The sequence below is a fragment of the Salvelinus namaycush genome, chromosome 9 (assembly GCF_016432855.1).
Source record: "Salvelinus namaycush isolate Seneca chromosome 9, SaNama_1.0, whole genome shotgun sequence".
In the NCBI taxonomy this organism is placed as follows: domain Eukaryota; kingdom Metazoa; phylum Chordata; class Actinopteri; order Salmoniformes; family Salmonidae; genus Salvelinus; species Salvelinus namaycush.
Window position 1 is genome coordinate 44330214 of NC_052315.1, and position 288358 is coordinate 44618571.

At 43.1% G+C, this 288358-nt stretch overlaps 8 protein-coding genes, 1 non-coding gene and 1 pseudogene across 26 annotated transcripts; 5 read left to right on the forward strand and 5 right to left on the reverse strand.

Moving 5' to 3' along the window:
- The first annotated feature begins 19742 nt into the window (after positions 1-19742).
- cnot1 (CCR4-NOT transcription complex, subunit 1) lies at positions 19743-37804 on the forward strand. Of its 16 annotated transcripts, none has more exons than XM_039001499.1 (48): positions 19743-19868; positions 21601-21890; positions 22175-22282; positions 22568-22660; positions 22845-22913; positions 23014-23068; positions 23218-23421; positions 23542-23710; positions 23846-23972; positions 24080-24190; positions 24279-24449; positions 24567-24694; positions 24811-25171; positions 25279-25401; positions 25511-25662; positions 25868-26039; positions 26155-26362; positions 26455-26583; positions 27035-27159; positions 27269-27555; positions 27683-27761; positions 27914-28153; positions 28628-28768; positions 28910-29089; positions 29192-29308; positions 29463-29573; positions 30206-30283; positions 30377-30590; positions 30863-31014; positions 31104-31400; positions 31501-31641; positions 31758-31862; positions 32016-32135; positions 32273-32467; positions 32572-32714; positions 32829-32937; positions 33109-33278; positions 33532-33763; positions 34098-34346; positions 34569-34732; positions 34953-35070; positions 35173-35274; positions 35367-35540; positions 35638-35850; positions 36062-36242; positions 36321-36453; positions 36575-36709; positions 36919-37804. In XM_039001499.1, the coding sequence occupies exons 2-48, from the start codon at positions 21789-21791 to the stop codon at positions 36995-36997; spliced, it is 7266 nt and encodes a 2421-aa protein (XP_038857427.1). In that variant the 5' UTR covers positions 19743-19868; positions 21601-21788; the 3' UTR covers positions 36998-37804. The 16 variants fall into 16 exon arrangements, with proteins under 16 accessions (XP_038857427.1, XP_038857436.1, XP_038857432.1 ...); XM_039001508.1 differs by having other exon boundaries at positions 35638-35787; XM_039001504.1 differs by having other exon boundaries at positions 30884-31014.
- A 15500-nt stretch (positions 37805-53304) lies between these two features.
- LOC120053286 lies at positions 53305-58709 on the reverse strand (annotated as a pseudogene).
- An 11181-nt stretch (positions 58710-69890) lies between these two features.
- Positions 69891-77792, reverse strand: LOC120054113 (cytochrome P450 2F2-like). Its single transcript, XM_039001516.1, has 9 exons — positions 77579-77792; positions 76264-76426; positions 75452-75604; positions 75146-75306; positions 72382-72555; positions 72104-72242; positions 71746-71933; positions 71482-71623; positions 69891-71394 (listed from the first exon to the last, which is right to left on the reverse strand). The coding sequence occupies exons 1-9, from the start codon at positions 77738-77740 to the stop codon at positions 71210-71212; spliced, it is 1467 nt and encodes a 488-aa protein (XP_038857444.1). The 5' UTR covers positions 77741-77792; the 3' UTR covers positions 69891-71209.
- Positions 77793-78843: 1051 nt separating this feature from the next.
- Positions 78844-106402, forward strand: e2f4 (E2F transcription factor 4). Its single transcript, XM_039001517.1, has 10 exons — positions 78844-79255; positions 81307-81416; positions 81633-81794; positions 90696-90739; positions 90851-90915; positions 104236-104524; positions 104634-104804; positions 104999-105046; positions 105221-105265; positions 105388-106402. Exons 1-10 carry the CDS (start codon positions 79100-79102, stop codon positions 105501-105503), a joined length of 1206 nt encoding a protein of 401 aa, XP_038857445.1. The 5' UTR covers positions 78844-79099; the 3' UTR covers positions 105504-106402.
- A 2041-nt stretch (positions 106403-108443) lies between these two features.
- Positions 108444-139991, forward strand: LOC120054116 (engulfment and cell motility protein 3-like). The gene is made up of 21 exons (XM_039001519.1): positions 108444-108656; positions 111295-111406; positions 120116-120156; positions 120276-120348; positions 122151-122201; positions 122363-122532; positions 123464-123563; positions 124048-124199; positions 124418-124496; positions 124843-124893; positions 125077-125199; positions 125469-125591; positions 125920-126024; positions 126174-126282; positions 130349-130485; positions 136288-136451; positions 136959-137071; positions 137278-137382; positions 137573-137652; positions 137791-137871; positions 138129-139991. Exons 2-21 carry the CDS (start codon positions 111329-111331, stop codon positions 138339-138341), a joined length of 2148 nt encoding a protein of 715 aa, XP_038857447.1. The 5' UTR covers positions 108444-108656; positions 111295-111328; the 3' UTR covers positions 138342-139991.
- Positions 139992-140602: 611 nt separating this feature from the next.
- lrrc29 (leucine rich repeat containing 29) lies at positions 140603-145181 on the reverse strand. 3 transcript variants are annotated; one of them, XM_039001522.1, is made up of 9 exons: positions 145049-145181; positions 144755-144809; positions 144381-144482; positions 143976-144290; positions 143176-143847; positions 142809-143027; positions 142437-142649; positions 141771-141988; positions 140603-141674 (listed from the first exon to the last, which is right to left on the reverse strand). In XM_039001522.1, exons 2-9 carry the CDS (start codon positions 144779-144781, stop codon positions 141506-141508), a joined length of 1935 nt encoding a protein of 644 aa, XP_038857450.1. In that variant the 5' UTR covers positions 144782-144809; positions 145049-145181; the 3' UTR covers positions 140603-141505. The 3 variants fall into 3 exon arrangements, with proteins under 3 accessions (XP_038857450.1, XP_038857449.1, XP_038857451.1); XM_039001521.1 differs by having other exon boundaries at positions 144755-145181; XM_039001523.1 differs by having other exon boundaries at positions 144381-144526; positions 144755-145181.
- A 3318-nt stretch (positions 145182-148499) lies between these two features.
- LOC120053287 (cyclic nucleotide-gated cation channel beta-1-like) lies at positions 148500-173806 on the reverse strand. Its single transcript, XM_039000423.1, has 32 exons — positions 173714-173806; positions 172754-172785; positions 172486-172591; positions 170409-170433; positions 170194-170278; positions 169884-169990; positions 169109-169163; positions 168893-168981; positions 166703-167045; positions 166303-166455; positions 166002-166061; positions 164421-164712; positions 164255-164291; positions 161120-161336; positions 160607-160848; positions 159924-160080; positions 158042-158143; positions 157537-157691; positions 156329-156520; positions 154178-154386; positions 153945-153995; positions 153722-153808; positions 153551-153615; positions 153216-153338; positions 152988-153129; positions 152591-152750; positions 152413-152510; positions 152226-152309; positions 151937-152055; positions 151672-151818; positions 148852-149038; positions 148500-148724 (listed from the first exon to the last, which is right to left on the reverse strand). The coding sequence occupies exons 1-32, from the start codon at positions 173804-173806 to the stop codon at positions 148500-148502; spliced, it is 4239 nt and encodes a 1412-aa protein (XP_038856351.1).
- A 4164-nt stretch (positions 173807-177970) lies between these two features.
- On the reverse strand, positions 177971-189199 carry LOC120054117 (matrix metalloproteinase-15-like). Its single transcript, XM_039001520.1, has 10 exons — positions 188303-189199; positions 184899-185047; positions 184505-184627; positions 182812-183119; positions 182454-182615; positions 181277-181659; positions 181023-181161; positions 179950-180100; positions 179594-179709; positions 177971-179014 (listed from the first exon to the last, which is right to left on the reverse strand). The coding sequence occupies exons 1-10, from the start codon at positions 188420-188422 to the stop codon at positions 178542-178544; spliced, it is 2124 nt and encodes a 707-aa protein (XP_038857448.1). The 5' UTR covers positions 188423-189199; the 3' UTR covers positions 177971-178541.
- Positions 189200-215894: 26695 nt separating this feature from the next.
- LOC120054115 (protein VAC14 homolog) lies at positions 215895-245007 on the forward strand. Its single transcript, XM_039001518.1, has 19 exons — positions 215895-216284; positions 217037-217187; positions 217411-217578; positions 217650-217712; positions 217930-218037; positions 218317-218426; positions 218531-218652; positions 220707-220844; positions 221080-221223; positions 224863-224926; positions 241276-241420; positions 241522-241587; positions 241902-242049; positions 242158-242278; positions 242489-242663; positions 242902-243020; positions 243137-243216; positions 243611-243761; positions 243920-245007. Exons 1-19 carry the CDS (start codon positions 216181-216183, stop codon positions 244092-244094), a joined length of 2352 nt encoding a protein of 783 aa, XP_038857446.1. The 5' UTR covers positions 215895-216180; the 3' UTR covers positions 244095-245007.
- On the forward strand, positions 224472-224542 carry trnag-gcc. Its single transcript has one exon. It is a non-coding gene; the product is annotated as a tRNA-Gly (tRNA).
- Positions 245008-288358: the final 43351 nt, after the last annotated feature.

The following is a 288358-nucleotide window of genomic DNA, read 5'->3' on the forward strand; positions in this document are numbered from 1 at the left end:
CAGTCAAGTTCTTCCACACCGATCTCAACAAACCATTTCTGTATGGACCTCGCTTTGTGCACAGGAGCATTGTCATGCTGAAACAGGAAAGGGCCTTCCCCAAATTGTTGCCACAAAGTTGGAAGCGCAGAATCGTCTAGAATGTTATTGTATGTTGTAGTGTTAAGATTTCCCTTCACTGGAACGAAGGAGACTGGACCATGGAAAAACAACACCAGACCATTCCTCCTGCATCAAACTGTACACTTGGCACTATGCATTGGGGCAGGTAGCGTTCTCCTGGCATCCGCCAAACCCAGATTTGTCCGTTAGACTGCCAGATGAAGTGCGATTCATCACTCCAGAGGACGCGTTTCCACTGCGCCAGAGTCCAACGGTGGTGAGCTTTACACCACTCCAGCCGATGCGTGGCATTGTGCACATTGATCTTAGGCTTGTGTGCAACTGCTCGGCCATGGAAACCCATTTCATGAAGCACCCAACAAACAATTCTTGTACTGATGTTACTTCCAGAGGCAGTTTGGAACTCGACAATGAGTGTTGCAAACATAGACAGATGATTTTTACGCGCTTCAGCACTCACCGGTTCCAATCTGTGAGCTTATGTAGACTACCACTTCTCGGCTGAGCCGTTGTTGCTCCTAGCCATTTCCACTTCACAATAATAGCACTTCCAGTTGACCGGGGCAGCTCTAGCAGGGCAAAAAGTTGACGAACTGACTTGTTGGAAATGTGGCATTCTATGACGGTGCCATGTTGAAAGTCCGTGAGCTCTTCAGTAAGGCCATTCAACTGCCAATGTTTGTCTATGGAGATTGCATGGCTCTGTGCTCGATTTTATACACCTGTCTGTAATGGGTGTGTCTGATATAGCCGAATCCACTAATTTGAAGGGGTGTCCGCATACTTTTGTGTATGTATAGCGTACTGTAACTCAAACTAAGAATTTCCATTGTACATCCTATGTATTTGTTTCCATCTACAATGTGCATGCTTGGGGATCTAAAAGTGTGAGATAAAGCATGGCAGTATGCAACAAACGTAACATGTGCCTTGTGTTCGTCTGCATAGAGATCCATATTTCAGCAGTAGGGGGACACATTCAGACACTTTATTTGTATTTATTTTACTTTTTTTTTAACAGGCAGGTCAATTAAGAATACATTCTTATTAACAAATGCCTGGCAAGAGGCATAAAGTCTCCTGTGGGGCAGGAGGGCAGTGATTAAAAATCACTGTACAGTAAAGTACACAGTATACTGCTAGTACTACTAGTAATACTACTGTATTACCAGGTGATTTGTTGCCACCATGCCCTGCTCTCTATCTCTTCAGTGCTCACTGATCTGGAAGGACTGGAGTCTGGACAGCCTGTAAGCCAGTCCATGACCGGTGTAAGCAATATGCCTATCAGTTCTTTCAGAATCACCTTTATTTGCCAAATACATTTGCATGTATAGGAATTTGACTCTGTGAAATGCTGCCACAATAAACAGAATATACAGACAATAAACAAACATGCAGACGCAATCTTTGAGAGTACAGTTAGAAATGTACTGCTGGACCAACGTGTCATAAAATAAATGCACCCCCCCACAGTCGATGCCACGCAGGGCTACGGGCCATAAAGGTTGAGGGTTTGCCAACCAACTCTCCCTGCATGTTTCATTAGGCCTACACTATGATCAGAGCCAGCTGCAGACAATGTTCAGCTGGAGGGAAATCCGATTTTCCACATTTTGATGCCATATTCATAATCATATAAAATATACAGTATGTGACGAATTTTCCACCATCAGGTTTCTGTTGGTGGAAAACACCTACAGTCGAAAATATATTTTGGATATTAGATCGGCAGTCTCTCACCAGCATTTTGACAAGAAATTAGACTTTCCTGAATTGGATCCTTTGTTCGTACTCACCGAGGCATTTCCACTCATCCCAGGGGCTGCTCCAAGACGCCGCCAATGAAGAAGAGGAATACGGAGTGTGCTTTTAGTCCGACTAAGGAGGCGTGCAAACCATCCACCCTTTCCAAGTATATTACTCGCTAATGTTCAGAGACTGTAACATACTCTGTTTCACGAAATCATGGCTCTCTCCGGATATACTATCCCCGTCCATACAGCCAGCAGGGTTCTCCATACACCGCACAGACATGAAGAAAGAGCTCTCTGGGAAAAAGAAAGTCAGAGGTGTATGTTTCATGGTTAACTACTCATGGTGTGATTGTGGTAACAATCTGGAATACTTCACTATTCTCTTTGGTCATCGTCATGGCCGTGTATATTCCTCAAGCCGACACCTCAACGGTTCTCATGGAACTACACTGGATTTGTGCAAACTGGAAACCGCATATCCTGAGGCTGAATTTATTGTAGCTGGAGACTTGAGGAATCTGAGGAAAATGCTACATAAGTTTTATCAACACACCACCTGCGCGACCTGCTCATCAAGTATTCTTGAACATTGCTGCTCCCCAGGACAGCTACAAGGCCCTTCCCTGCCCTCCCTTCAGCAAATCAGATCACGCCTCCATTCTGCTCTTCCCTTCCTATAGGCAGAAACTTAAACAGGAAGTACCCGTGGTAAGGACTGTTCAACGTTGGTTTGACCAGTCGGAATCTATGCTTAAGGATTGTTTTGATCACGCAGACTGGGATATGTTTGGACCACCACCCAGGACAATGGATATAATCCCAGAAGCCCGACCCAAAACAACGGCGCTGCAGAAGGGACAGACGGCGAAGCCTCCTGGTCAGGCTCCGTAGACGGGAGCGGTGTGCGATGTGCACGAGTATACTACTCGCCAATGTCAAGTCTCTTGACAACAAGGTAGACGAAATTTGAGCAAGGGTTGCCTTCCAGAGAGACATCAGAGATTGTAACATTCTCTGTTTCGCGGAAACATGGCTGTCTCGGGATATGATGTCGGAATCTGTTCAGCCACCAGGCTTCTCCATGCATCGCGCCGACAGAGATAAACACCTCTCTGGGAAGAGGAAGGGCAGGGGTGTATGCTTCATGATTAACGATCGTGGTGTAATCATAACATACAGGAACTCAAGTCCTTCTGCTTACCTGACCTAGAATTCTTTACAATCAAATGCCGGCCATATTACCTCCCGAGAATTCTCGTCAGTTATCGTCACAGCTGTGTACATTCCCCCTCAAGCAGACACCAAGACGGCTCTCAAGGAACTTCACTGGACTCTATGTAAACTGGAAACCATATATCCTGAGGCTGTATTTATTGTACTGGGGATTTTAACAAAGCATATTTGAGAACAAGGCTAACTAAATTCTATCAGCATATTGATTGTAATACACTCGACCACTGCTACTCTAACTTCTGCGATGCATACGAAGCCCTCCCCCGCCCTCCCTTCGGCAAATCCGACCACGACCATCATGCTCTTACCGTCTTACAGGCAGAAACTCAAACAGGATGTACCAGTGACTAGAACCATTCAACGCTGGTCTGACCAATCGGAAGATTGTTTTGATCACGCGGACTGGGATATGTTCCGGTCAGCCTCAGAGAACAACATTGATCTATACGCTGATTCGGTGAGTTTATAAAGAAGTGGATTGGAGATGTTGTACCCACTGTGACTATAAAAACCTACCCTAACCAGAAACAGTGGATGGATGGTGGCATTCGTGCAAAACTGAAAGCGCGAACCACCGCATTTAACCATGGAAAGAGTTCTGGGAATATGGCTGAATATAAACAGCATAGTTATTCCCTCCGAAAGGCAATCAATCAAACGAAATGCCGGTACAGGGACAAAGTGGAGTCGCTATTCAACAGGCTCAGACACGAGACGTATGTGGCATGGTCTACAGGAAATCACGGACTACAAAAAGAAAACCAGCTACGTCACTGACACCGACGTCACGCTTCCAGACAAACTACACACCTTCTTTGCCCGCTTTGAGGATAATACAATGCCACCGTCGCGGCTCGCTAACAAGGACTGCGCCCCTCTCCTTCTCTGTGATCGACTTGAGTAAAACGTTTAAATGTGTAAACCTCCGCAAGGCTGCTGGCCCAGACGGCATCCCTAGCCGCGTCCTCAGAGCATACACAGACCAGCTGACTGGTGTGTTTATGGACATATTCAATCGCTCCCTATCCCAGTCTGCTGTCCCCACATACTTCAAGATGGCCACCATTGTTCCTGTACCCAAGAAGGCAAAGAACTGAACTAAATGACTACCACCCCGTAGCACTCACTTCTGTCATCATGAAGTGCTTTGAGAGACTAGCCAAGGATCATATCACCTCCACCTTACTGGCCACCCTAGACCCACTTCAGTTTGAATACTGCCCCAACAGGTCCACAGACGATGCAATCGCCATCACACTGCACACTGCCCTATCCCATCTGGACAAGGGAAATACCTATGTAAGAATGCTGTTCATTGACTACAGCTCAGTATTCAACTCCATAGTACCCTCCAAGCTCATCATCAAGCTGGAGGCCCTGGGTCTCAACCCTGCCCTGTAAAATTAGGTCCTGGACTTTCTGACGGGCCGCCCCCAGATGGTGAAGGTAGGAAACAACATCTCCTCTTCGCTGACCCTCAACACTGGGGCCCCACAAGTGTGCGTGCTCAGCCCCCTCCTGTACTCCCTGTTCACCCACGACTGTGTGGCCATGCACCCCTACAACTCAATCATCAAGTTTGCAGACGACACAACAGTAGTGGGCTTGATTACCAATAAACGACGAGACAGCCTACAGGGAGGTGAGCGCACTCGGAGTGTCAGGAAAATAACCTCTCACTCAACGTCAACAAAACAAAGGAGATGATTGTGGACTTCAGGAAACAGCAGAGGGAGCACCCCTATCCATATCGAAGGGACAGCAGTGGAGAAGGTGGAACGTTTTAAGTTCCTCGGTGTACACATCACAGACAGTGTGGTGAAGAAGGCGCAACAGCGCATCTTCAACCTCGGGAGGCTGAAGAAATTTGGCTTGTCACCCAAAACTCTGACCAACGTTTACAGATGCACAATCAAGAGCATCCTGTTGGGCAGTATCACAGCCTGGTATGGCAACTTCACTGCCCTCAACCGCAAGGCTCTCCAGAGGGTGGTCTGCACAATGCATCACCGGGGGCAAACTACCTGCCCTCCATGACACCTACAGCACCCGATGTCACAGGAAGACCAAAAAGATCATCAAGGACAACAACCACCCGAGCCACTGCCTGTTCACACCACTACCATCCAGAAGGTGAGGTCAGTACAGATGCATCGAAGCTGGGACCGAGAGACTGAAAAACAGATTCTATCTCAAGGCCATCAGACTGCTAAACAGCAATCACTAACTCAGAGAGGCTGCTGCCTACATTAAGACCCAATCATTGGCCACTTTAATAAATGGATCACTAGTCACTCTAAACAATGCCACTTTAATAATGTTTACATATTATTGTGGCCCTGGTGGCACAAAATCAAAAGTCTGACTGCATGGAGATGCTTGGGAGTATGGTCAATACAGGGGACCGTGTTGTGGGTGTTTCAGGGGAAAGAGGTACATCTGACCTCCATCATCTAGGATGTGACAATGGTTAATAAAATCTCCCCATTTCTGTCTCCCCATTTTTTTGCACAGTTTTGCAGGCCTTCTCATACAGCTGCAACTGTATACGCATTCGTAAATCAAGACCTTTCTTGTGTTGGGCTCTGGGATGGTGCAACTGTTGAGAATGTGAGCCTATGGTTGTGTGGGGAAAAGGGTTTGAGTGTGTATGAGTGTGTGGGTGTATGTGTGTATCCCACAACTGTTGCGAGGGAGTAAAAGATGTTACGGACAATATAGGAGGATTTACAACAATTGTTTGCTAATATAATAATTGCTTGCAATAATGTAATTTTGGTAATGGCGAGACTGGTGAGGTAAAAACATTTGCATAAATTGCATACATTACTACAAATATGAATAGCTAATTATGGAAAATAAAACACAGGATTTAAAAAATATATATTTTTGATGGCTATATATAATACAAATCGAGGTGAGGATCGATGGAAATGCATTTGGCGGTTGATCGACTTCTGTTCTGTGAGTGGCACTGTGTGCTCTTTTCGAAGGATGGATCCCAGTCTTTTCAGGGCTATGGGATCTGGGGGGTCGGGGGTGGTCTGCCGGGCATTGGGATGACAACCCAACTCGGGATGAGGAAGGCTTTTAGCGGGTGGAATAGTGGGGACCAATTGGAGGTTTACTTAGTAGCAATGCAAATATCATGGTACAGCTACAGTTGAAGTGAGAAGTTTACATACACCATAGCCAAATATGTTTAAACTCAGTTTTTCACAATTACTGAAATTTAATCCTAGTAAAAATGTCCGGTCTTAGGTCAGTTAGGATCACATCAGTGGTAGACCTGATTACCAACAACAACGAGACAGCCTACAGGGAGGTGGTGAGGGCCCTGGCGGAGTGGTGCCAGGAAAATAACCTCCCTCAATGTCAACAAAATGATGGAGCTGATCATGGACTTCAGGAGACAGCAAAGGGAGCATGCTCGCATCGACAGGGCCGCAGCGTAGAGGTTGAAAAGCTTCAAGTTCCTCGGCGTGCCACTGACAGTGTGGTGAAGAAGGCACAACAGTGCCTCTTTATTCTCAGGAGGCTGAAGAAATTCTGCTTGGCCACTAAGGCCCTCACAACTTCTACAGATGCACCATTGCAAGCATCTTGTCGGGCTGTATCATTGCATGGTATGGCAACTGCACTGTCTGCAACCGCAGGGCTCTCCAGAGGGTGGTATCACTGGGGGCACACTGCCTGCCCTCCAGGACGTTTTAATGTTTTTATTTAACTAGGCAAGTCAGTTAAGAACACATTTTCATTTACAATGACGGCCTACCCCGGCCAAACTCCCCTAACCCGGACGACGCTGGGCCAATTGTGCGCCGCCCTATTTCACACCCGCGATAACATCTGCAAAATATGTGTAAGCAACCAATCACATTTTATTTGATTGTTGTGCCAATGCACCAAACAAAGCACACTTACTTCGGGCACTTCAATATCATGGTTTGCGTTTTCAACACCACAATAAATAGACTATGTCAATCTCGACAGACAGAAAATACATCTCTCCCTACCTTGTAGGCCTACCCAGTATTTAAGGTTTGGTTTGACAATCTCCGAATGTCATTAAACTTTATGGCGTTCTGTAAAAGCTCAAACACTCAGCCTTGTTAAAATGTACTCCAAAAAAAATAGCTTTGTTTGACAATGCATAGGCTTGTGGCCTAGATTCGAAGCTATCTGTGTAAATGTTGCTATTTTGAAGATACTTCTTGATACTAGCCAGATGGCCACAGCTAACGTTAGATAACTACCTAGCAAGATGATGAAGAAACATTTAATTCACTCTTCATAATCTCAACTCGGCAGCTAACACAGAAAGCAATTTCATGGAAACTACCTAATCCATTTTGATGTAATTCTAATATCAATACTAGTTACCGTAGTTAGTTAGCTTGGAGGAAGTATTTGGTGTTGTGTGCATTGTCTCTGTGCTCTTAGCTTGCTGCCATCCCATAGCACATTACATATGACGTGTGACTAGCTCAAAGACAGTATAGTATGAATATAGACAGAAACTGCTCCTCCATTAGAAATACCCGATCACGGATGTATGCGATGTCATGGCGACCTTGGCTAGCTAAACTCGGAGAAACACCCCATTGGGTCTAACGGTCGTCTCGCACCAAACTACGCATGTGCAAGCCGTCAAATTAAAGGCACTCCTTCGATATGGTTGTTTTTCACGAAAATGAAAACGTGTCAGTTTGTCACTATCACGAGGTTGGAATAATAACATGTTCAAATACGTAAGACATTGTCTCGAATCTAGGTTGTGCCTTTCGATTTCGAGAAAATTACCAGCTAAGGAATAATTTCACTCCTCTCATTGATTTCCCAAACACCAAACATCGGCTTGGTCTGTTTGGCAAGCGTTCCCAAAAGTCTCGCAATGTTACGTCTCTGGGTTTAGAAACTCTGTGACTGACTGATCCGTAGATATATGGAGAAAATACCATATTTTTTCTTTTTTTTGTTGGCTCACCCACGTGGTGATTTGTGCTCTCTGATTTGCTCAAAGTCAAGTTGTTGGCCAATGATGAGCATTGCCATTCCACAAGTAGAATCCGTAGGTTCGTCGCAACCGGTCGGCTGTAAAGATGTATATAATTTTTTATTTAACCTTTATTTAACTAGGCAAGTCAGTTAAGAACAAATTCTGCCTTGTTCAGTGGCAGAACAACATATTTTTACCTTGTCAGCTCAGGGATTTGATCCAGCAACCTTTCAGTTACTGGCCCAACACTCTAACCACTAGACTACCTGCCGAGAAACTTTGAGCCACCAACTGGCCATATTGGCACTCCTTTGTAGGAGCAGTCCTACATAAGAATGAATACAGAATTTTAATTAAATATTTTTTAGGACAGAGAAGGAGTGCCAAGATGGTTGTGGGTTGGCTTCAATAGGACGCCCCTGTTAATCATCCAGGGTTAATACACATCACTGGTCAGCACGCAGCATGTACAGCTTTTGTTCTATACAGCAAGAGAAGAAACAAACTCCCACTGTGATAAGTACCTATCAGCAGTTTATTGGCAGTGAGATTATCTTTGTGTTTCACAGGGGCAACCTGTCATTCAGGGCACCTTTTAGCATTAATACGAGTCACATATCAGTTTGCAAACAATGTAAAAAAATATATATATTTAAGTTAACAAAGCTGCATACGAACACAGTCTCTTTTTTGCTTTCTTGAATAAGGCAGCTCCAAAATGCAGGTGTTTCTACATAGCTCTGTGCCTTCTGTGGTGGTGGGGCAGTCAGCGGGAAATATGGAGCGCAGGGGTTGGTAATGTTCTCTAGTTGCGCCATGATTGGCTCAGTGTTCTGTCACTCATGGGGACACGACGTCATCGCAAAATATACGGGGAGAGCTCGCAAATTCAAGCCCCTCCAAGAAGGCTCAAGGTCATTGGCCACAGATAAAATTATGTCACATCACATTATATCTACCGTAGCTTTAATTGGAGTGATCATGTCAACATCATACTTTCAAAATCTTAGTTGGCAAGCTAGACAAGCAGTAATCATCATGAATCAAGTCAACAATCTACTGGCAAATCCTTTTCAATCCTTGTCATATGAAGAGAAATTATAGATAAAATCGGTATCTGTGCTCATCGGCCATTGGACATAAACATTACACAACAAGTTGTAAATCGCATATTCAACAATGAGTGGTTTGGAAGGAATCAGTGGCTAACTGCAAGCCTACTATTCAGTGGATTGGGTGTGTGGTCCAAGTCTGGATTTAAGGGGCTATTTTCCAAGCTTAAAAGGATAAACATTCATATGCAACACCATGGGCCAGAAAAATTTGCATGACCTATGCCATGACCTATGTTCAAAACAACTGGAAACTCGGAACTGGAAAAACTCAGATTCTAGAGAGTTCTAGACAACTGGGAACCCTGAAAAAAACAAGGTCCGACCTGCAAAAATACGATTTGAACAGTCATCCAACTCGGAATTCCAAGTCTGGAACTCGGGCCTCTTTATATAAGATCACTGACGTCATGATTGGGCCTTGTTTTTTTTCCAGAGTTCCCAGTTTTTTTGAAAGCACCATAAATCCAGAGAATGCCTGACTTCGATGACAAAGTTTGATGACAAAATTTGTCCACGAGAAGGACAGCCGCGCCACCTTCCAGTTCAAGTGAGTACAGCACAACAAGGTGAGTCCAAAAATGTCTTATATGCTGCTGCATAAATTATGTAATATGCCAGGGAGATATGTATATTGTAGCTAAGAAAGTAATACTAAGTGTATGTTGTGTAGTAAGCTGTTAATAGCCCATGTGCCTCACCATAATAATTTGGTCACTTTCTCCCTCATAACTAAGCCTACTGTTCTGACTTGATGGTGCACATGTAACCTATAGCCTGTTTAAGAGAAATGTAATCATTGAATATTGTAAGAGCTTTCATTGTCTGCTTATATGTCCCCTTTATTTATCCTACGGTTCTGGTGTACAGGGAGAATACTGTAAGAATGGCCCATGTTCTGAATTTTGTTGCTGTACATTTCAAAAGTGCTGAACAAGTAGTTATATTGACTACGTCCGTCCTAGTTCGCTCATTGGTCCTGAATTCACTCCATGGTGCTGAAAATAAAGTTCTGCTGTTGGGACAGCTTTATGTAGGTCCTAACAGTATGTGGGCAAAGTTTGTCACCGTTGTAGTGCAATGAATGTATTGTTTAGTGTTGTGTTGTGTCATGTAGTGGCTTTGCTGCCATGCATCAAAAACATGCCCCACCAAGATTTACATGCTAAAATCAGCACTGGTCGAGAGTAGACCCACAACTGATCCAAATCGAATTAAACATTCCAATCACAAGACTTTTGCACCGTTATTTAAATTACATGTTCACTGTAGCTGAGAATGTTCCCTTATTGCAGTTTTGAAACTGCAGTAAAAGTTCAGTAACTGTAGTCGACTGGTATTTTGGACGCAGTAATTTCAGAATAACTGCGGTGTATACTACAAAATACAACAAAACAACTACAGAAAAAAAACTGTTATTTTGGATGCAGTATTTGCAGGATTGTCACGTGCGCTCCCTCTCCGGCGTCAAGGTCACCAGGCTGCTCGTGATGACACCTGTCACCATCGTTACGCGTACCTGTGCGTCATCACTCACCTGGACTCCACCAGTTCCCTGATTACCTTCCCTATATATGTCACTCCCTTTGGTTCCTTCCCCAGGCGTTATTGTTTCTGTGTCATGTCTGTGCATTGTCCATGTTTCTTATTTTGTATTATGTTGTGTTAAAACACTCACTCCCTGAACTTGCTTCCCGACATTCAGTGCACATCGTTACAAGGATACTGTAGTTATACTGCACTCTAACTGCAGTTATACTGCAGTTGTACTGCCCTCTGACTGAAATCTTTTTTTCGTAAGGGTTGTACTCACTTGAACACAATAAAGCAATTATTCATTGCATTGTGGTGTTGTAGGCTCATTTAGGTAGGGTAATTGTATTGTCCCTTAACAAGATCAATAAGGGAGATTTTTGTGTGTCTCGTGTCTTCACTGTTCCTTCATGTGCAATGATGCACCTGGCCTCTCTGCTGCCTTTCAGCTATTCCTATTTGTTCTTGTCGGTTCATATAAAAAATGCATGTAGCTTTGAATGTCTTTGTGTGGTATGATCACTAAACTCAGCAAAAAAAGAAAACTGTCAACTGCGTTTTTTTCCAGCAAACTTAACATGTGTAAATATTTGTATTAACATAAGATTCAACAACTGAGACATAAACTGAACATGTTCCACACACATGTGACTAATAGAAATTGAATAATGTATCCCTGAACAAAGGGGGGGGGGGTCAAAATCAAAAGTAACAGTCAATATCTGGTGTGGCCACCAGCTGCGCTAAGTACTGCAGTGCATCTCCTCCTCGTGGACTGCACCAGATTTGCCAGTTCTTGCTGTGAGATGTTACCCCACTTCCACCAAGGCAACTGCAAGTTCCCTGACATTTCTGGGGGGAATGGCCCTAGCCCTCACCCTCCGATCCAACAGGTCCCAGACGTGCTCAATGGGATTGAGATCCGGGCCCTTCGCTGGCCATGGCAGAACACTGACATTCCTGTCTTGCAGGAAATCATGCACAGAACGAGCAGTATGGCTGGTGGCCTTGTCATGCTGGAGGGTTATGTCAGGATGAGCCTGCAGGAAGGGTACCACATGAGGGAGGAGGATGTCTTCCCTGTAACGCACAGCGTTGAGATTGCCTGCAATGACAACGAGCTCAGTCCGATGATGCTGTGACACACCGCCCCAGACCATGACGGACCCTCCACCTCGATCCCGCTCCAGAGTACAGGCATCGGTGTAACGCTCATTCCTTCTACGATGAACGCGAATCCGACCATCACCCCTGGTGAGACAAAACCGCGACTCGTCAGTGAAGAGCACTTTTTGCCAGTCCTGTCTGGTCCAGCGACGGTGGGTTGGTGCCCATAGATGACGTTGTTGCCGGTGATGTCTGGTGAAGACCTGCCTTACAATAGGCCTACAAGCCCTCAGTCCAGCCTCTCTCAGCCTATTGCGGACAGTCTGAGCACTGATGGAGGGATTGTGCGTTCCTGGTGTAACTCAGGCAGTTGTTGTTGCCATCTTGTACCTGTCCCTCAGGTGTGATGTTCGGATGTACCTATCCTGTGCAGGTGTTGTTACACGTGGTCTGCCACTGCGAGAACGATCAGCTGTCCGTCCTGTCTCCCTGTAGCTCTGTCTTAGGCGTCTCACAGTACGGACATTGCAATTTATTGCCCTGGCCACATCTGCAGTCCTCATGCCTCCTTGCAGCATGCCTAAGGCACGTTCACGCAGATGAGCAGGGACCCTGGGCATCTTTCTTTTGGTGTTTTTCAGAGTCAGTAGAAAGGCCTCTTTAGTGTCCTAAGTTTTCATAACTGTGACCTTAATTGCCTACCGTCTGTAAGCTGTTAGTGTCTTAACGACCGTTCCACAGGTGCATGTTCATTAATTGTTTATGGTTCATTGAACAAGCATGGGAAACAGTGTTTAAACCCTTTACGATGAAGATCTGTGAAGTAATATAGATTTTTACGAAGACAGGGTCCTGAAAAAGGGACGTTTCTTTTTTTGCTGAGTTTAGTTAGCCTATTGCAGATCTGGACAAACAATCCACCGACCGCTATTGTCACCATGAATGGTGGATAGGGGGCAGGATAGACCACTAGTCTGGTAGACTATAGTGAAAGTTAGAACACGGAAAATCATAGTGCATAAAGGAAGAACCAAAACACCTTGATATAGGGGAGGCCCAGCAAGTATTGGCCCAGCATCGTCCGGGTTTGGCCGGAGTAGGCCATCATTGTAAATAAGAATTTGTTCTTAACTGACTTGCCTAGTTAAATAAAGGTTAAATTAAATAAATAAAACTACATGAGGAAATTTGGCTATGATGGAAGAAAAACCTGCATGTCATGGAGCGCATGTCTGTGACTTATAGACAATGACACTGACACAAATGATTGCTTTGAAAAATACCCTTTATTGTACCTCTTCAAGGTGTAGCCAAGAACCCTGAAACAACCAACAGGATAAAAAAATATACATGTAAAATTATTCATCGAAAACTTCAACAAGCATTTCTCAATGGCTGGCCATGCCTTCCTCCTGGCTACTCCAACCTTGGCCAACAGCTCCGCCCCCCCCCCCCCCCCCGCAGCTACTCGCCCAAGCGTCCCCAGCTTCTCCTTTACCCAAATCCAGATAGCAGATGTTCTGAAAGAGCTGCAAAACCTGGACCCATACAAATCAGCTGGGCTTGACAATCTGGACCCTCTATTTCTGAAACTATCCGCCGCCATTGTCGCAACCCCTATTACCAGCCTGTTCAACCTCTCTTTCATATCGTCTGAGATCCCCAAGGATTGGAAAGCTGCCGCGGTCATCCCCCTCTTCAAAGGGGGAGACACCCTGGACCCAAACTGTTACAGATCTATATCCATCCTGCCCTGCCTATCTAAGGTATTCGAAAGCCAAGTTAATAAACAGATCACTGACCATCTCGAATCCCACCGTACCTTCTCCGCTGTGCAATCCGGTTTCCGAGCCGGTCACGGGTGCACCTCAGCCACGCTCATGGTACTAAACAATATCATAACCGCCATCGATAAAAGACAGTACTGTGCAGCCGTCTTCATCGACCTGGCCAAGGCTTTCGACTCTGTCAATCACCATATTCTTATCGGCAGACTCAGTAGCCTCGGTTTTTCTGATGACTGCCTTGCCTGGTTCACCAACTACTTTGCAGACAGAGTTCAGTGTGTGAAATCGGAGGGCATGTTGTCTGGTCCTCTGGCAGTCTCTATGGGGGTACCACAGGGTTCAATTCTCGGGCCGACTCTTTTCTCTGTATATATCAATGATGTTGCTCTTGCTGCGGGCGATTCCCTGATCCACCTCTACGCAGACGACACCATTCTGTATACTTCTGGCCCTTCCTTGGACACTGTGCTATCTAACCTCCAAACGAGCTTCAATGCCATACAACACTCCTTCCGTGGCCTCCAACTGCTCTTAAACACTAGAAAAACCAAATGCATGCTTTTCAACCGTTCGCTGCCTGCACCCGCCCGCCCGACTAGCATCACCACCTTGGACGGTTCCGACCTAGAATATGTGGACATCTATAAATACCTAGGTGTCTGGCTAGACTGTAAACTCTCCTTCCAGACTCATATTAAACATCTCCAATCCAAAATCAAATCTAGAATCGGCTTTCTATTTCGCAACAAAGCCTCCTTCACTCACGCCGCCAAACTTACCCTAGTAAAACTGACTATCCTACCGATCCTCGACTTTGGCGATGTCATCTACAAAATAGCTTCCAATACTCTACTCAGCAAACTAGATGCAGTTTATCATAGTGCCATCCGTTTTGTTACTAAAACACCTTATACCACCCACCACTGTGACCTGTATGCTCTAGTCGGCTGGCCCTCGCTACATATTCGTCGCCAGACACACTGGCTCCAGGTCATCTATAAGTCCATGCTAGGTAAAGCTCCGCCTTATCTCAGTTCACTGGTCACGATAACAACACCCATCCGTAGCACGCGCTCCAGCAGGTATATCTCACTGATCATCCCCAAAGCCAACACCTCATTTGGTCACCTTTCCTTACAGTTCTCTGCTGCCTGTGACTGGAACGAATTGCAAAAATCGCTGAAGTTGGAGACTTTTATTTCCCTCACCAACTTTAAACATCTGCTTTCTGAGCAGCTAACCGATCACTGCAGCCCACCCAATTTACCTACCTCATCCCCATACTGTTTTTATTTATTTACTTTTCTGCTCTTTTGCACACCAGTATCTCTACTTGCACATGATCATCTGATGATTTATCACTCCAGTGTTAATCTGCTAAATTGTAATTATTCGCTCCTATGGCCTATTTATTGCCTACCTCCTCATGCCTTTTGCACACAATGTATATAGACTCTTTTTTTTCCTACTGTGTTATTGACTTGTTTATTGTTTACTCCATGTGTAACTCTGTGTTGTTGTCTGTTCACACTGCTATGCTTTATCTTGGCCAGATCGCAGTTGTAAATGAGAACTTGTTCTCAACTAGCCTACCTGGTTAAATAAAGGTGAAATAAAAAAATAAAAAAATAAAATGTCTCCCCCACTTTTAAAACCAAAGTTGCACCCCAGACTTAACCTACCTGATGTGTTTGTTTGAAACTCCGTAGTCTGCCAGTCATCCAGGAACATTTATTGGTTGATGGGAATTACCAAAGTGATTAATTATCCCGGGGGTGAATTACTTCATGAATGTGTATTATGTGACTTAACAAAGTTATTGAAGTGTTGGTTTATGTAAAACTGTTGTTTATGATGTTATACAGTGCATTCGCAAGTATTCAGACCCCTTGACTTTTTCCACATTTTGTTTCCAGGTGACTACCTCACAAAGCTGGTTGAGAGAATGCCAAGAGTGTGCAAAGCTGTCATCAAGGCAAAGGCTGGCTACTTTGAAGAATCTCAAATATAAAATATGTTTTGATATGTTTAACACTTTTTTGATTACTACATGATTCCATATGTGTAATTTCATAGTGTTGATGTCTTCACTTTTATTCTACAATGTAGAAAATAGCAAAAAATTAAGAAAAACCTTGGAATGAGTAGATGTTTCCAAACTTTTGACTGGTACTGTAGTTGTGCCAAGCTTGTTGCATCATACCCAAGAAGAGTCGAGGCTGTAATTGCTGCAAAAGGTGTTTCAACAAAGTACTGAGTAAAGGGTCTGAATACTTATGTAAATGTAATATTTATTTTTTTATTTATGATTTGTCATTATGGGCTATTGTGTGTAGATTGATGAGGGGAAAGAAATTATGCATTTATGGTAGAAATGTATATTGGGGCAATCATTTCTAGTGTAAGGAAGTTCATGGAAAGAGTACTTAGGTGCTCAGTTGGCCTTTGCCTGGGAAAAGAGCAGGCTGGGCAGGTAACAGGTTTGCTAGAGTAGAGCCACACCTGCATTTTGTTACAGGCAAAGAGTTGTTGCTGGAATAGTTTACACTGAGAATATCTTTGATTTGTTCATATCTTTGTCAAAGTCCAGTTTTTTTTTTCTGTACAAAGTTTATTGTCCAATTCGTCCTGCACCTGTCAACATTGTAAATAAAAGCCTATAAGAGCAGTGAGCACCTGAACATCCTGGAACACCCTGTCACTGTTTCTCCTGCTCACCAAGCGAGGAGTTTTGATTGGAGGTCAATGAGTGTCGAATTTGGTTAACAAAAAATGGAATGGCTTATTTGCTACTTGTGCCGTCATTGATGCAATATAAATTTCTTAATGCTTAGGTTGTTATGAGTGTACTGATATAAGTAGGACACGTGACATCCCGGCAATTTTGAGAAAAAACACTTTATATCGGAGTTGTGCAAAATAGGGGGGAGGGTTGTCAAACTCGTTTTTTTTGCTTTGGGTAAGGTTGTGTGGTTTTTTATTGCGCACATGGGAGGCTAGTGCGTTTTTCCCCTGGTTTAAATTCACTATTTGCAGTGTGAAGCCAAAGCCACAGATCGGAAAGTGAAACTGCCACCTGCTGAAGAAAACAGATTTTGGGTCCAGTTATCCGTCTCGTTTCGCCTCTTCTCTGGTGCCAAAGATTATGGACATACTGACAAGATACGTGCCGCTCTCCCTAACAATGGGAGTAGTCGTTGTCCCGCCTATCCTTTATTTGGATTGGTGGATACATCTCGTTGTTGTAATATTTTGTTGAATATTCGATGAGGGTTGTTGACGTCAACCGCCTGTAGTCAATGTAGAGAGACGCTATGCTAATAGCCTCATGTCATGAATATGCATAGCTATCTCGAGACAACCCCAATATAAAGTTGCCATTGTGTCACGTGTCCTACTTATATCAGTACACTCTTAACAATTTAAGCATTAAGAAACTTATATTCGATCAATGAAGCCACACAGCAAATAAGCCATTACACTCATTGACCTCCATAAAAAATTCCTCGCTTGGTGAGCGGGAAAAAACGCCACTTGCTGGAGGGAGACAGATTTTCCACCCAGTTGGGCATCTTTCTTCCTCTTCCTCTCTGCTGGTGCTCATGTGGAAGAATGCCATGCACATCTATGATGGGATGGCTTGAGTTTGAAGTGGAAGGAGTACAGGGCTTAGCATGTCTCACGAGGAGGCTAAAAAGGGTTTTAGGGAGTTTTTCCTAGCCACCGTGCTTCTACACCAGCATTGCTTGCTGTTTGGGGTTTTAGGCTGGGTTTCTGTACAGCACTTTGAGATATCAGCTGATGTAAGAAGGGCTTTATAAATACATTTGATTTGATTTAAAAATATTTAAATATTTTTAAAAGGAATCTGGTAATTGGTTAAGGGAGGAGGATTGGAGGGAAAGAAAGAGAAGGTTGAAAAGACTGAGGGAGGCAGAGGATAGGTTTGAATCTGTTGAAGGTAGCAGTAACAAGGGAGAGGGTATGTTGAGGAAGATTGGTGTTGGATCCTGAGCCTTGCATTGATGGACATGGTTATGATAAAGATATGTTTGACCCAGTGGGAGTGAGATTTTTGAAGAGGGTGGAACCAGACCTTTTGTCTGATCCATGGGTGGTTTCAGGTTAGGTGGAAAAGATGGTGGGTGCTGTTGAGTCGGCGAAGGTAACCCAAAGTGGACTTGTGATGTTTGTTTGTGTTTCTTCAGATCAGAGGGAGCAGGCACACCGTGCGACACAACTTGGAGAAAGTATCTTACTTTGCGCTTAGGTACAGGGCACCATTGAAAGAAGTGATTACTGGGGTGGCGTTAAGTGTGGAGGTGGAGCAATTTAAGTTGCAGATTCCTGGTGTTTGTGACGCCCACCGTTTGGTGCGACGCAGGTCCAGTTGGGAGCGTGGTGAAACAGATGGGAGTCTGTTCTTTGAGCTTGATTCAGAGGATTTACCTGATAAAGTAATGTTAGGATATATGAGTTATGCTGTTAGAGCGTTTGTGCTGAATCCACTGCAGTGGATTACAGGTGTCATGTTTATGGGCATGTCACAGCAGTATGTGGGAGGGAGAATCCAAGATTTGGGAAGTGTGCAGGAGGACATGGGACAGAATAATGTTAAGTTTCGTTAGGAAAAGTTGTGTGTGTCTACTGAGAGAGAGGCAGGTTGAGGTGGCCAGGGTCAGAGAGGCAGGTTGAGGTGGCCAGGGTCAGAGAGGCAGCTTGAGGTGGCCAGGGTCAGAGAGGCAGGTTGAGGTGGCCAGGGTCAGAGAGGCAGCTTGAGGTGGCCAGGGTCAGAGAGGCAGGTTGAGGTGGCCAGGGTCAGAGAGGCAGGTTGAGGTGGCCAGGGTCAGAGAGGCAGCTTGAGGTGGCCAGGGTCAGAGAGGCAGCTTGAGGTGGCCAGGGTCAGTGAGGCAGGTTGAGGTGGCCAGGGTCAGAGAGGCAGGTTGAGGTGGCCAGGGTCAGAGAGGCAGGTTGAGGTGGCCAGGGTCAGTGAGGCAGGTTGAGGTGGCCAGGGTCAGAGAGGCAGGTTGAGGTGGCCAGGGTCAGAGAGGCAGGTTGAGGTGGCCAGGGTCAGAGAGGCAGGTTGAGGTGGCCAGGGTCAGAGAGGCAGCTTGAGGTGGCCAGGGTCAGAGAGGCAGGTTGAGGTGGCCAGGGTCAGAGAGGCAGCTTGAGGTGGCCAGGGTCAGTGAGGCAGCTTGAGGTGGCCAGGGTCAGAGAGGCAGGTTGAGGTGGCCAGGGTCAGAGAGGCAGGTTGAGGTGGCCAGGGTCAGTGAGGCAGGTTGAGGTGGCCAGGGTCAGAGAGGCAGGTTGAGGTGGCCAGGGTCAGAGAGGCAGGTTGAGGTGGCCAGGGTCAGAGAGGCAGGTTGAGGTGGCCAGGGTCAGAGTAGTGCAGAAGATGCCGCATGCTGAGGCAGTGAAGAAAGTTGAGGCAGGATCAAGGGTGAGGGATTCTGAGAGGAACCCTGTGAATATTAGGTCTGTGCTAGAACAGAGGGATAGGCCAATGAGTGATATGTTTCAGTAAGGTTAGCTTCTTAGCGTTCATAGAAATGGTTACCAACTGTGCCGCAGAGATGGATGTAACGGCTTGATCACACTGATCACGTTGTACAAAATGGTACGCAGCATCATCTTTGTGTGCAACAAAAGTTCAACATTTACCTTCTGCTACCATTTCTGTCAAGCTGTCTACGCATACAGTTTGATGCATACGTTCGATAAATACAAGGTATGCACCACACAAGGCAAACGCAGCGTTCCATTGGAAATGAATGTACTTCTGGTGTACCAAAACACAATAACGCTGTTGGTGTGATCGAGGCCTAAGTCACAGAAAATAGATTTTGTGGTGGCAGCTGCGGAGAAGTACCTGGGGGTACAAGATTTTACTTCAGAAGAGTTATTTCCCCTTTTTCCATTTTGTATGACAAAGTGTAATGGGTTTTACTATAGTTCAGTTGGGGGCGGTAATGCAACATATTGGATGTCAACCGCTGTTAAACTCCACCGAAGAAGAAGAAGAACAACTACAATGGCGTCGCGAGCCCGGGCTCGAGCACTAAAGTGCAGACTGCACTGTGTGCGCGCGGAGATGACAGTCGCCATTTTATTTTGAAAAATTTAACCGAACTGGAAGGAGAGCAACCCTTTTAATAAATCAAGTTTGGGAGCAGAAACCAAAAGGAATGAACATCACAAATATATTTTAGGAACCATGGTAAGTTGAATCTTTTTTTCTTTTTTTTTTACAATCTGGGATATTTATTCAAATTTAGACATTAGTAAGATAGCAATTGTGCAACTAGCCGTTAGGCGTCATAGCTGACTACTGTAACGTTCGCTAAGAAAATAAAAACTGGCTAGCGTTGGCTGAAGTTGTCTTTGCAGCTAACGTTAGCTATGTTTGATGGTCCCATGTCAAAAAGCAGAGTTGGTTTACTAGTAAAAATGTCCAGTCATATTTAAGTTAACAAACGTTAACGGTAATTATTTCTATCCCGTGGATGGTGCACATCGACAACATGTTCACGCCAACGTCTGATCTAGCTAACTACTAGTAACGTTAGAGTATCTTTGCTAGTACTATAGCTAGTTAACGTTAGCGCTACCTGGCCATACATGGCTAGGTCATCTAGCTAGCCAGTTAGCTAACGATAGCTACATTTAGCTAATTAGCTAGCTAGGCATTGAGTTAACGCAACTAACTACTCAGTAATACTAGTAACTTAGTACTGTAACTAGATATTTTATTGACTATTTCCATTGACAATAGCATAATCGCTCGCTACTAAATTTCAGTTAACTTTTACTGTGTAGAATTGTTGGATTTGCAACGGTACCAGATATTAACCAGCCAGCTACAGAAAACAGCCTAACATTACGGCCTTCTGAGAGTTAACGTTACTCTCTGTAGCCTGGCTGACGTTGGTCACATCTAGCTAAGTTAGCTGCAAAATATGCTTAGCTGCCGTTAGTTGGCTAGCTCTTTGTCTCAATGGGTAAGTTAGCTTGTTACTGTCAGATGGTTAACAAATGATACTTGCTAGTGTGTGGTCAGGTCAATTCTGCAGTTAGCAATCATGGCTAACGTGACCGTTGGTATTATTAGTTAACGTGAGCCAAGTTATGTTGCCCAAGATAGCTAGCGGTAACGTTAGTTATCTGTTAACTGGCAAAAATAAGGTTAGCTAACGTTAACCCTTAAGTTGGCTACGTGGACGGTTACGGAAAACATGTTTTTAGATGACACACACATAACTACTGTTAACTTAGCTAGCTAGTTGCCGTTAGTATTGTCTCGCTAAGCTATAGTAGCTGACTATTTGCATTATTGCTAGGACACTGAAAACATATCTAACGTTTGTAATTACTATAACTAGCATTAACTAGCCAAATAACGTAAACAAATTCGCAACGACTTCAGCTTGTTTATTCATTGATTAACCATGCGTTGCCAGTGTAGAACATAAAGATAGTTAATCATCCGCATAAATATCAGCTCACACGATGCTGATTGAACTGGGAGTAGTGGGTGTGCAGAAGTCAAGGCCCGACTCTCGTGACACTAATACTAGAGCGACGTTGGGAAAGAGTTTTGGCAAACATTTATCATTTGTTTGTGCAAACATTTATCATTTGTTTGTGCAAACTGTCATGGTGACTTTCTTACCTGTCAGTTTAAAGGTAGCTAGCTGTGTTTCTGTTTTGTTTAGTGTTGCGCAGGCGTATGAATCAGGATTACTCCAGGTGAGTAGTAGGCCCAATGGGGTTTATTACCCATGGCAGTTGTACGTCGTTATTCGCTTTTGGTATTTACAAACCCAGTTGATCATTTAAGTGTGTAGTATTTGCTCCATTATTTTTGGAATACTTTACCACACTTTCTATATGTAGAACTGTATTGCAGATTGCAGCTGTATTAACTACTTTTCCCTCTTGGCTATTTTCAGATGCTGAACTTGATTTTGCACTGAGGGACTTTACCTTGTATCAAGATCCATTGACAGAAGAAGCTTGTTTTAAAACTGACATTTTTCACACCTGGGGGGGGCAGAAGTATCTTATCACTGAAGTGACTAAAGGGGAATAATGGTGATTTTGCGCCGGGCACGGCCGCCTGCTTCCGCCCCAACCAGCAATGAATCTTGACTCGCTCTCGCTGGCTTTGTCTCAAATCAGCTACCTGGTGGACAATTTAACAAAGAAAAACTACAGAGCCAGCCAGCAGGAAATACAGCATGTGAGTAGCATGTAGTATTATGCTCACAAATTGTCATTTTCTATTGTTGTCCAGTTTTACAGTACACATTTTTCACAAATTTAGAGCTTTGCAGGGCTATAGCTAAGTAGATTTTATGTTGTAGATAGACACATTTTTATTAGATATCACATTTCAGAAATTATTGTAAAACAAATATGATTCTGTGGTTCAGAATTTCTTTAGGTCTGAGTTATCTTGTCAATAATATTTTGGCTGTGCCGGCCAACCTGTTCTTTTGGTGAATGTGTTTTCTGTCCCAACAGATTGTGAATCGTCACGGCCCTGAGGCGGACAGGCATTTATTACGCTGTCTCTTCTCCCATGTGGATTTCAGTGGTGATGGTAAAAGCAGTGGCAAAGATTTTCATCAGGTAATTTTTGATTACCGGTAGTAATAATTTTACACCAGTGGCTAGACTTCAACTGATTTAGCTCTGAGGATTAATGGTCTCTTATGAACGGGAACATGCTTAGATATCACAGCGCTAGGAATATGTGAACTCTGAACGCACCACTGTGTAGGTTTCCTAATCGTCATTGATATTGTCAGTTTGTCTTTCCTTATTGTTTTAGAAAGTGACTTTGCGTTCCTATTTTGTCCTTAACCTAATTTATGTTCCCTCTCACCTTTGTTTGTCCACTTGCCCATGATACAGTTTCTGATCCAGGAGTGTGTTTCACTGATTTCAAAGCCTAATTTTATTTCAACACTTTGCTACGCCATCGACAATCCTTTGCACTACCAGAAGGTAGGAGGCATATGTGCTTATTTTCTCACTCACCTTTGTAAAAGATTTCTGCAAATCAGAAAGACAATGTGTACATTTTCTGCAGTGATGGAGTGGGTCCAAGTTATGCCTGGCTTCATGTCCCAAAATTACTGTCTGCGTCAGAATTACTGTTGAATGTTTTCTCAACCTTTATCATTTTCAGAGTTTGAAGCCGTCGGCCCACTTGTTTACTCAGTTGAGTAAAGTTCTCAAGCTAAGCAAGGTTCAAGAAGTAAGTATTTATTTTTTTGAGAATTAAGTCTGTATGGAAATGTATGTTATCAGATTCATTTTTTTATTGCAGTAAAAAAAATCTTGCCTTTTTCCCCAAGGTGATATTTGGCCTTGCTTTGCTCAATTCGTGCAACGCAGACCTTCGTGGTTTTGGTAAATTTTTGTTTAATCTTTTGACTATACCAGCTGACTTAAACGTGTAGTGTTTTATCTGTGTGTTGGGGGGGGGGGGGCTCAAGTTATTCTGTAATTACGGTATCTAAGCAAGTATTTCTTTTAAATATTTCCCCATCTGTTTTTAGCCGCGCAGTTCGTCAAACAAAAGCTCCCTGATCTCCTCCGCTCGTACGTGGACGCGGACCTTGGCGTTAACCAGGAAGGTGGCTTCCAAGATATTGCCATAGAGGTCCTGCACCTGCTCCTCTCCCATCTTCTGTTTGGCCAGAAGGGAGCCAGTGGCGTCGGACAAGAGCAGATTGACGCTTTCCTCAAGACACTGTGCAGAGGTGAGGGGCATAGACTTGCTACTTGACGGAAAATGTTAATTATTTCCAGAGGTAAAATACTCTTCCTTCATTCACAACATTGTTGCCTCATCAGTTAAACGTTGTCTGTGTGTGTTTCAGATTTCCCGCAGGCGCGCTGCCCTGTGGTGCTTGCACCGCTGCTGTACCCTGAAAAACGGGACATTCTGATGGACAGGATTCTGCCAGACTCGGGAGAGTTAGCCAAGACCATGATGGAGAGTTCTCTTGCAGAGTTCATGCAGGAAGTTGGCTATGGCTTTTGTGCAAGGTGATTATTTAGTAACTGAAATGCCCATTACAAATTAAATTTATTGAGTCCTTTTTGGTGTCATACATGACCATCACAACAGAAGGAATTGAATGACCGTTACCCCTATTAATGTACTGTTTTACTCTTTCTCAGTCTTGATGAATGCCGCAACATAATTCTGCAGTATGGGGTGCGAGAGGTTACTGCCAGCCAGGTGGCCAGGGTCCTGGGGATGATGGCTCGTACCCACTCTGGCTTGTCTGATGGAATCCCCCTACAGGTGAGGGTTGACCTGATAGTAACTTAATAAACCTTCTCAAAGCTCTGTAAAATAAATCATGAAACTGCTTTCTTTATATACTAATGCATTCTTTACATCTTCCTCAGTCCATCTCTGCTCCGGGCAGTGGCATTTGGAGTGATGGAAAGGACAAAAGTGATGGTTCTCAGGCCCACACTTGGAATGTAGAAGTTCTGATTGACGTGGTCAAAGAAGTTGTAAGTTATAGTGGAATTACTTGATATTCCCCTTCAGTTGGCCATTCGTCTTGTACTTTGTACATAACATTTCCTTTTTATATTTAAGAACCCCAATCTGAACTTCAAAGAGGTGACCTACGAGCTCGATCACCCTGGCTTTATGATCCGGGACAGTAAGGGACTTCAGATGGTGGTGTATGGGATCCAGAGGGGCCTGGGCATGGAGGTGTTCCCTGTCGACCTCATCTACCGGCCCTGGAAGCATGCTGAGGGACAGGTAAGGAAGAGGGGATCATTGTTGTGTAAAAATGACCACACACTTAACGCTTTGGGCTATTGTCCTACCGCTGGACTTCCTCCTCAGACCTCCTGACCTTTCTCACTCCCCTTCCAGCTGTCATTCATTCAGCACTCCCTCATGAGCCCAGATGTGTTCTGCTTCGCTGACTACCCCTGCCACACCGTAGCCATCGACATACTGAAGGCGCCACCCGAGGACGATAACAGGGAGATAGCCACCTGGTGCGTGAAACAGCCCTCCTGACCTCCACAGTTCCAGATACTCCTTTACATTAATTATTAGTCAAATGTCATGCCATTTCTGATGGTCTTTGTTTGTGTGATTTTTCGCCACACAGGAAGAGCCTGGACCTGGTGGAGAGCCTCCTGCGCCTCTCTGAGGTGGGCCAGTACGAGCAGGTGAAGCAGCTCTTCAGTTTCCCCATCAAGCACTGTCCTGACATGCTGGTGCTGGCGCTGCTGCAGATCAGCACCTCCTGGCACACCCTGCGCCACGAGCTCATCTCCACCCTCATGCCCATCTTCCTGGGCAACCATCCCAACTCTGCCATCATCTTGCACTACGCGTGGCACGGACAGGGACAGTCCCCCTCTATCCGTCAGCTGATCATGCACTCGATGGCAGAGTGGTACATGAGAGGAGAGCAGTACGACCAGGCCAAGCTGTCCCGCATCCTGGATGTGGCCCAGGACTTGAAGGTAGAGATGCTCTTAAGGAAATATAATCTACTTTGATATAGTTTTATACAAGGCCACTTTGCAAACTTTTTTGTTGCAATATCCAAACTGTTCCTCTTGTTTTTCAGTCTCTTTCAATGCTGCTAAATGGTACTCCATTTGCCTTTGTTATTGACCTTGCTGCACTTGCCTCTCGCCGTGAATACCTCAAACTTGACAAATGGCTGACTGACAAAATCCGAGAGCACGGGGTGGGTGGCGTGAGTTGAGCCTTTAATTTACAACAATTATACATGCACATTGCTACAAACGTTACTTGGATATAGTGTATGACAATTATTTACCTGTTTGCCGTTCTAGGAGCCCTTCATCCAGGCATGTGTAACGTTCCTGAAGAGACGCTGTCCCTCTATTATGGGTGGTCTGGCCCCAGAGAAGGACCAGCCCAAAAGCGCCCAGCTCCCCCCGGAAACGATGGCTACCATGCTGGGCTGTCTGCAGTCCTGTGCAGGGTGAGTTTACCGTGTTTCCATCAGAGGTTGAATCATTAGACCTGTGATCACATTTGTGACCGGTATGCTCCCTTTCATTACTTCAATCATATTATATGGTTGTGCCAAAAGGTCTAGTTTCCATAATACAACATGAACTTGAAATGTATTATCTTTCTAAATATGAAACAAGGTCATATAGTTAAATAATTGATATATTTTTCAGGAGTGTGTCTCAAGAGCTCTCTGAGACTATCTTGACCATGGTTGCCAACTGTAGCAACGTCATGAACAAAGCCCGCCAGCCACCACCGGGGGTCATGCCAAAGGGACGTGCTCCCAGCACCAGCAGCCTAGACGCCATTTCCCCTGTGCAGGTATCGGTGTCTCCTCTCCAGGTGAAGGGCATTGCATCTATGTTCTCTAACACTGTTATTGGGTAATGTGTATTGGCTAGAAACATTGTACTTTCATCGTCCCCTGAATTTACATTTGTTCCATTCTGTGTTCTAGATGGATCCCCTGACAGCCATGGGTTCGCTGAACCTGAGCAGCTCTGCCACCTCTCACACACAGAGCATGCAGGGCTTCCCTACCCCGCTGGGCTCTGCCTTCAGCAACCCCCAGTCCCCAGCTAAGGCCTTCCCTCCACTGTCCAACCCCAACCCCAGCACACCATTTGGGGGGATTGGAAGCCTCTCTTCACAGCTAGGTAACACAGGTATGAGTAGAGAACCTGCCGTAGAGATAATTTCATAGTGTTTTGATTACAATATAATGGAGGACTAAACTTGAGTTTTTCTTTTTGTCTAGGTCCGCTGGGATCAGGCATTGGTTCTGGTCTTGGAATGCCAGCGGTGAGCAGCGATCCGTTTGGGACGAGGAAGATGAGCACACCGGGCCTGAATCCGACCACCTTTCAGCAGAGTAAGATGAAGGCCTGTAAGTGGTGGTGGTGTGACTGAGTGTGCTAGGCGCCTCAACTGTATTTCCTCAAACGTTCTCTTAATATCTCCTAATGGGCTCTTGAAGTAATGTGGTTTTACTGGAGTCAATTACAAATGCTTTAACATTTCGCATCTAAAAACATTTGAGTACAATCTGGGAAGAAAAACAGTGTCTTTCACACATTGAATCAGAGGAAATACAGGTCAGTCTTCCATTAAACACTAATTGGCAAATTCTTATGCTCATAATTGATTGGATTTTTGGTACAATCCTTGTACATATGTTTTTTTGTGTGTGGTGTTTATTGGTTTGATAGTGAAAACGTTCTAAGCTTGTTTTGAATTACTTGGTAAATGTTTTATTTGCTGCCATCGATCACTATTGAAATAGTTCCAAAGGGTTTTCTATGGCAGTATTGTTTGATTTAGTCTGACCTTTTTCCCAGCTGACCTATCTCAGGTGTGGCCCGAGGCTAACCAGCACTTTAGTAAGGAGATTGACGATGAGGCTAACAGTTACTTCCAGCGCATCTACAATCACCCCCCACACCCCACCATGTCTGTGGATGAGGTGAGTCCCTGAGTAAAATAGTCTGCAGATTGTTTCAGGCACTGACTCAGTGATGGTGTTTATCCTCAAGCTGACAGCTGTTTAAGCCATGGCGCCCCTCTCTTTGCAGGTGCTGGAGATGTTGCAGAGGTTCAAGGACTCCACCATCAAGCGAGAGCGGGAGGTCTTTAACTGTATGCTGAGGAACTTGTTTGAGGAGTACCGCTTCTTCCCCCAGTACCCTGACAAGGAGCTGCACATCACCGCCTGCCTGTTCGGGGGGATCATCGAGAAGGGTCTTGTCACCTACATGGCCCTTGGGCTGGCCCTCAGATATGTCCTTGAAGCCTTAAGGAAGCCATTTGGATCCAAAATGTATTACTTTGGAATCGCTGCTCTAGATAGATTCAAAAATAGGTATGGACTTATCTATCTTCAGATGTTTGATGGAATTCCACACTGAATATGTGCATGTTGCTATAGAATGTATGACTCAAATGATCTGTGACCTGCTGTAGGGCTAATTTGATCTTTCCCTCTCTAGGCTGAAGGACTATCCCCAATATTGTCAGCATTTGGCCTCGATCGGCCACTTTCTGCAATTCCCCCTTACTTTACAAGAGGTAATTGGATTTCCTGTGTTTGTGACAATTTGTCATTCTTCATCTGTACATGTACATTGTCTTTATACTGATCTCTGCACCACCTTAGCCAGAGGTGCGTATCCTACTTCATGATAAATAAGTCTCTCGCTCTGGCACTTTCGAATATCCTGTGTGTGCAGTATATCGAGTATGGCCAACAGTCACGGGATCCTCCAGTGAAGATGCAAGGATCCATCACCACCCCTGGGAGCCTGGCGTTGGCTCAAGCTCAGGCCCAGTCTCAGCCTCCCAAAGCCCCCCAGTCTGGACAGCCCAGCACCCTGGTCACCACAGCTACTGCCACCACCACTGTCGCCAAAACCACTACCATCACACGACCTACCCCTGGCAGCTTCAAGAAGGATGTGCCGGTGAGTACAGTACCTATGAGACGATTGCACCATATATATATATATATATATATATATGCCTGTTTTTAGCTGGCCATGTGAAATGACGCCAGCGACCCAGTGCTTCAGTGTTTGTTTACTGCGTTGCTATAGTTTCATTGTCAATGGCAACACTAAACAGTTCCGTGAGGAGGGTTCCCTAATTTGTACAACGATATGCTGCAAATTTGTGTGTACACGCACGCTCGCGCACACACAAGGGGCGCAAAAACCAGGAAATAATTATTATTTTTTAAGCAAATGGGACAGGCCTAAGAATGAGAATTTGTTTCTAATGCGGTCATTGAAGAAATAATTACTGTGATTGTTTGGCAAGGATGCACTAAGTAATTTTATGGGAATTTGAGGTAGTGTAAAATTATGATTTCCAAAGTGGAGGTTAGAATATTGTAAAATATTTTGTTCTGAGTGTATATTCTAATCTATTCATTTCAGCCCTCCATCAACACCACAAACATTGACACTCTGCTAGTAGCAACAGACCAAACCGAGAGGATTGTGGAACCCCCAGAAAATGTTCAAGAGAAAATTGCTTTCATCTTCAATAACCTGTCACAATCCAACATGACACAGAAGGTGGGTCATAGAGATATATTTTTGTTTGCTTACTACTTGGTGATATTTTGCCACTGCTATATTAAACATCTTGGTTTTGGTCAATTTATATACATTTCTGTAATTTTACAAATGCTTGTGTATTTTCATCCAACTCCCAAGGTTGAGGAGTTAAAGGAAACTGTGAAAGAGGAGTTTATGCCCTGGGTCTCCCAGTATCTTGTCATGAAGAGGGTCAGCATCGAGCCCAACTTCCACAGCCTATACTCCAACTTTCTAGACACTCTGAAGAACCCTGAGTTTGTCAAAATGGTCCTGAATGAAACTTACAGAAACATCAAGGTGTGATTATTCACTTAAACAACATTTATGGAAAATTTGTAAACTCATATCACATTTAAGAGAGCTACTTAAACACTAGCCTTTTCTCTCTCCATGTGTCAGGTTCTCCTTACCTCTGATAAGGCAGCTGCAAACTTCTCTGATCGATCCCTACTGAAGAATTTGGGCCACTGGCTTGGCATGATCACTCTGGCAAAAAACAAGCCCATCCTGTACACGGTGAGTACATTTCCTAACTTTTAAATGTTGGCCTGTATAGAACTTGCCATTTGTTTTCCTCCCAACAAATAACCAAACGCTTGTAACTGTGCCCCTAGATGGTCTTTTGTTGTTTAACCTGCCTTTTTTGTAAAACCTTTTTTTTTTTTTTTAGGATTTGGAGGTAAAATCCCTCTTGTTGGAAGCCTATGTCAAGGGGCAGCAGGAGCTACTGTATGTGGTCCCGTTTGTGGCCAAAGTCCTGGAATCCAGTTTGCGTAGCGTGGTAAGACCACATCTCACAAGCATTTTCAAATGTATCAATAGGTATCTGAATTCACATTTGAATTTCTAGGGAACAACTTTAGCATTGTTAGCAAAGTGACAAAGTGAGCTTAGGCCCAGCACAGGCAGAGCCAGCCCCGGCAGGCAGGACCTGCAGGAATAGCGAGACAGCCAATCCAACAGATAATATGGTTGGGTCTGGAGTTTTTCCTGGTCATGTCCCATGGTCAAGAGAAACTATGGGCCCTAAGACTGACTCAGTCCCATCAGGCAGAGTACCTACCGGAGCTGACAGGGAGCCAGTCCTTCCAGGCAGAATACCTACAGCAGCTGACAGGGAGCCAGTCCTTCCAGGCAGAATACCTACAGCAGCAGACAGGGAGCCAGCCAGAACTAGATGATGTAGACCATTATAGGCAGTATTATAGCCCATCTCCAGAAGAAGCAAAGAGGCGCAAAGTATGTGTGCACTAATTTTGCTCCTAAAAGTACTATTTGGTTAAAAAACATTGTTTAGGACCAAATGGCTCTCTGGGTAAATTATTTGTGCCCACTGGCGTAATGTATTTGCACAATTTTCTCGCTGTTATGCCTTATTTCATTGTTTTAAGAGCAGGTTAAATGTTTTCTCAGATCTTCCGACCTCAGAATCCCTGGACCATGGCCATCATGAATGTTCTGGCAGAGTTGCATACGGAACATGATCTGAAGGTCCGGGAACCCTTTCTCTTTTATACACCAGTATCGACATGTTTTTTGACTTTTCACATACTGATTGTCATTGTGCTTCTTTCCCCACTACAGCTGAACTTAAAGTTTGAGATTGAGGTGCTGTGTAAGAACTTATCACTGGACATCAATGACCTGAAGCCTGGCACCCTGCTGAAAGACAAAGACAAGTTGAAGAGTCTGGAGGAGCAGCTCTCTGCACCAAAGAAAGAGGCCAAGCCCCCTGAAGAAATGATTCCTATTGTTAGCACAGGTATCCAGCACTTTCAAACTGGGATGCCCCTTGTCGGTGTGTGGATATCTTTCTATCAATTTATTTCAAATGTTTGTTTAATCTGAATGTCCTCATGTATATTGAAATGTTAATATTTAATCACAATTGTTGAATAAGATTTTAGCCTAAGTTCCATCATTTGAATGTAGAATGACAACCTGGATTTGTAGTGTTTGGCCAAGAACATTTAACCCGTTTCTTTTTTTGCTTTGTTTTGTTCATCGAGCTGCTGTGCTTGAGCTCCTTTTTCCTGTATTTTAATCACAAAAGTGTCTTGTAACCAACAGGAGACTTTCTTCCATTTGCAGCTGCACCATCCACTCCCGCCCCAACCACCACTTGCTCAGCTACTGGGCCCCCTACCCCGCAGTTTAGCTATCATGACATCAATGTGTACGCCCTTGCAGGGCTAGCCCCTCACATCAATATCAACATCAACGTAAGTAGCACCTTCACTCAAAACACCTTGTGACGAACATGGTAAGTCTTTTGAGTTGTGGCGGTACTAACACTCTTCACTCCCTGCAGATCCCCTTGCTTCAAGCCCACCCTCAGCTCAAGCAGTGTGTGAGACAGTCCATTGAGCGGGCCGTGCAAGAGCTCGTCCACCCCGTAGTGGACCGCTCCATCAAGATCGCCATGACAACTTGCGAGCAGATCGTCAGGAAGGACTTTGCTCTGGACTCGGAGGAGTCGCGCATGCGTGTGGCAGCTCATCATATGATGCGCAACCTGACTGCCGGCATGGCCATGATCACCTGCCGGGAGCCCCTGCTCATGAGCATCGCCACCAACCTGAAGAACAGCTTTGCCGCTGCCCTCAGGGTAGTCATCTTCATTCTCTCCCATTTCACATCCACGAAGAGCTATATAAAATATTATTAGTGGTGTTCTTGCTTATAACTGTGCTCCTGTCCCCCTTCAGGCCCCCACCCCCCAGCAGAGAGAGATGATGGAGGAGGCTGCTGCCAGGGTCGCCCAGGACAACTGTGAGCTGGCCTGCTGCTTCATCCAGAAGACTGCAGTGGAGAAGGCTGGCCCAGAGATGGACAAGAGGCTGGCGACGGTGAGTTTAGTTATAGGCACGTTCGTGTTCTCACTGGGATGCTGCTCTTGTCTGTATACTGTCCAGTACTTTATCTAATGGCTGACTGTTGTACCTGTACCCTTCCTCTCCTGTAGGAGTTTGAGCTGAGGAAGCATGCCCGTCAGGAGGGCCGTCGCTACTGTGACCCCGTTGTGCTGACCTACCAGGCCGAGCGCATGCCAGAGCAGATCAGACTCAAGGTGAGCACACCTGGTCTATAGCACTCCATTGGTTTCTTTCCTAGTAGTGGTATAGTCAGAGACATTAATTTAAAAATATATTTATTTCATGTATGTGATATCAAACATCGCTTTTGCATCTGGTCTATTTACTGAGTGATATTTCTGCCACAGGTTGGAGGCGTAGACCCCAAACAGCTGGCAGTGTATGAGGAGTTTGCCCGGAACGTTCCAGGCTTCCTACCCAGCAACGACCTGTCTCAGCCCACAGGATTCCTTGCCCAACCCATGAAGGTAAGGCTCTTCGGCCCTGGAAGAGAACTCACCAATATTGCATTTGCTGCTATCTTGACATAACCCAACCTGATTTTAAGGTTGAGGACGTTACTCAAGTACCATATGAATGTGTCTCTGTCCTGTGTTTATTACAGCAACAGGCATGGGCCACGGATGACGTGGCTCAGATCTATGACAAGTGCATGGCAGACCTGGAGCAGCACCTCCACGCCATCCCTCCCGCGCTGGCCATGAACCCTCAGACCCAGGCTTTGCGCAGCCTGCTGGAGGCCGTGGCCCTAGCCAGGAACTCCCGGGACGGCATCGCCGCTCTGGGCCTGCTGCAGAAGGTCAGGGACTAGTCCTCACACAGTCACATTGGAAATGCATGCATGCATAGACAAGTAGCTTAGGTCTCAGTAGAAAAGCTTTCTTCCTAACTGTCTCACTCCAGGCTGTGGAGGGTCTGCTGGATGCTACCAGTGGTGCCGATGCTGACTTGCTTCTGCGGTATAGAGAGTGCCACCTGCTGGTGCTCAAAGCCCTCCAGGACGGCCGGGCATACGGGCCACTGTGGTGCAACAAGCAGATTACCAGGTTGGTATCCCCCTTAAAACCAACTCATGGGAATCTTTTTGGCTTTAATGGGGAAGGGAAACTAAATCGACTGATCAATTTTTGTTCACGTTTGGTATGTTTGATCTGTTCCAGGTGCCTGATTGAGTGCCGTGATGAGTACAAGTACAACGTGGAGGCTGTGGAGCTGCTGATCAGAAACCACCTGGTCAACATGCAGCAGTATGACCTGCACCTGGCACAGGTAAACACCACTACACACACCTTTATTAAGTGTTGAGATGTTTATTTTCGGGTGCACAACTCAATCTGTGAATAGTCCGTCTCAATTCTATAAAACTGGGTAATGGGCTTAGTGTGTTTCGTCCCTGTGTCAGTGTCTTACAACCATGTGTGTCTGTATGTTTCTGTCTAGTCTATGGAGAATGGGCTGCACTACATGGCGGTGGCGTTTGCCATGCAGCTGGTGAAGCTGCTGTTGGTGGATGAGCGCAGTGTGAGCCACATTACCGAGGCAGACTTGTTCCACACTATCGAGACTCTGATGCGAACCAGCGCCCACTCCAGGGCCAACGCACCTGAGGGGTAAGTCCTTTTCTGTCCTATGAATATTTTTTTTGTTTGGGTCGTATTCTTTTAGTGCACATTCTAGCAAAACCTTTTGAAACGGAAAACTATAACGGGCATTTCTTAATAGACTAGTTCAGTTAGTCCCTTACTGTTTCAGTCAGTTTTCTTCCATTTTGTGCGTCGTGAATACGACCCTGGAGATGTGTGGTTGGTGTACATACGTTTGTAGTTCTTTCTAACTGATGTATATCTGTCCTTTAACCTCCAGGCTTCCTCAGCTGATGGACGTGGTCCGTTCCAACTACGAGGCCATGATTGACCGGGCCCACGGAGGACCCAACTTTATGATGCACTCTGGCATCTCCCAGGCATCCGAGTACGACGATCCGCCGGGCCTGAGGGAGAAGGCTGAGTACCTGCTGAGGGAATGGGTCAACCTGTACCATTCTGCAGCCGCCGGCCGGGACAGCACCAAGGCCTTCTCTGCCTTTGTGGGACAGGTACAGGACAGCACACACTTGTTTATTTTAGTTTCACATTCTTTGCCTTATGATGACCGCCTGTCTCCTCCAAGCCAGTCAGAGCGCTGTTTGCCTTCATAACACGAGCACAGCTCCAGTTGCGTCCTTGACACAGTGGGGCCTTAGTGCTAGAGCAGTGCACATAGCAGCAACTCCATTTTCTTCCAAACCACTGCACCCAGCAGCAGTGTTATGAGACTGGACATCAATATTTATACTAAGAAAATCTTAGTAAAATATACACAATTTTAACTGTTATGAATGACTAGATGTGAATGGCCATTCTCACTACTGTACTTACTGTCCTCCCCAGATGCACCAGCAGGGCATTCTGAAGACCGATGACCTGATCACTCGTTTCTTCCGGCTGTGCACGGAGATGTGTGTGGAGATCAGCTACCGTGCGCAGGCCGAGCAGCAGCACAACCCCGCGGCCAGCGCCGCCATCATCAGGGCCAAGTGTTACCACAACCTGGACGCCTTTGTGCGCCTCATTGCCCTGCTGGTCAAGCACTCCGGAGAGGCCACCAACACTGTCACCAAGATCAACCTGCTCAACAAGGTTAATATCAGGAGGATCCTCACCATGGAGTCTGTAGAATCAGCTCTGCTTTGTAAAGATATCTCGTAAAGACAACCATACATTTGAAATCAGCAAACTGACAACGCAATTCATAGTTCTGAGTCGTTTTGTGTTTTAAAACCTGTCACAGATTTCTGATAAGAAAGGCTCTTGGGTAATTACATTACTGGGGTCATCAATGTGTCCCTTGACTGTTCTCAGGTTCTAGGTATTGTGGTTGGAGTGTTGATCCAGGACCATGATGTGAGACAGACTGAGTTCCAGCAGTTGCCTTACCACCGCATCTTCATCATGCTGTTGCTCGAGCTCAATGCCCCCGAGCACGTGCTCGAGACCATCAACTTCCAGACCCTCACCGCCTTCTGGTAAATGCTGCCGTCACGCCTGTTAGAAAAGCCATAGGAGATCCAACGTTTCTTAGTGGAATACAGCATAGAATTCTATGATTGGTTTTCACTGGGGGTATTTATCACTGATTGTCAGGATGTCTTAAAGCTCACTTTCCTTAACTGTAAATGTGTGGTGCTCATCTATACTGAGTTGTCTACCTTCTCCATGTTTCTATTTTGTTATTTTTGTCCACAGCAACACTTTCCACATCCTGAGGCCTACCAAAGCCCCTGGCTTTGTTTACGCTTGGCTGGAGTTGATCTCTCACCGTATCTTCATCGCCAGGATGCTGGCGCACACCCCACAGCAGAAGGCAAGGAGAAGTCACTGATGTGTGACAAGACAGTGCCATGTTTGGGTGGATGTTTTTGGAACTGAATAGCAACCATTGATAACCTGTTTTCTCTTCTCTTAGGGTTGGCCCATGTATGCGCAACTTCTCATTGATCTGTTCAAGTACCTGGCGCCCTTCCTGAGGAATGTTGAGCTTAACAAACCTATGCAAATCCTCTACAAGGTTTGGAAACGGCTCATGTTTCTTTCCCTTGAAACCATTAGTAACCTGACTACGACTTGGATTTGACTGAAATGTTTCTCCTCTGACCTCAGGGTACCCTGCGCGTCCTTCTGGTCCTACTGCATGACTTCCCAGAGTTCCTGTGCGACTACCACTACGGCTTCTGCGACGTCATCCCGCCCAACTGCATCCAGCTCCGCAACCTGATTCTGAGTGCCTTCCCACGCAACATGAGGCTTCCAGACCCCTTCACTCCCAATCTGAAGGTACAGCCGAATGACAGACCCTAAATGCATTACACTGCAATTTTTTGTGTGGTTTTCTGTGAATGTTTATTACTATTTTTCACTTTTTGTCTACTAGGTTGACATGCTCAGCGAGATCAACATCGCTCCGCGCATCCTCACAAACTTCACCGGAGTGATGCCCTCTCAGTTCAAGAAGGATCTGGACTCGTACCTGAAGACACGCTCCCCCGTCACCTTCCTCTCTGAGCTCCGCAGCAATCTGCAGGTAGGGGGCGCCACTCTGGGTCCCTGGAAGTATTTGCAGCACAACGACACATCTTTAGAACAGGTTAAGTTTTGAGTCTTTGCGCAAATGTTCAAATGTCGATTTGTCTTGCGTTGTATCAGAAGTGTCATTGTACTTGGGTGTTTTCAGTGCGTCTGTCTGTAGATTTAGTTCCAGGCAACTCGATCTGGAAATAAAACGAGTGTCTCCTTCAATTGCAAGTGTTGGTGGTTTTACATTTTGTTCTCCTTTTTACCCTCCAAACCTATTCTAGGTGTCAAATGAGCCAGGCAACCGTTACAACATCCAGCTGATCAACGCTCTGGTGCTGTATGTGGGAACCCAGGCCATTGCACACATCCACAACAAGGGCAGCACCCCCTCCATGAGCACCATCACTCACTCAGCCCACATGGACATCTTCCAGAACCTGGCTGTGGACCTGGACACTGAGGGTAAGATGCACGCACACACATGCATACAGTTTTCTCTTTTTGTTGTTGTGTGGTGTTCTCATCATTCTCTGCTCCCAGGGCGTTATCTCTTCCTGAATGCCATTGCCAATCAGCTGCGCTACCCAAACAGCCACACCCATTACTTCAGCTGCACCATGCTGTACCTGTTTGCTGAGGCCAACACTGAGGCAATCCAGGAGCAGATTACCAGGTAAATCTTGTTCTCTACAAAGAACAATTGCATTTGAAGACATTGTGGAACTACCTACATTTTTATGGATCAGTTTCCTGTCCAAGTGTCTTTGTTAACAGGATTTTGCGCCTCTTTGCAGGGTTCTTCTGGAGAGGCTGATTGTGAACAGGCCTCATCCCTGGGGACTGCTCATCACCTTCATCGAGCTCATCAAGAATCCCGCCTTCAAGTTCTGGAGCCACGACTTTGTACACTGTGCCCCGGAGATCGAGAAGTATGTGCTCATTTACTCTCTACCAGAGTTGGCTTTTCACTCAGCTGAGATTACTTCACCTGCAGAGTAGTAGCTGGAGGATAACCAGTTAGCAGCACGTTGTGTGTTCATGCTCTGCTTTAATAAAATAAAAATATCATACACGTTCTAAAATATTTTACTGCAATGGAAGGACTTGGATTAAACACCCTCCGCTGTCTCTCTCTCAGGTTGTTCCAGTCAGTGGCTCAGTGCTGCATGGGGCAAAAGCAGGCTCAGCAGGTGATGGAGGGCACTGGTGCCAGTTAGTCAGCCAGCCTGCAGGAGAGATAATAGGGCCAAACCCTCCATCCCTGGACCCACCCCCACAGATGCCCCCCTACATTACTGTTAGCACTGGATGAACTGGCAATGCTGATTTTGAAGTTTGACTGCTGCTCATGGATCTAAGAGTTTGTTTTGGCCTGGCTATGGAGAAGTTATTTGGACATGCTGTTTAATATTTTTATGCTTCGATGTAAATATTAAAAGGGAGATGGAGAGCTTGATAGTACGAGCAGATATGTGAATGTAGTGTCCAACAAATGATCTAACATGTAAAGACGACGTGTACACACACATTCAGTCACAACCAAAGGTCCCTGGCTGTCTCCCTCCTACAGATTTAATTTTTGCATATTTGATGATTGATTTATTTGCATTCAGAGGCTTAAAAGGTAGTGGATAAAGAGGGCAGGTTTTTTTATTTTTTATTTGTTGAGTGGGAAAAGAAAGGCAGTGCACTAGATTCTCTCATGGGTTCACTCCTTTGATCTACTTGGCGTGTGGTGGGGGCAATGGTCTTTCCATTTTAAATAGTGGGTTAGAGGTTCTCCCCGACACTTGTAAAATTGTGGAAAATTTAAGATGGCGAATTAAATCTTAAAATTTGTACAAAGATCCAAATTGCAGAACAACGAAAGGACCAATACAGCCCATTTTGTAAGGATTTTGAATGTTTTGTAAATGTATTGGTCCGTGTGTATTTTGTAGTCCTTTATAGTTGCCTTTAGTTCTTGCTACTTATTTCCTGTATGTATGCATACTGTAGTTAACGCATTAAACAATTGAACTGCATTTTTGTTTTTGTCTTCATGCTGATGACATTACTTTAGACTGTTTGTTCATTTTATTATGTAAAACATAGTAAATTAGTAATTACAATACGTAATTAGAGGAGTATCTAGAAAAAGCAGCGGAGATGCGCATTATGTTTCTAAGAGGCTATTCGCCACAATGTGTGGATGAAGCTCATAATTTGGCATTGGAAAAAACACGAGGTGAACTGCTACAAAAAAGACCCGCTAAAGAACACTCCGTAATGTTCACAACTACATATACTTTGAATTCGCGAAAAGTGGGAGGTGTGGTCAAGAAACACTGGCATATTTTATCATCGGACCCAGCTTTGCCGGCTGAATTGAAATATCCACCACGTATTGTGTATAGGAGAGGTCGCAATTTACGCGATAAATTGGTTCATGCCAACTGCCAGCCACAAAAGAAAATTAGCCAAGCTCTTTTACGCCCTCTACCAAATGGTAGCTATAAATGCAGAGGATGCGCACAGTGCAACAATATGAAGTGTGAATAATTCTGCCACCCACACACAGGAAAACGGTTCCAAATAAATGACATTATTACGTGTTCCACCACCCATGTTATTTACATTATTAAATGTCCATGTGGGCTCTTATGTCTGTAAAACCACCCGGTCTCTCAAACAGAATTAGTGAACATAAAAGTTCAATCAGGAGAAACGACAGGGATTATCCAGTCGCTGTACATTTCAATGACCTGAAGCATGACATTTCCACCTTTAGATTTTGTGGCATAGAGAAAGTTAAGATAGACAGGGGAGGAGATATTAATAATACTCTGAGTAAAAGAGAATGTTTTTGGATTTTCACCCTCCAGACATTTCCTAAAGGACTTAATGATGAAATGCCTATGTATGTTGTGAATTTGAACATGAAATATTGTCTATTGTAGATTATTCTGACGTTTTTCGTACGATGTACCCGATGACTAATAAACTTGCTGTCCTCATTGAGATTTTACAGACGTTCAATACGCCTTATTTATACACTTTTGTAATATTTATGAAATGCATATTGTTATATTTGGTAGCACTTATTTGTTTTTTCCTTTGCCTCCAACCCCCTTCGATGTGTAGAACTGATGTGGGTGGGGCCAGGTCTACATAAGGGTGCAAATTTTTTTTTAAATCACAAAAGTTCTGACGAAGGCCGTGTGGCCGATACGTAAGCTTATTAAATATCGGTGATACTATCAAGATCAGTGTGCGGTTTCCTTTATCCTTCATCTTGTTCAATTGTTGCCATGCACCTGCAAATAAGATCGCTCAGATGTGCGAGTGCCTTTTGAATTTTGTAATTACAATACGTAAAAGGATAAGCAATTCACTCCACAGCTGCAGCCGCATCACACTTCAGCTCCCGGACACGTGTGGCGGTGCTGTTTTTATCAGTGTTGCGTTGTCAATATGAAGTTCTACCTACTCCACAGCATGTTGTTTTGAGAGCGGAGAGGAGCTTGGAAGTCTTTGACCAAGTTCGTGTTTTTTTATTGGGGGGGGAATACAAATGAATATACAGTACCAGTCAAAAGTTTGGAGACACCTACTCATTCAAGGGTTTTTATTTTTACTATTTTCTACATTGTAGAATAATAGTGATGAGACAAACTATGAAATAACGTAGTAACCTGAAGTGTTAAACAAATCAAAATATATTTTAGATTCTTCAAAGTAGCCACCTTTTGCCTTGACAGCTTGGCACACACTGCATTCTCTCAACCAGCTTCATTTACATTTACATTTAAGTTCATGAGGTAGTCACCTGGAATGTGTTTCAATTAACAGGTGTGCTTTGGTAATTTGTGGAATTTCTTTCCTTAATGCCTTTGTGCTAATCGGTTGTGTTGTGATAAGGTAGGGGGGTATACAGAAGATAGCACTATTTATTAAAAGACCAAGTCCATATTATGGCAAGAACGGCTCAAATAAGCAAAGAGAAATGACAGTCCATCATTACTTTAAGACTTGAAGGTAAGTCAATACGGAAAATGTCAAATGTTCAAGTGCAGTTGCAAAAACCAAGAGCTATGATTGAACTGGCTCTCATGATGCCAATAGAAAGGAAGCCCCAGAGTTACCTCTGCTTTAGAGGATAAGTTCATTAGAGTTACCAGCCTCAGAAATCGGCAATTGCCACTCATATTGCAGCCCCAAAAAATGTTTCAGAGTTCAAGTAACAGACACATCTCAACATAAACTTTTCAGAGGAAACTGTGAATCTGGCCTTCATGGTTGAATTCCTGCAAAGAAACCACCACCACTGGGTGTGCTTTGCTGGTGACACTGATTTATTAAGAATTCAAGACACACTTAACCAACATGGCTACCACAGCATTCTACAGCGATACGCCATCCCATCTGGTTTGTGCTTAGGGGACTATCATTTGTTTGTCAACAGGACATTAACCAAAAACACCTCCAGGCTGTGTAAGGACTATTTTACCAAGAAATAGAGTGATGGAGTGCTGCATCAGATGACCTCCACAATCACCTGACCTCAAACCAATTGAGATGGTTTGGGATGAGTTAGACTGCAGAGTGAAGGAAAAGCAGCCAACAAGTGCTCAGCATATGTGGGAACTCCTTCAAGACTGTTGGAAAAGCATTCCAGGTGAAGCTGGTTGAGAGAATGGCAAGAGTCTGGGTCTTCCTTTTCTGTGGCGATCCTCATGAGAGCCAGTTTTGTGACTGCACTTTCAAAATTCCTGAAAATTTCCGGACTGACTGACCTTCATGTCTAAAAGTAATGATGGACCTTAATTTTTCATAACTTGGACTTGGTCTTTTACCAATTAGGGCTATATCTAATGTATACCACCCCTACCTTGTCACAACGCAACTGATTGGCTCAAATGCATTAACAAGGAAATAAATTCCACAAATTAACTTTGAACAAGGCACACCTGTTAATTGAAATGCATTCCAGGTGACTACCTCATGAAGCTGGTTGAGAGAATGCCAAGAGTGTGCAAAGCTGTCAAGGTGGCAACTTTGAAGAATCTAAAATATATACTTTTTTGGTTACTTCGTGATTTCATATGTGTTAATTGATAGTTTTGTCTTCACTATTATTCTACAATGTAGAAAATAGTAAAAAAATAATGAAAATCCCTGGAATGAGTAGGTGTGTCCAAACTTTTGACTGGAACTGTATATCCACTGGCGAATTGGGAGAGTGACGTAATTGCCATTAACAGCCAACGCGTTTGTTTACGGCAGTGCTACCTGCCAGCAGCAATTCTCTCTTAATTGAGAGATTCGAGGAGTTAGCATCGTACAATCATGTACTTAGAAATACATTTTGTAACTTTGTACATTTTTCCGGGATCGATTACCTTGCCATATACATTTTCAAACCACACTGGATTTTATCCCAATAGCCTGAAGGGGTAGACATGGTAAGCATTGAACTACAGAACTTCAGCCCTGGCAAAATATTAATTTAGCCAGTTAAAGGAACTGGGATGTTAGTCCATCTGAGGTCAGATTGAATTGATTAGAGCTTTCTGTCAACGTTTCTGATTTTATATAAACAAGGAAATATATATACTCCCAAATATTTACAATGGGAAACAATTGGGATTCTATAGTAAGAGATGGAGTCCTTCATCAGCGGTCTTCAGAGGCAGATTAATTTAATAATATGAGATTAAGATGAATGTATCTATGATCTTCAATGCATTTGGGAGCGATTGAGATACATTGCCTCGATATAGTAAAATGATCAGTAGATTTTATGGACATTTGTGTTATTTCCTTCGATTAACCAATTGCCTGGGCCAGGGGTTCCATGGATGATAAAAATAGCAAAGGAGAAATCAAATCAAACTTTACCCAATCAAACCTTACCGTGAAATGGTTACTAACAAACCCTTAACCAAGAATGCAGTTCAAGAAAGAGTTAAGAAAATATTTACCAAATAAACTAAAGTAAAAAACAATTAAAAGTAACACAATAAAATAACAATACCGATACCGAGTCAATGTGCGGGGGTACAGGTTAGTAGAGGTAATTTGTACATATAGATAGGGGTAAAGTGACTATGCATAGATGAAACAGATTCCAACAGAGAAGACAACAATGACATACACCGTAAGTATGTACTTGCAATTATTCTCGAATGAGCGGCCGTTCATGTGCGAAGGATTAGCATTTCAATGTATATACAGTTGAAGTCGGAAGTTTACATACACCTTAGTCAAATACATTTAAACTCAGTTTTTCACAATTCCTGACATTTAATCCAAGTAAAAATTCCCTGTTTTAGGTCAGTTAGGCTCACCACTTTATTTTAAGAATGTGAAATGTCAGAATAATATCACAGAGAATGATTTATTTCAGCTTTGATTTCTTTCATCACATTCCCAGTGGGTCAGAAGTTTACATACACTCAATTAGTATTTGGTAGCATTGCCTTAAATTGTTTAACTTGGGTCAAACGTTTCTGGAAGCCTTCCACAAGCTTCCCACAATACATTGGGTGAATTTTGGCCCATTCCTCCTGACAGAAGCTGGTGTAACGGAGTCAGGGTTGTAGGTCTCCTTGCTTGCACACGCTTTTTCAGTTCTGCCCACAAATGTTCTATAGGATTGAGGTCAGGGCTTTGTGATGGCCACTCCAATACCTTGACTTTGTTGTCCTTAAGCCATTATGCCACAACTTTGGAAGTATGCTTAGGGTCATTGTCCATTTGGAAGACCCATTTGCGACCAAGCTTTAACTTCCTGACTGATGTCTTGAGATGTTGCTTCAATATATCCACATAATGTTAATTCCTCAAGGAAGCCATCTATTTGGTGAAGTGCACAACATGATGCTGCCACCCCCGTGCTTCACGGTTGGGAGGGTGTTCTTCGGCTTGCAAACCTCCCCTTTTTTCCTCCAAACATAACGATGGTCATTATGGCCAAACAGTTCTATTTTTGTTTCATCAGACCAGAGGACATTTCTCCAAAAAGTACGATATTTGTCCCCATGTGCAGTTGCAAACCGTAGTCTGGCTTTTTTATGGTGGTTTTGAAGCAGTGGCTTCTTCCTTGCGGAGCGGCTTCTCAGGTTATGTCAATATAGAACTCGTTTTACTATGGATATAGATAATTTTGTAACTGTTTCCTCCAGCATCTTCACAAGGTCCTTTGCTGTTGTTCTGGGATTGATTTGCACTTTTCACACCAAAGTACATTCATCTCTAGGAGACAGAACCCGTCTCCTTCCTGAGCGGTATGATGGCTGCGTGGTCCCATGGCGTTTATACTTGCGTACTATTGTTTGTACAGATGAACGTGGTACCTTCAGGCGTTTGGAAATTGCTCCCAAGGATGAACCAGACTTGTGGTCTACAAATTTTTTGATGTCTTGGCTGATTTCCTTTGATTTTCCCATGATGTCAAGCAAAGAGGCACTGAGTTTGAAGGTAGGTCTTGAAATACATCCACAGGTACACCTCCAATTGACTCAAATGATGTCAATTAGCCTATCAGAAGCTTATAAAGCCATGACATAATTTTCTGGAATTTTCCAAGCTGTTTAAAAGGCACAGTCAACTTAATGTATGTTAACTTCTGACCCACTGGAATTGTGATACGGTGAATTATAAGTGAAATAATCTGTCTGTAAACAATTGTTGGAAAAATTACTTGTCATGCACAAAGTAGATGTCCTAACCGACTTGCCAAATCTATAGTTTGTTAACAAGAAATTTGTGGAGTGGTTGAAAACGAGTTTTAATGACTCCAACCTAAGTGAACTTCCGACTTCAACTGTATATATAAGAATTTGTTCTTAATTGACTTGCCTAGTTAAATAATGGTTGAATAAAAATTGTTTAACTAGGCAAGTCAAACCTCTTAGCGCTAGGGGCCAGATTTTTTTTTATTTTTAAATAACGTACCCAACGTAAACTGACATTTTCTCTGGCCCAGATCGTAGAATATGCATATAATTTACAGATTAGGATAGAAAACACTCCAAAGTTTCCAAAACTGTCAAAATATTGTCTGTGAGAAAAAGAATACTAATTCTGCAAGCGAAATCCTGAGAAAAAGTAACCCGGAAGTGATATTTAAAAAACAAAAAACAAAATCTGTTTCCTGGCCTGTCTAACCTCCATTTAAAGGGGTATCAACCAGATTATTTTTCCAATGGCTTCCTCAGGCTGTGACCAGGCTTTAGACATAGTTTCAGGCTTTTATTTTGAAAAATGAGCGAGATGTTTCAAAAGAGGTCAGGTGTCCTCTGAATATTTCCTGCGCGCACGGGAGGAGCTCACCATTTTCCTTTTCTCTCTTAATGAATAGGTTATGCTCCGGTTGAAATATTATCGATTATGTTTGTTAAAGACAACCTGAGGTTTGATTATAAAAAACATTTTAAATGTTTCTACGACCATTTCGGATACTTTTTGGGATTTGTCGAACGGAACACGGCTTTAGTTTTCTCAGCATAACGCGCAACCCAAATGGCGTTTTTTTGTGATAAAAGTAATGTTTATCGAACAAAAATAACATTTGTTGTGTAACTGGGAGTCTCGTGAGTGGAAACACCCGAAGATTATCAAAGGTAAGCGATTAATTTGATTGCTTTTCTTACTTTTGTGATCAAGCTAACCAAGCTAATATAAGGCTAAGCTGTTATAGCATTGAAAGCTACACTCACAAAAGCTTGTATTTCTTTCGCTGTAAAATATATATTTTCAAAATCTGACGCCATAGGTGGATTAACAACAAGCTAAGCTGTGTTTTTGTATATTTCACTTGTGATTGCATGATTATAAATATTTTTAGGAATATTTTTGAATTTTGCGCCCTGCAATTCAGCGGTTGTTTAGGAAAGTGAACCCGTATTCGGTATCCGTAGATCAGAGAAGTTACGAACAAAATCTTATTTACAATGATGACTTAACACCACTGCAAGTTGCTTTTGTTCACATTGTGAACATAGTCAATGCAATGTAGCTAACTAGTTTCTGCTAGCTAGTTTGTTCTTGACTTCAAAATCGTAATACAATAACCAGGCCATATGCAACCAAAATCAACTTTATTTGTAATTATTTCAATTCACAAGATAGAATGAACGCACGAGTCAGCCATCGAATTTGAGACTTGGCAGTTCTTGAGCTTGGACGCTGCCATTGGACGTGACGTAACAAAAGCAGAATAGCAGCTTTCATTGATTTCAGAGGATGGGTGATGGCAAGACCGGACACCCGATGGCTATAGCACAAATAGAACCATGAGACAGATATTTCACCAGATGTATAAATGTGAAGCATCTAGTTGGCGTTTCCACTAACTAATAAATATGGTGGTGACAGGAAGCCCAGTGGCTGGCAGTAGGAGAATTTAAAAATATATATATATTTTTAAATTTGACCTTTATTTAACCAGGTAGGCCAGTTGAGAACAAGTTCTCATTTACAACTGCAACATGGCCAAGATAAAGCAAAGCAGTGCGACAAAAACAACAACAGAGTTACACATGGGATTAACAAACGTACAGTCAGTAACACAATACAAAAATCTGTATACAGTGTGTGCAAATGAAGTAAGGAGGTAAGGCAATAAATAGACCAATAGTGTCGAAGTAATTACAATTTAGCAATTTACACTGGAGTGATATATGTGCAGATGAGGATGTGCAAGTAGAAATACTGGTGTGCAAAAGAGCAGAAAAACAAAAACAAATATGGGATGAGGTAGGTAGTTGATTGGATGGGCTATTTACAGATGGGCTGTGTACAGCTGCAGCGATCGGTAAGCTGCTCTGACAGCTAACGCTTAATGTTAGTGAGGGAGATATGTCTCCAACTTCAGTGATTTTTGCAATTCGTTCCAGTCATTGGCAGCAGAGAACTGGAAGGAAAGGCGGCCAAATTAGGTGTTGACTTTGGGGATGACCAGTGAAATATACCTGCAGGAGAGCGTGCTACGGGTGGGTGCTGCTATGGTGACCAGTGAGCTGAGACAAGGCGGAGCTATACCTAGCAAAGACTTATCGATGACCAGTAGGTTTGGCGACAAATATGCAGCGAGGTCCAGCCAACGAGAGCATACAGGTCGCAGTGGTGGGTAGTATATTTTAGATTTGTTTATTTCGCCTTTATTTAATCAGGTAGGCTAGTTGAGAACAAGTTCTCATTTACAGCTGCGACCTGGCCAAGAATAAAGCAAAGCAGTTTGACACATACAACAGAGTTACACATGGAATAAACAAACATACAGTCAATAATACAGTAGAACAAGTCTATATACAGTGTGTGCAAATGATGTAAGATAAGGGAGGTAAGGCAATAAATAGGCCATGGTGGCGAAGTAATTACAATACACCAATTAAACACTGGAGTGATTGATGTGCAGAAGATGAATGTGCAAGTAGAGATACTGGGGTGCAAAGGAGCAAGAAATAAATAAATACAGTATGGGGATGGGGTAGTTGGATGGGCTATTTACAGATGGGCTATGTACAGGTGCAGTGATCTGTGAGCTGCTCTGACAGCTGGTGCTTAAAGCTAGTGAGGGAGATGAGTCTCCAGCTTCAGTGATTTTTACAGTTCGTTCCAGTCTTGGCAGCAGAGAACTGGAAGGAAAGGCGGCCAATGGAGGAATTGGCTTTGGGGGTGACTAGTGAGATATACCTGCTGGAACGTGTGCTACGGGTGGGTGCTGCTATGGTGACCAGTGAGCTGAGATAAGGCGGGGCTTTACCTAGCAGAGACTTGTAGATGACCTGGAGCCAGTGGGTTTGGCGACGAGTATGAAGCGAGGGCCAGCCAACGAGAGCGTACAGGTCGCAATGGTGGGTGGTATATGGGGCTTTGGTGACAAAACGGATGGCACTGTGGTAGACTGCATCCAATTTGTTGAGTAGAATGTTGTAGGCTATTTGGTAAATGACATCTCCGAAGTGCGTAGATCGGTAGGATGGTCAGTTTTACGAGGGTATGTTTTGCAGCATGAGTGAAGGATGCTTTGTTGCGAAATAGGAAGCCGATTCTAGATTAATTTTGTATTGGAGATGTTTGATGTGAGTCTGGAAGGAGAGTTTACAGTCTAACCAGACACCTAGGTATTTGTAGTTGTCCACATATTCTAAGTCAGAACCGTCCAGAGATGCTGGATGTGCGGGCAGGTGCGGGCAGCGATCGGTTGAAGAGCATGCATTTAGTTTTACTTGCATTTAAGAGCAGTTTGAGGCAACGGAAGGAGAGTTGTATGGCATTGAAGCTCGTCTGGAGGTTTGTTAACACAGTGTCCAAAGAAGGGACAGAAGTATACAGAATGGTGTCGTCTGCGTGGAGGTGGATCAGAGAATCACCAGCAGCAAAAGCGACATCATTGATGTATACAGAGAAGAATGCTTATTGAAATTCTCAATTATAGTGGATTTATCGGTGGTGACAGTGTTTCCTAGCCTCAGTGCAGTGGGCAGCTGGGAGGAGGTGCTCTTATTCTCCTTGGCATTTACAGTGTCCCAGAACTTTTTTGAGTTGGTGCTACAGGATGCAAATTTCTGTTTGAAAAGCTAGCCTTAGCTTTCCTAACTGCCTGTGTGTATTGGTTCCTAACTTCCCTGAAAAGTTGAATATCACGATGGAAATTCGATGCTAATGCAGTACACCACAGGATGTTTTTGTGCTGGTCAAAGGCAGTCAAGTCTTGAGTGTTTCTGGAAAGGTGGATTTTTAAAAGTAGAAGCTCGAATTGTTTGGGTACAGACCTGGATAGTAAGATATAACTCTGCAGGCTATCTCTGCAGTAGATTGCAACTTTGCCCCCTTTGGCAGTTCTATCTTGGCGGAAAATGTTATAGTTAGGAATGGAAATTTCAAGGTTTTTGTCACGAATCCCTCTTCCTGAGTCTGTTTTTGCCTGTGTTCTGTCCTGGAGTGTTTTTCCGGTGTTCTGGAACGCACCCTGTCTGGTTGCCGGGCGACGTAGCTAGTTGGGAGATCTCTGATTACCCGCACCTGTATCCCATCAGCTATCTGCACACCTGGTCCTGATCATCACCCCTCCACTTCATAAGCTCTGACCTGACATCCATTCCCTGCCGGATCGTTAGCCATGAACAGTATGTTGTGCCAGCGTATCAGCCTCCAGTTTGATAGAGTTTGTTTTGTTGTTTTGTACGTCTTGCTTGCCTTGAACTTACCTCCGTTTGTTCTGTCTACAGTCATTCACCCGGAACACTCACCCCATTCCTGCCTGGTCGTCGGTGGCTTCTGTTACTCCCTTGGATCTGCCTATTCACTCCCATCAACTCACCTCCGCTGCCCGCTCCGCCACCTGGATCTTTCTACCTCTACGTTTAAACTTATAAATAAATACTCACCTTCGTCCTACTCTCCTTGTCCTGGTCTGCTTCTGGGTTCTACTTTAGAAAACCGTGATAGTTTTTGGTGGTCTTCCTAAGCCAGGATTCAGACACGGCTAAGACATCCGGGTGCTAAAGCAGTGAATAAAACAAACTTAGGGAGGAGGCTTCTAATGTTAACATGCATGAAACCAAGGCTTTTACGGTTACAGAAGTCAACAAATGAGAGCAACTGGGGAATAGGAGTGGAGCTAGGCACTGCAGGTCATGGATTAACCTCTACATCACCAGAGGAACAGAGGCGGAGTAGGATAAGGGTACGGCTAAAGGCTATAAGAACTGGCCATCTAGTACGTTCGGAACAGAGAGTAAAAGGAGCAGGTGTCTGGGTGCGATAGAATAGATTCAAGGCATAATGTACAGATAAAGGTATGGTAGGATGTGAGTACATTGGAGGTAAACCTAGGCATTGAGTGAGGATGACAGAGATAGTCTCTAGAAACATTTAAACCAGGTGATGTCATCGCATATGTGGGGGTGGAACTAAATGGTTGGTTAAGGCATAATGAGCAGGGCTAGAGGCTCTACAGTGAAATAAAACAATAATCACTAACCAGAACAAGGCATATTGACACTAGGGAGAGGCATGCATAGCAGAGTGATCATAAGGGTCCAGTGAATGGTTGGGCTGGCTGGAGACAAGGCGATTCAGACAGCTAGCAGGCCGGGACTAGCCTTAGAGGGACGTCGTGACAGAGGAAAGTCTGTTTTAGCCTCCTCGTGCGGTTCCGTCGGTAGTCCAGTCATGATGGATAAGCAGGGCTTCGTGTGGTAAAAGGGGCAAAGGGCGATTGGCAAAATAGGAATAGTGGCACGAGAAATTGGTCGATGGACCTATTCGCTAACAGTCCGATATGCTCTAGACAGCTAGTGGGCCGCGGCTAGCAGGCTAGCAGATGGGCATTCAGGGGACGTCGCAACGTAGGAGCCAGTTGAGTAACCCCCTCAAGGTTACTGGAGGCTTTGGTGGGGCTTTGGTGACAAAACGGATGGCACTGTGATAGACTGAATCTAGTTTGCTGAGTAGAGTGTTGGAGGCTATTTTGTAAATTACATCGCCGAAGTCAAGGATCGGTAGGATAGTCAGTTTTACGAGGGTATGTTTGGCAGCATGAGTGAAGGAGGCTTTGTTGTGAAATAGGAAGCCGATTCTAGATTTAATTTTGGATTGGAGATGCTTAATGTGAGTCTGGAAGGAGAGTTTACAGTAACCAGACACCTAGATATTTGTAGTTGTCCACATATTCTAGGTCAAAACTGTCCAGAGTAGTGATGCTAGTCGGGCGGGTGCGGGTAGCGATCGGTTGAAGAGCATGCATTTCGTTTTACTAGCATTTAACAGCAGTTGGAGGCCACGGAAGGAGTGTTGTATGGCGTTGAAGCTCATTTGGAGGTTTGTTAGCACACTGTCCAAAGAAGGGCGAGATGTATACAGAATGGCGTCGTCTGCATAGAGGTGGATCAAAGAATCACCCACAGCAAGAGCGACATCATTGACATATACAGAGAAAAGAGTCAGCCCAAGAATTGAACCCTGTGGCACCCCCATAGAGACTGCCAGAGGTCCGGACAACAGGCCCTCCGATTTGACACACTGAACTCTGAGAAGTAGTTAGTGAACCATGCGAGGCAGTCATTAGAGAAACCAAGGCTGTTTAGTCTGCCTATAAGAATGCGGTGATTGACAGAGTCGAAAGACTTGGCTAGGTCGATGAAGACGGCTGCACAGTACTGTCTTTTATCGATGGCGGTTATGATATCGTTTAGGACCTTGAGCGTGGCTGAGGTGCACCCGTGACCAGCTCGGAAATCAGATTGCATAGCGGAGAAGGTACGGTGGGATTCGAAATGGTCGGTGATCTGTTTGTTCACTTGGCTTTTGAAGACTTTAGAAAGGCAGCGCAGGATGGATATAGGTCTGTAACAGTTTGGGTCTAGAGTGTCTCCCCCTTTGAAGAGGGGGATGACCGCAGCTGCGTTCCAATCTTTAGGAATCTCAGACGATACGAAAGAGAGGTTGAACAGACTAGTAATAGGGGTTGCAACAATGGCGGTGGATAATTTTAGGAAGAGAGGGTCCAGATTGTCTATCCCAGCTGATTTGTAGGGATCCAGATTTTGTAGCTCTTTCAGAACATCATCTAGTCTAGCAACAATGGCCAGTTGCTGCGGGGGGTGCAGAGCTGTTGGCCGGGGTTGAGGTAGCCAGGTGGAAAGCATGGCCAGCCGTAGAGAAATGCTTATTGAAATTCTCGATTATCGTGGATTATCAGTGGTGACAGTGTATCCTAGTCTCAGTGCAGTGGGCAGCTGGGAGGAGGTACTCTTATTCTCCATGGACTTTACAGTGTCCCAAAACCTTTTGGAATTAGTGCTGCAGGATACAAATTTCTGTTTGAAAAAGCTAGCCTTTGCTTTCCTAACTGACTGTGTGTATTGGTTCCTGACTTCCCTGAAAAGTTGCATATCGCGGGGACTATTCGAAGCTAGTGCAGTACGCCACAGGGTGTTTTTGTGCTGGTCAAAGGCAGTCAAGTCTTGAGTGAACCAAGGGCTATATCTGTTCTTAGTTCTACATTTTTGAAAGGGGCATGCTTATTTAACATGGTGAGGAAAGCACTTCAATATCTTTCCAGGATACCCGGGCCAGGTCGATTAGAAAGGCCTGCTTGCAGAAGTGTTTTAGGGAGCATTTGACAGTGATTAGGGGTGGTCGTTTGACCGCAGGCCCATTACGGATGCAGGCAATGAGGCAGTGATCGCTGAGATCTTGGTTGAAAACAGCAGAGGTGTATTTGGAGGGCAGGTTGGTTAGGATGATTTTTATGAGGGTTCCCGTGTTTACGGATTTGGGGTTGTACCTGGTAGGTTCATTGATAATTTGTGTGAGATTGAGGGCATCAAGCTTAGATTGTAGGATGGCCGGGGTGTTAAGCATGTCCCAGTTTAGGTCACCTAGCAGCACGAGCTCTGAAGATAGATGGGGGGGCAATCAATTCACATATGGTGTCCAGGGCACAGCTGGGAGCTGAGGGGGGTCTATAGCAAGCGGCAACAGTGAGGGACTTATTTCTGGAGAGATGGATCTTTAAAAGTATAAACTCAAACTGTTTGGGCATAGACCTGGATAGTATGACAGACCTCTGCAGGCTATTTCTACAGTAGATTGCAATTCCGCCCTCTTTAGCAGTTCTGTCTTGACGGAAAATGTAATTGGGGATGGAAATTTCAGAATTTTAGGTGGCCTCAGGATTCAGAAACGGCTAGGACATCAGAGTTGACGGAGTGTGCTAAAGTAGTGAATAAAAAAAACTTAGGGAGGAGGCTGCGGATGTTAACATGCATGAACCCAAGGCTTTTACGATTGCAGAAGTCAGAAAATGAGAGGGCCTGGGTTAACCTCTACATCGCCAGAGGAACAGAGGAGGAGTAGGATGAGGGTACGGCTAAAGGCTATAAGAACTGGTCGTCTAGTGCTTTGGGAACAGAGAATAAAAGGAGCAGATTTCTGGGCGCGGTAGGATAGATTCAGGGCATAGTGTTCAGACAAGGGTATGGTAGGGTGCGAGTACAGTGGAGGTAAACCTAGGCATCGAGTGACGCTGAGAGGTTGCATCTCTGGAGGCGCCAGTTAAGCTAGGTGCGGTCTCCGCATGTGTGGGGGTGAGACAAGGGGGCTCTCTGAGGCATGTTGAGCAGGACTAGGGGCTCCGCAGTAAAATAAAACAATGAGAGCTTCCCTAAACAACAGTATACAAGGCATATTGACATTAGAGAAAGGCATAAAGCAATCACAGGTGTTGATTGGGAGAGTTAAGAGAACAACGGGTGAACAGCTAGGACAACGGGTATATGGTGATGAATGGGCATAGAGTCAGTTAGCTACACACAGGGCCTGAGTTCGAGGCTGGGGCCGACAGATAAACAAAATGAAGTACTGTGTTAATGAACAGTCCAGCAGGCATCAGCTGTGTAGCCGAGTGATCATAGGGTCCAATGAGCAGCAATAGATGAAACAGGGAGCCGTTCGGTAGTCGATTGCTACGCTAGGCGAACAGGAGACACGGCGTTCAGGAAGCTAGCGGGCCGGGGATAGCAGATGGATCATCACCAACATCCACAACGCAGAGGCCGGTTGAGAGCGCATCAGTCAAATTACGTCAGCAGACCAGTCGTGATGGATCGGCGGGGCTCCATGTCGGCAAAGGGTCCAGGCCAATTGGCAAGAGAGTTATTGTAGTTTGTGTACTTCGTTTGCTAGCCGGGAGATGGGCCTAGCTCAAGGCTAACTGGTGCATGCTTCTGTACAAGGGCGTTAGCCACAATAGCTACTCGGTAGCAACTAGGTAGCTGTGAAGATCCGGTGTAATGGTCCAGAGCTTGCGGCAGGAATCCGGTGATGTAGTGGGGAAAAAAGCAGTCTGATATGCTCACGGCTGATATCGCACTGTGCAGACTGGCAGGATTTATCCGAGCTAAAGCGCCTGGAGTCCGAGCTAAAGGTAAAGACCACTAAACAGTGGCTAACAATGACTAAATAGCTAGTAGCTAATTAGCTGGCTAGCGGCTGATGGAGGTTCCAGTTATAAGGTCTAAAAAACAGCAGATCCGTACCACATTGGGTGAGGCGGGTTGCAGGAAGGTATATTTAATTTGAAAATGGAAAAAAGAGATTGAAATATAATGAAATGTATACAAAAAAACAGAAAAGACTGGATATTTACATGGGACGAAAACACGTCTTACTGCTGCGCCATTTTGGAAGAAGAGGAGCGAGATGGATTTTGGCCGACATTCTCCAATTTTGTCATCGATGAGACATTTGATCTCAATACAGTTTGAGACAGTTAAAGCCCACGTCGTTGCTTGTTCTGCCCACTATGATTAATTTGCTCCTATTGGAAACGACAGGCTGTGGTCTATCTTGGGTTAGTTATAAAGAATATTTGGCTATAGTGTAGCAGGGCTGTAAGAAGGTCCATTGCAGGTTTGGGTAACTTAATGACCCATGAAGGACATGGAGCAATACTTACCCAACTGTCTATAGGGGGCTCTTAAAGAAGCCAATGCTCATCAGTCTCATACAAATTCACAAGGATACAGTATACAGTAAAATCACTCTTTTCCAAATATGTTCAGTTAAAATAGAGTCACTGGCCAGCTTTATTCAAATAGTCTTATTAATTCCTTCAGGCTTGTTTTGAGTAGATGTCTCTACAAATCAGTGAGTGCTTTGGGATGGATTGAGTGGTAATTCAGGGTTTGGTGAGCTCCAGAAGCTGATGCAGGATAGTTTTTTGGCCGTAGCGGACTTGCAGTGCCCTCCTCTCCCGGCTACTCAGTTAAGGATGGCCATCTTTATCCTTCAGCAGTACCTTGTCCTTCTGCATGTCCTCCCCATATGGGTCCAGTGTTAAAGGGACTGAAGCGTGCACTAGACGCCTCCACAGATGGTCCAGACTTGGTAGGCCCTCGTTGGACAGTGCCTGCAACATTTTCTCCTCATCGTCATCTTCTGCCTCCTCCCAGCCTTCGTTCTCACTAAAGTCCTCAAACTCCTCCACTGACCTGCACAGGATCTAGGGAGAGAGACAAACACCAATGCAAACTGGATAGTCTTAAATATACGACTGCCTGCACTCTAGTGAGTTACTATGGTTATGTTTTGGTCATGGTTACCTTGAGTGTTGTTTAGGTGAGGGACCCTGACTTTCCAAAGATGAAGACTCCCTTGTCTCCCACAATTTCCATCTCAAGCAAAAACTCCACTTCTCCACCAAGAGGTGCTGTTTAGCTTCAGACTCAGTCGCTGGGATGGGGAAGCACAAGATAGGACAGACTGATTTAAAGGTGTCAATGGAAAACCATAAGGAGATGTGAAGAACTCAGGATAATTTAGAAATGTGGTCTCTTATTTGTGTTGATTCAGTGTGGAGATATTTATGTGTAGTGTATTAAGAATTTTTTTTGTCAGTTGTCTCTATCCACCCCTACTCATCTGTCTGTGTGTTCAGTCTGTTACAGTCACCTTGCACATCTGCTTTGTATATGTTGGACAAGGGTATGTCTGCAGTGTCATTGCTGTTGCTTTGATCTTGAGCTGCCAGTTGGCCATCTGACCATACGTGTTGAAGACTTCCTCTCCTTTTCGGGTACTTTAAATGGACACAATCTTCAATTACTCCTGTAGATGCAGAGAGAAAGGGACATATCATCACAGCATAACGTATCATATTCTTGCTTTAAACCCACTACATAAAATCAGTTTACAGAATATCGACTGTAGTTTTTTACATACAGGTGTTTACTCCAGATTGCCGTTGTGATTGGACACAAGGTTTAACATGTACCGAATGGGCACCATCATGGGGGGATTGGGGCACTCATTCAGGGGCTCCTGGAAACTGCAGAGTAAAAGAAAGGAAGGAAATGAGAAACAGTGGATTATGGGATTGTATTCAGACCCAAACAGGAAGCACTTGAAGCATATCCGCAGCACTACAGTACAAGTGTCAAAACAGTTGTTACTTCTGTCAGTAACCACCGAAATGGACAACATACTGAAGTAGGACACTCCTTTTCAACATATTCACAAGTAATTCACGTCCACTCCATAGAGTGATAGGCCATGTTTTGGGACACAAGCAATGTTGGCTGTTTAACCTCTAAAAAGAAAAGAAAAGAGAGAAAAAGGGGATATGTGAAATTTAAACAGCTGTAACCCTTATTTCTGGTTGTAGATATTTTACACTACCTCCACTGGAGGACTTGTGGGTTCGGCAGTAAAAATAAACATGGGTTACCACTGAACTATAACTTGTAGTTTCTCTGGACCAAGTGATATAGCCAGCAGTCACGAACAATTTGCTTTACCTCTTTTTCCTTATACTGTATAGTAAGACACTGGTCTCACCTGGGGTGTGGTGTGTGGAAACAAATCGCTCAATCACACAAGAGGGGTTTGATGTGCAGAAATCATCACCCAATCACAGGAGTGGCTTTTAAAAGGAATAATATGGACAATCTGGGTTGCATGTATGGTGCCAGAAACAAACCCGTTTCCCCGAAAACAGCTCACGTTGCAAATATTAATTGCAATAGCTTTTCTAGCCAGTCAGACTTCAGTTTTATTTTTTACTGGCAATATGTTGGTTTGTCTGAAATGTATCCCAATGTTGGTCTTAATTGTGCTTAAGTAGGGTTGCAAAGTTACCGGTAATTTACCAAAGTTACTGGAATCTTCTGTAATTTTGGTTATTAACAGATGGCAATCTATGGTAACTTTGGTAATTTATACTTGAATAACTTCATTTAAAAAAAATCATATATAGTATTCATTCTTTATATCGGTGTCCATATTGTCCATGAGTTTGAGTTTCTAGTGGATAGACCATATGGTTCAAGAGAAAATGGCATAATTAATTCAAAAACAATGGCATTATTTATAACTCTGCAACTCTTCAAACCATTAACTTTTTTTCAACTGCAACCAGTTTGGTGCCAAAACTTTTACAACAAAGACATAGACAGTAAAATAAACGAAAGTGTGTAAAAATATATATAAAGGAAGCAAGTCGGGAAGCAAGTTCAGGGAGTAAGTGTTTTAATAAATCAAATAAACAATGAACACGAAACGTAAACAACGCACCAACATTTACATTTACATTTTAGTCATTTAGCAGACGCTCTTATCCAGAGCGACTTACAGTAGAGTGCATACATTTTATTACATTTTTTTTTTTTTTTTTTTACATTTCATTACATTTTACATACTGAGACAAGGATATCCCTACCGGCCAAACCCTCCCTAACCCGGACGACGCTATGCCAATTGTGCGCCGCCCCACGGACCTCCCGGTTGCGGCCGGCTGCGACAGAGCCTGGGCGCGAACCCAGCCCAGCCTGGGCGCGAACCCAGAGACTCTGGTGGCGCAGCTAGCACTGCGATGCAATGCCCTAGACCACTGCGCCACCCGGGAGGTGAAAACAGAATCAAGAACCAAGGGGAGTGACAGATATAGGGAAGATGATCAAGGAGGTGATGGAGTCCAGGTGAGTGTCATGAGGCGCAGGTGCGCGAGACGATGGTGACAGGTGTGCGGGATAATCAGCAGCCTGACGACCTAGAGGCCAGAGAGGGAGTATACGTGACAATACCCTTCCTTTGCAACCCTATGTGTAAGAATCATATTGTATCTTATATTTTGGATGTATGATCAACTTTGTAAATTATGCTGCATTAACAATATAAGTTAATTGTATACTTGACTGGAGGAAAATATCAAACGTCTATAATTTGGGTGGACTGTTTTGTAATGATGAACAAGCAGCATTGCGGAAAGGCAATCATCCCACTATTCTATAGCCCTTCCTTGATGACTGAGTCATGCAACTTCTCACCTGTAAGCCATGACAAAAGCCACCATGCTTCTGTAGAGGTAAAGTGTGTGTCTCTCTGGGTCCCACAGGTTGAACGTGTAACGTGATGAAAGGTAGGACGATGTCTTTGTACTCTTTCTGGATGTTGGTGAGGTCAGTGTCCACCGCCTCTGGGATCCCAGTCCACTTCGAGAGTCTATCCCTCTCATCCTTTGACTTACAAACCACATCCACAAAATACAACTCAGCCAAAATACCAGCAACTGGAATCACAGAGCGATCAGAGTATTTAAGTCTACTCAACTAAGAATATAAGATGTACATATGTACTGTATGTGTTTGACCTTACCAGAACATGGGGTGATCCAGAGCTGTAAAGTGAGGCCAGAGGGATAGGTAAGGCCTTCGGTGGGACTGGGGAAATGTGTACTCATACATCAAAGCCAGGAGGGGCACCCAGCCAGAAGTGCTCTCCAGAGATATTTACCTAGGGGGGCAGAGTACCAGATGTTTTCTTTGGGGGCCTCCGACCAGAGGTGTGTGTGTGTGTGTGTGTGATGCAGTCTCACCTTCCAGCATTTGCCAGGACTTTGGTGGTGCAGAAGAGCCATTCTGGGTATAGTGAAGAGCAACTCCCCCCTCATCTATGTCCTACCAGCATGCCATACTCTGCTACTGTGTCCTCCTTGCTGATGTGAACACAACTGAATAAGCATGAACACAGAATGCACAGAAGTCAGCTGAGTTTCACCCCTAATACACCTAGGTCTGTGAAGTGGAGGGCTTTTTACTTATTGTGGACAATGTCTTTATACTTTTTCTGGATATTGTGATTCCTTGCTGTTGAGTTTCCGCCCTTCACACCACTGCAGGAAGCTTTGGAGAGGGTCGCTGCCCTCTGTCTTCAAGAAACAAGGATCATCAGACCCCCATAACAACCAACAATATAGGCTGGTTAGGTAGGATTAAATATATTGACACGTAAAAAAAAGACAGCACTATCAAAGATTCTTATTAATCTAGCTAGTTACGGGTTATTAACTTGGTAGCTACATAGCATTCATAACTTGCAAGCTACATAGCATTCATAACTTGAAATCGTTTACCAAAGCAGTAACGGTAGCTAGTCACATCATTGCCTGGAAACCCGACGTTGAATTGCATTGAATTCTATCAAATCATGACGTCAGTGATCTTCAGGTCGGAAAGTCGGAGCTCTAGAAAGATGCCAGAGTTTCCGACTTGGAATTCCGAGTTGGATGACCGTTCAAAACAAGTTTTCCCAGTTGGAGCTCTCGTTTTTCCCCGAGTTCCAAGTTGTCTTGAGCGCACTGAAGTCGGAGATTTCTGAATTCCCAGTGGTTTTACATAATCAGAGGGGAAGAGAGATGGCCTACTCGGCGCAAAATCCCTCCAGCAGGTGTTTTTTAAATAAATTTTTTCCCAACCAAGCAATGAGTTTTTGTATGGAGGTAACGGAGAGAGTGTCGAATTAGGTCAGAAAAAAAGGAATGGCTTATTTTCTACATGATGTTTATTTGATCGAATATAAGTTTCGTAATGCTTAAATTGATATGAGTGTACTGATATAAGTAGGCCATGTTACACGTGGACCATTTCAACAAGCTGAAATGGTCCACCCACACACGAGGACAATTTAAATAAACTAAAATGGTCCACCCACAGAAACAGTGTGGTGAAGGCGCAACAGCACCTCTTCAACTTCAGGAGGCTGAAAAATGTGGCTTGTTCACCTAAAACCCTCACAAACTTTTACAGATGCACAATTGAGAGCATCCTGTCAGGCTGTATCACCGCCTGGTACTGCAACTGCACCGCACACAACCACAAGGCTTTCTAGAGGGTGGTGCTATCAGCACAACGCATCACCGGATGCAAACTACCTGCCCTCCAAGACACCTACAGCACCCGATGTCACAGGAAGGCCAAAAAGATAATCAAGGACAACACCAGCCACTGCCTGTTCACCCCCGCTACCATCCAGAAGGCGAGGCCAGTACAGGTGCATCAAAGCTGGGACCAAGAGACTGAAAAACAGCTTCTATCTCAAGGCCATCAGACTGCTAAACCACATCCGACCATTATCCGACCATTATGAGTACCTCTTCATGCCGTATGGGTTGAAGAATGCCCCAGCCGTCTTCCAATCCTTTGTAGACGAGATTCTCAGGGACCTGCACGGGCAGGGTGTGGTGGCTTATATCGATGACATTCTGATATATTCCGCCACATGCGCCGCGCATGTGTCTCTGGTGCGCAGAGTACTTGGGCGACTGTTGGAGCATGACCTATACGTCAAGGCTGAGAAATGCGTGTTCTCCCAACAGGCCGTCTCCTTCCTGAGGTATCGCATTTCCACATCAGGGTTGGTGATGGAGTGTGACCGCATTGCAGCCGTGCGTAATTGGCCGACTCCCACCACGGTAAATGAGGTGCAGCGGTTTTTAGGGTTTGCCAATTACTGCCGGAGGTTTATCCGGGGTTTTGGGCAGGTGGCTGCTCCCATTACCTCACTGCTGAAGGGGGGACCGGTGCGTCTGCGGTGGTCGGCTGAGGCGGACAGAGCGTTTTGTCGCTTGAGGACTCTGTTTACCGAGGCTCCCGTGTTGGCTCATCCAGATCCCTCTTTGGCATTCATAGTGGAGGTGGACGCATCCGAGGCTGGGATTGGAGCCGTGCTCTCACAGCGCTCGGGCGCGCCACTGAAGCTCCGCCCCTGTGCTTTCTTTTCGAGGAAGCTCAGCCCGGCGGAGAGAAACTATGACGTGTGGGACCGGGAGTTGCTGGCTGTCGTAAAAGCTCTGATGGTGTGGAGACATTGGGGGGGCTCAACACCCTTTCCTCATCTGGACTGACCACCGTAATCTGGAGTACATCCGGGCGGCGAGGAGACTGAACCCTCGCCAGGAAAGGTGGGCCATGTTTTTCACCCGATTCAGATTTACGATATCGTATAGACCAGGTTCCCAGAACGCTAAGGCAGACGCACTGTCCCGTCTGTATGATACAGAGGAGCGGTCCATCGATCCCACCCCCATACTTCCGGCCTCTTGTCTGGTGGCACCGGTGGTGTGGGAGGTGGACGCGGACATCGAGCAGGCATCTCGGTCAGAGCCTACTCCACCTCAGTGCCCAGAACTGAGTGCGTGTTTTCAGTGCGTGTTGGGGTATCAGCCGGTCCTGGTACCGTGGCATCCGAGCCAGACCGAGGCTCCTGTGGTGGAGGAATGGGTGAAGGGAGACCTGGGAGGCCATCCACGGGCACCTGAAACGGGCCGAAGGGTGGCAGAAAGCGAGCGCTGACCGCCACCGCAGTGAGGCCCCGGTGTTCGCACCAGGGGACCGGGTCTGACTCTCGACCCGAAACCTGTCCATCCGCCTGCCCTGCCGGAAGCTGGGTCCGCGGTTTGTGGGGCCATTTAAAGTCCTGAGGAGAATAAACAAGGTGTGTTATAAGTTACAGCTCCCCCTTATTACCGTATTAACCCCTCGTTACATGTGTCTCTCCTCAGGCCGGTGGTAGCTGGTCCGCTTCAAGAAGCTGAGGTGCGGGAGGTCCCTCCGCCCCCCCTGGACATCGAGGGGGGCCCGGCGTACACAGTGCGATCCATACTGGATTCCAGGCGTCGGGTGAGGGGCCTGCAGTACCTCGTGGATTGGGAGGGGTACGGACCGGAGGAGAGATGCTGGGTGCAGGTGGAGGACGTCTTGGACCCATCTCTGCTGAGTGAGTTTTACCGCCTCCATCCGGATCGTCCTCCGGGTCGTACTCGAGGCCGGCGTCAGCGCGCGTCAGGGGGGGTACTGTCACGACTTCCACCAAAGGTGGCTCCTCTCCCTGTTCGGGCGGTGCTCGGCGGTCGTCGTCGCCGGCCTACTAGCTGCCACCGATCTATTTTTCCTTTTAGTTTGTGTCTGTCTGTTTTGTTTACACCTGTGTCCTATTAGTTAATTTCGGTGGGTTTATTAACCTCTGCTGCCTGCTAGTCTTTGCAGGATTATTTGCTGTTGTTACTTTGTTAGGGGTGCGTGTTTGCACCACAGGGTTTTCTTTCTCACGGTAGTTGTACCGTTTTGGAATGTGTTTAGGAGTAGAGGTTTCTCCTCCGTGTGTTGCGTTTATTTCCCTGTGTGTGGCGACTTCGTTTGGGTGTGTTCCCCCCCTGTTGTTGTTGAGTTGGGACTTCTAAATAAACGCTTGTGCCACTGGGACTTCCTTGCTCTCCTGCTCCTGATTCCTGCACCTCCCTCCTCTTAGGAGGCACGTAACATTATCTGTGTGCTTTCCCCATGCTTGCAAGTAGTTCACAGCCATAGTGAAGAATGATTGGGATGTTTTGAGAAAGCTCTCTTTAGACATGGCTCCATTTTCCTCTAGCTCTTCAGAAGTCATCTGCCCAAAACTGGAATGAAGTTGTCATCACGTCTTGCAGTCAATTTTGCCTCACCGTTTCTCAGAATTGCAGCTGACTCCACAGCACAGCGGTCCTGGCCTTCAAGTATCTTGATCGTGTCACTGAATACGGTCAGGTTTCCAAGGACAAAGGCCAGCCAAAGTTCAGTCAGAGTCCAAAGTTCAATCTTTGAACTTTGTTCGCAGGACAACAGGACAACATCAGAAAGAAAAAAGGATTTCAATGGCACATACCTTTTCAGCACTCTTTCTAGAGCAGGGCGCATGGACAGCCAGTGAACATTGCTGTGTCCTAAAATGTTATGGTAGTCCTGGCCAACAAACTCACAAAAGCTCTTCAGTCTTTCTACTCTGACGATAAAAATATGAAAATATCTTTGTGACCAGGTACTCAACATCATGGGGAATCATATTCAAAGCTGTTCTGGCCATGTTATGAATGATGTGGGCAGGACAACCTAAGCCAATCACCTCCCGCTGCAGAGCATATTTAACTTTAGTATGGACATTGACCCTCCCCAGCCTATTCAGTCCTCCAAAGTTGGTATTTGTGTTGTCGGCAGAGAATGTTTTCCAGGTTACATTTTTGGATGACCACCAGGACCTCAGCTGCAATTTCCTCTGCTGTTTCTCCTTTCAATTCAACCAAATCAAGCAGTTTTGTTTCCACAGATTTGCTGCCATCATATATCTTACAATATCTGACTACTTTTGGCAGCAGCTTTACATGTCCATGATTGACGCATCAATGGACAGGGACACAAATTCAACCTGGTCTAGGTCCGGTGTTACCAAAGTAGTTGCCCATGTTGCTAACACGTTACTCACTATGGCGTAACTATGATTGTGTCGCATAGTGTGGTATGCAAAGACACCCTCCTGCACAGCTAAATCATATTCTTCTTGGGAAAGCTCTACCTTCTTGAAGAATGTGGTGACAGAGGGCATACCAACACGGGCAATCAGAGAGGCTTTATGCTTTTTCGCCTGTTGATGTTCTACCCCTGCCGTTCTTCCTCCGCTGCCAATTGAAAAAGAGGAATTACAGGGTGCAGTGAGGAATGGCACTAGATTGTAGCTTGTGCAAGCCTTGCCCAAATCTCAATCTTATCAAGGTTGGTGTGAAACTGTTATAACATGTGTTCTCTCTCTTCCCTGTGAAAGTCAATAGGGTTTCTATGTGGTATGGAACATGTGAGTGACCATTGTTCCAGATGAGGGATTGTTGGAAAATGACATTTTTTGTAACTAACTAATTGACTTGAGCAAGTTTTTTGTATGTTTATAACTATATAAGTTGACCAATTAATGTGTTATGGGTTAGATGGAATGATTTATGAGCAAGTGTAAATGTGGCCGGAGGCAAAGTACAAAGGGGGCCTGTCTCTGAGACAGAATGTTTCTATAAGGGTGAGGTAAGTCCCGAGCCAAAGGAACCAACGCAGGCCCGTAGTAGTGGCCTAGAAGATGGTAATCGTAGAAGGAGTCCTGAACCAAAGGGACAAACACAGGCCTGGAGTGGCCCAGAAGTTAAGGTGGTGAACTTCACTATAGCATTGGCAGGAAAAATGCCTTTTAAGACTATGATCAACAATGTATTATGAATCTTAATGGACCAAATGCTTGCTCTGTTGGGTTTGTGGTGACAGCTATGAGAACCGTTCCAAACGATGAGAAGATCTGAATGCTCCGTTTAAGAGACTACAAACCTCCTGGAATGAGAAGAAATAAGAGGTCTCTAGCTGACATCACTTACACTTAGGCACATACCTCCAGGTACTTTGGTGTGTTTTTCCCTGGGTATGGAGTTGCATGTGCCCTAGACCTAATTCGTGACATAGAGAAAATTGGCAATGCTACTTGAAATGCCCTGGAACAATTGAATGGGGAAATAAAATAATTGCGTAAATTGGCTCTGCAAAACAGAGAGGCTCTTGGCTATCTTTTGGCAGGTCAAGGGGGCACTTGTGCAATCATTGGCGATGAATGTTGTACTTTTGTCCCAGATCACTCTTCTAATATGACTGATCTCGCCGAATACATTGCCACTGCAACTTGGTTGGAATCCCTGGAAGTTGGCGATCCCAAATTGCCAAATGGGCTGCAGCATGTGTTTTTTGCTTAGTTTGCCTAATTGTGTTATTAACATGCTGTGTATGTCTATTTTTTATAAATTCACTCCCGTCAATAGAAGTATAACCTTTATTATGATGATAGTATTACCATACTAATTCGATTGTATAACCCAGAATGAAGGGTTTGAAGGTGTTGGTCTCATTAAATTTAGGGAGTAGGGAATGTGGAGGAAAATGGATAGTCTGGAGACAGCCTTGAACTGTATATCTTGTCTCCATAAAATCATGAGTTCCTGTAGGTGCTGGGTAGAGGTATTAGGGGCAGACGCTCCCTCCTCAGACCTTTTGGAAGAACCCCCAGAATATGTTATATAAGTTAAGATAGGAGACGGTGCTAGACACATGCAGGAACCAAACCTATGAACCATGCCTATGTAGCTTGTCTGTGTAAGCAGTATATAAGAGAACTAACGGGACTGCCCCATAGAAGCTCACTTCAGACCGGTACTTTATGCATCTAAATTTGACTGTGACCTCTCCAGCTTGCTGTTAATAAAGAATTAGTCATTTAAGATTGACTTCTGCTGTCCCTGGTGGTAATTTCCACAACATTAGTATGGCTGAGGGATTTGTATATAGTATTTTAATCATATTAATTAAATTGGAGCCGAATCCCATATGTTCAGAAACCGACCAAAGATATGACCATTCTAGTCTATCAAAAGCTTTTTCTGCATCAAGATGTATAACTGCCCAAGGAGCTTTGGTTTCTGATGAAGCATGTAAGATATAATAGACAACGGAGGTTATCTGAGAATAATTGTTTTTTAACAAACCCGAGACGGGACGACAGAATTTTTGAAAATAGGTTAATATCTGTGAAAGCACTGGGTGGCGTCCTTAACTTTCTTTACATAAAAGCGAATGCCACCTTTCCAACAAGTCAGTTCATCAACTTTCTGCCCTGCTAGAGCTGCCCCGGTCAACTGGAAGTGCTGTTATTGTGAAGTGGAAATGTCTAGGATCAACAACGGCTCAGCCGAGAAGTGGTAGTCTACACAAGCTCACAGATTGGGACCACCGAGTGCTGTAGCGCGTAAAAATCATCTGTCCTTGGTTGCAACACTCATTGTCGAGTTCCAAACTGCCTATGGAAGTAACATCAGCACAAGAACTGTTCGTCGGGAGTTTCATGAAATAAGTTTCCATGGCCGAGCAGCCGCACACAAGCTTAAGATCACCATGCACAATGCCAAGCATCGGCTGGAGTGGTGTAAAGCTCGCCACCATTGGACTCTGGTGCAGTGGAAATGCGTTCTCTGGAGTGATGAATCACACTTCACCATCTGGCAGTCCGACGGACGAATCTGTGTTTTGCGGATGCCAGGAGAACGCTACCTGCCCCAATGCATAGTGCCAACTGTAAAGTTTGGTGGAGGAGCAATAATGGTCTGGGGCTGTTTTCATGGTTCGTGCTAGGCTCCTTAGTTCCAGCTAAGGGAAATTTTAACGCTACAGCATACAATGACATTCTAGACGATTCTGTGCTTCCAACTTTGTGGCAACAGTTTGGGGAAGGCCCTTTCCTGTTTCAGCATGACAATGCCCCCGTGCACAAAGCGAGGTCCATACAGAAATGGTTTGTCGAGATCGGTGTGGAAGAACTTGACTGGCCTGCACAGAGCCCTGACCTCAACTCCATCGAACACCTTTGGGATGAATTGGAACGCCGACTGCGAGCCAGGCCTAATCGCCCAACATCAGTGCCTGTCCTCACTAATGCTTTTGTGGCTGAATGGATACAAAGCCACGCAGCGATGTTCCAACATCTAGTGGAAAGCCTTCCCAGAAGAGTGGAGGCTGTTATAGCAGCAAAGTGGGGACCAACTCCATATTAATGCCCATGATTTTGGAATGAGATGTTCGACGAGCAGGTGTCCACATACTTTTGTTCATGTTGTGTGTATATATTACATAACTCAAATATACTTACTTAAGAAAATGTTTCCCGACAAATGACAAATTAAAACACATCTGTGTGTCAAACACAAATATAAAACAAATGATTACTACAAGTTTAGATAGTTAGTCTAGCCAGCTATCAGTCTAAAAATTGACATGGCTAATTGTCAGCTAATTGAGTGACTGACATAACGAGAGAAACTGTTGATTCACAACCAAATTTCGAAATTGCACCTGGTGTATTCTACTATTCTTACTCTCAATATTGAGTTGAGAGGGGCCCTAAGTAACCGCTTATGTGGCTTATGCCTGGAGCTGGCCCTGACTACCTAGCATGCTATTTTGTTGATAGTAACCACATGACAAGCCAAGCTGGACAAAGCTAGCATGGCTAGGTTAGCATTGCTAGTTAGTGAATGTTGGCCGTGACTCATCCTTTTCTTGTGTTTGTGGCCAAAGCATAAATTACAGGGGGAAAAAACACTTTAAAAACTTGCTTGCGATGCTTGCGATTTCCTCGTATGAGGTGACCTCACATACTTTGGCCGAGATGTCTCATTGGCTAAGTTGGCCAATCAGCTGTTTACCGGTATTTGCCAACACCATTTTGTTGTTTGCGTACACCCGCACCATTCAAACACAGAAAAGTTGCTTTTTAACATAATAAATGTTTTAACATTTGGAAGGAAGACAAGTTTACTCATATTGTAATTAATTATATGTAATATTTCATAAAAATCTGGAAACAGTTAACAGCTACTTTAAGCTACCTAAACTCCCATGAAAAAACCCCCACAGAGTTCATCCAGGTAGCTGTCAACAAAGTCCATTGGTTTACTAGGAACTCGGATCTTCTTACGCTCAGTGACCATGTCAATGGCAATCTGTTTACTGGATTCTGCAAGTTAAGACAGGAATCCATACTTTGGTTTTGTGTACCTGGCCACTGTCTCCAAATGCTCAGTTTGGATTGGATTTGTACCACATGTGCAAAAATGTTTACTTTTGGAGATAGTGGCCAGATAAACAAAACCAAAGCATGGATTGCTATCTTACCTTGTCCATGGACTAATTACAGGGTAAGGAAACCATTATGTAATTTGGGTGAAGTATCCCTTTAAGTCAAGGTCTGACTAACATGAAGTGATAAACCTATTAAATTGGTATAATACCATAGCCCAGGGTGATGTTTGATGAAGTAATGACAAAGTTTGCAACAAATAATGCAACTCAAATCAAATATTATTAGTCACATGCACCGAATACAACAGGTGTAGACCTTACAGTGAAACGCTTACTCACAAGCCATTAACCAACAATGCAGTTAAAAAAAATATGAATAAGAATAAGAAATAAAAGGAACAAGTAATTAAAGAGCAGAAGTAAAATAACAATAGCGAGACTATATACAGGGGGTACCGGTACAGAGTCAATGTGCGGGAGCACCGGTTAGTCGAGGTAATTGAGGTAATATGTACATGTAGGTAGAGTTATTAAAGTGACAATGCATAGACAATAACAGAGAGTAGCAGTGGCGTAAAAGAGGGGGGGCAATGCAAATAGTCTGGGTAACCATCTGATTAGATGTTCAGGAGTCTTATGGCTTGGGGGTAGAAGCTGTTTAGAAGCCTCTTGGACCTAGACTTGGCGTTCCGGTACCGCTTGCCATGCGATAGCAGAGAGAACAGTTTATGACTAGGATGGCTGGAGTTTGACAATTTTTAGGGCCTTCCTCTGACACCGCCTGGTATAGAGGTCCTGGATGGCAGGAAGCTTGGCCCCAGTGATGTACTGGGCCGTACGCACTACCCTCTGTAGTGCGTTGCGGTCTGAGGCCTAGCAGTTGCCATACCAGGCAGTGACTGTAGAACCTTTTGAGGATCTGAGGACCCATGCCAAATCTTTTCAGTCTCCTGAGGGGGAATAGGTTTTGTTGTGTCTCTTCACAACTGTCTTGGTGTGCTTGGACCATGTTAGTTTGTTGGTGATGTGGACACCAAGAACTCGAAGCTCTCAACCTGCTCCACTACAGCCCCGTCGATGAGAATAGGGGCGTGCTCGGTCCTCCTTTTCCTGTAGTCCAGAATCATCTCCTTTGTCTTGATCACATTGAGGGAGAGGTTGTTGTCCTGGCACCAAAAGACCAGGTCTCTGACCTCCTCCCTATAGCATGCGTCGTCGCTGTCGGTGATCAGGCTTACCACTGTTGTGTCATCGGCAAACTTAATGATGGTGTTGGAGTCGTACCTGGCCGTGCAGTCATGAGTGAACAGGGAATACAAGAGGGGACTGAGCATGCACCCCTGAGGGGCCCCTCTGTTGAGGATCAGCGGATGTGTTGTCACCTACTAGCTACTAGCTTTTAGCTCAGTGCTGATGTTGCCTGTAATCCATGGCTTCTGGTTCGGGTATGTACGGTCACTGTGGGGACAACGTCATCGATGCACTTATTGATGAAGCCAATGACTGATGTGTTGTACTCCTCAATGCCATCGGAAGAATCCCGGAACATTTTCCAGTCTGAGCTAGCAAAAGAGTCCTGTAGCTTAGCATCTGCTTCATCTGACCACTTTTTTATTGACCGAGTCACTGGTGCTTCCTGCTTTAATTTTTGCTTGTAAGTAGGAATCAGGAGGATAGAATTATGGTCAGATTTGCCAAATGGAGGGCGAGGGAGAGCTTTGTACACATCTCTGTGTGTGGATGTCACGACTTCCGCCGAGGTCGGTCCCTCTCCTTGTTCGGGTGGCGTTCGGCGGTCGACGTCACCGGTCTTCTAGCCATCGCCGATCCACCTTTCATTTTCCATTTGTTTTGTCTTGTTTTCCCGCACACCTGGTTTGCATTCCCTCATTACTCGTCTTGCATATAACCCTCTGTTTCCCCCCATGTCTGTGTGTGGAATTATGTGTAAAGGTACGTATACTCCAGACTGGTTTGCGCCGGGTTATTGTAACCTGTGTGTGTTTAGTTTTCTGAGTGCCGTGTTTTGTTCGCCTCAATAAAGGGCTCCGTTTGCTACACATTTCTGCTCTCCTGCGCCGAACTTCCCTGCAGCCAGTTACGCGCTCCTTTACAGTGGAGTAAAGGTGATCTATTTTTTCTCATTCTATGTATCTTATTTATTTGAATTCATTAGATTTATGTTTAATGTTATTGTATTTTAATTTGTCTCATTTAGAAAACGTAGGACTATTGCATTTTCACACATTTTTATTTTATTTGTTAAGCACTTTGAAATGCATCTCCTGTAAGAAATGTGCTCTATAAATAGTTTTATTAAATTTGTATCTTCACAAATTGATTCTAATTAAATAGCAGCCATTTTGATCCAGTTTTGAATTAAAGGCATAACTTGGTCCTTGTCACACATTTACACATTTTCAACTGTATTAAGGTTTCAACACCTATCGTCACGCACAGAAGAACAACGTCTGGATATTGTCATGTTTTAAATTACTTTCAACATTGTCATTATGTTAATATTTACAGGTCTGATAAAAAAAATCTATTAGGCTTATTGGCAGCTACAGTTGAAGTCGGAAGTTTACATACACTTAGGTTGGAGTCATTAAAACTCGTTTTTCAACCACTCCACAAATTTCTTGTTAACCAACTATAGTTTTGGCAAGTCGGTTAGGACATCTACTTTGTGCATGACACAAGTAGTTTTTACAACAATTGTTTACAGACAGATTATTTCACTTATAATTCACTGTATCACAATTCCAGTGGGTCAGAAGTTTACATACACTAAGTTGACAGTGCCTTTTAAACAGCTTGGAACATTCCAGAAAATGATGTCATGGCTTTAGAAACTTCTGATAGGCTAATTGACATAATTTGTGTCAATTGGAGGTGTAACTGTAAATGTATTTCAAGGCCGACCTTCAAACTCAGTGCCTCTGCTTGACATCATGGGAAAATCAAAAGAAATCAGCCAAGACCTCAGAATAAAAATTGTAGACCTCCACAAGTCTGGTTCATCCTTGGGAGCAATTTCCAAACGCCTGAAGGTACCACGTTCATCTGTACAAACAATAATACGCAAGTATAAACACCATAGAACCACGCAGCCATTATACCGCTCAGGAAGGAGACACGTTCTGTCTCCTAGAGATGAACGTACTTTGGTGCGAAAAGTGCAAATCAATCCCAGAGCAACAGCAAAGGACCTTGTGAAGATCCTGGAGGAAACGTGTACAAAAGTATCTATATCCACAGTAAAACGAGTCCTATATCGACATAACCTGAAAGGCCGCTCAGCAAGGAAGAAGCCACTCCTCCAAAACCGCCAGACTACGGTTTGCAACTGCACATGGGCACAAATATCGTACTTTTTGGAGAAATGTTCTCTGGTTTGATGAAACAAAAAAAGGACAACAAAGTCAAGGTACTGGAGTGGCCATCACAAAGCCCTGACCTCAATCCTATAGAAAATGTGTGGGCAGAACTGAAAAAGCGTGTGCGAGCAAGGCCTACAAACCTGACTCAGTTACACCAGCTCTGTCAGGAGGAATGGGCCAAAATTCACCCAACATATTGTGGGAAGCCTGTGGAAGGATATCTGAAATGTTTGACCCAAGTTAAACAATTTAAAGGCAATGCTACCAAATACTAATTGAGTGTATGTAATCTTCTGAATGTGATGATAGAAATAAAAGCTGAAATAAATCATCCTCTCTACTATTATTCCGACATTTCACATTCTTAAAATGAAGTGATCCTAACTGACCTAAGACAGTGCATTTTTACTAGGATTAAATGTCAGGAATTGTGAAAAACTGAGTTTAAATGTACTTGGCTAAGGTGTATGTAAACTGCCGACTTTAACTGTATGTGTAACAGCAAGTTTAATAATTTTTATTTTACCTTGATTTAACTAGGCAAGTTGTACTTTGTACTTTTAACTAGGCAACTAGGTACTTTTAACTAGGCAAGTTGTATTACACAAGACAAACAAAACGATCACAGATAACACAAAAAAAATACAGTAGCAGATTATTACATTTACACATATGTTATTCCCCAAACAGAACAAGAACTTGCATTACCTGAAACAGTTACAAGCAATACAAAAATAAAATCCTCTAATAAACGTTTAAAATGGGCAAGGGGGACAAGAGTCTCAAGTTTAAGTTTAGTCTGCAGGCTATTCCATAGGCAAGGAGCGTAACAGGAAAAGGCAGCCATACCCAACTCTGTGGAAATCGCATGGGCCTCAAGTGTAATCCATGCTTGAGACCTGGTTTTAGGAATTCTAATTCTAATATTGATGAGTGATGATAAGAAGGTAGTTTATTCAGAAGTGCTTTATAGACAAACACTATGTGCATGTTGTTCTCGTCTCATGGACAGCAAAGTCCAACCCACATTTTGATATAAAACACAGTGGTGAGTTCTGTAGCTAACACCCGTAATAAACCTAAGTGCGCAATGATAAGTAGCATCCAGCGATTTAAGTGTTGATGCTGTAGCATGCATTTTGATAATATCCCCATAATCTATAACAGACATAAGTAGCTTGCACAATTTGTCTTCTATTTGTAGAGGACAAACATGTCCTGTTTCTATAGAGGAAGCCTAGCTTGATTTTTAGCCGTTTACAAAGTTCGTCAATATGCATTTTAAAAGACAGTTTATCATCCAACCATATCCCTAAGTATTAATATGCAGAGACCCTATTAATTCAGGAACCATCTAAGCTCGTAAGTGCAAGTGTATTTTCAAACAACTTTTTGAACCTATTAAAAATCATAAAATGTGTTTTCTTTGCATTTAAAACAAGTTTCAGCTGTATAAAAGACCCTTGTAATATTTTAAAATCTGTCTCCAATAGTGATAATGGTTGGTCAGCCGTTGAAGCGATAGAGTACATGACAGCGTCATCAGCATATAAATGAATTTGACGCTTTCTTATCTCATCACCGATATTGTTTATGTAGAGAGTGAACACTAACATCAGAGATCCCCCCATCAATGGTGTGTGTAATGAGTCCTATATAACATATTCACATAAGCAAATTGTGACAAATTAAAAACAAAAATGTGTTAAGCACAAATACATATAGATAGTTGAATTAAGTAGAATAATTACAATATTACATATTATATTACACCAATCCTATTTGATCTCTGTCTAGAATAGCTTCCTCCTAACTAGTTCCCTCTCAGTCTTACACCCAGTCTGTAGGGTTTGGGGGACAGGGTTACACCAAACACAGGGGTGTAGTCAGGTTCCCCTGCATCCTCAGGCCAGACAAACTTGAAGCGTCGCAGCAGAGTGACCATGATCAAGAAGAGCTCCATGCGAGCGAGTCCTTCTCCAAGACACATTCGCGGCCCTGCAACAACAACAAACGGTATGAGCTCTTTATGTATTATGATGTCAACAACATCAGTGATGCACTTTGTTTTGCTCTATCCCTCACCTGCAGAGAACGGCATGAAGGCCTCAGGCTTCTCAAACTCGCCCTGCTCGTTCAGGAAGTTTAAGGGGTTGAACTCATGGGGGAACTTCCACTGACCCTCTTCAGACAGCACAGAGGTGAGGTTTGGAATGATCAAAGTGCCCTGCAAGTAAGACATGGAGAGAGAGGATGAGACATATCCAAGTGGACAAGAAATAAGGAACATTATGTTAGAGATTTTGAAATGAGAAGACAAGACATTTTAGATGTATTGCTGCTTCTCACCTTCGGGATACTGTAGCCCATCACCTCAGTGTCTCTGGTGGTGCTATGAAACACACTGAGGGGGACAGTACTAGCGATGCGCTGACTCTCGTGGGTCACTGCCTGAGTGTAAGGCATCCTGTGTCTGTCGTCAAAAGATGCGTGTTCTTTCCCCTCCAGAACCGTGTCAATTTCCTGCTGACACCTCTCTGAGAAGACCAAAGGGAAGGATTTTGTAAAAAAAAAAAGGACTTAAGTCAAAAGTGCTAATCAAAATTGCTTGACACCTTTTTTTTGAGGAATAATCTACAACTACTACAACTGTATTAGTAGAAAGACACTTTCTGAATGTCAGCATTAGAAGATAAAGCAAACAGACCCTGAATCTCTGGATGGGTCATGAGGTAGAGGAAAGCAGTGAGCAGTGTGTTGGAGGTGGTGTCTGTTCCAGCAAAGTGCAAGTCCAGGACGTACATTATGAGTTGGGCCTCTGAAAAAGAAGATCCATCATCTCCTCTCTGGTGGGGAGAGTACAGCAGTGTCAGACGAAAACTGTGATGATTTTGAAGGCACTGTACAACCTAGTCATAATGATAGATGATGTGGTCAAACCCTCTTATATAAGCACTTAACCTCCCATAAACAAAATGAACACACTTTGTCTAGTTCATCCAGGTAGCAGTCAATGAAGTCCCTTGGCGCACCAGGAATCCTGGTTTCCTTATGCTGAGTGACGAGTCCAAGAGACATCTGTTTGCAACAAATAGCATTTTGAAAGGCCTTCTGGAATGGCAAGGGAAGGTATCGGATCATGGGCACTGTGTCGTAAAGCTGTGGAGAAAGACCAAGTAATGAGTCAGAACTACTATTGCACCAACCATTAACCATGCTTCCATTAACTTTTCCAGTGATTTTTTTTTGTCGACATTTAGTACGTGTGCATAAAAAAATGGATGTGACAATTGCCTGCTAGGGTGCGTTTCCATTTAACTATCTTGTGTCAATGAAAACAGCTGGACGCAATGACGTCACAATTTTTTTTTTTTACAATTAAAATACATACATACATACATATTCTTAGCCAAACACATTTAAACTCAGTTTTTCACAATTCCTGACATTTAATACCAGTAAAAATCTCGTTTTAGGTCAGTTAGGATCACCACTTTATTTTAAGAATGTGAAATGTCAGAATAATAGTAGAGAGAATGATTTATTTCAGCTTTTATTTCTTTCATCACATTCCCAGTGGGTCAGAAGTTTACATACACTCAATTAGTATTTGGTAGCATTGCCTTTAAATTGTTTAACTTGGGTCAAACGTTTCGGGTAGCCTTCCTCAAGCTTCCCACAATATGTTGGGTGAATTTTGGCTCATTCCTCCTGACAGAGCTGGTGTAATGGAGTCAGGTTTGTAGGCCTAATTACTCGTGCACGCTTTTTCAGTTCTGCCCACAAATTTTCTATGGGATTGAGGTCAGGGCTTTGTGATGGCCACTCCAATACCTTGACTTTGTTGTCCTTAAGCCATTTTGCCACAACTTTGGAAGTATGCTTGGGTTCATTGTCCATTTGGAAGACCCATTTGCGACCAAGCTTTAACTTCCTGACTGATGTCTTGATATGTTGCTTCAATATATCCACATAATATTAATTCCTCATGATGCCATCTATTTTGTGAAGTGCACCAGTCCCTCCTGCAGCAAAGGACCCCCGCAACATGATGCTGCCACCTCCATGCTTCACAGTTGGGATGGTGTTCTTCGACTTGCAAGCCTCCCCCTTTTCCCTCCAGACATAACGATGTTCATTATGGCCAAACAGTTCTATTTTTGTTTCATCAGACCAGAGGACATTTCTCCAAAAAGTATGATCTTTGTCCCCATGTGAACTGTAGTCTGGCTTTTTTTATGGCGGTTTAGGAGCAGTTGCTTCTTCCTTGCTGAGCGGCCTTTCAGGTTATGTTGATATATTACTCGTTTTACTGTGGATATAGATACTTTTGTACCTGTTTCCTCCAGCATCTTCACAAAGTCCTTTGCTGTTGTTCTGGGATTGATTTGCAATTTTCGCATCAAAGTACCTTCATCTCTAGGAGACAGAACGCGTCTCCTTCCTGAGCGGTATGACGGCTGCGTGGTTCTATGGTGTTTATACTTGCATACTATTGTTTGTACAGACTAATGTGGTACCTTCAGGCATTTGGAAATTTCTCCCAAGGATGAACCAGACTTGTGGAGGTCTACAATTTTTATTCTGAGGTCTTGGCTGATTTCTTTTGATTTTCCCATGATGTCAAGCAAAGAGGCACTGAGTCTGAAGGTAGGCCTTGAAATACATCCACAGGTACACCTCCAATTGACTCAAATGATGTCAATTAGCCTATCAGAAGCTTCTAAAGCCATGACATCATTTTCTGGAATTTTCCAAGCTGTTTAAAGGCACAGTCAACTTAGTGTATGTAAACTTCTGACCCACTGGAATTGTGATACAGTGAATTATAAGTGAAATGATCTGTCTGTAAACAATTGTTGGAAAAATGACTTTTGTCATGCACAAAGTAGATGTGCTAACGGACTTGACAAAACTATAATTTGTTAACAAGAAATTTGTGGAGTGGTTGAAAAACTAGTTTTAATGACACCAACCTAAGTGTATGTAAACTTCCAACTTCATCTGTACACACACACACACACAGTAACTAATACAAATATAGTGCTTGAAGTTCCATTACCCAGTTAGGCAAATTGCACATTAATAAATTGCCAATAGCCCGTAAGACCTCCCACCTATCTATTTCATGTCTCAGTTAGCCCATGAAAGCCAGTATGTATAATAATTCTCATGTGCCAACGTATTGCCACGGTCCGTGCCATGGTGAAACTTGCACTCCTGTAGATCTGAAATAATTGGATGGTGAATCTTGCCAGCCAACCAGAAAAGCAAGGCGAAGCAATTGAGACATTATTGAAAGAAAAGTTATTTGTATAGTTGAAAACATTGATTTCGCAAGGTGTAGGCATTTAGAATGAAATGTGGAGTGGAACTTTAGTTACGCGGTGACAGCAGCACGTGCCCCGTGTTCCCTTCAAAATGATTTGGCAATTAGAATTAGAAAAACACAATTTCCATCATCATTTGTTGCAATAAATAAAGTTAGACAAAATAAAAATCTGTCGAATTTCACCCCCTAAAAAAAAAAAAAAAAAAAGAATAATTGTCGAATGGTAAAAATGTGATTTTTTTTGTTGAGACATTTTTTGATTTTTTTATAAACCTGGGTCAATAGAAGAAACCTGCGTTATGATCTACCATCCATATCTGCTTTCAAACCAAAAGGTGTGATTCACAGGAAGCAATGTAATTAACATTGTATACTGTAAGTATACAGTTACCAAAAAGCTGTAATTATGTATAATACCATAGCCCAGGGTCCATTGGCGATCTTTGCGTTCTCAGTGTAGAGCTTCACGAAGGTCTTAAGAAACTCATCGTTATAGTCATAACGCGACCCAAAGAGGACAAGGCAGATGATATTGGATGCAGCATTGTGGAAGAGAACCTGTGGGTTCATTGATTTTCCTGTGGAAAAATAACAGTATTACTTTGATAAGAGATACTTTGTTCTCTTTAACGTTGAGCAAGACGGTAATCTGTATAAGGACATCTGTTAAATGGCTATGTTCCTACAAAACAAAACACAATTTTATTTGTTCCACTTTCATACCAACGCTTTTCGCCAAGGGTGCAATGATGTGTGATATCTCCCCCAGAATCCTCTCCTCCATGGACTGCTTCCCCAGACCAAAGTTTTTCAGGGTCATTAGGGCGAAGCGACGATGCTCTTTCCAGCTGGAGCCATAGTCCACAAGAATGACACCTGGGATAGTTTATTACAATAGGTAAGTATTTTTTGACATATCAATCAAATTATAGTTATGTTTTATTTTATTTTTCCCCCCCCATTTTCCCCCCTCAATTTCGTGGTATCCAATTGTTAGTAATTACTATCTTGTCTCATCTCTACAACTCCGTAAGGTCGAAAGGTCGAAAGCCATGAGTCCTCCGAAACACAACCCAACCTAGCCGCACTGCTTCTTAACACAGTGCGCATCCAACCGCACCAATGTGTCGGAGGAAACACTGTGCACCTGGCGACCTTGGCTAGCGCGCACTGCGCCCGGCCCGCCACAGGAGTCGCTGGTGCGCGATGGGATCAAGGATATCCCTACCGGCCAAACCCTCCCTAACCCGGACGACGCTAGGCCAATTGTGCGTCGCCCCACGGACCTCCCGGTCGCGGCCGGCTGCGACAGAGCCTGGGCGCGAACCCAGAATCTCTGGTGGCACAGCTAGCGCTGCGATGCAGTGCCCTAGACCACTGCGCCACCCGGGAGGCCTATAGTTATGTTCTTAAGGGCAAAAAAATGGAATAGAAAGAAAAGGTTTCTTCAGAATAGAGCTCTTCATAGTAATAGATTCAAATGTTTTCTTGTTGATATTGATTATGTCCTGTACTGTATTTTTTGATAATATTACCTTTTCCTTCTGTGACGTGGTTGACCATAAGGTCTTGGGGTCTTCCTGCAAAATCTGCAGCCCTGGTAACCAGGGCCTCCTTCATAGATTCAAGCCCATTGAGAATCACAGCTGGCCTTCCACCAATATAAAGACTGAAAACATTCCCATAGCGCTTCGCCAACTACGGAATGGGACATATTAAAGGATTTGTTCACTATTTTTAAACCAAATCTTATTTTTTTTATGTAAATGGCATGTTACGGAATGGTCCAGACACTTTTTTAGTAATTTCATTTGGTTTTGAGAAACTATCCCCAACCCCAATAAACTTTCATCATTGCTCATTCTGCAGTATGGGAGCTACAGGAAAACATGAACTGTGTAATTCCAAACATTATCCGTAAAGTTATATTCCATTTGTGCAACTTAGCTGCTTCTCCGTGTAACCAGGGCAGCACAGCTGGTAGGGGGAAACCGCTCAAGTCGTGAAAATTGATAAAGTTCGGAATTACACAATTTCATGTGTACCACATCTAAAGACCTGCATCACTATACTGAGAGGTTTGTCATTTCTAAAAGGACGTATTTGGATGGTTTTGGAGCCTTTGTTTATGTTTTCCAAAACTCCCATACTGCAGAACGAGCAATGTGGAAGTGAAATCGCAAAAAAAAAGTCTCTGGACTCTTCTAGAGACCCTTTGGGGCAGCAGGTAACCTAGTGGTTAGAGTGTTGGGCCAGTAACCGAAAGGTTGCTGGATCGAATCCCCGAGCTGACAAGGTAAAAATCTGTCGTTCTGCCCCTGAACAAGGCAGTTAACCCACTGTTCCCCGGTAGGCCGTCATTGTAAATAATAATTTTTTCTTAACTGACTTGCCTAGTAAAATAAAGGTCAAATAAAATAAATAAAATAACTGTAAAAAAAAGTCTATGACATGCCATTTACATTAAAAATGTAGATTTGGTTTAAAAAAAGTGAACTAATCCTTTAAGAATATTAAAGTTGCATAGTGTTGAAGTTGCACCTTTAAAGGCTATTTTGTCAATGAAATTGTTGAATTGAGTAAAACTGTGATTAGAAAATCAGTTCTCTGTCATACCAAGGCCATCAAAGTATGGATTTAAGATTAAAGGAAACATAAACAGCATACAGAGCACCACTTATTACGCAATTATAGACATACGTACAAAGGTTGCTTTGATACAATTATTTAATAGATGTTATGTTCATATTGCAAAAATGAATTAGTAATTTAACCTGACACATCCAAGTAATGCTTATTGATTCTTCAGGAGAGTTAAAATAGCATAATAGAGTTTTATACTAGGCTTACCTTCTCCAGGTCTTTCATAGGATTCCCCAAGCTCAGATGCAGCAGATTCCCAAATATTGGAATGGGTTGTGGACCAGGAGGAAAGTTTGGGGGTCTATTAACCTTCAAGAAGAAGAAGAGGAGGCAAATGCATATCCACAGCAGAACGAATGAGCCCAACATACTTGTTGTTCAGTTCCAACCACAGCAGTGACTGCACTCTGCTCTCCTCTTCTCCAAAGCTATAGACATGCGCGTACACGGATGCGCGTAGGCGTCCAAAGTCTAAACATACATTTTCACTAAAAACTAGTTGTGTTGTATAGACGACTCTAAATGTCACACTTGTCCTTGTCACTAGCTATGTTTCCATCCAATTGGCGACATATTTTCATGCGAATATTCTAAAATATACACGTTTTCCCACCAGTAAAAATAAGTGCGTGATGACGCAATACACACAACATTTACTTTTTCGCTGAAATTTTCGTGTACCGAATACAAATCTAAAGTTCAACCTGTTTCCATGGCATTTTCAACTCTACCGATAGTTGTGTCACAAAAACGGTTGTGTTGAATAGCAAATGTGCCTACTCTGGTCTTGGCACGTGCGCTCTAGCCAACAGTTTGCAGATACAGTACAGGTTAACTGTGCTGGTAGGCTAGTCTACATTATGGGATTATTATGGATAAAAGCGATAATAGTTTTCTTTGTCAAACGGCAGTAAAGCATCGATCATCATGTCACCAGAATAAGACCCTCGATATTCATTTGAAAGGAGCATCAAGATCACCGTGCACTTTCACCACCCTGTGAAGTTAATCATCATTTATTAGCTTAATTACCCGCATGTTTTCCCGAGTCATAGTGGGAGGACCACACAACATATTATCGCGACTCCAAGTCTAAAATAAATTGGAGATAATTTCTAGATGCATTTTACTGTGGAGATCAAGTTTATAAATTGTCTGTCTGGGCTGATGTGATTAGACAGTGGATTGTGCAGTTTGATGGAACAAAGTGGAATAGACACCGGTTGGAATGCGGACCTGCCCGTTGTACAATGCATCAATATTTGAGCATAAAGGCGTAGAACTATGGTCTCATTTATCAGATGTGATCAGGTAATATTAAATATTGCTAAATGTTTTAATAGCAACAGATGACTTTCTTGTCAAGTACATCGATTACATTTTACAGGGTAGTTTTTCAAAGTAGCTCATATTTTGCAGACGGCCCCTTGGCTTCAGTTTCACTAACCAATTAAACCAAACCATCCCAGCATACCTCGCGTGTGCAACGGCTTCTGACTTTATGCTCATTTAAATATTTTGTAGGCCTGTTCTCGATTAATAGGTCAAGAGTCTGGACTATATTGGACTCTCCTCCTACCTCCTGCCACTTTATATAGTCAAACAAAGCACGGCGTGTTATAGAGGCTTCCTGCTGAAGCTAGCTAACGTTGGCATTGGCTAGCAAGTGAGTTCGGGACTAAACGGGGAGGCAGCTAGCTACGGATCTGAACAAGACTTCGTAATCAGATGGAACTGGAGTCGGGAAGAACCGAACTTGGAGCTATGGGAGATTCGCTTCAACCTCAAACCCCAAGTCGACACGAGAAGAGTCTAGGATTGCTTACAACAAAATTTGTAACTTTGCTACAAGAGGCCAAGGATGGAGTTCTAGATCTGAAAGCAGTAAGCATGCTTCACTCTTTGTTGTTGACACGCGGATGTCAATTTACCTTGTGTGGCTATCATTGCTAGTTGCCAGCTCACCAGTGATACGTTGTGTCAAGTGTTTATTCTATTTATGTCTAACGAGGTCATTGAATAGTTCAAAGCTTGTTTTAGCTACCTAGCCCTTCTTCTGAACTTACGAAAAGTTGGACGTGTGTGTTGTGAACAACAGTAGCGTCAGCAACAATAATGCAGTTCGCCTCAAAATAAAAGTCACAATCGAAACTGATGCAAACGGATACAAATAGTGGAGTCATGCCACAATTTAACTAGATAATGCTAAACAAAGTTGGAATGCTGTACTGTGATATAAATTCAACTAAAGGCCATAAGTTAAAAAGAAAAAAAGAATTTATATCACACTGGATGCATTAGACTTCAGAATTGCATTGGGACATACTTATATTGCAATGTACAGCCTTACCTATGGCTCTTAGGTTCATGAAATTTGGTGTCCGCCTACTTGGTGGCATCCACGTCGTAGCTCTTATTGCGGGACTTTAACTGTGAGAAATCACCTCACAATTCAGTCTATTGTGTGTATTGGACATTCATATTGCAATGTACAGCCTTACATATTGATCTTGGGTCCATTAAATGGTACAGGACTCTGAAACCACTGCAAAATGAGCAATATTAAGCTCAGCAGTCAACCTATGTGTTTTGAACATTCATATTGCAATGTATAGCCTTACCTATGGATCTTGGGTCCATGAACCATAAGGTAGGCTGATACCCCATTTCATGGACCCAAGATCCATAGGCTGTACATTGCAATATGAATGTCCAATACGCACAATAGTCTAAATAGTAAGTTGATTTCCCACAGTTAAAGTCCCACGATAAGAGCTACGACACTAATAGTTGTGTGACACTCTTTTTAGAATTGGAATCTGTGGGTGTCAAGGACCCAAGATCCATGGGTATGGCTGTACAATGCAATATTTTTTCATCTTTTTAAATTGGACCTTTTATTTAACTAGGCAAGTCAGTTAAGAATACATTCTTATTTACATTGACGGCCTACCGGGGAACAGTGGGTTAACTGCCCTTTTCAGGGGCAGAACAACAGATTTTTTACCTTGTCAGCTCGGGGATTCGATCCAGCAACCTTTGTTACTGGCCCAACGCTCCAACCATTAGGCTACCTGCCACTCCCCTCAATGCAATTCTGGAATTTAATAAAGCCAGTGTGATTTCAACATACATTTTACAAATTGTCTATTGTTCCATTTTTATATAGCGTTCCAACCATTTTTTTTTGTTGCATTATCGAGTCCAATTGTGGCATGAATCCACACTTTTTATCCGTTTCAATTGGGGACTTTTATTTTGAAGGCGAACTACCATTCCACTATTGTTGCTCACGCTGATGTTGTTCACAACACACATGTAAAAGTTGGCTAGCCAGCTTACTTGTTCTATTCTGCCCCCTGCAGACTCAATTAAGTAAGCAAGGCTGCACATTGTTATGAACTGGATTTGGTCAGCCAGCAACCTGTTACTTGGGTTCTGAAACCACGATCCGGTTTCACACTCAGTAACACACACACACACACACACACACACACACACACACACACACACAGACTTTTATGTTGAAGAGAAATCAAACCGCAAGTCACCATTAATTTAGGTTCAATTATGCTGACAACACCGTACTCTTTATCTAGGGTAGGTCCCTGGAGGTGTTGTGTTGTTTAGTTTAGGCTGGGTGTGACCGACCACAACGGAATAGATGTCATCCCTAGCAGCAATGAGTATGACCCATCATAGTTATCAGCACTAGCCATATGTTTATTTCTGTAAGTGCTTGTTGAACACAAGCATGAAAGGACACTCCACTATTTGTGACTTTGCAGCTCAAGAATAGTGAAGCTCCCTTGATAGTTATAGAATCTACTATGTATAAAGCCATTTGTTTCTCACTGTGGAATTGGTCAATGGACCCCCAAATTGCTCTATACACTGATGTATGAATAACATTGACTGCTCTTTCTCTCCCACAGGCAGCAGACACCTTAGCTGTAAGACAGAAGCGCCGCATCTACGACATTACCAATGTGCTCGAAGGCATCGGATTGATCGAGAAGAAGTCCAAGAACAGTATTCAGTGGAAGTAAGTCAAGGACATGCAGAAGAACATGGCATTACGAGCTCTGTTAGTAAATCTTGGGTGGCACCCTCTCCCCTTGAAGATATCAGTGTGTTTAAGCTGTCTGTTATGTAAGTAACCTCAGATAAGAAGTTGTCTGCGTTCCTACCTATGCCTAGTTCTTGACTGTTGTCTTTGTGTGTGTTATCTCTTTGTGATACCTGTGTTTCCTGTCCCCAGGGGTGTTGGTCCTGGCTGTAACACACGGGAGATAGCCGATAAGCTCATTGATCTGAAGGCAGAGCTGGATGATCTGGACAAGAGGGAACACGAGTTGGATCAGCAGAGGGTCTGGGTCCAGCAGAGCATCAAGAATGTTACAGACGACTCACAGAATAGCCCATATCCTTTACTACAATCCCTCTATCTAGTTGTCACAAAGCTTAGTAAATGGGTTAACCTCTCTGGGATATGTGTGATGCAAGCATCCCACATGGCCAACATCCAGTGAAAATGCAGAGTGCCAAATTCAAATAAATTACTATAAAAAATGTAACTTTCATGAAATCACGCATGCAATACACCAAATTAAAGCTACACTTGTTGTGAATCCAGCCAAAGTCTCAAATTTCAAAAAGGCTTTACGACGAAAGCACACCAAATGATTATGTTAGGTCAGCACCTAGTCACAGAAAAACACAGCCATTTTTCCAGCCAAAGAGAGGAGTCACAAAAAGCAGAAATAGAGAGAAAATTAATCACTAACCTTTGATGATCTTCATCAGATGACACTCATAGGACTTCATGTTACACAATGCATGTATGTTTTGTTCGATAAAGTTCATATTTATATCCAAAAATCTCACTTTACATTGGCGCGTTACGTTCAGTAATGTTTTGCTTCCAAAACATCCGGTGATTTTGCAGAGAGCCACATCAATTTACAGAAATACTCATAAATGTTGATGAAAATACAAGTGTTATGCATGGAACTTTAGATAAACTTCTCCTTAATGCAACCGCTGTGTCAGATTTCAAAAAAGCTTTACCGAAAAAGCACACCATGCAATAATCTGAGTACAGCGCTCAAACAACAAAACGAGCCATACAGATATCCACCATGTTGTGCAGTCAACAAAGTCAGAAATGGCATTATAAATATTCACTTACCTTTGATCTTCATCAGAATGCACTCCCAGGAATCCTGTTTGATGTTTGATTTGTTCGATAAAGTCCATTTATGTCCAAATACCTCCTTTTTGTTCGCGTGTTTAGTACACAATCCAAACTCACGACGCGAGGGCAGGTCCAGGCAAAATTTCAGACGGAAAGTCATATTACAGTTCGTAGAAACATGTCAAACGAAGAATAGAATCAATCTTTAGGATGTTTTTATCATAAATCTTCAATAATGTTCCAACCGGAGAATTCCTTTGTCTGTAGAAATGCAATGGAACACAGGTCGCTCTCACGTGCGTGACCAGCTCATGCCACTCTGGCAGACCTCTGACTCATTCAGCTCTCATTCCCCCCTCCTTCACAGTAGAAGCATCAAACAAGGTTCTAAAGACTGTTGACATCTAGTGGAAGCCTTAGGAAGTGCAATTTGACCCCATAGACACTGTATATTCGATAGGCAATGACTTGAAAAACTACAAACCTCAGATTTCCCACTTCCTGGTTGGATTTTTTTCTCTGGTTTTTGCCTGCCATATGAGTTCTGTTATACTCAGACATCATTCAAACAGTTTTAAAAACTTCAGAGTGTTTTCTATCCAAATCTACTAATAATATGCTTATATTAGCAACTGGGCCTGAGTAGCAGGCAGTTTACTCTGGGCACCTTATTCATCCACGCTACTCAATATTTCCCCCCAGTCCCAAAGAAGTTAAGGTGCACTGCACCTTAAAATGCTTTAGATCAGTGGTCACCAACCAGTCTATCTCCAAGGCATTCCTAGTCGATTACCAAACATTTCTGTAAAAACCGATAAAGCCTTGTGTTCCTATTGTTTTTGTTGTGCGTTGTTGGTGGTAGCACTTGATTCAGCAGCCCTAGTACTGGAAAGGCAAAGTGTTCCCATTTTAAACCATTTCATGTATCTGAAGGTAGAACTCCGGCCAGAGAGAAAGTGAAGTGTACCTATAGGCCTACCGCTGGCCAATCAGTTAGCTCAGATCACCATGTCTGCACAGTTTCCTCGAGCCATAGACTAAAAAGAAGCCTCGAAAGGACAGCAATGTTGATACTGTGAGATTTCAAAACTCTTAAAACCATGACTAGAGAGAGACTCAAATAATACAGCAAAGAGCTGCTGTTTTTGTTTAAATTGTTATTCAGAAATGTCAACACTTTCTTAACACCTTTTTATAAGCCATGAAATGCACATTCTTCCTACTTCCACACGCTACATCCAGCACTGCAGCGGCAATGAATGAGTATAGCAAAGTGTTCCGATAAGCTTGTGTTGTTATTATTGTTGTTATTAGCGGGTTGTGTCTTTTTGAATCTTAAAAAAATATATATACATAAGAACATGGCATTACGAGCTCTGTTTGAAAATCTTGGGTGGCACCCTCTCCCCTTGAAGATATCATAAATAAAATGTAAAAAATATATATGTTTTTCACCTTTATTTAACCAGGTAGGCAAGTTGAGAACAAGTTCTCATTTACAATTGCGACCTGGCCAAGATAAAGCAAAGCAGTTCGACACATACAACAACACAGAGTTACACATGGAGTAAAACAAACATACAGTCAATAATACAGTAGAAAAATAAGTCTATATACAATGTGAGCAAATGAGGTGAGATAAGGGAGGTAAAGGCAAAAAAAAGGCCATGGTGGCCAAGTAAATACAATATAGCAAGTAAAACACTGGAATGGTGGATTTACAGTGGAATAATGTGCAAAATAGAAATAATGGGGTGCAAAGGAGGTAAATAAATAAATAAATACAGTAGGGGAAGAGAATTGTTTGGGTTAAATTATAGATGGGCTATGTACAGGTGCAGTAATCTGTGAGCTGCTCTGACAGCTGGTGCTTAAAGCTAGTGAGGGAGATAAGAGCATGCATTTAGTTTTACTTGTATTTAAGAGCAGTTGGAGGCCACGGAAGGAGAGTTGTATGGCATTGAAGCTCGTCTGGACGGTTGTTAACAGTGTCCAAAGAAGGGCCAGAAGTATACAGAATGGTGTCGTCTGCGTAGAGGTGGATCAGAGACTCACCAGCAGCAAGAGCGACATCATTGATGTATACAGAGAAGAGAGTCGGCCCAAGAATTGAACCCTGTGGCACCCCCATAGAGACTGCCAGAGGCCCGGACAACAGGCCCTCCAATTTGACACACTGAACTCTATCAGAGAAGTAGTTGGTGAACCAGGCGAGGCAATCATTTGAGAAACCAAGGCTATCGAGACTGCCGATGAGGATGTGGTGATTGACAGCGTCGAAAGCCTTGGCCAGGTCAATCAATACGGCTGCACAGTATTGTTTCTTATCGATGGCGGTTAAGATATCGTTTAGGACCTTGAGGGTGGCTTAGGTGCTCCCATGACCAGCTCTGAAACCAGATTGCATAGCGGAGAAGGTGCGGTGGGATTCGAAATGGTCGGTAATCTGTTTGTTGACTTGGCTTTCGAAGACCTTAGAAAGGCAGGGTAGGATAGATATAGGTCTGTAGCAGTTTGGGTCAAGAGTGTCACCCCCCTTTGAAGAGAGGGATGACCGCAGCTGCTTTCCAATCTTTGGGAATCTCAGATGACACGAAAGAGAGTTTGAACAGGCTAGTAATAGGGTTTGCAACAATTTCGGGCAGATAATTTTAGAAAGAAAGGGTCCAGATTGTCTAGCCCGGCTGATTTGTATAGGTCCAGATTTTGCAGCTCTTTCAGAACATCAGCTGACTAGATTTGGGAGAAGGAGAATTGGGGAAGGCTTGGGCGAGTTGCTGTGGGGGGTGCAGTGCTGTTGACCGGGGTAGGGGTAGCCAGGTGGAAAGCATGGCCAGCTGTAGAAAAATGCTTATTGAAATTCTCAATTATAGTGGATTTATCTGTTGTGACAGAGTTTCCTATCCTCAGTGCAATGGGCAGCTGGGAGGAGGTTTTCTTATTCTCCATGGACTTTACGGTGTCCCAGAACTTTTTTGAGTTTGTGTTGCAAGAAGCACATTTCTGCTTGAAAAGGCTAGCCTTGGCTTTTCTAACTGCCTGTGTATATTGGTTTCTAACTTCCCTGAAAAGTTGCATATCACGGGGTCTGTTCGTTGCTAATGCAGAACGCCACAGGATGTTTTTGTGTTGGTTAAGGGTAGTCAGGTTTGGAGAGAACCAAGCGCTATATCTGTTCCTGGTTCTAAATTTCTTGAATGGGGCATGCTTATTTAAGATGGTGAGGAAGGCATTTAAAAAAAAAAATAACCAGGCATCCTCTACTGACGGGATGAGGTCAATATCCTTCCCGGATACCCGGGCCAGGTCGATTAGAAAGGCCTGCTCGCTGAAGTGTTTCAGGGAGCGTTTGACAGTGATGAGTGGAGGTCGTTTGACCGCTGACCCATTACGGATGCAGGCAATGAGGCAGTGATCGCTGAGATCTTGGTTGAAAACAGCAGAGGTGTATTTAGATTGCAAGTTGGTTAGGATGATATCTATGAGGGTGCCCGTGTTTACGGCTTTGGGGTGGTACCTGGTAGGTTCATTGATAATTTGTGTGAGATTGAGGACATCAAGCTTAGCTTGTAGGATGACTGGGGTGTTAAGCATGTACCAGTTTAGGTCACCTAGCAGCACGAGCTCTGAAGATAGATGGGGGGCAATCAGTTCACATATGGTGTCCAGAGCACAGCTGGGGGCAGAGGGTGGTCTATAGCAGGCGCAACGGTGAGAGACTTGTTTTTAGAGAGGTGGGTTTTAAAAGTAGAAGTTCAAATTGTTTGGGTACAGACCTGGATAGTAGGACAGAACTCTGCAGGCTATCTCTGCAGTAGATTGCAACACCGCCCACTTTGGCCGTTCTATGTTGTCGGAGGTAGCGGAGGTAGCGGTCCTGCTGCTGGGTTGTTGCCCTCCTACGGCCTCCTCCACGTCTCCTGATGTACTGGCCTGTCTCCTGGTAGCACCTCCATGCTCTGGACACTACGCTGACAGACACAGCAAACCTTCTTGCCACAGCTCGCATTGATGTGCCATCCTGGATGAGCTGCACTACCTGAGCCACTTGTGTGGGTTGTAGACTCCGTCTCATGCTACCACTAGAGTGAAAGCACCGCCAGCATTCAAAAGTGACCAAAGCATCAGCCAGGAAGCATAGGAACTGAGAAGTGGTCTGTGGTCACCACCTGCAGAACCATTCCTTTATTGGGGGTGTCTTGCTAATTGCCTATAATTTCCACCTTTTGTCTATTCCATTTGCACAACAGCATGTGAAATTTATTGTCAATCAGTGTTGCTTCCTAAGTGGACAGTTTGATTTCACAGAAGTGTGATTGACTTGGAGTTACATTGTGTTGTTTAAGTGTTCCCTTTATTTTTTTGAGCAGTGTATATTTTAGATTTGAGATTCTTCAAAGTAGCCACCCTTTGCCTTGATGACAGCTTTGCACACTCTTGGCATTCTCTCAACCAGTTTCATGAGGTAGTCACCTGGAATGCATTTCAATTAACAGGTGTGCCTTGTTAAAAGTTAACATCTGATGCAGCACTCCATCACTCTCCTTCTTGGTCAAATAGCCCCTACACAGCCTGGAGGTGTGTTGGGTCATTGTCCTGTTGAAAAACAAATGATAGTCCCACTAAGCGCATACCAGATGGGATGGCCAATCGCTGCAGAATGCTGTGGTAGCCATGCTGGTTAAGTGTGCCTTGAATTCTAAATAAATTACTGACCAGTGTCACCAGCAAAGCACCATCACACCTCCTTCATGCTTCAAGGTGGGAACTACACATGCAGAGATCATCCGCTCACCTATTCTGCGTCTCACAAAGACACGTCGATTGGAACCAAAAATCTCAAATTTGGTCCTCATGAGAGCCAGTTTCATCATAGCGCTTGATGGTTTTTGCGACTCCACTTGAAGAAACATTCAAAGTTCTTGAACTGTTCCGCATTGACTGGCCTTCATGTCTTAAAGTAATGATGGACTGCTGTTTCTCTTTGCTTATTTGAGCTGTTCTTGCCATAATATGGACTTGCTCTTTTACCAAATAGGGCTATCTTCTGTATACCACCCCTACCATGTCACAACACAACTGATTGGCTTAAACACATTAAGGAAACAAATTCCACAATTTAACTTTTAACAAGGCACATCTGATAATTGAAATTCATTCCAGGTGACTACCTCATGAAGTTTGTTGAGAGAATGCCAAGTGTCCAAAGCTGTCATCAAGGCAAAGGGTGGCTACTTTGAAGAATCTAAAATACATTTTGATTTGATAAAAAAAAATTGGTTTACTACATGATTCCATATGCGTTATTTCATAGTTTTGATGTCTTCACTATTTTTCTACAATGTAGAAAATAGTACAAATGTAAAGGAAAAACCCTTGAATGAGTAGGTGCCCAAACTTTTGACTGGTACTGTCCGTTAGAAATGTGGAAAGAGCGATCTAATAGGCTACTTTGAAGCAAGGGAAGACATGCCTCATATGTATTTAAAACGTTCAGGTTTCAAACAATTACACAGCATTCGGTAAGTATTCAGACCACTTTTCCCACGTTTTGTTACGTTACAGCCTTATTCTATAATTTATCAAATAATTTTTTGCCCTCATCAATCTACACACAACCCCATAATGACGAAGCGAAAACAGGTTTTTAGACATTTCTGTGACTGTATTAAAAATAAAAAACATACCTTATTTACATAAGTATTCAGACCCTTTGCTATGAGACTCGAAATTGAGCTCGGGTGCATCCTGTTTCCATTGATCATCCTTGAGATGTTTCCACAACTTGATTGGAGTCCACCTGTGGTAAATTCAATTGATTGGACATGATTTGGAAAGGTACACACCTGTCTATATAAAGTCCCACAGTTGACCGTGCATGTCACAGCAAAAAACCAAGCTATGAGGTCGAAGGAATTGTCCGTAGAGCTCAGAGACAGGATTGTGTCGGCACAGATCTGGGGAAGGGTACCAAATCTTTTCTGTAGCATTGAAGGTCCCCAAGAACACCGTTGCCTCCATCATTCTTAAATGGAAGAGGTTTGGAACCACTAAGACTCTTCCTAGAGCTTTCTGCCTGGCCAAACTGAGCAATCGGGGGAGAAGGGCCTTGGTCAGGGAGGTGACCAAGAACTTGATGGTCACTCTGACAGAGCTCCAGAGTTCCTCTGTGGAGATGGGAGAACCTTCCAGAAGGACAACATCTCTGTAGCACTCCACCAGTCATGCCTTTATGGTAGTGGCCAGACGAAAGCCACTCCTTAGTAAAAAGGCACGTGAAAGCCCGCTTGGAGTTTGCCCAAAGGACTCTCAGACCGTGAGAAACAAAATTCTCTGGTCTGATGAAACCAAGATTGAACTCTTTGGCCTGAATGCCAAGCGTCCCGTCTGGAGGAAACCTGGCACCATCCCTACGGTGAAGCATGGTAGTGGCAGCATCATGTTGTGGGGTTGTTTTTCAGCACCAGGGACTGGGAGACGAGTCAGGATCAAGGCAAAGATGAATGGAGCAAAGTACAGAGATCCTTGATGAAAACCTGCTCCAGAGTGCTCAGGACCTCAGACTGGGGCGAAGGTTCACTTTTCGACAGGACAACGTCCCTAAGCACACAGACAAGACAACGCAGGAGTGGCTTCGGGACAAGTCTCAATGTCCTTGAGTGGCCTAGCTAGGGCCCGGACTTGAACCCCATCGAACATCTCTGGAGAGACCTGAAAAATAGCTGTGCAGCAACGCACCCCATCCAATCTGACCGAGCTTGAGGGGATCTGCCGAAAATAATGGGAAAAACTCCCCAAATGCAGGTGTGCCAAGCTTATAGCGTCATACCCAAGAAGACTACGCTGTAATTGCTGCCAAAGGTGCTTCAACAAAGAAGTAAGTAAAGGGTCTGAATACCTATGTAAAACTTTTTATACAATTTTCAAAAACACGTATTGTGCTTAGATTGAGGACTTTAAAAACAAAAATTTATAACATTTTAGAATATGGCTGTAACATAACTGTGGAAAAGTCAAGGGGTCTGAATACTTTACGAATGCACTGTAGATTGAAGAGGTAACCACCTTTGTGGAGAGGGAGCACATGGGCCGCCTTCCAAACCCTAGGGATAGCACCGAGATAATGGTTAGATTAAAAATGTCACTAACCAGGTTTCCATCCAACCTTTTTATGCAAGTGGATGGACACCTAGCTACTGATTCCGCAATCGGGAGCAGAAATCTGCAGCAAGAAAGGCTCAAGCAAATCAGCAAACCAGTGGATTTTTTTGAATCAATCTTAAGCAAAGCATCTAGCACATCCCAAGTAGAAGGTTAAAAAAAAATATTCACTAGAAGTTGATTGATCTTCCAAAGAGCCAACTGGAGGCTGGGAGAGGGAAGCACAGTTTACTGACTGACAAGGGTTAACTTAACCACAATTTCTTTCAAATAAAAAGCCTGTCGAGATAAAATGCTGATTTTAAAAGAATCAGTTGTCTCATTGTTCTCAGTAATGATGGCAGTCTGACAACTTGCTTAGGCAGGGAAGGAGAAGAATTTCCACGCTCGAGTGCATGACCTGTTTTCCAAAATTGACGGATCACCAGCAGATTCTGAGAGAACTTAGGAAGTAGCTTAATTTAGCTTTTCTTAATTGAGGAAGTGCATCTATTTCTCAATTGCCGGAAATGCTACCAATCAGCTACTGAGTGAGTTTTTTTCAAGCCTTGGCCCAGGCCTGATTTCTCATCATAATGAGATCTGAAAGTACTGTAAAGAACCAAGGATTTTCTCTATATTTAACTCCAAGGCATTAAAAGGGGGTGTGTTTGTCTGCCAGAGATGTATAAAATAGATGAAGTTCTAGAAATAATTCAGTGTCCAGCATACATCTTATAAAGGAAAGCTTAGGCTGGGGACATTATTAATTTAGTTTATTTAGCTTCATAATTATACAAGGATCAAAGTTTCTCTGTTTGGTATCTCTAATACATGCAGTAGAACAGTGATAACTGATGTCATTAGCGAAGACACCACTAAATAAGTACTTGTGGGGGCTATTTGTAAAAATTTGGTAAATCAGCGAGGAGTTTGTGTATTTAATGTAAGAAACCTAGCAAACTCTTTCCCTTAACACAAATACACTATGGCTTATGTAAAACACGAAGACCTCTGCAGTGCATTCAAAGGTACAATTCTCTCATTCTTGTGTTTCTGTCAGTTTTTCCCCCCTTTTTATTCTGCTTCCTCCTTTGTTTTATTTTCTTCCCACTCACCCCATCTCTGTTTGGTCTCCACAGGTGACACCCTCCTAGCAATCCGCGCTCCCACAGGCACACAGTTGGAGGTGCCCATACCGGAGTCGGTAAGTGTTTGCACTATAATACCCATTTCAGACAGATGTGGTATATTACCTATACAAAAAAAAGGCAATGTTTATGATCACCTTTCAAACAGCCCCTTGTTTACCACTTTTGTGTGCTAATTTTCCCTTTTTATGCATATCACTGGGTAACTGGCAAATGGGGGGTGTTGTAAGACCATAGGGATGTTTTTATTTCAAATTAGGGAGGTGTAACCGACTGTTAACTGACTGTAGACGTCAAGAAAATAAACTAATTGTCCCAACAATAAAAAAAAAAATTGGGGTTGGTGGCGGAATGAAAAGCTGACTGAAGATGGGACGGCCGGGCATTTGTGCGGTTGAGTCAGTTTCTGCGGTAACATGGACTCTTAAAGCTGCTACACATAGGAATTTTTTGCATTGTAATTTCAGAAAATGTCCATAATATCTGGCGCTAATAGTGGTATGATTGGGTTTTGCATTATTACCTACCTGCCAATTTGCTCTGTCATTTCCTGGTTGTAAAAATTCTACACTGTTTGCTCAATTTCCGTTTACGCTGTGAAATATATTTTCAGTAACAAAAAATATAGTTTTTGAAGCTGTTGGAACAAAACGAAAGTAAAAGGCTCAAGGATTGCTAGTAACAGATGACATTCATGTACTGACTATCTCTGAAACTCACTTGGATAATACCTTTTTGATTATAGTGGTAGCAATACATGGTTATAACATCTACAGAAAACACAGAAATGCCAACACACTGGTGGTGTTGCTGTCTATGTTTAGAGCTACATTCAAGTAAAGCTTAGAGGATCTCATGTCAAATACTGTGGAAGTAATATGGCTACAGGTTCACCTGCCTCAAATGTCCTCTGGCCTAGGTATCTAAAAAGTACGATCTTTGTCCCCATGTGCAGTTGCAAACCGTAGTCTAGCTTTTTTTATGGCGGATTTGGAGCAGTGGCTTCTTCCTTGCTGAGGCCTTTTCAGGTTATGTCGATATAGGACTCGTTTTACTGTGGATATAGATACTGTTGTACCTGTTTATTCCAGCATCTTCACAGGTCCCTTGCTGCTGTTCTGGGATTGATTTGCACTTTTCGCACAAAAGTACGTTCATCTCTAGGAGACAGAACGCGTCTCCTTCCTGAGCGGTATGACGGCTGCGTGGTCCCATGGTGTTTATACTTGCGTACTATTGTTTGTACAGATTAACGTGGTACCTTCAGGCATTTGGAAATTGCTCCCAAGGATGAACCAGACTTGTTTTGGTCTACAATTTGTTTTTGAGGTCTTCTTTTGATTTTCCCATGATGTCAAGCAAAGAGGCACTGAGTTTGAAGGTAGGCCTTGAAATACATCCACAGGTACACCTCCAATTGACTCAAATGATGTCAATTAGCCTACCAGAAGCTTCTAAAGCCATGACATAATTTTCTGGAATTTTCCAAGCTGATTAAAGGCACAATCAACTTAGTGTATGTAAACTTCTGACCCACTGGAATTGTGATACAGTGAAATAATCTGTCTGTAAACAATTGTTGGAAAAACTACTTGTGTCATGCACAAAGTAGATGTCCTAACCAACTAGCCAAAACTATAGTTTGTTAACAAGAAATTTGTGGAGTGGTTGAAAAACGATTTTTAATGACTCTAACCTAAGTGTATGTAAACTACCAACTTCAACTGTATATAAAGAATGATTAAAAAGCTTTGGAGCACCTTAATAAAAATTTGGGAAGAAGGGCAAACTCAGTTCCATCATTCATTGAATCAGATGGCTCATTCATCACAAAACCCACTGATATTGCCAACTACTTTAATACATGTTTTTTCATTGGCAAACACATCAAGAGTATAACTGGCAAAATTATGAAAGACAAGCACTGTCATTTTTGTATTCTGTAAAGGGAGTTTGGAAGAGGTGACATAATCAGTCGATCAACAATTACAAGCCACCTGGGTCTGACAATTTAGATGGAAAATTACTGAGGATGATAGTGGACAATATTGCCACTCCTATTTGCCATTTCTTCAATCTAAGTTTACAAAGTGTGTGCCGTCGGGCCTGGAGGGAATCAAAAGTAATTCTGCTACCCACTCTTTTTCTGGCTGAAATAGCTGCCCAGAGTAAACTTTTTGTGTTTGACAAGATACAATGCTATTTTACAGTAAATAAATAGGGAAGGGCATTCAACATGCACGGCACTTACACAAATGACTAATTGGCTGAGAGAAATTAATTGTGAGATCTGTTTTGTTAGACTTCAGTGCGGCTTTTGACGTTGTCGATCACAGTATGCTGCTGAAAAATGTGTCGTGGATCGAACTTTACCTGTCTAACAGAACACAGAGGGTTTTCTTTAATGGTAGCTTCTCAAACATAATCCAGGAAGAATCAGGCATTCCCCTGGGCATCTGTCTTGGCCCCTTACTTTTTTCAATCTTTACTAATGACCTGACACTGGCTCTGAGTAAAGCCTGTGTGTCTATGTATGCAGATGACTCAACACTATACACGTCAGCTACTACAGAAAGTGAAAGCACTGCAACACTTAAAGAGCTGCAGTCAGTTTTTCAGAATGGGTGACAAGAAATAAGTTAGTCCTAAATATTTCAAAAACTAAAAGCATTGCATTTGGGACAAATTATTCACTAAACCTTAATCCTCAACTAAATCTTGTAATGAATGATGTGGAAATTTAGGTGACTAAATTGCTTCGAGTAACCCTGGATTGTAAACTGTTATGATCAAAATCTATTGATGCAACAGTAGCTACGATTGGGTGAGGTCTGTCCATAATAAAGCGCTACTCTGCCTTTTTAACAACAATATCAACAAGGCAGATCCCACAGGCCCTAGTTTTGCACCTGGACTACTGCCTAGTCATGTGTTCATGTCCTGCAAAGAGGAACTTGGGAAAATTACAACTGGCCCAGAACAGGGCAGCACGGCTTGCCCTTAAATGTACTTGTATAGCTAACATTAATAATATGCACGTCAATCTCTCATGGCTCAAAGTGGAGGAGAGATTGATGTCATCATTACTTGTTTTTGTAAGAAGTATTGACATGTTGAATGCATGAGCTGTCTGTTAAACTACTAGCACACAGCTCGGACACACATGCATACCTCACAAGACAAGCAAACAGGTCTCTTCACAGTCCAGAACAGACTATGGGAGGCGCACAGTACATGGAACTCTAGTCCACATCAAGTAACTGGCCAAGTCGCAATTGTAAATGAGGACGTGTTCTCAATTTGCCTACCTGGTTAAATAAAGGTGAAATAAATAAATAAAAACTCACGCAAGCAGTAAAATCATATTTTAAAAAATAAATAAATAAATAATAAAAAATAAAAAATACACCTAATGGAACAGCGAGGACTGTGAAGTCTCTCTCTCACACACACACACACTTATTCAAACACATATAACATACACAGTATACACACACGTACACCTGGACTGTGTGTTGTAGTGCCGGAGGGCACGCACTTAATGTTTAAAAAATGAATTATAATGTATATTACTGCCTTCGTTTTTGCTGGACCCCAGGAAGAGTAATGTGGATCCATAATATATACAAATATCCAGCAACTTTGCACAGCTATTGAAGAAGAGTGGGACAACATTCCACTGGCCACAATCAACAGCCTGATCAACTCTATGTGAAGGACATGTCGCGTTGCATGAGGCAAATGGTGGTCACACCAGATACGGACAGGTTTTCTGTTCCACACCCCTACTTTTTTTTTAAAGGTATCTGTGACCAATAGATGCATCTGTATTCTCAGTCGTGAAATCCATAGATTAGGGCCTAATTTATTTAAATTGACTGATTTCCTTATTTGAACTGTGACTCAGTAAAATCAATGTTGTGTTAATATTTTTGTTCAGTGTAGTTAGTTTATCTACTGACTAGAGCTCTGTGATACCTAAAAATCTTGATTTTTCTCTCTCAAAGTTATAGGCGATTCACAATATATAACCCCAAAAAATTCTAAAATGTTTTCTCTAAATAACCTTTGTTGTAGAATAAAATGCCAACTACACTTTATTTCAAACAACAATAATCAAATGAATTTAGGGCTAGTGGAATGATACAATGGCTTAATACAGTATAAGCCTCCCACAACGATAAAACCCACTAATAATTTTATTAAAATAGTTTAACCTGTGTTAAAATTATCAGTTATAATTGCAAAAACGTTTACAAAACAGACTAGACCACTTGTATAACAGTCTTTGTCTAAAATGCTGCTTGTGGTACCGCAATGCAACAAACTGAGTTAATTTTCTTATACCAGAATCAAGGTTCATTGATACACCCATTTTAGTAGTGTCTGCTCTGTGTGCAACTTGGGGCATACAAAATGGTATCTTTAGAAAGGTTAACTTCTCCATTACACAAAAAAAATATCTGTGTGATTCGGTGTCCATATGACCGACCAAACCTGAAATGCAAATAGCGAGTTGAAACTGCTTGTCAGAGAAGAAGTTCTCTCATCTTTGTTGTTGTGAGTGGCAGGGGCTTTGTTTGTGTGCAAATGAGAAGGTGCATACAGCACAGAAAGAGCAAAAGGGGACAGACCAAAAAGACATGAGAACGGACATAAACGCTCATAAAAACAAGAAATAAAAAATGTACTTGCATTTGGAATATCGCTCTAAAACGTACATTCTAATTAATCTAATTAATTTGATATATTGCCCATCCCTACTACTGGCCTCCCCAATTAGGAGGATATATAAATGACTGAAATCTGGCTAGCTCACTGGCCAGGGAGTAGACACTACTAGCCAACTAATTGTGGATGACCTATTTATTTTTTATCAAGCAAAAGACAGTTTGGAAATGTAAAAAATAACAATTAGTGGACTTGTTTTATGAATGATCGGACAGTGAAACGTAAATAAATTGGTAGCTAGCTGTTGAGGCTTTCATTTTATTTCTCAAATAATTAAGCTGAAGCTAGGTTTCACAAGTCATTCGGTACTTACTGTTCATGCCGGCGAGCAAGCTACAGATGGCTTTGCAGCAGATCTGTGTGACGCACACACCCAAGATGGCTCAACCAATCACCCAATGTAACTCATGACTATTAATGACTTTCCCTTCGGCTATCCTACGAAAGAAAATGTTGCTATTGGTACAATTGCAATGGCCACCAGACCAACCATTATGCCATCGTTGATTTGAATGAGGACGCCCATTCGATTCATTTTATTTCTAAGGTAGCACATGCCGTCAGGCGTGAAGGAGAGGAGAGAAAGTGTTAAAAAATATATTTTTTACCTGAATGGTCCACCACCCAAAGGACATCCGGCCAACTTGACACAACTGTGGGAAGCATTGGCGTCAACATGGGCCAGGATCCCTGTCGAATGCTTTCGACACTTTCTAGTCCGTGCCCCGACAAATTGAGGCTGTTCTGAGGGCAAAAGGGGGTGCAACTCAATATTAGGAAAGTGTTCCTAATGTTTTGTACACTGTGTATAGATATAGCTACTAAATAGAAATGTGGAAGCATACAATACATCTAGGAGCACAATGAAAGTATAATACATGACCAAAAGTATGTGGACACCTGTTCATCAATCTCATTCCAAAATCATGGGCATTCATATGGAGTTGGTCCCCCGCCGTTGCTGCTATAACAGCCTCCACTCTTCTGGGAAGGCTTTTCACTAGATGTTGCAACATTGCTGCAGGGACTTTCTTCCATTTAGCCATGAGCATTAGTGAGGTCGAGTGATTAGGCCTGGCTCGCAGTCGGCGTTCCAATTCATCCCAAAGGTTTTCGATGGGGTTGAGGTCAGGGCTCTGTGCAGGCCAGCCAAGTTCTTCCACACCGATCTCAACAAACCATTTCTGTATGGACCTCGCTTTGTCCGCAGGGGCATTGTCATGCTGAAACAGGAAAGGACCTTCCAAACTGTTGCCACAAAGTTCGAAGCACATAATCGTCTAGAAAGTCATTGTATGCTGTAGGATTAAGATTTCCCTTCACTGGAACTAAGGGGCCTAGCCCGAACCATAAAAAACTGCCCCAGACCATTATTCCTTTTCTACCAAACTTTACAGTTGGCACTATGCATTCGTGCAGGTAGCATTCTCTTGGCATCCGCCAAACCCAGATTCGTCCGTCGGACTGTCAGATGGTGAAGTGTGATTCTTAATTCCTGAGAATGCGTTTCCACTGCACCAGAGCCCAATGGTGGCGAGCTTTACACATCTCCATCCGACGCTCGCCGTTGCGCATGATCGTAGGCTTGCGTGCGGCTGCTCGGCCATGGAAAACCATTTCATGAAGCTCCCGACGAACAGTTCTTGTGCTGACGTTGTTTTTAGAGGCAGTTTGGAACTCGGTAGTGAGTGTTGCAAACGAAGACAGACTATTTTTACGCGCTACGCACTTCAGCGGTCCCATTCTGTGAGCTTGTGTGGCCTACGACTCCGCGGGTGAGTCGTTGTTGCTCCTAGACATTTCCACTTCACAATAACAGCACCTACAGTTAACCGGTGCAGCTCTAGCAGGGCAGAAATTTGACAAACCGACTTGTTGGAAAGGTGGCATCCTATGACGGTACCATGTTTAAAGCCTTTGAGTTCTTCAGGTAGGCCATTCTACTGGAGATTTCATTGCTGTGTCGATTTTTATACAACTGTTAGCAATGGTGTGGCTGAAATAGCTGAATCCACTAATTTGAAGGGGTGTCCACATACATTTTTGTGTATGTACAGTACCAGTGAAAAGTTTTACACCTGCTCAATCAACCGTTTTTCTTTATTTTAACTATTTTCTACATTGTAGAATAATAGTGAAGACAAACTATGAAATCACACATATGGAATCAAAAGTAGCCACTCTTTGCCTTGACAGCTTTGCACACTCGTGGCATTCTCTCAACTAGCTTTATGAGGTAGTCACCTGGAATGTATTTCAATTAATGCAACCGATGTGTCATATTTCAAAAAAGCTTTACGGAAAAAGCACACCATGCTGAGTACAGCGCTCAGAGACCAAAACAAGCCACACAGATACCCGCCATGTTGTGGAGTCAACAGAAGTAGCATTATAAATATTCACTTACCTTTGATGATTTTCATCAGAATGCACTCCCAGGAATCCCAGTTCCACAATATGTTTGATTTGTTCGATAAAGTCCATCTTTATGTCCAAATACCTCCTTTTTGTTTGTGCGTTTAGTTCACAAATCCAAATTCACACAGTCTAGGCACTTAGTTCAGACGACAGTTCCATTACAGTTCGTAGAAACATGTCAAACGATGTATATAATATATTTTTAGGATGTTTTTATCATAAATCTTCAATAATGTTCCAACCGGACAATTCCTTTGTCTTTAGAAAGGAAAAGGAACGCAGTTAACTCTCACGGGCGCAAGCCTGACTGAGCTCATGGCCTTCTGCCAGACCCCTTAGTCAAACAGCTCTTATTCTCTCCCCCTTCACAGTAGAAGCCTGAAAACTGTTGACATCTAGTGGAAGCCTTAGGAAGTGCAATCGGACGAAATTTTACACTGTATATTTGATAGGCAAAGACTTGAAAACCTCAGATTTCCCACTTCCTGGTTGGATTTTTTCTCAGGTTTTTGCCTACCATATGAGTTCTGTTATACTCACAGACATCATTCAAACAGTTTTAAAAACTTCAGAGTGTTCTATCCAAATCTACTACTAATATTGCATATCTTAGCTTCTGGGCCTGAGTTGCAGGCAGTTTACTCTGGGCACCTTATTCATCCAAGCTACTCAATACTGCCCGCCAGCCATAAGAAGTTAACAGGTGTGCCTTAAGTTAATTTGTGGAATTTCTTTCCTTCTTAATGCGTTTGAGCCAATCAGTTGTGTTTTGACATGGTAGGGATGACACTTTAGAAATTGATTTTGCTAAAATGTATTAAAGATGCTTTGATCCGTGTATCAAAGCATGGATGTAATTCATTTCAAATTCTTATTATAATAAATGTATTTCCTCTTGTGTCAGTTGTGTTGTGACAAGGTAGGGGTAGTATACAGAAGATAGCCCTATTTGGTAAAAGACCAAGTCCATATTATGGCATGAACAGCTCAAATAAGTGAAGAGAAATGACAGTCCATCATTACTTTAAAGACATGAAGGTCAGTCAATCTGGAAAATTATAAGAACTTTGAATGTTTCTTCAAGTGCAGTAGCAAAAACCATCAAACGCTATGATGAAACTGGCTCTCATGAGGACCGCCACAGGAAAGGAAGACCCGGAGTTACCTCTGCTGCTGAGGATCAGTTTATTTAAAGTTACCAGCCTCAAATTGTAGTCCAAATAAATGTTTCACAGATTTCAAGTAACAGACACATCTCAACATCAACTGTTCAGAGGAGACTGTGTGAATCATGCCTTCATGGTTGAATTTCTGCAAAGAAACAACTACTAAAGGACACCAATAATAAGAAGAGACTTGCTTGTCCAAGAAACACAAGCAATGGACATTAGACCGGTGGAAATCTGTCCTTTGGTCTGATGAGTCCAAAGTTTAGGTTTTTGATTCCAACCGCTGTGTCTTTGCTGTGTTATTCTGCAGTGATACCCAATCGCATCTGGTTTGGGCTTAGTGGGACTGTCATTTGTTTTTCAACAGGACAATGACCCAAAACACACCTCCAGTCTGTGTTAGGGCTATTTGACCAAGAAGGAGAGTGATGGAGTGCTGCATCAGATGACCTGGCCTCCACAATCATCCGACCTCAACCCAATTGAGATGGTTTGGGATGAGTTGGACCGCAGCGTGAAGGAAAAGCAGCCAACAAGTGCTCAGCATATGTGGGAACTCCTTCAAGACTGTTGGAAAACCATTCCAGGTGAAGCTGGTTGAGAGAATGCCAAGTGTGCAACGCTGTCATCAAGGCAAAGGGTGGCTACTTTAAAGAATCTAAAATATTATTTGTTATTCAAATATTATTATGATCTCAAATATTTGTTTAATACATTTTTGGTTACTACATGAATCCATGTGTTATTTCATAGTTTTGATGTCTAATAATGTTTAAAATAGTCAAAAATAAAGAATGACACCTTTGAATGAGTAGGTGTGTCCAAACCTTTGACTGGTATTGTGTTTTTCAGGACCCTGTCTTTCAAAGATAATTCGTAAAAATCTAAATATCTTCATTGTAAAGGGTTTAAACACTGTTTCCCATGCTTGTTCATTGAACCATAAACAATTAATGAACATGCACCTGTGGAACGGTCGTTAAGACACTAACAGCTTACAGACGGTAGGCAATTATGGTCACAGTTATGAAAACTTAGGACACTAAAGAGGCCTTTCTACTGACTCTGAAAAACACAGAAAGAAAGATGCCCAGGGTCCCTGCTCATCTTTGTGAACGTGCCTTAGGCATTAGGCCTGCAGGCTCATCCTGACATGACCCTCCAGCATGACAATGCCACCAGCCATACTGCTCGTTCTGTGTGTGATTTCCTGCAAGACAGGAATGTCAGTGTTCTGCCATGGCCAGCGACGAGCCTGGATCTCAATCGCATTGAGCACGTCTGGGACCTGTTGGATCGGAGGGTGAGGGCTAGGGCCATTCCCCCCAGAAATGTCAGGAAACTTGCAGTTGCCTTGGTGGAAGAGTGGGGTAACATCTCACAGCAAGAACTGGCAAATCTGGTGCAGTCCACGAGAAAGAGATTCACTGCAGTACTTAGCGCAGCTGGTGGCTACACCAGATATATATATTTTTATAAATTTTACCCCCTTTTCTCCCCAATTTTCGTGGTATCCAATCGCTAGTAATTACTATCTTGTCTCATCGCTACAACTCCCGTACGGGCTCGGGAGAGACGAAGATCGAAAGCCATGCGTCCTCCGAAGCACAACCCAACCAAGCCGCACTGCTTCTTAACACAGCGCGCCTCCAACCCGGAAGCCAGCCGCACCAACGTGTCGGAGGAAACACCGTGCACCCGCCCCCCTTGGTTAGCGCGCACTGCGCCCGGCCCGCCACAGGAGTCGCTGGAGCGCGATGAGACAAGGATATCCCTACCGGCCAAACCCTCCCTAACCCGGACGACGCTAGGCCAATTGTGCGTCGCCCCACGGACCTCCCGGTCGCGGCCGGCTGCGACAGAGCCTGGGCGCGAACCCAGAGACTCTGGTGGTGCAGCTAGCGCTGCGATGCGATGCAGTGCCCTAGACCACTGTGACACCCGGGAGGCCCGGCCACACCAGATATTGACTGTTACTTTTGATTTTGACCCCCCCCCCCTTTTGTTCAGGGACACATTATTCCATTTATGTTAGTCACATGTCTGTGGAACTTGTTCAGTTTGTTTCAATTGTTGAATCTTGTTATGTTCATACAAATATTTACACATGTTAAGTTTGCTGAAAATAAACGCAGTTGACAGTGAGGATTTTTTTTTTTTTTTTTTGCTGAGTTTACATACCTTTTCAGAAGGACAACCATCTCTGCAGCACTCCACCAATCTGGCCTTTATGGTAGAGTGGCCAGACGGAATCCACTCCTCAGTAAAAGGCACATGACAGCTCGCTTGGAGTTTGCCAAATGCACCTAAGGGACTCTCAGACCATGAGAAACAAGATTGTCCGATGAAACCAAGATTGAACTCTTTGGCCTGAATGTTTTTCAGCGGCAGGGACTGGGAGACTCGTCCGGATCGTGGGAAAGATGAATGGAGCTAAGTACAGAGAGATCCTTGATGAAAACCTGCTCAGAGCACTCAGGACCTCAGACTGGGGCGAAGGTTCACCTTCCAACAGGACAACGACCCAAAGCACACAAGACAACGCAAGAATGGCTTTGGGACAAGTCTCTGATTGTCCTTGAGTGGCCCAGCCAGAGCCAGACTTGAATCCCATCGAACGTGTCTGGAGAGACCTGAAAATAGCTGTGCAGCGACGCTCCCGATCCAACCTGACAGAGCTTGAGAGGATCTGCAGAGAAAAATGGGAGAGTCTTCCCAAATACAGGTGTGCCAAGCTTTTAGCGTCATACCCAACAAGACTCGAGGCTGTAATCACTGCTAAAGGTGCTTCAACAAAGTACTGAGTAAAGGGTCTGAATACTTATGTAAATGTGGTACTTCAGTTTTTTATTTGTACTAAATTAGCAAACATTTCTAAACCTGTTTTTGCATTGTCTTAATGGGGTATTGTGTGTAAATTGACCGGGGAAAAAATAAATGTAATTCATTTTAGAATAAGGCTGTAACGTATCAAAATGTGGAAAAGTCGAGGGGTCTGAATACTTTCCCGAATGCATTGCGTGTGTGTGTGTTAACCCAATAGGTCCCACTGTAATGCCGGTGAGTTTTGGACTTCTAACTCTGTAGAAGTTGTGTGTTTTTGAGTTTGGTTGTACCATTTTTGGATTGGTCTATTTCTTTTATATCTATAGATATCAGCCATTAGTCTGTTTCATTTAACGTGGGCTGAGCTAGAGCGGTATTTGTGAGACAAGGGAGAATCCCGAAGGGGCCGGGTCTTTTATACAAAAGCATCTGAGTCCAAATGGTTTGAGCTACAAACCATCTATGAAAAGCTCAATCTCATAACGCACATGTTTTGCTCACAAACCACAAACCAAGTCATTAGAAGGTAAGGGGTTCCCTTGACATAGAAGTAGGGAATCCCAGGACATAGTGTCTATAACACTGTAATAAGCTCATAGTTGCTGTCACAAACTCAACTCCACACAGTTGTCACTGACTAGTTGGATATTAATTTCCCAGTGAGCAAACTTCTGTACTTACAGCATTCATTTTTATCAGGATTTTGCTTTGGCGGACCTTATTTTTTTTATTACAATTTTTCAATATAACTCATGAATGCAATAGTTTATGTCCAATTGTTGTGTGTTATACTTGTAGCCCTGTTTGTCCTGAAAATTAAATGATTAAACAGTTCATTGTGAGGCTAAATATAAGGGAGATAAATGAAAGTCTGGGTAGATTCGGGAGGATTCCAGATTTTCATACTCATACCATCCTTATCTCATACCAGGATTTCCTGTATTACCGGCATAGCACACAGGGGGTGCTAAAAAATATAAGAAACCCATTGGGCCTCTATTACCAGAATGTTAATTAAATTAGTAAAAACTAATAGCAAAACCACAGATGCTGTTTGCTAATGAGCGAAAACTAACATAAACTAATTGCAAAGAGAGGCAATTTCAGCTCAAAGATATACAAGCATAACTAGTAGCTACCGAATGTCATTTTCAGTGAATGTGGACATTTACAAGCGCTAGTGAACGATAGAAATTCTGCAAATGAACGAAGTTGTGATGCATGCTTTTCTGAAGGAAATTTTTTGAAAGTATTGGTATTGAAAAACCATACCATGGCTTTTTCCAAATGCCCGCCCAAGCCTAGTCTCGGGACTGATAGGGTTAATGATAAGAAGTTACTAAAAGTTCATAAAGTTTTTGGAGTGATTTCATGCTTAATCAAGCAGAATGTTCCCTTAATATTTTAGTTATTAGGTGAGACAAAAATGTTTTGCTTCCCCTTTAAGGGACGGGCTGTTACTGTCATAACTGGGTACTTTACTGTGATGGGAAAAAATCTCTGACTGCGAGGTCTCTTCCCTAGCAGCAGACCTTTGCAGCAAACTCAAACATTGGAAAAACAACCTAGCTTGTGAACAAAATGACGTAACTGGCCAAGAACATAAGGACAAAGTCACACTTCAGTAGCCTTTCTTGTCAATTCGATCTACTTCTACATTTGTGCTTTGGATGGGGGGAAAATTATCTCTGACCACCCGCCAACATGGCTGGTGAAATAGACATTCTTACCCACCAATCACAATCTATCTGTATTTGGCGGGTGAAATTGTAATCTTAACCGCCAATGCCAAAATCTACCAGAATTTTGCAGGTTTCATTTTAGGCACTGTTTAGGTGGCTTTTCTTTTTCTTTTTTTTTTCTTTTTTTACCCCCTACTACTTTCAGATATACCAAAAGCAGGTGAAAAGAAGCAGGCATGATCAATTTGTGGGATTTTGGTCTGTTTATGAAAGTGATACAAAAATGACTCTCCCCTTTGTCTCACTGTCCTCCGACCATGGATCTCCAGCTTGGATTTTGGCGAGCTACTGGTTGTGCAGGCTTCTGTTCCAGCCTAGCACTAATAGACTTTTTAAAAGTATTCAACTAAACACAGTCTGGACAACGATTATATGAATCAAGTGTCAGTACTGGGGTGAAACAAAGGCCTACACGCAGCAGCTCTACAGAATCTGAGTTGGAGTTTCCTGTGCCTCTACCATGTGTCTGACTCTGAGTGACTGTTGGCAGGTACTGAATGGACAGAAGAAGTATCAGATCCGTCTCAAGAGCTCAGCAGGACCCATTGAGGTTCTTCTAGTAAACAAGGACCCGTCCAGCCCATCTCCAGTGGTACTGCCCGTCCCCCCACCAGAGGACATGCTCCAGAGCCTGCCAGTGCCTGCTGCTGCTAACCCAAAACCAGCACCTGCTGCCCCCTCCCAGCCCAACCAGCCTCTGACCCCCTCCTCCAACCCCAGTTCTGCCACACTCTCACCTGGTTTCACAGCTACTACCAACCAGGCAGTCACCACCGCAGGTATGACTTGGTCTGAGAAAGGGCAGACTTCTTACTGTATGCTTGTCTTTATCTGAGCATTGGAAGGGCAGCAAAATGTAATTCTCATATCATTGTCCTACTTTTACAGTGTCTAGCAAAAACGCCAGCACACTGAGTGTTTCCACACCCACTACCAACACAACTGCCCAACCGACAACCCTGTTGGACACCCAGCCTCTCCAGTCCTCTGCCTCATTGGATGGCTTCTCTTCCTCATCTTCAGCAATCTTTGGACCAATCAAGACTGACCCCTCAGAACGTAACTGTCACCTGCTGTTTCCCTAAGAGCATAATGCTTCTCTATCCTGCTACAAAATCATACAAGGGGGACACCACAGAACTACAAAATATACATCAGTCTAGGTTTATTTAGGGAGAGTGTGCACTCTTTATCAATACTTTTTTGGCGTTATTGAGTGAGGGACTATAATGTTTTTTGTCTTCTGTTTGTAGTGCTGGATTTCCCCAAAGAACTTTCTGATATGTTTGACCCAAGTAAAGGTAAAGATCACCTCCACAAATTATGAAATCTATTGGGAGTTATTTTGCTATGGCAAATGTTATCAATGTATAGGCAATTACTTGAGATTATAGCTTCCAGAGTAAATGTTTTGCACCTTTTTAATTCTAACCCCTCATCCCCATATCTCTCCCTCACACTGTCTCTCGGAGTAGAGATCATGAGTGCAGACCTGTTGGAGGAGTTGATGTCTTCTGAAGGTAAGTTGCCATGCCTACAGGTCTGCTTATTTGGATTTGTGGATCAGTAGAGATATACTTGACATATCAAGTTGAGAAATACACTCCTCCCTGATCTCTTTGTACCCGTCTCTCTTTCCCAGTGTTCTCTCCACTCCTCCGTCTGTCTCCCCCGCCGGGTGACCACGACTATATCTATAACCTTGACGAAACCGAAGGCCTTTGTGACCTCTTTGATGTTCCTATCCTTAATCTTTGACCTCTGAGCTGAGTTCCCAATAGTGTATTATGTAAAGAAATCTAAGAACAAAACATGTTGACCGTTTTTATATGGGAAAAAAACAAATGAGTGATTTTATTTTTGGATCCCTATGTATTAGAAGATTTTTCTGTGTAAAAAGAAAAAAAAATGTCAGTCTGATGCTCTTCTTTCTCTTACCCAAATCGTTCCCAAATCTTTCCACTAAACATTGGCAGCAAATGTTTCAGGGCGTAGTGGCTCTAAGTTAGATGAAAAGGGGGGATAAAGAAATATTGTCCTCTTCGAACTGAACTGATGATCTCTCCGGTGAAATTCCTTTCTGATGCTGGTCTGTGATTAACTATATGTTTTGAAGTAAGTTACAAACTGGCAAAAGCAGTCATCATCGTGCTCTGATCCTCATCAACACAGTGTCAACAGATTCAGAGACACCCAGGCAGCTGCACACACTCGTACAGTACGTGTGAATGTGTACACACACAGCTGATCAAATATGCACTGTTCTGTGTATATAGAGAATATATATATTTTGTATTACCAGCATTTGTGGAGTTAAATGTGTAATGAACTGCATGTGTAATACAGTGAGACAGCAATAGTGAACCAGTGTTCCAGACGAAGACAGGATAAGAGAAAGTTTTGAAGGGTTTTAGGTGTAATGCACATTGAATTAACTGCAACACGTCTATCATTCATCTTGGTCCCCTTGCCTTGTTTTGTTTTCTTTCTTACCCGTTTCACTCACTTTACAACATTATCTGTGGCACTCTTGGTTTGTCTTACAATTATTATGTATATAAATATTTTATTTAGTCTATGTAAAATAATGTTTCTAGCTGTTAAAGAATTACATGAAAAACAATCATAAATTCCTATAAAGTATGGTAGCGTTTTGAGTGGTGTCTATCGTCTTTGTATATGTTGCTCTGATTCGTGTTCAATAGAAAAGGTCCCCCTCATACTTTCACAGTGACTATGGAAGTACAAATGTTGCCTTGGTTCGTTCTGTGTGAGAGAATAGTTCTTAATTTCATTCTGTTCATTTTTGTTTTATTTCCTTCGCTTAAGACATTGTTTCCTTTGTATTATAGAGCAGCATTTATTTTTTATACCTGTCAGATATATTACCAATTTGGGTGTATAAAATATATTCTCAAAATACAATAATCTGTATCAAACTGCTCTCACATCATTGCACTTTACAACACTCCAACCCGTTAGCATTGCACTTTACAACACTCCAACCGGTTAGCATTGCACTTTACAACACTCCAACCGGTTAGCATTGCACTTTACAACACTCCAACCCGTTAGCATTGCACTTTACAACACTCCAACCCGTTAGCATTGCACTTTACAACACTCCAACCCGTTAGCATTGCACTTTACAACACTCCAACCCGTTAGCATTGCACCATCTGTCGTTTGGGTGGTGTTGTCAGTTCACTGAAGCCTTCAATGCCCAGGGAATTCAAGGGGCGTCTGCTTACATGTAACATTAGATGTGTTAAGAGGCTCAGAGGATCTACAGTATCATTGCATTTGCAATAATAGGTTAATGATGACTAAAACGTTATTGCATTATGTAAAAAAAAAAAAGTTCTGTCAATTTCCTTTACTTGTCTTGTTGTTGGCAGAGAAGGCCAAATTGAGGGTAATGCAATGTTATAACTGAATATGGATAAGGAACCCTAAATAAAACTAATGACTGCATTAGTTGAATTGTGAAAAATTCCCCAAACATGCGCATTGGCTACTGCACAGCTTCATGTAGTAGGCTATCTATACTGAACAAAAATATAAATGCAACAATTAAACAATTTGAGTTAAAGTTCATATAAGGAAATCATTCAATTTAAATATATTAGGCCCTAATCTATGGATTTCACATGACTGTGCAGGGGTGCAGCCATGGATTGGCCTGGGGGGGCATAGGCCCACCCACTGGGGAACCAGACCCAGCCAATCAGAATTAGTTTCCCAGTTTCCCACCACAAAATGGCTTTATTACAGACGGAGATACTCTTCAGTTTCATCAGCAGTCCAGGGGGCTGGTCTCAGACTCCCGCAGGTGAAGAAGCTGCATGTGGAGGTCCTGGACTGGCATGGTTACACGTGGTCTGTGGTTGTGAGACCAGTTGGACGTACTGCCAAATTCTCTAGAAGGACGTTGGAGGCAGTTTATGGTAGAGAAATTAACATTCAATTCTCTGGCAACAGCTCTGGTGGACATTCTTGCAGTCAGCATGCCAATTGCACACTCCCTCCAAACATAAGACATCTGTGGCATTGTGTTGTGGGACAAAACTGCACTTTTTATTGTCCTGGGCAAAAGGTGCAGCTGTGTAATGATTATGATGTTTAATCAGCTTCTTGATATGCCACACCTGTCAGGTGGATGGATTAACTCGGCAAAGGAGAAATGCTCACTAACAGGGATGTAAACAAATGTATGCACAACATTTGAGTGAAATAAGCTTTTTGTGTGTATGGACCATTTCTGGTCTCTTTCATTTCAGCTCATGAAACATAGGACCAACACTTCACATGTTGCGTTTATATTTTTTGTTCAGTATAAAACACAAGATAATATAATTTTAACAGGCAATATTTATCAGAAACCAGATGCATATAATTTAGGGATTAATAGCCTATATAATTGAAATAGCATATACAGTATCTTTGAATCTGGACAACTATCTCACATCATTCCAATAAAAAATAAATTGCATTTTGGAAATATTCAATGTGGAGGAAAAAATCGCACAATATTTTAGTTGATTCTGAACCTGACCGTACTCATTTTTGAGAGCTCTATAGGCTTTTCAAATAATTTTCCCTTAAATGCACATCCGTTTACAGTAAACCCACTATGTCGGAAAAGTTGGGGCTGGTCGATCTATGGTCAGTACACGCTGCTTCCTACAGGGGGGCGGGTGTGACTCGACTCAACCCGGAACTTTAAATGATCAATTACTTTTTGAAATTTGTTAAGACATTTCTCTGCCTAGGGGAGCCTTCTCCAAGATTGCGCAAATTCAAAATATAATTCTCACGGATTATTGTCGTCCTTTCTAGGGAGGGATTGCAAATGCTTTCATTCTCGAACTCTGGGCTTTCGCGAGGACACTAACTTCTATTTTCAAAAAGGTAAGAACTAAATAAATGTTCAACTCAAATAGAGATTTTCTTTTGATTGTTCTCTGAACTTTGCGAACGAGAAGGAACAAATATGTTTAGTATTCCTGGTACGAATGGCTCCGGGGGCCCAGTACAGCATTATCCGTGTCTATAGCGAGCTAGAATAAACGGGTTGACATTATCAATATAACGTTAATCAGTCACCCTAACTTTTATGGGTGATCCTAGGAAATCGAATCAATATACATAATGAGTAGTTTAATTCATGGTGGGTAATTTGGAAGTGTTTTCATTGTATGCCAGGATCTGCTGTGAAATGGCTAATGCAGAGAAATGAGTTAACATTCCATCTTTGTGAAGTGTTGGGTAACATGCAATACTCATTGATTTAAAATGTATGTTGAATCAATGAGTATTTTATGTTACCCAACACTTCACAAAGATGGAATGTTAACTAATTTCTCTGCATTAGCCATTTCACAGCAGATCTTGCGTACACTGAAAAATACCCACCAATTAATTAAACTATTCATTATGTAGATAGATTTGATTTCCTAGGATCACTCATAAAACCCTCTGCCTGTCCCATTAGGGTGGGGAGGAGGGGGCCTTTAGCTTCTTGGAATTTCAACCCTGACAGACCTCCACCTACAACTGCCACCACTCACACACACTTTGAAGTCGGTTGTCATCGGCACCACCAGTTGATAATTTTAATTTAACCTTTATTTAACTAGGCAAGTCAGTTAAGAACAAATTCTTATTTACAATGACGGCCTACCCCGGCCAAACCCTGACGACGCTGGGCCAATTGTGCGCCACCCTATGGGACTCCCAATCACGTCCGGATGTGATACAGCCTGGATTCAAACCAGGGACTGTAGTGACACCTCTAGCACTGAGATGCAGTGCCTTAGACCGCTGCGCCACTCGGGAGCGTGACTCATTCAATATAGATTTTAAATGAGTCACGCCAGGAAAGGACTGGCTCTTGATCCATGGATCAATTTTCACTAGTGTGTAGACAACTGCCATTTGCCCAGCACCCAGAATGTAAAGTCTCAGGCAGTAATAGCCCTTCTCAACTGGTGGTTCCGATGTCAACAGACTTCAAAGTGTGTGTGTGTGTGTGGTGGCAGTTGTAGGTGGAGGTCTGTCAGGGTTGGAATTCCAAGAAGCTAAAGGCCCCCTCCTCCCCACTCTAATGGGACAGGCTGAGGGTCAAGGGGCATGACACACAGAGTTAGTTCTGCAGGCTAACCGAAGGGATACACGAAGGTACACATTAATGCATAGCCCTATATGGTCATGGGCGCTATTACGATGTGGTTCACTATAATAATCACTAACACTGTTACAGTGAACAGCAGTAATACACGAAATGGCCAAAAGTATGTGGACACCTGCTGGTCGGACATCTCATTCCTAAATCATGGGCATTAATATGGAGTTTGTCTCCCCCCATTTCTGCTAAAACAGCCTCCACTCTTCTGGGAAGGCTTTCCACTAGATGTTGGAACATTGCTGCGGGGACTTGCTTCCATTCAGCCACAAGAGCATTAGTGAGGTCGGCACTGATGTTGGGTGATTAGGCCTGGCTCGCAGTCGGCGTTCTAATTTATCCCAAAGGTGTTTGATGGGGTTGAGGTCACACATTCTCTCTCTATCTCCTCTGTCTCTTGCAGTAGCAGCAGTTTATTGGTCGCGTACACAGTTTAGCAACTTCAGCAGGTGTTATAGCGGGTGCGAAATGTTTGTTACAGCCACTTAGTCTCAAGCCCAATGCATGCTGGGACAGGCAGGGGAGAGAGCCTTGGAAACCCAAACACCTCCTTCCCTGCCAGCCTGTCATGTTGCCTACACCAGGGTTTCCCAAACTCTGTCATGCTGCCCCTTCACGGGTGCACGGTTTGGTTTTTGCCCTAGCACTACATAGCAGACTCAAATAACCAACTCCTCATCAAGCTTTGATTATTTGAATCAGCTGTGTAGTGCTAGAACAAGAAACAAGATGCGCACCCAGGGGGGGGGCCCAGGACTGAGTTTGGGAAACACTGGCCTACACTACCAACACCTCACCCTATCCTTGTATGGATAGGGTACTAGGCTACTGCATAGGAATGTTATGGGTCAGGAGATCATTGTCTCTCACAAGGCTTCAAGAGTATTAGTATATGAAGTGAGTGAGAAAAGTTTCAGGTTAGTTTCCATCGCAGCCAAAACACTGGTGGTGATCATTGTAAGTAGGTTATTTCCATTTCCCACGGATGGGAGACACACACACACACATTTTCCTTTTCATCAGGTGAAGCATGTGCAAAATTGTTTAACAAACTTTAGTGTTTCCATATGTGCTGGAGAAAGCATGAAAAGAGTTTGCCTGTCTCCTTTCCTCTGGGACTCCTCTGGATGCATGTCTGTCTGGCCTTCAATTGTGTGTAGTCCTATACACAGAAAGGGCCATGTTCTCTGTACACACTGAAGAAAATATAGACATAGTACTTGTAAAAGAGGAAGATAAAATTTAATTTGGAAAATGGAAGCTCTCATGACTCGAGGACAAGGCTGATCTGGTCAGGTCAGAAACCTACATAAACCCTATTTTACTGTGTGAATTATTTGATAGTAAATGGTTATTATGTCTCAGAGTCTTAGGAGGAAACCTATAAACACACTTCAAGATGCCGCAACAGAAGGATATCGTGAAGATTGCCATCCAGATGCCAGGGGCATACCCTCAGCTCATTCAACTGGACCAGGTAAGCATTAGCACACAGGAGAGGAGCCTGAGTCAGAGAGTTGAAGAAGAAAAAAACCTACTGAACTATCAAATCCTGAGTGGAAAGTTACAGTAGAAATCAGCACTGCAGCCTGTGGGTTGTATTAGAGCTGTGGTTTATGTAGCAAGACAGAGATGGGCGGGCTAATAATGTGGTTTATGAAGGGGTAGTGCACCTCAGCATCGATGCAGTGTGTTCAGAGTTGTGAAGCAGCTGCTGCCATAGAAAAATGCCACCCTGTCAATAGAGAAGTTATCATAGTAAAGTAGGGTGCTAAAGTAGGGTGCTAATGTAATGGTTGTTTATGATGTCAAAATGTTAATAGACCAAGGCCTTAGTTGAGTAAAAGGTGCTAGATACGAGCGCCTGTGAAGTTGATGTCATGTAGTATGTTGTCAGAGCTCTGGTAAGATCATTAGACGCTCTGTAAAGAAAACATGGGTGTTTTGGCACAAAGTATTTTCGAATGTAGAATGTTAATTTGAGCCAGTTTGCTACAGCAGGAAAATAATCCTGCAGCAACAGGACATGTTCACTATTATGGGGATAATAATTCATGTACATATTTGCAGGGGTTGATATATTTTTGCAGGGGTTGATATATTTTTGCAGGGGTTGATATATTTTTGCAGGGGTTGATATATATTTTTGCAGGGGTTGATATATTTTTGTAGGGGTTGATCCATTTTAGCAGAGGTTTAAATATTTTGTAGGGGTTGATACATTTTTTGTTAGAGCAAATCAAGTCTGACATTTTAAAGTAACTCAAAATACACTACACGTTTGCAATTTTCAGCAATAAATAATACTGAGCGATTAGTGCTGTTTTCAATTTAGTGTTTTCTTTTTAACATGCACTATGCATTATTTGTTTTTTTATTAGGATCCCCATTAGCTGTTGTGAAAGCAGCAGCTACTCTTCCTGAGGTCCACACAAAACATGAAACATTACCATAATAAAGAACATTAATAGACAAGAAGAGCTCAAGGACAGAACAACAAGCATTTAAAAACGTCACACATAGCCTACATATCAATACATGCACACAAAATATCTAGGTCGAATAGGGGAGAGATGTGGTGTTGCTCTGTCTGTTTTTTGAAACCAGCTTTGCTGTTCATTTGAGCAATATGAGATGGAAGGGAGTTGCATAATAATGGCTCTATATAATACTATATGCTTTCTTGAATTTGTTCTGGATTTGGGAACTGTGAAAAGACCCCTGGTGGCATGTCTGGTGGGCTAAATGTGTGTGTCAGAGCTGTGTGTAAGTTGACTATGCAAACAATTTGGAATTTTCAACACATTAATGTTATAAAAAGAAGACGTGATGCAGTCAGTCTCTCCTCAACTCTTAGCTAAGAGAGACTGGCATGCATAGTATTGATATTAGCCCTCTGATTACAATTAAGAGCAGATGTGCTGCTCTGTTCTGGGCCAGATGCCGGGTCTTTCTTTGAAGCACTTGACCACATGACTGGACAATAATCAAGATAAGAAAAACTACAGCCTGCAGGACTTACTTTTTGGAGTGTGGTGTCAAAAAGGCAGAGCATTTCTTTTAGGGCTGTCCCCGATGGAAAAAAAACCTTGGTAAACCGAGAGTCGGCTGTTCTTTCGACCAATCGATTGGTCAAAATGTTTAAACGTGTATTTTTCCATATACAGACACATCCTATGTATTTTAATCAAATCAACTACAGTTGAAGTCGGAAGTTTACATACACCTTAACCAAATACATTTAAACTCAGTTTTTCACAATTCCTGACATTTAATCCTTGTAAAAATTCCCTGTCTTAGGTCAGTTAGGATAACCACTTTATTGTAAGAATGTGCAATGTCAGATTAATAGTAGAGAGAATGATTTATTTCAGCTTTTATTTCTTTCATCACATTCCCAGTGGGTCAGAAGTTTACATACACTTAATTAGTATTTGGTAGCATTGCCTTTAAATTGTTTAACTTGGGTCAAATGTTCCTGGTAGCCTTCCACAAGCTTCCCACAATAAGTTGGGTGAATTTTGGCCCATTCATCCTGACAGGGCTGGTATAACTGAGTCAGGTTTGTAGACCTCCTTACTCGCACACGCTTTTTCAGTTCTGCCCACAAATTTGATATAGGATTGAGGTCAGGGCATTGTGATGGCCACTCCAATACCTTGACTTTGTTGTCCTTAAGCCATTTTGCCATAACTTTGGAAGTATGCTTGGGGTCATTGTCCATTTGGAAGACCCATTTGCGACCAAGCTTTAACTTCCTGACTGATGTCTGAGCTTTTCCATCCTCATGATGCCATCTATTTTGTGAAGTGCACCAGTCCCTCCTGCAGCAAAGCACCCCCACAACATGATGCTGCCACCCCCGTGCTTCACGCTTGCGATGGTGTTCTTCGACTTGCAAGTCTCCCCCTTTTTCCTCCAAACATAACGATGGTCATTATGGCCAAAAAGTTATATATTAGTTTCATCAGACCAGAGGATATTTCTCCAAAAAGTACGATATTTGTCCCCATGTGCAGTTGCAAACCGTAGTCTGGCTTTTTTATGGCAGTTTTGGAGCAGTGGTTTCTTCTTTGCTGAGCGGCCTTTCAGTTTGTCGATATAGAACTCGTTTTTCTGTGGATATAGATACTTTTGTACCTGTTTCCTCCAGCATCTTCACAAAGTCCTTTGCTGTTCTGGGATTGATTTGCACTTTTCGTACCAAAGTACGTTCATCTCTAGGAGACAGAACGCGTCTCCTTCCTGAGCGGAATGATGGCTGCGTGGTCCCATGGCGTTTATACTTGCGTACTATTGTTTGTACAGATGAACGTGGTACCTTCAGGTGTTTGGAAATTTCTCCCAAGGATGAACCAGACTTGTGAAGGTCTACAATTCTTTTTCTGAGGTCTTGGCTGATCTCTTTTGATTTTCCCATGATGTCAAGCAAAGAGGCACTGAGTTTGAAGGTAGGCCTTGAAATACATCCACAGGTACACCTCCAATTGACTCAAATGATGTCAATTAGCCTATCAGAAGCTTCTAAAGCCACATAATTTTCTGGAATTTTCCAAGCTGTTTATAGGCACCGTCAACTTAGTGTATGTAAACTTCTGACCCACTGGAATTGTGGTACAGTGAGTTATAAGTGAAATAATCTGTCTGTAAACAGCGACCACCACACAGCAACCACCACAGTGCATCAAGTGTTTATCGCGCTGTCCGTGTTGCTGAAGCTGCAACATAATTACAGCCATTTTTGACTGGAAAGTTCTGTTACTGAAATCCCTAATTTGTTTAGGAAAAACATTCCCTATTCCCTCAACCCTTGCTTTCTTTACGTGATACATGTATGCATCGCATGCACGTGACCAATTGGGCTTGACTTATAGCATATCATAATCACATCAATAAATTGGTTATAACAAACTCTGAACACATGGCAGCAAAATGGATACAGAGGACGTGACAAATAAACTCGAAACGGGGGAATGTTTACTGGTTGCTCAGGAGGTAAAGGGGAAGTCAGACTTGTGGAATAAATTTGACTAGTTGTGGAAAATACTGGAGATCAAGAAAAAGAAGGTAAGGAGCAAACGCTGCATATTATGCCGTTAGATTACAAAATAATTTTTCTGACCGTTTGAACAATGTAAACAACACTTAAAAACATTAGAAGCGTACCAGAGTCTGTTGTAAATGTTTTTTTTTTTTGTAAAGCCTTTTTTACAGCAAAGATTAAAAACAGTCGCATTCATTCGTGAACGCTTTATTTATTGTTTACACACATTTTCCAAGATTCGCTTTTCTTTTATTTTAAAACTAGTATGCTTGATCGCATTTGAAATCATGTGTGATGGCATGAACGAATGAATGATTGATTGATACAGTTATCATGACAAGGCGAGACCCAGATGCAGACACAGGAGGCAGATGGTTGGAGTCTAAGATGTTTAATAATCCAAAGGGATTAGGCAAGAGAATGCCTGTCCACGACCAAAAGGTCAAAACCAGTTCAGAGTCCAGGAGGTACAGAGTGGCAGACAGGCTCGAGGTCATGGCAGGCAGAATGGTCAGGCAGGCGGGTACAAAGTGTCAAATCAAATCAAATTCTAGAGTCTAGAAATGGGCAAGGGTCAAAACCGGGAGGACTAGAAAAAACGCTGGTTGATTTGAAACATACAAGACGAACTGGCACAGAGAGACAGGAAACACAGGGATAAATACACTGAGGAAAACAAGCAACACCTGGAGGTGGTGGAGACAATAACGAGGACAGGTGAAACAGATCAGGGTGTGACAACGGTAGCCTATAGAAGTATTGAAATATAGGCCTAAGTAAATTACAGTATTAAGACTCTTAGGCCTACAGCTCAATGGTGTACTAAGCCTACTAATGATAATGACGTTACTTATTATTATAATGATGATCATAATAATAGGAATAACAATAAGGAGATCCACAAAAAGGAGTTATTATTATAAATATAATTTTTCGGATAATTTGGAACAATGTAAACGACACTAAACCATTGTACGTTGATGATTCATGTTTTCTTTTAAATCCACAACTTCCCTCCACAGCCTCAAAGGATCTAGATACTTTTTCTAACGTCTCGGGATTACAACCAAATTATTATAAGTATGATAGTACGTATTGGATCACAAAAAAATACAACTTTTATATTACCAGGTAGTTTACCAATAAAATGGTCTGACGGTGATGTGGACATACTTGGTATTCATATCCCGAAAGAAAGAAATGATCTCACTACAATACATTTTAATAGAAAGTTAGCAAAAATAGGTCAGATCTTTCTACCATGGAAAGGAAAATACCTGTCTACTTGCAGAAAAATCACCCTAATTAATTATTTACTCATATCCCTATTTGCTTATGGTCTTGCCTACACCTACAGACCTATTTTTATTATATGAACAAAAAATATTCAATTTTATTTGGACCGGCAAGCCAGACAAAATTAAACAGGCCTATTTATATAACGAATATGAATTCGTTATGACCCTTTGCTATGAGACTTGAAATTGAGCTCAGGTGCATTCTCTTTCCATTGATCAGCCTTGAGATGTTTCTACAACTTGATTGGAGTCCACCTGTGGAAAATTCAATTGATTGGACATGATTTGGAAAGGCACACACCTGTCTATATAAGGTCCCGAGTTGACAGTGCATGTCAGAACAAAAACCAAGCCATGAGGTCGAAGGAATTGTCCGTAGAGCTCCGAGACAGGATTGTGGCGAGGCACAGATCTGGGGAAGGGTATCAAAACATTTCTGCAGCATTGAAGGTCCTCAAGAACACAGTGGTCTCCATCATTCTTAAATTGAAGAAGTTTGGAACCACCAAGATTCTTCCTAGACCTGGCCGCCTGGCCAAACTGAGCAATCGGTTTGACTGATAGAGCGCCAGAGTTCCTCTGTGGAGATGGGAGAACCTTCCAGAAGAACAACAATCTCTGCAGCACTCCACCAATCAGGCCCTTATGGTGGAGTGGCCACTCCTCAGTAAAATGCACATGACAGCCCGCTTGGAGTTTGCCCAATGGTACCTAAAGAACTCTCAGACCATAAGAAACAAGATTCTCTGGTCTGATGAAATTAAGATGGCCTGAATGCCTCTTTGACCTGAATGCCAAGCGTCACGTCTGGAGGAAACCTGTCACCATCCCTACGGTGAAGCATGGTGGCAGCATCATGCTATGGAAATGTTTTTCAGCGACTGGGAGTCTAGGCAGGATCGAGGGAAAGATAAACAGATCAGAGAGTGCTCAGGATCTCAGAGGGGGGCGAAGGTTCACTTTCCAACAGGACAACAACTTAAGCACACAGCCAAATACAAGTGTGCAAAGCTTGTAGCGTTATACCCAAGAAGACTTGAGGCTGTAATCGTTGCCAAATGTGCTTCAACAAAGTACTTAGTAAAGGGTCTGCATACTTACTTACCCCATAAGCATTACTGTCTCGTCTATAGATGTTATCCTTGTATTGCTACTGCTGTATTATCAAATTAATTATTTTAGTGAGTCTCAGAAATGGCTAATATGTGAATGTTAGCAAGTTATTGATTTCATTAACCTTATTTCTAAGGCTTCATATATTAATATGGGCTGTTTCCATTTATCGTATCCATTCAAAACCTAAATTTAGCGTCCAAACATTGAGTTGTTTATGCAATCACTTACAGTATGTTTTATCCATTCAAGGATATACAGTACCAGTCAAAAGTTTGGACACACCTACCCATTCAAGGGTTATTCTTTATTTTTACTATTTTCTACATTGTACAATAATAGTGAAGACATCAAACTATAAAAAAACACATGGAATCATAGTAACTCAAAAAGTGTTAAACAAATCAAAATATATTTTTGATTCTTCAAAGTAGCCACCCTTTGGGCCTCCTGAGTGGCACAGCGGTCTAAGGCACTGCATTGCAGTGCTAGCTGCGTTACTACAGATCCTGGTTCGATACCGGGCTGTGGCGCAGCCGGCCACTACCGGGCCGGGATGTCCTTGTCCCATCGCGCTCTGTGGCGGGCCCGGGCGCATGCACGCTGACACGGTCAGCAGGTGTACGGTGTTTCCTCCGATACATTGGTGTGGCTGGCTTAAGCGTGCAGTGTGTCAAGGAGCAGTGCAGCTTGGCGGGGTTGTGTTTCGGAGGACACACGGCTCTCAACCTTTGCCTCTACCGAGTCCGTACGGGAGTTGCAGCGATGGGACAAGACTGTAACTACCAATTGGATACCACAAATTGGGAAGAAAAAGTGGCCAAAAAAAAAGTGGTCACCCTTTGCCTTGATGACAGCTTTGCACACTCTTTGCATTCTCTCAACCAGCTTCATGAGAAATGCTTTTCCAACAGTCTTGAAGGAGTTCCCACATATGCTGAGCACTTGTTGGCTGCTTTTCCTTCACTCTCCGATCCATCTCATTCCAAACCATTTCAATTGGGTTGCGGTTGGGTGATTTATGGAGGCCAGGTCATCTGATGCAGTACTCCATCACTCTCCTTCTTGGTCAAATAGCCCTAACACAGACTGGAGGTGTGTTTTGGGTCATTGTCCTGTTGGAAAGACAAATGATAGTCCCACTAAACGCAAACCAGATGGGATGGCGTATCGCTGCAGAATGCTGTGGTAGCCATGCTGGTTAAGTGTGTCTTGATTCTTAATAAATCACGACAGCGTCACCAGCAAAGCACTCCTACACCATCACACCTCCTCCATGCTTCACTTTGGGAACCACACATGTGGAGATCATCCGTTCACTTACTCTGTGTCTCACAAAGACACAGCGGTTGGAACCAATAATCTCGAATTTGGACTCCGACCAAAGTACAGACTTCCCGGTCTTATGTCCTTTGCTCGTGTTTCTTGGCCCAAGCAAGTCTCTTCTTATTATTGGTGTCCTTTAGTAGTGGTTTCTTTGCAGCAATTCAATCATGAAGGCCAGATTCACGCAGTCTCCTCTGAACAGTTGATGCTGAGATGTGTCTGTTACTAGAACTGGGTCTTCCTTTCCTGTGGTGGTCCTTATGAGAGCCAGTTTCATCATAGCGCTTGATGGTTTTTGCAACTGCACTTGAAGAAATTTTCAAAGTTCTTAAAATGTTCCACATTGACTGACCTTCATGTCTTTAAAGTAACGATGGACTGTCGTTTCTCTTTGCTTATTTGAGCTGTTCTTGCCATAATATGGACTTGGTCTTTTACTAAATAGTGCTATCTTCTGTATACCACCCCTACCTTGTCACAACACAACTGATTGGCACAAAGGCATTAAGAAAGAAACAAATTCCACAAATTAACTTTGAACAAGGCACACCTGTTAATTGAAATGCATTCCAGGTGACTAGCTCATGAAGCTGGTTGAGAGAATGCCAAGTGTGCAAAGCTGTCATCAAGGCAACTTTTGAAGAATCTCAAATATTAAGTAGTTTGATTTGTTTAACAGTTTTTTGGGGTTACTAAATGATTCCATGTGTGTTATTTCAGAGTTTTGATGTCTTCACTATTATTCTACAGAGTTTTGATGTCTTCACTATTATTCTACAATGTAGAAAATAGTACAACTAAAGGAAAACCCTTAAATGAGTAGGTGTGTCCAAACTTTTGACTGGTACTGTACTTAACACTTGATATTAAGATGTTTAGTACTTCAACAGTACCACAGAATGTTCCTAGAGTTAGAGAGTGATCCTTAAAACTTTGTAATGTATTTGTGAACAGGCTGGTTCTGTAGACATTTCATGGGAGAAAAAACTAACCGCAAGCCCCTCAATCACTCCTTTTGGACTACCAGACCTCACCAAAAACCTCTGATTGGTTGACCCCCTACAGATCACTAATTACAGAGCAGCGATAGGTCTACCACAGTACACCAAAACTTTTGATTGGTTGACCACCATGTATACCACAAATTACAGGGCAATTGATGTGTAGACTTTGGAGTAGTTTGCCTCTTATTTATTCAATGCACTGAATTCCCATGCTGCCTCAAATACATTAGTCAACAGCATAGAGAAAGTAAAAGCTTTGAGTTTATCTAGGATCAGCAGGCTCGGGTCATGGGACTGGTGTACTATAGTTCCACCGTGGTTTACAAAATGAAGGCATGATATCTAAATCAGTTCCTACTTTCTGCTGCTCATTGATCACATCTATGCTTGTCTTCTGACAGAAAAAGCCCCTTTCTGCCGTAATAAAGGAGGTTTGTGATGGGTAAGTGTGTTCATGTTTAAAAAGCGCTTTCTATTTGGTCTAATGCTGTTCTTGTGGAGTTCAAGCAACTACTTTGTCATCTTGCAGTAGTTACAGTGGCTATGATGACTGTGTTTAAGGTGGAATCTTCCGGGCCCTGATAACTACGCCTTCCAGTATGCCGACGGTGTTCAGACCTACATCACTGAATCTGTGAGTTGATTAACATTTCTTTCCTGTGGTCACGGAGGCTGTCTGTGAACAAACAGGTTTCTCTGGCTGTCCAGTGTGTAGCTTCTGTACTGTAACTCGACAGTAGAGGATGTCATGCCAGTGATGTCTGAAATGTCATCAACGCCAGTGACCTGGGTGTGGGTAGCTGTTGGAGCTAAACTAAGCTGGTGACCTTTGGAGAGGTCAAACACACCCCTCGACCAGGGGCAATGCAGGTCATTTCCAAGGGCCGAAAGTAAAATGACTGCCATAGAAATGTGCACATAGGAGAGATATGCGCAAACATGACAGATATGGCAAACCTGCAACTCCATATTTGGAAGCGCTTAGGTCACCTGACTTTTGGCAGGGATTTGACGACAAGAAAAATACATAAAGTTATCACGCGTAGAAAGTGATTTTATATTTGTATAAAACAGTTTTGTACCCATAGAAAGCGGTTTCTATAAATCGCTAGCAGCCTCTCGTTTGGCCATGTTGATGCCTACCCTTTCAAGGCTGCAGAAATTATAATATGGTAACCATAATATGTTAACCATATGTGTAACCACAGTACGTCCAATCGAAACCCTAGCCCTAGAGGACTCTATATTTGCAACACTATTGCGGTGTACACCCGTTCATCACCCAAATAGTTGAATTAGCTGGCCAGTTTGATAGCACCACTACATGTGAAGGATATGTCATACATTGTAAGTGATTATAATCCACCCGCTGTCTCGATGTTGCACAGACGATGGGCATTAAGGAGACAAGTATTCCTGAGGCCTCTATCCGTTTCCCCAGGAGAGGCATGCAAAAGGTAGAGGGGAGGTGTAGGATATGGGCTCAGACTTTGTAACGGTATTGCTTCCGTCCCTCTCCTCGCCTCAATCTGGGCTTGATCCAGGGACCCTCTGCACACATCAACAACAGTCACCCTCAAAGCAACGTTACCCATCGCTCCACAAAAGTCACGGCCCTTGCAGAGCAAGGGAAACAACGACTACAACTCGCTTTCTACGCGTGATTTTTGTCTTTATGGCAGTCATTTTACTTGAGGCCCTTGGAAAGGAGCTGCATATCTGCAGTTATAAAAATATTCTAATGCAATTTATCGATTTTACAAATCAAAAGGTGTTTGTTTGTGGATAGCGATTTACATTTGTGGAATGTGATTTACATTTGTGGATTGGTGATTTACATTTGTGGATTGGTGGTTTACATTTGTGGATTGGTGATTTACATTTGTGGATTGGTGGTTTACATTTGTGGAAAGGGATTTACATTTGTGGATTGGTACTTATTTGTACAGATCATGATACACGAATACAAAATGCATGCTGTGAGTACAATACATTTGGCATGATATTGATCCCAAAGCCCAATTCAAACAAAAGGTGTTTTTTACGCACGTGAACGAGTGTGTACACACTGGAATTAGAACGCACAGGAGTTAATGAGAGAACAGATGGGCTGCAAGCGTCAACGGCGTCATAGCGTGTCAAATTAGAAAGCAAGTCTATTTTTGCATTTGTGGGTGTCTGTGTCTGTGGAGAGATGTTGAGCTATTTCCTGGGCTATTCATCTGAAACTAAATCAACTCCATCTCTCTCTCTTTTTTTTCTCCCTTTTTTTCTCTCTCTCCTATCTCTCGCTCGCTCGCCCTCTCTCTCTCTCTTTATAATTATGTCCCTTAGTACAGTTTGAAAACAGTAATCAGTCTAAGCCATTTCTAAGTCAGTCTTTATTGCCTGTATGACTGTGTGTCATTGTCTTCTCTGTGGCCTTTTGCGTTCTAGAACCGTCTGGACATAAAGAATGGCTGCATTCTCCGTCTGACCAAGGCACCGGTGAGTCTGCAAACAAGAGCCTAACATAGATAATCCTCTCATGGCTGTGTGTGTCTGCACGCTATGTAGGCCTATTGCAATTGTATTACATTATCAGTATAACTACTTCATCCATCCTTTTGTCTGGGGTTTTATGTTGTGTGTGTGTGTGTGTGTGGTAGGGCCGTTGTGCCGAGGACCTCTACAAGGGCATCCAGAGCTCCGACTCAGACGTGCGCTGTGATTCGCTGAAACAGCTGGCCTGCGTGTCTACTGATGTCACGTTTGCTCAGGAGTTTATCAGCCGTAATGGCCACTCTCTGCTGGTGAAGATCGTAGAGGACGCTCACGAGTCAGTTCCCTTCTCGATGTCTCTCTATATGTGTCAATGCGTCTCTGTGTGTCTCTGTGAGTCTTTGTCTCAGTTTGTCTTATTTTCCCCAATAACATATATCACTACAATCCTTCACTCTCTCTCTACTCTCCCTCCAACTAACCTTATATAGTAGAGCGGGGGGATGGGGGGGTAGTGCATATATTTGCACTGCCTGCAGTGGAATGCTGTGCTTTGATAGATGCTGGTGAAGAGATATGAGGTGATTTCCTCACATGTGGGAACACATTCCTGGGTGAAGAATGAGCTGAGTCTGACCTTTTCCTCACACTGTTAGCATAGTTACTATGGAGGAATTCAAGGAAGCTGTAATTGGTTTCTTTAGTTGCATTATGTGAGTCAAAAAAGGACAAAGTTGGTATGGAGAATTGGCTATGAAGAATTTGCAGCTTTGTGTTGCATAGCTAGTGATGGGGTTAAGATGTTTATCAGAGTCCCAATGGGATGCCATGGATATGAGCCTGATGTCATGCTTTTGAAGATGTACCATCATGCCTTGTTTAGAAAACACACTTTCCCACGAATCAATTATACCACTTGAATCCCAGGGAAGGCATGAAACACATTCTGTTAACCTTTTTATTTAACTAGGCAAGTCAGTTAAGAACAAATTCTTATTTACAATGACGGCCTACCCTCGTACCAAACATGGGGAAAAGGTTTCAGCCTGGGATGGTTTGGTCCGGTTTAGTCTTCTTATCGGCACCTGGAACCCAATCAGTGTAAATGCTCAGTGGTGTCTGTGGTTTTCTATGTCAAGGTTGTATTCAATTATGTTCTAATGTTCTGGTCTAAGAGGTTGTGTGTGTGTGTGTGTGTGTGTGTGTGTGTGTGTGTGTGTGTGTGTGTGTGTGTGTGTGTGTGTGTGTGTGTGTGTGTTGTTTGTAAGGGCCCCTCTGATCATGGCCCACACACTGACAGGCTTCATGGAGCTGATGGATCATGGGATTGTATCATGGGAGAACCTATCTGCTGTCTTCATCAAGAAGGTAGGTTCCTCAACTATTGGCTCCTATAGACGAAGTGGAGGACGATATATATGTATATATGTGTGTATGTATATATATATATATCGTCCTCCACTTCGTGGAGATATATATATATATATATATATATATATATATATATATGTGTGTGTGTATGTATATATATGTAAGGAATTAGACAATACATTTAGGTTCGGTTTCCAGGACATAGATTAAGCCTAGTCCTGGACTAAAAGGGGCTTTCAGATATAATCATCTGAGAGTGATATTTAAAGCCATAACTAGACTTAATCTGTGTCTGGAAAACTTACCCATAATGTTCATGTGTGTAATCTTTGACCATGAAGAAATGTCTGTAGAAGCTCTGGTGACCACTAGTCATCATGCATAGTTTCAACCGTTTCCATTCCCATGTTATCTCATTTCTTTCCCACGCTACTCCTCCCGTATCTATCTCACCCTGTGTCTGACTCATTGTACCTTTCAGATTGCCAGCTTCGTCAATGCCACGGTGCTGGATGCGTCCATCCAGCAGGTGTCCCTGGCCATCCTGGAGAGCATGGTGCTGAGCGGCAGCAGCCTCTTCCAGCAGGTCAAGCAGGAAGTCACTCTAGAGAGACTGCTCTCACAACTGCAGGTGTAAGTGTGTGTCGTCCATGGGTAGCATGGTGGGAACGAACAACCCGCAGTACCTCCAATGAATGAGCGCAGAGACCCCGTCTCCAAATCATTTTACAGTTAAATCTAGCTCTGAAAAATGCAATTTTAAGCTTGCCCAGTGTCTGAAGTCTACTGTTCGTCGAAACAACGCATCTCTCCCATCACTCATACGCCCACCCATACTCTCTTTATTCCAGGACAAACCAGCAGATTCAAACCAAAGCCATGGCCCTCCTCATGGCTCTGCTACAGACAGCTGGACATGCAGACAGACAGGTACAAAATGGTATCTCTTTCTCTCTCTCTCTTTATCCTTGCTCTCTCTCTCTTTTCTTTCCCCTCGCCTGCCCTGGTTTCCAGAGTGAGGTGCGAGTCACTTTAATCAGTTTAACCAGGCTGAGTGAGTCTGTTCAAAACAAAGGGTTTTGGACTGATTTATGTGACCATTATGTCACTGCAGCTGGGGGCAAAGTCCTGCTGTGTCCCTCCCCCTGACCTGATTTGTGACCGGGTAGCTTTTACTGCCTCCTTGTGGGGAAAGTAGTGTCACTGCATTTAATTATTAATAACTGATGGTACTAGTGGTAATTATCAAGTAATAACATACACTATTGCTTTTCAGGAGCTGTTTGTCTTCCTAGGGAAGAAAAATCTTCGACAGTACATCTATAAGGTAAAGCCATTTTGAATGTTCCAAGATTGAGGTACAATGATACCTGACTGTCATTGCTCCCTTTCGAATATCAAATTGGGGAAAATACAATTGTCGTTATTTTTGTCTCCTTTCAGTCATTTTATTCATCGTAAATACTGCTCTGTTTTGAACCTGTGCATCATGGTTTGTTGTGACCCACAGAACATCATCCATAGTTCTGCCTCCGTGGGGGATGAGATGGCCCATTACCTGTACGTCCTCCAGTCTGTCACTTTGAACCACCTGGAGCCTCGCATGAGGATGCCCCTGGACTCCTACAACCAGGCGAGTTAGATGACCCCCCCCCCCCAAACCACAGCAAACCACTCTCTTCCCACTCCAGGAGAGAGGAGTTTAGTGAGAAGTGCTGAATCAGTATCCTTGAAATCCACATAGTCATATATATGTAGGTGTAAGTGTGTGTGTATGTGTGTGTGTATATATATATATATATATATATATATATATATATACTCCTTCTCATTACCTCTTTGTCTCCCTCTACTGTTATCGGCCCCATCCCTATCCTCCCCCTGTCCTCCCCCTTCCTCCAGGACCAGAGGGAGATTCTACACGGCCTGCGGCAGGCAGCCTTCGAGACGGAGAGTGAGAACAGCTTGAGTCATGAGCGACGACGCTCTCTCTGCGCCAAGGAGTTCAAGAAGCTGGGCTTCTCTGTGAGTCTACTCCATGAGATTCTACTTACCACCACCTCATTCAGTCCCCCTCACTGGGCCTCTGTGTCTCTTCACTCACCTCGTCTATCACTTACTGTCAACAATAAGCTGTTGCTTTCAGCTGAGTCGTATTCTCATCTATACCAACCGTTGCTGGTTGATATAATTTCCCCGCTATCAGACGTTGTGATTCCACTCTTATCACTTACTATTAATCATTCACAGTTGCTAAACTTGTCTGAGTCTTATTGTTATCTATAGCATTCTTCATTGTCTCCCACCCATCCACTGTTTGTTTTTATCTCTGTTCTGTCCTCTCTCTCTCCAGAACAACAGTAACCCAGGTCAGGACCTGCTCCGGGCCCCTCCAGGTCTGCTGGCCCTAGACACCATGGCCCACTTTGCCTCCCGCTACCCCGATGCCTACAGCAGGGTGAAAATAGGGAGGGGAAGAGAAATCAAGGGAACGGAGGGTGTGGGAGGGAGTTAAAGGGACTAACATGGGTCTTTGTTGGGGTGTGGGTTAGGTAGGTGTGTCATCTTCATGACAATTTCTCTCGCTTCTCTGTTTCTGTCTCTTAGTTTGTTCTGGAGAACAGCAGTAGGGAGGATAAGCACGAGTGTCCATTCGCCCGCAGCAGCATCCAGCTGACTCTCATCCTGTGTGAGATCCTAAGCATCGGAGAGCCCCGTAAGTCAACCTGAGCTAGTACATGCGGTGTTGACGCATATCCCACGGTAGTTATTGGGGTCAAATTTGTCTCCACTTTTGTGGATTGGGGTGATCAGTCCTTGGTTCCAAATATTGGGGAAGAAGCCAGAGCTAAGGATGACATTAAGGAGTTTAGGTATAGCTAATTGGAAGTTGTGGTCTGTATATTTTGTAATTTCATTGAGGATACCATCAACACCACAGGCCTTTTTGGGTTGGAGAGTTTGTATTTTGTCCTGTAGTTCATTCAATGTAATTGGAGAATCCAGTGGGTTCTGGTAGTCTTTAATAGTTGATTCTAAGATTTACATTTGATCATGTATATGTTTTTGCTGTTTGTTCTCTGTTATAGGGCTAAAAAGATTGGAGAAGTGGTTTACCCATACGTCTCCATTTTGGATAGATAACTATTCGTGTTGTTGTTTGTTTAGTGTTTTCCAATTTTCCCAGAAGTGGTTAGTCTATGGATTCTTCAATTACATTGAGCTGATTTCTGAGGTGTTCCTTCTTTTTCCATAGTGTATTTCTGTATTGTTTTAGTGATTCACCATAGTGAAGGTGTAGGCTCAGGTTTTCTGGGTCTCTCTGTTTTTGGTTGGATAGGTTTCTCAATTTCTTTCTTAGGTTTTTGCATTCTTCATCAAATAATTTGTCATTGTTGTTAATTTTCTTCAGTTTTCTGTTTGAAATTTTTAGATTTGATAGGGAAGCTGAGAGGTCAAATAGACTGTTTAGGTTTTCTACTGCCAAGTTTACACCTTCACTATTATAGTGAAATGTTTTGTCCAGGAAGTTGTCTAAAAGGGATTGAATTTGTTGATACCTAATTGTTTTCTGGTAGGTTCCCACACTACTTTCCTTTCATATATAGCATTATCATCTTTATATTATTCAGTTCCTTTAGCTTTGATGCCTCATGATTGAGTATTGCTCTGTTCTGTGGTGTAGTCTGGATGTAGGTGCTCTCGGCATGGTCTGGATGTAGGTCAGGGGGGGGGTGTCTCGCTGGTCTGGATGTAGGTCAGGGGGGGGTGTCTCGCTGGTCTGGATGTAGGTCAGGGGGGGGTGTCTCGCTGGTCTGGATGTAGGTCAGTGGGGGGGGGGGGGTGTCTCGCTGGTCTGGATGTAGGTCGGGGGGGGGGGGGGTGTCTCGCTGGTCTGGATGTAGGTCGGGGGGGGGGGGGTGTCTCGCTGGTCTGGATGTAGGTCAGGGGGGGGGGGTGTCTCGCTGGTCTGGATGTAGGTCGAGGGGGGGTGTCTCGCTGGTCTGGATGTAGGTCAGTGGGGGGGGGGGGGGGGTGGTGTGTCTCGCTGGTCTGGATGTAGGTCAGGGGGGGGGGGGTGTCTGGATGTAGGTCGGGGGGGTGTCTCGCTGGTCTGGATGTAGGTCAGGGGGGGTGTCTCGCTGGTCTGGATGTAGGTCGGGGGGGGGGTGTCTCGCTGGTCTGGATGTAGGTCGGGGGGGGTGTCTCGCTGGTCTGGATGTAGGTCGGGGGGGGTGCCTCGCTGGTCTGGATGTAGGTCAGGGGGGGTGTCTCGCTGGTCTGGATGTAGGTCGGGGTGGGGGGTGTCGCTGGTCTGGATGTAGGTCGGGGGGGGGGGTCTCGCTGGTCTGGATGTAGGTCGGGGGGGGGTGTCGCTGGTCTGGATGTAGGTCGGGGGGGGGGGTCTCGCTGGTCTGGATGTAGGTCGGGGGGGGGTGTCTCGCTGGTCTGGATGTAGGTCGGGGGGGGAGGGGTGTCTCGCTGGTCTGGATGTGGGGGGGGGGGGGGGTGTCTCGCTGGTCTGGATGTAGGTTGGGGGGGGGGGGGTGTCTCGCTGGTCTGGATGTAGGTTGGGGGGGGGTGTCTCGCTGGTCTGGATGTAGGTTGGGGGGGGGGGTGTCTCGCTGGTCTGGATGTAGTTCGGGGAGGTGTCTCGCTGGTCTGGATGTAGGTCAGGGGGGGTGTCTCGCTGGTCTGGACGGGGTGTCTGTTGATCCTGTGTGAGGTGTTGGGGCTGCGGTTGAGAGCGATGTCCTTTAGTGTATGGGCAAAGGTGTACACTGCTGCCTTGTATAGGTGGACCTGGTCGTAAAGGCTGGTCAAGTCCAGGGTGGAGTGTTGGGCCAGGTAAACATTTGCTTTTGAGTCACAGTCAACAGGAAATACTTGCGTTTACCCGCCGTATGGTAGCAAGGTGGAAGTCTTTTCGTGGTAGCAGGGTGGAGTTAACCACTTGTGCTTTGGGGAAAGTAGAAGAAGCTTTTTCAATTACTGCCTTTAGTGCTGTGGCCACCCTTTTCTCCTGTGTTCTCAGGTCATTTGTGCCTGTGTGTATTATTATGTGGCTAGATGAACCTTGTTGGTCCTCAGACAGAAGGTCTAGGGCGTGCTGGGTGTTTGGACACCAGAATTTAGATACTGTGTTTGGGAATAGTACATTTTCTTGTATATTTCCCGTCTGAGTCCATAAGGAGTACGATCTGTGTCTTGTGTATGTCCTCTGTGGGGGGGTTGTCAGGGTGGCTGACAGGAGGGGTGCTCAGAGGGGGTGGGATCCCCTGGGCTTGGGGTTCTTCATTTGTCTGTCCTACTGTGATGTCGAGGCTATGGTCTGGGGTGGACTGTTCTGCTGTGGTGTTGAGAGTTTGGTCAGGGTCTGAGGTGGGCTGTTCTGCTGGCTTCTTTGTGGGGGTGTCCAGCTCTCTAATGGTTGTTCTCTGTCACATGTCATCGTTCTCACCTTCTCCTCGAGCACTTTCACCTTCTCCTCTAGTGCTCTGTTCTTCTGCTCCTGCTCTTTCTCCGGTTGATGTTGTCTCACCACAGTCCAGAGTGTAGATATGTCTCTCCACCTCCAGCTCTCCGTGTCTGGTCGAGGGGGTGTTGTTGAGCTGGACAATTTTTTTGTGCTGACTGGAGTGTGTTCACCTGCTGTTCCAGCTCCAACTGCCTTACCTCCAGCTGGGTGAGTTTATCCTTCATTTTAATGAGGGAGAAGTACTCTGTGCTGGGAGGTTTGACATTCCGCTTGGGGTTGCTCGTCTGTGGGGTTGAATAAAGAAGTGGTCTGGTCTGACACTCTCAGGGTGGGTATATCTTTCTCAAGAGAGAGCTTATCCTGCTGAGCTACCTCTTTGATTATGTGAAAGTCCAGCTGAAACTGTTTGGGGTTGCCCTGTACCATTACTGTTCCAGACTTGTACAGGTTGACGTTGGCTGACTCAGAGTCCTCGCTGTCTAATATCCTGAGTTTCCACCCATTGCTAACACCCCCCCTCTTAACAGAGTGTGTGTGTTATATAGTACTGTGCCATGCCAGGGGATGGTCTGTGTGGAAGATTAAGTTGCTTATGTTCCCATTTTTATAATAGTCAGCAAAAAGTTTCTCTTGGTTTTCCATAAGGAGCTTATTTTTTTTTCTTGCTTTGGCATTGTTTTTACATCCAGAGGGTACTGCATTGTAGTAACCTCTGAACAGCGGGAGGGGGCTTCAAATGCCTCTGTATTTTGGTGGGGTAGGCTGTGAAACTCTCCTGCCATTGTTGAGCTCACTTCTCACTTCACACCTCAGTGCAAATTGAAGTTGCAGTCAGACATGTTCTGTAAAGCTAAGGCTTTATCTTAGCATTCAGTCCTTATAAAGTATAATATATCATTCTCATGTATTTTTCTTCTTGGCTTTAAATGTAGCTTCAGACTAAACATTACTCAGTTCCAAGTTGGATGGTGTTTTCAGGTTTCTGTTTGTTTCCCAGAGCATTTGCTGCATAGCTTGGAAATAAGAATCTTTGGTAGTATGAATCCTTCCAGGTAATTTGGTCCAAAATCAGGTTGTGGGTTTAGAGTTTTGATTTGCAGTGAAGGTTATGTTGTGGAGGGTAGTATCCTGTATATGTCCTTGCTGAAAAATCCAAGTTTTATCTGACTCTAAATCTATATTTTGTAAAAACATGCTGAAAAATGTGAGAGCTCATCTGCTCATCTTTCTCTCTCACTCACTCACTCACTCACTCACTCACTCACTCACTCACTCACTCACTCACTCACTCACTCACCACCAGCCTCAGAAACAGGTTCAGACTACCACCCCATCTTCTTCGCTCAGGACCAGCTGCTGGACGAGCTCTTCTGCATCTGCATCCAGCTGCTCAATAAGACCTGGAAGGAGATGAGAGCCACGCAGGAGGACTTTGACAAGGTAACACAACCCACACTGCAATGTCACCATATAGCTCACTCTTTCTCTATGTCTCACTCCCACCCCATGTCTCAGCATCACATCTATCTCTATCTCACCCTTTTCCCACACTGAACTCTAATGTACAAGTACAAGAAACAGCCTCTTGCCATTTGAAACAGACTAGTTGAATGGTACAGGGAGCATGTCTACAAGTAGCGAGCAGGTATATTACCTGACCAAAAGTATGTGGAAACCTGCTCGTCGAACATCTCATTCCAAAATCATGGCCATTAATATGGAGTTGGTCCCCCTTTGTTGCTATGACAGCCTCCACTCTTCTGGGAAGGCTTTCCACTAGATGTTGGAACATTTCTGCAGGAACTTGCTTCCGTTCAACCACAAGAGCATTAGTGAGGTCGGGCACTGATGTTGGGCGATTAGGCCTGGCTCGCAGTCGGCGTTCCAATTCATCCCAAAGGTGTTCGATGGGGTTGAGGTCAGGGCTCTGTGCCAACCTGTCAAGTTCTTCCACACCGATCTTGACAAACCATTTCTGTATGGACCTTGCTTTGTGAACTGGGGCATTGTCATGCTGAACCAGGAAAGGGCTTTCCCCAAACTGTTGCCACCAAGTTGGAAGCACAGAATTGTCAAGGATGTCATTGTATGCGGTATGGTTAGGATTTCCCTTCACTGGAACTGAGGGGCCCAGCCCAAACCATGAAAAACAGCCCCAGATCATTATTCCTCCTTCACCAAACTTTACAATTGGCACTATGCATTGGGGCAGGTAGCGTTCTCCTGGCATCCGCCAAACCCAGATTCGTCCGTCGGACTGGCAGATGGTGAAGCGTGATTCTTCATTGGTGAGAACGCGTTTCCCCTGCTCCAGAGTCCAATGGCGGCGAGCTTTACACCACTCCATTTGAGACTTAGCATTGCACATGGGGATCTTAGGCTTGTGTGTGGCTGCTCGGCCATGGAAACCCATTTCATGAAGCTCCCAACAAACTGTTCTTGTGCTGACGTTGTTTTTAGAGGCAGTTTGGAACTCGCTAGTGACTGTTGCAACCGAGGACAGACGATTTTTACTAGCTACGTGCTTCAGCACTCGGCAGTCCCATTCTGTGAGCTTGTGTGGCCTACCACTTCACTGCTGAGTCGTTGTTGCTATTAGACCTTTCCACTTCACAATAACAACACTTACAGTTGACCAGGGAAGCTCTAGCAGGGCAGGAATTTTACGAACTGACTTGTTGGAAAGGTGGCATCCTATGACGGTGCCACGTTGGAAGTCACTGAGCTCTTCAGTCAGGCCATTCTACTGCCAATGTTTGTCTATGGAGATTGCATGGCTGCATGCTCGATTTTACACCTGTCAGCATTGGGTGTTGCTGAAATAGCCGAATCCACTAATTTGAAGGGGTGTTCATATACTTTGTGTATATATAGTGTATGTTGTTTATCATGTCCAAGCGTGATGCAGTGTATCGTCTGATAGATGGTCTATTTGTTTACATTGCCAACCATGGAGCGGCAAAGTGGTAATCTAATTTAGAAAATCAAACTTCAAAGCACTCCATGGCATCCGGAGTGGAATGGCATTTACCTGCATGCGCCACACTGAAAACAATAACAAGTGCTCTGTGTCCTGTGAGCCACCATGGAAGCATAGTATGCAGGATAATACCATCCATCTGCATCTGCCACAGCCACACAGAGTAGGAAACACAGAGTTGAATCTATAGAGGGCTGTGGGAGGCAACCAGCTGGGGTATAATTAGTCAGTTGTAATCGTTAGAACGGGACATCGATTAGTCATCCAGAATGGCTACCACAATGGAATATCGACTGGCTGCCCTATCTAAATGTATAGATACCGTGCTAGGGTAATGTAGGAAAGACGGCTGGATGGACCCAATCCAGGCTATTTCCTTTCCTATGTTAACTACACTGGACTCACTCAGACAGAACTATTCATGAACACCAAAACCAGACAACTGGCCCATGTTTTACAAAATGCTCTCTGGTCATAAACCCTTAACCTTTTAACCTTTTGGGTTGGAGCGAGTGTCCAGCCAGCAGGCCCTGTCATTGTGTTGCGCCCTCTGCTGCCTCCCACAATCCCGTGGAGCAGGGACAATTGGGCATTAGAAGCACAAAGAGAATCCCACTCCATAGCAGAATCAGAGCGAGGGAGAAAGGTCCCTCACAATCAATTGGTTCCATCAGCAGTAATTACACAAGAGAAAAACCTCTGGACACTGACAATGGAGAGATGGACAGTGGTCAGCCACAGTGGTCAGCCATGTTAAAAAGAGAGAGAGGGGGGGGGGGGGGGGATACAAAAGCATGGGTTATGGGTTATTGGGTTATTCTTATCTCTTTTTTAGATTTGTTCCTCCTCGAGTCAGATACTTGTTAGGTCTGATGAGGAATGTTAAGGGGATGAATGCAGAGTACTGGTGCTGAGAGAATTTGTTTACAGCTTGACGAGTGAGTGGTATCTGTCTCCACCGTGCCTGTCTCACAGAAGATTCCACACCTCATACCTTCAACAACCCATAATGAGATTCTACACTCTTAGAGAAACAGGTGCCCTCTAGAACCAAAAGAGTTCTTCGGCTGTCCCCATAGGAGAACCCTTTGAGTAACCCCTTTTGGTTCCAGGTAGAACCATTTTTTTCTAAGAGTGTATATTTGGCTTTTACTACCATGTCCCTCAGCCTCTCCTCTCCTCCTCTACCTCTGTTGCAGTCTCTCTGTTTCTCTCTACTCATTCGATCACAAACCCTGTCTCTTCCTCTCTTTCTCTCTCTCCCTCTTCCCTCCAATAAACCCCTAACTGTGCTGTCGATTTTCAGCCGTTAATCACTCCTGGCAACACGCTGCTGCCAGCTGGGGGCCTCCAACTAGGACTGTGTGTGTGACCCCCCCCCCCCCCCCCCCCCTCACACACTTTCCCTCCAATAACAGTCATCCTACACACACACACACACACACACACTACTGGGTTATGAGGGAACAGAAACAGCTGCTCCTCACGATGGCTGAGGTAAGTCTCCTGTACTGGGGTTCTCCTCTTTCTATTGGTTAAACCAGAGGAGTGACGGCAGGGGAGAGAGGGGGCGGACGGGGTGTGAGTGACTATCAGGGTGTCTGTTTACAAAATAACCTAATCTCTGGACTGCTGATGCCATAAAGGTGATACTCTCTCTTATCCCTCCATCTGCTGTCCTCTCTGTTTCTCTCCTCTCATATTACATTTTTTCTCTCTCTCTCTCTTGACTGTGGAACTAACATTGTTGGCCTCTGGGTTGTACTTGAAAGACACAACATGGAGGTGAGATACTCTATTTGGATTCATTAGTCATTTCTACGTGGTCTTTACACAGTATGTGAATAATGTTGTTACACAGGATGATGCCTGGGGGCATTTAAGCGAGGTGTCACAGAATGCTTTGTTTTGTTCCAAGTATATGACGGTCTCAATTTTAGTTACAGTTTTAGTGCCATTCTCCTTGGATGTGTTGTTGTAAATATTTTTCTCTGCCTACATGGATAAATACATGTTATATTACATTGGCTATTACGTATTAGTATGGTTTTGAGGTCTTATTTAGAGCTATTTGAATACTATAAAGTGCGGTGTAATGTAGTTGCTGTGTTGTAGGATAGCAATGATCTAATTCTGTGCTTTTAATATAGAATCTTTTTTTGCAGTCACCGGTGGTACAGTTTTTAGTGATATGTACAGAATGTTTAAAAACATACCTGTTAATCCTCGTTGATTGAAGAGGTGAATTATTCCTTCCTGCTGCATCAGGAGGGTTGGCAAACCAGGTCCGTGGTCTGAAGCGTAATTTTTCCTGTGTGGTTGGGTTATGCCAAGCTGGCCAAATCTCAGGGGGAGATGAATGTTCCCTGGGTTTATTTCTGGTTTATGCAGGATTCTGCACTATTAATTGAAGTGTGTGTATTTCAGAATTGCCAATGTGATTTCCTGAATATGGTGATTGATAATTTAATTGGTGTAATTATGCCATTCATTTTTGATTGTTTGTAATGGTATGGTCCATGTGGAAGTAGCCCAGCTACTATACTTAAGCTGTGTCGTTCTTGTCTTGGCAGAGAGCGGACAGGTTGCGGACAGGTATTATTGAGGCCTGGTGTTTATTGAGCTCAACCTTGATTTATTTTCAGTTTACCCCTTGTTTATGTTTCCTGTTCTGTCCATCGTCATGTTTATTCTGTTTGTACATAGGTGTACAATAGTTTTGGTGTCTCTTCTCCACAAATTAAAGGCCACTCCTGGGCACTGCACTGGGTCCATTTTGTCTGCCTCCTCACTGAAACCTCCACTGCTAGGTGCGGTCTCCTTTTTTTTAACGTAGCCTTTTAACTAGAAAGTCAGTTAAGAACAAATTCTTATTTACAATAACTGCCTACCGGGGAACAGTGGGTTAACTGCCTTGTTCAGGGGCAGAACGACAGATTTTTACCTTGTCAGCTCGGGGATTCGACCACTAGGCTACCTGCCGCCCATTACTCTGAGACACGAACACACTCACACCCTTTAAACCCCCTATGCTCCTTTGAGACCCCTCTTTCAAAGTCACCGAGATCTCTTCTAGCCATGGTAGCCAAAATAATGGGCAACTGGGCATTTTTCTACATGACCCTAAGCATGATGGGATGTTTTAATGGCTTAATCAACTCAGGAACCACGCCTGTATGGAAGCACCTGCTTTCAATATACTTTGTATCCCTCATTTTCTCAAGTGTTTCCATTATTTTGGCAATTACCTGTATTTTGTTATGTTTTGCATTCTATTACCTCAAATTTCTTTTGAGGAGGGATTATTTTAGATTTAAAGAATACAGCTATGTGCCTCCATGGGTGCTGCATGCACAGCAGATACCACTTGCTCCATAGAGGACGAGTGCGCAATTGCTACTTCTTGCTCCATAGATACTGGGCTCTCCATGGATACTGTAATTCGGAGCCTGCTTCATGGGTCATGGTTATTGTGTGCTCAACACATCTGTACATACAGTACCATTTCATTAAAGTCCTCCATACTGGTGCTGCTGTACTTTGGAGGGGGAGGGATATGGGGTTACCATGATGTACTTTGGAGGGGGAGGGATATGGGGTTTCCATGATGCCCAAGAAAATGACATTCCCATGGCGACGGCTGCTTGGTGTCAAGTGCAGTGTCATTGAGAGAGACTCGGAGTATGGCCACACTGACAGGAAGAGAGATAAAGGGAGAGAGACCGAGTGGAGGAAAGAGGGAGTGGGGGGGGGGTGATCGACTTGTGTTGGGTTTGGTGTGTTCTCATAGATTTCTGTGATGGATTTTGAAACTGGGGCCGCAGTTAGTAGAGAAACGCCAGGTTTTCCTGTCTCACACACACACACCCTCCCATATTTCCTCCCTCCTGTGCTTTGTCATGTGGCCTTCGCCTCAGAGAGCTCATGTTTTGGGGGGACCGAGGTCAAGCCTTGTCTGAGTGTGTAAGCGTCACTGTGCCCAGCAGAGCAAAGAGTGGGAACAGTCTGCTTTCTCTCAACTCAAACCCACATTCACACAATAGCTAGCTACTGAAATATATGAAAACATACAGTACATACACTAAGATATACTGTATACTTTAATATAGCTCAGTGGTTCGCAAACTTTTTTGCTTTGTGACCCACCTAAGGGCTTTTCAATTGTTTTGTAACCCACCAGAGAAACCATGTCTATAGCCACAACACAGCTGGTATGTTTTCTCTTTAAATAATCAATGTTGACTGTCTCTGTACGTCTTTAGGTAATGCAGGTTGTGCGTGAGCAGATCACCAGGACTCTGTCCAGTAAGCCCACGTCTCTGGAGCTGTTTAAGAACAAGGTGAATGCCCTGAACTATAGTGAGATCCTCAAACTACGCCAGACGGAGCGGCTGCACCAAGAGGAGACCCTCGCCCCGCCTGTATTGTAAGTCCTGAAATTGTTCAGCAGAATCTTTTTCTTGCTCTCTCTATGACACACACACACACACACACACACACACACACACAAACCCTCATAAGCCTGTACTTCCTCCAATGGCCCCTAGAGGGCAGGGATCAGCCCCTTTAGTGTGTGTGTGTATACTTACACCTGTATTCGTACCATTTGTCACCCCTATGGAATCAGAATCAGTGCTGTTGCTATCCTCTACGTCTGCCCTGTTTGTCACCAAACAGCTTGGAAATGTCATGTGACCCTCCCAGTCACAGGTCCACAACCCATTCTACACATTCACAGTCAACCAAGCAGCACTGATCCTACCTACTTGTCCTCGTCCTATCTGGTCCATATCTATTCATATGTCCTTGCCTTTGCAACGCAAGTGACTGACCTTTTTAATACGTCAAATAAAGCTCATCGAAATGAATCATGTTGAGTGCGTTATGGTACTTGCGGTGGGCGTGACTCTCTCTACCCCCCCGCCCTCTGTAGAGAGCTGAAGGAGCGTCTGAGGCCAGAGCTGTTGGAGCTGATTCGCCAGCAGAGACTGAACCGCCTGTGTCAGGGAACCCTCTTCCGCAAGATCAGCAGCCGACGCAGACAGGGTGAGACCACTCGCATCTCCGTGAGAGGGGTGGACAGGTTAAGAGCATGCGCGTTAGAACTCGAGAGGTATAGGGGGAAGCTGGACAGCACGACACGGTGAAACATAGGGAGACTAATGAATGAAGGTAGACGAAGAGATAGCTGGCCTTTCTTACACCATGCTGCCAAACATTTTTTTTTGTGTTGTTATTATTGGTCATTTCAGATAAGTTGTGGCACTGTCGCCTGTCGCCCAATCACAAAGTCCTGCACTTTGGCGACGTGGAGGAGGACACAGAAACACCCACCATCGAGAGTCTCCAGGAGAAGAGTGAGTTATTACTAACAGCAATATACTCTTCCACTGTAGCCTTGACACTGCCTTGACCATAGAGATTCTATTAAATTAGTGTTGTCGTTCTATGGCCTCGACACTGAAATGACATCACGCTCTGTCATTGGCTCTGTGTACGAAGCTGAGGGGTGCCGGTAAACCTGCTCTTCCTCTTTTTCTCTGGCAGTTCCTGTGGCAGATATCAAAGCGCTGCTGACGGGGAAAGACTGCCCTCACATGAAGGAGCACAAGGGCAAACAGACCAAGGTTAGTGCACCATCATCACCAGCACCACTTTCCCTACCGACAACGGCCCCTGAACACTCCCTCGGCCCTACCCCCCAACTTCCTCTTTCACACTATGTACCTGGCCCTCCATAAACGACATTGTGCTGTGTCCTGCAGGAAGTGTTGGCACTGGCGTTCAGCGTCACGTATGACGTGGAGGAGTACAGCCTCAACTTTATTGCCTCGTCCAGAACAGACGTGAGTAGTGATGTCATGTCACAGGTGTATCTGTACACATTCACATAGATAATTCTGTCTCTCCTTTTTCCCAGAGTTAAATCCTACATCTTTCTCTCTGGCTCACATGCTCTCACTGTGTGTTTCTCTTGGTCTCTATCGCTCGCTCTCTCTCTCATCCCTCTTAATTTAAATGATACTTGGTGTGGAAAGTTAAAACGCATACATTACCAAAGTAAACATGGTCGAATAACAAAGGTGATCTGTGTTGCTCTCAGTTCTGCCTGTGGACGGACGGACTGAGCGTGCTCCTGGGACGGGACATGAGCAGTGAGTGCATGAGGAGCGAGCTGGAGACCCTGCTCTCCATGGAGATCAAGCTCCGCCTCCTGGATCTGGAGAACGTGCCCATCCCAGACAGCGCTCCGCCGATGCCCAAACCCCCCAGCAACTTCAACTTCTGCTACGACTTCAGCCAGGCTGAGCAGTAGGCCAGGGCATGGCAGGGCAGAGGAGTAGACCTGGGCCCTGTTCAGGAGGATGTAACGTTACAGAATGCTCAGCTAGAAATGTATGAATTAGAACAGATATGGTCTTGTCGTCTGTAAAATAGGCAATTGTGTCAGCTCTATTCATTATATTTCTATTTGCAACGTTCAGAATGTTTCATGTCATTAAATGCACCCTAGTAACGACCAAGCCTGTAGACATCTACACAGCAGGAGTGGACATGGAGGACTGGATCGACAAATCTAATGCGTAGTAGGCAAAGGTTTCATCTTATATGAGCGGAATCGAGGCTGAAGACGATTCCTTGGGTTCTATAGGAGCGGTCATCTTTTTGGGTGTGGTCTGGTCACACAAGTGTATTGTGGGAGTATGTTTTCTGTTGTTGGATACTTGAGGCTTTAGCTTTACTTCAGTCCCCCTCTCCATGGCTCCAGTCCTCCACGCTCCTCTGTGCATTGTCTTTAGGCGGAGAGTTCATGTTTCATTTTTGTCATATCTATGTTTGTTTTTCTACTTTTCTCGGGTGGGATTTCTTTAAACTGAAAGCTTTGTGAGGCAGGATGCATGACAGCCCTTCTGAAGGTACTCAACCCTAGGACTGAGACACAACAGAGCCATATACATATATTTGTGGGTATATACTGTATATGGCTCGGCGAGAGAATCCCTTGGATTTCTGACATTGTACTTACCGACCTACTCAAACAGAATCCCTACTCCCTGTTCTAAAGTGGTACTTTAATGAGTTGAAGAAACAAGAAAACATACTCTGGCTCCAAGCCTATTCAAATCCCTATTTATAATATATAAAATCCTCTTTTTTAAGTGTGTGCAGATAGTATTTGAATGAGTGCCATTGGCTCACGAGGAGCACTTTAAATAGAATACCTCAGAGAGCCTCCCATGAACTGGTTTTGATGATGGTCATGATGGATTGATCTTTGGTACTTTTTATGTAAGGTCGTTAGGTTTGATGGCTGTTGTTCAAACGGTTCTCTTAGGCAATGGGGTTTTATTGCGCAAAGAACTTGATCAACGGTACATCCAACTGACATATTGTTTTTATGGTACATTTAACAGATGACGTAGCTAAGGTACAGATAACTGTTATGTGTCACTGACAAATGATTTCGCTATAAGCACACACAGTATGTATCACTGCTATTAATTGTTGGCCTGGTAAAGTTTTTTGCTCCAGAGCTTCGGTCAAAGGCAATTATAGGTACATTATGAATTTCAGGCCATAACAAATGAATATTAGTTCAATATTGATGTTATTGTAGTGTACTTTATTTTCATGACTGAATGATCCTGATAGATAAATCTGACCTCGTCACATTGAACTAATATGCTGTACAGCAGTAAACAAGTCCTGTCAGTATGATGGACCTTCAACTTTTCATATTCCAAATCTCATCGGCCAATTAATAATAATAATGGGGTTTGTAGCCGGCTAACAATCATAAATTCAAATGTTGATTTCTCCTTAGCCAGTAAACTGAGTTTAGCTGGAGTTTGAGGTGATTTTGCTATTCATTGCATGTCTGTTCATGTTAAAACACCCAATCTCCATGGTAACCCCTAATTTATGCTTTACTAAGATCAGGGTTGACATGAATAAATATGATTTATACAAATTCTCCTTGTCTAGCTTGGTTTATGGTCTGGTGGAATCCTAGAAGAAACAAATCTACTGTACTCATGATTCTAAGCAAGAGATAAGCATACATTTATTGAAACAAAAGCTTATATTTGATACATATTACATTTTCAAAGAAACATGAACAGTTTTGCTTCCTTCAGTGGCAGTGTTAAATTAAGTTGAATACAAAAATTACATATTAAGCCAGCTAAACCAAAAAAATGTGATGAATAGATAAATATTTCTCTACGCAAGATCTGGTTCTGAGATCAACTACAAGGTGCTTTTTAAAATCAGAGCACATCTTCTAGGCCAGTTAAAGGTTTGTGCAGTATATACTGATTTGGTCCCTCAGCTCCATAAACCAGACACATTCTAATCGAACAAACCTTGAGATTAACAGTGCCCTTATATCACACGGCTTACACCGGTGATGGGCAACTTTGATGGGGGTGGGGGCCACATCCATAGACTAACCAACCAATTACATTTTTTTTTAAATGCTGACACGAGCTAATTGAGTGACTGCTGATGCACAACCACCTTGTGTATTCTACCTCTCAACAGTAAGTGGAGGCTGCTGAGGGGAGGACGGCTCATAATAATGGATGGAACGGCGCAAATGGAATGGCATCAAACACCTGGAAACCATGTTTGATACCATTCCATTAGCACGAGCCCATCCTCCCCAATTAAGGTACCATTAACCAACCTGTGTTCAACAGTAAACCTGACAGTTCTTTTTTTGTGTGGGCCTGCATGCCAACAGTTGCCCACCCCTGGCATACACTGAAGGAGGACTTTAAGGGTTGGTTTCTCAGACTCAGATTAATCTTGGTCCTAGACTAGATAGACTTTATTAGTCCACACGGGATGGAAATCTGTCTTGTTTTTTTGCCAACCCCTCCCACACATATATACAAACACACATTAGGTTGGAGATGCTGAAGCAGTCTAACGAAGGATCCAATGCGATCGCATTTTGTCTGCTGAGCACCTTTTCAAGGCAATGCTCCCACATTCACGGTGAATGCGCCATGTCGGCTCAATCGCAAATGACCTGGAAATGGCGCAATCGGACTGAATCCTGGCCTAAAATACCTTTACAATGCAGATTCTCCAATGAGAATGACTTTTAATTAAAGACTTAAATTTGAGTCTAAGACACTGGCCATATGGGTCCTTACTGAGTAATACATACATCCCATATTAGGCTTTACAGGGGTTAAAACTAAGATAAATTACTGAATCTATTACAAATAAACTCTGGATAATAAGAGCAGGTACTAAATTGTGATTCAATTTAGTGATTCATTCATTTGTTGTTGTTGGGAACATTCAACGTATCAGACGGTTGTGACTAAATTGAGTACAGCTACGACCAGAAGTTACTTTTCGTAGCAGGTTAGGATAACATTTTAGCTAACCTTAACATCATTCTCCTAACCTGGTACGAAAAAGTACCTTCTAGTCGTAGCTGTACTCCACCTAGTCAGAACCCTATCAGAGTGTGAGGGTCAGGTCAGCTCCGCCCACAAAGCGGCAGTGGACATTCTCTAGGAAGGGCAGCTGGGATTGGAGGAGGTCCACCGTTGTTATGGAGATGTCTTTACACATGGAGATGTCCAGCGTCCGCAGTCTCTTACAGTGTTGGACGAGCATGAAGAGAGACCTGTGGGAGCATGAGTTCACTGCTGTCAAACACTGATACACAGATAACAGTCTGTCTCTCTGGGGTTCTGTGTGTGTGTGTGTGTGTGTGTCTCACCTATCTGTGACTGCGTCGCAGCAGGACAGGTAGAGGTGCTGCAGCCTGGCGAGGTAGGGGGCGGCGCGGGCGATACCCTGGTCACTGATCTGGGGGCAGTGGCTGAGTGCCAGGCTGGTGAGGCTGCGGCAGTGGTAGGCCACCGACGCCAGGCTGTCATCACTGATCTCAGGCAGCATGGAGAGAGAGAGGCGCTGGAGGTCTGGATAACGCAGCACCTGCTCACAACAATTGCCCGGTTAACTTATAGGGAAATTGAAAAATTGTTCAACTTCATATTCATCATATCTAGCACGACTCCATCATCAACATGTGAAAATGGCACATTTCTATGTTTTGTAGTAAAAAAAAGATAAGAAGCTAAGTATTTCCAAAGACATCATCAACCAATTAGTAGGCAATGCCTACTCAAAATTGGTTATATCATTTTTTTTTTTTAATAAACAAAATAAATTCACACAACCCACACCGATGATGTTGCTACAAAACATAGAAGAGCGTCATTTCCACATATGTTAATGTTGGGTTGGTGCTGGAGATGATGAATATTACGTTTTTAAAAAATGGAGCGGTTCCTAACCTGACCTAGAAAAACTCTGGGCCCTGGTAAATAACCTAAAACTCCTTGCCCTAACCATAGCCAGTATATTCTCATGGTAGACCAACCTGTGTGATGCTGCTGTCAGTGAGTTTGGAGCAGGCAGACAGGTCGAGCTCCTGGAGGCTCCTGAGGGCCAGCAGTGAGGACCCCTCCTGTTCCTTGAACACCCCCAGGTCCTCGTCCGTCACCAGCCGGGGCTTCTCCTGGAAGGGCATGCTGGGAGGCCGGAAGAAACCCATATTTCCAAAAGTACGGGTGAAGCTGGGCCCCTTGTCCTCCTACAAAGGAGCCAGGGTGAGAGGTTGTAGGTCAGGGGCGCACGGTCGTAGTAAGCTACAGTGGTGGTAACATGAATTTAAGCAAAGTCAAGACCAGCTAGTCTGCTTATATACTATTCCCAAGACATCTAGACTTTTCCCCACCCAGCCCTCTCTCACCATTTCCTTGCTGGGCTCACACTCCTTGGTGAGCTCCACCATGCCCAGCAGCCCCCAGTCTGTGATCTCCTTGCACCAGCCCAGTCGCAGCACCACCAGCCCGGGCAGGTAGGTGGCGATAGCACGCACGCTAAGGTCTGTGAGGTAGACGCAGGAGGTGAGGTCCAGCTCCCGCAAACTAGAGCCCAGCAGCCGAGCCAGAGAGAACACAGCCAGGTCCTGGGAGAGAGATGGGAAACAAAGGAACATGAGGGATGATGTCCTGATAAACATTTCATTCTATAAAAGAGAAATCCTGAAAGAGTCAGGTAAAACAGCTCTGGTAAAGTCATAGTAATGTGAGGGAGAGAGCAGCACACACACTGACCCTGATATAGGTGCAGCTCTTGAAGCTGAGTGTCTCCAACCGTGCCCTGGGCTCCAGGGCAGAGAGCCCTTTCACTATCTCAGCCCCACTGACATGCAGGCACTCAGACAGATCCAGGGTCCTCAGCTCCGGCAGCATCATCAGGTCAGCCAGCCCTTTATCCGTCATCCTCCAGTCCCGGGACAAAGAGAGGAACCGGAGGCCCTTCAGGCCCAGGGCCACAGCCAGTACAGCCCGGCTGGTGAGCTCTGTACAGGCGCTGAGGTCCAGGATCCGGAGGCCAGGCTGGTGCTTGCAGAGCACCTCCACAGAGTAGTCGGTCAGCTCCTTGCAGCCCCGCAGACGCAGCTCCTCTAGAGACAGGCCCCCTACCTGGGCCACGGAGCGCAGCGACTCTGGGGTGATGCTAGTTCTGCTCAGGTCCAACCCCCGCACGGTGGAGGCCTGCTCCTGCAGCAGCCTGCGGAGGTTCCGTAGGGAGAGCAGGGCAGAGGAGTCAGGCCCCACAGGGCAGCCACGGTACGGGTCAAACTCAAAGGCGATGTGGCAGCCGGCCAGGGAGAGACGGCGAAGTCTGAGAGTGCAGCCCGTGAGCCGGTTGAAGGTGAGGTCTGATAGATAGCGCAGGTCAGAGAGATCCAGCTCCTCAAGACCTGCTAAAGCTACCCGCACCTAGGAAAAGGACAAACTAATTTTAAAAAACTGGCATGTGTAAAAATACAATTTAAAAAATAATTAGAAAGATACTCATCATCATCATCATCATCATCATCATCTCCAGCCTACAGGGTCTGTCTGACCTGCTGGCGGTGCTCTTCTTTGGACAGGAAGGCTCCAGACATGAAGAGGCTGTCCAGGCCACGGAGGTCAAGCCTGCGCAGGGCGGTCAGGTGGGGCAGCAGGGCCAGGAGGGAAGACTCGGTCACGCTGCTTCCTGGCAGGGCCAGGCTCTCCAGCCGAGGGCCTAGATGGAGCCCTATCTCCTGAAGCACAGCCCGGGACATACTGGACCCATCCAGATGGCTTATGACCAGGCTGCAGCGGGAACGCCTACTCAGGCCCCGGATCAGATCCAGGGAGGAGATAGAGGCTGGGAACTTGAAGGTGTCATTCCTCTGGAAAATGGAGTCAGAGTTAGGATTAGGTTGTTAGTGAGATTGATGAAATTTGTGAGATTAAGGGGAAATTGTGGAATAGAATAGTACCTGAAATTGGAGGTCTTGGCTCGCATCATACCAGCTCCAGCAGACCAGAGAGGCTTCCTTCCTGTCTGATGCTTTGAGGAAACTTAGGATGTAGGTGACGATCTAGACAGGAAGTTGATTGGACCACCAGGTCTTTTACAACAGTTCTATCATAGTGCCATGCATAAGGAAATTGATCAAATCAGGTGTGCCAAAAATGTAAATAATCAGTGCATTATAACTTGTTAGCTAGTTAGTTAACATCTATTGTGCTGGTAGTAACATATCAAGTTGTTGACGCAACGTGCTAGTCAAGACACCCAAAGCATTGACAACCACAGTGACACCAACTGTTATTTTATGAAGCAGGCTACTAGCCTATTTGCTAGTCTTACCTCAAGAGGTAACTCAGGCGTTTCCATGGTTATTTATCTCATCCCCAGTCACATCCTTGGATTAAAAGATGGAGTGTCGTCCATTATATTGATCATGTCAATATCTGTCAAGCATTTTCAATTCCGATTTTCGCTGATGAGCTAGCTACGACATCAAGTGCTGTCAGCTAACTAACGTTAACGGTAGCTCTCCAGCTAGCTAGCTTCCTCTCTGGCTAGTTTAGTTAATCATTACATTAGCTAGCTATCTTCAATCTTGCTAGTTTCATTCATTCATTCACGTCCCAATCAGACCTGGTTCGCCAAGTTGAGCTCTTTTGATGCATTTCAATTCTCACTTCAACAGTTATTTAATTTAGAGCACGAAGATGTCATCACCCTCTTCACTTTGCCAGCGCCACAGATGGTCCCTCAGCTGACTGCAGATCAAAACAAACCCTCTGACGTAACACTAAAACCAGGGGCTTCTTCTTCGGGATCGGGTTAGGATTCTTCTTCTTTTATGGAAGATTGGCAATCGCACAATTGAATGTGCATTCTGCCACCTACTGTGCGGGATTGAAACAGGATTCCCCAAAATTTTACGAAATACAAAAACTACAAAAAATAAATGAACTAAACTAAATCTAAACAACTTTTCTGTAAAAAATAAATAAAACAGATCTGATCCCTACAGGCTCAAGGGAAACCTGGGAGGGCGGGTCTTCCGGCGCCAGTACCCCTTGCAAGTCTTCAGATGTAAAATCCTTAAATCCCCAAAACTTTTCTGCCGCAGCCACAATAATGTCCAGTTTCTCAGATTTCTTTGAAACTTGTGTGTAACAGTTTAGAACTGTGGCAATGAATGCCACAAAATCCACATTTTTAACACACAGGGTATATTTTGCCTGCCAGCAAACATTTACCACAAGCCGCGGTGCGTCCACCACCATCACTTGTTTTCTCAATTATTTTAATCGCCTCCGCATAGGAGATTCGATTGATCGCGCTAACTTTTGCTACCTCAGTGTCCTTCATCCTTCCTGGGCACTCCTGGAACTCGGCAACACCGTAGTCCTTCTACACACCGTTCTTCAATATACTCTGTCTGTCTGCACACACTTGAAACATGGCCAAATCCTTTACAATTCTTACACTGCAATGGTATGGGAACGAAAGCTCTTACAGCGTATCCGAAAATAAACTAGCTTCACATGCGTATGTATTTGCTCTTCATCAAATAAACAACAGGACTGAAATAGTTTATTTTTCTCCATTCACCCAACGGGTCAGATGCCGGGCACCAATGACACCAGGAATTCTCATTCAGGGATTCAACATGAACATTCGTTGTCACCCCTGAGATGACTCCTTTGACTGGTGCTCTACTCCGAAGTTCAAAACCAAACTTCTGTTGTCTGGATTCTTTTGAGGCTCACTGCAATCTTCCTCTGTTCTTCATAAACACAATTAATCAAAATAAGACCACTCCTGGTCACTGACATACTACACTTTTCCCAGCGCATACTTCACAATTTGACACCTCAAAAGTGTGAGGCCAGTCACGGCATACCTACATTGAATTCTCTTAATTAGTCCCGTTCCTCTAAGAAAGTGAAATAGAGCCCTAGACACAAAGGAGCTTTCAGGAAGAGTTAGTTGTTAGCTAGCTACCTTACTATTATATTTTCTGCATCATTTTCAGACTTGCATCACTGTGTAGTTTTACTAAGCTGCTAATTGTAGAAATCAAGCTAAACAGATGTATAAATTAAAACTGATTTGTTTGTGAGTTATGTTACTGTGGTGTGTCCATTTTCCATTGTAAATCTATATCCATTTCTCAAGCTTCATATCACCAGTAATATCACTCAACCACACAAAGATCGACAGGGATTTATTTTGAATCACATAATGATTTATTTGGAAAAGAATCCACAAAAACATCAAACATTCATCATGGTGATATCAACACATTCAGATTTGCTGCGTGGTGCATCACAAATGCTATTTTTCTAAGCATGTGTTGCATGCGGCCAGCTTTTGTCATCTACACCAGTGGTTCCCAATGAGCAGTACTAAGACCTCTGGGTGTACTTGGCCTATCCACAGGGGTTACTTGAGAAGATTCATGAGACCATAGGCCTACTGGTAATATGCACATGGGGCACTCCAGGCAGAGCAAAATTCAGTTGGTGGTACAGTAACCAAAAGAGGTTGGGAACCACTGGCCTACACCATACATACCATTAAACACACATAAAGAACGTAGTCAACCAACACGATAACAATATTCACATTCAATCTACAGATTGTCTGGCAGTTTCGGTAGCTGGTTTTTAGACCTTATGTATTCCAAGTGGGAATATAGGATCTATATAATTATGTAAAACCTTGCATTGATTTCTGAAAAACTAACACACAAGGGTCTAAGTATTTCCCTGTGAAAACTAATGGAAAATACACACCCTTTGCTTTTCCATTTACAATGTATTTACAAGCCAAGAACTTATGAAACAGCATTTGATTAACAGTATGAAATAATAATATCATATCAAACTTAAAAACATGTCATGTACATATATAGATTGTGGACATGAGTCTTCTTCTGATCTGTCAAGTTAGTAAAAAAATGATAAACAGTCATTTTAAACATACCCATCATGTCAAAAGCTGTTGTAACTGTTGTCATCCTTTGTTCAGCTAAATTCCAAATGAATTTGTTAGCTATAGCTGTTGGCTCTAAAGTACATCTTTGATTGTCTGGCATGGTGAACTGACAGCATACCAGTCTTGATGAAATGATTAGCTACCCTGCTTAAAAGTAAATATTTGATTGTCTGGCATGGTGAACTGACAGCATACCAGTCTTGATTAAATAATTAGCTCCACTGCTACCTGTGCACATACAACAATATTTAGATTTACATGCTGACATTTGTATACATTTTTAAATCTAGGCCTGTACACGTTTCAACATTTCAGTTAAAAAATATATACATATTTGACCCATTCACCCCAGAAACATTAAACACTACCTCAAGGGCCATGAAAAATAAGGCAAAAATAACATATTCCATTGAACAAAACTCTATAAACAACTGGTCATCTTTACAAAACGTAAACATTTCTTATAAACATCAGCAAAATCTTTCCTCACATTCCAACATCTTTATAGTATTTCCCAATCACAATTCTCCCCTTGCTGAATAAATAGGAAATTAACAAAACTAGGGTTTAGGAGAAGGAATTTGTTTCCGAAAGCAGACATAACAGAAGACCTGGAGAGACCCCCCCCCCCCCCCCCCCCCCCACCAACACACACACACACACTCCCCCCACACACACACGCATACAGCTCTACCCTGTGTGACCGCTTTGTTATCTCCGTAACGAGATGATGTCTGTGTCAATTATTGCTGATTGGTACATTTACCCCTGGGATTGTAAACACAAACATATAGTGCAATGTCGAAGACATCAGTTTAGCACCCGTTTCGTCATCCCTGTGGAATTAGGTAGCCTAGGCCCTATACATAAGTGTCAAGGGGATAAGACAGTCAGTGAGGTAAAAAAAAAGAAGAAAGAGTCTATAGGTATAACGGAACGGGAACTGTGACTCTGTGACTCCTGAGACATAATTGGATGATCTTTAGGACCCATGGCTCTTCTCTCTGGTCTCCCTCTCTGCAACAGAGTATAGAGGGATAAACAACTGCATCCATTTCTCCACATGAAGACTGCTCTTAAAGCTTTTGGAGACAACTCATGGCTTTCTCTTTTCTTTCCTCTCCCCACTCTCTCCTGCCTCTTCTTCCGCCACGTTGTCCTGCTCCTTGGACAGCGTCTCACCTCTGTGACAATGGGAGGCGGGGCGGAGCAACGTGGAGCTGTCTGAGGTTGGGGACATGATGCCAGACTTGCGCTCTGGGTCCAGACTGGAGACTGGAGAGACTGGGGACAGGGGGGTCAGGGAGGAGGACATTGAGGGCTGTGGGGAAACAGAGAGGTTAGCTCATTCAGTGTGTGTGCGTGTGTGCGTGCGTGTGGGTGGGTGGGTGTGGGTGGATTGTGTGTGTATAGACAATGTGTGTGTTTTTGTACAGCGAATACCATACCTGAAGCGAAATACTGGATATGTTGGTGTTCTCCTTAATCTTTGCAAGGGTCCCTTTGAGGCCTGTTTTCTGACGAGCCATCTCCAGAGCAGCTTTAAGTAGCTTGGGTGTCTCTGTCCGAGGAGGGATCACCTGGGCCGGCTCCTTCGGAGGCTCCTGAGGCTTCTTGTCTTTTGTCAGCATATTCCTGTAGCCAGAAACATCAAACAAATCAAATCAATCAAATCAAATTGTATTTGTCATATGCGCCAAATAAAACAAGTGTAGATCTTACAGTGAAATGGTAACCTACAAGCCCTTAACCAACAATGCAGTTTTAAGAAAAATAAGTGTTAAGTAAAAAATAGTCTGGGTAGGCATTTGATTAGCTCTTCAGGAGTCTTATGGCTCGGGGGGAGAAGATGTTAAGAAGCCTTTTGGACCTAGACTTGGCGCTCCGGTACCGCTTGCCGTGCGGTAGCAGAGAGAATAGTCTATGACTAAGGCGGCTGGAGTCTTTGACAATTTTTAGGGCCTTCCTCTGACACCGCCTGGTATAGAGGTCCTGAATGGCAGGAAGCTTGGCCCCAGTGATGTACTGGGCCGTACGCACTACCCTCTGTAGTGCCTTGCGGTCGGAGGTCGAGCAGTTGTCATACCAGGCAGTGATGCAACCAGTCAGGATGCTCTCGATGGTGCAGCTGTAGAACTTTTTGAGGATCTGAGTACCCATGCCAAATCTTTTCAGTCTCCTGAGGAGGAATAGGCTTTGCCGTGCCCTCTTCACGACTGTCTTGGTGTGCTTGGACCATGATAGATTGTTGCTGATGTGGACACCAAGGAACTTGAAGTTCTCAACCTGCTCCATTGCAGCCCCGTCGATGAGAATAGGGGCGTGCTCGGTCCACCTTTTCCTGTAGTCCACAATCATCTCCTTTGTCTTATCACGTTGAGGGAGAGGTTGCTATCCTGGCACCACACTGCCAGGTCTCTGACCTCCTCCCTATAGGCTGTCTCATTGTTGCCGGTGATCAGCCCTACCACTGTTGTGTCGTCGGCAAACTTAATGATGGTGTTGGAGTCGTGCCTGGCCATGCAGTCATGAGTGAACAGGGAGTACAGGAGGGGACTGAGCACGCACCCCTGAGGGGCCCCCATGTTGAGGATCAGTGTGTTGTTACCTACCCTTACCACCTGGGGACGGCCCGTCAGGAAGTCCAGGATCCAGTTGCAGAGGGATGTGTTTAGTCCCAGGGTCCTTAGCTTAGTGATGAACTTTGACGGCACTATGGTGTTGAACGCTGAGCTGTAGTCAATGAATAGCATTCTCACGTAGGTGTTCCTTTTGTCCAGGTGGGAAAGGGCAGTGTGGAGTGCAATAGAGATTGCATCATCTGTGGATTTGTTGGGGCGGTATGCAAATTGGAGAGGGTCTAGGGTTTCTGGGATAATGGTGTTGATGTGAGCCATGTCCAGCCTTTCAAAGCACTTCATGGTTACAAACGTGAGTGCTACGGGTCGGTAGTCATTTAGGAAGGTTACCTTAGTGTTCTTGGGCACAGGTACTATGGTGGTCTGCTTGAAACATGTTGGTAATACAGACTCAGTCAGGGACAGGTTGAAAATGCCAGTGAAGACACTTGCCAGTTGGTCAGGGCATGATCGGAGTACACGTCCTGGTAATCTGTCTGGCCCTGCGGCCTTGTGAATGTCCGGGTTAGAGTGTACTCCGAGCATGCCCTGACCAACTGGCAAGTGTCTTCACTGGCATTTTCAACCTGTCCCTGACTGAGTCTGTATTACCAACATGTTTCAAGCAGACCACCATAGTCCCAGGAGGATAGAATTATGTTCAGATTTGCCAAATGTAGGGAGAGCTTTGTACACGTCTCTGTGTGTGGAGTAAAGGTGGTCTAGAGTTTTATTCCCTCTGGTTGCACATTTTAAAATGCGGATAGAAATGAGGTAAAATGGATTTAAGTTTCCCTGCATTAAAGTCCCCGGCTACTAGGAGCGCCGCCTCAGGATGATAATTTTCCTGTTTGCTTATGGTCTTATACAGCTCATTGAATGCGGGTTTAGTGCCAGCATCGGTTTGTAGTGGTAAATAGACAGCTTAAAAAAATATGGATGAAAACTATCTTGGTAAATAGTGTGGTCTACAGCTTATCATGAGATACTCTACCTCAGGCCAGCAAAACCTCAAGACTTCCTTAATATTAGATTTAGTGCACTAGCTGTTGTTTACAAATATACAGACCGCCACCCCTTGTCTTACCAGAGGTGGCTGTTCTATCTGCCGATGTAGCGTAAACCCTGCCAGCTGTATGTTATTCATGTCGTCGTTCAACCACGTCTCGGTGAAACATAAGTTATTACAGTTTTTAATGTCCCGTTGGTAGGATATTCGTGATCGTAGCTCGTCTATTTTTATTTATTGGCTAATAGGACTGATGGTAGAGGCAGATTACCCACTCGCCGTCACATCCTTACAAGGCACCCCGACCTACGTCCCCGATATCTCTGTTTCTTTCTCCTGCCAATTACGGGATGAGGGCCTTGTCGAGTGTCTGGAGTAAATCCTTCGCATCTGACTCGTTAAAGAAAAAATCTTCGACCAGTACGAGGTGAGTAATCGCTGTCCTGATATCTAGAAGCTCTTTTTGGTCATAAGAAACGGTGGCAGAAACATTATGTACAAAATAAGTTACAAATAATGCAGAAATTCTTATAGTGTACTACATTACACTCTAAAAATGATGAACTTCGAGGCACCCATAATATCAGTGGATTCCCATAAATAAATAAAGTAGGTTTTAGTCACTTTTTCCTCTCTCTCACCTTGCCTTCTTGCGGAGCAGCTTCTGAGACTCGGGGTAATGCACTAAAATCTCATTGAGGTCCTTCTTGTCCAGGATGAACAGGTTGGTGAAGCCATGAGCCACTACGTTGGCTGTTCTCCTGTTTCCTCCACCCACTGCAAGCAAGCTTTCAACCCAAAGAGAAAACATTTAAGGAGGAAAAAGTACTTTTTCCTGGATAAAATGTGTGCGCTTGCTTCAGAGAAATAAAGAGCACACGTCAGACTTGACATCAGGATGCTCACCTGATTTCCCCAAACACTGACCCCGACTTCAGTGTGACAAACACGGTCTTCCCGTCTGGCCCGCCCACCACCTGCACCTCCCCGGCCTTGATGATGTACATCTCCCGTCCAACCTCGCCCTGAAACACAGAGGGGCAGTCAGACAACTGGACAGATCTCCTGTTCTTTACAGTTTGCCTTACACAAAGAACAAGGAGCAGAGTGCATACAGACTGCACAGTAAAAACATTAAAAAAGAGATGCACGCACACAAACTCGCTAGAGAGGTGGATCTAGCTTTAGCCTTTACCTTTTTGCAGACATAGTCCCCCGGGAGGTAAACAACAGACCTCAGACTCTTTAACATGTCAAAGATCATCTGTCTGTCGCAACCCTGAAAGGGAGAAGAAAGCGTTGGTCGAGAAATATAGAGAGATAGAGCTCTTTAAATCTTCTGTGGTCTGAGACAGCCTGAAGAGGCCCTAAGACTTACGCACCTGGAAGAGAGAGACTTTACTGACAATGTCATAGTTGACATCCACAGCGATGTCCAGCCTCATCTTGTCTGGGAGCTGGACCAGAAGCTCCTGTTCATCTGCATAGACACCAACAGAGTCAACACAACACAAGACAAAGCAATGCAACACAACCCAATGAAAAGTAACATGTCCCTACCCAGCATGCCCTGGGACTGCCAGGTGTAGTTGTACCAGGTTTTGACCCGGTTTTGCACGTCTTTGGGGATACGGTAGGAGGCCATGTATTTGACAGTGTTGTCCATGCATGCTCTGTAGTAAGTCTGTCCGGAAGTGGCTGCACCAACCACATCTCTCATCTGCAAGAGACGGTCATTGCCCAATCAGGAGTCGACACCAATCACAACAGCCATTGACGACAGTTTAATCCGCTTATAATAGCACCAATGGTCAAATAAGGATTCAGAGCTAGATAAAAAGTAGTAGTCTTGTTAAACAGCAAATATCATAACATCTAGATATTTCATCCATAAACACACTATCATATTTTACATAATGCACTCTCAAACACATGTATTGATAATGTGGTCACCAACCTGTCCTATCATGATGGAAAAGGCAAACACTCCTACAAAGTAGTTGATGAGCTGAAAGATGATTTCAAAGAGCGTTGTGGGCTCCGGCAGTCCACCAATGGTGATCAGAGTCTTCACAGCAAAGTAGTAGCAGCGGATGTAACTGAGAAAGAAAAAAAACTGGATTAGAGGGACAATTAAACGATGATAGTGTAAAGATATGAGGTTAACAAAGGTGATTCCACACACCTGTTGCCCTTCCCATCATAGACCCACTTCGTGGAGCCCAGACCTTCATACGCAGAGATCCAGTAGAACAGACAGGCGTTGCAGTGGAGGCAGTACAGCAGGTAGGTGGTGGTCCGGATCACTCTAATCAAACCGGACAGAAGGAAAGAGACTGGGTTATACATACTGAGCTGCCCCTCACTTCTCTCAGAAAGACCAGGGCCTGCATTCTAAAAGCGTCTCACATTAATAGGAGTGCTTATCTAGGATCAGGCCCCACCCCCGTCCATATAATCCTATTCATTGTGATCTGAGCCTGGCGATACAGATCAAAACAACATGTTGACTGTGCTCACCTGTAAACATAGGCTTTGGTCAGGATGGCCTCAAGACGGTCGTTGAACTCGAAGAAAGACATTACCTGGAGAATTCAGAAAGATAACGTATTTTCATCGCAGTGTGAATAACACGATTGTATGTGACACGGTCTACCCAGGTGGACCACACAGGTGGCAGGTGAGCCTTGCCTTTAGTAGCCGTGGGAAGCGGAGGAGTGGGTTGATCCCAGTTTTAAAATAGAACAATTCCAGTGGCACAAGACTGATGACATCCATCTGGAACCCAGGGAAAAGCAGTCAACGCAGATACGCTCAGAAAATAAACGGACACCTCATTACATCGCTTAAAAACAGCCTCTCATTCAAAGCTGTTCAGTAGTGAATTCTGTAACATTTTCAGCTGAAGATCTACCTTGAACCGGAAAGTTTTCATGTAATTCTTTCGCATGTCCTTTTTGTCAAACTGCAATGTAAACAAAGAAAAACACATACATCAATGCTTTTGACGTGTATTTCTGTGTGTTGTATCTGGAAAATCTATTTGAGACATAAACTCTCGTCTGGCAACATGGTCTCCATGGAATACGTCAACATAGTGCCATTTAACAACTGCAGTTATATGTCGCCTTAAGCTGGCTGAATCACCACTATGTCGCCACCCCGGACAAACTGCAGGCGGGGCTGGAAGACCATGATGTCCAGGATGTAGATGAGGTCACACAGGTAGTCGGCTAGCAGCCACAGGTAGATGTTACTAGGGGTCTGGTAGGGGAAGGCCCAGCGCATCGGGATCAGCCACACGTTCCAGTTCCACGCCAAGGTGACGAAAAATAGCCACAGCACATAGACCAGATCTAGAGAGAGAGAAGCAGTGTCAACCTCCAGGAAAGGCTGAAGTTCCCTAAGCATCATCCCCACTCTTCAAAAGAAAGAGCAGGTACAGTGCCAGTCGAAAGTTTGGACACCTACACATTCAAGGGTTTTTCTTTATTTTTACAATTTTATACATTGTAGAATAATAGTGAAGAAATCAAAACTATGAAATATTACATATGGAATAATGTAGTAGCCAAAAAAGTGTTAAACAAATCGAAATGTATTTTATATCTGAGATTCTTCAAAGTAGTCACCCTTTGCCTTGATGACAGCTTTGCACACTCTTGGCATTCTCTCAACCAGCTTCATGAGGTAGTCACCTGGAAGGCATTTCAATTAACAGGTGTGCCTTGTTCAAAGTTCATTTGTGGAATTTCTTTCCTTCTTAATACATGTGAGCCAATCAGCTGTGTTGTGACAAGGTAGGGGTGGTATACAGAAGATAGCCTTATTTGGTAAAAGACCAAGTCCATATTATGGCAAGAACAGCTCAAATAAGCAAAGAGAAAAGACAGTCCATCATTACTTTAAGACATGAAGGTCAGTCAATACGGAACATTTCTAGAACTTTTAAAATTTCTTCAAGTGCAGTCGCAAAAACCACCAAGCGCTATGATGAAACTGGTTCTCATGAGGACCGCCACAGGAAAGGAAGACCCAGAGTTACGTCTTCTGCAGAAGATAAGTTCATTAGAGTTACCAGCTTCAGAAATTGCAGCCCAAATAAATGCTTCACAGAGTTCAAGTAACAGACATCATCTCAACATCAACTGTTCAGAGACTGCGTGAATCAGGCCTCCATGGTCAAATTTCTTCAAAGAAATCACTACTGAAGAACACCAATAAGAATTAGAGACTTGCTTGGGCCAAGAAACACAAGCAATGGACATTAGACCAGTGGAAAGCTGTCCTTTGTTCTGAGGAGTCCATATTTGAGATTTTTGGTTCCAACCGCCGTGTCTTTGTGAGATGCAGAGTAGGTGAACGGATGATCTCTGCATGTGTGGTTCCCACCATGAAACATGGAGGATGAGGTGTGATGGTGTGGGGGTGCTTTGCTGGTGACACTGCCTGTGATTTATTTAGAATTCAAGGCACACTTAACCAGCATGGCTACCACAGCATTCTGCAGCGATATGCCATCCCATCTGGTTTGCGCTTAGTGGGAATATAATTCATTTGTTTTTAAACAGGACAATGACCCAAAAACACACCTCTAGGCTGTGTAAGGGCTATTTGACCAAGAAGGGTAGTGATGGAGTGCTGCATCAGATGACCTGGCCTCCACAATCACCCGACCTCAACCCAATTGGGATGGTTTGGGATGAATTGGACCGCAGAGTGAAGGAAAAGCAACCAACAAGTGCTCAGCATATGTGGGAACTCCTTCAAGACTGTTGGAAAAGCATTCCAAGTGAAACTGGTTGAGAGAATTCCAACAGTGTACAAAGCTGTCATCAAGGCAAAGGGTGGCTACTTGGAAGAATCTCAAATCTCAAATATATTTTTTATTTGTTTAACACTTTTTTGGTTACTACATGATTCCATTTGTTATTTCATAGTTTTGATGTCTTCACTATTATTCTATAATGTAGAAAATAGTAAAAAATAAAGAAAAAACATTGAATGAGTAGATGTTCTAAAACTTTTGACTGGTACTGAATGACAGGATCAACAATTTAGGTCACTGAAAGATCAACCCATTAACCACTTGGTGGAGCCAAACTAACATTCTGATAAAAGCAAAAGGAAGTCTATACAGGAGAAGGAAATAGAGTTGGAGTCGAAAAGGGAGGAGAGGAAGAGGGTTGACTACAAGATTAGGAGCAGGGAGGAGGAAAGCAGGAGGATGAGAGAGGAGGGTTAAAGGAGGAGTAGAAGAGGAGGAGGTAGTGTATGCTCGGCGGAGGGGGAGCTCACTGGTGAAGGGGTCGATGCTAGAGGGGAAGCGGTAGTGAAGCAGGGCTCTGATCCAGCGAGGAGGCGTCACCTTGCAGCACAGTCTAGACTGGGTTTGCTGCTCCTCCATCTCCCTCTCAGGGGAAGCTGGTTGTGCTTCCTCCTCCGGCTCCTCTGGAGGTGCAGGAGGAGGTGTTGGAGCTCTCACAGGGGCTGCAGGTGAGAGAACAGAAGAGAATCACAGGTCAGAGGTGAAAGGTCAGGTTAAAGGGATACTTGAAGAAAGTTAAAGTAGCATATCGTTAGCTTAGTGTAATTGCTGGAAATCTCCAGGAACTACTAACCAGCTCCTCACAAAAGCAGGGAAATATACCTTCTAACTACACCAAAGCTGGGTGGTTGGTCATTTATAGTCTTACAAAGCTATACATGGTAATCTATATTTTATCCCCTTCCTCACTCTGTCCAGTTGACACATAGAGATGTATAGAGATCGCAACGTTGTATCTGTCTCATTATGGCGTCCGTGAGAGCACGGCCATTGAGATAGACAAAACTGTACGATCTCTATACATCTCTATGCGACAACGGGACAGAATGAGGAAGTGGAGAGAATCTCATTCCTTAGGATTATCAGTAAAATTAACAAATGTATAAAATATTGATTACTATGTATAGCTGTGTAAGGCTTTAAATGACCAACCACCCAGCTTTGGTGTAGTTAGAAGGTATATTTCCCTGCTTTTGTGAGGAGCTGGTTAGTAGTTCCTGGAGACTTCCAGCAATTACACTAAGCTAACAATTTGCTACCTTCAACTTCCTTCAAACTGCACTCAGAGACATAAAATGGTATCCATGAGTTCATCTGACTCTGGGTAAGTGGAAAAAAAGGAAGTATTTGCGGAAGTATTTCCTGATGCGGCTCACTTGTGTGTGACCGGAGGGCCCGAGCTGTGTTGTGTGTGGCTGTGTGTTAGCACTTGGAAATAAAAGCTATTGTAACCCTTCACAACAACTGTCTTATATTAGCCATGGGGTGAATTACTTTTTCGAAAAGTCCAATTGCTTTGGGAGTATTACGGTCTCTTTTGACATTAGCGCCCCTATTGGTAGTATTGTCAAACAGGCTCATTGTTCGTAACCCATGTGTGTTTGTAACTGTATCTGTCTATGTGTTGCAAGTGTTGTGTATATTGAGCACATGACCAGAGTGTACACGTGTTACACACAGGCAGTGGGACTGTCATCATCAGAGTCATCTGGGTCTATGAGTTTCTCTTTGGCCCTCTCTGTCCTCTCCTTAAACATCTTGACCAGCTCCTGTAGGCGCTCGTTCACCACGTAGCTGGCCTGGCTAGCGGACGACGCAGGCCGCTCCTTCAGCCTTCAAACACAAAACATCCATGGGTTAATTAACACACACACACCTGTCCCAAACACTTTCCCTGACATCACACATCACTGTTCTTCTGAAGTAAATATGAACAACACACAGTTCCACACGGACTCTTCTTATGTTGGTGTGAATAAAAGCACCGATAAAATGGAAAAATTGGTCTCCCACACACTTCTAAGTGTCAGAATTTCCGTCAATACGACCTTTCTAAAAACATTCACTGATGCTATGAGAAAGGTCATTCTGACCACATTGTCGACGCCCACTGGCCAACACATTTTGTGCAGGAGACACATGTAGCTAGCTAACAGCGGGGATGTGGAGGTATCAGTATTCACCCATCGTCTCCACTGAGGATGCTGGACTGGCTAGGCCACGCCCTCACTGCGGTCTCAGTCTCCTCTTCATCATCATCCTCACTCTGAGAGTGCAGGTTCTTTCTGTGGAGGGGAGGCAGGGAACAACACTGAGGCGCAGTAGGAAACTACGCACAGAACTGATCCAGAGACAGATGGAGAGGAAAGACCAAGGCTGCTCTCATTTGGACCCTGCCCTGTTATCAGAGTGTTCCCTGCAGTCTTGGCCTTGCCATGGGCATTACAGTCTACACAGGAAGGGAAATACAGTATGTGGAACATGGTCGAACATGATAACATTATGTTGGTTTAACCTGCATGTACCCTGAATGAGGCCCTGAACTATCTTGAGCATCAGCTCTTTTGAGTATACAGTAAACAATTCTAAAAACTATACAGAGAGGTACACAAGTTAGGATGGGGTGAAGGAGTGGCGCGATGCAGTCTGGGGGAATTGTTGACGATTGGAAAAATGGTGACTTGTGGATTGACGGATGGATGGATCCTTGACGTGACAATGACTGCATATCTTACACCTTCCTGGGATTCCTCTCACTAGGTCAGCCCATGGTTCCATCAACAGGGACAGAGGAGTGTGTGAGAGTGAGAGTGTGTGTTGCTGTGCGGGTGGAATAACTCCAATGGTTGGGGAGATGGTTGAGGAAGAGAGGCGGATGAAGCAAATCCGAGCCAATGGTTGGGGAGATGGTTGAGGAAGAGAGGCGGATGAAGCAAATCCGAGCCAATGGTTGGGGAGATGGTTGAGGAAGAGAGGCGGATAAAGCAAATCCGAGCCAATGGTTGGGGAGATGGTTGAGGAAGAGAGGCGGATGAAGCAAATCCGAGAAACAGAATGAGGTAGAAGAGGGAGAGAATCATAATCCCAAACAATCACCAAAAGCATTCGTATAATGAGTCACAGGACAGACGACCAGATGCCACACTGGAGATGCAGTGCAATATACTCCTCATCTGTTGATTGACTATTAGTACTGACATGACTGACAGCCATAGCAGACAACAGAAACACGGAACAGAACAAACACATCACAACATGAGACAGAACAGCGCAACGCAATACAAAGCAGAGCAGCCCGAACGAAGGACTGCAAACACAGGTGAACATGCTATTGAGAGACGCAGCCAGTTAAAGGAGAGGTAAAGAGACACTACACACCATGTGGATGGGGCTATCCACAAACAAAACAGAGAGCACTGCACATTTGAAATACAGTCTAAGACAGGGAGCATCAACTGGATTCAGCCGCGGGCCGTTTTTTCCTTGAGCGGATGGTCGGGGGGACGGAACGTAGACTACAAATTGGACACAAGAGGTCCGAACAGATATAATATTTGACTAAAACATAATCATTTCAAACTTTGCTTACATTTGTATATGATCACGTGTCTCTCTATCATGCGTGGGAATACCTGAACAGATTTCTTAAATTAAAATCACTTGGAGCTGATTTCCTGGTGTTTTTACAGTCTATTATGTCGCCCCCCCCCCCAAAAAAACACGTTATTTAAAAAATTTGCTCAGAAAACTTGGGGGGCCAAATAACACCACCCGCAGGCCGCCAGTTGGGGAACCCTGGTCTAAGATTGACTATTGTGTATCCATGCTCCGCTCTCACTCTTTATCAGCAACTTTGCTGTTTTGGCCAAAGCAATATAGGAGAGAAAAAGAAAACATACATTTAGAAGATATAATTATAGATTGGGAAATAAATCAATTCAATGGTAGTAGAACTAGTACAGTATTATACATTACTTAGACAGCGGTTATGTGTTTAGCTGCTTTACATGTATACAATACCCTTATTCCAAGTGGAAGCAATTTCATTTGGGAGTGTGGGCTCACCTCTGGCGGCTGGCTTTTGACACTCTGGGTACGGTCAGGGTCTTGAGGTTGGGGTCCTGGGGGGTGAGGATTTGGTGAATGTGTCGATGGTGCCCCCCTCCGCCTGAATCCACATCCTCCACGTTGACAGCAGGGTGCACACTGAGCCTGGAGCTCGCTGGGGAAGAAACAGGAAGACACTAATTTGACTCAACTATTCTCCAGGGATGTTATGGGGAAGTGGAACACAGCTAGTAATGAGGCTTTTGAACTGTGGTAAACACATGCTAGACACCAAACAGGACACTACAAGTGGCCTATACTCTGACTCTTCCTCTGTTGTTCAAGTGCCACTTGAATGCTTACCTATCACAAAACAGACATTACCAATCACAAAACAGACATTACCTATCACAAAACAGACATTACCTATCACAAAACAGACATTACCTATCACAAAACAGACAGCTGAAACTAATCTATAACAACAAAAACAAAACAAAACACACAGAGAACAAACAGAGTAGACCATTTAAAGCAAGAGCTTCCTGGAACCACAGGATCCAAACAACAACAACAACGAACGCAGTGCTAGTGTCAACAACGGACGACAACACAACATAGCCCAGCAGATCTAAGCACGGCACAGCACTGAACGGGGCAGCATGCCAGAGCGGGACGTCTGTGGGCTGCCGCTGAATCACCTGAGGGCCGAGCGGACGTGGGGTCGTCCTCGATGTGGAAGGCGGGGTTGGAAAGCCCTGACAGCTGCCTGGACAGGCTGATGGGGGGCAGTTGGGGGTAGGAGGGCACGTTGGGCATCTCCAGGGTACTATTGGGGGAGGACGGGGAGGGGGTGCGGGTCGGGGGGCGGTGGTGGAGGGGGACCTGGCGGATCATCTGGTCCATCTCCAGGTCAGGATTCTGCTGCTTCTGCTTAGGCATCCTGAGGCATAAGGCTGTTCAGGCGGTTCTGCACGTTGGTGTAGGATTGTCCCGCTCGCTGAGGTAAGTTGTATATCTGGCTGGGGATATTGGCCAGGGTTTGGGGTAAGTTCGATAACTGCTGGGTTAGGTTGGTGGGTAGACCGGGTAACTCCTGAGTTATTTGAACTTGGAGCTGCTGGGGAAGTTGGGACATCATTTGGGGCAGTTGAGAGATCTGTTGTGGCAGTTGGGAAACACGCTGGGACATTTGGGTGAATGGCCGAGTGTACTGGGAGAGCTCTTGGGCAAGTTCTGGGGGGAGAGAGGGCACTAGCTGGGTCACCTGGGAGGTAAACTGGGAGAGATTGGTGGGGAGCTGGGGCATAGGGGGAAGTTTAGGAGGGGTGATGTTGTGCTCTTTCAGCAGGTTGTTGAAGCTGTCGAGGCACGCAGGCACGTGGGGAACACGCATGAGACAGCTCTTTACTGCATCACAGCTGGCAGGGACTGGGAGGAGAGCACAATACCGTCAGTCAGGCACTAGACAACACTCATCCTAATTAGGGCCGGCCCTGGGAAAAATCAACATAAGCGGTCACTTAGGGCCCGGCCGCTAGGGGGCCCCCGCACCCCTCCTCAAAAAATATATATAAACAGTCAGGTCCATGATTATTGTCACCCTTAAAAAATAAATAATACAAAAACCGGCAACCAGATTTTTGTCTAAAATGTCCTGTTACTGGGTAAACTTGACCTTAAGAAGGGCGCCAGGACCAGTGGAAGAAAAATAACTCCATAACATCAAAGATCCACCACCATATTTTACAGTACGTATGGGGTTATTTTCTGCATATGCATCTTTCTTTCGACGCAAAACCCACCACTGGTGTGCGTGGACAAAGAGCTCTACTTTCATGTCAGCTGACCATGGTCAGATGGTTATGAAAATAGAGGTCTTTGACACACACACCAATGGTGGGTTCTGCATCGAAAGAACTATACATATCAGTACATACACACAATATCTAGGTCTAATACATAGTACAGTGCAAATTTCAATTCAATATATATAAAATGGCTGTGTCTCTTCACAGTCCCCTTTGTGCAGTAAGGTGTTCTTTTATCTGTTTTTTTAAACTGGTTTTATTGCTAGCTTGAGTTACCTGGGGTGGCAGAGAGTTCCATGTAGTCATGGCTCTATTTAATACTGTGTGTTTCCCAGTCTCTGTTCTGGACCTGGGGACGGTGAAGAGACCTCTGGTTGCATGTGTTGTACCGACGAGTGTCTGAACTGTGTGCCAACTGCTTGAACAGACAGGTCGGTACCTTCAACAATTCAACACCTTGCACAAAGACCAATAGCGATGCAGTCAATATCTCCTCAACTTTGAGCCAGGAGAGACTGACATGCATGTTACTGACACTTTCCCTCCGTGTACATCTAAGTGCTATACGTGCTGCTTTGTTCTGGAACAACTGCAATTTACTTATGCCCTTCTTTGCCGCACATGACCACACAGCTGGGCAGTAGTCCAGGTCCGACCAAACTAGAGCCTGTAGGCCCTGTCTAGTCGACTGAGACGTCAAGAAGACAGAGAAACGCCCTATCATGGACAGGCTTCTTCCCATGTTAGCAACCATTGAGTCTGTACAGTATGTTTTGACATTTCCCCCTCTTCTCTGCACGGTCTCGACTTGCTGCCCATACGAGAGCTTCGGTAGAGAATGTGTGATCAACAAACGGTATGAGTTTAGATACAGATATTTTAAAACAGAGTTGGTCCCCGTTAAGATACGTTTATGTGATAATGCCCGAGAAGCTGGTGTTTGGAGGATATATTGGCACGGGTGTTGTTAGGCCCGAGACGAAGTTGGCTTCGAGGGCATTATCACTTTTATACAACCAACATATTCAAATAATGACATTTTCATATTTTCATATTGTTTTTTAATTTTGATGAATTTATTCATATTATTTCATCCTTCCACAATATATAGTCCCCCCAAAAATCTGGGGTTGCTAACCAAGCCGGCTGGTCGCTTGTTCTATTGGTTCGGTATGCCAGAGACACGACCTGGTTGTTCAGTCTTTTGTTCTGTATTTATGGAAGCAACCCAGTCATTCGTTCAAAATGTTCCATTGCCATACTGTCTGGCATCGTTCTTATCCCTTGCTTGCTAGCTAGCCAACTACGGCTAACAACAGTAGCTGCATTTGTTTAAGCTGTTTTCTAGTGACATTTATTTGCATACATCCATAACAATGAGCTAATGAGGCACGATTTCGCCTGGCATAGAAAATGTGCTCTCTCGGAGGACACTGTTGTTCAGGGGAGCTAGCCAACAGCACAGCTAACACAAGCACTTCAAACTGAAGCTGGAAAGACTGCAAACTAGCGGCACTTCGTTTCGTTGTACCTTTTTTCAATTGACATTTCTTTGTATAAGCTTATTCATGATTTCGCCTGCCTCTCTCTGTCGTCCCAACCCCTACTTGTTCATTACTATGGGACAGTTGGAGATCAATTTGAATATTGAAACAATGTTGCAAATATCGGAGAGACAGACAGCAAGGTTGATACAAATCTCCGCTCTTGAAAACTAAATGTTAGCCTAAAAGAAATGTGAGATAATGTCTAGATGCTTTTTATAGTGGAAATCAAGTTTATAACTTCCCTGCCGAGGAGACAGTGGATTGTGCAGTCAGATGGAACAGAGTAAATAGGTATTTTAATGTCATAGATTTAGCCGGTGGTAACTTGTGGAATAGACACCGTCTGGAATGCGCTTTTAACCAATCAGCATTCAGGATTAGTCCCACCCGTTGTATAATGATATTTAAACAGTTTCCACTCTTCATCTCCCCGTTATTCATGAGCTGATCTGCTATCTGTATAATCATCAACTCGATTTTGCCAAATATAGGAGATATCTCATTCGTTGAAGGAGGTTATCTAGCAAGCTTAGCAACTTTGGTCAAAGATAGTTACTCTGTCATTACTAAATATCAGTTTAATTTACTCTGAAATCTTTACATAGTGGCGCAGTCAAGCCAACAAAGGCACTGCGCCACTCTTATTTGGGGAGAACCCTGGCATAGTGACCATATCTTGGTTTTAAACACTTTAAATAGGCACTTTGCTGTATTTCCCGGGACACTCTGGATAAATATGAATTATTGCCGGTATTGAAACTTGGTAGAGTTTCGGGAAAATATTCATCCCTACACTGTGAGAGATCATGAATGCACGCATGCACGCAACACGCACGCACGCACGCACGCACGCACGCAATGCATTCTCCGCAGATAAAGGATTGGTCAGGTCCATCATGGGACTTGCAACTTTCAAACCAAGAAACACATTAAATTACAATATTCCCTTACAAACATAAACACAATCGTATTATAATGAACAAATACTTACCACCACAGCCACCCTCCTCTGCAGTCTCCCCCTCCTCCTGCAGAGACAGTAAGCAGAAAAGAGGAACAGAACAGCCATGAGTGACTGAACAACAGCAGGGAATAGCATTTACTGACAGGTACCACAGCTGCACAGGCCTCAGGAGAAACCATTACTGTGACTTTACCTTGGTAGTGGTGTCAGGTGCGGTTCCGTCCTCTGCCCCCTCTGCTTTCTGTGGTTGTTGGGTCACCGGTTCAGGTGCTACTTTGGCATCCTGGGCCTTTGGTTTAGGGTCAGGCTCTGCTGTCTTGACTGGATCTGGTTCTGGGCTGGGAGGAGGGGATGGAGAGGCCCTCTGGGACTTTAGCTCTTCCTGGGGCTCTGGTTCAACGTCGGGTGATGCAGAGTCACGCTCTGACTGAGCAACACTTTTTGCTGCATCCACTGGCTCCTCCTTAGCAGGACACACCTGACACCTACAGTACATGGGCAGTTAGGGCTACATCAGAGAAATATGCACACAATGATATGAACACAACAGAATGTTTCTCCCTGATGATCATAATGCCTCCCCCCTAAAACCATATTGCATAGGTAGAGCAACAACAAAACAGCTCACTTGGTAATGCTAGCCTACTAATACCCTGCATTATGTAATCAACCTAGCAACCAGTTCAGTAGCCAATCAAGATAATTCCCTAGAAGAAATAAGTGTACAGTTTGGAATAAACAAAACACATTTTCAGACATTTAGTTTGTTGCCAGTAAACGGTTAGCAACAGGTACATAAGTGTTAGATCTGGGTCAAAAACAATTCGCATAATATGGACAAGGTAGCCTTGACAGGCTAATTGCAGTACTCACTTGGACACTCAAGATATTTCGAGTGCATTAGGTAATAGTATCCCTCCTAAGACGCATCTTTGCGACATGAACGAATATGTTGTCAAGTTTGCAAATGTTCTGCTGGGTTTAAAAGTTTTGCAATAGAGAGAGAATCGTCTCCCTCAATGGATTCACCCGAGACAAACCTGCGCCATCCTGTACCCGCGTCGAAGCAGAAAAATAGGAAGTGCGCTCAGTTACTAAGGCAACCGTCGAGAGGGGACCATTTTGGCAAGGGAAGCGATGTGGTTTCTATGAGGATGAGGATAAAATGACGCTAAACGGGCATCCACGAGAGATTTGGAACAAGCCTGGACAAGAAATGCTCGATGTGAATGTGATTACACAAATTGTTGATGATAGGCTAGTTTGCAGTGGATTATGGCAGGGTTTCCCTAACTGGGTCATGAGCCCCCTGTGCACGTTTTGGTTTTTGCTCTAGCAAATACCTAAATAATATGACACAAAGCACTTTCTCAGGTCCTGCAGAGGAAAATTCTTTACATTGGTGTAACAAGTTACCAACTGACAGTGCAAACACATAGCCTACTGTTGTTGTTTTTCACTCTGAGAAGCATTGAGGCAGCTAGTGAATTTCACAAAGGTACTGTAGAACCTTTATGGGCATATGCCCCTCTCTTTGTTCCGGTTATTCTTAAACCATCTTATTCTACACGCTTAGAAAAAAGGGTTCCAAAAGGGTTCTTCGGCTGTCCCCATATGAGAACCCTTTTTGGTTCCAGGTAGAACCCTTTTGGGTCACATGTAGAACCCTGAAAAGGCTTCTTCAAAGAGTTCTCCTATGATGACAGCTAAAGAACCCTTTTAGGTTCTAGATAGCACCTTTTTTTCTAAGAGTGTATGAGTGGGTATATCTTACTCTGTCATCTTATTCTTAGTGTGCTCCACCTCACTCTCCTCCTCCCGTAGCATGTGTAACCTGTTCAGGGCATGACATGGACACAGATAAGACAAACACAGTCCTACCTCCCCTCACATACGTGTACAGGCATATAGGGACTTCACACGTTTATGGCCAGTTGTCTCAAACCATGACCCCAATAAATGTTACATTTACTTCTATATAAGTCTAGGGCAGCAGGTGGTTGGAGCTAGCCTATGCATTCTCTCTGGAGTAGGCAGGGGACCCCGAGGAGGTTGAGGCCTGAGTGACAACTTACTCTGGGTCCTCGTCTTCTTCCAGAATGGCTTCCTGGCTGTGAATGGAAAGCTTGATTGATTGTGCCTCTTGCATCTGCCTGATGGCCGTCTCAGCTGTGTGTCTGGCCACCTCCTCCGCCATTCGCACCAAATCCACTCGCTCCTGGGTCATCCTGCAGAGATGTGCACGTTCTGGGATATTACTAGTATGTCATGTGTAGCACCCAAGTTAACTTTATTTAGCTAATTGTATTACTCCATCAGACTGGGGAAAAAAACGAAAATCTGGTTAACCCTATGAGAAGATATGCAACTTTTGTTGGTTCACCATAACCCGACTGAATGTGTGAATTAGTGACTGTGTGTAGGCTGCTGTGATATTCTACATAAATATTTGATCTTGTCTGACTCCTTCCTTACCGTTCCTCCATGGTAGCCATAGCTACGCCCTCAGCCTCTCTCTTGATGCTCTCTATGAAGGGAGTCCACCTGCCCGTCTGAGTCTCAGCATCCTCCAGCGATGGTGTTGTAGACTCTGGCACATTTGGAAGAGTCTGTTCAGGCTCTTCTGGTTTCACTGGTTGTTTTGGCTGTGCCGGCTGTGACTGAGTCGTCTGTGTTGGCTGTGTCGTCTGTGCGGGCTTAAAAGGCTGTGGTGGTTCTGACTGCATAGCCTTGGATGGCACTTCCTGATTCAGATCCTTCAGGTCTGCTTCTACTACTTCCTCCAGAACCAGGTCCACTGCTTTGGGTTGTTTAGAGACTGTGGGACAAGCAGCCACACAGTAGGTCACTGTCTTTGTCTGGACATGACACGGCACCCAGAGTCAACATGTTAATGTGAAGATTAAATTGTGTTCGAGGTGTAGCATTTGAATTGAGGGAAATATTTGAAATCCACAATTAAAATATGACATCCTCTTATTTTATTTTCCATTTAAAAGCAATCCGCCCAAAGGAATAGTGTGCAAAATGTTTTGTTGAATTTCATATCATCAATCTCTTAACATGACACATAATATTTCATATGACATCTTTATTATTTTTAAAATAATATTTCACATGTTTTTATACTGTCAGCCATACTGTTCAGACATTATGTCATAATTTATAATCTATTTTATAATAACTTGATTGCCTTGACTGTGTTTGTCAAATCCTCTTTGGTGGATTTCACTCAAGTAAATTCAATCAAATCAAAATAAATAACATGACAACCTTAGGCCACATAGTTCAAGGCGATGAGAATAGGTCACAAGGGCAAAACATGTCGTTTTTTTATGTGCGCTTTTTTAGTGTCATAAAATAATCTCTCATGGCTTAAGTTTTTGATGTGCAATTATGCCACAAGCATACAATACAAGATGGTAGTTTAATATGGTATCTTTCATGTACATAAACTATGAGTATCAATGTTGCCTGATAGCTCTATGTGTCTGTATGTATTTTCTAATATAATCTCTTAATGCATCCAAATTATTGCAAAGATTACTTCAATGAAGACAAGACCCATTTCTTGCTACATATCGACAAGAGTTGAATAACTGACATCAACAGACAAACAGTTAATTTTAATAAACTGACATACACTGACTATATACATTTAAAATCAAACAAAAATATCTACAAATCCATAAAGAAAGAGGAGTTCAATTTCTTTTGAAGCAATGTCTCACAGCTACCGGGTTGATCAGTTGAGCTGTATAAATGTCCACAATCATCTATGTCAGTAGGAGAAGATGGACTGAGTTAGGTTCTGTCTGAAACAGAGCAGTGGAAGATGGACTGAGTTAGGGTCTGTCTGAAACGGACCAACAGAAGATGGACTGAGTTAGGATCTGTCTGAAAGACCAGTGGAAGATGGACTGAGTTAGGGTCTGTCTGAAACGGACCAACAGAAGATGGACTGAGTTAGGGTCTGTCTGAAACAGACCAACAGAAGATGGACTGAGTTAGGATCTGTCTGAAACAGAGCAGCAGAAGATGGACTGAGTTAGGGTCTGTCTGAAACAGACCAACAGAAGATGGACTGAGTTAGGGTCTGTCTGAAACAGAGCAGTGGAAGATGGACTGAGTTAGGGTCTGTCTGAAACAGAGCAGCAGAAGATGGACTGAGTTAGGGTCTGTCTGAAACGGACCAACAGAAGATGGACTGAGTTAGGATCTGTCTGAAACAGACCAACAGAAGATGAACTGAGTTAGGATCTGTCTGAAACAGACCAACAGAAGATGGACTGAGTTAGGATCTGTCTGAAACAGAGCAACAGAATATGGACTGAGTTAGGGTCTGTCTGAAACAGACCTACAGAAGATGGACTGAGTTAGGATCTGTCTGAAACAGAGCAACAGAATATGGACTGAGTTAGGGTCTGTCTGAAACAGACCAACAGAAGATGGACTGAGTTAGGGTCTGTCTGAAACAAACCAACAGAAGGAGAGGGTTACGGTCTCTTCGGTTCTTTAACACTTAGTAAAAAAGACAATTAAATAAATGAAATAGAATGTGAGTCTATTATGTGATTTAAGATCTGATTTTATTTTGAACTGGGACATCATTCTGAAGGGAAGAGAAATTAAAAAAATAAAATAATAATAATAATAAACACTTACCATTCTGCACAACTTCAACGTCATCTCTTGATCTCGCGACAGGCTGTGGCATCTTGAGGCCGAGGCCCGTCACAAACCAGCCCACGACACTGTGGTACACAGAGAAACACCTTACTAACGGGCCAAAAGGAACACAGAAACTTACAAACTGACACACACAGACAGCTGAGCCTACATTGTGACAGGAGTAGCATAGCGCCCTCGGGTGAAACTTACTTGGAGTTTTGTGAGTCCTCGTCACCTTTGAGAGACTCAGGAGGTGGCGACAAAACTGAGTGGAAAGGAGAAGACAGGTGTACAACAGTAGCATAGATGTACAGCTAATAGATTTAGACTATAAGGGCCAGTTTCCTGGACACAGATAAAGCTTAGTCCAGGACTAGAAAGTTATTTCAATTGAGATCCTCCACTGAGTATGCTTCTTAGTCCAGGACTAGGCTTAATCTACACTGAGTGGACAAAACATTAGGAACACCTGCTCGTTCCATGACATAGACTGTAAGCTATGATCCCTTATTGATGTCACTTGTTAAATACACTTCCATCAGTGTAGATGAAGGGGAGGAGACCGGTTAAAGAAGGATTTTTAAGCCTTGAGACATGGATTGTGTACGGGTGCCATTTAGAGGGTGATTGGGCCAGACAAAAGAAAAAGTGCCTTTAAACAAATGGGGTATGGTAGTAGGTGCCAGGCGCACCGGTTTGAGTGTGTCATAAACTGCAACACTGCGTTTCCTGTGTTTATCAAGAATGATCCACCACCCAAAGGACATCCAGCCAACTTGACCCAACTGAGGGAAACATTGGAGTCAACATGGGCCAGGATCCCCTGTGGGACGCTTTCGACACCTTGTAGAGTCCGTGCCCCGACGAATCGAGGCTGTTCTGAGTGCAAAAGGGGGTGCAACTCAATACATTAGGCGTTCCTAATGTTTGTACAATCAGCGTATGTCCAGGTAACCGGCCTCAAACATTTAAACTCTGACTGTACCTTTGTCAAGAGATGACCTCTTGCTCTGGGCCTTACTCTGGGCCTCTACGTAACCTGCAGGGAGCATCACAGGCTGAGGAATAACATTCTTAATCCAGTTAACCACTCTGCAACGCAAGACAGACAGGGAGGAAGAAAGAGAGGGGGGGTAGAGAGAGAGGAGGGGGGGTGGGAGAGGATTAGGATTAAGACAAGCTTTGTCAGCAAGTAAAGGTTGGATTTGGCTGTGGAGATGTGTCTGTTCAGTGAGGTAAGGATGGAAGGCAAGGTGGGAGGGGGTGGGGGGGAGGGAGGTCTCTGTGTGACTCACTTGAGGGGGAACTGTGGTACCCGATCCTCTTCCTCATCGTCTGAAAAGATCTCCACCACAGGTATGTGTGGGAGGGGCTCTGCGTCTAGACAGACAATAGACCCCATCAATAACCGGTTATAAGCAATCAACAATGAGTCAAAGAAGTTACAACTTTTGTGACATACCAGTACACAAAAAAATGGGATTGCTGTGTGACAAATGTAAACATATACCTGGCACATCTTTCATGTTATAAACCTGAAAAAAAGAAGCCAGAGTCACAAACTTTCATTTTTACAATGAAGGTTATATGGAATATTTACCATATTACTGTTTTGATCATTTTATGGTGTGTTATTACATTATAATAGTTTAAAATGCTCCTCTGATGTCCAGTTATGTATGGCAGGGTGTTGTTTTAAAGGAATTAGGAATCTACTGATATAATTGTACCCATATCTGTACCTATGAATTTGAAACTTTCTTTAACCACAGGATCTGGAATATGTGAATTGTGTGCAACTTATAAGAAGGTGGAAAAGAATGCTGCTCAAATGTTCAGAATAATGTTTTCGTGTCATAATCATTAGCAATGTATCCTATTGCACGTGTCTGTAAGATAAGGAGTAGATTTCATCAATCATTGATATCATTTGTCCACAACTTCACCATTTCTATTCTATCCTTGAATCCTTCAAATAAATGTTTGAACGCATGTGAAGCTTTAGAGCAAATGCTATGGTGGATTGATTGCAGACTACTGATTGTACGACTACTCAGACTACTCAGGAGGTAGATGGGTGTCCGGCCCAGATACAGCCTGTTATTTAGCTGTACTTACACATGGCTCTGCGATATACTCTTCGTGCGTCTTAAGTACATAAAGGAACATAAAGTAAGAAAAACTTGTTACGGGGATTAGAAAAAGAAACTCCAGCAAAATGGCATTTTTGTTATGTCAGATATGAATAATCAGCATGTCAGATATGAATAATCAGCACCCCCCAAGCTAATGTCTGAAAGCTGAACAAGAATATAATTGAAACTACAGCAGGCGGACCTCGGGAGAGCCTGGGAAGCCATAACCACTCAGTTTTAAGAGGGCTCGATGCTTTTAAAACTAACAGTAGGCCTACTGTATAAGAAATAGTTAAATGGAGTAGACACTTATGAGATAATGGTGAGAGGAAGTCGGTAATGTCTTAACACCATGGATCTCATAACAGATTATTACATTTCTAAACCTCTCTTGTGGTATTACGTTGCTTTCGCGTCTCATTCACAGCTCTCTGAAAGCCCTGTGACACCATTGGCTTTGATTAAGCTAGTTATTCAAAAGCCTGTTACATCATTATAGACCATCGCCGGTTATTCATCAAGCGGGGAGCAGAATTGTTTTACAAAAGTGATTTTAAGTGAGAATATCGCGTTATCATGGGGAGCTAAGATTTTAATGTAGCATCATTACTAGGCATGTAGTAATTATGTTTTAAAAGTTATTATATTGTTTAAAAGCTATTATGAGGCAACCTGACAAAAATGATGTTTTAAATTTATGTTTAATCTAGGAATAAAGTATATATTTTTTTTTTTCACCTTTATTTAACCAGGTAGGCCAGTTGAGAACAAGTTCTCATTTACAACTGCGACCTGGCCAAGATAAAGCAAAGCAGTGCGACAAAAACAACAACACAGAAATACACATAATAACACAATAGAAAAAATCTATGTACAGTGTGTGCAAATGTAGAAGAGTAGGGAGGTAAGGCAATAAATAGACCATAGAGACGAAATAATTACAATTTAGCATTAACACTGGAGTGATAGATGTGCAGATGATGATGTGCAAGTAGAGCTACTGGGGTGCAAAAGAGCAAGAAGATAAAATAACAATATGGGGATGAGGTAGTTGGGTGTGCTATTTACAGATTGGTTGTGTACAGGTACAGTGATCGGTAAGCTGCTCTGACAGCTGATGCTTAAAGTTAGAGAGGGAGATATAAGTCTCCAGCTTCAGTGATTTTTGCAACTCGTTCCAGTCATTGGCAGCAGAGAACTAGAAGGAAAGGCGGCCAAAGTAAGTGTTGGCTTTGGGGATGACCAGTGAAATATACCTGATGGAGCGTGTGCTACGGGTGAGTGTTGCTGAGGTGACCATTGAGCTGAGATAAGGCGGGGCTTTACCTAGCAAAGACTTATAGATGACCTGGAGCCAGTGGACCTGGAGCACCACGTGCTCTCCTGAAGAAATACATCTACAATCTACTTCCACAGAAACCGTGACATGGTGACATGATAGTGTCAACTCACCTCTGTCTCCTCCTCCTCCTCCTCTCGAATATCCTCTCTGTACTTGTCATCCGGCTGAGGCACCACTTTGCTCAGTCCCTCTGCTATCCACTTAATCATCCCATTCCTGTTGGAAGTAGGAATCGTCAGTCAATTAATAGAGCTATCAAACTTTTTTGAAAAAGATGATATATTTCCACATTTCAACATACGTTGAAGTAATATACAGCAACAAAAATGTCAACAGAATCAACAAAACCAACACTTCAAAAAAGTCCTCTATTTGTACCTTTCGTCCTCTCTTTGTACCTCCTGCAGTGACTGATGGATGGAAGCAGAAAGTGGAGGGATAGAATTAGAGAAACATAGAATCACATATTAACCCTTTATACAGCTTAAAAAAGACCTACACTGACTCAATTACAGACTGGTTGATTGATACAGGTAGTGTTTGGTACAGTCTAACATTCACCCTGGATACTGAGTTGGATCTGCTGAGGTTAGGGGTGCCTGTTGGTTGAGGCAGAGCACTGGTGAAGCCATTGGAGAGCCAGGTCATCACTCCACTCTGACTCTGACTCTGAATACTGAGAGAGAGAGAGAGAGAGAGAGAGAGAGAGAGAGAGAGAGAGAGAGACAGACAGACAGACAGACAGACAGACAGAGAGAGAGAGAGAGAGAGAGAGAGAGAGAGAGAGAGAGAGAGAGAGAGAGAGAGAGAGAGAGAGAGAGAGAGAGAGAGAGAGAGAGAGAGAGAGAGAGAGAGAGAGAGAGAGATCATCATCATCACCGTCATGGCAAAAAGTCTGTATGCAAGCAGACCAGACTGCTCACAGGTCAAATTTTACACACATACCCATTGTCCTCTGAAATATCCTCTTTCTTCTGTTTGGTTGGTTTTGCATTGACTGTTGAGATTCACGTACATAAAACAGAAGCGAAGAAGAGGGTTAACAAATTGAATAGGCATTTATAAAACACACGTATTCACAGTTGTTTCATTGTTTTACAAAGCTATGATACACTGTTTGAAGAACAGAGGCATTACCTTCTTTTTTGACTTCATCTTTAGACACTTTTTGCTTTTGGAGAGAAAGATGGAGAGAGACAATCAGGTAATGTGAAGAGGACAAGTCATAAATAATATATATTTTTTGTAATTTTTAAAATATTTTTGGTGCTATCTTGTGAGGTGATCAGGTATACAGGTGAGTTGATTTGTGAGCAGGTGTGATTAGTGTGTTCTTACTGGTGATGCAGGTGCGGGATTGGCTGTCTCCTGTCCCAGGGAGCCAGGGGCGTCAGGGGGCTGAGGAACCACTTTCACCACCCAGTTAAACATCCTGAGACAAAGGCAAATAACAGGACAACAGCTCAGTAACTATGGCAACATCTGCCGAAGTGAGCATCCCATAATATGAATAAACCAGATTTGTTTCTATGTCATCCGGTACCTCAGAGACATTCAGAATGTCACATATGCTGCAATGGAACATGAAACTCCTGAAGGTTCATCTAGCCACTTCAGAGACCATGCTGATTAAGCATTTCGCTACACTCGCATTAACATCTGCTAACCATGTGTATGTGACAAATAAAATTTGATTTGATTTTGATTTGATTATAACAGTCATTGGTGAACTATTTTTCATGCACGTGAAATAGTTTTTGCAATGTCATGTCATGTGGGATCTTGTGGGGAGCTTTGACTTTGGCTCATGCTGGCAGCTGTTGCGTTGTTGTGTATTGGCATTGCCAATAATCGCTCTCCACATCCTGCTTGAAGATAATAATTGCCAGTACTTGAGCCTGTGATTAAAGTAGCTCTGTTGTTTTGGTCTTATGAAGCTGGAACCACATTGTCTGGCAAAACCTGACGTTTAAAGAGGAAATAGAACAGCACGTTTCAAGGCATAACCTTCATCACACACTACTGATAAGCTGCTTTAGAGGCCAACGAGTTACCGCAGAAGGGAAGACAGGAACAACAGTCAGGAAAAGGATTTCATCAACTGTTAGAGAACATGCTGAAAAACCAACATGTGTGGCTGTTCTGCCTTTTGTGGGTCTCTAAAACAACAATTTAATTATTTTATCTTGAATAATAATCAAATTCAAATAAAAATGCATTCTCCAACTGTACATGCCATCCCATGTACAGGCCAAGTGAGATCAGGTTGTACCCACTCTGTCGCACCAACAAAACATGTACTCTGCCACACTAGTATACCTGTAGAGAACCTGTGCATGCTGGCCATTTAATCCCAGACTGACTTTCTCTGATAGATTATCCCTTGCCACTTGATATTGGGCCTAATCTGAGGATCATAGCTCAAACTGTGCACCTTTGATTTCTTTGCATCAAAGCAGGCGCCAGTAAATTACTATATTATAAAGTCACAAAACACACTGCAGCAGTGCTGCCTAAAGTGCTATGCAGAAGTAGAGGATTCGCCCCTGCAGACGATAGCACTAGGAGTGGTCTGTACCACCTGCTCTGTAACAAACAACTGCGCAAACATCATCAAAATGAACTATTCAAGTGAACTATTGCAAGGCAATGAACTATCGCAAGGGTTATCAATTTGCGCAACACCACCCCAACTACTTTTAAATATTCACATATACCTGTAAATATCCACACACAAGCATCACAATCTGTTTTACAATAGAAGCACACCACAACGCTGACATCTCATCAACACATTTGACAAGAAACCCCTTAGTAAATCCAGTCAAGTTACTCAACATGCAGAGACTAGGTGAAAAGGTAGTAGTAATATATCTTACCTGTATGTTCAGTGGTGCAGCAGCATACCTGACAGGGACACAGAGCCCAGGACGGACAGCAATGTTCTGGCTGGATTAGGATGAGACTCGCCTAACGGGATTATGGATCTGAAGGACAGCACTATCCTGCTGAGATTAGCAATGAGAATAATGAAAATCTCAGGCCATATATGTACCCCAAAGCCCCAGGTCCAAACTTACAAGGTTCTATACTGTAGAAGTTTGAATACATGTAGTTGTTTGAGTTAATAAAACAGTTTGAACTTTTAACATGAATACGGCGTCACTGTCAGCGGAGTGCCATTTGGAGTGGTACTCAGTAGTTAACACTGTAGCTACTATGTACAGAACGTGTGTATCTCTCGCCTTATAACTGTCTGTCTGCTCGCTGCTAGTGTAACTGTCTATTCTCATGATTGTGAAATGTACATAGCACAGACGTCACTCTTGTTGTGGTGTGTGGTTACAGTTTGGGCTATAAAAAGGTGTCCTTGTAGTAGCCAGTGTAATCCCTGTAGCACACGCCAGGGGATCATTACCTGTGATCCATGTCTGTCAGGTACAATCAGGGACTGAATTACTTCTAGGAAACAGGACAGGCACTCATCACATGGCATTACAGTAGGTTTGCCTTGGGCAAATGAACGGCCATTGCTTTCCTGATATCTGAATACTGTGTCCAGGAAGATTACCGTGTGATAAGCCACAGGGGTAGCGCGAGAGAACCGTCAGCCTCAGCAGAACAGGGGATTGAGCATCCAGGTTAAACCCATAGCAATTTAGAACATCTATGACGTGGGGGGGCTCACATCGGTCCCTTACAGCAATCTCTAAAGGCTGCATCTTGTTCCGGCATCTGCAGATGTTTTGTAACATCGGCAGACATCAGTGATTAAGCCCCGTCTGCAGGGTTCTTTTGTAGGGTCTGTTAGATCCCCTGTCTTCGAGTACCCCCAAGTTTGCACTTTAAAGAAAAATCCCCACACAGGCTAACCTGGTTCAACTACTCAACTAATCATCAAGCCCTTGGTTAGTGGAATCAGGTGTGCATGTGTGGCGTTAGAATAAAAATGTGAAAACTTGGGGGGGATCCACAGGTGGAGAAGATGAGAAACACTGCTCTATGGCTCTGTCTCTAGTGGAGTTCTATAGGGCTGTCTGTCTCTAGTGGAGTTCTATAGGGCTGTCTGTCTCTAGTGGAGTTCTATAGGGCTGACCGGCTAAAAGGCAGGCGATCCCATAAAGAGATAAGGAGGGATAAGCCAGGAGGAAGAAGGCCATGACACCTCTGGGTGACCAGGATGGAAGAATGAACATGGTGGTGCCATACCGTCCTCGATTCTGATTGGACAACACGCAGTGGCGACAGGTAAGCGTTAGCCAGTTCCATTAGAGGAAATAAGCACGCCAGAAAGGGACTGCTTAGAGACAGGGTAGGAGGACAGCATGGAGAAAACGATAGAGAGAAAGTAAAAACGATGGGTACTCTGTAGAATCCAGAAAGAGAAAGGTGGCGGCAATGTCTGAGTTGGGTGATTGAAGCTAATCCTGATTCACTGTGGCGCAAGTCGTCAGTGAGGTGCTCTCATACGCACACTTTAAACCATTTAAGGCTATTCCATTTTGAAATAAGGCTGTGTTTAAAGTAATTTGACGTCAGCGGTTGTATCTATAGTATGTCACGGTAGCGTAGAGAAGTCATTCAGAGCAAAATAATACTGTCCAGTCAGTTTTCCATGCAATACTCATTGGTAATAGTAGATACAAAGACTCCCTCTTTTGGTCATGCTTAGAAATACAGACATGACATTAACTGCTGTAAGAATACATAGAATGCACAATAGCCTGTTAACAATAGCATGCTCACCCCAAATTGCACGCAAAGACTTGTTTGCCATAATTCATGTTTTATTTTGAAATCCTTATACATTTCATACATTTGTGTAAAGGCTTTACATGTCCTGCATGCATCATTTAACTCCGCTAATGTACAGAGAGCACAACACAAAATGTCGTGCAAATTTTCAAACGTAAAAAAAACAAAAAACTGTATTTGTTCCTCTCCAACAACCGACTAATACAAAACACAAACAATAAATGACAAAACACGGGTGATTCACAACCGACCACAAACCTGAAGCATATACAACCATTTTTTGTTTACATGTGCATAGTGGCTTTGCCGAGGAAAAACCTCTATAACTAATGATCTTCATCTGTCTATTGCGCAAAACAATAATTGCACTCTGGGTGTTGTATAAAAAGTGTTTTGCCTTTGAATGATGGAAGTTGGCACACAAAGAGTTGGCAACAAAGGAAGAAGTCCCACAGAGGGGCATTTTAATTTAAGAAATTGTTTAAATGGCAACAAAGAGTTGTAAGACATCATTTATGGTTAAGTTCAACGTGAATACTCCAACAGACCTCATCACAAACCCCTGTGACCTATCATCACAGATTAGAACTAAAGCCTCTCCTAGGTATAGAGCAGATTCTCAGATGGAAACAGAGACTGCAGATGGAGTATGTCTACAGTGAAACATAGCAGCGGGGGAGGGGGAGTCTCACAGGAAGACATCTCCAGCCAAACCGCTCAGAAGAAAAAAAGTTTTGAAAAATAGGAGCGGGCCTCGCTAATCTAGGTCAGCAGGCACAATGCCAATGGAGCTCCGCTCAGCCCCCCCCCCCCCCCCCCCCCCCCCAGGAAATGCTGGCAGGCATCCTAACCCCTCCCCCGGCTCTGCAGCCAAAATGACTAAATCAGCAACATCTGGGTAATGTCAACCAGACCCAGCTCCGTTCTAGCAGCCTTCCTAAATATGTGTACCATGAGATATACCACTTTTTGAACCCCTGTATTTCATTTCGCCCCAAGGGGGTCTGAATATCAATATCTAAATCGGCCCTTTTGTGGATAAAGTCCGGGCTGTTGTAGACTAGAGGAAAGACACAGTGGGAGATGGTGGTCTTGTGTTTTCAGCACACACAACAGTTAGACATTCCTTTGCTGGTTGTAGACAGGCACCACCACTCTGTTTTATAAGGACATTCGTGGAAATCTTTGGCTTGAACACATAAAACTACAACAGGGTACAAACTAACAACAACAAAAAATCCAAACACTGGGTGTTAAAAGTGCAAATTGTCTGTTATAAACTGGTTAAGGAGGAACAATAGGGAGATTATGTGCTTGTATTTGTATGCAATGTTTGTGTGTGTACGTGCGCGGACTGTATGTGCCTGTGTATGGTGTGTGTGTGTGTGTGTGAATCCAGATCTGGAGCACATCAAACCCACTCTTGCAGGGATCGTTTGCAATGGACCAAAAGTCTGGGTGCCTCTTTCTTCTGCAGGGTGTTAATAATAGCATAGATCAATAGTAGGATGCACAGCACCAGGACCAGGGGCACAGTCACCATGATCAGGGTCATAACCTTGGCCTCGTTCTCAGCCATCCTCACCACCACATCCACCTCTTTGTCCTCTGCATCAGGTTCATAATCCACATCGTTGGTGTAATCCGTATCTGTGTCTCGGTCGACATCATCCGGGTCTGAGCCAATTGGTGGTTGTGGTTTTGGTTGGTCCACTGTGGGCCACTTGCGGCCTGTTACTGTATCATCTGTATCGGGGTCCACATCCGGTGCTCCATCACAGCCCATAAAGTCTTTAAGGATGGATCTAGGGTAGCCTGGGTCATCTTTCATTTTCTGGTTATCAAACCTCCAGTACTTGGAGCCCTTGTAGAAGTAGGTGTAAGCTGGTTCGGTAGGGGAAGACAAAATATTGTTGAGGCAACTGTTGAAATGCACTGTGGGAATTTACTGTGAGCATGCTATTTTTTTAAAATAATTTAAAAAAAAGTCTGAGCCATTGTTAATCTTTTTGGGGTATGCATCTTCTGATCCAACTGTTTATTCATCATGACACAAGTTTGTCACACTTCACAGGATAGTGTCATTGCCGAGCTGTGCTTTACAGTACTGTGAAGCTTCAATTGGACTAGAGGCTGTTTTTAATTCCCCTTCACAAGTACCTTTCCCTTTTGATGAAAAAATGAAAAAACGACTTATCAGGAAGACATTTGGGCCGTCAGATTTGTTTGTTTTTTTCACTATAGGAAACCACTTTGAAAAGAATTAGCTGGGGTGGGACTTTAGGATAGATTCTGAGACGTCTACATTAGAATACTTTTGCCAGGCACTCGATTTCTGGGTGAAGCATGGGCGACCTCTCCAAACCTAAGATCTCATGCGTCCCAACCCTTTCCCCTCTCAGCTCAGAATCTATAGCCTCCCTCCATTTTTACGGACAGTTTCCCTTATAGTGACTCACTCACCGCCATCGTCGCTGAGGAAGGCTCCTTTAGGAGAGGATGGGACGTTGCCCCACCTGGAGACAGGTTTCGGGTAGTCTCTGTCACCGGTGCGGGACTCTTCATCAAAACGCCAGTATCTGCAGGAGAGGACGGTGACAAGACAGATGATTAAACACATAGCAGTTAAATGGGCTGATGATTACTACCGCAAACAACTTATGTCTTTCTGTCTCTCAAAAGTCAGAGCTAAAACTCCTCTCCCTTGACTAAATGAATGTCATTTCACTTTTACATGTATCATTCCACACTACATCAGTCAGTTAGTGTAGATTGGGTATGGTAGAGTAAAGGCAAGGCATTCGGGGGCATGTGGTCACCTGTCTCCTCTGAAGAAGTATGTGTAGCCGGTGGGCTCCCACCAGATGGCTGTGTCGATCCTGTCTGAGGGGATGCCCTGACCATACTCTACCAGGGGCTGGGGGTAACCAGGCACCACATCAGCCTCCCTGAACACCCAGTACCTGTCCCCTACAGAGGGAGAGGAGGAGAGGGTAGAGGACAGAGGAGAGGACAGAGGAGAGGGTAGAGGACAGAGGAGAGGGTAGAGGACAGAGGAGAGGACAGAGGAGAGGGTAGAGGGCAGAGGAGAGGGTAGAGGACAGAGGAGAGGGTAGAGGACAGAGGAGAGGACAGAGGACAGAGGAGAGGGTAGAGGACAGAGGAGAGGGTAGAGGACAGAGGAGAGGGTAGAGGGTAGAGGGTAGAGGGTAGAGGAGAGGGTAGAGGACAGAGGAGAGGACAGAGGACAGAGGGGAGGGTAGAGGACAGAGGACAGAGGAGAGGGTAGAGGACAGAGGAGAGGGTAGAGGGTAGAGGACAGAGGGTGGAGAGGACCATCAAGAAGAGGAAGACGTGAGAAGAGAGGAAAGAGAAGATAAGCACAGGTTTCCTTTGCAACATTTGATGCCAGTGATTTGTTACTATCTCAGATTCAACAAATAACAGAGCCAAAAAATGTAGCACTCTTAAAAAAACACTAAAGAACATTCAACCGCTGTATACAGACTACTGATGCAACTATTGGTTGTCCTTTGTGTGAGAACACACAGAAAGTTAAAAGAGTCCGAACAAAAAACATAAATGGTGCAGCCCGTACCCCTGCTCTACTCTACTCTACTCTACTCCAAGTCTTATTCTCTACTCAGACTGAAACCTTAGAAATCAGCATCTGGAGCAGCGACTGATGCAATCCATCCAGGCCTGCCAGCTGCTTTCCACTGCTGCTAGCTGCACCCCATGAACCTATTCCCGACTGTAGTTTTAAACATGAGGAATGCAGTGGAGAAGGATGATATCTTGGTCATTGTGTTTCTAGAGTGAACGCACCCAAGTAGATTTCAACAATTTAACAAAAAATAAACTTCATAAGAGATTCAAGGAAAATACAGACCTTTGAAAAAGACAAATTTCCCGTCGTGCCGTTCATAGCCAGAGTCTATATCATCAGGTAGTCCAACCCAGAAGACAGAAATGGGCATTGGGTAGTTATCCAGAACATGATTCCTCCTAACTCTCCAGAACCAGCGACCCTGGAAAGGACAGAAGACACCGTCCGAACATATTTACTAACTTCATCCTCTTTTGGGAGATTAGTATGAAGTATGAATTAATACAACTAAACAAAAGAATAGCTCTGCTTCTCACCTTGAAGACGAACATCTCCCCTCGCAGCATAGTGACCGTATCAAAGTCCCCGTCACAGATGTCCAGGGCGGTGTGGTCTGGCTGCACAGGGTGTCGAGGCTCATCTCTCCTGATGTAGGGGGTCACCGGCACAGGGTCAGGCCAGAGGATGGTGGGTTCTGGGTCAGGTATTGGAGGGTGAGGTGCGTCTGTGGGATCTGGTTCTGGTTGGTCTGGGGTGTCAGGGTCATAGGTGGGTCTGGGGGGGGCTGTCTGGAGAGAACTATAAGGGGGGGTGGTGGGGTTTAGATCTGGAGGAGCAGTGGTGGTGGGGTCTTGGTGAGGGGCGGTGTCATCACTGGTGGTGGTGGGGGGGTCCTGAGTGGGAGCATCGTCTGGAGGTCCTGCACAATCCAAGATGATGACGTTATAAATTCCACTAGTTTGAATGAATTAATCTAACACATACCCCCCTCTCTGTGCGCGCGCGCACACACACACACATACACACACACACACACACACACACACACACACACACACACACACACACACACACACACACACACACACACACACACACACACACACACACACACACACACACACACACACACACACACACACACACACAGAGAGAGAGAGTCTAATTTTCCACTCCGTGCTGTGGCAGGAAGCCCATGGAGCTTTTTGGAAGGAAGCCCTTCTGGTTGCACAGTGACAGAGAGAGGAAAAACAGACATACAGTACTTACACAAGACTTACAACCTTTAAAGGGATACTTCAGGATTTTATCTACTTCCCTAGAGTCAGATGAACTCGGGGTTAGCATTTTTGCGTCTCTGCGTGCTGTTTGAAGGAAGTTGCTACCTAGCGCAATTGCTAACAACAGTTCATCTGACTCTGAGGAAGAAGATAAAGGGCCTCATTGCCAAAATCCCGAAGTATCTGTTGAACTATGAGTGTGAACTACGATAAGGATCACTAAATACTATCTTCAGTGTGTCTGCAGTGCACATACAAACATTCACTAGTTCTATGACACACAAAGGCACAATGACTTCTATTCAGTCATGGACAGAGTAGGATCATTGTAAAAGCATGTATGGCATGCTGTGAGGGAGAATCTCAATTGAAGGGGGTCTATTGTGTATGTGTGTGTGCACGCACTGTAGGGGCCTGAGGAAGGGCTCCTCACCATATATCTTCTGTATTCCACTCCTGTCATCCTCTGGGAGTGAGAAGGTCTTTGTGTCCATGTACTGGTAGAGGGGAGCCATAATGGCATTGGGGTTGTCAGAGTGCTCCAGGCCCAGAGCATGGCCCAGCTCATGCACCGCAACCAGGAATAGGTCGATACCTGGGAGGAGAGGAGGGAGGAATGGAGAGAGGGAGAGAGAAAGATGGGAAGAGGAGAACGAAAATGAATATCAAAAGATATCAATAAGGAATTCATTTAGAAACAAATGACATGGAAATAGTAACGGTCATTTGTCTGTATGTAATGACTGACTGAGGAGACAATGGGGGCAAAGGGGACAAAGTGTCTATCTAACCTGATGGATTATGGTTGTCAAGTGTCCACGGTTCGTCTGCGTCAAAGTGTGTGTCTCCGCCCATCCCGGGCCCTGGGTAGTAGGCATGAGCCAGGGATCCCCCTTCGCCGTCAAACAGAGACATGTCTCCATGGAAACCAGAGGCAAACAACAGCATGATATCTAGCGCGTCCTGGCTGCTGTTGGTGATGTCTTGGAAGGCGATTTCTTCGAAGCTCAGTGGTGTCACATGCTCCCACACCAAAAAGGCCTTGCGGATGGCTTCTCGTGTCCGCTCCTCACCGACCTTTGGGGTAGTATTCATAATGCTGGGAGAGGGGGTTGAGGAAAGGACAAGATATTCTTAGTACTTACACATACAACACTGAAAAAATATAGAAATGCAACATGTAAAATGTTGGTCCCATGTTTCATGAGATGAAAAAAGGTCCCAGACATTTCCCATATGCACAAGAAGCTTATTTCTCTCTCGATTACATCCCTGTTAGTGAGCATTTCTCCTTTGCCAAGATAATCCATCCACATGACAGGTGTGGCATATCAAGAAACTGATTAAACGGCATGATCATTACACAGGTGCACCTTGTGCGGGGACAATAAAAGGCCACTCTAAAATGTGCAGTTTTGTCACAACACAATGCCACAGATGTCACAAGTTTTGAGGGAGTGTGCAATTGGCACGTTGACTGCAAGAATATCCACCAGAGCTGATGCCAGAGAAATTAATGTTAATTTCTCTCAGATATGCTGCCTCCAATGTAGTTTTAGATAATTTGGCGGTACGTCCAACCCGGCCTCACAACCGCAGACCACTTGTATGGGCGAGCGAGCGGTTTGCTGATGTCAACGTTGTGAACAGAGTGCCCCATCGTGGCGGTGGGGTTATGGTATGGGAAGGCATAAGGTACGGACAACGAACACAATTGCATTTTTTTTATGGCAATTTGAATGCACGGAGACACCGTGATGAGATCGTGAGGCCCATTGTCATGCCATTCATACGCCGCCATCACCTCATGTTTCAGAATGATAAGGCACGGCCCCATGTCGCAAGGATCTGTACACAATTCCTGGATGCTGAAAATGTCCCAGTTCTTCAATGGCCTGTTTACTCACCAGACATGTCACCCATTGAGCATGTGTGGGATGCTCTAGACTGATGTGTACGACAGCGCGTTCCAGTTCCCGCCAATATCCACCAACTTCGCACAGAGGAGTGGGACAACATTCCACAGGCCACACTGATCTACTCTTTGCGAAGGAGATGTCGTGCTGTATGAGGCAAATGGTGGTCACACCAGATACAGACTTGTTTTCTGATCCACTCCCTTACCTTATATTAAGTATCTGTGACCAACAGATACATATCTGTATTCCCAGTCATGTGAAATCCATAGATTAAGGCCTAATGAATTTCTTTCAATTGACTGATTTCCTTATGTGAACTGTAACTCAGTCAAATCTATGAAATTGTTGCATGTTGCGTTTATTTTTTTGATGAGTATATATAGAGAGGGTCATTATAAATGATGTGTTGTCAGTGGTTTATACACATATGGGAACGCAGGTCTCTTTGACATGTTGTTAATACTGACGCTTTGCACGGCCGTCAGTTCAGGCATGGGGAAATCTGTGAGATTCCCAAAATGGATTTCTTAGAATCCCCCAGCATACATAGACCTATACCACACACCTGTAGGTCAGATGGTTCTTGTCCCACTTCTGGCCAGTGAGAGTGTAGCGTTTCCGCCTCATACCGTTCTCAGTCTGCCCAAAAGATTTGTCTGGGACTCCACAGCGAGGCCTTCTCATGGCCCTAAAGGGAAGAGAGAAAAACAGAATTGAAAAGAGCCCTGATAACCACAGATAGGATTAGATACGTTGATGTTCATTGAAGGCTAGAGATCCATACTCCTAGATCAGGGGGTGCAACTTTTATCTGCCTCAGAAATGCTCTATAAATGTAATCATGACCCTACATTGTCTTGGCATCATTATCAATTTAGTCTATCAGGCTGTACAGTCAACCTGGAAGGCTTCAGACACTAGGAGAATAGTATAATTTCGGCTGTCAGTGCCATCCATACGTCAGTGTGGCATCGTCCATCTCTCCAGTGACCTCCAGGCCATAGAAGCGCTGCATGTCGCTGACAGCATTTGACAGGATCTGAGAGGACTGCATGGTGGACATCTGTCTGCTGGCCTGGGACAGGTAGCCAAACCTCCGCAACCACGACTATAATTACACAACAGGGATAGAGAGATGGACAGATGGAGAGAGATTGAGCGAGTGAGTGTGTGTGTGTGTGTGTGTGTGTGTGTGTGTGTGTGTGTGTGTGAGTGTGTGTGTGTGTGTGTGTGTGTGTGTGTGTGTGTGTGTGTGTGTGTGTGTGTGTGTGTGTGTGTGTGTGTGTGTTTGTGTGTGTGTGTGTGTGTGCACGTGTGTGAAAGAGAGACAGAGAAAGAGTCAGACAGAGATAGAGAAAGCGAAAAAGAGAATGAGAGAAACAACAAATGGAGAGAGGGGGGGGGTTAAAAAAGAGAAGAATAGAGACCGAGAAGACAGAGAAACAGATGGTTTCTATGGAATTCCTCCTTCGAGCCCTTATTGGCAGCTTAGATATCTACTGATCCGATCCTGTGGTTAATAGGACCAACAGAGCAGAAGTCATGGGGTCTAACAGTAAAAGCTTTGGAATGTAAGCCGTTAAAGGGACTGTTTACCCAAATTACAAAAAGACACATTGGTTTCCTTACCCTGTAAGAAGTCTATGGACGAGGTATGGTAGAAATCCATGCCTTGATTTACTTTCCCTGGCACTGTTTCCACATGCTAATGTTTTAGCATTTGTGGTACAAATCCCATTCAAGTATTGGGACTGATATTAGCATTGTTCGTGCATCATGTTCAAAACATCTATGTGACTTTGTTGAAGTTACAATCAATTTTAGATACTTTCGGATGATTTGGACATGATGCGCGAAAAATTATAATATCGGTCCCATGACTTGAATGGGAGCTGTGCCACAAATGTGGAAACAGTACCAGAGAAACCAAACCATGGATTACTGTCAAACCTTGTCCATAGACTGTTTACAGGGTAAGGAAACCAATGTGTAATTTTGTAATTTGGCTGAAGTCTCTCTTTAACACAAAACAAATAACTTACAGTACATACAGGAAATGTAAAAAAAAAAAAAAAAAGATTAAACTGTCTATATTACACTGTACTATATATATATCAAATCAAATCAACTCAAATGTTATTTGCTGAAAACAACAGGTATACAACAGAATACAACCTTACCGTGAAATGCTTCCTTACAAGCCCCTAACCAATATTGCAGTTCAAGAAAGAGTTAAGAAAATATTTACCAAATAAACGAAAGTAAAAAATAATAAAAAGGAACACAATAAAATAACACTAACGAGCCTATGTACAGGGTCAATGTAGCCCTTACACAGCCTGGAGGTGTGTTTTGGTTCATTGTCCTGTTGAAAAACAAATGATAGTCCCACTAAGCGCAAACCAGACAGGATGGCATATCGCTGCAGAATGCTGTGGTAGCCATGTTGGTTAAGTGTGCCTTGAATTCTAAATAAATCACAGACAGTGTCACCAGCAAAGCACCCCCATACCATCACACCTCCTCCTCCATGCTTCACGGTGGGAACAGCACATGCAGAGATTATCGGTTCACCTACTCTCGCGTCTCACAAAGACACGGTGGTTGGAAACAAAAATCTCAAATTAGGACTCATCAGACCAAAGGACAGATTTCCCCTTTTTTTTTATTGGCCAGTCTGAGATAGGGCTTTTTCTTTGCCAGCATCCCAGAGTCGCCTCTTCAAATTGCCATCGATAAAATGTAATTGTGTTCATTAACCGTAGCTTATGCCTGCCCATAGCATAACCCCACCGCCACCATGGGTCACTCTGTTCCCAACGTTGACATCAGCAAGCCGCTTGCCCACACAACGCTATACACGCTGCCATCTGCTCGGTACAAATAAAACCGGGATTCAACTGTGAAGAGCACACTTCTCCGGTGGCCATCAAAGGTGAGCATTTGCTCACTGAAGTCGGTTACGACAAAGAATTGCAGTCAGGTCAGGACCCTAGTGAGAACGATGAGCATGCAGATGAGTTTCCCTGACACAGTTTCTGACAGTTTACACAGAAATTCTTCGGTTGTGCAAACCCACAGTTTGATCAGCTGTCTGGGTGGCTGGTCTCAGACGATCCCGCTGGTGAAGAAGCCGGATGTGGAGGTTCTGGGCTGGCGTCGTTACATGTGGTCTGAGGTTACGAGTCCTGTTGGACGTATTGCCAAATTCTCTAAAATTATGTTGGAGGTGGCTTATGGTACAGAAATTAACATTTAATTCTCTGGCAACAGCTCTGGTGGAAATTCTTGCAGTCAGCATGTCAATTGCACACTCCCCTCAAAACTTGAGACATCTATGGCATTGTGTTGTGTGACAAAACTGCACATTTTAGAGAGGTCTTTTATTGTCCCCAGCACAAGGTGCACCTGTGTATTGATCATGCTGTTTAATCAGCTTATTGATATGCCACACCTATTAGGTGGATGGACTACCTTGGCAAATGAGAAATGCTCACTAACAGGGATGTAATCAAATTTGTGCACAAAATTTGAGAGAAATAAGCTTCTTGTGTGTATGGACTTTTTCTGGGATCTTATATTTCAGCTCAACATTTTACATGTTGCCTTTATATTTTTGTTCAGTATATATATAATATACATATATACACACACACACACCATTAATCTAGCCAGAACCAGAAATGTATCTGGCTGTAAAATCTGGCATGCAAGATTAAAATACCATTAATAATCCAATGGAAACAAAGAATGACACCCGACCAAGACATAGCACAGAGAGCTTGCCTTGCTAACCCCTTGAAAGGGAAATTTAAAAACGTAATGGGCCCACTGAGCACAGCTGGAAAGTTAATGCGTTCTCTGTAAACAGGCATTGCACACACACGACGCACAGGCGAGTGAGAGAGCTAGAGAGCGAGAGAAATCAGCCACCATAAAGACAACTGGTCAAAAGTGATCTATCTGGATGTCTTGCGCAACATGCCTGTTGGAAAAACAGCACAGTAGATAAGGAACACATTCTGTGATTTACAGGCATGTAAACTGAGTTTTAACCTACAGATCAAACCTTTCCCCAACACATAATTACTCCTAATATGCCTGCCATATGTGGAAGTGAGAAAGTTAGAAAAAGGTCAAAGGGTCATAAATCTGCGCACCAAATAGATCCATCAATTTGCGCATGACCTGTTGACCAGCGATGACAAGAACATGAGAAGTCATTAGAATATGAACAGATCAGCCAAGACCATGTAGATCATCACCCTCTGACCACCAGGATAATATAGATCATGGTCATACAATGCCGGACTGCCACGATTCCGTTAAAAAAACATCCACACATTCATATAAAATACTGCACCTCTGCGTTGAAAGTGTCATCGTCCGCATTGGTCACAAGCCTGTTGCACAAGAGCAAGACGAGCGGAGCCATTATTTGTTTCCACAGCCCCAGAGGAGCGCGTCTCCAAAGGATTGCCATCTTTGTACGCACTCGTTAGCCCGTGAGAGGGATTTTCACAGTCAGATGTGATTGGAAAGTTCTGTCAAGTGATGAGTGAACCGCTATGTGACTACATACACTTTTTAGTTACGTTCAAAATACAGATTCTCTTGTATGTTTTATTAGTTCTCTCCGCACTTCAACCCCTGGACATTATTTAGGTCGCGGTGCGCTCAAATCAGATCGCTTGCAAACTATCCAAGTTTCCGAAACAGTTCGGCTTAATCTCACAGGAAGAAATACTTAATTTGCAATTTTCCCCAAAGATGTGATCACGGGTTATTCAAAGCCCGGAGTCAGTTTTTCTGTTAAATCCCATGTCCTAATGTCCCACACGGTCTAATGGTTAAACGGTCATTTCCTCTGTCGTATTACAGATATCAGACTGCGTGCTCCTTCCACTCTACACATTCAACAATAGCTTTCCTGCACGGGGAAGTATGAGGGAGAAGAACAGGAACGAAAAAAAGTATTTTAGTTGCAACAAGCTTTGTCTTCTTTGTGGTACGATTATGTATCCATCCAATGCACGTTGCTGAAAAACTTCAATGTGGAGGATAACGTGTAGGCTAATAAAAATGTACAAAAATGCAATTGTCTGAAATTATTTCCCCCCAAGTAGCCAGAAGGCATCCGTTAGATTTCCTTATTTCCCCTCAACCACAGCATGCCTCTTGCAGGCTGTGTTGGACATTGATGTCCAATAAAGTCACTGCCTTCTGAGATCTGCTAGAAAACAAAAAGGGAGTAGTGACTTTCTGCTAGAAAGAAGGGGAGGATAGTGGTGTACATACTGTGGTGTGTCTATTGGACAAAGCAATTTTCCTCTGGAAAGTAACTCCCCTTGTCTGGCAACCCAAACTCCTTGCTCCAGCCAAAAACGCTACGCCCACGGACTAGCGAACGGCAAGATTTAAGGGCAAGTGCTACTCGGGATCCGTGGGACGTCCACCCCTCTAAATCCGAACCGTAACCTAACCATAACCCTTACCTAACCATAACCATGTTACATTTCAACTTCAATGGGATAGGGACGTCTCAAGTACTCCGGATAGCACGGACCAAGAATAATTTAGTGCGAGTCGTCAGGGTAGAACTCCTCTGCCTCTGGAGATGAATGATAGACCATCTGACACCTCAACAGAAAGGCTCCTATTGCCATCTGCTGATTACTAAGAATCAATACAATTTCCTAAAGTACAGTTACAGTCAACTGTCCAATATGATCAATTCCTATTCCATCATATACTTTAGAGACATTGAAAGAGTTGCCGTGCTTGATAACAGACAGATTTCAACCAGCAACTCATGTTCCTTGTTTAAACTTGTTTGTAACCCACAGCCACATTCTTGAATAACTGCAGTTCTGCATTATCGGAGACTTCTGTGGTAAAGACATGTTTATCAAATGTCAAAACCACACAATTTCTGCAGAGACTCATTTTATTGTCATAGAAACCAAAAAGAGTTATTACTTTTATTAACTTTTTTAAATCCACATTGTTGGATGTCAGCGGTTCGCCAGCCATGACACTTGTCGGTTTCCTGTCTTGGCTATGGTGATGAGGACAATGAGGAAAAGGCCCAGGACATAGATGCCAGCCACAGGAGCCATCATAATCAGCAGATCTGGAACAAAGTCAAGACGACAGTTGACTCCTCTCGAAATACCACCACCCTGCCCCAGCCGCCCCTAGCCTCAACATGATCCCAGGACTATGTCACAATCATATTATCACGTGCAAGTGGAGTGAGCGAGGGAAATATTTGATGAGCCCTCACCAAAAGAAAATTAAGTGTATTTTCTGCAATCTTCAGAAACCAGAAATCCTCACCAGATTGGGGTCTGTCTGGTATGTCAATAGGCCGTATGACAGTAGGCCTCGAGTTGGGTCTCCACGCACTGCCACCCTCTTGGTTATAGATTTGCACTCCTGTAGCAGTGGGAAGGATGGAGGGTGTAGATTATCAGTATTGTATCTATAATAGTATACATCTTGGTATGCCATGCAAAACACTGTTAGATTACTTCATGGAGCAAAATATGGATTTTATTTAATAACGGCACATCAAGGTTTTTATAGTTTTATTTCTATTAGGTTTTCTATTTGTATTTGAAATTCTGTTTAGTTTGTTAGTTTTCAGACCTGATTTGCCTGTTTTTTGTTTTGATTTAGTTTTGGGTGATTATTTAGTTTCAGTTTTAGTTTTAGCTACAGGAAGAATGTGGGAGGCTAGTATCCATGTGTTGTAGAATTTGTTGTGGTTTTTTGGGGGGGGGGGGGGGGGGGGGGGGCAGTAATACATAAGGATAGATTCTCATTTGGGCAAAAGTCTGTTCTCTCCTTGACTTCTCCATCCACTCTCCTCCGTGATCTGGAAACGGATCACTTTTTTCCGTCCCAAGAGGTTGAATAAAAAAATGACTATAGTAAGTACCTATTCAGTGTCAAATAAAGTAACAGGGTTGACCGTAACAGGGTTGAGGACTTCATCTTGCATCAGCCATTCATCCTCTTGTGTCAGGGGGATTGGAAGTGTGTTGTGTGCAACAGGGAGGGGTAATTGAATGCAAGCTTCAGACATTTTCTAAAGTTTTTTTTTGTTGTTGCCTATTTATGGATAACAGGGTTGACGTGTTTTGCTCGACTCACTCAGTTTCCCACCACAAAACACAAGAAAGTGTACAAAAAGAGTAGAATCAGCTCACCTGCTTTTACACTATGATTTGACTATTAGATGTTCAATGTCTCTTTTGAATTTAAAAAAATAAGGAATAGTTTCACCATAAAACGAGAGTTGGGTCATTCTATGAAAATGGTGACTTTTTGAACAGCCAATTTCTACAATTTTTACAAAACTTCTACAAAACTTCAACAAAACTTAGTCAGATAATAGTTAACTCCTTAACATTATAAATCAACATAAATGACAGCTTAACATATTTTTATATTTTTACTACATTATATAAAAAGAATGCTTGTGCTGCCTTTTTGTCATTGGTGTTACCTATATTTTAGATGAAAATTCTGGCTTTCTAGAATGCAATTTCAGTCTTTAATTTGCATATATAATCAAAGACAGAAAAGGTTAATGATAATACTAAGAAATTGTTTGGATTAGTAATAATTGACTTTAAACATGCATATGTAAAGTTCTATTGTCAACATTTTTATACTATAGATTTTTTGTTGTTGTCACATTAGAAATAATTCAGGTTGAGTCATCAAAATTGAAGGATCATATCCTTAAAATGTTTACTAATGAATGTAGCATCAGTTAGGTAGATACAAAAACCATATTCAATTAAATTGGGCAACTCTGATGCCAGAACACCAATATGCCATACAGTAATACCAGTGACGCAATGTAACAGCAGTGACACAATGTAACACTAGTGACACAATGTGAAACCAACGACAAACATAAGATTATTTCAAACAAATTTGATCAATTTCTTAGTCATATTTTTAATTCGAAATAATTTCAAATTTCATAAGATGGGTTGATTTAATATGAACAATAAAATTAGGGTTATTGGTCAAAGATTAAGGCCAAATGATGAAGCCTATTGACTAAAATGTGTCTTTCATAACACAACATTGTCATACAAACATATAAAACATGTCCACTAGAACATTAGAAACACTAACATTGAACATAAACTAAAACTGTTCTCCTAACCACACTGATACGAACATTTTGTATGCATAAAACATGTTCATGGAATTTTTCCCACGTTGTTCTTCACTTTTACTTCAGATATGTTTGTCTTTGCCATGTTATTGTGTCGCGTCCATCTCTTATCATCTCTGAGCCAATCTCCATTGCTTTCTAGCTACTGACAGCTTCTTTACGAGTAGCCAGTTCACATCTGCCACTTTCACACAGTCAGGTGCTATCAAAAGGAAAGTCATATTATGTGATTACAATACTGAAACTAATAAAATGCTAATAAGTATTTTCTAGTATAGTGGCAAGAAAAAGTATGTGAACCCTTTGGAATTACCTGGATTTCTGCATAAATTGGATTTCAAATTTGATCTGATCTTCATCTAAGTCACAACAATAGACAAACATAGTGTGCTTAAACTAATAACACACAAATTATTGTATTTTTCTTGTCTATATTGAATACATCATTTAAAGATTCACAGTGTAGGTTGGAAAAAGTATCTGAACCCCTAGGCTAATGACTTCTCCAAAAGCTAATTGGAGTCAGGAGTCAGCTAACCTGGAGTCCAATCAATGAGACAAGATTAGAGATGTTGGTTAGAGCTGCCCTGCCCTATAATTTTTTTTGAGTTTGCTATTCACAAGAAACATTGCCTGATGTGAACCATGCCTCGAACTAAAGAGAGCTCAGAAGACCTAAGATTAAGAATTGTTGACTTGCATAAAGCTGGAAAGGGTTACAAAAGTATCTCTAAAAGCCTTGATGTTCATCAGTCCATGGTAAGACAAATTGTCTATAAATGGAGAAAGTTCAGCACTGTTGCTACTCTCCCTAGGAGTGGCCGTTCTGCAAAGATAACTGCAAGAGCACAGCGCAGAATACTCAATGAGGTTAAGAAGAATCCTAGATTGGCAGCTAAAGACTTACAGAAATCTCTGGAACGTGCTAACATCTCTGTTGACGAGTCTACGACACGTAAAACACTAAACAAGAATGGTGTTCATGGGAGGACACCACGAAAGCCATTGCTGCCCCCAAAAAACATTGCTGCACGTCTGAAGTTTGCAAAAGTGCACCTGGATGTTCCACAGCGCTACTGGCGAACTATTCTGTGGACAGATGAAACTACAGTTAAGTTGTCTGGAAGGAACACACAACACTATGTGTGGAGAAAAAAAGGCACAGCACACCAACATCAAAACCTCATCCCAACTGTAAAGTATGGTGGAGGGAGCATCATGGTTTGGGGCTGATTTGCTGCCTCGGGGCCTGGACAGCTTGCTATCATCGACATAAAAATGAATTCCCAAGTTTATCAAGACATTTTTCTGGAGAATGTTAGGCCATCTGTCTGCCTATTGAAGCACAACAGAAGTTGGTTGACAACCCAAAACACAGAAGTAAATCAACAACAGAATGGCCTCAACAGAAGAAAATACGCCTTCTGGAGTGGCCCAGTCAGAGTCCTGACCTCAACCCGATTGAGATGCTGTGGCATGACCTCAAGAGAGCAGTTCACACCAGACATCCCAAGAATATTGCTGAACTGAAACAGTTTTGTAAAATGAATGGTCCAAAATTCCTCCTGACCGTTGTGCAGGTCTGATCCGCAACTACAGAAAATGTTTGGTTGAGGTTATTGCTGCCAAAGGAGGGCCAACCAGTTATTAAATCCAAGGGTTCACATACTTTTCCCACCCTGCACTGTGAATGTTTACACAGTGTGTTCAATAAAGACATGAAAACGTATAATTGTTTGTGTGTTATTAGTTTAAGTAGACTGTGTTTGTCTATTGTTGTGACCTAGATGAAGATCAGATCAAATTTTATGACCAATTTATGCAGAAGTCCAGGTATTTCCAAAGGGTTCAAATGCTTTTTCTTGTCACTGTAATTGTTGAGGGTTTTATAAAACATTACGTTGAGAAAAAGGTTTGTGGTGTTATTGATTGTCAGTGCCGTTATCGTCATGTCACTGGTGTTACCAGCAAGAACAGTAACACCAGTGACAAATCTGCAGACAAGATGGCATATCTAAGATGGCGGCCACTGCAGCTCAAACCACACTTGTTAAATTGGAAATAAATCACTTAATCATGCAATTTAATCAATCATTTGAATCCAATTTCCTTTCCCCCTTACTATAAACTGTGTAACACCAGTGACACATCTTAAGTCCTCGCATGAAATTACCAAGTTAATCATCAAATTGTTAACATATGAAGAGAGAGTGCACACTCACCATGTGCTTTTCAAAACAGTCCCATCTCCAATGAACCTTTTACCGAGGAAGAATTTGGCAAGGATGTTGCATTTTTTTCAAAGTGGTGGTTTTTATACATTTTAACACCAGTGACATAAAATTGAGAGACAGCTATTACTTGAAAATGATTTGTAATATTTATTAGATATTTTAGTTAAGTAGTCCACTAAATAACTATAATACTTTCCTTTGTATTATGACATTTAAATAGGGAGAAGAAAAATATATTTTTCAACTCAAAATGTCACTAAACCATGACTCCTGACCCGAGGGACAAGCCAATTTCATTGTACTGACTGTGCTCTACAATATATATAAAACATTGTTTGCAATATAACTCTTACATATGTTTTATTAATAATAAAACACTTCAATTAAAACAAAAACAATATTTTTTGTGTAATTATCTCACACTTTTAAGTGTTTTTCCTGGTGAATAAGGCCGGGACAGAAAGCCACCGTTTTCATAGAATGACCCAGTTCAGTTGACTTAACAGGGTTGACCTTAATATCAGGGATGAATCCCTAAGGGGTAGTGAGCACCACAAGGAGCAGACGCTTCTCTGACTACCTCCTCCCCACCCTTGCTTACATTTGATTTAAATTCTACTTTTGCCCGACCAAACTGCTACAATGAGCAAACCCTATGAGAAACACGGCCAAGGGGAAACGAAATAATCCAAAACTAACCGGCAAGAGAGACGGCAAAGTCCCTACCGTGGTGTCTGAACCCACCACAGCACACGGATTGCGACTCTTGCGTTAGCCAGGCCGTAATGGCTAGCATGGCTAACCCTGACTCGGAGCCTTCACCGACTATCATATTAGCAGCTATCAAGAACATGGAAAAGGACATGAACACTCGATTTAATCATATGCACTCATCCTTACAATCAGTGCAAACTTCCTTGTCTAACCACACACACCACATTATTGACCTGGAAGGAAACGCAGGTGACCACGAGACAAGCATCACCAACTTTGAAGAGCTACTTGCTGCCAACAAAGCTATGAAACTCAAGCTAATTCACCTCGAGGGACGTTCAAGGCGTTCAAATCTCAAAAGCACAGGCTTGGATGAGGAAATTGAGTAGGGCAGACCAACTCAGTTTGTGGCAGAACTCATACCAAAACTGTTAGAGATTGGAAATTTCCCCTCTTCCCTGCTCGGCTGATTCTTACCCATGGTACGGTAGAGAAGGTACCACAGGATGCCTAGTCTTTCATTGACAGGATTACTATAATAGCCTATGACCGGTAGAGCCGTCCCGAGTAGCTGTTCCCCCGGGAGAGGTAAATCCGATTATCCCGCTGATTTTGGATATGACAACACTGTCATAGTTCTACAGGTGTAAAGACTGCACCCGACCGGTTCCCCTGTTTCAATATAGGGACATATTGACTACCAGTTGCAATTTTAGCATGTAAATCTTGGTGGGGCAACATTTTTTTTTAGATGCATGCCAGTAAAGCCGCTACACAGCACAACACATTCATTGCACTATAACGGTGATAAACACATACTCCCGGAGTGTTTATACTCAGCCAATATCTCCCTAGTATTAAATAAAGATAAAAAATATCAATTTTCATATCGTCCTATTTACCTCCTTAAGGTGTTTACTAAAATACTTGTAAACAGACTAAATAAATGTCACGGCTGATGCTGGAAGAAGACCAAAGCACAGCGTGGTCAGCTTACATATTCCTTCTTTAAAAAAATAACGCAGACAAAAACAATACAAAACAACCGTGAAGCTTAAGGCTATAGTGCCACAAACAAAGACAACTTCCCACACTGAAAGGAGGGAAAAGGGATACCTAAGTATGGTTCCCAATCAGAGACAACGATAGACAGCTGTCCCAGATTGAGAACCATACCCGGCCAAAACATAGAAATACAAAATCATAGAATGCCCACCCCAAATTACACCCTGACCAAACCAAATAGAGACATAAAAAGGCTCTCTAAGGTCAGGGCGTGACAATAAATGCATTTTGATTATAATTCATCCTGACTAAAATGGTTTTTATCCCAGACAGATTCTAATTTTCCAACATTAGGTGACTGATGAATGTCATGTATTCCAAACATGACAAACATTCTAAAGTTGCCATTATTGCACTTGCCGCTCAAAAAGCATTTGACCAAGTGGAATGGAACTACATTCTGACAGTAGTAAATGAGTTTGGTTAGGCCGAGAGTTTTGTCTCTTGGGTTGAAATACTATATGTGTGGCCGACTGCTTCAGTTCTCACTAATTACAATAAATCACCTCCGTTTTCACTTTAGCGTTCCTGCCGCCATGGGTTCCCCTTGAGTCCGTTGCTATTCGCCATTTCTATGGAACCCCGAGCTATTAGTATCAGGAGCCATCCTGTCATTGCTACTTTAAACACGGGCAAGGTTGATCACCGCACTTGTGTTATTTATATATATTTAGTGAATTCATGCCTCTTAAAGGCTACTTAAACCCATAGTTTCTTAAAAATATACCTTTTAAAATCTCAGGAGACTAAACGGCATATGTTGGTGTTGTCATCCCCAAGGAACCTAACTTCAATTTATAAATCAACTATCTAGACATGATAGAGAAGTTGAAGCGCAACATTGAGATTTGGAGAGTGTTGCCTCTATAAGGAAAACCTTCGGCCTGTACGCCTATTTGCCATAACCATGCCCCCCCCCCCCACACACACACAAACTAACTGACAATACTTTTCTATTCTGGAAGAGAAAGGGCATTACTACTTTTGCAGACCTTTACATCAATAATACTTTTGCCACGTTCGCACAGTTGAGGGAAGCGTACAAACTCCCCGCATCTAATTTCTTCCGATATCTTCTGATAAGAAGTTACGTTCGCTTAAATATACCACATTTTGAGGCGATTACACCAGCTCGCGAACTGTATATTTTCATGAACCTCGCCCCTGACTCCAAGAGTTTGACTTGGCAGGATGCATACCCTGGCGTGGTAAAGATTACAGATTTGTAGATCACTTCACAGCATATTACTCTGTATCCACACAACATTTGAAGGAAACCTGGGAGGAAGACCTTGGTATGGAGATTACTGATGACAGTTGGGCTGATTACCTTCGAGATATTCACTTGTGCTCGATAAACTCCCAGTGGTGGAAAAAGTACGCAAATATCATACTTGAGTAAAAGTAAAGATACCTTAATAGAAAATGACTCGAGTAAAAGTGAAAGTTACCCAGTAAAATACTACTTGAGTAAAACTTTTAAAGTATTTGGTTTTAAATATACTAAGTATCAAAAGTAAATGGAGTTGCTAAAAGTAAAAGTATGACTCATTTAACATTCCTTATATTAAGCAAAACATACAGCACCATTTTCTTGTTTTTATTTATTTACGGATAGCCAGGGACACACTCCATCACTCAGACATAATTTACAAACGAAGCATGTGTTTAGTGAGTCCGCCAGATCAGATGCGGTAGGGATGACCAGGGATGTTCTTTAGATAAGTGTGTGAATTAGACAATTTTCGTGTGCTGCTAAGCATTCAAAATGTAACAAGTACTTTTGGGTGTCAGGGAAAATGTATTGGGTAAAAAGTACATTATTTTCTTTAGAAATGTAGTGAAGTAAAAAATATAAATAGTAAAGTAGTGGTACCCAAAAAAACTACTTAAGTAGTACTTTCAAGTATTTTTACTTAAGTACTTTACACAACTGGTGTTGTAGCCTAAATGTTTAGACTTGAGGCGCATTATTTCCTCTCAAGTCGAAACGATGCTAAACCATAATGTTTGCGCAGTGCAGCCGGTATGGTGAGAACTCGATCCGTTGGTATGACGATACGAGCGCTTATTTAATAGAGCGCTCCGTAAACCAAGCTTCAGTGGGCAGAGCTAGACATGTTGCGCTTGGATACATTTTAATATGGTAAAAAGTCTCTCAATTTACTATGGGTCCGCCGTGGTTCTGTGTAGCCTAGTTATGCTAATATACACTGCTCAAAAAAATAAAGGGAACACTTAAACAACACAATATAACTCCAAGTCAATCACACTTCTGTGAAGTCCACTTAGGAAGCAACACTGATTGACAATACATTTCACATGCTGTTGTGCAAATGGAATAGACAAAAGGTGGAAATTATAGGCAATTAGCAAGACACCCCCAATAAAGGAGTGATTCTGCAGGTGGTGACCACAGACCACTTCTCAGTTCCTATGCTTCCTGGCTGATGTTTTGGTCACTTTTGAATGCTGGCGGTGCTCTCACTCTAGTGGTAGCATGAGACGGAGTCTACAACCCACACAAGTGGCTCAGGTAGTGCAGCTCATCCAGGATGGCACATCAATGCGAGCTGTGGCAAGAAGGTTTGCTGTGTCTGTCAGCGTAGTGTCCAGAGCATGGAGGCGCTACCAGGAGACAGGCCAGTACATCAGGAGACGTGGAGGAGGCCGTAGGAGGGCAACAACCCAGCAGCAGGACCGCTACCTCCGCCTTTGTGCAAGGAGGAGCACTGCCAGAGCCCTGCAAAATGACCTCCAGCAGGCCACAAATGTGCATGTGTCTGCTCAAACGGTCAGAAACAGACTCCATGAGGGTGGTATGAGGGCCCGACGTCCACAGGTGGGGGTTGTGCATACAGCCCAACACCGTGCAGGACGTTTGGCATTTGCCAGAGAACACCAAGATTGGCAAATTCGCCACTGGCGCCCTGTGCTCTTCACAGATGAAAGCAGGTTCACACTGAGCACATGAGCACATGTGACAGAGTCTGGAGATGCCGTGGAGAACGTTCTGCTGCCTGCAACATCCTCCAGCATGACCGGTTTGGCGGTGGGTCAGTCATGGTGTGGGGTGGCATTTCTTTGTGGGGCCGCACAGCCCTCCATGTGCTCGCCAGAGGTAGCCTGACTGCCATTAGGTACCGAGATGAGATCCTCAGAGCCCTTGTGAGACCATATGCTGACACATGCACATTTGTGGCCTGCTGGAGGTCATTTTGCAGGGCTCTGGCAGTGCTCCTCCTTGCACAAAGGCGGAGGTAGCGGTCCTGCTGCTGGGTTGTTGCCCTCCTACGGCCTCCTCCACGTCTCCTGATGTACTGGCCTGTCTCCTGGTAGTGCCTCCATGCTCTGGACACTACGCTGACAGACACAGCAAACCTTCTTGCCACAGCTCGCATTGATGTGCCATCCTGGATGAGCTGCACTACCTGAGCCACTTGTGTGGGTTGTAAACTCCGTCTCATGCTACCACTAGAGTGAGAGCACCGCCAGCATTCAAAAGTGACCAAAACATCAGCCAGGAAGCATAGGAACTGAGAAGTGGTCTGTGGTCACCACCTGCAGAATCACTCCTTTATTGGGGGTGTCTTACTAATTGCCTATAATTTCCACCTTTTGTCTATTCCATTTGCACAACAGCATGTGAAATGTATTGTCAATCAGTGTTGCTTCCTAAGTGGACAGTTTGATTTCACAGAAGTGTGATTGACTTGGAGTTACATTGTGTTGTTTAAGTGTTCCCTTTATTTTTTTGAGCAGTGTATTTGAGACCAGTGTATTGCAGTTCATTTTGTCTTTGACTTAATAAGTCATATATCTTTGAGTAGTGAACAGGTAAAAAACAACGAGTCCCAGACAGTTCGCAATAGAACGTACCAGAGGGGGCACCGATTACTACCCATATTATTGGGATCATTCGATGACCACCAGTGTTTGGAATACATTGAACTCGTTCACAAAAACAGACCATGGGACGCCTTTTCAGGTCCGCGGTGGGTCTGTGTAAATGATGCGATAAATATGGACACAGGTTGATAGCATTGGATGTCATCTATTAATATGCTGTTATAGTATTTCTAAGTAGCAGCCATATAACAAACAACCAGGAAAACTAATTGTTTTCACTTTATGATAGAACATTCGGATTGTTCTGCCTGACGGTGGCGGTCTTTACCTGATTTGTTAGGATTTTCTTGTGATCACAACAAAACTACTTATTTTGCTCAAATAGAGATAATTAAATAGTGTTTTCTTTGAAAAGATGGGTTTGGCTGAAAATAGAACATTACGTTTTCTCCCTGAGTGTGGCGGTGTTGACTGCAATTGTCTGGATTATCTAGTGACCAGAACAAAACTACTTACAGTATTTTACTCAACTAGAGATTTAAATAAAATGGTGTAAATAGATGGGCCTGGCTGACATGAAAAATACATAAAGGAGAAAGGATCCAGAGACACTGGGGCTGATTATCTTTCAGCACATCTCTTTATTTGCAATGCTGGTTGCCATGGTTACTACAAATGCAGGACATTAAATGCTACCTGAATTGACTCAGAAAAGTAACAGAAGTAGGCCTACAGTATCACAGCGAGGTCATAGAGGTGTGTGTGCTAGTCATTTTATCCAGTGTCCACAGCAACAGTATTTATTGATTATTCTCTACCCTCAGTGCATGTGGTGTCTACTTTGGTTTTAGCCATGCTCTCACGAACCCTACTTTTGTATATTTCTGTCCCCCTCTACCTCCTACCTGCCGGTTGCTGCCACCACTGGTTCTTTCTCCCCCTCAAGTCACTCACTGCCCACACCCAAAAACTTGAATACCATTACGTCTTTATGAAAAGCCATCTCTATAGTCATTATGGATATTGTTGGAGTTTGCTGGCCATTTATACTGGTGTTGCTCTTTGTATTTGCGTATTGAAATGGTAAATAAAGGAAGACTATGCTTTCATTTTCAATGAAGACACAATGAAGACATTGTTCAAGATTGAACGCACGCTTTTATATGGTCTTTATATCTGTATTACAGCAAGTCAAATAAAGATTTGTGCAAACTGGAAGTGTGACTTCTTTCCCCAATAATTTCCTTAGGCTGGAGTATTTAGTCAGTGATCAGTTATTCCATACCAAGGCTAGATATGGCTGAATGGCAACACCACACACTGCTGCAATGCAACTAATTCATCTCACTGGTAGATGACTGTTCAGTCTGAATATTCCATTAATGAAAAGATGGATTTATTGGCTGAGTGAAGGTTTTATTAAACCTTCAAAAAAGGCACACACACCTAAACAACATTAGTGCACTAAGTATACAGAATAGGGTGCCATTTGGGACACATTACATCTGTTGGTGAAGCCACCTGAAATCAATGGCTGAATACCAATTGGCCATCCCTCTCCTCATGGATAGGTGGAAGCATTGGATAGGTGGAAGCATTGGCTTGAGCTACTTTACACCATTGTTAAATCCCTGAGATGAGAAGAATTGTGCAGGTCCACACTTTGGGAGAAAGACAATGGATATGCAGCCAATGTTAACGGCCACACACCTTTGAGTCATTAGTAAAAAAGGGTATGTAGTAGTACTGTAGGCAAGACAATTGATCCAGAGCTGTATAGGTTAATTATAGACTTTAAAGTAACAGGCAGGTAGATGGGGGCCAGGTGGGATTGGGCCAGGCATGTACAGGGGTCAGGCCAGGGTGTCCTCAGTCGCGGTCCAAGAGCCTCAGGATCTCTGGGAAAGGGGAGACAGAGAAAGAGAAAAGATGAGGGCTAGTGAGAGCATGGCTAAGACCATAGTACACCACATGTACTGGGGGTAGAGAGTTATCAAGTGTTGCTGTGGACGATGGATAATCTGACTAATACACACACACACCTGCTTGACCTAACTGTGATACTGTAGGCCTACTTATGTTACTTTTGAGTCAATTCAGGTAGCATTCAATGTGTTAACCATGGTGGCCAGCATTGTAAATAAAGAGACGTGCAGCAAGATAATCAGCCTGTCTGTGGATCATTTCCCCTTAATGTATTTAAGTCAGCCAGGTCCATCTTTTCAAAGAAACAACATTTAATGAAATCTGTATTTGAGTAACATAAGGAGTCTAAACAAGGACTGAAGCAATAGTTTTCACTTCTTTACCTGGGAAATAACCAACAACCATGGATAACCACAATGAGAATAAGGTGAGGAAATAACCAACAACCATGGATAACCACAATGAGAACAAGGTGAGGAAATAACCAACAACCATGGATAACCACAATGAGAACAAGGTGAGGAAATAACCAACAACCATGGATAACCACAATGAGAACAAGGTGAGGAAATAACCAACAACCATGGATAACCACAATGAGAACAAGGTGAGGAAATAACCAACAACCATGGATAACCACAATGAGAACAAGGTGAGGAAATAACCAACAACCATGGATAACCACAATGAGAATAAGGTGAGGAAACAGTCTGTCAGCCAGGCCCATCTTTTTAAAGAAACACCATTTACTTAAATCTCTAGTTGAGTTCTGGTCACAAGATATTCCAGAAAATTGCGGTAAACAGCGCCACACTTAGGCAGAAAACGGAATGTTCTATTCTCAGCCAGGCCCATTTTTCCAAAGAAAGCACAATTTAATCTCTATTTGACCAAAATAAGTAGTTTTGTTGTGATCACAAGGAAATCATAAAATTTAAGTAAAGAGAGCCACAGTCAGGCAGACAAATCTGAATGTTCTATCATAAAGTGATAACAATTAGTTTCCCTGGTAGATATGGCTGCTTATTACAAATACTATAAACAGTCAATTAATAGATTACATTCACTGCTATAAATCTGTCTCGAACATCAATCAGATAGTTTAAACAACTGCGGACCTTTGAAAAATAAAATATCCATGTGAAAAGGCGTCCAATGGTCTGTTTTGTTTGGAATACTCAAAGTATTCCAAACACCAGAGTTGTGGACTCCAGTCACATGCTGATTTACACATACATGTTATTCAATCATTGCACCCACACTGCTCTGCACGTCAATGAGCGTCTATGTAGCCAGGCGCTATAATAGAACTTGGTTCTATTTGTGATGCTTGACGCGCTTCAAGTCCCACCTCTCCCATCTCCTAATTGGTTTTTAGGAGCATATACCCACGTGGGTGATTGAAAGATGAACTGAGGTCCACACTCCAGCCCAGTTGTTGGTGGTAATGCACCTTAAAGTTGGTTGCCAACCGCCATATAAATTCCATAGAAGAAGCCTGAAGGAGGAGAGATTACTAGAAACAAACTCCATTTAGGACCTTGTGCATTTCAGATAAAATAACAACCCAATGTTTATATCCCAGGACAAAATAGCTAGCAACAGCAAGCTAGCTAGCTAAATTGACAAATGTTTAATGCTTTTCGACCTGTCCCCAAATTAATATAGTTGGTTCAGAGTTCGTTTTGATATTTCAACCTGCATGTCCTGATCCCCTCTGGCGTGGGTGGATCACATCCGGTCTAGTCAGCATGTCCTGTCACAAATTTTATGACTTGACAGAAAATAAAATAACTTGACACTGGACTTGGAGCCTCAAGACTCGACTTTGACTTGAGACTTGAAATTATCTGGCCAGGTATGAAATGTTTTGTCACTCATTTTGTGGCACAGAGTCTACTTGGATTATCACTCTACAAGCATCCAGAGACAGTAGCTGCAGCATCGCCCTTGCAAAAAAAGAAACCTGCAACCGATTGTTTAGTGAAACGCACACTCGTCACTCTGATTGGACCAACAAACTGTCAGTCAACATAGGTCAGGTGAGCTATCGAACAGATTGCTGATTTTCAGCCATAGGATCAGGTGCAGCGCAAACGTCAAATTGTAGGGAGAGAGGATTACCATAAATAAATTTGCAGCTCCAAAAATTGTTTGGCGAGCAAGAATATTAACTGTTTACTTTTCAAGCTCACCAGCAATGGGGCAACAATTACTAGCGTAGGCCTACTGGTCTTTTGGTATGTAACAATTGATTGAAATTGATAATTTACTTATAAAGCTTGCATTTGGAATTTGTTAAAATTAATTATTTCTGTGGCGAAGACGCGCCACAGGAGTGGGGAGTGCTTTTTTAAAATCTTATTGAAATGTTTGCTGTTGCTTTCACACGTTTGTGGTAAATCTATATTCCATCTAATAGTACAATAACTTCTATCATTTCATCCTGTACCGTTTATTGCAACATGTAGACATTTCTGTTTCATGTTTGATAGGCCTAAGATACATTTTCATGTTATAGTGTAAAAACTATTGGTCGCTAAATCCGGAGAAATGGTGGACCATGTAAAAAACTATTGGTCACTAAATCCGGCTAGAAGGACCATGTAAAAACGGTTTGCTGTGAATGCCCTCACCTGCTATATACTTGTAACTGATTGGTTTGGTTCTGCCCTGCCCACTATAGTGCTGTCCAGTTAGAACATGATGTTGAGGCCCATCACTGTACTCTTGATAGTCACCACACACACACACACGTTTCCATTTGAAGATCTTTATATGATTGTGGTAATCTGATTGACTTGGAATTTTATTGCTGTAGTTAAATAAAACAAAAATATGCACACATGTAAACAGTATTAGTTAAGGGTTATAACTATGCAATATACATATGTTACATGAATAAATAGCAAATTGCATTACACGTCTCTAAAGGGCTATAAACAGCATCAATATAAACATAAACATTCACCTCTTGGAGAGGGAGAAACGAATTACTTGGATTGACAAAGGGTCAAGATTTATGGCACCCTCTCTCTCCAGCCTGGTGTGAGAATTTGCTGGCTGATCTGGTGCCACAGGGTCGTAAATTACTCTGGAGCTTGCTCATGCACAAGAACAGTCCGGGATGACTCTAGAAGCCTCCCATGGCAGCGCAATAAACCTCCTTAATAAAGGCCACTATGAAAAACGCTTCGGTAGCGTGTGCATGCTAAATACTACGTTTACCAATACAACAATTAAACCAATTCTGCAAAAGTACTTGTGTAACCAATGCAATAATAACACTTATGGCAATACGGAATAATACTACAATGGCAGGGCTATGGTGGGTAAGGGATACATTAGGTAGGCTGAGCTGCCAAAGTAACAGGATTTAAGGGAAACTGAAGGGACTGTGAGGGGAAATTAGGTAGAGAGGAGAGGGGCAGGTTGGCCTTTATTACATATAGCCAATCATTTCTTACCCTGCTCTGTGTGGGCGTGATGTTTATAGTCAAATCAAAATAAAATCAAATTTTATTTGTCACATGCGCCGAATACAACAGGTGTAGGTAGACCTTACAGTGAAATGCTTACTTACAAGCCCTTAACCAACAACGCAGTTAAGAAAAAATAAGTGTTAAGTATTTACTGAAATAAACTGAAGTAAAAATAAATAAAAAAGAAAACAGAAAAATAACAAATAATTAAAGAGCAACAATAAAATAAGAGTACCAAGGCTATATACAGGGGATATATTGGTCATATACCACACCCCCCGGGGTGCCTTACTGCTATTATAAACTGGTTAACATAATTAGAACATTAAACTTTTTGTTTGTTTGTCATACCGTGGTACAAGGTCTGATATACCACGGCTTTCAGCCAATCAGCATTCAGGGCTCAAACTCGGTTTATAAATTGTAAATACACTTTACAAAAATGTAAAGTGTTGGTTCCATGTTTCATGAGCTGAAATAAAAGATCCCAGAAATTTTCCATATGCACAAAAAAGCTTATTTCTCTCAAATTCTGTGCGCGAATTTGTTTACATCCCTGTTAGTGAGCATTTCTCCTTTGCCAAGATAATCCATCCCCCTGACAGGTGTGGCATATCAAGAAGCTGATTAAACAGCATGATCATTACACAGGAGCACCTAAAAGGCCACTCATGAATGTACATTTGTCACACAACACAATGCCACAGATGCATCAAGTTTTGAGGGAGTGTGCAATTGGCATGCTGACTGCAGGAATGTCCACCAGAGTTGTTGCTAGAGAATTTAATGTTAATTTCTCTATGATATGCTGTCTCCAACATCGTTTTAGAAAATTTGGCAGTACTTCCAACCGGCCTCACAACTGCAGACCATGTGTATGGTGTCGTGTAGGTAAGCGGTTTGCGGATGTCAACGTTGTAAACAGAGTGCTCCATGATGGTGGTGAGGTTATGATATGGGCAGACATAAGCTACGGACAATGAACACAATTGCATTTTATCGATTGGCAATTTGAATGCACAAAAATATTGTGACGAGATCTTGAGGCCCAATGTGAGGCCCATTTTTTTTTAAAGGTATCTGTGACCAACAGATGCATATCTGTATTCCCAATCATGTGAAATCCATAGATTAGGGCCTAATAATTTATTTAAATTGACTGATTTCCTCATATGAACTGTCACTTAGTAAAATCTTTGAAATTGTGGCATGTTGCATTTATAGATTTCTCTTTGCTTATTTGAGCTGTTCTTGACATAATATGGACTTGGTATTTTACCAAATAGGGCCATCTTCTGGATTCCACCCGCTCCTTGTCACAATACAACTGATTGGCTCAAACACATTAAGGTAAGAAATTCCACAAATTGACTTTTAACAAAGCACACCTGTTAATTGAAATGCATTCCAGGTGACTACCTCATGAAGCTGGTTGAGAGAATGCCAAGAGTGTGCAAAGCTGTCAAGGCAAAGGGTGGCTAATTTGAAGAATCTCAAATATATTTAACACTTTTTTGGTTACTACATCATTCCATATGTGTTATTTCATAGTTTCTATGTCTTCACTATTATTCTACAATGTAGAAAATAGTAAAAAAAAGAGAAATACCCTGGAATGAGTAGGTGTCCAAACTTTTGACTAGTACTGTATATAAATATTTCTTTAAGAGAAACGCCATGGCGGCCACAGTGCAACTTAGAAGTATCCCAAAAACCGGGACCAATTTTTCACCCACTACATCGTTTTAAAAATAGCCCAATTTGTACCTCAATCCAGGGATGGAAGATGTGGCTGTACTCCTAATTATTCCATTATCCGAACTGACAAATGGAGATGATTGAAATACTGCTCTTTTAATTTTTATAAAACTGCCTTTCTCGTTATGCTAAGTAGCAGAAATCACAGCAGCCACTGTGAAATGACACGTAGAACGTCACGCTGAACAACAAAATGATATTCAGCCTAGCATGAGGATGAACAAGGCAGCTTAATAAAAACTAGCAGTATTTCAATCTTCTCGATTTGTCATTTCAGACAATGGGATCGTTAGGACTATATCCCGCGCTGGCTCCGCGGTGCAAACATTATGGCTTAGCATCGTTTCGATTTGAAAGAAGAATGAGCTTCTAGTCGAAACATTTAGGCTAGGGGTATTGAGTGTTGAGATAAGAGAGAGAGTGCTTTTGATGAGTGAGAGGATGATCAAAGTTTTGAAGTATGGGATGAATCTTACACAGTGACCTCCAGGCAATGTTCCCTCAAATTTTTTGGGGTCACTGAGCAAATTTCTGATCTGCTGAGCACAAACTTGAAAGTTGTGAAAATTCTGTGCAACTTCTGGCACGTGTTTACTGTGAACACTGAGGCTGTACCCACTAAGTTAGTTTTAACAGTGGCCATTTGATCATAATGTAGGCCTACCAGAGTGGCCTACCATCAAAACAATGGATAAAATGCATCCCATAACATTTTAACATGGAAAAATATGTTATATTGTTCAGCCTACAGTAGCAGCCAATGTGTGGTATTCAATGTAGGCCTACATTTCAAATCAAATCGTTATTGGTCACACACATATTTGGCAGATGTTATTGGGGTGTAGCAAAATGCTTGTGTTCCTAATTTCAACAGTGCAGTAGTATCTAACAATTCAAAACAATACACACAAATCTAAAAGAATGGAATTAAGAAATATATAAATAGCATGCACCACCCTCTGGAGAGCCATGCAGTTGTGGCGGTGCAGTTGCCGTACCAGCCCGACAGCCTAACAGGATGCTCTTAATTGTGCATCTGTAAAAGTTTGTGGGTCTTAGGGGCCAAGACAAATTTCTTTAGCCTCCTGAAGTTGAAGAGGCGCTGTTGCGCCTTCTTCACCACACTGTCTGTGTGGTTGGACCATTTCAGATTGTCAGTGATGTGTACACCGAGGAACTTGAAGCTTTCCACCTTCTCCACTGCCGTCCAGTTGATGTGGATAGAGGTGTGCTCCCTCTGCTGTTTCCTGAAGTCCACGATCAGCTCCTTCGTTTTGTTGATGTTGAGGGAGAGGTTATTTTCCTGGCACCACTCCGCCAGGGCCCTCACCTCCTCCCTATAGGCTGTCTTGTCATTGTTTTTAATCAAGCCTACTACTGTTGTGTCGTCCGCAAATTGGAGGCGTGCATGGCCACGCAGTCATGGGTGAACAGGGAGTACAGGAGGGGGCTGAACACACCCTTGTGGAGCCCCTGTGTTGAGGATCAGCGAAATGGAGGAGTTGCTTCCTACCTTCACCACCTGGCAGCGGCCCGTCAGGAAGTCCAGGACCCAGTTGCACAGGGCTCAATTTGGTATGCAAATTGAAGTGGGTCTAGGGTGTCAGGTTAAGGTGATATGATCCTTAACAAGACTATCAACGCACTTCATGATGACAGAAGTGAGTGCTACGGGGCAATAGTCATTTAGTTGAGTTACCTTTGCTTTATTGGGTACAGGAACAATGGTGGACATCTTGAAGCAAGTGGGGACAGCAGACTGGGATAGGGAGAGATTGTATAGGTCCGTAAACACTCCAGCCAGGACGCGGCTAGGGATGCCGTCTGGGCCGGCAGCCCTGCGAGGGTTAACACGCTTAAATGTCTTAGTCGGCCATGGAGAACGAGAGCCCACAGTCCTTGTGAGCGCACTGCATTGGTGGCACTGTGTTATCCTCAAAGCGGGCAAAGGTGGTGTTCAGCTTGGCCGGGAGCAAGACGGTGTCCGCGACGTGGCTGGTTTTCCCTTTGTAATCCGTGATTGTATCATGTCTGAGCCGTTGAATTGCGACTCCACTTTGTCTCTTTACTGACGTGTTAGTCTGTTTGATTGCCTTACGGAGGGAATAACTACACTGTTTGTATTCAACCATATTCCCAGTCACCTTGCCATGGTTAAACGTGGTGGTTCACGCTTTCAGTTTTACGGGAATGCTGCCATCTAGCTATAGTTTCTGGTTTGGGTAGGTTTTAATAGGCACAATGGGAACAACATCCCCAATACACTTCCTGATGAATTCAGTCACAGTGTCCGTGTACATGTCAATGTTATTCTTAGAGGCTACTCAGAACATATCCCAGTCCAGGTGATCAAAACAATCTTGAAGCATGGATTCTGATTGGTCAGACCAGCGTTGAATAGACTTCGCATGGGTACTTCCTGTTTGAGTTTCTGCCTATAGAAAGGGAGAATTTAAATGGAGTCATGATCTGATTTGCCAAATGGAGGGCGGGGGAGGGCCTTGTAGGCATCCCGGAAGGGGACGTAGCAGTGGTTGAGCGTTTTCCAGCGGGGGTACTACAGTCAATGTGTTGATAGAACTTTGGTAGTGTTTTTCTCAAATTTGCTTTGTTAAAATCCCCAGCTACAATAAATGCGGCCTCAGGATACAGTTGAAGTTGGACGTTTAAATGTATTTGGCTAAGGTGTATGTAAACTCCGTTTCACAATTCCTGACATTTAATCCTAGTAAAAATTCCCTGTCTTAGTAAGGATCACCACTTAATTTTAAGAATGTGAAATGTTTAGAATAACAGTAGAGTGATTTATTTCAGCTTTAATTTCTTTCATCACATTCCCAGTGGGTCAGAAGTTTACATACACTCAATTAGTATTTGGTAGCATTGCCTTTAAATTGTTTAACTTGGGTCAAACGTTTTGGGTAGCCTTCCACAAGCTTCCCACAATAAGTTGGGTGAATTTTGGCACATTCCTCCTGACAAAGATGGTGTAACGGAGTCAGGTTTGTAGGCCTTCTTGTTCGCACACGCTTTTTCAGTTCTGCCCACACATTTTCTATAGGGTTGAGGTCAGAGCTTTGTGATGGCCACTCCAATACCTTGACTTTGTTGTCCTTAACTTTGGAAGTATACTTGGGGTCATTGTCCATTTGGAAGACCCATTTGTGACCAAGCTTTAACTTGCTGACTGATGTCTTGATGTTTCTTCAATATATCCACATAATTTTCCTCCCTCATGATGCCATCTATTTTGTGAAGTGCACCAGTCCCTCCTGCAGCAAAGCACCCCCACAACATGATGCTGCCACCCCCGTGCTTCACAGTTGGGATGGTGTTCTTCGGCTTGCAAGCTTCCCCCTTTTTCCTCCAAACATAACGATGGTCAATATGGCCAAACAGTTACATTTTTGTTTCATCAGACCAGAGGACATTTCTTCAAAAAGTATGATCTTTGTCCCCATGTGCAGTTGCAAACCATAGTCTGGCTTTTTTATGGCGGTTTTGGAGCAGTCAATCAATCAAATATATTTATAAAGCCCTTCTTACATCAGCTGATGTCACAAAGTGCTGTACATAAATCCAGCCTAAAACCCCAAACAGCAAGCATGCAGCTGTAGAAGCACATTGACTAGGAAAAACTCCCTAGAAAGGCCAGAACCTAGGAAGAAACCTAGAGATGAACCAGGCAGAGGGGTGGAGATAACAGAACATGGCCAAGATGTTCATAGATGACCAGCAGGGTCAAATAATAATCACAGCAGTTGTAGAGGGTGCAACAGGTCAGCACCTCAGGAGTAAATGTCAGTTGGCTTTTCATAGCCAATCATTAGCTAGTTAGCATATCTCTACCGCTCCTGCTGTCTCTAGAGAGTTGAAAACAGCAGGTCTGGGACAGGTAGTACGTCCGGTGAACAGGTCAGGGTTCCACACCCGCAGGCAGAACAGTTGAAACTGTAGCAGCAGCACGACCAGGTGGACTGAGAACAGCATGGAGTCATGGTCCTAGGGCTCAGGTCCAAAGAAAAGAAAGAATACCTAAAATTCACACAGGACACCGGATAGACAGGAGAAATTCTCCAAACTATTGCAGCATAAATACTGGAGGCTGAGACAGTTAATACAATTAAGAACATTAATTCCAACACAGAACTATTCTAGTTCTATTGGTCTACTGACAGCAAAAAACGTACACTTGTCACACAGGTCTCCGTAGTAGCCCACAGCACATTTGCAGCTGCGTTTGTCGGGGGATATCAACAGTGGTGGATAAAGTACACAATTGTCACACTTGAGTAAAAGTAAAGATACCTTAATAGAAAATGATTCAAGTGAAAGTCACCCAGTAAAATACAATTGAGTTAAAGTATAAAAGTATTTCGTAAATTGCTAAAATATATTTAACCTGTCTGGCCGAGGCGTTCCGCTAGCGGAACTCCTCCCACATTCCACTGAAAAGGCAGAGCGCGAAATTCAAAAAATATTTTTTAGAAATATTTAACTTTCACACATTAACAAGTCCAATACAGCAAATGAAAGATACACATCTTGTGAATCCAGTCAACATGTCCGATTTTTTAAATGTTTTACAGCGAAAACAGCACGTATATTTATGTTAGCTCACCACCAAATACAAAGAAGGACAGACATTTTTCACAGCACAGGTAGCATGCACAAAGCCAACCTAACTAACCAAGAACCAACCAAACTAACCAAGAAACAACTTCATCAGATGACAGTCTTATAACATGTTACACAATAAATCTATGTTTTGTTCGAAAAATGTGCATATTTGAGGTATAAATCAGTTTTACATTGCAGCTACCATCACAGCTACCGTCAAAAATAGCACCGAAGCAGCCAGAGTAATTATAGAGACCAACGTGGAATAACTAAATACTCATCATAAAACATTTCTGAAAAATGCATCGTGTACAGCAAATGAAAGACAAGCATCTTGTGAATCCAGCCAATATCAGATTTTTTAAGTGTTTTACAGCGAAAACACAATATAGCATTATATTAACTTACTACAATAGCCTACCACACTTCCGCATTCATTCATCAAGGCACGTTAGCGATAGCAATAGGCACGTTAGCGTTAGCGAATAAACCAGCAAAAGATATTAATTTTCACTAACCTTCATAAACCTTCCTCAGATGACAGTCCTATAACATCAGGTTATACATACACTTATGTTTTGTTCGAAAATGTGCATATTTAGAGCTGAAATCAGTGGTTATCCATTATGCTAACGTAGCTTCTATTTCCCAGAATGTGCGGATATTTCTATTAGACTCTCACCTATTCTGACCAAATAGCAATTCATAAACATTACAAAGAAATACATGTTGTATAGGAAATGATAGATACACTAGTTCTTAATGCAATCGCAGTGTTAGAATTCTAAAAATATCTTCATTACGACATAAGGCTTATGTTATAGCGAGGAGAGTGGCCAAAACCTGGGCGCAAAACTACTAGTACACAGTTCGACACATATATGAAATAGCATCACAAAATGGGTCCTACTTTTGGTGATCTTCCATCAGAATGTTGGACAAGGGGTCCTTTGTCCAGAACAGTCGTTGTTTGGATTTAGAACATCGTTTTTCCCTCTTGAATTAGCAAGCACACTGGCCAAGTGGCGCGAAGCTCCCCATCGTCAACAAACACAGACAACGCAACACGCCTAACGTCCCGAAAAAATTTCAATAATCTATTAAAACTATATTGAAAAAACATACTTTACGATGATATTGTGACATGTATCAAATAAAATCAAAGCCGGAGATAGTAGTCGCCTATAACGACGGCTTTTCAGAAGGCAATTCCAGGTCCATGTTCGCGCTCTCCAGAAAACAAAAAATGGATGACTCGTCGTGCCAAGATGATTTATTCCACCTCAGACCAAGATAAACACTTCATTTCTTCTCTCACTTCCTCTTGACATCGAGGGGAAGGTGTATGACGTGCATGTATACTCATACGTATCATGCCCATTTATAGGCAGGCCCTTGAACAGAGCATCATTTTCAGACTTTCCACTTCCTGGTCAGAAAGTGTGCTGCCAAATGAGTTCTGTTTTACTCACAGACAAAATTCAAACGGTTTTAGAAACTAGAGAGTGTTTTCTATCCAATAGTAATAATATGCATATTGTACGAGCAAGAATAGAGTACGAGGCCGTTTAAATTGGGCACGATTTTCCCCCAAAGTGTAAATAGCGCCCTCTATCCTCATCAGGTTTTAAGTATCAAAAGTATAAATTATTTAAAAATCCTTATATGAAGCTAACCAGAAACCATTTTCTTGTTATTTTATGGATACCCAGGTGCACACTCCAACAGACAAAATTTACAAACGAAGCATTTGTGATTAGTGAGTCCGCCAGATCAGAGGCAGTAGAGATGACCAGGGATGTTCTCTTGATAAGTGTGTGAATTGGACCATTTTCCTGTCCTACTAATAAGCATTTAAAATGTAATGACTACTTTAGGGTGTCAGGGAAAGTATTTTTATTTAAGTACTTTACACCACTGGATATCAAACACTTGCACTGTGTGACATCAATCGAGTAAATACTGTCAACGATCCCATGTTAAAATTCAGGCAAATAATAATCTTCCCAAGGACACCATCACAGACACAGCAGAAAATGACCAAGAGGACCAAAAATATCTAGTAAATGTCACATCCATTAACCTTCAGAACATTTACAATGTTCATTAAACATATTTAATTCATAAGTGTTGTAGGTTGTAAAAGTTTGTAATTTTGTTAATACAAACATACCATTAACACAAGTTGAATTTGAGAGCCATTGGTTATTGCAATCTCGTTTTTATTAACTATAAAAAGGTCAAAGTAACATTTTCCTGTCTGAAGAAGACCAAAAAAAAACGTAGCATCGTCAACAATCACATACTCAACTAATCGAAAGGACTAGACCGGTGATTACCAGACCTATAGTTGATGAACAAACACCTGTTTAAATGTCACCTGAGCGAATAGGCCTACCTCCTAGCACCCCCTAGTGGCTCTTTCCAGACATGCTTTCCTCCATTTTGATGAACATTTCAGGTGTTAGCCAACCTCCTGCAGAACTCATTATTTTGTATTGAAACGCTGTTGTCCATCGTAAATTGGGCTTCAAACTGTAAGTGCCTTATTACTATTTTCTCAGGATATTTTTTTTTGTGTTTTAAAAAAGAGCATTGACGTTATGCGTATTACACGGAACACAAACCGGCTGCGCGCGTGCGCTATCGTGCATAAATGTGTTTTGCCCCCCCACACCAAACGCAATCACGACACGCAGGTTAAAATATAAAAAACAAAGTCTGAACCAATGACATTAATTTGGGGACAGGTCGAAAAGCATTAAACATGATTGGCAACTTAGCTTGCTAATTAATGTGTCCTATTTAGCTAACTTGCTGTTGCTAGCTAATTTGTCCTGGGATATAAACATTGAGTTGTTATTTTACCTGAACTGCACAAGGTCCTCTACTCCGACAAATTAATCGTTTCTAGTCATCTCTCCTCCTTCCAGGCTTTTTCATAGTTGAACTTATATGGTGATCGCATCTAAACTTTCATAGTATTATCAAGACTACCGGCAAAACAGTTCCTCTTTCAATAACCCACGTGGGTATAACCAATGAGGAGATGGCACGTGGATAGGCGCAATAATTGAATAACATGGATTTCTACATTTATTTTGCGACGCTCGCGCACGCGACGTGTCTGGTCAGCATAGGGTTGTATCGTTTTGTCCGTAGGTTTCCTTATGCAGGGGGCAAATTGAGAACGTCAATTACACTTTTCTCTCAGCTTACCTCATGTCAAAAAAAAAGTCCTGCATGTGGGCCGTACCTGCACAAAAAAGCAAGAACTTGTGGGGGACTTATTTTAACATGAGGTAAGCAGAAAGGAACTGACTTTTTTTGCTCTTTATTTTCAGTTGATTTTAGTAAATACTTTTTCTTACCTGCATTGTTGGTTAAGGGCTTGTAAGTAAGCAGTTCACTGTAAGGGTTACACCTGTTGTATTCGGCGCATGTGACATAACATTTGATTTGACGTCGCTGAGAAATTGCATGGGTCACCAGACTCAGGTGTGGAAATTCTGTGTAATTATACATTCCATGTATGTTCATTTAAAAAAATCCCCGACTGCATAAGGACCAAACATTCGACAGAGTAAGTTGAAAATTAACTTCCGGCAACGTTGGTGTGTAAATACTAGCATTGCTAAAAGTAGCTAGCCTACGCACTTCTGCAACAGTGATCATTTATTTCCCACAAGTGATGTCCCATTCCAAATGTAATAATTGACATATTTGTTGATTACCGTGTGCGTTATGTAGACGTCATTCTGGCGATACGTTCATTGCGGTTGAACGTTTGCTACGTTCCCGAACGGTTTGTACTGAACGACACATTTCCCCAAACGTTTCTGTACGTTCTTAACAGACATTGTGCGTTTTGTTCCGTTTGGGTGTAGTTCGAAGCAATTAGTGACGTTTTTAAATGGCAGTGGTGCACTTTTAAATCAAACCCAACCCCTCCCCGTTTTTCAGCTGATCTTTAGCACGTTTCCGTTTAATTGAACGTTCCACTACGTTTTTTCGTGCTGAATCCAGCCCTGATGTTAAAGCTCCCCTCCCCTCGCGTTCATTTGCACGTGACGTTCAAAACAGATCTTCAGATCGGTGCTTGACTAACCGCCCTTCAAGGAAGTCATGTGAGCCAGGAAATATGGCTACATGAGCAAGTCTATTAGGACCGATCGCTGCATATTGTCAATAGGTATCTTTGCGACGATCATCTTGCCACGCTCCGTCGTGACAGATTATCCCAGGCTTCGAAGCCTGCTATTCCCAGGTTTGGTATCGGGGGTTTTCTTTAAGTGATTTGCGTCGTTATTGGAATAGTTTAGGGCGAGTTTATGAAACAACGTTCCCCTTATCATTAACCGAACTGTCAAGTTCCCCGCTAAAGCCTCTGAAAATGAACACCGAGAAAGACTTCTCGCCTTTGACCCCAAATATTGTCAGAGCACTCAACGACAAACTGTACGAGAAGAGGAAGGTTGCTGCTCTAGAGATTGAAAAGTGAGTCGTTCTTCTTGCACATCATTCTGGTGAAAGTATTTTGTTTGTAGGGGTTAATATATAGCCTTCCAAAATGACTACTCGTCTGTCTCATACCTGTGCATGACTGGCAGAGTTTGTACGAGTCAGCTAGTGGGAATGGTTTGTACGGTAATGTGACCATCACTTCACGCACTCCATATAATTTCAAATAAACTGGGTTTGCACATGGTAAGCAATCTCCTGAGAAACCATGTGAAATGTGATCCACTGCCATCAAATTATCATTTGAAATGCTCTGGATTTTTAAAGTTGAGGCCTTGAAGTGAAATTAAATTAGGAAACCTGCTTTCTTTCAGGCACATGATACTGACTTGTTCTTGTATTTCTATTCTTGGGACATGTAAGATGCATCATGTGACACTAAAGTTAAAATGGGAAAGGATTATAGAGCATTAGGTGGTCCTGCCACAGGCCCCTGATTGGGTTATGTTGCTGCATTGTATGATAAGTTGATGGCTGGAGACAGACTGGGCAGGCTTTGTTCTAGCCAAGTAATAACACTCTTGATTAAACTCATCAATGTCTTTTTATGATTAAGCCAAGTTGATCAGTGGAGGCTATTGTGTTGGGCCAAAGCCTGCATTGCACACCATGTGTATCCCCAGGATTCAACACTACTCTGATTTTCGTGTGTCCTGTGTCCTATCTTGCTAGACATTTGTTGCTGTATGTTCATGATCATAACCTTTCTCTGTTGCCTTAATCCACAGACTGGTGAGGGAGTTTGTGGCTCAGAACAACTCTACCCAGATTAGACATGTTATCCAGATACTGGCCTCAGAGTTCGCCCTGTCCCAGCACCCTCACAGCCGCAAAGGAGGCCTCATCGGCCTGGCAGCATGCTCCATTGCCCTGGGAAAGGTAAAGCCTCTGGGCACCCATACACAGATCTTGTTTTTCTGTTTGCATATCATCCTTATTTTTAAAATCCTTTTGTTAACCCCATTCCAGCAAGTTACACGTTTGTAAGCGTGTCAACATGTCATGTAAATGCATCTACTTAATATACATGTTCGAGAAGACTGCATTTAAGTAATTTAAAAAAAGTTGAGATTGCATCCCTAATGTTTGGTGTGTCTTGCAGGACTCCGGGCTGTACCTGAAGGAGCTTATCGAGCCCGTACTCACCTGCTTTAATGATTCAGACAGCAGACTGCGGTACTATGCCTGTGAGGCACTCTACAACATAGTAAAAGTGGCCAGAGGAGCTGTCTTACCCCACTTCAACGTGCTCTTCGATGGCCTCAGCAAGGTAACCAGAGTCTTAATTCTCAGAAGACATGTCTTTAGGCTACCTCTGATGTTGTGTGCTCTCTACTCCAGCTTGCTGCAGATCCTGACCCCAATGTGAAGAGTGGCTCTGAACTCCTTGACAGACTGTTGAAGGTGAGATTCCAGTAACAAAACATGTTGAGACATCTCCTGGAAGTTTAATGTCAGTTTAGAACGGGCATTGACTAGATGAGGTGGTTAATGATTGATTGTGCTTTCAGTATAGCTGAAGTGACAAACGGAACAAACAGTTATACATGAACGGCAGCTAAGGTAAGAGATGAGTTGGGTCATGAACCCCCAAAACAATGACCCTTCTCTGCTTTCACAGGACATTGTGACGGAGAGTAACAAGTTTGACCTGGTGGCGTTTGTCCCCCTGCTGCGTGAGAGAATCTACTCCAACAACCAGTATGCCCGTCAATTCATCATATCCTGGGTGAGTAGGGCTTTTACAACCGATTGCCATGTCACATTAAAACTTATGTTATTGATGAGCAGAATAAGACCTGTTTCTATACTTTTACAGCAATATCATTATTCATCACTCTTTATTAATGAATATCCATTCTTTAATAGCCATTTAAAGGTTGTTAAAAATGAGTTGTTTTTTTGGCTACCCTATAGCCCACCTAAAAGTGTGTTATGAAAAATGTTATACACTGGTAGTTGTATTAATAGCAGCTGAGGTTGTTCATCTGGTTCTCCCCTGCTACAGATACTAGTTCTGGAATCTGTTCCGGACATCAACCTCCTGGACTACCTGCCAGAAATCCTTGATGGACTCTTCCAGATCTTAGGGGACAGCAGCAAAGAGATCCGGAGGACGTAAGAACCCTTTATTCCTCTTTTCTCTTCCCACGTCCAAACCCTCTGTTCTCCCCTCCTCAGTCTGCTGTACTCTAGGAAGGAAACTGTTTCTTGTCTTTCAGGTGTGAAGTTGTCTTGGGAGAGTTCCTGAAGGAGATCAAGAAGACTCCCTCTAGTGTCAAGTTTGCAGAGATGGCCAACATCCTGGTCATCCATTGCCAGGTTTCTGATGAGTCCAAACTCAGTAAGTTTCACATTGGGATCCATCCATTAAATATTTTAGTTAAACTGGTAAAGTGGAATTTCAGGAATAGGTCATTAGATTGATCTGTAAGCAATTGTTAGGGTTTAACACTAACTGCTGGGCCTCGGGACTCCCCTTCAAGTTAATGAGCAGTCATTCTGACTATGACATTCTAACAGTATAATGAATAGATTTCATATATGCTATCGCCCCCAAAAATAATTTGGGTGTTTTTATGAAGGTCTTAGGTATTATTAAAATATGATTTTTATTTCAGATAACACTAGCATTTTAATTAGTTTGTTACTGTAGTCTGTATGTCAACCACAAATTCAGGTGTTCAATTACTTTTTGATTTGTGGAGTGCCTTTGTTACAACCATGAAACAGAAAGCATATGTGTTGGAACAAGGTAACATCTTCTTTTTATAACAATAAAATAGCCCAGGCACAAAGACACACGGTCAGCTAGACACGTGGTCAAGTGATGACATCAGAAGCCTAAACTAGGGGTGTGAACTTTTAAACGTTAAAATTAAGTTGGGATCCTTAATGTTAAGAAAAATCCCTAACCGAAAAACTTTTTTTTTGTTCCCCCCCCCTCCCCCCACTTAATTAAAATCACAGTTCAGTTATCACAATATTTTCTGTGTTATAGGCAATAAAGGCCTGGGGAATTTGTGTAATTCAAATAAAACCAGAGGAAGAGTTGCACTTTGGGCTACTTGGTGAATTTGCAAGGCATGCAAGAAGAGACAGTGTGAGATGCAGATTACCAAAATATATGAGCATGCTTCTCCCCTCTCCCTAACTGGCCTGCCTGCTCTGTCTTTGCTAATGACTCAAGTGTGTCTTCGGTCTGTTGCGTGTAGAATATCCTAGCCTATTCATGGCACAGATGTCTTCGGGCCAGTCTTGCGAGCATGGCGTAGCCTACTCTTCGTTTTTGCCAAATATTAAATTACAGCAGGCTACCGGTAGCCTGTATCGATAATGCTTTTCAGACATAATGGAATGTGGCCCCTTGAAAGCACAACCACATGTTTTTCCTGTTAGTGTAGGCTATACTAGGTTGTTATTAAAAAATGCAGAAACACACCCTTATCTGGTGACATGAACTGACATTTTACTTGTCTGTAAAGGAATGCTGTTTTCAAAACGGGACTAAAATCGATCATTAGGCAACCAGAGCTGTCAATCAAATAATCGGGAGCTATTGCGTGCAGCCTGCTTGCCTGAGCATTGACCACTCTACTAAAAAAAGTACTTTAAAGTTTAAAAATGGTGACTTACTAAGACATTTAGTAGAAATAAAACACATCTAGCTACCATACCATAAAACAACAAAGCAGCACATCAATTAGCAATGTTTATTGTTATGGAAAAAATACAGAACATTTTATGCTGGAGCAGAATTATACTGTCTGAAAAGGTACAGACCTGATGTGGCACTTTTTGTCTGAAGTTATCAATTGTCATTATTGACAAGTTACTGTAGCTGTGTTCTATGTCTGTAAAGGGTTGCTGTAGATAACTTAATTGCCCTCCCCAAGCAGTCATGCATATGTAATAGGACCATTCTGCATTGTAAATTGACATGGAATTTTATAATTGTTTCTTAGCGTTTTAACGGAAAACCGATAAACAGGGCCATAGATGGTAGCTGGGCTTAGTGTGTGTAAGAGGAACCCAGCATTGAGCTTTTATCACACTATAAGCATCACAGGGATAGTGTGACTCATTAGCCAATGAGGAAATGAGAACTGATATGCTCTAATGCTGCAATGACATCTGATATTAATGGCAGGGAGAGCTTGCATTGCTTTGACTATCTTCTTTTTTTAAATTGACTGTTTAATTTGTTTTTCCAATCCATTAGACAAAAATATGACTTAGTCATAGTTATCCCTAACAGAATGAAGGTTGAAAGTTCAGGAATGATTTGAAATTCACCTGAAAGTTTAACAAGTTATCACAGAACCATTTCCAAGTTCTCTCTATCTTATCAAAGTCCCCACCTGACCCCAGAATGACTTTCTCTTTCTGTCCTTCTAGCAAATGACCTAATCCAGTTGACAGCCATGACATGGATGAGGGAGTTTATCCAGCTGGCAGGGAGGGTGGTCCTGCCCTACTCCTCTGGCATCCTGACTGCTGTCCTGCCCTGCCTGTCCTATGACGACCGCAAAAAGAGTATCCTTCATCATAAGCTTAGTATAGAAACATCACGGTGTCAGATGGAATGTATAACTTGATGCGTCAGCAAAGAATGGTAACTATTAGGCCTTTATCACAGATCAACGTGGTTGTGTATTGTACTGTATGATAGGAGTAGCACGAGCAAGTGCTCGCTTATATCAAATCTGGTCACCAGATGGTGCCATAGCTCTGTTTCGGGAGGTTTGTATCCTTCACCGATCCTGTCCAGGCACCAAAGAAGCTGCCAGTGCCTGTAACCACAGCCTGATGAAGCTGGTGACCCCTGAAGATGATGAGGATGAAGAGGAAACTGGAAGCGGTGACAGCCAACCCAGAGAAGACAGCCCGCCAAAGACCGAGGGGGACACTAACGGTAAGTTACCACTTGATGCTTCATTTTAAGTTGTGTCCAAATTGGCCTGCATGACAAGGATGGTTGTTAAGTCCAAGGTGAACAGGGAGGATAATTGAATCATGGCTATTTTATTCCCAAATCCTGTTATTGTTTACAGCAGTTTGCTGTGACTCAATTCGAAAAAGGGGGGAAAAAATGTTGCCTTCGGTTTGGGCCAGTGTCAAAATGTTGACCTTTTTCTCTTCTGATCACCCTGCTCACTGTCTATTTTGTAGTCATTGTTCTAGTATTGAAAGTACTGAAGTTTCAAATACTCTGCAACAATAGTAAAAAAAAATGCAGTATTCACTCAGAAATTGAGCTGAAGCGTTGATTGGTTCTGGGTTTTTTTCCTGCGTGGTTGAGCCGCCCCCTGCTGTTTTAATAGTAGGGGGTGGCGCTCGGGGGTTGTAAGTGAGAAAGACACGGAGGAGAACTGACTAGGGTTGTGACGGTCCTGTTGTAAAATCTTAGATGCCTTCTCCTGCCGTTTTTCCCTTGAGCAAGGCACTTAACCCTCTACTACAACTGCTCCCCAGACCCCATAGTATTGTAGTCCCCTGCTCTGACCTCAGAGGACTGTGGGACATTTGGTGCTTTCAGAATGTTTTCATACCCCTTATTCCACAGTTTGTTACAGCCTGGTTTCAAAATGGATTCAATTGTTTTTCCTCACACATCTCCACACAATACGCCATAATGATAAAGTTAATGCCATGTTTTTAGAAATTTTTGCTAATTAAATACAGATCTCATTTACTTATGTATTCACATCCCTGAGTCCATACATGTTAGAATTAACTTTGGCTGCGGTTGATTTTTTTCTTAAGTGCTTTGCACACCTGGATTGTACAATATTTGCACATTATTCTTTTTTTGAGATTCTTCAAGCTCTGTCAAGTGGATTGTTGATTATTGCTATACAGCCATTTAAGTCCTGCCATAGATTTTCAAGACAATTTAAGTAATAACTTTAACTAGGCCTTTCATCAGCATTCATTGTCTTCTTGGTAAGGATCTCCAGTGTATATTTGGCCTTATGTTTTAGGTGATTGTCCTGCTGAGGGGTACATTTGTCTCCCAGTATCTGTTAAGTAGACTGAACAAGGTTGTCCAGGATTTTGCCTGTGCTTAGCGCTTAATTTTTATGTTTTTTATCCTAAAAAAACTTTCATAGTCCTTACTGATGACAAGCATACACACAACATGATGCAGCCACCACACGCTTGAAAATATGAGGAGTGGTACTCGGTGATGTGTTTTGTTGGATTTGTCCCAAACATAACACTTTGTATTCAAAAATATTTGCCACTTTCTTTGCAGTTTGACTTTATTTCCTTATTGCAAACAGGATGCATGTTTTGGAATATTATTCTGTACAGGCTTCCTTCTCCCTCTGTCATTTTAGGTTAGTATTGTGGTGTAACTACATTGTTGAGCCATCCTCATTTTTCTCCTATCACAGACATTACATTCTGTTTTATAGTCACCATTGGCCTCATAGTGAAATCCCTGTGCGGTTTCCTTCCTCTCTGGTGACTGAATTGGGAAGGATGCCTGCATTGTTGTAGTGACTGCGTGTATTGATACACCATCCAAAGTGTAATAACTTCACCATGCTCAAAGGGATATTCAATGTCTTTTATTATATATTTATTTTTTCTCCCATTTACCAGTAGGTGCCTTTTGCGAGTAATTGAAAAACCTCCCTGGTCTTTGGTTGAATCTGTTTTGAAATTCACTGCTCGACTGAAGGACCTTCAAGATAGTTGTATGTGTGTGTGGTACAGAGATGAGGTAGTCATGTGCCTTGCCATAACAAAGGGGTTGAGTACTTGACTTTTTTCATTTTGACATTGGTTATTGTGTGTAGGCCTGTGAAAAAAATATCTGGTTTTAAATTGGGAGTGGCTCCTAATCCGTGCCCAGATTTTTTTTATTTCTGAGGCTCCGTATCCGTGAGTGCGAATTCTCGCGGTATCTCGTGGGAATTTGGGACATCAGTCAACATGCCGAAACTGGATTAGATGCAGCTAGTTAGATCAGAGTTAAATGCCAAAACGATGATATTTGCAATGTTGCGAAGTTAAAAAAAAAAAGAACAAAAAAACAGCAATAGCCACTACAATGTCAAAACATGATTTTGGTGCTGAGTTCAGTACCATTTGCATGATTTTGTGGACCTGTGACTGATGTATCGTCATTTGCTAGCTAGCCAGCATTAGCTAGCAAGCTGTAGTCCAATACTATCCATGTGCATTTCTATATATGCGTGACTCATACATACTGTCACATATCCTGCTCTATTTATCTGGGTACATTGGTTATTTGGTGTCTTTACATACATACCAATATCTGTCTTTCTGTATTTATTTGTCCAATTTGTTTATGGTTGAAAGTGCTTTCTGTACAGATTGGAGCTAATCATATTCAGAAATACACCCAATAATATCCACATCTGTGACCTTATCAAATGGTTCCTTGCTTGTAGCTGTGCTACAGAGCTATGCTATAGAAATTGTGCCTCTTTTTAGCCTGATAAGAATTGTATTTGACATAAATCACTGACAGCATTTGGAGTGAATATACCTAAAAAAGGTATTATGCATTGGCTGGGAAACGAACCCAGGCCGCCCAGCTCCTGCACAGCAGGCAAGAATTGTACCACTGAACCACCCATGCCTAGATGGGAGTAGGGTGTATCCTGCTCTTTTGAACGAGGCCGAGAGCCACGTCACTAAGGGGTTGGCCGGAGAGGGGAGTACTGCCTCGAGGGTAAACTGAGGGAAGGAGGGTGATGAGTCATTCTTCTCCTAATGCGCTCTGAGCCATACCCTCCCCCGCCTCCACATGTTGGTTTGGTCTGCCCGCCAGCTATGGTGAGTGAGGGTAAGTGGCACATGAAGAATGCACCATGAGCAGCCATTAGCCGGTTATCACGTTAGGCTACTGGTAACTAACCCCTCTCCCTGAGATGCACTCCCTGAGTATTTAAGCTACTCATAAAGTCAGTGAGATTCCAGGGGTCTGTTCTCAATGTACCTTTGTTATACATGCTCATTCAGTCTGAGTCTCTGTGCTGAGAAAGTCCTGCTTTGAGACACGCTCAGTCACTTGTTTGCTGTGCTCCTCCCCTTCACTCTGGTTGGTGGCCACTCTCCGGCTGGATTATTTTGTGGAATGCAGTTCCTTTTTAAGCCATAAACAGGGAAATTCTAGCATGTAAAGCATTGGTGGTTCAGTGGTAGAATTCTCGCCTGCCACGCGGGAGGCCCGGGTTCGATTCCCGGCCAATGCATGCATTTCCTTTTGCGCTGGTAGTGGATTTGTATAAATAGGTTACATATTTGGCATTGCTATGACTTGTACCGTGAACATATTCAATTAAAGTTACAATGCATTTCCTCACAGAATTGTCTAGCTTGTCCTCTGTTGGTTTTCCAGTGCACAATATTTATAGGCTACAGTAAATACATTGTTCTCGATCATTCAATGCGATCACTGGCAAAAATCAATGTATAATTTACGCGTAGTGGTGCACCCAGTATTAACATTGGCTACTATTTAGCTTGAAAGGTTTTTTTGATGGCTCTGACTCTAAACAACCTCTGATTTCAGATATGCTCAACGCGTCACAGGAGTCTGTGGGTTTCAGCAACATCTGTTTCTTCACTCCCACAAGGTATGTGCTAAGTGATTTGAATTGTGCAGTTAGTAATTAGCAGAGGTGTGGACTCGTCACATGACTTGGACTCTAGTCTGACTCAAGGTCACAAATTTGACTTCAGGCTCGACTTGATAAATAAAATAGCTTGACTTGGAGCCTCAAGACTCAACTTGAAATTATCTGGCCAGGTTTTGTCACTCATTTTGTGGCTCTCACACAACCAGAGACAGCCGCAGCATTGACTTGCAAAAAACAATTGTGTAACTGATGGGCTAGTTTTCAAAGTGAGGTTTAAACTGAATGGGGGGGAAAGTATTTTTTTTAATAGTCTACATATAGCCTACCATTTTATATATTTGCCTATTTATTTATGACCTCTGAGACATCAAACATGCAAAAGGACGCCATACATTTCAGTAATTTAGCAGACACTCTTAACCTTAATTGCTCCTGTAGGTCACTCTGGATAAGTGTCTTGCTCAATGGCACATCGACAGATTGTTCACCTAGTCTGCTCGGAGATTCAAACCAACGACCTTACAGTTACTGGCCCAACTCTCTTAACCGCTAGGCTACCTGCCAAGGTGGAATTCTATTACACCGGGCTCCTACGCTCCACTGATGTGTCAGGGCTTGCAGAAGATAATGGATTACAAAGGGATACCCAGCCGTGAGATGCCCAGTGACTCAGAACTCCCAAATGAGCTAAATGCCTTTTATACTTGCTTCAAGGAAAACAGTCCTGCATGAAAGTCCATGTTCTGATTACTGTGATCTCTCTCCGTTCCCGATGTGAGTAAAGCTTTTAAACAGGTTAACACTCGCAAGTCCGCCGGGCCAGACGGAATACCAGGGCTCGTTCTCAGAGCATGCGTAGACTTATTTTTTAAATTTATTTAACTATTCAAGTCAGTTAAGAACAAATTCTTAATTACAATGACGGCCTACCCCGGCCAACGCTGGGCCAATTGTGCGCTACCCTATGGGACAACCAATCATGGCCGAATGTGATATAGCCTGGATTCGAACCAGGGACTGTAGTGACTCCTCTTGCACTGAGATGCATTGCCTTAGACCGCTGCGCCACTCGGGAGCAAATGACTATTGCCCTGTAGCACTTACATCTGTAATTATAAAGTGCTTTGAAAGGCTGGTCATCTCACACACACACACACACACACACACACACACACACACACACACACACCATCATCTCAGACACCCTGGACCCACTCTAATTTGCATACCGCCTCAACAGATCCACAGATGATGCAATCTCAATTGCATTTCACACTGCCCTCGCCCACCTGCACAAGAGGGGAGATAATTGTGAGAATGCTGTTCATTTGAGCCGGGACAATACCAGTATCGCAATATTTTTTTTTCCTAAAAAAATGTGAACACAAAGCAACCACACTCTTGGCTCCTTTAAAAACCTACTGTATGTAAAATATTGTGTGCTATAGCATGGAAAATAAATAACCGACTCTGGATGGCAACATAATGTTTGTCCAACATTCAGGCTTTTTCCCTAAAGGTAAATCCGCTTCGTGTTTTGTTTCCTTGCCATGGTACTAATGAGTATCACAATACTGGTCCCGGTCCTAATGTTCATAGACTGTAGCTCAGCGTTCAACTCTATACTTCCCTCCAAGTTCTAATGCCTAGTCACTTTACCCTGCCTTTATGTACATATCTACCTCAAATACCTTGTACCCCTGCGTGTGTGTGTGTGTGTGTGTGTGTGTGTGTAAACTCAGCAAAAAAAGAAACGTCCCTTTTTCAGGACCCTGTCTTTCAAAGATAACTTCACAGATCTTCATTGTAAAGGGTTTAAACACTGTTTCCCATGCTTGTTCAATGAACCATAAACAATTAATGAACATGCACCTGTGGAACGGTCGTTAAGACACTAACAGCTTACAGACGGTAGGCAATTAAGGTCACAGTTATGAAAACTTAGGACACTAAAGAGGCCTTTCTACTGACTCTGAAAAACACCCTGCTCATCTGTGTGAACGTGCCTTAGGCATGCTGCAAGGAGGCATGAAGACTGCAGATGTGGCCAGGGCAATAAATTGCAATGTCCGTACTGTGAGACTAAGACGGCGCTACAGGGAGACAGGATGGACAGCTGATCATCCTCAGTGGCAGACCACGTGTAACAACACCTGCGGGACAGGTACAGGATGGCAACAACTGCCCGAGTTGCACCAGGAATGCACAATCTCTCCATCAGTGCTCAGACTGTCCGCAATAGGCTGAGAGAGGCTGGACTGAGGGCTTGTAGGCCTGTTGTAAGGCAGGTCCTCAGACATCACCGGCAACAACGTCGCCTATGGGCACAAACCCACCGTCGCTGGACCAGACAGGGCTGGCAAAAAGTGCTCTTCACTGACGAGTTGCGGTTTTGTCTCACCAGGGGTGATCTTCGGATTTGCATTTATCGTTGAAGGAATGAGCGTTACACCGAGGCCTGTACTCTGGAGCGGGATCGATTTGGAGGTGGAGGGTCCGTCATGGTCTGGGGCGGTGTCACAGCATCATCGGACTGAGCTTATTGTCATTGCAGGCAATCGCAACGCTATGCGTTACAGGGAAGACATCATCCTCCCTCATGTGGTACCCTTCCTGCAGGCTCATCCTGACATGACCCTCCAGCATGACAATGCCACCAGCCATACTGCTCGTTCTGTGCGTGATTTCCTGCAAGATAGGAATGTCAGTGTTCTGCCATGGCCAGCGAAGAGCCCGGCTCTCAATCCCATTGAGCACATCTGGGACCTGTTGGATTGGAGGGTGAGGGCTAGGGCCATTCCCCCCAGAAATGTCCGGGAACTTGCAGGTGCCTTGGTGGAAAAGTGGGGTAACATCTCACAGCAAGAACTAGCTAATCTGGCGCAGTCCATAAGGAGGAGATGCAGTGCTTAATGCAGCTGGTGGCCACCAGATACTGACTGTTACTTTTGACCCCCCTTTGTTCAGGGACACATTATTTAATTTCTGTTCGTCACATGTCTGTGGAACTTGTACAGTTTGTCTCAGTTGTTGAATTTTATGTTCATACAAATATTTACACATGTTAAGTGTGCTGAAAATAAACGCAGTTGACTGTGAGAGGACGTTTTCTTTTTTTGCTGAGTTTATATACACACACTACCGTTCAAAAGTTTGGGGTCACTTAGAAATGCCCTTGTTTTTCAAAGAAAAGCACTTAAAATATCAAATTGATCAGAAATAGTGTAGACATTTAATGTAGTAAATGACTATTGTAGCTGGAAACAGCTGATTTTTAATGGAATATCTACATAGCCATACAGAGGCAAGTTTATCATTTTAAAAGGCTAATTGATCATTAGAAAACCCTTTTGCAATTATCTTAGCACAGCTGAAAACTGTTGTGCTGATTTTAATGAAGCAATAAAACTTATTTTAGACTAGTTGAGTAGCTGTAACATCAGCATTTGTGGGTTTGATTACAGGCTCAAAATGGCCAGAAACAAAGCACTTTCTTCTGAAACTCGTCAGTCTATTCATGTTCTGAGAAATGAAGGCTATTCCATGCGAGAAATTGCCAAGAAACTGAAGATCTCGTACATTGCTGTGTACTACTCCACATAACAGTGCAAACTGGCTCTAACCAGAATGGAAAGAGGAGTGGGAGGCCCCGGTGCACAACTGAGCAAGAGGACAAGTATATTAGTGTCTAGTTTGAGAGACTCTTCACAAGTCCTCAACTGGCAGCTTCATTAAATAGTACCCGCAAAACACTAGTCTCAACGTCAACATTGAAGAGTCGACCCCGGTATGCTCGCCTTCTAGGCAGAAGCATGTGACATAACATTTTATTTGATCGGATTTCTAATATAGGCCTACGGTATTGTACTAATTTGTCTCAAGCATGCCTGTGCTTCAGAATCCAAAAATTGTGCATCTTGATTTGTCAACTTCTTTCGGATCACCTTGACAACATCCGGTGAAATTGCAGAGCGCCAAATTCAAATTAAATTACTATAAATATTTAACTTTCATAAAATCACAAGTGCAATACATCAAAATAAAGCTTAACTTGTTGTTAATCCAGCCGCCGTGTCAGATTTCAAAATGGCTTTATGGCGAAAGCAAACCATGCGATTATCTGAGGACAGCACCCCGCATACCAACACATGAAAAACATATTTCAACCAGGCAGGTGCGACACGAAAGTCAGAAATAGCGATATAAAAAAATGCCTTACCTTTGAATATCTTCTTCTGTTGGCACTCAAAGGTCCCAGAAACATCACAAATGGTCCTTTTGTTCGATTAAATTCCTTATTTATATCCCCAAAATGTCAATTTATTTGGCGCGTTTAATTCAGAAATGCACCGGTTCCAACTCGCCCAACATGACTACAAAGTATATATTAAGTTACCTGTAAACTTGCTCCAAACATTTAAATGTTCCTAATCCAACCTTAGATATCCTAAAATGTAATTAATCAATCAAATTTATGACGGAATATACTGTGTTCAATAGCGGATAAAAACAACATGGAGTGAGCTCCTGGTCACGCGCACCAAACAAGAGTCCACTTGGCTTGACACTCACAATGAACAGCCCTACTTCTTCATTTCTCAAAAGAAAAACATCAACCAATTTCTAAAGACTGTTGACATCTAGTGGAAGCCATAGGAACTGAAACCAGGTTCCTCATAAATATAGTTTCCCATATAAAACGAATTGACAACCCTGACCTCAATTTTTTTTTTCTAGATGGTTTGTCCTCGGGGTTTCGCCTGCCAAATAAGTTATGTTATACTCACAGACAATTTTAACAGTTTTAGAAACTTGACAGTGTTTTCTATCAATTATATGCATATCCTAGCTTCTGGGCCTGAGAAAAAGGCAGTTTCCTTTGGGCACGCTTTTCATCCGGACGTAAAAATACTGCCCCTATCCCAATGAAGTTAACCAATGAGAGGTCATCAGCATTGGTGAGCAAAGGTGGGCTTGCATATCCAGAGATTAGTGACCAGAAAGCACTTGCTTCATTTCCTCTGGTTTTGCCTGACAAAAACCGAGTAGGCCTACGTTTATATTATACTACTGGGGCATCTTTGCCAGAACAATAATAGGCTACCTGGTGATTTTGTTGATCATTTTCATATTTCTGATGGGACTAGTTTGTGGCTACTGGCAATATGTGTAAAGATGGCTGTAACATTGCGCTGCCTTCAATATTATGGGATGAATACCATTCTGGCTAATTACGGTATTAGCGAGGAAGAAAAGGGCTACCCAGTTTGCAAAATGCGTTCTGCAGGGAGGTGGACCTCCAAAGTGATAGCGCGCAGTCAGACCATGCTTACCATCTGATCCTGCCACCTTCACTGCATACAGGTAGGCCACATGATTCTGCTTGCTCTGGACTCCAGAGAAGTGACATGGTTGATGTTGGCTGCTAACATGAATGACTTTCAACTGCAAATGCAGGTGTAAAACGCAGGGGGGGGGGGGTCGCAAGCTTTGAACCACTGCTTTTTTGGTGGGTCACGGGTTAAAGTTTGAGAACCACTGAGCTAGCGAACAGAGTGCTGATTTGCTGTACAGCAATAGGATCGGGTGCAACGTCAAATTGTAGGGAGAGTTGATTTCTTATAAATATCCAGCTCCAAAACATTTTTGTAATCAAAAAATTAACTCTTTACTTTCCAAACATACCAGCAATGGGGCATCAGGCAGCAATTACTAGCAGAGGCTTAGCTACTGGTCTTTTGGTGTGTCGAAATTGATAATTCACTTATGAAGCTGACATTTTGAATTTGTTAAAATGTAATTATTACAATCAATGTGTTATAGACAAAGTAATGAAATGTTCTGTCTGGTAGCCTCAAATAAAGATTGGTAGTTGATCTAGTGTATGTATATATATTTTTTTTTTTACTTGACTCGAGACTCGGCCTGTTCTACTTGGAACTCGACTGGAGACTCGGACCTTGAGACTTGCTTGTGACTGGAATAATAGTGACTTAGTCTCACCTCTGGTAATTAGACATTTGATCAGTTTCATCAATTTATATTTCAAAGTGCTGTTTGATTGTCAGACTCCTCCGCAGCTGTATTAGTTGTAAATGGTGAGATTTTAATTAACAATTTGTATTTCAAATGTACATCTTCCCTGTGGGCATCCCAACATTCACTGGCAGCATGTTCAGAATGAATGCAGATGTCCTAGAAAATAAAATATATCCAGATTGGTCTTAATAGTAATATGCCATTTAGCAGACACTTTTTAATCTGAAGTGATTTAGTCATGCATTCATATTTTACGTATTGGTGGCCATGGCAACCAGCTGGAATGATTTCCCTTTGCTCGGTGTGCCCCCACTTGGCCTGCATTTAGCATTCATATGTGATTAACCACAAGTTAGCTTTCTCTTCCCTATGAGACCTCGTAAGAAGTTCCAAAGACCCTTGTTCTGCTCCACTGTGTCCACGGTGACATATCGCCCTGGCCTGAAGAGTACCACAGTCCACCTCCAACTATCCAAGTACTTAGACAACCCTTAGGATGTAGTCTATAAAACCGTTAGGATGTATCCCATACAACCCATCACATATTCAGTCAGGTCCATAATTATTGGCACCCTTGATAAAAATGAGTCAAAATGCTGTACAAAATAAATTATACAAATACTGGGCTATATTGTATGCTTAAGAAATGTGGGACATTATTAAGTCAGATGACATGAACTTTTTGACCATGCACACCAGTGGTGGGTTTGGTGTTAAAAAACAGTAGCATATGTGACTTAAGGAAACTAGGCGTATGTCGCACGTCACAGGAGAGGTATCAATGCGTTTTTTGGCAAATGCCTTCTGGAACGTGAACTTTCATGTGCCAAGTAGCATGCTTCTGTCTAACATTAGCTGCTCAGTATGTGTAGGTAAACCTTTCTAATGATGCCTTTTTGAAAGATATCACGAAGAACTGTAAGTGTTAAAAATCTCCACTTTCTGGAGGACCGAGTTTTGAAATCAGTGGAATGCCCAGTGGAAGCAGAGTATGATATGTAAGGAGATGGAGAAAATTCTGACGTTTGATTGCAAATATGCGGAGGGAGAACACACAGAAGGCTGTTGTATAAAAACACTGGATTACATCTTCAAACTAAGGGCAACCATGGCATCCGTGATAGAGGGAGAAGCGTTCATCCATGTATACGGTGAAGAGAGTCTAGCTAGCGAGCATTGGAAGTTAAAGCGTACTGTTAGCTAGCTAATGTTAGCTGGCTGGCTCGCTAACGTTATGTGTATGATCTGTGTAGTAATATTGTTTGTATCTCAGAAAGTCATTTGCATTACTAGTTATAGCCCAATGTTAGCTAGCTAACATTGAACCTAATTGGTTAGCTTCACCTACCTGCAGATTAATGCATGGTAGTATCATGAGTTGGGATAATGGGTAATTGTTTAGCTAGCTAGCGAAGACTCCACTACACAAGTAACCATTTCATTGTACCGTTTACACCTTCTGTATCCTGTGCATGTGACACATTTTGATTTTATTTGATATAGTGTGTGTTTACCAGAGACTAATGTGAAGAACATGACTTGCACCAAATTCAAATTAGGATATAATGTTAGGCCAACGAGACAGTGTCCAAGTTCTAAAATACTCAGGTAGAATGCCCTGCTTTTATTTCGTCACACTCACAGCTGTAAGCTCTTTTCTGTAATTAGTGCACCACTAACTTCTAAATAATGATCTTGTTGGGAGTTTATTTTCCTCTAATGAATACAAATTAGCTTCTACATTTCTTGCTGTTTGGGGTTTTAGGCTTGGTTTCTGTATAAGCACTTTGACATTTGCTGATGTATAAGGGTTTTATAAATAGATGTGATTTGAGCTAAAGTTAAGATGTTGTCAGCTATGATATGGTCATTATTTGAACTGGCTAGCCAGCTGACTTAATGAACCAAAACATTGTTTAGGAAGTTGCTTTTAGTTGCCTGGTTTGCTAGATTGACATATATACAAAAATCATTTTTAAATGGATTGGTTAATTGGTGTTAAAATACACCAGTTATACTACTTTGGACCACCAGGCTGCTGTTGCTATGCAGCCTGTTTTTGTGTTTATACTTTTTCGTAACGACAACAAAGTTTGCTCTCGGGTGATGATAGAATGTTCATGATTTCACTGTGACAACTGTGTACAGACATGCCGATAGACGTAGTATAAACCAACCTTTTAATCTTTGGTTGTTTAGTACACTACCGTACTCAATCTGTTTGCACATGTCCTCACCTGACTCCTTAAAGAGATAGGTGGGTCTAGGGCTGTTGCGGTCACATTGTCAGCCAGTGATTGTGAAGCAAATAACTGTCGGTCTCACGGTAATTGACTGTTAATTAACATAAATGGGTTCCACACATGCAAGCTGCTGATACGGGCTTTTGCAACATCTACATTTTAAGTCCAAAGTGGAATAAATCAATTTAGTTGCCTGTACACTTTATTCTAGGAAGGTCTTTCCTATGAAACATGAAGTGCCATTATTTTATATTATGATTTTATTGTAAGAATATAATTGCATTTTTCCGAGCTAGTGTGCACATGTAGCCATTATTGTGTTCAGCTTAAAAAGTGATAATTTAAAACCGGTTATATTTATGATTGAGTTATTTGGCAACAATGATACAAACCTTAATGTCTTATGAAATCAAAACATATGGGCTGCATGATTCCACTATATCGATGTAAAAAATGGAGAAAAAGGCATACACTATTTGTCGCAGTGTAATTGCCTGTTTCGATTTAAAATGGCCAATTATCAGCTGGGCAGTCTAAACACCACCATTTATATATTTTTATTTCTTTAACCTTTAACTATTCAAGTCAGTTAAGAACAAATAATTATTTACAATGACTGCCAAACCTGGACGATGCTGGGCCAATTGTGCACCGCCATATGGGACTCCCATTCATGGCCGGATGTGATACAGCCTGGATTCGAAGCAGGGACTGTAGTGACGCCTCTTGCACTGAGATGCAGTGCCTTAGACCGCTGCGCCACTCGGGAGCCCAAAATTTAAGCTTACACACACTTTTTGTTAATGGTCTTTTTTTTTACTGAAGGCAACAAAAAGCAGCATAGTGACATCAGCATTGCGACAAATGGTGCCTGTAGGCTACTTAGGCTTTCAAATAGGAATTTTCATATATTTTTTCGTTTAAAAGGGGGTTGGTTATTAAGTTCATGTAAAAAAAAAAAATAAATAAAGAATAATAACACAGTAATACATGTAAAGCCAAAGCACATGTGAGGAATAAAAAATACTTATAATTATGTAAATAAAAGTAAAGCACAACTGAAAATAAAACTCTTGCGCTCAAAGCCTCTACAGGATCGGCGGGACAGTTGAGCTAATGTAGGCTGCGATTAGCATGAGGTTGTAAGTAACAAGAAAATTTATAGACATCTATAGGCAGAAAGCTTAAATTCTTGTTAATCTAACTGCACTGTCCAATTTACAGTAGTAATTTACAGTAGCTATTAGTGAAAGAATACCATTCTATTGTTTGAGGAGAGTCCACAGTTATGAACTTACATGTATTAATTAACCAATTGGGCATATTTGGGCAGTCTTGATACAACATTTTGAACAGAAATCAGTCTAAAACAATTGCACATTGCTGCCATCTGGTGGCCAAAATCTACATTGCGCCTGGGCTGGAATAATGCGTTATGGCCTTTCTCTTGCATTTCAAAGATGATGGTGCAAAAAAACGCATGTTTTTTAAATTAAAAATATATATTTTACCAGATCTAATGTGTTATATTCTCCTACACTAATTTCACATTCTCACAAACTTAAGTGTTTCCTTTCAAATGGTATCAAGAATATGCATATTCTTGCTTCAGGTCCTGAGCTACAGACAGTTACATTTGGGTATGTCATTTTAGGTGAAAATTGAAACAAATGGGTTCTGCCCATTCGATTTAAGAAACATGGTGTTTCTTAATCGAAACCTTATAGCCTATGATAGTGGACTGAAACAATAGCCGTTATAGGCAATGGGCAGCTTAACTGTCCTGCAATACACTGCCCATCTTTTTATTTTTTGTTAGCTCTGAGTTGTTGCGTGTGTCCTGTTTAAAAGTTGTAAAATGGGCTTGACTGACGACACTGTCACACAGTTCTCCCCAGATAGGATATCAGTGAAGTCAGGCACAGGCTTCAGTGCGGCATTGACCGTTTGCAGAACATTGACCTGCCATGACTGATCTAAATGCTTGTGGTCTCGATCGTCAATCAATACCCATCGTATGGCCAGGAACTGCTCCAAAACTCTTTGTTTGGTCCCCCAATGTGTTTTGCAATCCTGCAGTATAAAAATATTTATTCCCTTGCATTTCATATAATTTGATTTATACACTAAATTAATCTAGGACCAACATTGTATTTGATTTAAATAGCCTAAAATTAATAGAATGAAATGTGCACATCATTCAATTAATAGGACTAATTGTATTTGATTTAAATAGCCAAACATTTATGGAATGCAATAGGCATAATTTCATATACAGGACACACCTACTCATTCCAGGGTTTCTTTATTTTTAAAATGTTCTACGTTGTCGAAGGCCCGGGTTGCGTGTTTTTTTCTGACTTGCAACACCTTCTGTGACTGCCAGATGTAGTTTGTGTCCAAAGCAGTTAAGCCATGGCCAACCCAACTGCCTCACCGCGGCCACAATGTTTGCCCTGTTGTCAGTTGTGCTACAGGACAATTTCTTCTCATCCAATGCCCATTCTGCCAACACGTACCGGAGAGCTTCACTCAGGTTGTCCGCAGTATGGTTCTCTGGCATATAGGTTGTCTCAAGACAATGGGGCATGAGACCAATCACTGGATATGTAGTGAACAGTCAGGCTCATGTTTACGCTAGACCAAATATCTGTTGAGAGAAATTGGGTATGTCTCGAGTTCTTGGGGAATTTCTCCTCTCACTTTCTTATACATATTGGGAACAGCCTTTCGTGAAAAGAATGCTCTCGATGGTAACTCATACTGATTGTCCATTTTGCTGCATTAATTCTTTAAATGATTGCTTTAACTGCATGAAAAGGAACCTACTTTAAAAAAAAAAGGGGGCAAAAATATTAGATCTTATTTTGCTACATAAGACTGAATCGAACTGGTCGTTCACATGTGCAGAAAGTACCTCATACGTGCGGTAAAATATGATGATCTTTGTTATTGGTTATTTTACTTTCACTGGTACTGGGGCCCTTGTTAAGGTCAACAACATCATGAACTTTAACACGTATCAGGACATTTTAGGCAAAAACTTGGTTGCCTCTGCCAGGAGGATGACACTTGTGGACTTGAACCCCATTGAAAACCTGTGGTTTGAATTGAAGAGGGCAGTCCATAAGAGCAGACAAAGGATATCAAGGATCTGGAAAGATTCTGTATGGAGGAATGGTCTAAGATCCTTCCCAATGTGTTCTCCAATCTCATTAAACATTTTAGAAGGGAAGGGTGCTAGAGGATTAAATCATGGTGACAATTTTGCCCCATCTTTTTTAGATTTATTACTACTTGTTAAACCAAATATCTTTGTCTGAGCATTTATGTAATAATAAAATGTCCCAAGTCTTTTTTATTTTTTCTCAAGGGTGCCAATAATTATGGAGCTGACTGTATTTATTATTATGAATATTATTGTATTATAACCCTTAGATTAGTGGTATACTCCATTCAACCTCTAAAAATGTGGTGTCCTACTCCATACAATGCTTAGATTACAGCAAAGCGCTGAGTACAACCTTTAGTGACGTACTGCTCCTTGCAACCCTTATTATGCATGAAACACATTGAGAATCTCACTGCAGATAGGTACTTATCACAGTGGGAGGCTTTCCTTCTCTTGCTTGAACAAAAGCTCTACCTGCTGCATGATGAACCTGCCGTTTCTACTTGTAGAATCGTAATGCTAGTCAGTAGTCAACAACTTTACTTTGAGCCACTCAATCCTACCAGTTTGTCTGAGCTATTGGATTACTTACAGTGAAGCCTTGTTTTTAACTAGACCTGACATCTCTGTTTTGCATGGAGATGACATGTCATGCTTGTGCCATGCCTCATGACTGGTGCCATGTATTCGCAAAATCTTCAAGCTATTGTGATTTGTCTGCGGTTGTGAGGCTGGTTGGACGTGCTGCCAAATTCTCTAAAAATTATGGAGGCGGCTTATGGTAGAGAAACATAAAAATTCTCTGGCAACAGCTCTGTTGGACATTCCTGCAGTCACCATGCCAACTGCACGCTCCTTCATCTTGAGACGTGGCATTGTTTTACAAAACTGTACATTTTAGAGTAGCCTTTTATTTCCCCCAGCACAGGGTACACCTGGATGGATTATCTTGGCAACAGAGAAAAGCTCACTAACAGGGATGTAAACGAATTTGTGCTTATGGAACATTTCTTGGATCTTTTATTTCAGTGCATGAAAAATGGCACCAACACTACATGTTGCGTTTATATTTTTGTTCAGTATAGAAGCTCCAAAAAGGTTGTGCATGCATTGGCCGGGAATCGAAGCCGGGCCTGGCAGCGTGAGAATTCTACCACTGAACCACCAATGCTTAACTGTGAAGAAAAGGGTCCCTCTGTTTCTGAAGGAGAGAAGAATGCCACGGCACAGCAGGGTTGGAAAGGGGGGGGGGGATTAGAGAAAAGCTGCAGTCGTAAATTTGGTGGAATGAACGAATAGACCTGCAGAGAAGCTAGAAGATGTTTGTCTGTGCTCAGATAAACGTTGGGAACTGAGGAAGATCTGTCACGATAAATGTTTGCTCATTCATTTACATGGAGCCAGTTCGGACACACACAGTTCATTTGGAAAGTATTCAGACCCCTTCCCTTTCTCCACATTTTGTTACATTAGCCTTTAAGTATTTTTCAAATCTACACACACTACCCCATAATGACAAAGCGCAAACAGATTTAGCCAAATGCATTTAAACTCCGTTTTTCACAATTGACATTGACATTTAATCCTAGTAACAATTCCCTGTCTTAGGTCAGTTAGGATCACCACTTTATTTTAAGAATGTGAAATGTCAGAATAATAGTAGAGAGAATGATTTATTTCAGCTTTTATTTCTTTCATCTCATTCCCAGTGGGTCAGAAGTTTACATACACTCAATTAATATTTGGTAGCATTGCCTTTAAATTGTTTAACCTGGGTCAAATGTGTTGGGTAGCCTTCCACAAGCTTCCCACAATAAGTTGGGTGAATTTTGACCCATTCCTCCTGACAGAGCTGGTGTAACTGAGTCAGGTTTGTAGGCATCCTTACTCGCACACGCTTTTTCAGTTCTGCCCACATATTTTCTATAGGATTGAGGTCAGGGCTTTGTGATGGCCACTCCAATACCTTGACCTTGTTGTCCTTAAGCCATTTTGCCACAACTTTGGAAGTATGCTTGGGGTCATTGTCCATTTGAAAGACCCATTTGCGACCAAGCTTTAACTTCTTGACTGATGTCGCTTCAATATATCCACATAATTTTCCTCCCTCATGATGCCATCTATTTTGTGAAGTGCACCAGTCCCTGCTGCAGAAAAGCACCCCCACAACATGCTGCCTCCCCCGTGCTTCACGGTTGGGATGATGTTCTTTGGCTTGCAAGCCTCCCCCCTTTTCCTCCAAACATAGCAATGGTCATTATGGCCTAACAGTTCTATTTTTGTTTCATCAGACCAGAAGACATTTCTACAAAAAGTACGATATTTGTCCCCATGTGCAGTTGCAAACCGTAGTCTGGCTTTTTTATTGCGGTTTTGGAGCAGTGGCTTCTTCCTTGCTGAGCGGCCTTTCAGGTTATGTCGATATAGGACTCGTTTTACTGTGGATATAGATACTTTTGTACCTGTTTCCTCCAGCATCTTCACAAGGTCCTTTGCTGTTGTTCTGGGATTGATTTGCACTTTTTGCACCAAATTACGTTCATCTCTAGGAGACAACGCGTCTCCTTCCTGAGCGGTATGACGGCTGTGTGGTCCCATGGTGTTTATACTTGCGTACTATTGTTTGTACAGATGAACGTGGTACCTTCAGGCGTTTGGAAATTGCTCCCAAGGATGAACCAGACTTGTGGAGGTCTACAATTTTTTTTCTGAGGTCTTGGCTGATTTCTTTTGATTTTCCCATGATGTCAAGCAAAGAGGCACCGAGTTTGAAGGTAGGCCTTGAAATACATCTACAGGTACACCTCCAATTGACTCAGGCTAATTGACATCATTTATCAGAAGCTTCTAAAGCCATGACATAATTGTCTGGATTTTTCCAAGCTTTTTAAAGGCACAGTCAACATAGTGTATGTAAACTTCTGACCCACTGGAATTGTGATACAGTGAAATAATCTGTCTGTAAACAATTGTTGGAAAAATTACTTGTGTTATGCATAAAGTAGATGTCCTAACCGACTTGCCAAAACTATAGTTTGTTAACAAGAAATTTGTGGAGTGGTTGAAAAACGAGTTTTAATAACTCCAACCTAAGTGTATGTAAACTTCCTACTTCAACTATATATGTGTGTGTATATATGTCTCTTATTTAAATAAGTGTTCAGACCCTTTGCTATGAGACCAGAAATTGAGCTCCGGTGCATTCTGTTTCCATTGATCATCCTTGAGATGATTCTACAACTTGATTGGAGTCCACCTGTGGTAAATTCAATTGATTGGACATGATTTCGAAAGGCATACACTTGTCTATATAAGGTCCCACAGTTGACAGTGCATGTCAGAGCAAAAACCAAGCCATGAGGTTGAAGGAATTATCCGTAGAGCTCTGAGACAGGATTGTGTCGAAGGCATAGATCTGGGGAAGGGTACCAAAATATTTCTGCAGCATTGAAGGTACCCAAGAACACAGTGGCCTCCATCATTCTTAAATGGGAGAAGTTTGGAACCACCAAGACACCTCCTAGAGCGTTCCGTCCGGCCAAACTGGGCAATCGGGGGAAAAAGGCCTTGATCAGGGAGGTGACCACGAAACCGATGGTCACTGACAGAGCTCCAGAGTTCCTCTGTGGAGATGGGAGAACCTTCCAGAAGGACAACCATCTCTGCAGCACTCCAGATATCAGGCCTTCATGGTAGTGGCCAGATGGAAGCCACTCTTTAGTAAAAGGCACATGACAGCCCACTTGGAGTTTGTCAAAAGGCACCTAAAGGACTCTGACCATGAGAAACACGATTCTCTGCTCTGATGAAACCAAGATTGAACTCTTTGGCCTGAATGCCAAGCATCACGTCTGGAGGAAACCTCACACCATCCCTACGGTGAAGCTTGGTGGTGGCAGCATCATGCTGTGAGGTTTGTTATTCAGTGGCAGGGACAGGGAGACTAGTCAGGATCAAGGGAAAGATGAACGGAGCAAAGTACAGAGATTCTTGATGAAAACCTGCTCCAGAGCGCTCAGGACCTCAGACTGGGGCGAAGGTTCACTGTCCAACAGGACAATGACCCTAAGCACAGACAAGACTACGTAGGAGTGGCTTCTGGACAAGTCTCTGAATGTCCATGAGTGGCCCAGCTCAGCCAGAGCCCAGCCAGAACCCAATCAAACATCTCTGGAGAAACCTGAAAATAGCTGTGAAGCAACGCACTCCATCCAACCTGACAGAGCTTGAGAGGATCTGCAGAGAAGAATGGGAGAAACTCTCCAAATACAGGTGTGCCAAGCTTGTAGCGTCATACCCAAGAAGACTTGAGGCTGTAATCGCTGTCAAAGGTGCTTCAACAAAGTACTGATTGCAGGGTCTGAAAATTAATTATTTTTATATAAATGTACAAACATTTCTAAACCTAGTTTTGCTTTGTCATTATGGGGTGTTGTCTGTAGGTTGATGGGGGGAAAATAACTATTTCATCAATTTTAGAATAAGGCTGTAATGTAGCAAAATGTGGAAAAAGTCAAGTGATCTGAATACTTTCCGAATGCACTGTAGATAAACTCCAGATTTCCCATAGTTCCTGCTGGCCTAGCTGTGCTGTAGATCTGAAAGCTTGTGCATTGTGTCCTCTAGAGTCTAGAGCAGTTAACTTGCTAAGCTGCTGTATTGCCCAGATCTGTCGTGCAGTCCGACACCTATGTCTCATTTATGTGGGTCTACTGTTTTCTGTTATACCCGACCATGCCTCAAAGTCCTCTACAGTGTTTGATCTTCCTCTGTATTGTTTCTGTTTCCCTCTGTGGCTTTTTAGTATCTGCTGTTACATATTTTGGAGTATGTGTTCCCATAACTTTGTCTTGTGTTCTTCCATTCTTACCTGTTTTCTCTCTCCTGGACAGTGCTGACCGGTCACAGGTGACCCTTGACCTTGATGGGATAGTTCAGGTGCTGGACCGCCACCTGCATGACTCCTCCACCGGCATGATGACCCGCATCGCCGTGCTCAAGTGGCTGTACCACCTCTACATCAAGACACCTCGCAAAGTGGGTCGTATTACCAATGCTGCTCCTTTCTTTGGAGTGTTTTACAGTGTCTATCAGCACACTGATCTGTGTGTGTCTATTTGTGTGCCTTTGATGTGTAGATGTTCCGGCACACAGACAGTCTGTTCCCCATGCTGCTGAAGACACTCTCAGATGAGTCTGATGAGGTGAGTACTACATGCACCCCCAGTTCAGTATCTCACTAATGTTAAAGGTATACTTAATCCAAGCAGTCTATGGACAAGGTTGAACAGCAATCCATGCTTTTGGTTTTGTTTACTTGGCCACTGTTTCAACTGCTTACTTTTGAGCATTTGTGGCAAATCCAATTGGCCAGGTAAACAACCAAAGCATTGATTGCTGACTTGCCTTGTCCATAGACTGGTTTCCTTACGCTGTAAGCAATTTGTAATTTGACTGAACTATCTTTTTAATACAAGTTTTTACAAAAGTAACCAACCTCAACCCATCTATTACCCAGGTCATTCTTAAGGACCTGGAGGTTCTAGCTGAGATTGCGTCATCCCCAGCAGGACAGACCGATTCCTCAGGCTCCTGTGATAATTCTGACAACAAACTGGCGCTTCAGGTTCCTGATGGGGCCAAGGCAGGCCCACAGACAGTTGTGGGTGAGTAGAAAATGTCTCCGGAACAGTAGTATAATGCATAAAAGTAAATGATGCATTAAGCATTAATTCTCACCCACCTAATGTCCTGTAACCCTGGTTCCAAAATAGGCGACTCGTCGCCCTCCACCCCCAGCATGAACTCTTACTTCTACAAGTTCATGATCAACCTGCTGAAGCGCTTCTGCCTGGAGAGAAAGCTGCTGGAGAACAGAGGAGCCTTCATTATCAGGTAGTGACATATGTGCATCAACGAGCTGTGACATTGGGTTAGACTCACAGGTTCCTGTGTTTTTTTTGTTGTTGTTGTTGTTGTTGCTGAAACTCCAAGTTTCTCAAGAGACCATGGATTTGTTTATTTTTCAACCTACTCCACCCCTCTGGGATTGTTTGTAGTTTCAGTTACCCATCACCTCACTCTCCTTGCACTCATCCCCCCCAGGCAGCTGTGTCTGCTTCTGCACGCAGAGAACATATTCCACTCCATGGCAGACATCCTGTTGAAGGAAGAGGACCTGAAGTTTGCATCCACCATGGTGCAGACGCTAAACACCATCCTGCTCACCTCCGCAGAGCTCTTTCAGCTGCGCAACCAGCTCAAGGACCTGCGCACACAGGTAATGCCTGAGAAATGGGATTCCTCTGTATGGCTGACCACCAATTCCATTTGAATTCAGGAAATTTCCAATTTAAAAAATGAAAGAATTTTGAAAAATGAACTGAACATGAATTTTAATTAACTTCTTGAACGGGCAGAATTGTAATGGAATTGAACCCAACCCTGTTGACCCAATGAGGTACAGTTTTCCCTGCTGTGTGTATCCTCATGTTAACTGTGTTTGGCGCACCCTGCAGGAGAGCTGTGCCCTGTTCTGCTGCCTGTATCGTTCCTGGTGTCACAACCCTGTGGCCACTGTGTCTCTCTGCTTCCTGACCCAGAACTACCGCCATGCCTATGACCTCATCCAGAAGTTGTATCCTTTCTGGTTGTCTTTGATAAACATTTTGCATATCAGCATTGTTGCACCTTGTAGTGTATGCCTATTGGTATATTATGGCATACCATATTTCCTTAATGTTAGCCATTTAGCGGTGATTTGGAGGTGACTGTCGACTTCCTCATGGAAGTTGACAAGCTGGTACAGTTGATCGAGAGCCCCATCTTTACCTGTGAGTCCCACAGCTCAATATTGGATCAGAACACACACAGTGGATCCCAAACCACCCACTCACCCCTACCAACTCAAACGGATGGCCCTCCGTTTTCACGTGTTTCTGATGGAACTTTTGAGGGCGACTTGGAGTTGCAAGGGGGATCAACCCTTCAACTTTGGGACACACTTGTGACTTGAATGATGCAATTCATGTTCCACATTTCAATAATAAAACAAGCATGAAGTTCAAATTAACAAATTCCCTTTGTCGTTTTACAAGATAAACCTCAGTAACAGTTAAAACACAAAATGATTTGTTGTTACGTGTCAAGCCTCAGCCACACATTGCACCGCACTACAAACATACACACTAGCCAACCAACCGGTCTCTCAACTGTTTGTTTTTATAGACTTGCGTCTCCAACTGCTGGATGTGGAGAACAACCCATACCTGATCAAGGCCCTGTACGGCCTGCTGATGCTGCTGCCCCAGAGCCAGGCCTTCCAGCTGCTCTCCCACCGCCTGCGCTGTGTGCCTAACCCAGAGCTTATGAGGACAGTGTGAGTAGAACTAAACACTGTGTTATTGTGGTGTGCCCACAGTGTGCAGAATTCTATTCCCATGGCCATTACAATATTCATCCTAACACTTCTCATCGGATGTGCCCCATGCATATGTATTGTTGTAATTTATCTGGAAGCATGTTTTTATGTTGCAGGGATGAGTCAAAGTACATTGAGTCTAAGCCTGTTGGCGCCAAGCATCTGGCCTACACCCACATGGACTACAATGACCTGCTGCAGCACTTTGACCGGGTCCAGAGCAAACACCTAGAGGTGCGCCACCAGCGCTCAGGCCGTGCTGACCACCCAGACCGGAAGCTGGTGCTGTGACGCATTGGGACCATCTTTGACCCCTGAGGCAGGGCACTGCGTCAAGCCTTCACCCACGCATGCCCACACACGGCGACGCAAAACATCCCAACCAGTAACTTAAAAGAACCAAACTGAATGAAGGCTGCTCATCTCTTGTTTAGGGGCACCCTTGTGCTAATAAATTGTTTAGCCATTGAACGTTCTGTAGGAATAAAGGACATCTATTCAGATTTTTCTTTTTTAAACAGTATTTTTTTTTGTTTAGGTGCTGGAAGTGTTGAGTTGCTCACTCACACACACACACACACACACACACACACACACACACATTCCATACATTTGTATTTAACCCTGCTTTCTCCAGACGCATGGACAATTTGTTTAGCCCCACCCAATCCTACTGTAAGAAGTGACACTACCTTATTTTGACTGGAGGACAATCAAAGCTTGAAATTAGGTCAGGGGAAACTGCTTGCATGTTATGTTTAGTTTTTAAAATAATGAACACCATCTTTGTTCTCACTATTTAAACTGCTTGATGTTACTTGGCAGGCCCATATTCCACAGTTGTCCCAAAAGACCTGTACAATGGACATGTTCTTCCGACTCTAGTTTTAGGCTCTTGTTCCACAAAGCTAAACAACTGGATACTCCCGCCCCTGAATTCAAGTCGTGGTTGTTGAACAGTGTTAAATATCTTTCTCTTGGCCCCTGAACTCTCCTCCACCCTTCCCTTCTCATTTCTCTCTTCTCCACAGCCAGTGTTTCCCCCTAACTGACTGCTCTGCACCCCTTTTCTCTTTTGAACTGTTGTCATTTACTTTATTTTCTTATTGCTACCATACCTGCTTCCTGGCCAGGCCTTCTGTAGACAGACTGACCTTGTGTTATCAAGTGAAACGTATAAAATAAAGTGGACCATGTATAATAATAATGACTTCTTTCTTTTCATCAGCTCGTATAGTCTACTATGCATGCGTATGTAAACAGCAGGTGATGTCAGTCATGATTTTATGGATGGTGATTGATCTGTGGGTCTGGTGTTGGATTCACAAGAACAAATCATTTCCGATTTCATTTTTAAAGCTTATATGAGATTTCATGCCACAAGTTGTTAGTACTTCATCTTGATCAAGGTAATCCTCACTCTCAGCAGATGTAGCTAGCGGAGTAATGTTTTGTCATACAGTAGCTACTGTAGCAGCTGGGCAGTAAGTGGGGCAGGTGTGGGCTCATTTTAGACAAGGCTGGTGGTATGGTACTTGTCAGTTAGCATGAATATGCAGTGTTTCAGTTTTGTTTACAGCTGATGCGCTTCGGTGATGCTGATTAGACCCATTGTAAACACGAAAAGAGCGATCTAACTTGTTATTAGTAGGGATGCACCGATATGACATTTTTTGGGCCGATACAGATGTCAGATATTGTAGCGGCCTTTTAAGGGTTCTAGTAGAATTAAATAGTTGAGACGCAAACCAAAAATGTATTTTGTTGGCATTTACATATGTCCCCATTACCAGTAAAACATTTTTCACTTACTTGCTGTTTCGTTGATCATTTGTTAAGTCTCAACCAGGATTTCATCATACATGTCAAGCAGTGAAGTTTCAGCTCTGTCTGTCCGTGGCCTCTTCCTCCGTGCGCCCTGTAACTGTGACCGTTTCCATCTTGTCCAGCTGTGTCTAACATTTCACGTAAACCCTGTTTCTTGTCTGCATTGAAGTAGCGGTCCTTGTCACTAGCATCTAGGCAACACAGTAAAGAGGCTCCGAATGCCAGGGGGGCTTTGGATGACTACTGGCTGTATGCGAACGAGTGATGAGCGTTTGGCGCCTTGCTGGCTGGTCCCAAGACTCAGCCAACCGTTCACATAACAGAATGCAATACGCGACTGAAGAGAAAAGACAATCAACTTACTAGTTACAGCATCAGCACACGCTCTGGAAAGACTGGAAAGGCAGTTTACCGGGGTGTCTCAAAGACTAATAACTAGTTTACCAGAACGAAGAGGTAGGTGAGAAGCCTGACCACGGGGACCGGGTGAGGTGATGAAGTGTACTTAATAATGACATGTATCCGAAAAACTGGCATTTTGTAAAGTTTGAGGTGAGGGAGAAAGTGTGGTGGAACGAGTATTGTTAGCATTGTTAAGTATCTTGCTAGCTGGGTCGAATTATCCGCGTTAGCTAGCCAGAGAAATGTTGAGCAACTTTAGCCTACTTAACTGATCAAATCATTCAGTTTATGGTGTGAAAATTAGCTGGCTAATAAAGTCAGACAGCTAACGTTAAAACATCAGATGAGCTAACTTAACGTTAGTAACCTAACCAATTCGCTATAGTATTGTAGCGACCCGCACAGACAGCGGTGTGTTATGTGGTAGGCTATTAGTGGGTTGTGTTGTACTTACCAATGTTCGCGGGGTCCGACATACCAATCAACCTGCTATCTGGGGCAAGCGGATGGAGCCTGTTGTTGTGGTGGGCCGGACCTGTGTTGGGGACTTTTGTCATGTCCCTGTCACTGTGGAGGGGGTGCCCTGCTCTGCCCTGGTGGACACTGGCTCCACAGTAACCCTGGTGAGGCCAGCTATTGTGCCAGGTTGGACTCAGTGAGAGCCCACAACTGTGCAGCTCCGCACAGTCACAGGTGAGCTGGCACCCATGAAAGGGAAGAGAATAATGACTCTGACAGTAGGGGCAGGTCTGTGCGTCATCCTGTGTGGTTGGCGGCTGTGCAGGACCCTTGTATACTGGGGTTGGACTTTCTTAGGAGCACAGGCTGCCAGTTAGACCTAAATGGGGGCACACTGAGCTTCCAGGGAGGGCTGGCAGTCACCATGCCCCCCCTAATGTCACATTCACTGAACCCAACAAACCCTTTACTCCAGCAGTTAAAGCAGCAGAGACTCATGGCTGCCCCCCCTCGCCCACATCTGTGTGTGACTTTTCCCCAGCCCCCCTGTCACCTACGGCGGTGTGTTACATTCCCCCAGCTACCTCCACGACACAGCCCTCTGTGAGCCCGGGCCGCGCCCCCCCAGCCCAGCTACCCCAGATGGGAGAGGAGAGGACACTGTCTGCAGTGAGGGAGATATGGGGGAGGAACTGTGTTGGTCTTGACCCCGAGCAGCAGGAACGGTTGTGGCAGTTGCTGTTTGAATTCAGAGACAGCTTTGCGCTGAGTGAGGAAGAGGTGGGTCAGACTCATCTGGTGCAGCATGAGATCGACACAGGTGATGCTCGACCCATCAAGAAGCGTCCCCACTGTATCCCGCTGGCACGCCAGGAGGCGGCAGACAAGGCTGTGTTGGAGATGCAGCGGGCAGACTTCATCGAGCCCTCAGACAGCCCCTGGGCGGCGCCAGTCGTCATGGTTCCGAAGAAGGGGGGCAAGCTGAGGTTCTGTGCGGACTACAGGCGGCTGAATGAGGTTACCAGGAAGGACTCATACCCCATACCACGTATCGATGAGTCGCTGGACCTGGTTAGGGGGTCCTCCTGGTTCTCCTCACTAGACCTCCGCAGTGGCTACTGGCAGGTGCCCCTCTCCCCAGAGGCCAGAGCCAAAACTGCGTTCTCCACTAACAGAGGACACTGGCAGTTCAAGGTCCTGTGCTTTGGCCTGTGCAACGCTCCAGCTACTTTTGAGCGTTTGATGGACAGGGTGCTTGATGGCATCCCCCGACAGCAGTGTCTGGTATACCTCGATGACATCCTGGCACATGGCAGCTCCTTCCAGTCAGCCTTGGTGGCGCTACGGCGTGTGCTGGAGGGGGTGGCTGCCGCAGGTCTGAAGCTCCACCCCGAGAAGTGCCACTTCATGAGGAGAGAGGTGTCCTTCTTGGGCCACCGAGTGGGGAAGGAGGGGATCAGCACCATGGAGGGGCTGTCAGCTGAAGAGCTTCCTGGGACTGGCCTCGTAATACAGGAGTTTTGTACGGGGCTTCTCAAGCGTCGCTGCTCCCCTGAACCGCCTGCTGCCGAAGGACAAGGCTTTCACTTGGATAGTGGAGTGTGAGGAGGCCTTTAACACCCTCAAACGTGCACTGATCGAGGCCCCCGTGCTCGCCCCCTGACCTCACCTTGCCCTTCATCCTGGACACAGACGTGAGCAATGTGGGCATGGGTGGGGTGCTGGCCCAGGTGGGGCCAGAGGGGGAGAGAGTGGTGGCGTACTACAGCAAAACATTTGAAAAACATGAGCGCCACTACTGTGTCACCCGGCGGGAGCTCTTGGCTGTCGTGGCTTCCGTCAAACACTTCAAGTACTACCTGGGTGGCCTGCCCTTTACTGTAAGGACTGACCACTCTGCTCTCCAGTGGCTCATGTCTTTCAGAGAGCCAGAGGGGCAGGTGGCACGCTGGTTGGAGGAGCTTCAGCTGTATGACTTCACACCTTTGTGACAACGGTGCTATCTCCTTCTCTTTATTGGGTTGTTGTCCAGGAATATACTGTTTGTTACTTTTTTGTCCCGTTGGTCCTGTACTGCTGACGGCTGCCGCCACTGTGAGCGGAGAGAGGGACGGGAGAGAGAGCTGTGTGCAGAGGGGGTCTGTGCTAGAGGTCGGCCGATTAATCAGAATAGCCGATTAATTAGGGCAGATTTCAAGTTTTCATAACAATCGGAAATAGGTATTTTTGGGCTCCGATTTGCCGATATTTATTTATTTATATATATATATATATATATATATATATATATATTTTTTACACCTTTATTTAACTAGGCAAGTCAGTTAAGAACACATTCTTATTTTCAATGATGGCCTAGGAACGTTCTGCCTCGAACGATTTTTAACCTTGTCAGCTCGGGGGATCCAATCTTGCAACCTTACAGTTAACTAGTCCAATGCTCTAACACCTGATTACATTGCACTCCACGTGGAGCCTGGCTGTTACGCGAATGCAGTAAGCTAAGGTAAGTTGCTAGCTAGCATTAAACTTATCTTATAAAAAACAATCAATCAATCAATGACTGTCATTGCTCCAATGTGTACTTAACCATAAACATCAATGCCTTTCTTAAAATCAATACACAAGTATACATTTTTAAACCTGTATATTTAGCTAAAAGAAATCCAGGTTAGCAGGCAATATTAACCAGGTGAAATTGTGTCATTTCTCTTGCGTTCATTGCACGCAGAGTCAGGGTATATGCAACAGTTTGGGCCGCCTGGCTCTTTGCGAACAAATTTGCCAGAATTTTACGTAATTATGACATAACATTGAAGGTTGTGCAATGTAACAGGAATATTTAGACTCATGGATGCCACCCGTTAGATAAAATACGGAACGGAATAAACTTTTTGTTTTCGAGGTGATAGTTTCCGGATTAGTCAAAGGTATATGGTTTAGAGAGAAATAGTTGAAGCGTTATAATTCCTGTAATAACTTGCGGCTGAACTTGAAAAGGGGTTCCTTCGTTATTTTACCGTTCATGTCTTCCATAGAGAATGTCTTGATCTACTTCAAATAAGGTCTGTGTTTCGCAGAAGAGCAGACTGACAGGGGACCATGCAGACAAGCTCTGCTTTCTGCACTACAACCTAAAACTTCTTAACTTGGAATATTGAAGACCCATGAAAGCTGGTGGTTCGTTTTAACACATGTTCTCATGTTATTTGAGACTAAATAGATTTTATTTATGTATTATATTAAGTTAAAATAAAAGTGTTCATTGTTCATTCAGTATTGTTATTATTACAAAAATGTGTGTGTGTATTATATATATATATATATATATATATATATATATATTTTTTAAAATATATATCGGCTTTTTTTGTCCTCCAATAATCGGTATCGGCGTTGAAAAATCATAATCGGGCGACCTCTAGTCTGTGCCACAGTGTGTCGGGTGAGCGGGCCTGTCTGCTGTGAGCTGCAGACTGTCGACGTGGCTGAATGGGGGCAGCAGCAGGGACGGGACACAGACCTACAGCCAGTGCTACAGTGGGTAGAGGCGCAGGTGAGGCCATCATGGGAAGAGGTGACAGCGCTCTCACTCGCGACCAAAGGGTTGTGGTCAAAGTTTGAGCGACTGCGGCTGGCTGATGGCGTGCTACAGCGGGCATGGAAGGAGTCAGCTATGGGAGAGGAGAGGTGGCAGGTGGTGGTCCCAAAAGCATTGCGGGAGGCTGTGCTCCAGAGCACTCATGGGGGGGTGGGGACTGGACACTTTGGGGTCACAAAAACACTGCGCCGCCTCCGTTAGGGCTTTTACTGGGGGCAGCACAAGAGGGATGTGGAAGACTTTTGCCGCTGCTATGACAAGTGCACATCGAGAAAGGGCCCCCCAGGCCGCTCTCATGCTCAGCTCCAACAGTTCCCAGTGGGGGCTCCCATTGAGAGGGTGGGAGTGGATGTAGTTGGGCCGTTCCCCACCACAGACAGTGGAAACCGATGGGTGCTCACGGCCATGGACTATTTCACAAAATGGCCCGAGGCCTATGCTCTGCCTGACCAGGAGTCCGAGACCATTGTTGACGCCCTGACAGCGGGGATGTTCAGCAGGTTTGGAGCTGCATAGTCCATCCACAGCGACCAAGGCAGAAACTTTGAGTCCTGTGTGTTCGCCACCATGTGTGAGAGGCTGGGTATGCACAAGACCCACACTACTCCTCTCCATCCTCAAAGTGATGGTCTTGTGGAGCGCTTCAACAAAGCGCTTGGACAGCAGCTGGCCATCGTCTCTGCCAAACACCAGCGTGACTGGGACAAGCACCTGCCTATGGTCCTCATGGCATGCCGCTCCGCCGTCCAAGACTCCACCTCCTGCACGCCTACCCTCATGCATGCTGGGGAGAGAGATCCGCACCCCTGCGGAGATGGCGTTTGGTCGGCCCCTGGATAGCCCTCATGTTCCCCCGGGGCCGGAGTATGCCCGGAGACTCCAGGACCGCCTGGAGACAGCCCACACCTTCGCCAGAGAGCAGCTGGTGAATGCAGGTGTGAGGCAGAAAAGGAACTATGACGTGCACACCTGGGGAAGGCACTTTGTGGCTGGGGAGCTGGTCTGGGTCTCCAGCCCCATAAGGAAAAAAGGCAGATGCCCCAAGTTGGACAGTCACTGGGTGGGACCCTGCAGTGTCCTGGAGAGGGTAGGGGAGGTTGTTTACCGGGTGCAGCTTCCTCCCAGGGGGAGAAAGGTGGCACTGCACCGGGACAGGTTAGCCCCATACAGAGGGGCCTCTGCTCCCCAAACCCCAGGGACCCCCACAATTCCCCTCTCTGGCAATGACATTCTCCAGGCACCCACCCCCAGGTGCCGCAGACAAGGCTCCAGACAGCCCACTCCCCCTGTCTCCCTCCCTGTGTCACTGCGTGGTTCCCCGGAGCCACGGACTGTATTCCCTGTTCCCACTTCCTTGTCCCCCATATCCCTTCCTTCATCCCCTGGGTCCCAGAGAGGCAGCCCCCTGCCACGGATGGAGCCCCGTGTTTCACATCTGGACACTCCGCGACCATCACGGCCACGCAGGCAAAGGAGACCTCCGGGTCGCTTCAGAGACTTTGTTTGTTCCCTCAGGGATGAGGGACTTTGTGGTGGGGGGGCTGTGTAGCGACCCGCATGGACAGCGGTGTGTTATGTGATAGGCTATTAGTGGGTTGTGTTGTACTTACCAGTGTTCGCGGGGTCCGACATGCCAATCAACCTGCTATCTGCCAATCACGGGGATGCCTGGAATGTTCTGATGCCGGGCATCCTGGTGGTTGGCGAAGTGGCGTGGAGGGGGGTTGGGCAGGGGGATGGACCTTTGGAAGTTAAGACCAGGTTTAGCCATTGTTCTCTCTCACGTCTGGGCTTCACAAGAGAAGGTCACGGTTGGCTTGTGGGGTATCTTTCGTTTATTTGGCGTGGGCTACGGCCAAACAGTTACCTGTGTAAAGTTGGGTTAATAAACCGTCAATTCGTAAACTCAACCCTCTGTCTGGACAATTGTTCCTTTATGATCTTGTCAGGTCATTACAGTATTAACTGGTAACGTTATTTGACTCCTTGCTGTTCCTTAAGTTATAACGCGTTAGTTGCTTACTGGACCCTGGCAATCTTAATGAATTGTTAACTAACAACTATTTGTGAACTCATGTTTCCCCTCCACAGTATGTGGTTAATTTTCAGAATGAGAGAATTAGGTGAAAATGAGGCGTTGCTTGTTAAACCGTTAAGTGTAGCTGGAGCTGGGACTGGCTTAAACTAGATGCCACTATAGAGGTGAAAGGAACACCACACTTTCCCTCTCTCACTTTTTGTTAATACAGTGGATAAAAAGGGGTATGCCAGGTATACTCTCAGCCTGAAAGAGTTCAATTATGCCAACAAAAGGTATCATGCTCTGCTGGCGCATTGTAGAACAGATGTCCACAGGAATAATGTGCAGTGTAGCCCAAAGATATTGCTTTTGTTGTGTTGAACTTGACAGTAACACATTTGTGTGTGTGTGAGGGGGGATTATGACATTTTTTACTCAGTAAATTATTTTTGCACACATTCTTGTGCACTTGATCAATGTCTGCTATAGTGGCCACTATAATAGAGCAAAAATAGAATGCCTGTTTCATTCTATTTCTACTTAAGATGTTTTTTTCCTCCCCAAGTGCATTATTTAGGTGGGTGTGTGTGGTCACAGGCATTCCATTATAAAGGCTGTCATGGCTAACTGCAATATTAGTGTGTTTTTTTCTCAAGACTTGAGTGTCATTTGCAGTAAAGTCTAGGCAACAAATAACATTGGATTGCGTTATTTTGTTTAGCTGTGAGTTAGGTTCCCATTAACCACTTTATTTTACACACAGAGACTGATCATGTAGATCATATTCTTTTGTTGTTTAATTAGTTAATCCCTGCTAGGGGGAAATGCAGGTTTTCTGCATGTTTCAGTGTAAAAAAAAAGTAACCTTTTTTGAATAATCCGGAACCTGTAATAGTATTTTTTTAGCAATCCGGGATTGGGTCGATCTGGCTTTTTAAAAACATTTTCAGAAAATAATCGAATAGGATTACTCTGATCCTGATAGCTCTATCTCAAGGTCATAGAATCTGGATTTTCAGGGTTTTGAACAGGTTGCCATCTACCTTGAACACCTTGCCATCTACTGGACAGGTTATGGTACTACTTCTCCACTCATGATAACCGAGAGGAGTAGACTATACTGAAAATATAAACATGCAACAATTTCAATGATTTTACTGAGTTACTGTTCATCTAAGAAAATCAGGCAATTTAAATTAATTCATTAGGCCCTAATATATGGATTTCACATGGGTGAGCCTGTAAGTTCATAGGCCCACCAACTTGTGCTCCAGGCCCAGCCAACCAGTATGAGGTTTTCCCCAAAAAAGTGCTTTATTAAAGACAGAAATGCCCCACAGTTTCATCAGCTGCCCAGGTGGCTGTTCTCAGACAATCCCGCAGGTGAAGAAGCCGGATGTGGAGGTCATGGGCTGGCGTGGTTACACGTGGTCTGTGGTTGTGAGGCCAGTTGGACTGCCAAATTCTCTAAAAGGACGGAGGTGGCTTATGGTAGAGAAATAAATTAACATTAAATTCTCTGGCAACAGCTCTGGTGGACATTCCTGCAGTCAGCATGCCAATTGCACGCTCCCCCAACGTGAGACATCTGTGGCATTGTGTTGTGACAACTGCACATGTTAGTGGCCTTGTTTTGAGTGTGCAATTGCCATGCTGACTGCAGGAATGTCCACAAGAACTGTTGCCAGAGAATTGAATATTAATTTCTCTACCATAAGCCTCCTCCGTTTATAGAGAATTTGGCAGTTCGTCCAACCGGCCTCACAAACGCAGACCATGTGTGGGCGAGCGGTTTGCCTATGTCATTGTTGTTAAATGAATAAAATAAAAACAGTAATAGTGGCGGTGGGGTTATGGTATGGGCAGGCATAAGCTACGGACAACAAACACAATTGCATTTTATCAATGGCAATTTGAATGCACGGACACCGTGACGAGATCCTGACGCCTATTGTTGTGCCATTCATCCGCCGCCATCACCTCATGTTTCAGCATGATAATGCACGGCCCCATGTCGCAAGGATCTGTACACAATTCTTGGATGTTGAAAATGTCCCAGTTCGTCCATGGCCTGTATACTCACCACACCAGATACTGACTGGTTCTGATCCATGCCCCAACCTTTTTTAAAGATATCTGTATTCCCATTCATGTGAAATCCATAGATTAGGGCCTAATTATTTTCTCAATTGACCGATTTCCTTATATGAACCAACTCAAACCTGAAATTGTTGCATGTTGCGTTTTATTTATAAATCCACCCTTCTAGTGGTATCAAGATTATCATGATTTTCAGATTTGGAACTATCGAAATCACTACCTTTTTGAGTTTTGAAAACGCAAAAACATTTAATCCTGATTTTAAAAGTCAAATTGGATTACCAAATCTGAATGCCGAAGGATTTGAATCTTATTTTTTTTATACCAAATTCTAAGATTTATTCCAATTCGATTGTTGAAATCTGCTCAGAAAGGTTTTTGTAAAACTTGGCCCTGGGCACAGTTTTTCAAAAGTTCTGATCAGATTAAATCTCAATTGGGTGTTTCAAAACAGATGTTTTATTCTGATCCCCTGGACAGGGATTCGGTAATCTAATCTCACCTTTAAAGATGAACTCCAGCTATTTTTAAAAACGTTTCCTGGTTGAAAACATTCCACATAAATACAGTAATGTACACACAATTCATGGTAACAAAATGTTTTGAGCAAAATAGTGTATTTTTAGACTGTAAACTTCAAGTAGTAGGCCATTCAAGGAGTTGGTCTGATGGTGCCCTCTGCGTCCTCCTTTGCGTGCGTGAACAATAGACGGGTTGGTTTAGCAACAAAACCAACGCGTGCGCAACTATGGGACAAAACGGAAGGGGTTGACATGTAAATTATATTTCATCTCAATGTTTATTAAAAACAAATTAATTTGCACAATGAGCACTTCTCTCAAATACATTGTTAGTAGTTTATCTAGAGAATGACATATTAGCATTGACATGAAATCAAAACACCTCAAAACAAGATGCATGGATCCAAGAAGATAAAACTGAAACGAGCCACCTACGATTCCCCACATGGCAGCTTCTTGTCATTGTTGCTAGCTATCTGACCATTTAGAATCATAACAAAGCATAGCTTCCAGCCCCATCAAAGCATGCTCATCTTTTTCGGGATGTCAGCCATCCCCGTCTATAGAGGAATAGAGAACAAAAGAGGAAAGGCCCACCCCTCATGTCATGAGGATACCTGGACTACCTATTGAGATGTGCCTTAAGTAAATCGGGTGATAACTTAGGTGAAAAGGTGACTGGAGTGTGACTTTAAGATGCTCTCCTATTGACTTTAAAACCCAGAAAAATAGACTGGGGATTTCAAGGGTTGATGTGCTCATTGTTGATTCCCAATGCAAACATCTGAATAGACAAACAGACTCGTTTGAGCTGTGGTAAATATGAATAATTAAAGTTCCCAACAACTCCACTAGATGGCGGTGAATATTCATCTTGTCCCTTAAAAACGTCTGCATTGGACCTTTACTCTTAACATCAATTTCTGGGTTACAATTACGTACCGTACTGTGATTGTTTTAAATTAAAATGGTCAAACAACTTCTGAGTGGGGAATGTTATTGGCAGAGGTTTGGCACGCTTAATTTTAACTCAATCCCACCAAAACAGGCTGAAATTTCATGCAGCATTTTCAAACAGCTCTTGCACTAAAAGGGCATTATCATTAAAAAAAATTCACAGTATTATTCCAACTTCATAAAACACAGGAAAGTCAAGTTTCACTGCACTTGGCCTTTTAAGTAAATCATGAGAAATTAAGTGAAAAGGAGACGAGTAAGACTTTAAAATCAGGATGAAATCTCTTTTGCATTTTTCGAAGGGTGATTTAGGATAATTTTGATGCTGGTTTTTATGAAAATATGGATAATCTTGAGCAGGCAGAAGGGTGGATTTACAAAGGTGGAAGGCACTACAAGCAAGGCATTTCAAATGTTCTTATGTCTGAAAACCAAAGGTTCATTATGTTAAATTGATTGCATGTGGTCAGTTTATATTGAGAAGTGTCAAATGTGTGTACTTAGTGATATAAAGGTAATTTATCCTTGTACCTTTTATGCAGTTGACTCATTTCTGTTTCCCTATGACAGTGTAGAAGTAGTACCATAACCTGTCCAGTCATAGATGGCAAGGTGTAGGCCTGTTCAAGGCCCTGAAAATCCAGATCATGTGACCATATATCTATCTAGTACCAGTCCAGAGTTTGGACAAACCTACTCATTTTAGGGTTTTTCTTTATTTTTACTATTTTATACATTGTATAATAGTGAAGACATCAAAACTATGAAATAACACATATGGAATCATGTAGTAACCAAAAAAAGTGTTAAACAAGTAGCAACTTGATGACAGCTTTGCACTCTTGGCATTCTCTTGAATGAGTAGGTGTCCAAACTTGGCTGGTACTGTAAGTGGACACGTATCATTTCAGTAACTTTGAAAAAAAAGCTACTTTATATCGGAGTTATGCCTGTTCACACGCGTATCTGCCCACTCATTAGCTAGAATGGTCTCACTTGAGCTCGCCTCCTCGCCTGCCTTCCATCTTTGAGGACATGCATTTCCATTGTTAATGGTCAGTTGACCATCTTGTCAATAAAACAAGTATATTTGATATACTTATAGGGCTTGTTAGGGACCATCAGTAAAATTACACAATCTACACGGGGTAATGAAATGTCCATAGCTCCAAATTTCAATTACTTAACCTCAAACCATCTACAAATCCATCTACAAATGCATATACACATTGAAAGCATTTAAAATTCTAATTCACCTAATTTCATTTTGACAAAACAAGCAAGTATAGTGTTGAGAATCATTGTGCCATCTAAACCGCTTTGAAATATATTTTCCATAACATAAAATATTGTATTTTCAGCTGTTTGAATCTGGTGTACAAAACCGTAAAAATAGTAAACTGAACTTAAGAACGGGAAGCATAGAAATAGCGCACATAGAAGAGGTCTACTGCTTCTTAGACATATTTTGGGTCAGCCAAAAGGTTACATACTGCAGCTTTAATGAGACATAATCAATTTACATTGTGTAATGTATTGACGGTCACCACTAGCCCCACAGTCCAAAGTCAAACCGACTTTGCCACGGTCGCACACTCGCTGGCTGAAGCTAATTGCCAAAATAAGTTGTCTAGCTTGCTTGCTAGCTAGTCCATTTCCAGACACAAGACCTAATTAGACTATTTCAAGTTATCTAGAAGGGTGAGTGACTGTACTGTAACTGTGTACTGTTTTGGCAGAGTGAAAGTACAAACGCTTCCCATGTTTGAACACACACAAAAGACACCCACATCAAAGCACGCCTCCAAGGCCCAAATCTCGTTCAGTCACATTTCCTAATGAGGAGAATTGAAACCATGGCTAAATCAGGAAATTCAGCCCCCGCTTAAGGGCACAGACACCCGGGGCTCGACCCCCATTGCCGAGAGGGTATGTGGTCCGGCTCAGAGATTGTTTTACTTGGGCTTCAATTCACATGTCATGTAAGGCAATTTATACTGTATGATCCATTTCCAAGAAAACAAAGACAGCTTATCAGAGTAAAGGTGCTCTGGAGGTGCTATTCAAAGTCTTACTGAAACATTCAGTGGGGCGACAGGTAGCCTAGTGGTTAGAGCTTTGGACTTGTAACCGAAAGGTTGCAAGATTGAATCTCTGAGCTGACAAGGTAGAAATCTGTAGTTCTGCCCCTGAACAAGGCAGTTAACCCACTGTTCTTAGGCCATCATTGAAAATAAGAATTTGTTTTTAACTGACTTGCCTAGTTAAATAAAGGTAGAAAATTAAATTCAGTGAAAGTTAAGTTATTGAAAAACCTCAACACTAAGAACAGTTAAGAAAACTTTCAATAATGACCATAACAAAATGTTCACAACATTTAGAGAATGTTCTAAAATGTTTATTTAGTTACATTAAAATAACCTGTAATTTCTGTTCTCAGAGCCTTAAAACCTCCCAGGAAAACTTGTTGGTTCACTGCCAGCTTATACTACATATACAGCTTATACTATGCAATACTTTAGTCTCATTCTCTCAAAGTCCATGGACATCCAACATGTGTATGATCATTATCTGAACCCCCCTTGCAGAGATAGAGGATGCCGTTTTTATTCTGTACTTTACCCAAAACTGAATGGGATTTCAATGCTCATCTTTGTCACACATTTACGCCCTGCAGCTATTACACACACAACACATTACTCAAAGACAGTTTCTGTACAAGTAAAATTAGACAATTACATCTTGCTAAAGCTTGGCTTTCCTAACCAGTTCAGAAGTGGATCAACAGATCACAAGTAAAGTATTTGCCCCACCAGCCTGTTATAGATAAACACATGTATTTTCCCATAGATATTTTTGTTGAATCAATACACGAATATAGAAAGTTATGAGACATAAAATTACAACAAACGGCTGCTGTTTGATCCAGGATATTGCCCTAAAACAATACCTCCAAAAATGATATGAAAGTCCTTATGGTTAGGATAATGAATCATTCACTACTCCTAGCCAAATACTAACCACAGTCACTGGTCCATTTTAGTCTTGAACAGCCTGATATTGTTTTGAACACATGCATTACAAATTCAATGTTGTAGCACACTAACGTCTGCTCAGTGCTCATGTAGTTCAGAGTGATCAATTACTTTTTCTAAATCTAAGTTGCTTTTGTTGGTCTTGGTCTCACCGAGGTGAGCTGATGTAGTTGGGGAATAATGACCAATCTTCTCAGGATGTTTATCTGTGTACTCCCAGACAGTGGGAGGAAGATGGGCTCTCTAAGGAGGCAACAGTCCAGTGAACAGTGACCCAGCAATCACATTTGGTTCCTTGGAACATATGTTTTTGGTTTCATGTTGGTTGTGGGAATGACGCCATAAGTTTCCTAACCGGTAAAAAACAGAATGTTTTTTTGTTGTTGGTATTTTACCCCCTTTTTCTCCCCAATTTTGATCTTGTCTCATCGCTGCAACTCCCCAATCGGCTCGGAGGCGAAGGTCGAGTGGTGCGTCCTCCAAAACATGACTCACCAAACGGTGCTTCTTAACACCTGCCTGATTAACCTGGAAGCCAGCCGCACCAATATGTTGAAGGAAACACTGTTCAACTGATGACCGGTGTCAGCCTGCAGGCGCCCGGCCTGCCACAAGGAGTCGCTAGAGTGCGATGAGCCAAGTAAAGCCCCCCCGGCCAAACCCTCCCCTAACCCGGACAACGCTGGGTCAATTGTGCGGGACACAGCCTGGGAAGAAACCTGGGTCTGTAGTGATGCCTCTAGCACTACGATGCAGTGCCTTAGACCGCTGCGCCACTCGGGTGGCCCTAAACTGAAAGTTTTTTTTAAATGTTCTGAACAGAAGTGAAAACTTTGCTTGTTCTGGGAATGTTTATTTTTAGGTTGCAGGGAGTTTCTGAAAATGTTTAACTCTGGTTCCTTGAAAGTTTTCCTGGGAGGTTTTAACGGTCTCCAAACCTAAATGATAGGTTTTTGAACAACTTCAACTGATTCAATAAGACTTTTAATAACACATCTAGCTCATTTTAGGTTAAACTGTTCAACTCTGACACCCTCTGGTGGCATTTTCTAAACAATGCATAATATTGTATACTGTCCTCAAAGTACCTATAAGTCCTACAAACACATGATTAGTACTGTTAGAAAGGTAACTTTGTAATTCTGATAAAGGTCTTTCCATTTTAAAAGTGCAGGGCTTGTGCAACGTAATACTTTGTCTTACAGGAATATTTTTCCTCTTACAGGAAGAATATACATATGATGAGAAAGCTGAAGTCTACCTATCCATTGATGTAAATATCCCCTGTCTGATTCCCAGTTTGTCCACTAGATAGCAGTAGCAGATCACAAGACCACCTGAAACCAGTTGCGTCTGGATTGGGTAGTGAGTAACTGGCCGAAAATCGTTGAAAGTATTTTCAAGCCTGACATCTTAATATAGTACTCAGGCCTTTTATGTTATCAAGTTTGTTAATTGAAATAAGACACAGACAGGTGAAGAAACTTCAAACTTCTTTTCCCATTCACTTTTCCTATTGTAAACGAGTGAGTGATGAAATCAAATGCCACATGCGTCGAATACAACAGGTGTAGGAAGACCTTACCGTGAAATGCTTACTCGTGAGCCCTTAACCAACAATGCAGAGTACCGGTAGCAGTGAGAACAGTCTGGCAATTTTCAGGGCCTTTCTGACACAGCCTGGTATAGAAGTCCTGGATGGCGGGAAGCTCGGCGTACTGGGCCGTACGCACTACCCTCTGTTGCGCCTTGCGGTCGAATGCCAAGCAGTTGCCATACCATGAGGTAATGCAACAGGTTAAGCCAACTAGTCAGGATGCTCTCGATGGTGCAGCTGCAGACATTTTAAGGTCCCGTGCCAAATCTCTTCGGCCTCCTGAGAGGGAATAGGCATTGTGGTGAAAATCTACAAAATTATTTCCATTGATAAATGGGCAGCTCGAATCAGAGCAGTGGTCGTGTGGTTCAAGAGATCCTTGATGTCCAAAACAGTCTTGAAGGAAAAGCAGCAGCTCCTTGGTAAGAAGCCAGTTCAATCTATTAAAGTATTATTTTGAAATTCCCACATTTAACAATCTAATTCAATATTCAAGTGTGCGGTAATGGGTTGTTGTTGTTTCAGGCCTTCCACAACACACACTCATCCTTGATGTCAATATCAGATGGAACTCACTCTAATGATAGAGATTCATAGAGCAGTATCCAGCGATCCAAGCAGCAGCGTTGGATCCACGACTGCGAAAAGCAATGACCAAGGACAACCTGGACCGTCTGAAGGACAAGGACTTCCATAAGGCTGAGGAGTTTGTCCAGCTCATGAGAATCCTCTATACATCCAAACTGTGTGTGTCATGTGAAAAGAATGCCACCTGTGGACAGATCATACCCGTCCTCCAAAAACTGGAAGAGCACTTCACTGGGAAGCATGAAGATACGTTTGTGGCAACCATCAAAGAGAAGGTGTGGGAGAACCTCTGAGCGCTATCAGGATGAGGACATTCAAGCCTTCCTGCATGAGGCCACAATGGACCCCAGATTTATAGAGAGGCCGGTGAGTGACACCACCTGGGACAGGCTGAGGAAGGCAACTGTTGAGGCCAATGTAACAGGAGCAACACCAGGGCTGTCAGAGGAGCTGGAGCAGACAGACACAGCGCACCAGTAACAGGAGGAGGAGTCTGAAGGAGTAGAAATGGAGGAGACAGTCCCTCCATTGTAAAAAACAAGGAGTGCCTTGGAAGAGCTGTTCTCAGAGGAGGACAGGGAGTTGAGGTTGACGATCCAACAGGACACCTCGTCCCTCACCCTCAGCGAGTGTGTTGACCCAGAGGTCGAGCTCTACAAAGGCCTGCCTCCCATCCCCATGGCTAAAGATCCTGTGATGTGGTGGTGGGAGAAGAGTGCCCCTCACAAACATTGCAACAAGCTACCTCTGTGCTCAAACCTCCACCCCTAGCGAGAAAATATTTGACTGCAGGGAACACAATAAGCCAGGAGAGGTCCCGACTTCTGGCAGAGAAGACAAATATGTTGATCTTTCTCCAGAAGAACTGCTAGTCCTTTTGCAGCCTACGTGCATGCCCCACCCGTTTTGCTCTACACCACTATTTTCTTTTGCAGGAAATGTTATTTCAATTTGTTTGTCATTTCCATCATCACAACATTAGTCTATCGTGATTTGTTCAAAACATTGCTGTTTCTTTTGCCATACATTTTATTTATTTTACATTTCATAAAATAAAGCAATGTTAATTCTGTTCTTAATTTGAGTTTTTCTTCGTAAAAAAACAACAAAAAGAACGGATAAGAATACCGTTAAAGTACCGGTAAGAGTAGTAATACCCATCCCTAACAAGGACTATGGTGGTCTGCTTGAAACATGTAGGTATTACAGACTAAGTCAGGAGGTCGAAAATGTCAGTGAAGACACTTGCCAGCTGGTCAGCGCATGCTTGGAGTACGTGTCCCGGTAATCCATCTGGCCCTGCGGCTTTGTGAATGTTAACCTGTTTAAAGGTCTTACTCATATCAGCTACAGAGAGCGTGATCACACTGCCGTCTGGAACAGCTGGTGCTCTCATGTATGGTTCAGTTTTGCCTGCATCGAAGCGAGCATAGAAGGCATTTAGCTCGTCTGGCAGGCTTGTGTCACTGGGCAGCTCGCAGCTGAGTTTCCCTTTTGTAATCTGTGATAATTTGTAAGCCCTGCCAAATCTGACGAGTGTCAGTTGGTGTAGTAGATTTGATCTTAGTCCTGTATTGACACTTTGCCTGTTTGATGGTTCGTCGGAGGGCATAGCGGGATTTCTTATAATTGTCTGGATTAGTGTCCTGTTCCTTGAAAGTGGCATCTAGCCTTTAGCTCAGTGCAAATATTGCCTGTAATCCATGGCTTCTGGTTGGGATATGTAAGTACGGTCACTGTGGAAATGATGTCGTCATTGCACTTATTGCATTTTTCTTCCTGTAGTTGCACATGTGACATGCTGGTAAAATGGATTTGACTTTTCCTGCAGTAAAGTCCCCGGCCACTAGGAGCGCCGCCACTGGATGAGCATTTCCTTGTTTGCTTATGGCCTTATACAGCTTGTGGAGTGCGGTATTGGTTTATGGTGGTAAATAGACAGCTACGAAGAATATAGATGAACTCTTGGTAAATAGTGTGGTCGACAGCTTATCATGAAATACTCTAACTCCGGCAAGCAAAACCTTGAGACTTCTTTAATATTAGAGATCGCCCACCAGCTGTTATTGACAAAGACACACACCACCTCTCCTGTCTAACCGGAGGCTGCTGTTCTGTCTTGCCGATGCATGGAAAACCCAGATAACTGTATATTATCTATGTCCTTGTTCAGCCACGACTCGGTGAAACATAGGATATTACAGTTATTAATGTCCCATTGATAGGATGATCTCAAACGGAGCTCATCCAGTTTATTCTCCAGGGACTGCACGTTCATCAGTATAACGGGGGGTAAAGGCGGATTATCCACTCACTGACGCAGTCTTGCCAAGCACCCGGCTCTTTGACCTCTGTAACGGCGTCTCCTCTTCATACGAATGACAGGGATTTGTGCCTTGTCCGGGAGGAGCAGTATATCCTTTGCGTCCGACTCATTAAAGAAAAACTCCTTATCCAGTTCGAGGAGAGTAATCGGTGTTCTGATGTCCAGAGGCTCTTTTGAAATGATGGCACAATTGCACAAAAAATAAACCACACAAACTAGCACAATTGGTCAGGAGCTCGTAATACGTTGGCCATCCCCTCCGGTGCCATTCATTGAATGCCATTCAACGGCGCATGTGAAGGATGCATACAAGGTCATGTGGATGGAGAAGGAAATGCATTGCTTTACAATGGCCATCAGGTTGTGTATCCTTTCCATGCATACCAAATGTTTGCACTTTTGGTGACTTGACCTACATTGCATACTCTGACTATAATCATAGCGCATGATTTATGGCCTTTATGGGGGGATTCTTATTACATTGCCAGCAGTAAGACCACTCAGTTTAACTTTTTAGAACTCCAAGCACCGAACACATTTATATTAATTTACTTAGGCATTAATCATAGAAACACTAATCGTTCGTCCTCTATCTAGGGAATTAGTCCACTGCTCCAGGATGGAGCTTGCATGCCATGTTTTTTATGCATACAAATCTGTTCATTTTAGTCTATTCAAAACAGACCCCATTTCAAAGGAAACAAGCACTCTTTAAGATCAGGTGTGGCCAACACACCTGAACCCACTTAACAAGATAGAGGATAGAGAGTTTTGTTGATGCTGAGAATGGAATGTATATGTTTAACTTTCTCAGAAAAAGTTACAAAAGTTCTGTTTATGTTCTCTGAACAATTTCAAAACATGACTTGAAATAGAACCATGAGGAAACCTGTAGGAAACGTTATGCTGAAGTACTGAAATTCCCACTGGTACTTGACTGTTACTGTATAGATATATTTCAGTCCTTTATCGCAATTCTGAGACTTGTGCAGTTGGCTGACACACATATGAGCGAATAAACACCTTAAAGAGACATGCCGATAAAAAATAGCATATAAAACCAACAGGAAAGCAAAGAGAAAAAAAGAGGGGGACAGAAGAAAAGAAAACATAATTGAATTTGACCACAGACCAACCCTGAAGTAGGAATGCAGTGAGATACATCATTCTCATAAACCTGTACACAGAGGGGCCATTTAAGTGCGGGCGTGAGAGAGCAAACAAAATCAGTTCTCTCTGAGGACGTCCAGGGAAGGGTGTTGGGTAAAGCCTCTAGGAGGGGACCAGTGAGGGGCAGTCCATCTGACTGCAAACAGATGGCCTAGACACAGTACTACTAATCATCAATTACCAGAGCAATAAGGGAGGGGAGATTTAAAAAATAATTTTGGTATTGCGGCTGCAGTGCAAATTCAGGCAACTTCATTTTGTTTTCCCTCACACACAATCTCTCAGACTTTCCCCCCCTCTCGGTTTCTGTTAGGCTAGGTAGGTGGGGCATGGTGGCGAATGGGGCCAGGTGGAGGGGGCTGACAGGCCAGAGGGGGGTGCTTGAGGTGGGGGTAGAGGTGTTGGTGGGGTTCTCCCTCAGCTGCAATCCCACGATGCAGGTTTGACAGGTGTACTCTGGATCTTGAGTACGTGGCCCATCCTCTTCTTGATCTCAGCAGCCATGGTCATGAAGGCCTGCTCCACATTGGTGGCGCTCTTGGCACTCGTTTCCAAGAACGGGATGCCCAGGGAGTCTGCAAACTCCTTTGCTGTTGTGTAATCCACCACTTTCTTTGTGGTTAAGTCACACTTGTTCCCCACCTTGTTGACATTTCGGAGTAGAAGACATGACTTTCCAATGCCAGAGTCACCGATCAGGAGCAGCTTGAATAAATAGTCAATCAGGATTCATCATGGATTCGTCAAAGTAAATCCCCTCTTGCTCTGAAAAATCTAAGTACTTAGCTTGCGACTTTTTTAATGAAAGGAATTAGCTAAATTAACTTGCTGGCAAGGTACTCCTCTAAAGCCAGGCTAATTGTCTGAAACCCAAAATGGCTTCTAGTACCAACCAGGAAATAGCAACTCCATGTTGTTTCTTAACATTCTTGTAACAACTGAAGAACATGACTATATAGAACCATGAGGAAACCTGTAGGAAACGTTATGCTGAAGTACTGACATTTCCACAGAAGAATGTTGTTTAACGTTCTCTTAACTTTGAGAATATTCCCAATGTCAAAAATGTTCCTAGAAAATTACCAAAATCGAAATTGAACCATGTTTGAACTTGGCAAGTTTTTTTTTTTTTTTGTCAAGTTCCTTAAGAGAATGTTCCAAAGCAAAGCAACTATCCCTGTACCATTCTCAGAAAGTTGTGGGAAGGTAGTATGCAAAATAACCATAGGACAATCCCGCTGTCACCCAAGCTCTAAGAAACATGGCATTATAACTACTATTCCCTGGAGGAGGGAAACGAGGTACAACATACTATTGGGAGTCGCACTCTCGCAACTTTGGTTGAAGGATCTACAACATGCCTGACAAGGCCAATGAAATCCGTGCCTCGCTGGAAGCCCCCCCTTTCACAGGTGATAAGCGTGAGACTCGGATTAATTCCTTCAATTCAATACTGCTCTTCAGAGCCCATGAACAGACGACACGTGGCTAAACAGCTGTTGTACTCAGTTTCCCTCCTTCAGGGAACAGTTGTTATAGTCATAATGCCAAGTTCCCTTCAGCATGATACAATCCACATTGACGGGCTGTAGTGGAATCGTCGAAAGCTTCAAGTTCCTCTGTGTCCACATCACTAAGGAATTAACATAGTCCACACACAAACACCACCACAGTCGTGAAGAAGGCACGACAACACCTCTTCCCCCTCAGGAGGCTGAATTTTTTTGGGGCATGGGCCCTCTGATCCTCATCTTGACTGGCTGCATCACCGCTTGGTATTGCAACGGCTTGGCATCCGACCGCAAGGAACTACAGAGGGTAGCGCATACAGCATAAGCTCCATGCCATCCAGCATCACTATTCCATGCAGTTTCAGAGGAAGGCCCTAAAAATTGTCAGACTCCAGCCACCCAAGTCATAAACTGTTCTCTCTGCTACCGCATGGCAAGTGGTACCGATGCACCCTCTGAAACCAAGGACCCTGATCAGCTTCTACCCTCAAGCCATAAGACTTCTATATAGTTAACTAGATAGCTACCCAAACTATGTGTATTGACTCCCTTTAGCGCTAACTATTGACTCATCACATACACAGCTGCTACTGTTTTATCTATCATGTTGCCTAGTCACTATACCCCTACCTATATGTACATACAGTATCTACCTCAATTACCTCGTACCCCTGCACATCGACTTGGTACTTGTACCCCGTGTATATAGCCAAGTTATCGTTACTTATGTATTTATTCCTTGTGTTATTTCTCTGCATTGTTGGGAAGGGCCCGTAAGTAAGCATTTCACTGTTAGTCTAAACCGGTTGTTTATGAAGCATGTGACAAATACAATTTGATAGCCATCTAACTAATTGCTATAGCCAGGCCAAGCAATTTAAGAATAGCTAATTGTTTGTGATTAAGAAACTTATGAGTACCATACAAAATTCAGCCCACAACGTCCAGAGGGTGAGCACACTTTACCACTAAGGGACAGTTTAGTTGGCGCAACGTAACAATCTCGTGTTCCAATGGTTTGTTTTCATAGCGTGAATTGTTCCTCGGAATAATTGAAGGAATTAATCCGAGCCGCACGTTCATCATTTGCCTTTTCAGGTGTGATTGTAGCTCCTTCTACCGAAATCAGGAGAGGAAGACTCCCCATAGTATATTGTACCGAAGTTGACTGAAAGGGAACATATGGTTCTCAGAACGTTACGTGCTAGCTGGGGAGTGTCACTACCCCAGCAGGAGCAGCTCATTGTGACCCTGGTCTAATAACAATTGAGTAGACTACAAGACAACAAACCACAGATGCAGTCCAGTCTGTCCACCGCAGCTTCACCACATCTCATCACTTTCCACTTTGGTGTTGACAAACAAGCAGTCATTTGCTTCGCCAGTGTTCTGTCTGAGATTGATCAATTTCGTGCAGCCGGTGGACATCGATGATCATGTAGGCTTTGATGACGACCATTTTGTTTAATTTTCAGGTGGTTCTGGCTGTGAAGCAGTACCCTGTGATTCATGGCTCGGTGCACTATAGGTGATAGTGTTTATCCTCATCAGCTGCACAGTATTTTGCAGAGAACACACCATTTCTTCATTATGTTGCACTCTAGGAATACTCCTTAATGGAGAACCACAGGACTTCCATTAAAACATACATAATTTAAATCTTGGTTGTGTGTGCGTGCGTGGTACTTGCCCGATTATGAATCGAATTGACAGCACATCATAACAGCAAGTGAGTATCATAACTATATCATCTTGGAATTGTCACATTTTGTAGAGTTACAAAATGGGATTGAAATAGATTGTATTGTAATTTATCTACACAAAACTCCATAATGTCAAAGTGAAAAGAAAATTCTACAAATTAAATAACAAAAATAGAATTGTTTCATAAGTACTCACCCCCTTTGTGCAAGCCTAAATTAGTTAAGGTGTTAAATTTGGCTTAAGAAATCACAAGTTACATGGACTCTGAAATAATAGGGTTGACATGATTTTTTTACGAGCTACCCCCTTCCTCTGTCCCCCATACATACATCTGTAAGGTCCCTCAGTCAAGTATTGAATTTCAAGCACAAATTAATCTACGAAGACCAGGGAGCTTTTCAAACGCCTCATAAAGGGCAGTGATTTGTAGATGGGTAACAATAACAAAATCAGATGTTGAATATTCCTTTTGGTATGGTCAAGTTAATAATTATGCTGTGTATGATGTATTAAACCACCCAGCCACATCAAAGATACCTCTGAACTGAGCTGCAGGACAGGAAGGAAACTGCTCAGGGATGTCACCATGAGGCCATTGGTGATTTTCAAACAGCTATGGAGTTTAATGGATGTGATGGGAGAAAATTGAGGATGGATCAACATTGTAGTGACTCCAAAATATTGACTGAAATTACGTAGTGAAAATAACAAAAAAAATGGCAAAGGAATACAACTTTTGGCCTAAATGCAAAGCGTTGTGTTTGTGTTGGATTTGCCCCAATTATGTTGGTGGCTACATCATGGTATGGGTCTGCTTGACATTGGCAAAGACGGGAGTTTTTCAGGATACAAATAAACGGGAGGGAGTTAAGCACAGGCAAAATACTAGAGGAACACCTGCTTCAGTCTGTTTTACATCAGACACTGGGAATGTTCCTGAGTGGCCAAGATACAGTTTTGACTTAAAGGTAGACTCAGCAATAGTAGGATGCAGAAAGTTACCAGCATAGTGGGTAAGTTTCCGCAACAACTAAGAGCACTGAAGCGTGAGGCTCAACGTCTCTGCTGTTATGGTGTCCTGGCTACTACTGAACAGTGTGAAGCAAACCAGTGCACATGCTCCCAAGTGGTGCAGCGGTCTAAGGCACTGCATCTCAGTGCTAGAGGGGTCACTACAGACCCTGGTTCGATTCCAGGTTGTATCACACTCATAGGGTGGCGCACAATTGGCCCAGCGTCATCCAGGTTAGGCCGGGGTAGGCCGTCATTGAAAATAAGAATTTGTTCTTAACTGACTTGCCTAGTTAAATAAAATAAAAAAACATACGCTGTGACGGAGAGCGAAGTCTTGCATCTGGCTCATATCTGCAGTGCTGCTCGTGGAAATGTCATTTTGCTGAGTCAACCTTTAAATCTGCTTAAATCTATGGAAAGACTTGAAAATCGCTGTCTAGCCATGATCCCCAATACCTTGACAGAGCTTGAAGAATTTTTAAAATAATAATAATAATGCAAATATTGCACAATCCAGGTGTGCAAAGAGACTTACCCAAGAAGAATCACAGCTGCCAAAGGTGTTTCTCGGGAAAGGGGGTATCAAGTCAGTTGTACAACTGAATGCATTCAACTGAAATGTGTCTTCCGTATTTAACCCAACCCCTCTGAATCAGAGGTGCGGTGGGCTGCCTTAAATCGACATCCATGTCTTCGACATGTATTGACTCGGGGGTGAATACTTATCTAATCAAGGTACAGTTGAAGTCGGAAGTTTACATACACTTAGGTTGGAGTCATTAAACCTCGTTTTTCAACCACTCCACAAATTTCTGGTTAGCAAACTATAGTTTTGTCAAGTCGGTTAGGACATCTACTTTGTGCATGACACAAGTCATTTTTCCAACAATTGTTTACAGACAGATTATTTCACTGTATCACAATTCCAGTGGGTCAGAAGTTTACATACACTAAGTTGACTGTGCCTTTAAACAGCTTTGAAAATTCCAGAAAATTATGTCATGGCTTTAGAAGCTTCTGATAGGCTAATTGACATCATTGGAGTCAATTGGAGGTGTTCCTGTGGATGTATTTCAAGGCCTACCTTCAAACTCAGTGCCTCTTTGCTTGGCATCATGGGAAAATCAGAAAAATTGTAGACCTCCACAAGTCTGGTTTATCCTTGGGAGCAATTTCCAAACACCTGTAGGTACCACGTTAATCTGTACAAACAATAGTACGCTGGTATAAACACCATGGGACCACGCAGCCATCGTACTGCTCAGGAATGAGACGCGTTCTGTCTCCTAGAGATTAACGTACTTTGGTGCGAAAAGTGCAAATCAATCCCAGAACAACATCAAAGGACCTTGTGAAGATGCTGGAGGAAATAGGTACAAAATTATCTATATCCACAGTAAAAACGAGTCCTATATCGACATAACCTGAAAGGCCACTCAGCGAGGAAGAAGCCACTGCTCCAAACCGCCATAAAAAAGCCAGACTACGGTTTGCAACTGCACAAAGATTGTACTTTTTGTAGAAATGTCTTCTGGTTTGATGAAACAAAAATAGAACTGTTTGGCCGTAATGACAGAAGGAAAAAGGGGGACGCTTGCAAGACGAAGAACACCATCCCAACAGTGACGCACGGGGTGGCAGCATCATGTTGTGGGGTGTGCTTTGCTGCAGGAGGGACTGGTGCACTTCACAAAATAGATGGCATCATGAGGGAGGAAAATGATGTGGATATATTGAAGCAACATCTCAAGACATCAGTCAAGAAGTTAAAGCTTGGTCGCAAATGGGTCTTCCAAATGGACAATGACCCCAAGCATACTTCCAAATTTGTGGCAAAATGGATTAAGGACAAAGTCAAGGTGCTGGAGTGGCCATCACAAAGCCCTGACCTCAATTTGTGGGCAGAACTGAAAAGCGTGTGTGAGCAAGGAGGCCTACAAACCTGACTCAGTTACACCAGCTCTGTCAAGAGGAATGGGCCAAAATTCACCCAACTTATTGTGGGAAGCTTGTGGAAGGCTACCCAACACATTTGACCCAGGTTAAACAATTTAAAGGCAATGCTACCAAATACTAATTGAGGGCATGTCAACTTCTGACCCACTGGGAATGAGATGAATGAAATAAAAGCTGAAATAAATCATTCTCTCTACTATTATTCTGACATTTCACATTCTTAAAATAAACTGGTGATCCTAACTGACCTAAGACAGGGAATTTTTACTAGGATTAAATGTCAGGAATTGTGAAGAGTTTAAATGTATTTGGTGTATGTAACTGTGTATTACCGTTTTAGCATTTTTCTTCCACTTTGACATTACAGAGCATTTAAATCCATTTTAACGCCACAATAAAATGTAAAGAAATCCAAGGGGGAATACTTATGATACACACTGTACATACTACATACAGTAAGTAGTACATCCCTCTTACCTCCTGGTTCTCCTGTCAGCCAGTAGATGGACTAACTCTGAAACTGCGATATAAGTCAACTGTATACCAATGTATTTACTCTATAGAACAACTATTTGCTGCAGCCTAAGCATTCAGTCCCTCTAGGGCATTATGCTTCACAGAGAAATGTAAATGAAAGCAGACATGTCACAGCAGGCTTTTGTATTGTAGTAATGGGAAGATGTCCCCTTGAAAGCAACTAGTGCTGAAATCCATCTATAGACTTTTTGTTCTAGACAGTTCCTTTGCATTGCAGAGAGAAAAGGCCTTTGTATCTGAGGTCGGCCAAAGGGTATTTTACTGAATGATTTAAAAAAACTTTTGGAACAGATGCTTTACCTTGAATGACTTGAGAAAACTACAAGGTGTACTGAAAACGAATTTACTTACATGGCAAACATGTTTAAGGGCACTTCACACAATGGTCAGCTCCACATTAGCTATGATAGATCTTATTATGATCATATCAATATATCTGTAAAACTGACCTAGTCACCTTTTTAGTCACTTCTTACACGCCTCATGCCAAACTGACTTCTTCGTTCTATGATCTGCTTTCATCCCCCTTCTGTGGCTTACAGCATACCTTCCTCCTTAGCGTGTCACTGTCAGTCCATCCACTGCCTGTGGGTCAGAGTAGAGACAAAGCTGGCTATGAGCTAGCCTCCACCCTGTAATGCAGCACTTCCCTTTGTCAAACAAAGACATACCAGGGGTATGTACTGAGTAGGCAGAACAAGACAACCTCAGCTCACAGAGTTTCAAACTCTGGATCCCAATCATTCTATAAAGTACAAAGGAAATATCTAGTAGAAGCATTGAGACCAAAAATAAACCCCAACCATCTGAGAGAAAAGAAAAGCAGATCAGAGGGGCTTTTATGGAAAAGTTATTTCTTAGTCTCTTTTTTTCCCCCGCAGACACTTGCTCCCTGCTCCCTCTCAGTAATGCTCCCTCTCAAGTAACATCTCTGTGGGAAATGACTCGTTGATGCTAACACGACTCCTTCGAGTGAAGGACTTGACACGGAGTAAACTTGAGCAATGGGTACTGCAATTTAGAATTTATTGATTGGCCACTCTGACAACATGACAAAAAGAAGTGCGATATCTCTTTCCCTGAAAACATCTGTTGCCCATTTGATTTGGAATGAGATAATGGGACCTGGAAGGCACAAAGTCATTTATGTTCACGGTCATATGACTAGTGTCGCATGATGGGGGTTGCAACGGTTCCTGCTTGTAGTACCTCAACTTATTGATGAACTCACACACCTTGCCGACAGTAGCATGCCCTGTACTCAGTTATCATTTCCATGCTGCGAGAGCAATTGGCTGAGTGTGGGTTAAGTGCGACCTGTCATTCCATTCCTCAGTTGGAGAGGCAGGTGAACAGAGTAAATGAACACTGAAGTCCACCTGTTCCTGTCTGCTTTATGACTTTCCCTTACATAGACATAGATGTATCCATGGTCTTGGTTGCCTGATAGCACAAAGGACACATAGGAGCAATGCTCCAGCAGAGCTGTCTTTGACCAGTAAGGCATCTATTTGTCTATGAGCCAGGGGGTCTGTCGGACTCACTTGGGCCGACAATGTCTCATAGTGATTTTCTTGAAGGTCTAGGTCCCTAGAGTTGGTAAATGTGTGATAGCAGTGTAGCAATGGCAGCTTTCTCTGTGTTATCACTCTTTCTTTCATCTGCCATCCCATTAATTTTCCCCATAGGGATTTTACCCTATGACAAACTATGTCAGTATACAACAAGTTATTGGTCACGTATAGGCTTTAATCATATATCACTGGAAAGCTTAATTCACAGCTATCAGACACATTTTTGGAATGTTCAGGTAAAAATTAACCTTGACCTTTGACCTCTAGGGTACAAATATTTACCTGTATAAATTTTATAAAAAATATGAAACCTTGATACAGTTTAATCTTTGTTTGACAAGTGTTTTGGAAAGGTCATGAAATTACATTTTAAATGATATATAATATAACCAACTTTGAAAGCACCAACTACAACTATTGTTTAGATATAGCCCATATCTGTGAATCTAAGCTTACAATGATACAGTGGCGTCGGAAACTATTCACAACCCTTGACTTTGTCCACATTTTGTTGTGCTACAACCTGAATTTAAAATGGATTAAATTGAGCCGTTTTGTCAATGGCCTATACACAATACCCCATAAGGCCAAAGTGGAATTATGTTTAGACATTTTTACCAATTAATTAAAAATGAAAAGCTGAAATGTCTTGAATCAATAAGTATTCAACCCCTTTGTTATGGCAAGCCTAAATATATTGACTAAAATTATGAACACGGGCCTCCTGTGTGGCACAGTGGTCTAAGATACTGCATCGCAGTGCTAGAGGTGACACTACAGACCCGGGTTCGTTCCCGGGATGTGTTACAACCGGCTGTGATCGGGAGTTCCATAGGGCAGCGCACAATTGGCCCAGCTTCATCCAGGTTAGCAGATTGTTTGGCCAGGGGGGCTTTATTTGGCTCATCGTGCTCTATCGCCTGCAGGATGACCTTGGTCGTCAGTTGAACGGTGTTTCCTCCGACACATTGGTGAGGTTGGCTTCCGGGTTAAGTGGGCTACATATATAGTACCAGTCAAACGTTTGGACACCTACTCATTCAAGGGTTTCTTTGTTTTTACTATTTTCTACATTGTAAAATCATAATTAAGACATCAAAACTATGAAATAACACATAATGAATCATGTAGTATCCAAAAACGTGTTAAACAAATAAAAATATCTTTTTGATTTTAGATTCTTCAAAGTAGCCACCATTTGCCCTGATGACAGCTTTGCACACTCTTGGCATTCTCTCAACCAGCTTCATGAGGTAGTCACCTGGAATGCATTTCAATTGACAGGTGTGCCTGTATGTGTTTGAGCCAATCAGTTGTGTTGTGACAAGGTAGGGGTGGTATACAGAAGATAGCCCTATTTGGTAAAAGACCAAGTCCATATTATGCAGCAAGAACAGCTCAAATAAGCAAGGAGAAATGACAGTTCATCATTACTTTAAGACATGAAGGTCAGTCAATCCGGAAAATGTCAAGAACTTTGAAAGTGCAGTCGCAAAAACCATCAAGCGCTATGATGAAACCGGTTCTCATGAGGACCGCCACAGGAAAGGAAGAGTTACCTTTGCTGCAGAGGATAAGTTCATTAGAGTTAACTGAACCTCAGATTGCAGCCCAAATAAATGCTTTAGAGTTCAAGTAACAGACACATCTCAACATCAACTGTTCAGAGGAGACTACGGGATTCAGGCCTTCATGGTCAAATTGCTGCAAAGAAACCGCTACTAAAGGACACCAATAAGATGCAGAGACTTGCTTGAGCCAAGAAACACGATCAATGGACATTAGACCGGTGGGAATCTGTCCTTTGGTCTGATGAGTCCAAATTTGAGATTATTGATTTCAATTGCCGTGTCTTTGTGAGGCACAGAGTAGGGGAAAGGATGATCTCTGCATGTGTGGTTCCCACCGTGAAGCAGGGATGTGGTGTGATGGTGCTTTGCTTGCGACACTGTCAGTGATTTATTTAGAATTCAAGGCACACTTAAACAGCATGGCTACCACAGAATTCTGCAGCGATACGTCATCCCATCTCATCTGGTTTGTGCTTAGTGGGACTATCGTTTGTTTTTCAACAGGACAATGATGCAACACACCTCCAGGCTGTGTAAGGGCTATTTAACCAAGAAGGAGAGTGATGGAGTGCTGCATCAGATGACCTGGCCTCCACAATCACCCAACCTCAACCCAATTGAGATGGTTTGGGATGAGTTGGACCGCAGAGTGAAGGAAAAGCAGCCAACAAGTGCTCAGCATATGTGGGAACTCCTTCAAGACTGTTGGAAAAGCATTCCAGGTGACTACCTCATGAAGCTGGTTGAAAGAATGCCAAGAGTGTGCAAAGCTGTCATCAAGGCAAAGGGTGGCTATTTTGAAGAATCGCAAATATAAAATGTTTTGATTTGTTTAACACTTTTTGGGTTACTACATTATTCCATATGTGCCATTTCATAGTTTTGATGTCTTCATTATTATTCTACAGTGTAGAAAATAGTACAAATAAATAAAAACCCTTGAATGAGAAGGTGTCCAAACTTGACTGGTAGTGTAGATTAGGGCATAATTAATTAATTTACACTAACTCAGTAAAATCGTTGACATTGTTGCATTTTGCGTTTATATTTTAGTTCAGAGGTAAAAATGTTTTTAACAAGTGACATAAGTTGCATGGACTCACTCTGTGTGCAATAGTTTTTAACATTATTTTTGAATGACTACCTCATCTCTGTACCACACATACAATTATCTGTACGGTCCCTCAGTCAAGCAGTGATTCTCAATCAGATTCAACCAAAGACCAGGGAGGTTTTCCAATGCCTCGCAATGGGCACCTACACAATATATACAAACGTATGTTGACACCCCTTCAAATGAGTGAATTCGGCTATTTCAGCCACACCTGTTGCTGACAGGTGTATAAAATCGAATACAGCCATGCAATCTCCATAGACAAATATTGGCAGTAGAATGGCCTTACTGAAGAGCTCAGTGACTTCCAACGTGGCATCGTCATAGGATGCCACCTTTCCAACAAGTCAGTTAGTCACATTTTTGCCCTGCTAGAGCTTCCCCGGTCAACAGTAAGTGCTGTTATTGTGAAGTGCAAACGTCTAGGAGTAACAACGGCTCAGCCGTGAAGTGGTAGGCCACACAAGCTCACAGAACGAAACTGCTGAATCGCATAGTGTGTAAGAATCGTCTGTTGCAACACTCACTACCGAGTTCCAAACTGCCTCTGGAAGCAACGTCAGCACAATAACTGTTCGTCCGGAGCTTCATGAAATGGGTTTCCATGGCCGAACAGCCGCACACAAGCCTAAGATCACCATGCGCAATGCCAAGCGTCTGCTGGAGTGGTGTATAGCTCGCCACCATTGGACTCTAGAGCAGTGGAAACGTGTTCTCTGGAGTGATGAATCACGCTTCGACATCTGGCAGTCCGACAGACAAATCTTGGTTTGGCGGATGCCAGGAGAACGCTACATGCCCGAATGCATAGTGCCAACTGTAAAGTTTGGTGGATGTGGAATAATGGTTTGGGGCTGTTTTTCATTGGTCAGACTAGGCCCCTTCGTTCTAGTGAAGGGAAATCTTAAAGCATTTAATGACATTCTAGACCATTCTGTGCTTCCAAGAGCCTTTCCTGTTTAGGCATGACAACCTCACTAGTGCTCTTGTGGCTGAATGGAAGCAAGTCCCCACAGCAATGTTCCAACATCTAGTGGCACGCCTTCCCAGAAGAGCTGAGGTTGTTATAGCAGCAAAGGGGGGCCAACTCCATATTAATGCCAATGATTTTAGTATAAGATGTTTGACGAGCAGGTGTCCACATACTTTTGGTCATGTAGTGTATTTGTAGACAACAAAAAAAAGCAGATATTGAATACTCCTTTGAGCATGGTAAAGTTATTAATTACACTTTGGATAGTGTAGCAAAAGACCCAGGCACTACAAAGATACAGGCGTCCTTCCTAACTCAGTTGTCGGAGAGGAAGGAAACCGCTCAGGGATTTCTTTATGAGGCCAACGGTGACTTTACAACAGTTAGAGTTTAATGGCTGTGATTGGAGAAAACTGAGGATGGATCAACAACTTTGTAGTTATTCCACAATACTAACCGAATGACAGAGTGAAAAGAAGTAAGCTTGTTCTGAATAAAAATATTCCAAACATGTATCCTGTTTGCAATAAGGCACTGAAGTCAAACTTACAAAATAGAAAAAGAAATGGACTTTGTCCTTAATACAAAGCGTTATGTTTGTTGAAAATCCAACACGTCACTGAGTACCACTTTTCGTATTTTCAAGCATGGTGGTGGCTGAATCATGTTATGGGTATGCTTGTCATTGGCAAGGACTAGGACGTTTTTGGGGGGATAGAAAGAAACGGAATAGAGCTAAGCCCAGGCAAAATCTGGTTCAATCTGCTTTCCAACAGACACTGGGAGACAAATTCACCTTCCAGCAGGACAATAACCTAAAACACAAGGCCAATTATACTGTACACTGGAGTTGCTTAGCAAGATGACATTGAATGTTCCTGAGTGGCCTAGTTAAAGTTTTTGGCTTCAATCGGCTTGAAAATCTGTGGCAAGACTTAAAAATGGCTGTCTAGCAATGTTAAAACTACCAACCTGACAGAGTTTTAAGACATTTTTAAAGAATGTGCAAATATTGTACAATCCAGTTGTGCAAAGCTCTCAGAAACTTACCCAGAAAGATTCACAGTAATCGCTGCCAAAGGTGATTCTGTGCCTCAACACAATCCTGTCTCAGAGCTCTACGTACAATTCCTTCGACCTCATGGCTTGGTTTTTGCTCTGACTTCCACTGTCAACTGGTGGAACCTTATATAGACAGGTGTGTTCCTTTACAAATTATGTCCAATCAATTGAATTTACCACAAGTGTACTCCAATCAAGTTGTAGAAACATCTCAAGGATGATCAATGGAAACAGGATGCACCTGAGCTCAATTTAGAGTTTCATAGCAAAGGGTCTGAATACTTATATAAATACGGTATCTTTTTTTTTTAATACATTTGCCAAATATTCTAAAAACCTGTTTTCACTTTGTCGTTATAGGGTATTGTGTGTAGATTGATGAGGAATTTTTATTTATTTAATCCATTTCAGAATAAGGCTGTAATGTAACAAAATGTGGAAAAAGTGAAGGGGTCTGAATACTTTCCAAATGCACTGTAGATATTCACTATGAGATATCATTGGCCCAAGTGAGCCCACCGGCCCAAATTTGGGGGTCTGGCTCATGGACTAAATGGGCTGACAGTCCATAGCGTTCACTGTCTGATGAGTTGTTGAACAAAAGGCTATTTAGTGAACATCATTTAACATCATCAAATTAGGATAGCAGCTATTCGCCTGTGACATCTCACTGGGCACAGACATCAGTTCAACGTCTAGTTTTGATTTACATTTAATTCCGTTTTCAATTAACATGAATTTAATGTGAAATCAACAAAACATTTCACCATGTCATTGGATTTAGGTTAAAAGTTGGGTGAAAAAAAGACAAAAATCCCTTAAGTTGATGACTTTTTGCAAATCCAATAATTTTTTCCACATTGATTCAACGTCATCACATACATTTTGTTGTTGTTGAAATACTGTTGATTCAACCAGTTTAATGTGGGATGGCGTGCTAACCTTACTTCACGTTACTTATGCTATTCATAAACTCTTACCCAAGGTGAACTGTGTCTCAGTTGGGAAGCCTTTTGAACAGCACACCATCTACTGTGAGGACTTATTTGATGAAACTACTGTCTGTGTGGATCTGTATTGTTCATCCTAAATTTGAATCCCATTGTCTAAAATGCCCGAGGGTAGTTGGAGGCTTACAGACAGAATATAACAAGGAAAAGGACTATTTTGACTTTTTAAATTCTATTTTAGAAAATAATCCTCCCATTTAACATTACAAAATCCATCAACTGCCCTAATGTGTACAGAGGCATTGATGTATTAGTGATGCACTTTAGGAAAAATCCATACCGTTTTGCACAATGACAATTTTATCCTTAATCATCTGAACACTATTATATGTATGAAAATGAATGTAAATTCTACTAACCCCACTGCTTTTATAGAAAAGTAAGGGTTTCTCTAGACCTGGTCGATTGACATATTAAGTATTGTGTTTTTCCTTTCCTCAGTATTGTTACTGCATTTGTGGTCAAAAGTACTATAGCAACTAGCTGTGTCCAGGCTCTCAACATGTCAAATCCTGCATCCAATCTCACATCCATCAAGCATACTCTGGTTTTATAACACTGTTGCCATGGCTACACAGTATTTAAACCCCCTTGTAATAACCTGACCATCACAATTTTCTCCCAGAGGTAATTCCCACCATTTCGAGCTAAAATTATTCCACTACTGTTCTTGTTTTTCTAATTAATTAGCCGTATTAAAGGAAGTTGGCCGGTCAAAGTCAATCTATCATGGGAACTCTAGTGCTTAGTGAAGTATGGACAGACACAACTGAATGTGAGACTGAGAACAGGGTAGTAAATTCAAGCCAGAGCATAATCTGATTGTTTGTTTTTACACATGCGTTTTCTAAAAGGTTGATTTCTTGAACCAGACTGCGAAGGAGTTCCACTGTTAGTTTCCATTCATTGCATTCATCGTGCTGTCCAACATGGGCTGAGCATCGGATGTACGCAAACATGTAGAGGGATTTTGATGCAGTGCTCTTACAAGATATATTGAACAGGACTAGACTTGCGTAGGGAGAGGCCTTGTCAGGTGTCCTTGTCTTTAACTAAAAGTAGTCCTTCTCATTCTGGAGATACAATCTAGAAGTCCTTGGAACAGTCATCCTCTTGGCTGGCCTGGAAAATCTATAGACAATCTTTTGTTAATCCCAACTTTGCTATCTGACTGTGTGCCTGTAGGCTCTTCAACCCCCTAAGGACAAATATGGTCCAACTTACTGAAATAAAAATAATTACATTTTCCATTTTTTGTTCAGCTAAGTCCCAGCAGCAGCCCTTCACTTGTGGAGATTTCAGTGCAACAGTTGAAAGCACAAGATAAGTGTCAAGCAGACCAGTGAAAATCCCATGATTAAATAAAGCTGGCCAGAGCAACATGAGTTGATGTTTGTACTCTGAGAGACTACATAATCATGGAGTGTGAATACAGAGCACTGCAAGGCCACTTACTCTTAATTAAAGAGTGGGGAAAGAGGCTCTGTTTTCCACAAGATTCACACAGGAGCAAATTAGGTGCGTCTGACAGCCACACAGACACATCCAACTGCCTCATTTCCCCTTCCTGTTACAGTCTGCCCTATGGCCACCTTCTCTCCCATTAGATACGACTTCTTCTCTCATTAACGGGATGGAGTCACTCTCAGAGCTTCCAAATCCAAAATAATTAAATAGAATGCATTAACGACTGATTAAGGGGAAGAGGGATTGCTAGTATAATTTGTCTTTCTTTTGCAAAGTTCTATAGGAAGGAGGTGAAACACACAACAAACACACTCAAAACGGTTGGGTTTATAGTTTGTCTTATAGATTATCTTGTCTTATTCCGGTTTAGATGGATGGAAGCCATCCAAATGTAGATCTATTGTAGCATCTCATCCCCTTCTGACCACTAAGGAGCAACTCTGATTTAGTGTTCCATTACATCAATACATGACTGATAAGTCAAGGGTAACACTCCTGAGGGCTCCCGAGTGGCGCAGCGGTCTAAGACAATGCATCTCAGTGCTAGAGGTGTCACTACAGACACTGGTTTGATCCTGGGCTGTATCACAACCGGCCGTGATCGGGTGTCCCATAGTGCGGCGCACAATTCGCCCAGCGTCGTCCAGGTTAGGGGAGGGTTTGGCCGGGGTAGGACGTCGTTGTAAAATAAGAATTTGTTCTTAATTGACTTGCCTAGTTAAATAAATGTTTAAAAAAAAACACTTGGTGACTGAGACAGCTCAGAATAACAACATTCATATAAATACAAGTTTATGATGAATTGATAGCAGTAAAATGTGACATGAAGAATACACACAGTGCCAGATGCCAGGGGTTGTCCGCTGTGGTTTAGTATCCTTCAAACTGCTTTATTACATTTCACTCGGAAGAATAATTCTTCCGACATAGTCATTTCTTAGGCTCACTGGCACATTTAGATTTACTACGCCAGAGCCAGCTAGGCAGCCTAATATAATTTCTAACCAGGCAGACTGTAGAGAGGAACAGTATTTACAGAAAATACTAATCAAACATCTAAAGCATTAGAACACCTTTTGGTGGACATGGTGACCTTTATCAACAGGGAAATGTCATATATATATATTTTTTTTTACCCAATTGGAAGTTCGTCTTGTCTCATCACTGCGTCTCCCATACAGACTCGGGAGAGGCGAAGGTCGAGAGCCGTGCGTCCCCCAAAACTCAACCAAAGCCACACTGCTTCTTGACACAATGCCCACTTAACCCAGAAGCCAGCCACACCAATGTGTCAGAGGAAACACTGTACCTGTTGACCGTGTCAGCATGCACTGCACCCAGCCTACCACAGGAGTCGCTAGTGCACAATGGGACAACGACATCCCTGCCGGCCAAACCCTCCTAACACGGACAATTGTTCGCCGCCCCATGGGTCTGTAGGTTGCAGCCTGGACTCGAACCCAGAATCTCTAGTGGAACAGCAATGCAGTGTCTTAGACCACTGCGCCACTCAGAAGGCCGCAGTGTCATATATCTAACGCTAACATATTTGTATTTATTATGGATCCCCATTAGCTACTGCCAAGGCAGCAGCTACTCTTCCTGGAGTCCGGCAAAATTAAGAAAGTTATACAATTTTAAAAACATTACAATACATTCATTACAGAATTCACAACAGACAAGTGTGTGCCCTCAGGCCCATACTCCACTACCACATATCTACAACGCAAAATCCATGTGTACGTGTGTCTATAGTGTGTATGTCATCATGTGTTTGTATGCATGTGTCCTTGCCTGTTTGTGTTACTTCACATTCCCTGCTCTTCCATAAGGAGTATTTTTACCTGCTTTTTAAATCTGATTATACTGCTTGCATCAGTTGCCTGATGTGGAATAGATTTCCATGTAGTCATGGCTCTATGTAGTACAATGCGCCTCCCATTGTCTGTTCTGGACTCGGGGACTGAAGAGACCTCTGGTGGCATGTCTTGTGGGGTATGCATGGGTGTTCGAGTATTTTTAAACAGAGGGCTCGGTACCTTCAGCTTGTTAACACCTCTTACAAAAACAAGTAATGAGGAACTCAATCTCTCTTCCACTTTGAGCCATGAGAGATTGTGGCTCAATCTGTGTACTCCGTGCTGCCCTGTTCTGAGCCAATTGTAATTTTCCCAAGTCCCTCTTTGTGGCACCTGACCACACGACTGAACAGTAGTCCAGGTGCGACAAAACCAGGGCCTGTAGGACCTGCCCCGTTGATAGTGTTGTTAAGAAGGCCGAGCAGCGCTTCATTATGGACAGACTTCTCCCCATTTTAGCTATCAATATGTTTTAACCATGACAGTTTACAGTCCAGGGTTACTCCAAGCAGTTTAGTCACCTCAGCTTGCTCAATTTACACATTATTCATTACGAGATGTAGTTGAGATTTAGGGTTTAGTGAATGATTTAGGGCTAACTTATTCCTTGCCACCCACTGTGAAACTAACTGCAACTCTTTGTTAAGTGTTTCAGTAATTTCAGTTGCTGTAGTAGGTGACGTGTATAGTGTTGAGTCATCCGCATACATAGACACACTGGCCTTACTCAAAGCCAGTGCCATGTCGTTAGTAAAGATTGAAAAAAGCAAGGGGCCTAAACAGCTACACTGGAGAATTCCTGATTCTATCTGGATTATGTTTGATAGGCTTCCATTAAAGAACACCCTCTGTGTTCTGTTAGACAAGTAACTCTTTATCCACATTATAGCAGGGGGTGTAAAGCCATAACATACGTTTTTCCAGCATCAGACTATGATCAATAATGTCAAAAGCTGCACTGAAGTCTAACAAGACAGCCCCCACCATCATTGTATCATAAATTTCTCTCAGCCAATCCTCAGTCATTTGTGTAAGTGCTGTGCTTGTTGAGTGTCCTTCCCTATATCCGTGCTGAAAGTCGGTTGTCAATTTGTTTACTGTGAAATAGCATTGTATCTGGTCAAGCACCATGTTTTCCAGAAGTTTACTAATGGTTGGTAACAGACTGTTTGGTTGGCTATTTGGGTAGCAGAATGACTTTAGCTTCCCTCCAGGCCTGAGGGCAAACGCTATCTAGTAGGCTTAAATTGAAGATGTGGCAATACCGTCCGCTATTATCCTCAGTAATTTCCATCCAGATTGTCAGATCACGGTGGCTTGTCATTGTTGATAAACAACAATAATCTTTTCACCTCTTCCACACTGACTTTACGAAATTCAAAAGTACAATTCTTCTCTTTCCTAATTTAGTCAGATATACTTGGATGTGTAGTGTCAGCGTTTGATGCTGGCATGTCATCCCTAAATTAGTTTATCTTGCCAATGAAAAAGTCATTAAAGTAGTTTGCAATATCAGTGGGGTTTGTGATGAATGAGCCGTCTGATTCAATGAATGATGGAGCCGAGTTGGCTTTTTTCCCAAAAATGTAATTTAAGGTGCTCCAAAGCTTTTTACTATCATTCTTTATATAATTTATCTTTGTTTCATAGTATAGTTTCTTACCTTTTATTTAGCTTAGTCACATGATTTCTTAATTTGCAGTACGTTTGCCAATCAGTTGGGCTGCAGTACGTTTGCCTCATCCCTCTCTACCATACAATATTTCAATTCCTCATCAATCCAAGTGGATTTAATCATATTTACAGTCATATTCATGGATTGCTTTACATCAGCATATCACTTAACATGTTAACATATGTTTCCCATCATGATTGCATGTATCCATGCAATAATAAAATGTGTATGCTCACCTGTTTGCATATAGATTACAATTTGTATAAAACTATTTGTTAAGACAGAGAAATAGGGGGGGGGGGGGGGGAGGGAGTTCGAACTAGAGGGTTAAATATTACATTTCCACCTCTTTATACAACCAGGTATAGAATAGGAATAGGACTCCCAATGCCATTTCCTGGTCTCTGTAGAAATGATTCAGGTATGGGATCTCTTTGGTCTTGAAGTTGAAAGGATCTGATGGTGTGTTGTGATTGACATGTCATCTACCTCTCTGCCTTCTCTCATTATCCTTTGTTTCATTCTTTCCATGAGGGCTGGGGTTGATGAAAGACATGGAAATCTCCTAAAAAACTACAGTTACAGGGAGATATTTCCAGATTGATCTATGTGACAAAGAAGCCAATGTAACAGCACCAATGTATTCACAGTGGTGTAAAGTACTTAAGTTAAAAAAAGTACTACTTAAATTCGTTTTTGGGCACATCTGTACTTTACTACTTATATTTTTGACTATTTTTACTTTTACTTCACTACATTCCTAAAGAAAAGTATGTACTTTTTGCTCCATACATTTTTCCTGACTCCCAAAAGTACTCATTGCATTTTGAATGCTTAGCAGAACAGAAAAATGGTCAGATTCACAGCCTTATCAAGAAAACATCTCTGGTCATCCCTACTGCCTCAGATCTGGCAGACTCACTAAACACATGCTTGGTTTGTATATGATATTTGAGTGTTGGAGTGTGGCCCTGGCTATCCGTAAATAAATAAAAAATGAACATTGTGCCATATGGTTGGCTTAATATAAGGCATTTGAAATCATTTTTTACTTTTACTCAAGTATTTTTATGTGTGACTTTCACTTTTACTTGAGTCATTTTCTATTAAGGTATCTTTACTTTTACTCAAGTATAACAATTGGGTACATTGTCCACCACTGTGTATTTAGGGAAACTTGAGATGCAAGAATATTTGGCAGTTTATCCGAAAACATTTTACAGATTGCTCTGATTGTCCAATGGACAATGTCCATTGATGACCACATCAATGGACACGTGAATCTGGTTAAGGGAATTAAGGGGAACAGTAAAATATGTATGTATTGTGAATTAAAGGAATCCTTGTGTACCACTGTCAGACCTTAAACCCCAATAGAATAAACCCCATAGATTTCATTTAACAGAGTAAAGAACCACCTTGTGCTGACTGTAAGGGTTTGTGAGTGTCAAAGGATGTCCAATACCAAGGTGACAAAGGCTAAAGTTTTGATGTGGTATCATTACCTAGATTATATTACTCATATTATGGAGTTCAGAGAGCGTCAAGGGCAGTATTTTTCTGTCAAATTAGCATCGTAGTTCACTCTGTCACCTGTCCTAATCCCTCTGTGGGCTTTGGATCACCTCCGTCTGCAGTCAGGGGATGTCTGAGAATTACCCACAAGACCTGTCAGGAGGTGATTGGTTGCCGTATATGTTACGATCAGGAATAAAATGTGGCAGATTATTCAATAATCAGACAGGAAACGTGTGGATTTTGGCATTCAAGTGTGTTGTGTATTACCAGGGCTGTTTTGCCAGGGCCATTGCCAATGCCATTGTGGGTTTACTGAGGATTTATTTTGTTATCTGATTTCTGAATCTCCTCTGAAGATGAAACACAAAGAAAATACATGGCTTAGATAGCTAATTTTAGAAGAGCTGCCTCATCATTCACAACACCTGGCAATAATTGTGCTTCATTTGCAATCAACGTTGTTTCAATGTAATCTGTCAACGTATTGTGACGTGGAGTCAACGTGGAAAATACATTGGATTAAAAAATAAAGTAATCAACCAGAACTGTCTTCATTTCAACCAGCGTTGTAAACATTGAAATTAGGGTAAAACTACAATTTAAATACCGGTACATTGACTTAACCTTTCTAACAGGTTGTTACGTCAATCTAATTTCAACATAATCTTTAGAACTATGTATATTGTAATGACCTGACTAGATCATAAAAGAACGACTGTCCAGACAGAGGATTGAGTTTACGAATGGACGGTTTATTAAACCAACTTTACACAGGCTACTGTTTGGCCGTAGCCCACGCCAAATAAATGAAAGATAACCCACAAGCCAATCGTGACCTTCTCTTGTGAAGCCCAGACGTAAGAGAGAGAACAAAGGCAAAACCTGGTCTTAACTTCCAATGCTCCATCCCCCTGCCCAACCCCCCTCCACGCCACTCCGCCAACCGCCAGGATGCCCGGCATCAGAACATTCCAGGCATTCCCGTGATTGGCAGATAGCAGGTTGACTGACATGTCGGACCCCGCGAACACAACCACCTACTAGCCTAACACATAACACACAGCTGTCTGTGCGGGTCGCTACAATATGTTAAAATTGTTTTGAAAATTCCACATAGAATATAACAACTTTTTCCTCATATATTCAATTGAGTGGTTGAAATTATTTTGAATTTCATATTTGATTAGAAATATTTTATGTTAATAGTAAAAAGGTATGTTTGAATCAACATAATTGTTTCAACGTCACGCTATCAACCTAAATGAAGAGGTAAACATTTTTGAAGCCACTGTCCAATGATTTCTGCCTTAACAGTGGCTCCTACTGGTATATGAGGGGTAATTCACTTCAGTGAATCCAGATGCCTATCTCTAAAGTGCCTTCAGAAAGCATTCACACCTCTTGACTTTTTTCACATTTTGTCGTGTTACAGCCTGAATTTAAAATGAATTAAATTGAGATTTTGTGTCACTGGTCTACACACAATACCCTATAATGTAAAAGTGGAATTATGTTTTTAGAAATGTTTACAAATTAATATAACATTTAAAGCTGTCTTGAGTCAATAACTATTCAACCCCTCAGTTGACCAGTGAATTTCAAACAGATTCAACCATAAAGACCAGGGAGCTTTTCCAATGCAAGGTATTGTATAGTGTGTGTGGGTGGCCAAGGATCCATAGACTGCCATGGTAATTGGGGGAATAGTCTAAATATAATAAGCATGCCAGAAAGACATGGGTTAAAGGGCCCCTAGGTGATATGTGTGGCAGATGAAACAATAAGCAGAACTATCTGTAATGCCAATTAATTGCCTTCCAGAGGCAAAACTAAAACTGCATGTGTGTGCTCAGCCTCTCTCAATTTATATTTAACTAGGCAAGTCAGTTAAGAACAAATTCTTATTTACAATGACAGCCTAGGAACAGTTGGTTAACTGCCTTGTTCGGGGGCAGAACAACATATTTTTACCTTGTCAGCTCAGGGATTCAATCTAGCAACCTTTCTGTTACTGTCCCAATGCTTTAACCACTAGGCTACCTGCCACCCCGTATGTTTACATTGCCAAAGCAAGTGAACTGGTTTATCCAGCACTCTACACAGGTTCCTTTCTGTTTGCTTTATTCATCTGGAGTTACATCCCATTGCCCTTTAATTACTACATTCAGCCCAACATTAATCCAGGAGTGAAGATGGACATTATTGCTCTCTGGATAGTTCCACACCGTCTGTGGGAGTGTTCATGACACCAGGAGAAGGACTGTGTTCATTAGATCAGTGACTCCCACTGTTGAATCATCTCCTGCAGGACCACAATGGTCTGCTAGACATCTGCTGGCCAGGAGCATCAAGCGGATCTTGGGGGACCGAGAGGGACAGAGCTGGAGAGTCATTTTGTTTGTCTGTCTTTTTTCCTCGGGTATACTTCGTTCAGTAGATTCTAATCTCAAATTTGATGTCCTTTCCTCTTTTCATACTTTGACACAGATTATCTGCCTGTAATTCAGACACATGCTCTCCCTATGTTCTCTCTCAAAAAAGGTTGTGCCTTTCTTTCACAGTTTGGCAAAAACTACACTTGTCGTCTTCGATAGGAAGTCATTGTTCCATACATTGTGTGTACGCCTACAATACTTGGGCAGCAAATCTGAGAGATAAAAGATGAATGCAATCAATGCCTTTGTCATATTTACTACTATAGGCTACAGTAACTGACTGCCAGTTACACTAATATGCCATGAAGAAGAAGACAAGTGATGCTAATGCAACTGATTCGTGGGAATGGGGTCATGTCATAACAGTTCCATTACTCTCCCACGGCCGTTGACATGTTTGGAGTAAGATGAGTTGCGTTCAATTGCCAGCATCTTCATCTGTTACTTCTGCATGATGACCCTAACAGTGTGGTTAGTGCTTGATGAAAGTGTGACCTTATTGCACATGAAGCTTCCAATGGTCCCCTCTGATCCTGAGGGAATTACAAAGTGCTCATAGCTTCATCAGACCCCAGTCAGACCCCAGTCTGTAAACTCCTTCCCATAGCATACAACTTATGTTTGTATACAAGTTTCATATTTTCAAACTGATATGTATAGAATTATAAATCTGAATTTCCTTTTACAGGAGATGTCTGGACTGGTATGATGGTTTGGAACAGTTAGGTGTTGCTTTCTTCCTGTTGCCATTTAGAATAAAGCACATCAGGAACCGGTGATGACCTCATTAATATGGATAAGGTGTTGCGTTCACCTTTAACATAGCTCCCTCGGCAATCTGCAGACAGACACTTCTGGGAAAGGGAGATAGTGAGCCCTAATTTATGAGTGTGATGATGGGCTGCTTTAACTTTTAAACGTTAGGTACCCTACTGACTAGTACATGTCATTTATCTTATTAAAATTTTATTG

Coding starts and splice junctions, on each gene's coding strand:
- LOC120054115 (XM_039001518.1), top strand. CDS start 216,181: ATGAACACCGAGAAAGACTTCTCGCCTTTGACCCCAAATATTGTCAGA. Junction 220,845..221,079: donor CTATGACGACCGCAAAAAGA/GTATCCTTCATC, acceptor GATCCTGTCCAG/GCACCAAAGAAGCTGCCAGT. Junction 242,050..242,157: donor AGGCCCACAGACAGTTGTGG/GTGAGTAGAAAA, acceptor GTTCCAAAATAG/GCGACTCGTCGCCCTCCACC.
- lrrc29 (XM_039001522.1), bottom strand. CDS start 144,781: ATGGAAACGCCTGAGTTACCTCTTGAG. Junction 144,483..144,754: donor CGCCTGAGTTACCTCTTGAG/GTAAGACTAGCA, acceptor CTTCCTGTCTAG/ATCGTCACCTACATCCTAAG. Junction 141,989..142,436: donor CTGACAGCAGCATCACACAG/GTTGGTCTACCA, acceptor TGTTGTGAGCAG/GTGCTGCGTTATCCAGACCT.
- LOC120054113 (XM_039001516.1), bottom strand. CDS start 77,740: ATGTTGGGCTCATTCGTTCTGCTGTGGATATGCATTTGCCTCCTCTTC. Junction 75,307..75,451: donor ACCCTTGGCGAAAAGCGTTG/GTATGAAAGTGG, acceptor ATTTTTCCACAG/GAAAATCAATGAACCCACAG. Junction 72,556..75,145: donor CCAATGGACCCTGGGCTATG/GTATTATACATA, acceptor CTTTCTCCACAG/CTTTACGACACAGTGCCCAT.
- e2f4 (XM_039001517.1), top strand. CDS start 79,100: ATGGAACTGGAGTCGGGAAGAACCGAACTTGGAGCTATGGGAGATTCG. Junction 81,417..81,632: donor AAGAACAGTATTCAGTGGAA/GTAAGTCAAGGA, acceptor TCCTGTCCCCAG/GGGTGTTGGTCCTGGCTGTA. Junction 104,525..104,633: donor CCAGGCAGTCACCACCGCAG/GTATGACTTGGT, acceptor CTACTTTTACAG/TGTCTAGCAAAAACGCCAGC.
- LOC120054117 (XM_039001520.1), bottom strand. CDS start 188,422: ATGGCAATCCTTTGGAGACGCGCTCCTCTGGGGCTGTGGAAACAAATA. Junction 185,048..188,302: donor ATGACACTTTCAACGCAGAG/GTGCAGTATTTT, acceptor GTGTAATTATAG/TCGTGGTTGCGGAGGTTTGG. Junction 180,101..181,022: donor GAAATTTGTCTTTTTCAAAG/GTCTGTATTTTC, acceptor CTCCCTCTGTAG/GGGACAGGTACTGGGTGTTC.
- LOC120054116 (XM_039001519.1), top strand. CDS start 111,329: ATGCCGCAACAGAAGGATATCGTGAAGATTGCCATCCAGATGCCAGGG. Junction 111,407..120,115: donor AGCTCATTCAACTGGACCAG/GTAAGCATTAGC, acceptor GTCTTCTGACAG/AAAAAGCCCCTTTCTGCCGT. Junction 124,497..124,842: donor CTGGACATGCAGACAGACAG/GTACAAAATGGT, acceptor ATTGCTTTTCAG/GAGCTGTTTGTCTTCCTAGG.
- cnot1 (XM_039001499.1), top strand. CDS start 21,789: ATGAATCTTGACTCGCTCTCGCTGGCTTTGTCTCAAATCAGCTACCTG. Junction 23,069..23,217: donor CGCAGACCTTCGTGGTTTTG/GTAAATTTTTGT, acceptor ATCTGTTTTTAG/CCGCGCAGTTCGTCAAACAA. Junction 27,762..27,913: donor TCCCCCTTACTTTACAAGAG/GTAATTGGATTT, acceptor TCGAATATCCTG/TGTGTGCAGTATATCGAGTA.
- LOC120053287 (XM_039000423.1), bottom strand. CDS start 173,806: ATGTTTAACTGGGTGGTGAAAGTGGTTCCTCAGCCCCCTGACGCCCCT. Junction 168,982..169,108: donor GAGGACTCACAAAACTCCAA/GTAAGTTTCACC, acceptor TGTGTACCACAG/TGTCGTGGGCTGGTTTGTGA. Junction 153,616..153,721: donor GCTTCCCACGGCTACTAAAG/GCAAGGCTCACC, acceptor TGAATTCTCCAG/GTAATGTCTTTCTTCGAGTT.